We start from the raw sequence: 252048 nt of genomic DNA, 5'->3' as shown, positions 1-252048 counted from the left end.
ATTTCAACAGGAAATCTGTTCTGTTTGTTTTTATTTTTCTTTATATATTTTTAAAGGCCAAAATAAAGACACTTCCAACCTAACAGGATCATCAATAATTATTTTTTTAAGTATTATAGAAAAAGAAACCTTTTCGTTGGTGACTGTCAGCACTTTTCTCCTTTCAAACATTCGTTATTGGCTTAAAGGATTTTTTTTTATTTTTTCTCTGCTTTACTGGTTATCTCCTGAATTCATTTCAATCCCCTAATTTAAAGGAGCCCTCACAGGGAAGAAAAGCCTCAAACAAAGAACAAAAGTATTTTCTTATTCAATATTTGAACAGTGTGTAATGGTTGTGCTGGAAAAGAAAAAATGAGGGAGCCATTACTTTGCCTACTTGACAATAATTGTGTTTGCATCTCTCTCCCCCACCCCTACAAGCATACGAAAATAAATGAGTGTTCCCCAAGAACAGGTTGTGCGGAAATATGACAACCCTTATAGAAATTTTAAAAAGTAAATTGCATACACAAAAACCATAAAGCAACAGATCATGACTTGGGTATCTGAACAGAATAATTTTTAAATGTCCTTTGTTTGAAGGATTTAAGTAGGAATGCTGAAATCACCTATTTCCCAGGTATATAATGGGATACACCTGGTGCTGGTTGCCATCAGGCTTCTGTCAGCCTCTCCATAGAGTTGGCAGCAAGGAGAGAAAAGGGGACTTTGAGACCCACTCTCTCGCTAGCCTTTGTGATGAACCCTCTCCCTCTCCAACCAGGATCTTCTTTCTTGTAGAGTTCTTGTAGAGTTGGAAGAGACCACAAGGGCCATCCCGTCTAACCCCCTGCCAAGCAGAAAACACCATCAAAGCATTCCTGACAGATGGCTGTCAAGCCTCTGCTTAAAGACCTCCAAAGAAGGAGACTCTATCACACTTCTTGGCCGCAAATTCCACTGTCGAACAGCTCTTACCATCAGGAAGTTCTTCCTAGTGTTTAGGTGGATGTCTCTGAGCTACTCCAATGTGGTGCTACCCTTATAATTTTGATTGGACACCCCAAATATATTGCAAGACCAGCCCAATACATTTTGCTGTGTGAGGTGTCCCTTCTTCTACATATATTTGACTGGACACTGGTAATGAACTACTACTACTACTACTACTACTAATTATTATTATTATTTTGTACACAACCCTTCATCCGTAGATCGCAGGGCAGTGCACAACATAAAATTACTACCACACCTGAGGGCAGCAGGGCAGCTTAGGTGGCAGAGGGCAGGCTGACTGAAAGGAAAAGCCTCATAGGGAATGGCTGGAGGGGCCTGCTCCTGTTCCTCTCACACACATGCACACCAGCATTTGCTTGAGGGAGCTGCCTCACTTGGTCCCATGGAAGAGCTAGCCTTGAGTACAGTTTAGCTATTAACTCCAGTGAATTGAATAACAATACCTAAAATGAATTGATAACAGTAACTAAAATCACTTAATCTCAAACTATTTAATGGAAGAAGGAATAAAATGGGAGGGGGAAAGAGGGTTTTAATTTTGAGTGGGGGGTGGGAAGACTTGCCACAATACAACCACAACCATCTCACTAGGATGCTTCACTTGTTTATTTGAGAAATTTGTATTTGTATACTATTCATATTTAAACAAAACTCTGAGCTGTTTACAACACAGGTTAAAACACCCCAAATGAACAGTGACTATACGAAACTTAAGTGAATTTCTACATTACATAAAACACAATTAATACCCAAATAGAGCATCATCTTAAGTTTCAAAATAAACATTACACATAAAAAAACAGCTATAAAAATACAGGTAAAATTCATGGCACACAACTAAACATCTCTTAAATATCAGGAAGAAAAATATTCTGAATTATATGAACAACGCACTTTCCCCCCTAAGTAGTCAACTGTATGTATCCTCTGTATTTTTTTTTAAGAAGTGTCAAGTTTCTGGCTCAATCACACCAACTTTTCTGGCATGGCCATGCTTCAAGTTGCATGCTAAACTCAAATGAAGTTTATGACTGAGTAGAAATTTCAAGGATTGCCCTCTTAGATGTATTTTAAAAAATAAAAAAAATGTTGTGTTCTTCATTATCATTGGACAAAAGGGGGCACTGTGTGTACATTAAATCACTTCAGGTAATAACTATTATGTAAATAAACCTCCTTAGTGCCATTGGATAAGCTACTTCGTGTGAAATTACACATTTTGTGGCCACTTTGCTAAATTGGATGCAACTCAGCTAGCAGGCAAATAAGTAGTGATGTAAGAGTAACTATTTACATAAGTAGCCTTTTAGTCTTAATATATACCACACAAATGAGGACCCTGTGGAGAATCTTAATTCATTTCCTACACTGAGTGACCATAATAGCTAGAAATGGTAGCCACGTCAACAACTAATGTTGGGGGAGTGGGGAATGTTACGGTTTATGTGCCATTGTGAATTACATAAAACCTTCCCTTTATGTAAAGCAGCTAATTGCCAAACGCCCCTCTGAGCATGCTTCCCATCTTTCAAAGTTGGTCCTTGGAGTCTGAAGGCCCCCCTTCTTTCCAGCGTTTGGTTTTGACCCCATGGGTAGGTAAGCCAATCATGTTTACTCTTTGTTTATGCCCATCCTAATGATGGTGGGGATTGTGGCTGAATCCAGGGCATCATTAATGACAATAATGGCGGCAACTGGTACCATTAATATTATTACTTCTTTGGTGCTATCAATGAAAATGGTGCTTGACCAAGTAACATAGATGATGATCATAATGATGATGATAAAAAGATACAACAAAAAATCCAGATTGCTGCCAACTTAAATTTAGATAAGAGAGCAAAGGTAACATAATAAGGAGGTGCAGACATCAACATGTTACAGGATTCTGACCCCTATGGGTCAGAGCAATAGTTACAAGATTTATGTTTCATTCTTCAAGATTTCCCCCAGGGCACAGAAAAATCAAATGCAACTGTTGAAAAGGTTTAAGATTGTGGCAATTCTGCAAAATAAATAGCAGTAATAAATTATTTTTAGAAGTAAGATTATTTAAAGATCATAGAGCTTAATTTTAATATATTTATATCTGTATGCTCTCTGTTGTTGTATATGCTTGCACTCTGGTCCGTGACTGAAATGAATTGCTTAATTCATTCAAAGACCTGGATTTTTAAAATTTATTTTTTAAAGGGATTTGCCTCAAACCAGATGCCACCACAAAGCGCTGCCTTTCCTATTGTGATCTGCCTCACCTCAGTGGCTGGGTCACTGGGAAGAAGGCTTCCCAGGGAATGTTTGGCATATGGCCTGGCTGATATGGAAGAATTTTTTTTTAATGAGCCCATGCTCATTTTTTAAGCCCAAGTGTGGCTCAGTAAATTAATTTCTTGTCTTCTGAGCTATCCATTTCCAAGATCTCAGTATGGAACAAGCCAACAAAGAAGATATTTTCAGCCAAGTTCAGTACACTATGTGGCAGCTGAAAGCTAGCTTGGAGAAGGCTAAATCTGATTATGAACTTCCAAGACTGTAGCCGACCATCAAATGAATCTTAAATACTGACAATATCATTGTTCCACAATTGCTAAATGTTTTAACTCCACAAAGATTATATAACACAAGAGAGGTTGCCCTTAGAGACAAGGCTGTTGGTGTTGCATTTTGTCACACAATACTGTGAGTGACAAGCACAGGGGCATAGGAAGATAGGGGCGGTGGGGGAGGCGCGCCCCAAGCATCATAATCCCAGGGGCACCATCGCCACTGCCTGCCCTGCCTCCCAAACGTGCGCGTGACGCGCCCCACCCCAAAATGCACGCTATTTCACTGCGCATGGCGCGCCCCGCCCCAAAATGCGTGTCCTGCCACTGCGCATGGCACGCCCCATTCCAAAGCGCACGCTACGTCACTGCCCCATCCCCAAAACGTGTGCCCCGCTACTGCGCACGGCACGCCCCATCCCCAAAACGTGTGCCCCGCCACTGCGCATGGCGCACCCCATCCCCAAAACGCGCGCCGTGCCCCACCCCGCCCCCAGAACGCGTGTCACGTCACTGGGGGCAGCGTGCCTGCTCTCCGCCCCTGGTGGTGGAGCATGAAGCTCCGCCTCTGGGCAAGCATTCTTGCCTACTGGAATGTGCCGGGCAACAGGGCTACACATCAAATTATGTCTCCAGTAATGTTGAGTTGAAGCAAGGTGTACTCGTCAAGATTTACTAAACTTTCTGAAGTATATATTACAAAATTAGATAACCCTCCTTTAGTTTGTAACTTTGATTTTTATGTTCTCATGGAAGCAATTATTTTTTTTATATTGATGTTGATTTCTCATAGATTTTCAAATACATTATAAATATTTCTAATGCAAGGAAGCAAGTAAGGGGAGAAGACATCTACTTCTCTCTGCAGGTAGATTTGATAAAATACATAGGGATAGTATGCCATTAAAACATTGCCCCATCTATGTCATATCAAGTCAAAGAAGGGGAAAACCCAACGGAGCTGTGTGTGGTGGGCATTGCATGAATCCAGCCCAGTTCACTGTGAAGCATAGGTGATATAGCTTGATTCAAAAGGGTCTCAAACTATACCAAGATTGAATCTTTGGAGATGGACTTGAAGGCAGTCTTCTTGCTGAAACTAAGCAAGTCTAAGTCTCTTCTAGAAGATGACCTGGAACCCCAGGTCCACCTGGAACCCCTTGGGGTCCACCATGGAAGACAAGTCAAACATACTTCTGGAATGGATTAAGTTTGGTGCTTTTGTTATTGCTATTTATTTTGTGTTTTTGAGGCTTTTTCAGTTACGTAGTTTGTTTTTGTGACTGTGTGGAATCCAGTTCAGCTACTGATTGATTGATTGATTGATTGTGTGACTGCGGAAATGGATAAAAGCCCCCCATCCAAACAATGACTATCATCAGTGCAAGTAAGAAAAAAAAAATTTTTTTATTTTTATTATCTACAATACTGTCTTATTTATTTTATAGTACAGTACATTGATTATTGCTTTCATTTTATGGATCAATGGTCCCATTAGATAGTAAAATTCATGTTAAATTGCTGTTTTAGGGGTTGTTTTTAAAAGTATGGAACAGATTAATCCATTTTGTATTACTTTCTATGGGAAAGTGTACCTTGGTTTTGGAACTGACTTCCGGAATGGATTAAGTTTGAGAACCAAGGTACCACTGTATAACATTGTCTTAGAGAGTTTGCAAGATGGATAAAATGAATGTGAAACTTTTTAAACCTTTTCTGTTGAAGGTGTCCAGCAAAATACAATCAACTTACAACTTGCATGGGTTTTAGATTCTGGGGATTGCGCATAAAGTCAAAATTGCATAATAACCCTGGAAACGTCCCTGCATGACCACCCCTACTTTTCTACAACTGGCACACTGAGTGGGTCATGCTTATAGGACACTGGGAGTCTCCCATGAGATCTTGTGGAAGTCTTTTGTAGCCTGCACAAGACCTTCCGAGAGCCCAGTAGTCAAGGTGGAGAGCGAAAAAGTTCTTTCTGCACCAGGAAAATCCAATGTGCATTACATTTCTGTGCATTACACTTGTATGATTGCATTCTGGCCAGTCACCAGATACATACAGCTGTGTTCATGCAAGTTAAATGCATGCAAGTTTTGAATTGACAGTATGCAGAAAGTAGGTTTCTGTCACAGAAATAAAGCAGTTTTGTTCCCACGAAAAGCACAAATGGCAATTTTGTTATGAGGAATGCTGATGGTTCATAGCATAAAATCAGTTGGAGTCCTGCATGCTACAGAATACTGGGAGGAAGAGTGAGCAGAGACAGACCAGGGGAAAGTAAAGGTAAAGGTAAAGGTATTTAAGTCAGTCAAGTATTCATGTATTTATTCCATCCACATTTGTTATGCAAAAGGGTGTTGATTGTTCATGTCTCAGTCACGAGCTCAAAACCCATCACATAGAATCATAGAGTTGGAAGAGACCACAAGGGCCATCCAGTCCAACCCCCTGCCAAGCAGGAAACACCATCAAAGCATTCCTGACAGATGGCTGTCAAGCCTCCGCTTAAAGACCTCCAAAGAAGGAGACTCTACCACATCCCTTGGTAGCAAATTCCACTGTTTAATGTTTAGGTGGAATCTTCTTTCTTATAGGTTGAATCCATTGCTCCGTGACCGCTTCTCTGGAGCAGCAGAAAACAACCTTTCTCCCTCCTCTATATGACATCCATTAGGTCCAGTTGTGACTGACTCTGGGGTTGCGGCGCTTCAGGTCATGTGGCCAGCAAGACTAAGCCACTTCTGGCGAACCAGAGCAGCACATGGAAACGCTGTTTACCTTCCCGCTAGAGGGGTACCTATTTATCTACTTGCACTTTGAGGTGCTTTCAAACTGCTAGGTTGGCAGGAGCTGGGACCGAGCAATGGGAGCTCACCTGTCACAGGGATTCGAACTGCCGACCTTCTGATTGGCAAGCCCTAGGCTCAGTGGTTTAGACCACAGTGCCACCCGCGCCCCACAGTAGCACAGGGTAAAAAGTAACTCCATCTTCTCCTACTTTCTTGAGAAAGGCAGCTTCTCCAGGTTGCAATCTATTGTCGTAACTAAAAGCCTGACAACTTCATCCAATTAAAAGTCTCAGCAGAGGCATAAATCAGAACTACTTGGTAGTCTGTGGAGTATTTTAATTTTAATTTTTTTCATTCCAGTTCTCTCTTAACAAGCTACAAAATGTGAAGTTAAAAATAATTGCGAATACTCCAAAGAAAAGACCTGGGCAGTCAGTTGTGTGATGTGAAGGGCTATTCTATTTTATGGAAAGCTTCAGGAGTTTCCTAGTACAGAAAATGTGTGAATAAAGAAGAGGCCAGGTAAATGTGGGAAACGTACGAGGATTTTAGATCCAGAATCCAATCTGAAAATCCCAGCTGGACTGGCTTTTTGACAGGCTTCTTGATTTTGCAAGCCCCTTTGTATTCTTTTGATTGTCACCACTTAAGATTCTGTCTCTGTGTGATTCTAATTATTTCACCTCTCCTGCCTTTAAATAGCAGCCTTCGAGGTCACTTTATCCACACTTTGCAATACAGCTAAGGCATTGCAGTATTTGTTAGTTCAGATCTGACAGCCTATTAACCTTCAACTGCACATAAATAAATACATTCTCTGTTCATGCTGTGTTATAAAACAAACATTTTAATGGGAACTGATAGAATCATAAATGCTGCTTTCTCAGTGCAGAGATCCCAGTGCTTAACAGCAGTCTTTAAGTGTCTTCTCCCCTCATCTCTCTCCAGTGGCCATGTCCAGACCAGAGAAATGGCTGACAGGATTTTATCACATGATAAAATGAGCTTTATTGCATGATAAAAGCAAATTCACACAACACTATTGTACCAGAGTCTTTGGGGAGGACTAAAACAATCCCAGCAACAATAATTCAGAACTCTACTTCAGGAATTGGTATCCCACTTGCACTGGTATTCAGTAATAACTTTTGCTTCAGCAAAGTAGTGTTGATTTGGAGTATGCATTGGGTCCCAAAAAAGTCTGTATCTAAGATGGTAGCTTCTAGTAGAAGGGACTGCGGAAGTGGTCAAACCAGTCTTGTTGTTAAGTTAGTGGTCCCAACCAATCCTGTAAGTACCTTTTCTCCATGGCTAACGACTGGACCATGTTGCCATTGGAATAACTATGTAATGGTGCTTGCAGAAGAAAGAGTAACCCTTGCATCTGGCTGTAGACCGTATCATCTTGTAGGAAGGAGAACAATAGGCCAAGAGCTGAAGCTGGGTTTGGAAAGGAGTTAGAGGAAAGGAGATAGAGACTTGACTTGCTTTCTGTGCTGAAACCAAGCTATGGCTTTGGGGGGGGGTCCCCCTAGAAAAGAAATGGGGAAGTATGATTTGTTGGATTGTGCATTAAAGCTGTGAGTCCTACTATCATATACTCAGGTTGTATATATGTGCAAATAAAACCATACACCCTAAAGACACCACACTCTCCAGTGATCTTCATTGCAAGGTAAGCACCAGAACAGCCAATGTTTCTCACCACTCAGAGACTTGGTCACACAACAGTATACCCCTACTGTGTGTGATGAGCAGGTCATGCAACTAGACTTTCCCCCCATCTTCTCCCTGCCCCATCTGCTCTGGAGGGTTGCTTAAAAGTATTAGTCGCATTCTCCGGGCTTAGGCCAGTGCCTTGTCTACCTGGATTGCTTGTAGAAAGTCAGCACTGTTTAGCCATGCAAGTGGGCTGACCTGCATCTCAGGCAGGGGTTTCAACGCGCAGCAGTAGGAACTCAGCAGTCCTTAAGCAAAGGCTGGATTAATGTGCTGAGCTCCCATGCTGACTCCATCAATGCCTCCCTCTGAACACCCTCCATTATCTGAAGAGCTCTGTTAACCAAACCTATTATCTTTCCCCCCTTGGTTTTTCAAGTTGAGAGAGGGAAAGCAACTTCTTTAATGGCCCACAGATTGATGATTAACATTTTACACGTCCCTGCTGGTAAGTAAAAGAACTGCTTTGTGGACAGTGAAAATGCCTGCGAGAAGGAAGCGGGAGTCAACTTGCTTTATTAAGTTGTGCTGCTTCATTAATCACCCTCTTTTTTATTGCAGTGCTTCGAGCCACATCCATTGCACTTCCCCGGAATGGGTGAGATCAAGCGCAAGTGCTCTTAATGCACCTTTGACATCTGGCCTAGCAGCTGGCTATCTGCTACAGAGCTCTCGAGAACCGTTAAGAGCCATGTTCACTGTGACCATTCTATCCCTTCTGATTTAAAGCTACTGCAGAGGGCAATGAATTACCTTAAAGGAGCTCCTCTATAAAAACCCTAAGTTTTATGCCGGACCCCTGCCGGCCTCACTACTTTGTGAGCATGAACAATCAGACAATTGAACTGATTTGACTTTGCCACTCCTGGAGTTTCATTGCCTTTAACCTGGGGATGTAATGATAGTAATGTTATGCTAAGTGCCTCTCTTACAAGGGCTGTCGGATCAAGTAGGGCAACCCATTCTTGTTAGTTGGAAACTCTGGTGATTTGCGGCGATAGGGAAAATAGATTGAGCCTGATTAACTTAGCTTGGAGTGTAGCTTATTTTCATTTAAAGGTTTTGGAGGTTGGAAATGCCCTGATTATCTCTTTTAATTGTCTGCTCATTTGAAGGCAAGATTGCTCTGAAACTCTTAAACTTTGGGGTCAAAGCTTTCAGTTCCACAACTGCTGATGAGTTCCTTTACAAGGCACTAGGAAACTACCTGGTATCTGAAGAAGTGTGCATGCACACGAAAGCTCATACCAACGACAAACTTAGCTGGTCTCTAAGGTGCTGCTGGAAGGAATTTTTTTTTTAATTTTGTTTCGACTACGTCAGACCAACACGGCTACCCTACCTGTAACTAAGGCACTAGGAGTTCACTTTTAGAAGATGGGCCCATTGCTCTTGGGCATTAGGAAAGGTGATGGGAAACTGATCAGTCCCTCTGCATGAATCTGATGAGGCTCCACCTACAGTATTCCAGCGTATAAGACGACTGGGTGCATAAGACGACCCCCACCCTTTCCAGTTAAAATATAGAGTTTGGGATATACTCGCCGTATAAGAAATACGACCCGGCGTATAAGACGACTCCCGACTTCTGAGAAGATTTCCCTGGGTTAAAAAGTAGTCTCATACGCAGGAATATACAGTACCAATTTGGTGCTGAAATTGTGACTATCAGGCGGATGGACATTTTGTGAAAAGCAGCACCTGCAGCAAGGAAGTGAAAGGGTGGCTGTGGATGGGACCAGGGCCATTGACTATGGTGCCCTATGAGATGGGCATAGGCCTCCCCCTATATAAGCATGGTGCTTGTTTGGTATTATTTGCCCAATACAATGTGCACATTTGACTCTAAAAAGGGGGCATGGGAAAGAAGAGCATGGGTGGAAAAGAGCTGATGAGCCTTTACTCTGGGCAGGAAGAATACCTAAGTACAGAACATTCACTGTAGAAGCAATCCTGACCCACTGTGGCTTTCTGTGCCTTTAGGGCTGTGGTCACTCTTGTCCCAGTTATGGGGAAAGTTGCCCTCAGCTCTTTATCCACTACTTGTATGAAAAGCACTCACATGTAGAAGGAGCAGTATGATTGTGTCAGTGGCCCCCACCTCTGACAAAGCTAGGCAAGCTCAACCCCTGGCATCAATACATTCTGTAGCTAGAATAATATGAATTGTCACTCACCCATCAATTACTATTTCCTCACTCTCTTAGATTAGCGCCTCCCAACCCAACCTTCACTCCTTGTCCATGCATCCCTGTGAGGTTTGGCTGCCCTTATCCCATTCCTGCTCTGTGTGCCCTCATCTCCACAGAGACTATGACTTCTCTCAGCCAATCTATTGACCCCCATGACACAGGTGCTAACTCCTAGGGGTCGAGGTAATTTGGCCCTTGCAATAACATATTTGAGGGGGCAAAGTTGATGCACCAGGAAGAGGCCTGCTGCTCAGCACTCTCTCTCTCTCTCGCACTCCCAGCCTCTCCCCCTCCCCGCCCCAAGTCCCTCAACAGAGTGATGGTGAGTGGGAGAGGCTGGGTGTGTGCATTTGCCTCCCTAACACCAGCTCCCCCTCCCCCTCCCACCACCTCTCTGGGAGTGGGGAGTGAGCCAACAGAGGAAAGTGACTGCTCCATCCTGCACCTCTCAGGTGGGTGCCATTGCCATTCTAAGAGAACGATGAGTGTGGTGTTCATGGTGAGTTCTTTTTCTGCAAAACACCTTTTCCTGCAAAAAGAGCACTGCTCAGCTCTGTTGCTGCCCAGGGCAAAGGCACCAGGCAGGGGAGGGCCGGAGGTGCCTCAGGTCCTCTCAGTTCTGGGTAGGTCTGCCTGATGTTCCCAAGTCACCCATCTCTGGGCTCTCTATATCCTTCCATGACTGTGGAACAAAAGAATTAATCCTCCCTTCCCAAAGCACTCTAGTGCTGCTGTAAAATTGTTAGGTCCTCAGAATGCCTATAATTCCAAAAACATTTTTATGCTCTTTTCCCCTTTTGCTGTATTTTTCTTGTACTTATTTATTATATTCATATCCACCTTTATCTTCCAAGGATCTTAAGGTTGTGTACATGGTTCTCCTCCCCCATTTCATCCTCACAACAACCCTGTGAGGTAGGTTAGGCTAAGAGATGGTGACTGGCCCAAAGTCACCCAGTGAGCTTCATAGCTGAGTTGATGTTCGAACCCTGCCCTCCCAGGTCCTAGTCCAGCACTCTAACCATTACGCCACCACCATGATATCTGTAGTAAACAAACACAGGTGGTGAAACTGTTGCACATTTTTACACAACCAAAACAACTCTTTGCAATGTTTTCTCATCAGTGATACGTTCAGTATATATTTCAAAAGAAACATTACAGTACTGTTTTCTTTTATCCAATAGAGAAGACTATGCATCTTAACATCTTTCATCACTTTTACTGTCTTGTTTGGGTGGCTCTGGGCACCTACTTCCAAGTTTGTTGCTTAAAAAGAAAAGAAAAAAACAACACCCTTCTTTTCCCACATATCTTCCACATTGTAACATCCTCTTACTATGGAATGTTGAATAGGTCCTATTTTAATTTCCTGTTACTATACATAAAATTCCAGTCTAAACTGTAGTGTATTGTTATGAGTTTATAAGGTTGTTTTTTTGGGGGGTCAGTCTGGATGAATCCTGATCCCCTTCCACTTATCAGGATCCTGTATCTGTAACAAAGTGAAATGTAGCTCCTCTCTGCCCTGCAAGAATGTACTGGACTCATTTCTCTTTCAGCACCAATTATTTCTACCTACTCTTTCCCTTCCCCCTTGGTGACTGCTCTAAAAATATCTTCTTCTTTTTATTGGTGACTTTTCTAAAAGTGGCAGGTGAAGACTTGGCCAGAATATACTAGGGGTATATGCACAGTGCCTTAGCTTATTTATTTATAAAGTGTTTTATTCCAACCATTAGCCCAAAAAGCTTCCAGAGCAGTTTTAAAGATAGTGAAAAACAATCTAAAATAGATGACATAAAAGCAAAGGGGAATAGGGTGGAAGGAGGAAAGGAACAAGCTCAGGTACTAGTTCTTAAAGTCATAATGACCAGTTGGGGTGGGAACAGTGCAGGGGCCCTGATGTGATTGCTGCTAGGTGACAGTTGCGGAAAGCCATAGGCAGCTCTGAGCAGCCATGGTAGAACAATCTTGCTTCCTTTCTCTCTCTTTCTGCTCTGCAGCTTGGTGGAATATTGGCACTTGCTCAGTACAAAATATGTCTATTTCCAGCATGGCCTACTTTTAAAATATTTCAGTCTAAGCCCTGATGTTTCATACATAGTTTCATTTAAAGTCACACTGCATTGTGGACCTTCAAAGAACATTTTTATACCGGTACGTGCATATTTATTCCATTGTTTTTGCCCCCCCCCCCAGTTTCTCATTTTTCCACTTCTAGGGTTGCCAGACTCAATAGAGGACAGGACTTCTGTGCCTTTAATTGCCCTGCTCTCTTTTGAGTCTGGAAACCTTAAAGAGCAGACCCTTTGCTTGGAAATTAAACAAAGGGTCTGCTGGTTTCTCTTTAAGGTTTCCAGACTCAAAAGAGAGCAGGGCAATTAAAGGCACAGAGGCCCTGTCCTCTATTGAGTCTGGCAACCCTATTCACTTCTCCACATTTCCATACCAGTTTGTGATTCAAGTCCCGTCCCCAACAAGTCCCCAGGGAAATTCTTCAGCATTTTAGCATGAATTTCTTCTAACAGACAAATCTTTGTGTGCAATTTTGCCTAAAACACACCATTTTGCAAAAGAGTTTTCTCTACTATGATGCATGTTTCCACATCATTTTCACTCATATGTACCTTTCAGGGCACACTTGACCCTTGTCCATGTACACATTACTTGACTGGAAAGAACTGCATTGCTAAATTTGGAGAGGAGAAATTTTGAAGGATGTTTGCACTTCAATTTTTACATTATTTCAGAAAGCATGAATGAAGTAGGTTTGCCTTTAAATCAGAACCGTATCAAACTCCCCCCCACCAACCCTACTTGAAGGTGCAGGACATATCTCTGAGGATCTGGTGTGGGGTAACAGAGGTGTGCTTTTAGTGTATAGCTTTGGGGAGGGGGGAGATGCACCCTGGCTTTTCATACCATATATACATAAGGTGAATAGAATAGAATACCCTCTATTCTATTGGTTGAAAATTGTTCTAACTAACCTGCCTTCAAAATATTATGGTGAAGGGGAGGTTAAAAATACATAATCATGGTCATCTGCTGTTGTGCAGAAGACCCTCCTGTTTGCCTCCATTTATGCTCTGCTTTCAACTTTATAAATAAAACCAATGTTAACAGAGTCCTGATGTACTTTCTAATCCCATGAAAACCCAGCCTGGATAGTGCTGCCCCGAAACCTCCTGCTGTTTGGAGAAATGGGGGAGCCTGCAAAAAGAGGTTTCGTTTGAAAGAATGGATTGGCACTGAATTTATAGCAGAAGGTCAATAAATATTTATTTATTTATTTATTTATTTATTTATTTATTTATTTATTTATTTATGCTTTTGTTCTTGTTTATAGTATATAGTATGCATTTTGTGTTTTTATCTTGTACAGTGGTAGCTCAGGTTAAGTACTTAATTGGTTCCGGAAGTCCGTACTTAACCTGAAGCATACGTAACCTGAAGCGAACTTTCCCATTGAAAGTAATGGAAAGTGGATTAATCCGTTCCAGGCGGGTCCGTGGAGTACTTAACTTGAAGGTACTCAACCTGAAGCCTACTTAACCCAAGGTATGACTGTATTTTTATGCTATGAACCATCCTGAGATCTACAGATGACGGGCAGGGTGCAAATTTAATAAATCCCCCCCATCATAACAGGGGAGATGCTGGGTGAAGGTTAGCAATCTATTATGGCTTATAGCAAAAGCTTGTGTTCTGCTCATACAGCTGACTTCCACCTACCCTCCTCTCCTCTGTAGCACACTCAAAATCTTCACCTGTCAGGAACTGGGCAGAGGAGGAATGGTAGAGACCGCCTCCCCATCCTGACCACCCTTCCAGGGAGGAAGAAAAGGAAGACTTTTCAACAGGGGTTTGCTGGAGGTTGCAGCTGAGAGGCAGATGAGGGGGGAAGTTGGGAAATCATGCGAGGGCCAGAGCAGCTGGCTGACATGTTGTCGTTAGAAAGCATTCCAGACCCTCCATCTCCCAGAACCCGGCGGGCCTTAAAAGTAGGAGAGCAAAGAGCTTGAAGACAGAGGGCAGTTAGTGGCATCCATAGAGGAGGTGGTGATGATGATGAATGAGAAAATGGGAGACAAGGGGGTGATGGAGATTCACTCGGGACAACACCATTATCCCAAGAGGCTGGGTTCTATAGCCTCTCTCTGTAAAGTCTGAAATAAAAATGGACTGTAAGAAACTTTCCCTTGTCTTTATATTTTCCTGGTAACCAGCCAGGAGCCACTGACAGCACCCTGACAACACCAGAGGGATGGAGGACCCTCCAGAGCAGATTTTTGTGGAATGTGAAGGAAGCAGAGAGGAAAGGAAGGAGAAGTCCTGCTGTGTGAGCAGAAGTCTATTTGTGCAACATTAGATACAATCCTAAGTGTAAGAACAGTGTTTGTCCCAGGCAGCCATAAACTCATTAACTAAAATGTATATTGTGTAAAAATGAAACAAAAACACATTGAGACCATAATTTATTTTATTTTAGTGTCCCTGGACTCAGCTACACAGCTGCAAATAAAATGTTTTAAAATGTGTTGTAAAATGCAATATACAAATGTGACACTAGATGGAGAAAGTGAGCTATGCAAAATTCAATGCATTTTTCAAAACTTTTTTTAAAAGCATTCCACCTCTGCGATGTAAAAGTATTATATGCCTCTACATATATCAGCAATTAAAATCCTGGTTTGGGGCACTTAAATCCCATATATTTCAATGTCCCCAAATCAACCAAACAGGTCACCAGTTGTTGCTAATAGAAGCTTCCATTCTGTACAAATCCTGCTCACCGGGATGACCACCGGAGGTTTTCACTTGGGTCCACTCTCTTAAGAAGGGCCCAACATATTTAAAAACCACGGCACTGCAGTCGTGCATTGTTCACCCACCCTCCCCAGCTTTTCCCCATTAATTTCAGAGTTCATATGTTATGGCTGATTGGATGTTATTATGTGTTATGACCTTGCTATGGATATATCGGTTGCTGTATTTGGGGCCAGGGAGGAACTTTATCCAGGTTTTTTTGCCTACCTTATAGCAATCATCACAACTGTGGCAGATAAGGCATTGGGTAGTGTTAGGGGATTGTTGCAGCTACTCCCGAGTAAAGACGCTCCAGTCCGCTCTGTCTTTGAGAGTTTTATTGTGAATACTATTTACAGTGCAGAGACATCAGAAAACATGACTGCCTAGTCGCTCCCAGAATCCGGCAATAATAATAATAATAATAATAATATTTATTTATTTATTTATTTATTTATTTATTTATTTATTTATTTATTTATACCATGCCCATCTGACTGGGTTTCCCAGCTACTCTGGCCGGCTTCCAACAGAAATATTAAAGTACACTAATTTCTTAAAGATTAAAAGCTTCGCTAAACAGGGCTGCCTTCAGATGTCCTCTAAAAGTCTGGTAGTTATTTTTCTTTCTGACATTTGGTGGGAGGGCGTTCCAAAGGGCGGGTGCCGCTACCGAGAAGGCCCTCTGCCTGGTTCCCTGTAACTTGGCTTCTCGCAGCGAGGGGACCGCCAGAAGGCCCCTGGCACTGGACCTCAGTGTCCGGGCAGAGCGATGGAGGTGGAGACGCTCCTTCAGGTATACTGGACCGCCTTCCGGTTTCTGGTCCAAAATAAGAGCTAGGCGACCCCAAAATGCCTCCCCCTCACCCTACGTCTGGGCGCGTGCCTCAAATTGGGCGCCAGAAGGGGCTGCGTCCCATCTCCCCTTTGTTGGCTGGGATGTTGCTGTGACTCCGCTGAGCCTTCCTTCCTCTACTGGCCGTCTGAGTCAGTGCAAGGGCTCAGCAACATCTCGGAGCCTTCCCTCCATACCGCTCCAGTCCTCCTCTCTCCCTCCTGACCCGCTGCTGATGCTATCGCTGGGCGAAGTGCTGGTCAGGATGACTGGGGGAGGCTCTTTGTAGGGAGTTCCCCTGACAGATAGAATGCATAGTAAGGAATGGCGGGGGGGGGGGGCAGGGGGTTGTAGGGCATTGCCTTCCTCTCCTAAGAAGTCAGGATCCAAGAGAGATGTGTCTTTCCATAAACCCAGATTGGGACAGAGGGCCAGAACACCCGGCTCTCCAGTGGCAACTCTGATGAGCTGTTCCTACTTGATATATTTCATCCTATCTGGGACTGGCAGTCAAGAGGTGGGCTGACTGATTTGGAAATTACCCAATGCCTAAGGCAAAGCACTTACATCTGTAATCAATACAGTTGTGGCCAGTTTCAATTCAAGAACGTAGTTCTGTGTCTCTGTGATTGTACCCATTAGGCGCCCAGGTGGCAGGCTCACTGCACTTGAGGACACAGGTAGCAGCTTCAAGGAGGTAGATTTTCATTGTGACCTGGAATAGGAAAGGAATTGCCTCCTTTCCCTGTGCACTGTGGGATTGATCCTGATTGGATTGCTCTACAGAGATTTAAAAAACCCCAAAAGATTAATATAACTCCAGGTGATGACTTTAAAGCGAAGTGTAGTTTGGCTCTCGGGCATATTTAGTTGATGGAATATTATCAAATATTGTAGCCACTCCTCACTCCAAAATTATGTACACAAATAAAAGGCTTGTTAAATTGTGAGTACTGTATGTGTCTGGAGATCTGCTCATAAAGAGGTGTGCACATTCAATTCCCAAACTGGCCCTCCAGCTGGGATTGTCCCACCTTTCTCTTTCTTATCCTTCTTGAGGTGATTCAGCTATAGTGCAACCTTGTGACCACAGTAGACTCTTGTTTGGAAGTTCATGTGCAGTTCCTCGGGAGAAGGTGAATTTGGCAGAGCTTTGTCCCAGGTGAAAAGTCTTAGAATTCTGGCGCTACATTTTCCCTGCTGAATCACTTTAGCAGCAGGCATCTGGGGCAGTGCAAGTAGGACCTGGTTGTTCAAACCTTAAATTATTGATCACCTGAACTGAATAATCATTTTATATCTCTTACTCATTGCCTATTTCCTAGATTGCAGTCCATTTATTTTATAGTATTTGATCAGTGCAACTAATAATAGCCTGGCCTCTTCATTTGCCTAACACCACTTAGCATCCCATCTTTGGGCCATGCAATGATGTCACAGAATGCAGGAACTATCTATTAAGCTGTACATTTCCCTGCTTTTAGCCAAAGGAGAAGAGTAAATTTTGTGAGGAAAAAAATCATGTCAAACAATTGATTTCTTATACATTTTTTTTTATTTTCTTCAGCATTAAAGAAAGGAACTTCATCAACATTGATTGTCATTTACAGAAAACATTCAAAAATCATGTGTGCATTATTATGGAATGCTAACAGTATTGAACTAATAACTTACAGGACATAAAATAAGACAAAAAAGCTATTACATTCTAAAGAAATAGAAAACCTTTTTAAATTTTTCGATGGGTTGTGGGGATGCTGGTCCTAAAACATTTATAAGAAAATAATAATAACGGTCACTTTCTAAATGAATCAGGCTGTAGTTTTTACTCACGTTCACATAAATATTAAACATGGGAGAAAGAGCAGAGAGAGAGAACGATGTCAGAAGGAAACTGCAGGTGTCAAACAAATGTTTTGCCATCTGTTTGTGTATTTGCTTTCTGTATCTAAAGGCCAATAAAATACATTGTTATTAATATTATCATACAATTAAGCTTCATGGGGGGAAATTAATATTGATTCTATGAGATGTTTACTTCTAGAGAATAATAATAATTAATGGTTTCAAGTGAATCTTTTTGACTGGGTATTTTTTCATCTATCCTTGTTTTCGGGCCAGAACACAACCCTGATTCTTTGTTTTTTCCTACAAGTGGTGAGCATGCTTGATTAAAGTTGCAAACTACTCCTAAAAGGAAGATAAAATAAACTTACAACAATAACAGCGACAGCCAAGCACCAAATAACTTGTGGTTCCAACAGCACAGAGATGTAACATCTCACTTCACATTAACAAAAGTTACTGGAAATAGGATAAAAATAGTTAACCTTTGAAACTTGGAAGTATATGAAAATCAGTTTCTCTCATAATTCTAAAAGCAAGGAAGCATTTCCAAGGGATTTTTTTCTTCAAAAAATATTAGAAAGTTTTATTTAAATCTTATTATTATTATTTTTAAAATAAATTGGTCATCATAAAATATTACCCATGAAAATCAAACTTAGGTAACCTGCAAAGGCAACCCAAACCATTTGCACTTGTATTTGTGTTCCTGTCTGCCTTTGTCATAGCTGCAATACACTGAAGGTTCCCCCCCCCCCTACTATGGTCCTTAAAACATTTATTTGGTGAAGGTCAGTTATGGCTTCATCTTGTAGCTACTGAGTGATCTGACCTCAGATTCAAATAAGAAATGAAAAGTGTATAAAAATATTTTGTTCATTGGAGAGAAATATTAGATTTTGCTGATCCACACGGGAAAGGTTTGTCAAAAGGCATAAAGCTCAATTCACTACAATATTTTTCCTGTGCAAATCCCATTGAAGCAAATGGGAGCAGCACAACTTTGCACTAACAAAGTAGTGCAGTACTCTTCTGGACTTACACACCTCTCACTTCTATGGGATGTGTGCAGAAAAATATACCAGTGGATTTGCTCATGTGCTCTTTGAGCAATTGTTCTGGAAACAGAATTTTTCTAATGCACAATTTTCAGTGCAAAGTCCCATTTGGAACACTTCATTGACAACTCTCCTCCTCCTCCCTGTTATAAAACTGGAGTATGACACTAACACCAAGGCTGTTCAAAAGGCTTTATCTATTACAATCAGTTTCCATAAAAAACTGAAGAGTACATTACACTCATAGGAAGCAAGTACATAATTTGCTCTTTGATGTTTTTTTTCTCTTTATAAAAGCATTACAAAGTCTTATGCTTAAACAGAGATATAGGAAAAAAATCAGTGTTTTTAAACTGTCCCAAATATATTTACAGGAAAAAATACAGAGACAGCATACATAGTATTAGACCTTCTGTGAGTATATATTATTAAAAGTAATTCCATTTGAAAAAATATTGTATTTGTCTTCTACATTTCTACAATACATATTCAGGTTTTACTTTGAGTTTTTCTTCAGTGTTGTTGAACAAATGAGGCAGATGGTAGAGTAAGCAAAAGAGATTGTGTAGCTATTCCAAGTCCTAATTCATGTAAGTCGCACCTCATTTTTACAACCAGAGCAAGATACTTTGACACTATAGTCATCTGACGACTGCTTTTTAAATTGCACCCTTCCAAACATGGCCGTAGCCAGGATTTTGGGGAGGGGCTGGGGGCTGGTGGGGCAGCCAATGCTGTCAAGCTTTCTTTTGTTGAGCTTTTCTTAGGAGATCACCCCTAAATTTGGTGAGTTTTTTAGGGTTTGGAGTTGGGCATTATAGAGTGATTTTTGGTATTGTGACCAGTTGTGACATATTCATCAAATTCTGTGATATTTTCTGCTTCCTGATTCAACTGAACCTCAAAGGCCAGCCCAGCAATACAGGCTTGGAGTTTGGGAAATCTAATTGGCAGAAAATACAACACTTGCAGGGCACTTACTGAAGAACAAATCAGACATCAATGACATTCTTAAAGAGGATGTCCTCAGTGGAATGGGTTTAAACGCTCCAAAACGGAAAGGAAGTTTTCAGGCTCACAGTTCCTTGAACCATAATACAGCACAAGGACAGAGGTGGTGCCTAAGGGTTGTTGGATTGAACCCTTTATTCTCACAGTCAACATAAACACAACCTGTAATGACTGCAGTAGTTATCATCTTACGTGTCCACCTGGATCTACTCTGAAAAGGTTAATGGAGCTTCTGCGAGAGATAAATATATCCTCAGATATATCCTCAGAACTGCCTCGTGCAAGTCTCTTAGGGCACCCTGTTCAGGTGTCCTTTCTGGCGCCTATTGTGGCTTTTGTCCCCTCCTGTGCCACTGCCGACATCCTTCTCTGTCCCTTTATCCACCTTAATGTTGCTGCCTCCCCAGGAGAAAGCAGAGCTACTGCAACAGTCATGTTCAGGTGCTAAGTGTTTCTGGTCCTCCCATGTGACCAAAGATCTAGCCATGGACTAATGGGAGTGCATCAAATATCAATGGAAGAAGCAGCCCTAGAGCGGGGGAAAGTTAGACTACCTACATGGATTCAAAAAGAATTTGGAAAGCTTCATATGTTTCATTTGTGCTTTATTTATGGCCATGGATACAATCACTGTGCCTCTGTGTCTTGTAAGCTGTAGGCCAGGTTGCAGGCAAAGAGAACCTTATTTGCTAATGCCATTTGATGGCTTTCCAAAATAAGTGCAGGAGCAAATCCTCACCACCCAGAGAGGAATGCTTGCTTTGCATGAAAGAACTTCTAAAGGTCATGTCATGGTAGAACATCTTATTAAATAACACATTTTTTTGCCTGATTCAGACATTGAAGTGACACATTGAAAAGAACACAATCATAGTGCATTTGATCCCTAGAAGAAGCTGACAGACTAATCTATTTTGCTTCAGTTCTTTAAGCTGGGAATCTAATCAAAGACAAATATAAGTGCTTTTCTCTTTCTTTAAATAAGCTGTTTTAAGTAGAATACTCTTCAAGGTAGAGTCTGTTCTCTGCAGCAGCCCAACTGGCTTGAATAATATAGCTGCTTGAATAATAAAGGATGAATGTGGCAATGTATTAAAACAACAACAACAACAAGGTAATGGTTTGTTTGTTTGTTTTTAAAACTTATTTCTGAACTCTATTTGCTGTTGAACATACTTGACTGTTGCCAATTCTCATCTATGCTAAAGGGTATCTGCCTTTTCTAGAAATAAGCATACATTCCCCTCTCACACAACAGCAGTATTTTCAGTCACAAGTTAGCAGCTCCATCCTCCAAAAAGAATAAAATAAAAAACCAACAATTATGCCATAAAATAAAATCAACACTATAGTAGATGAAGCTTTTTCTTTATGTTAGTTTACAGAAGACAGCGTGCAAAGCAAACATTTTCTGCAAATGTTCATAAAAAATAATAACACTCAGATTTTATTGCTGCTATATCCAATGCTGTTGACTTTCACTCATCCATTGTTCTGTGGTTGAACCACTGGGATGAGACAAATAGGCAAGTATTATACATCAAGTTACGAAACTCACTGTACGCAGTTTAATCCTCATAATCTGCAGTAATGCAGAGGACTATTTGAGCCCCACACCACAGTCGCCTCTCCTCACAAATGTTTGTGCGTTTCTTTATTCTTTTTCATGTAAACTGAGCAGATGAATTTATTATTATTATTATAAAACACTAGTATATGAGCACAATCAATCCATGTCACTATACATTCAGATTGCTGTTTTAGGAAGAACTGTTGCATTAGTTACCACAGGAGAAATATCAGGTACCTTCTCAACAAGAAAGAGTTACCGTTTCTCAATGTCATTGAGGGGAAGAATATAAACATAGCTGGTTTGAGGAAGGATTACCTAGCCATAAAATTTAGATAGGAGGCTTAGCAGAGTAAAAGTTAACTTAAAATTTATACCGTATTTAAGGTTTCACATGTGGCAAAATGACCAGTGTGACGTTGTGAATATTAATAATGTGATATAGAAAGTAGAAGGCATGATAAAATCAAATACATGTCAAGACCAGTGAATTTTAAACAGAACATTCAAATACCACCCTGGCCTTCCATCCATTCTAAACATAATTTTGGGGGAAATAAGTTTAATGACTTCCATTGACTTTACCGCTTAATAAATGTACTTGGATTACAGTCCAAAGTCTGCAATCTTAAAATGTATTTATTTCATTGTAATAAACAGAACTTGCTTCAAACTAAATGTGCTTAATAACAATTCTAAATTCCGCAATTCTTTGTACTATGAAGCTTTTACAGAGTATGCATAAAAGTAATATTTAAAGTTCTGTGGCTTCAGAGATTGCGTCTGTGTCTTCAGTGTGTGTGTGTGTGTGTGTGTGTGTGTGTGTGTGTGTGTGTGTTATACTAGACAGTCAGCTTTGTCTGGACTGTCAAGGGGAGGAACTAGAGCGAGTTGTAGAGCACATGCTTCATATGGCTGAAGGTTCCAGGTTCAGTCCTGGCATCTATAGTTAATAGGTAAGGGAAGGACCTGTTGAAATTCAGTTTCGTGTTACATAAAATGCTGTGTTTTAGCTGCATTGTATTCAAGTTGCTACCCAGAATGCTTTAGGCATGTAGCCAGTGTTTTCCTGTAGAGCTGCTGTTTTTCCACCCAAGGGTGTGGTGGGCTACCTTGTGACTGAGTTTTATGTTTGGCCCACGAATGCCTATATATGCAAATGAAGCTGCTTGCATCACAAAGACACAGCAGCGGGGGGGGGGGCTGGTCAGTCTGCATGTAGGAGGAGGAGGGAGATTTTGGAAAGCTCCTTGGTAATACTGTAGTGTCAGGTGTGGGCTCATGCTGGGACCAGTGCGAGAAAGTGTGTAAAACTGGAAACAAAGTACCTCTGTTATTTTGTAACGTTTGAAACTTTGTTCTGCAAGTAAAGGTTTCAAAACACATTTCTAGTATTGAAGATTTATTTCTGCGCAAAAGTCAGATCGGAGGTCTTCCATTGTTACAATAATTAACAGGACCTGCCCCTCATACTTGGAGATAATCTCTATACAGTTTATGGCTGTCTCAAAAAATCAAACTGGATGAATTAATTTGAATAGGAAGCAGCAGCATTTCTCTCCCCCCCCCCGTTGTCGTTTAACTTTCTATACTGTTCCTGTTCCCTCATCCATTATTTATGTATCATTTTTATTTTGCAAAGGATTCAAGCCAAGATCTCGCTAGGCAAGAAGGGTATTGCTCAACTGATCATTTCTTTTATTTGCTGGCCCAGGTGCCTTCAGCTGCCGGGACAGCAACACAGGAAGCAATACAAATGACCTGACAACATCTTGGAATCACAATGGCCACGGTTGTATTGATTCCAGATGTCAGTTGGCTTTGGTATGTGTCTCGAAACAACCAACTCAATTGTCGCCTGATTCATGGCCAATCCTGGACTACGGATCCCCATATGACACACATCAAATAGGACAATCCCTCCAGGAAGCCATTTGATGAGTTATATGGCCTGTTGGCCCCATCTGGGTTTTCAGACAGAATCCTTTCCCCCAAACACCTTTACTGGGGTACCTTGATACTTTGATCAAAAAGCAACAAGTAGGCTCTTCCAATTTTGAGGCCAAGCATCCATGTGCCACTGCCTCCTCCTCCTCCCGCCATTGCTGCCTTGGGGTTCTTGACAGAAGCGGCTGTGGCTCAGGTGGGTCCACAAGTGGGCAGCCCCCCTGTGGCCAGGAACCTTGCTGCAGCGCTCCATTGCTCCCACTACTGCTGCTGACTGTGGCTGCTGCGGTGGATGCAGCGGCGGCTCCTACTCAGGCCCTGCCAGTCTCAGCCATGCTGCAGCCCGGCTGGCAGGAGGCTTTTCCGGTCTGCCACCAGGCTCAGTGGGCTGGGTCAGGTGCTTTGCCTCCTCCTGGCTTCATGGGTGCACACATGATGTCACAGGCACGTACCACATGCCAAGCCATGATGCCACAGGGGCACTACATGGCGCTGAGCCGCTCCAATGGTTGGGCCCAAGGCGGTGCCTCTGAACCCAATGCCTTTTTCTGCCAGCAAGTTGTGACAGTTGCTGTCTCCAAAATGGCTCAATTTGTCTGCAGGCAAATTATTCCCTGGCCCTGAATAAGGTGGCCTGAGTGACCCCACTGCAAGGCCATACATATGCACAGCCCACTTACCTGGCAAGCAGCCAGTTTAAATGCAGTGGACATGGACCTAAAAAGTACCGCCCCTAGCTTGGCCCATGATTGGCCAGTTCAAATTTGATTTCATCAGGCTGCAACTGCTGCTGTTGCTGAGATGGTGATGGAGTCTTTTCTGCACATGAAAAGCAATGGTGAAGTGTTAAAGTAAAGACCATGTTTACAGAAATGGATGCCATTAGATTTACAAACTTTTCATAAAACGTTTGAGATTTATAACCCATATCCTGTCTGCCCTAACATCCATTCTTCCCCTAAACCCTGTAGCCATTTCCTCTCTTCTGAAAGTTATTTATCATCACCGATATCTAAGTGACCTTTCCAAGCTTGTGGGTGAACAGCATAGAACAGCCTTCCAATACATGGTGCTTTCCAGATGTTTTGGACTATAACTCCCATCATCCCTGGGCATGCTGGCTGGGGCTGATAAGAGTTGTAGTCCAAAACATATGGAGAGCAGCAAGTTGGGGAAGGGTGGTGCAGGACGGCACATGAGTTCTGAGGAGCACATTTACTCATCTTCTTTCTAGAATACGACATGAAGAGAAAGGCTTAAAATAGAGAATTTAAGTGGGCTTTATGTAGAGCCTATGCTGTGCCTTTGGTTCCACAGGAAGCTGCCTGATCTCAGATCAGACTATTTGAAGCAATCTCCAAAATCCTATGGAGAGTTCTTTTTCCAAGAACCTGCTACAAGAGCCATTTAAAAAACAACAACCCAAATCGTAGAGATACCAGTTGCCTCCTACATATGCAACAAGTGCTTTACCACTGAACTGTGGCCCCTTCCTTGGACATCATTTGAACTGGGAAATACTGTTTCCAGGATCTCCAGTGCCCTAATTCAAAGGGGCAGTCCCTAAGCCAATCTGAGGGGCATTTTTTGATTTCCTTTTGGCTCTAAGAAATGTACTGCAAGAAATGATAGGACAGAGCTTAACACACGTTGCTATCATTCTTGCAATGACGTAAGTTTTTTAAAGTACAGGTACAAATCATGGAATTGCTTCAGAGATATCCACTAATTCACACAGTACTTCCTTTGCATGATTATTGGCACATACTGCTCAAGGACAATTGGGTGGAGAAGATTTGGTAGCAGAAATGAGTGCGAGAGCTGGCTTTAATTCTTTTAAGGGTGGGGTACCCTATGAAGTGCTTTGGTTTGTCAACAAATAGAGGGGCTCAGCTGGATGATTCTTTTGCAATAGGAACAACTTGGTTGTTATTTTACTGCTATCCCATATATTTTTCCATGTGGTAAATCAGCAAACCTGTAGCAATTATGCTATTGTGTTACAATTGTCTGTCAAAGATCTCAATCAAAACACACTTCCGTAGATTAAATCCCAAGTCCTGCTGCCTTAACAAGGACTTATATTCAAGCAGGTGTGTTTATAATGGTAGTGCAATTAACCCATCCTTCTTCTTCTTTTTACCACAGAAAATGCTTTGCAGACCAAATGTTAAATATGTCAGTACTGTACTTTGAAATTCTATTTATATGGTCAGAATTTGATTCTGAAGGATGGAAATTCACAATATGGATCTCGTGCTCACAATCGAAGTGTGAAATCAGTGGTGCGTGTTGCTGAGGAAATAGTAACAGTGAATTCAGTTTGTAACCTCATCATTTCTAATAACTGGCTTGAAAGCCTTGTCTGGGTCTTCCACATTTTGGCATCTCAAATTGTGCCTTTCAACACATTTCTAATAATGGTTTCCTTATTATTACTGTCATTTTATATATCTTATTATTTTTATTAAGGTAACATCCCTGAGTGGCATACAGTGCAACATCTGCATCAAGCAGTGATTGTCATTTACAAAGTGAAGATTTAAAAGGAAAGAATAAGATGGCCCTAGTGTTCGATATACAGTTCTTACAGCATATCAGAGACACTGGTTAGTTTATAGAGAGGAGGCAGAATGGCTGAGTCATGTACACACACACACACACACACACACACACACACACACACACACACCTTTTTAGTGTCCAGAAAAAATTAGCTGTTTGTCTCAAGTTTCAAAGTTTCAATTCCATATGCATTTCACCATTGATCCCATATTATCATTTTGGAAAATACAATTGCACCCTGATGCAAAGCTCTTGGATGGGTGGCCTGTGGTGCTATTTCCAACAGGGAGAGAAGATGTGGTTATATAAAGGAATGGTAATATGAATCTGTCTGTGCATCATAGCCTCTACTTCACATAATGAATTCCTGGCATAGGGCAATAGCTTGGTGACCTTATTTTTGGATCGGACCATTAGAATTCTCATTTTACTGGTGCAAACCTCACTATATGTGCTCATTTGAAAATGAAAACCAACCTCCTGTTGGCATCCCACCTCCCTCTTTGTCTGTCATTTTTACCACGTTGATAGTGTGGAGTTAAAGTGAGTACTGATCTTCAGCCCATGTAAATATATCCTCAGATTCAACAAAAACAGATTCAACCCAAATCCTACAGCTTGGGAGCATCCCAACATCCCCACAATGTAGAACCCACGCAGAGTATCAAGAAGGAAAACAAGAAGATTATGTTAGATGAGAGTTGAAAGAGATCAAGACCTCCCTGCCTCAAATCCTGCAAGGTCCCTATTACAAACCAATCATCAAATATATATTGCATTTGGAAACAGCTTGGTTTAATTGAGTGTCTTCTATTACCCTGTTTTCCTAGCAATCAGTAAAGTAATCTTTCCATTAGAAGGAAATATGACTCTTGGAATTAATTCTTTATACAGAGAGCCAGCAGGAGTGACATTTATACAAAATTAAGTCCCTGTAGAAGTGTAACAAGCAGTCTACATCTGTCTGCTCAGACACTGAGAATAAAGTGGCTCAGTGCTTTTACATTATCAGAATACAATATAAAGTGTTATTGCTGTGTTAGTTCCAGAGGAGGAGAGTCAAATCAAATAAAGGAAGAAGGGGTATCGGTTACAAGGACAGCTTCTGTTGTCTCTCCATATCCTGTTATTTTGAAGAGGGAAAGCAGAAGAAAGAAGCAGAAGCAGGAGGCAGTCCAAGAGTATTCAAAGGAGGCTTTTCCTATTCAGTTGGCATGGAGCTCAGACTCTTATTTTGTAAAACAATTCTTTATCAGTCACTGAAAAGCCAGTGCCATTTATAGTGTAACGTCTGCCTGTCTCTCTGTTGTTAAAAGCACAGGAGCTTTAAAAGGGGCAGAAGGAAATATGGCGATGTGATACCCAAAGTCACTTGGAGGGACATAGCCTATTGTGATCGGGTGGGAAGTGGAAGATCTGATCCTGTGGTCCCCCTTGATATTCTTGTGGTGAAGCTGGTAAAATGTGGGAGTTAATTGTTAGGTGAATTTGTAGCTGGTTGACTGATCAAACCTAGAGTACTTACTAACAGTTCCTCATCATCCTGGAGAAAAGTGACAAGTGGGGTGCTGCAGGGCTCTGCACCTGAGACCATTGTTGTTTAACATCTTTATAAACAACTTGGATGAAGGTATTCATCCAAACTGGGAGGGGTAGCTAATGTCACAGAAGACAGAATCAGGATTCAAGATGACATTAAAAGGATGTCATATAGAGGAGGGAGAAAGGTTGTTTTCTGCTGCTCCAGAGAAGCGGACACGGAGCAATGGATTCAAGCTACAAGAAAGAAGATTCCACCTAAACATTAGGAAGAACTTCCTGACAGTAAGAGCTGTTAGGCAGTGGAATTTGCTACCAGGGAGTGTGGTGGAGTCTCCTTCTTTGGAGGTCTTTAAGCAGAGGCTTGACAGGCATATGTCAAGAATGCTTTGATGGTGTTTCCTGCTTGGCGGGGGGTTGGACTGGATGGCCCTTGTGGTCTCTTCCAACTCTATGATTCTTTGATTCTAACAAATTGGAGAACTCGGCCCAAACTAACAAAATACATTTCAATAGGGACAAATGTAAGGTTCTACAGTTAGGCAGAAAGAACCAGCCACCAAATATAAGATGGGGGGGCGGGGGACCTGGTGTACACGTGAAAAGGATCGAGGGGTGTTAGCAGACCACTAGTTGAACATGAGTCAATAGTGTGATCAGCTGCAAAAATAGCCAGTGTTATTCTAGGCTGCATTAACAGAAGTATAGTGTCCAGATCAAGGGAAGTAATAGTACCGCTCTATTCTGCCTTGCTCAGAACACAATTTCCTAAGGATACTGGGAAGCTGGGAAGTGTGCAGAGAAGGGTGACCAAGATGCTTAAGGGTCTGGAAACCAATTCTTATGAGGAACGATTGAGGGAGTTGGGTATGTTTAGTCTGGCAAAGAGGAGACAGAGTGGAAACATCACCTTCAAATATCTCAAGGGCTGTCACATGGAGGATGGAGCAAGCTTGTTTTCTCCAGCTCTGGAGCCTAGGCCCTTAACCAATGGATTCAAGTTACAAAAAATGAGATTCTGACTAAACATTAGGAAGAACTTTCTGACAGTATGAGCTGTTCGGCAGTGGAACTGTCTCCATTGGAGGTTCGTGGATTCTCCTTCCCTGGAGGTTTTTAAGCAGAGGCTGGATGGCCATCTGTCATGCATGCTTTAGCTGAGATTCATGCATTGCAGGGGGTTGGACTAGATGACCCTTAGGGTTTCTTCCAACTCTACAGTTCTATGATTCCAGGAAATAAAGTGCAAGATCTTCCCTAGTTCCAATGTAGGTCAGGCATTTAATGATTTTGTTCTCATTTACAACAAAGGACAAAGATTTGTAAATTACGTTGGAATCTCTAGGTGGCACAGCAAATTAATTTAGGAAATGAAAGTGAATTTGCATGTGTCAGTTAATGTGTTGCTATTTTGGAAAATGAGGTACTGGCTTAAATCACCACCACCACCAAAAAAACTCATTATACTTTTTTTTTTACAGCTGTGCTTTTCCAAACTAAAGTCTGGAATGCAGAGAACCAATTTCAATAAAATTAGGAGCTACATATAGTACAGTATGGACTTTAAAAAAGCTTATCCCAAGTCTGATGTGATTGCTATGGGCCATTGTTGTCAGAGGGTACAAAGAATATATTTGTGTCATAGAAAAGAGGCAGTAGAAGGTGGAACATAATGGGTTGCAGAAGAAAGGCAGGAGAGGATACATCCTATAGTCTCTAGCAGCCTTCCAGGAGGTTTGGAAGGTGGGCCAGGGCAGTTTTAGAAGACCACAAATATCCTGTGTCCAGACTAGCATCTTCTATAACCATCCTTGGATAGCTGTTGAAGGACAACACATGCCCAAGGCTCTTGGAATGCCTCTGCCCTTGCAATTCTTAAGACGTCTACAACCATAGGGGTTGGGGAGTAGGGGATAGGTTTCATATGAAATCTCTTAGACGCTAGTGGAATGTTATGTAGAAGCTCTGGGGCTTGAGGATTCATGGTTCAGAGGTCAGGGGTATTAATGTTAGGTGCTTCAATGGGTTGAACTAGCACCCCAGTATTGTTCAGACATACCAGTTGAGCAATGAAAGCCCTGGATTTGAAATGAACTAGTGAAAACAGCTGTTGATCCAGACACCAGGATATTAAAATTGCATTCAACAATGCATATGCAGATGGAAAGCCTCCACTTTCACCTCACAGCCTCACAATAATACCTTAGTGGATGATAACAGGTTGTTTGCTCTTGTAAGTTTTCATTTACTCCTTCAGAGTTACATCACTGGACTGCTCCATCACCCTTGGGGAATATCAGAGCAATAGTGATGACTTTTGTTTGACGAAGTGTTAATAAAATAAACTCTTTCTGATTCACAAAAAAACTGTTTTGGACAAGTCTACATTTAACTCTGTGGTTTAAATACTCTATTGGCATTGTGTCCTATAATATTAGGTTTAATATATGTTTTATCACTTGGGGGGGGGAGAATCTCCCAATAACTTTTTCTCTGTCCATTTGAATTATCCAGACAAGGCTTTGGCACCATAATACTAACCTGACTTCTCATTCACTGACTGCGTACTGCATTCACATTATATACAAACTGATCAGAAAAGGTACCATCTTGTCATTATACATGGGTGGATGGCAGAGCCAAATCCTAATTGCCCAACATAAAACTAGCACATTACATGAAGAGTTAAAAATGCAGAAGAGCGTCCCTAGAAAATAGGCATTTTTTAAGCCAAAGCAAGTGTTTGCGTATTCCATATATGTGTGTGTGTGTATATATGTACTATATTGGTAAATAGCAGGGATGGCTTTCTGGCGACTCATTAACCAATTTCATCCTGAGTCTGGGGCTGCTACCAAATCTGAATCAAGTTGTGGTTAAACTTTGCCTGCAGTTTTATTTGGAGGAAAGGAAATTTTGATTTTATGTGTGTTAATGTATGAATGCTTTTTAAACATTTCATCTCTCTTGGGCAGATTGGAGCTTAGCCGCCTGCCATGGTGAAGTAGAGATGTGCAGCAAAACAGACTTCTGGCACCTGGCTGCTGTTTTAAGGATACAGAATGTCAAAGCCATCCATCCCTGGTATATACTATCCATGTATGTATACACACAGGACATGATCCTTGCCCATGGGTTAAAAGATCCCCAAAGGGCATAAGGGAGCCCTGTTTTCACTAATTCCTCTCAGTTTGTGCATAGCATAATGGAAATTTACAGAGAATGGGAAGTCCCTAAAGCTCATTCTTGTAAGCTCAGATGGGGGTATGGGAGCATACCTGCCAAGTTGCTGTCAGAGAAATAAGGGACCGGGCCGGAAATAGCAGACCGGAAGTAGCGCTGCAGCCATTTTGGAACTGGGCGGAGCATGCTCAGAAGTGACTTTTGATGCTGCTTTGCCCAGTTCCAAAATGGCCGCTGCGCCAGAAGTCGCACTGCAGCCATTTTGGAACTGGGCAGAGCAGCATCAAAAGTCGCTTCTGAGCATGCTCCGCCCAGTTCCAAAATGGCTGCTGCACCAGAATAAACCGGGAAAAACCAAAAACTCCGTTTTTTCCAGCTAGGAACAGCTGGAAAAACGGGGATTTCCCGGGGAAAAGGGGAGACTTGGCAGCTATGGTATGGGAGGCATGTAGAGACCACCCATTGCCCAGATTCCTCTAGAATGCTGCATGCACATGGCCAGGCACACTGGCTGAGGAGAGGGTTGAAACAGAGCTCTTTTAAGCCCCCTGAGTTATCCTTTATGAATCCACACGGCATCCAGGCAGGGAAGGCTCATGCCCATATATATATATATACATACACACCTACACACACACACACCTATTTCCAAGACAGCCACATATTGCCACATGCATTTAACTAGCTAAAAACATAGAATAGGTAAGCCTAGTTTAGTGGAAATTTCTTAAATTATATTTGAACAATAAACAGCAAGAGTAATACCGCAAAGTACTCCTCTGTTTTCATTTATATCTACAATAAACTTCTATAAACAGTTTGTCTCCCAAAAAGAAAGTCCCCAATAAAATAAAATCAAAAATAAACACCCAGTGTTCTATATTTGCAAATTTCTGGTAAGTTAAAAATAAACAAAACAAAATAAAAAGAAGGAAAAAATTAACATAAAGGGAAAAAGAAGAGAAAGAAAAACAGGCCCCACTCAGAGGTGCATATTTACATTCTTCAAACTGTAGCGGTGAAAAATAATTCTATTAAGTGCAGGACATTCCTAGTGTTGCAGTAGTGACATATTTAAGAAAGTCTCCATGAAAACAATTCTTTTGTCTGAAGAGTGATGCATTCCATGAAATATTCTAGCTTTGCCTTCACTTGCAGCCCGTGGCAGAGTCTGGATTGAACAGTTCCTTGTATAACGGAGGAAACAGTGTATTCACTATATCGGGATGAGATTGTTTAAATACCTGCAGTTTTTCTCCGTGCAAGTTGCAAAGTGCAGTGATAGTTGGTATCTTGGCTACTAACTATAAGACAGACAAAGAAGCAAATTGAGAGAAAGTTTATTCTTAAAGAAATTGTCTCATGAAATCCTGATTTCTAAACTGATTGGCTTTCCACACAGAGAGGTGTGTGCATGTGATTTGGGTTGGGGCTTCTGAGTGGGAGGTGGGGTTCCACATCCTGGAGCTGCTATTTTCTGGCTACCTGAAGGAGCACCACCTGCCGTATAGATTACCTTGGTCTTAAGAACAACTTCAGAGGGCTTGTTTTATGTGTTAGGCCACTAGGAATGTAAGGACAAGTGTTAAGGCCTTTTCAGTGGTGGCACTACAGCTGTGGAATATTCTCCATGTGGAGCCAATAGGCTCCATCTCTGGCAGTTTTTACAGAGAGCACTTTTCATTTGACAGATTTGTAATGTTTAAAACTTTACTGCTGATGTTTTTATCCAGTAGCTGTATATGACTGCTTTTTAGTTTTATTTATACTGGTGTTTTTAATGTGTGGATTTTGCTTTCTGATTTCCTCTTTCTTGTGTTGTGACATTCCTATGAGTGCCCTTGAGGCACAGCAGCAGACTATGAGCAACGGAGGGAAATATATGTAGGCACACATTCTATGCCTGTAGATTTTCCTTTCCATGGCTAATAGCAGCTCCATGGGAAAGACTTGGACTTGGACCATAATATACAGGAAGCAGAAGCCCCTGGGGGGGGGTGTTCATGTTTGTGGCCGGGGTGGCTGGCAACTGCCCTACGGACACTAGTGTTGCTGGTGCTCATCAAATGATATGGGGTGCGGCAAGGAGTTGGGTGGCAAGGTCAGGAACACTGCACATGCTCAGTAGTGGAAGCATTGGCTTGGCTTCCCCAGTTGGGAGAGCAGCTCTGGGGCACTGCGGCCTCGCCAGGCTGGCTGCTCCTGATGGAGGGGAAGAGTTGGAATTCCCTTTGCCATACCAAAGATCTTATCCAAATCAGCCCAGCTGCTTCTATGTTTATGAGGTTACTTTTCTTTATCAAATAATCCCAAAGCAGCTAATAATAATAATAATAAGCATGAAACGTTATAAAACAATTCCAATTAAAGTGATAACTGCATTCAAATTCATAAAATAAAACTAAGAGCAGAATACAACAATTCATCTTGAAGGCGGGGGGACAGGTCTCTGCTGTAAAATTTAATTAGAGCCTAATAAGTCTTGTTTTTTTAAATTAATTGTAATACAAATTATCAGAGCATGGGGATTGAAACTGAATTATTTTTCTTTGAGTTTTTATAATGTATCTTGACTGATGTTTTAAATTGGTGGCTAAGACCAGCAGATCAGCTGGAGTCAAAGGGCATGCATTCTAGCTGGGCATGCATCCTTCCCTCCCTTATGGGTGGGGGAAACTGTAGGGCAGGGAGACTCCATCAACACAGCCCCAAGCGCACACCTATTGCTCTACATGCAAATCCCTTTACACACTGGAGGCAGCAGTGGGCTAGCTTCTAGCATGTGTGTGGAATAGAAGCCATAGCAATGTTTGAAGATCACATGGACTAGGAAAATTCCTGGGTAGGAGACTGAAGAACTATTTGATTCAAACAAGAAAGCCTTTGCGGGCAGGAACACTGGAATCACTAATAGCCAATCAGAAAAAGGGGGAATTAAAATCAATATTAATTAACTGTACACTTTTTACGTAGGAGTGTCAGTTTGTGTACTGAAGAGCTACCTTTGCCAAAGTCTCATCATCAAGATGATTCTTCTGGATCACATGTTGAAGTGCAAAATAAATCTTTTCCTGAAGCTTCTGGACTTTCCTTGGTTCCAACAGCCAAGCCCGATCTGGCCAAAAGAAATAAAATAAATTCAAATGAAGGCATAATAAACTAAAGCCAGAAAGATGGAAAGATGACTTGTTGCAATAGTTGTTAATAGTGTTGTGGTCCCAGTTGCAGAGCCACCCCTCCCTGTGCAGAAGCTATAGCTAAAGGCATAAAGGAACAAACTCAACCAGACTACAATCTGAATTAGAAATGGACACAACTTTATTGACTCCAGATGCAGGTGGACCTTTGCTCATGCATTGGGTGTATATCCATTCCAGCCTCCTGCTAGAGGACTGAAACTTTGACAGTAATGCAAAGGTTTATGGCATCCCCAAGACACCAGACTACCAAGGTGGCCATTCCCACTTGCCCCACACTTGGCTTCTGGATAGAGACTTCCACCGAGGCCCCTCTAACAGGGTACCTTGCTCTTCAGTCAGGGTGGTGCACCAATTCAACTGGGACCTTGATAACCCAATGCCTTACCTGCCCAAAGTTGCTATGGGGAAAGTGGCTCATTTTGCTACGGGGAAGGCAAAACCTTGCCTGTTTGCATGCAAATTTCTTCCTGGCTCCGAATATGGCAACCATTAGCAACCAGAGCAAGGTCAGGTATTATTACAAGGAGGTAAACATGATTAAAAGAAGCAACTACAATGAAAATATGGTAAAACAAGGACTAGTTAAAAACAAGTGACTTAGAATGCAAAATAAGGTTAAACAAGACAAATTACAAAACCAAGACAAGGAGGGAGGGAGGGTTTGGTCTTCTGCCAGCTGTGATGAAGGTGCCAAGCTCAGTCGGCTTTCAAGCATCCCTGGTGGACTGGAGAAGAAGCATCTGCTTCCCAGCCCGCAAGTGAGGCCCTGCTCCCTCAGGTGCCCAGGATTTGGTGGGCAATGCCATCCTGCAATGCCCACGAGTCCTGGCTCCCACGACAGGCCACAACTGCCTTCCACCCAGAATAGGGTAAGTGGCCATTGTAACCCCACCATGAGGAGGAAGTGTAATATTTTAGCTCCCTATATCAAAAGAGCTAAGTTTTTAGTATCTGATATTAGCTTTCACTTTAGGTGCAGGCAGCAATGCATCCCTCTCTAACCTTGCCCTATGGCTTTCTCAGCCCCTGCAAGCCACTCACATATCACAGCTGTACTAGCCAGGTTCTGGGGGAAATAGAAGTTTTGGAATCCTGCCACAAAATCTAGCACAGTGTTTCTCAACCTTTTTTGGGCCACGGCACACTTGTTCTATGAAAAAAAATCCCGCGGCACACCAACTCTGTGCCGCCCTATATTTAGTTTAGTTTGGAGGGGAGACGTAAAGCATGCCACTGAAGAACTGCTGCGCGGTAGCCAGGCGGACCCACCAGGTGCAGAGCCTGCGGAGCGAGTGGGGACACGTTAGACAGCACGCACAGACCCCAGGCGGGCAGACACGGGCACGCAGCTGCCGCCGTCTCCCTCCCAGCCGCCCCAGGCAGCCGCCGCCGCTCTGGCCCGGCGAAGGGAAGCCCTGCGCAGCCTTCCCCGCCTGCCTCCTCCTACTTAGGCGGCGGCGGCAGCACCCTCTCTGGCCTCCGGTTGGATGCCGACTCTAAATTTTGCCGCGACGTGCGGCGACGAGAAGGGCGATTTGCATTGTCACGTGCCTGGCGGCCGCCAATAACCAACAATAGCCCGCCGGAAAGGAAGCCGGCCGGGTCACGACGCAGGCACTCGCCTCGCGTCGTGACCCGGCCGGCTTCCTTTCCGGCGGGTCAGCGACGTGACAATGCAAATTGCCCTTCTCGTCGCGGCACACCAGCCAGCGTCTCGCGGCACAGTAGTGTGCTGCGGAACACCGGTTGAGAAACGCTGATCTAGCAGACCACTGTGTAAGTCTATGATTGGGACAAGAGTTTGTGAAACTTGAAACCACATAACTTTAAAGGGCATTCCACTGAAAACAAGAATGTTTGTTTCCATTGCAAGCAATGTGGTTTGAACCAATATGCTGAATGTCCTCTCCCAGTTCCTGCTCTGACTGAAGATTGGTGCTTTCTGGTTCTTGGACTAGAAATGGCATCTTTTCTGCTGTAGTTCTGAGCCTCTAATTTTCTCATAATGTGGAGATATTTGGCAGTGGCCAGAGCAGTCCTGGTTTAGCTGCTTCCCTGAAATTTTCACCCCCCCCCTTTTTATCTTGTTGGTGAATTCCATCAAGATAGTGCTGCATGTAACAGGGGCAACAAAATAATACTTCGGTTCTATCCTTGAAATATCAAATAACTGCCAGGAAAACTTCCGTAAGTTCAGTAATTGAATTGAATTAAAGTCCAATGGAAACTTTCCTGTACGATATCCAGAGTTATACGGGTATATAGTCCATGTGCCATACCTCTTCTATATTCAAACATGCACACAGCAGCAGTTGTAACTTGTAACATCAATTCTTCTCCTTCTCCACTAATCCTATTTTACAGCTTGGCATGCCTGGCCATTCTACCCTTCAGGTTTAGCTGTGCAAATTGCCACTGCCTGAAAGGCCACCTCCTTCCCTACAGCCCGCCCCCCCCCCAGGTGTTAAGATCAGCAGAGAGATTTCTCTTGTCCTCAGCATTCTCTCTGGCAGTTGTGTGACTCCCTCCCCACAGAGATACGTCTGGCATCTTCTTTATGCATCTTTTGGCAAATACTGAAGATGCTGTTGCAATATATAGTTACTGACTCACACTTGCATGCATGAAAGGGTTAACTTGGGCCCTGAGCTCAAGCTGCCAATGGGTGGAGTTTAGTGGGCTCCCAGCAACTTTTGATCCCCCTTTCCTGTCTTTGCTGTCTTCCTGGAAGAAAGGAGTCATGTGGAATGGCTCCCTGACAAAGAAAAATCAGGTGAATGAATCTCTCTAAAATAGATTTTACACCCTGCAGCTTTCCTAAAGCTTGCACGATCCTTTTGTGATGAAACCAAGTTCTTTCCTTTTAAGTCTTTTGGATCCTTTTTTGTTCTTTGCTTTTCTGCCTGTGGGTGGAGACTTTTTTTGCTGTAACTCCTGAAACTCCGAGTAACCTCTCCAATTATTTGGAAAACTAAATGCCTGATTTATTCTAGTATTTTCATGCAGATTGTTTGTTTAAAGGTGGATGAGGTTAGATTTAAATCTAACCAAGTTTTAATGTGCCTGGTGGCTAAAAAGGTAAAGGGACCCCTGACCATTAGGTCTAGTCGTGTTCGACTCTGGGGTTGCGCGCTCATCTCGCATTATTGGCCGAGGGAGCCGTCGTATAGCTTCCAGGTCATGTGGCCAGCATGACAAAGCCGCTTCTGGCAAACCAGAGCAGCACATGGAACGCCGTTTACCTTCCCGCTGTAGCGGTTCCTATTTATCTACTTGCATTTTGACATGCTTTCGAACTGCTAGGTTGGCAGGAGCTGGGACCAAGCAACGGGAGCTCACCCCGTCACAGGGATTCGAACTGCTGACCTTCTGATCAGCAAGCCCTAGGCTCAGTGGTTTTAACCACAGCGCCACCTGGGTCCCGCCTGGTGGCTATGAGAGAGTAAAAAATCTCTTCCAAAACTCTTTCTCCAACAGATGTAGCTCTTTATGCTGGCTGTTGGCACCTGAGATGTATATCTTTTAGGAACCACATCATTTCTGTGATTTCAGGTTGTTTTCAACATTGTGTTTTAATTGTTGTAACCTAACAAACAACAACAACAACAACAACAACAACAACAACAACAACAACAACAACAAAAGCAACCACCTACACTGGTTGTTCAGCTGCTGTTCTCCGCCATGTGAAACAGGATTAGTTACCAGGTTATGCGCTGCAGTGAAGCACTTTAAAAAACTTGCCACATGACTCAGGATAAACTTACCCACTATGCAGAAGCACTGCGATATAATGCACTATGGTAAAGTCCAAGCCATGCAGTAGAACAGTGTGGTCAGTTCCCAGCTAACATGCCAACAGTTTGGTGTGATAACATCATCCATCACCATCTGGCCAACCATTGCTCATTCCTGCTCTAGCACATATTTACCCAAGTTTGTTCCCGTAAACTTCAGGGATCATGTACTCCAGCTTCAATGCTTAACCTCTTCAGTTGTAATTTTTATTGAATTACAGGCAAAATACAAGACAGATCAAACCCATTCAGTAATTTAATGTACGTACTTATGTGAAGAACAACAGTTATCAGCATAGGCTGAAAAGAACTGGAAATAGTGAAGTTTCTATGGGATGCAGGTGGGAAAGTATAATTAGTTGAAGATAACTACCTGGTGATATCAGAACAGCAGATGAAAACAAGGCAATTTCCTCCTCAGTCAGCTGCAAGGAACATAAATTCTTTGCAAAGTCAAATGCTTCATTCACGAGGTCATCAGAACCTGTGTGTAGAAGACAAAGTCAACATAAAATCATATTGCTTCACATGTAAAGTTTTCCGTTCTAAACGATGAAAAACACCCCCTAAAGCAGCAATTTAACACAAATTTTACTGTCTACTCAGAGCTGAGTGAGGTGAGGGGTGCTCAGGTGGCGGCAGGAGCAAGCAGCGGCGGCGGCAACAGCAACGCAGCGTGGGCAGCCCAGTCCGGGCCGGCTCCTCCGGGCCCGACCTCCGGGCCCATCCTCCTTCTCTCTCCGGGCCTTCACTCCAATGCCTTTGTGGAGGCCGGTCGCGGAAGCACTCCCCAGCCTCTGGGAGGCATCGGAACGAAGGCCCGGCCTCCCTGAAGGCATCGGACGCTCAGTAGGCCTCGGGCACCTTGGTTTACTAACTTCCGGGTTAGGATTGTTCGTAAACCGAAAATTCGTAAATCGAGGTTCCACTGTAGTCAGAAGAGAACTCCCCCCACAAGCCCAATTGAAACATAACATAAAATAGAACAAATAACTAAGTGTGATATGAGGGTCTAATCAAATATATAGTTGTATGTGCTTATTTACTCATTTAAAGCACTTTTACTCCAGTCTTTAAAAGAAGAAAAGACTCCAGAGTTGCTGACAAAGTTCAGAGATAATAAATAATTCCAACTCATCTCCACCGGAGTTTAATGTATGGACCCGTGACTTGTATTGTGGCTTAAATTTATTTGGCACACTTATTAAGGTACACTTCCCTTTTCATGAATCAGCTTTACCTTTTGTTCTTGATCACTTCATGATTATTATGATTTTACTCTGATTACTCTCACCGTTTATATTTGTGCATTAATTTTGATTCTACCATACAATAGTAATATAAAGGAGACTCACAAAAAGATATAAAGCAGTGAAATACAACAGTACAAATGGGACAGCAGCATATTGGCCCAGTATACCTGAGGGAGAATCAGCACCCCCATTGTTCAGCCCAGACACCTCCGAGGGCCTTCTGGTGGTTCCCTCACTGCAATAAATGAAGTTGCAGGGAACCAGGCAGAGGGCCTTCTCGGTAGTGGCACCCTCCTTTCAGATGAACGCCATTTCTTCAGATGTCAAGGAGATAAAGAACTACACAACTTTTAGAAGACTGCTGAATGCAGCCATGTATCAGGAAGTTTTTAATGTTTGACATTTTCTTATGTTTTATATGTGCTGTAACCCACCCAGAGTGGCTGGGGAAAACCCAACCAGATGGATGGGGTAAAAATATTATTATTATTATTATTATTATTATTATTTATTAATAATAATAATTAAAGGGTGGTGCAGTTAAGGGCTTATCCACACTTACCTTTGCCTCGCTCTTTCCAGTTTAAAGCTCTGTGTCCAAACATTTTTTTCTTGCCCTGAGCTTTCCCTGCGAGTACTTGCTCTTTAGTGTAAAAATCAGTTTAGGTTTTCCACCTTCAGTGTGCGTTAGCATCATTTTTATACCTTATACAGTAAATAAAAAACTTAAGTGGATCCAAGCCCTGATTCACATTCTTTCTCCTTTGCCCTTTTCCCAAATCTTAATATGGATTTAATGTTTCTCCCACTTCTATTTACCCAAAGGGCTGGAGAAGAAGCATCTAAAATGATGATTACACAATCAGAGGTTCAGATTAATGAGAGTGTTCTTAACCTATGACCTCACTTATATGGAAACAAGCAGTGCCTGGGGATAACAGTGGAATCTAACAGATTCTTTTGATTTCAAATATATCCAATGGTGATGAGTTGATACTCATTTGATAATGTATGGACGCATGTGCCACCGTTATATACCCAGATCACACCACAATTTTATGGCTTGGGTAAACAATATAGAAATCACCCTACCCAAAGCCTTGAACATTTGCATCCCTCCGTATTTTCCTTCAAACAGAACAGTGTTGTTGAGTGGATTGAAGGCACGGCACATTCTGACTAAAACCACTTCCAAACAGCCTGGAAAGACAGCAAACGTTACTGTACAGATATATCATGATGCGATAGTTGCATTCAACCATTTTCTGGAATCAGAAGGTATTCACAAACCAATTCTTATTCCTGATCTCCACAGCTAGATACAAGGGCTAGTGCAACCCAGCCTGCAGCAATTGTGGGATTAATATTCTGTGAAAAAGGCAGCGAATGAGCTGCTTCTCCCTGTCACAGAAGGGAGAAGTCACAGAATTACTCTAATTTAATTATAACAGTGCTGGTTGAATATGCATGGAAACAGTATTGGACTACTCAATTGTGAGAATGTATTGTGGACCACCAAGCCCTTGCTTTTTCTACTTTTGAAGTTGAGGTTGTCATGCAAAAGTAAAAAACAGTCCAGCATGCTTTGCTCCAAAAATCCCACCCCTCCTCCATCTCATTAAGAGAAAAAAGAACAATTGAATATAACAATTGAATATAATTTTAAACCAACAAAATGTATGTAAAATACTGTGTTCTCTAAACACTTTTGTCAGATTGATTGATTGATTTATGATAGGCATTGGAAGGAAAAATATATAGCATTACACGATAGCTGTTTGGCTGAAATGATGATAATGCACTTCTGTTGTGAAGGTGATTTTATCAGTCTTTCTTGTCCTTTTTCCAGCTCAACATTATTTGCAGGGCAACCCTATCCATGTATTTTCAGAAGTAAGTGCCAATGAGTTCAAAGGATACGAGCATTTTAAAACTCTCACTTCTATTCAGGTGGAAGGGAGTACAACGGGATATCCTCTGTACATTTAGGTCACAGTCAAATTTTAGGCATTGCGTGCTGAGGTACCAAGACTTCCCACCAAATAATTCACACTTCAGTTTTGGTTTTTGGCATTAATTTTGGCCACAACTTTATTTAAATACAACTGAATGTGAGTGATGGCTTAGGCATTGGTTCCCATGCCATCCGCCCCCCGCCTGGGACAGATCTGACTCCCCTAGCGTACTGGGGAAGTCAGGATAGGTAAGCACCCTCTGAGAGAGGCTGGGGCAGGGCACCACGCCCTATGACCTCTCCCCCAGATGCTCCCCGAGGCTCATGCGCGGTCCTACCCCCTAGTGGGGGTACGGACAAACATGTGGAGCCCCAGGATTTCTTTAATGGAATACCCCTAAAGGCAGCAGCAATTTTGAGGGGCAGGCCCAGCCAAATCCTTACCCCTCCACCATCCAATTCAAACCAATGCCTAACCGCCAACCTTACAAGTTGTGACACTTTGCTATGTAGTAGGCAAAAACCACCTGGCACCAGCCAATCAGCCAGATGGCAAAATTCCTACTAGGCCCCCGCAGCAATACGGATGACCCCATGACAGGCACAGTAACGTCAAGCGCAGCAAAACCCCCTAAATATAGGGAGGGTGGGCGGGAGATCCGTTGCAAGCACCCAAAAGCGAAAGCGCAACCTGCTTGCACCCATATATAGGCTGTGGCTGTCAATCAAAATTAGCAACATAACATTCTCCCCAGCAACAGACCCTCAGTGGCCATCCATACTGACCCGCCCCTACTGACCAGGGAATGTCTTATTAACCCTTCCGCAATCCATGCTCTCCTTAAGGGGAGAACCTGCTTTGTTTAACACTCCCACAAATACTTTTTCAGTGACACAGCATGATGTCCCATCTGATACCCTGTTTGAATCCTGAAGCTGATTTATCAATGGTTCTGTAAGCTTTGGTAATTCTGAGCCTCAAATGCTGCTTGTTAGTAAATTAACTGTAGACCGGTCTCCCCCCAACCTGATGCCCTCCAGAAGTTGAGCTACAACTCCCATGAGCCCCAGCCATTTGTTGTTGTTTAAAACACCTGGAGGGCCCCTGGTCACGAAAGTTAATGGAAACACTGACACCACCCCTGTTTACTCACCTGATTTGAGAAGTAGAATTTGATCATTTTGACAGAGCTCCATGAAGCCTGTTATCCGCTTTGCAAATTCCACCACGTACTGAATGGCATGTGTGATCTGGATTGCACATTGCTGCCATAATGCTTCTCTTGACTTCCAGAAGAAATGTGCGTGCAAAAGGAGAGCAGAGAGTAATCATAAAGCAAGTTGATCCTTCAGACATTAAATGAATGTATGCTATTCAGCCACATGATCAATAATATATTGTTGACAATTACTCATGTGATAGGTGCAGATCCTCTGGTTACTGAAGCAATAGGTGGTATTCAAGTAAGCTTTACTTCTAGTAGACCCATTGAAATGTATGACATGACTTAAGTTAGGTTTATTAATTTTAATAGGTCTTCTCAGAAAAAAACTTAGTTGAATACCACCCATTGTGCAGACACTTTAACCTACTATGACACCGTGATCAACTCCCACCCAGAAACCAATGTCGCCACCGGGGAAGGACGTGCGGATCCAGAATTGGCCTCCACAGTCACTTACGGACTCATTGTTAAAACCGTGTTTATGGAAGACAATCTTACTCGGCTACAAGTGATTGCCAAAGGAATTACTAAGTGCATAAATTAAAATAGCAAGAAAAAATAAGTCTATTTAATAGGACTGTTTTGTGGTGTTAAACACAAAAACATTCATGTAAGTCCAGGGTGAAAATTTCAGGGTGTACTCACTGCTGAATTGACCTCCTCTGAGGATGGGGCAAATATAATAAATTGATCAGATCCCGCATGTTCCTTGAACTCTATGGTAATTGATCCGGAATCATTACAAAGCATAGTTTCTAGTAATGCAAGGAGAGTTGCTCCATGAGTAGATGCATAGCTCACTGGTCCAGAAGTGGGGTTTATCTAATGATTAGGCTCTGATGCAGCAGTGGAGAACTTCCAGGCCATGAAACAGATTATACCTGGCATGGGTCCTAATTTTCCCCAAATCACACCACCTGCCCCACACATGTTGTCATATGTAAAATCAGGTGTGGGGCAGCTAAAGATGTGGCTGCTCTTGATTGTAACTTAGCAAGCCAGACATGCTATGAGTGCCAGTTACCTGACGGGGGCTGACAAGTAAATCCCAATGGGATTAGCTCCACGATGGACTTCTCAATCAGGAACTCCATAGTGCAAGCATTCCCTGCCCAAAGCAGTGTCATGTCAGTGCTGTTCAGCTCATTGGCACTGACAGAAAGCCTCACCTGCCAAGGAACAACTGGGAGCAAATGAAAATGCTTCACCCAATGTAAACACACCCGTCAAAGCAGGTCTCTTTTCCTACCCCTGCTCTAAGGTAGAGAGGTGCATGTCTCATCTGGAGAATGTGCTTTTTCCTTCCCATTTATTCAGTTTATTCAGACTTTTCTGCCCAGTAAGTCTCTGAGCTTCCACCAGCAGAGAGAGGGACATCTGAGTCCATCAATCTCCTGTATGTTTTCTTATCTGACTGGAGGAGGATCCACACCAACATCTCATAAAAAGGCCCACAAAAAACATGTGGGAACTGCTAATTTTAGGGAACAACACGAATCCACCAATGGGACTCAGTCCCCATGTCTTTTCTGCCATGTTCCCTTGCAGAGCTGAAGAGGACAAGGATCAAGGCCCCAAGAGTGGCTGATGCAGGCCCGGCTCTAGGGGTAGTCTCAGTGGCGCGGGGCGCCAGGGCGCGGGGCTGGCAGGAGGGTGCTGCATGGCAAAGCCGTGCGTAAGCTGTGCTGTGCGCTGTGCCCGCCCACCAGGGCGGGGGCACCGGAGCAATCTCTGCGCCAGGGCGCCCGACCGGCTTGAGACGGCCCTGGGCTAATGTAACCTGCTTGAGCAAGGCGTGTTCTAACACACTGAGCATCCTTTTGCTCCAGTGTCTGTTTATGACTGGCTTCCTAATGCAGTGCTTGTCGGTGCTCTGGAGTCCTCAGACTCACCCCTTGGGATCCATTGAGCCAGCCTTCCAGCTGGCTGCTAAAATTTTATTCTAAAAAGAAAAGGTACCCTGGGTAAGGGATGTCTTATTCAACAACAACAACAAGAAGAAGAATTTATTATTTATACCCCACCCATCAGACTGGGTTGCCCTGGCCACTCTGGGCAGCCTCCAACTTATATAAAAACATAATAAAACATTATCATTAAAAAACTTCCCTATCCAGGGCCGCCTTCAGATGTCTTCTAAAGGTTGCATCTCATTGGTTTGAGGAAGGGGGTGTGTCACATAAACGCCATACCCCCCAACATTTCTCCAGTGAAAATAGGATGTCCTAAGGAAAAGTGGGACATTCCAGTATCAAGTCAGAAATCGGGATGACTTCTGTAAATCTGGGGCTGTTCCTGGAAAATATGGACACTTGGAGGGTCTGTTGTTTTATTTGTTTATTGGATGTGTGTGCTGGTGTTCACCATAGTGCTCCACTGAATTCCTCCCTAAGACGTTGCTCCTGTTTTAAAATGTCATTTTTCAAAAGTACTGTCCTCAACTGTGTTATCCAGCAATTAATTAGTAGAAATAATGCACAGAACAACAGTGATTGGAAAGAGTAATAACAACAATAATAATAATTTATACGCTGCCCATTTGACAAGAATATAGAAGCCTAATGCAGTGAGTTGTGTTTTTGGTACCTTGCTCTGGTATTCTTTGACTTCTTCATATGTGTGGGTTTGCCAGGCCAGCTGGTGTAGTTCCTCTATTGTGTACTGACATGTCTCCAAATGGGACTTAATGATATTCTGTGCAATTCGGTCTAAGAAAGAGGAACAAAAAGGAAGAAACTCTGTTTCACAATCATTAAAATTTTAAATATACTTTGTTTTACATTGCACACAGGTGACATTGTGGGTTAAACCACAGAGCCTAGGGCTTGCCGATCAGAAGGTTGGTGATTCGAATCCCTGCGACGGAGTGAGCTCCCATTGCTCGGTCCCTGTTCTTGCCAACCTAGCAGTTTGAAAGCACCTCAAAGTGCAAGTAGATAAATAGGTACCGCTCCTGCGTGAAGGTAAACAGCGTTTTCGTGTACTGCTCTAGTTCGCCAGAAGCGGCTTAGTCATGCTGGCCATATGACCTGGAAGCTGTACGCCAGCTCCCTCAGCCAGTAAAGCGACCCCAGAGTCATTCGTGACTGGACCTAATGGTTAGGGATCCCTTTACCTTTACTAATCATGTTTTCTTTTGTTAAGAAGGCAGGACAGAATTAAATAATAATGTTATCTAGTAATACTAGGATAATAGTAGAAATGAGGATAACAACAGCCACTCTTTTACTGCAGTGACCACATGATGAGCTGGCCACTGAACAATAGACTCAAGAACACTTTCCCCATTGCTACAACACACTGGGCACTCTTATTTAGTGGTACTGTACTCCACTGCCAGGATCGCATTTAGGGGAATATTGAAGAAACAATTCAGAGTAATGTAGAAGCAGCAATTTATTACTTGGACTTTCTATTAATTTGTCTTTGCAAGGGTCAAATCACATAACCTGATAATCAGCCAACAACAAACACAAATCTTTGGTTGTACATCTTGCTTGAACATCACTCTTGTGGCCATAAGGTGACGGCAAAACAGCAACTAACAGTAAGTACATGTGGAATGCAAGTGCTGCAAAATTGAAGTGGAAGAGATTCAAGCACATATTGGGAAATGTAGACTTGTGCAATTAAAGAGGACGAAACTGCTTTATCCCCACCATGCAGCAAATCTACTTTAAAAAAAGTAACAGACTCTTTTGTGGTCAGGAAAGTAATGGGGAAATGCATTTTTGAAAAGGGTGGAATGATTGAATGGTTTATAAACACCCCAAAAGGAAATCAGGATAAATTCAGGAAGCTTGCTCCTTGTCAGATAACCTCCTTACAAATCAATAAAAATGAATGCTCAATAAAAAAATGGATATAATCTAACTTCTACAAGCAAAACAGGGTGAATGCTCAATATATAGGTTGTCTGCAGGAGCCCTGGAAAACAGGGAATGAGACATTCTGCAATATAGAACAATAGCTAAATTCTCACATATTGCACAACTGCTGAAAAAGCCAGTAAGACACAACAAGGACACTCAATATGAGCTGAGCTGAGCTGAGCTGCTTCTCTGCTCAAAATGGCACTAATTTTGCCATTTTGAGCAGAGGAAGCTGCTCAGCTCATGGATCTGGCAGTATGCATTATTTAATTAATCCATTGATTTAAAATATTCATGATCCAAATATGCATAGCAGTATAAAACAGAAATAAATAAAAATTAATACAAAGTACAACATGTGTATGGAGAAGCAGCAAAAAACTATAAGGCACAATGAAGCAGAGTAAACATTAAAAATTCCATGACACATAAATGGTGTCTTGGTTTAGCACTGAAAATATTTTAATTATGGCACCAAAGATCAATTTGAATAACATACTTCCACTAACTGATCGCCGAAGAATTGATGCTTTTGAATTATGGTGCTGGAGGAGACTCTTGAGAGTCCCATGGACTGCAAGAAGATCAAACCTATCAATTCTGAAGGAAATCAGCCCTGAGTGCTCACTGGAAGGACAGATCGTGAAGCTGAGGCTCCAATACTTTGGCCACATCATGAGAAGAGAAGACTCCCTGGAAAAGACCCTGATGTTGGGAAAGATTGAGGGCACAAGGAGAAGGGGACGACAGAGGACGAGATGGCTGGACAGTGTTCTCGAAGCTACCAACATGAGTCTGACCAAACTGCAGGAGGCAGTGGAAGACAGGAGTGCCTGGCGTGCTCTGGTCCATGGGGTCACGAAGAGTCGGACACGACTAAACGACTAAACAACAACAACAACTTCCACTAACACTCAGAGAACAACCTCAAATGAAGACTTTTAAGATACGGGCAGCCTGTTATGGGAAGAGTTGTTCCATTAGGTATTTGGGTCCCAAGTCATTTCTGACTTCAAAAGTAGGTGCCACCTCCTGGATTTGGCTTTGAGGTAAACAGGCAGACAATGCAGTTCTTCCAATGAATTGTGTAATCCAAATCTACTTGGCTAAACCAGCCAGAATTTTGTAAGCCAAGTTCTACTTCAAGTCATCTTCAAGGACAACATCACATACAAGACAGTACAGAAATCCAGCTGGGAGGTCCCCAGAGCATGGATCACTGTGATGAGGTGACCCTTGTAGAGGCAGGCAAAAGACACTCAGTGCCACTGAGGACACCTGGGCCGCCCCCTGTATAGGCAGGTTTGTGTCCCATAAAGACTGTAAAGTATAGATATATATATTAGGATCTGTGGTCACTATGAGACCAAGTACCATTCTAGTTTCACCCAATGCACCCTGCTAAGTGATCCCAGTCACTTCACATGCTTCTTGTAAAAGGACAGATTTCCATATGGCAGCAATGTAGGCACAGATTCACATTCACAGTGTGCATATGCACTCCTCGCTCCACATGCAACCAATCTCAAATGGATCTGCACTGACAGCATTTTTTAAATAATAAAAAAATCTCAATTTTTAGTAACAGGGCAAGATGTTGAAATTCCTATCGAACCTCTAAAATCCTGGCCATTGAGCCACTGCATACAAACAGCTTTTCAAGCAATAACAGAAATCATGCAGAGAATTCCAAGCAACTTCCACAAAGTAGCCAAAACCACTTAACAACCACCTTGCACTATTATTGATCGGCATAGCTAATATTTACACCTTGGGAGCACTGCTCCTCTTAAACTATTTTGTCTCATTAATGTTAGTTAACTTGAAAGAAGTTGGTTCCGCAGCTTTTCCTATGAATTTGACATTTGAGGCTAAAGCCCTCTGCCGCTCCACATCATAGCTTTCTGTACATGTGCCCATTGTTCCTCCATCTAGGTGTGCAAAGCCTTAGGGTGGGCAGCAGAAGCAGCCGCTGCCAGGAAGGCTCTGTGTGCTGGCATCTGAAAACAAGCCAGGTGCAAAGGCAGACTTGAGATTCTTGTGCCGCAGGCCAGCGGAGCTGGAATGTATCACAGAAAGGCTGTGTTTGGACTCAGGGGACCCGAGTCTGACAGCTCATTCTGTGGGCTGATTAGAGTTACATAAGCATCGGAGGCTGCTTGCTTGCTTAGTTGGCATTGATGAAAGAGAGAAGGGGATTAGTCTTAGAATAGAAGACAGTGGGCTGAAAGGTCTTTTGAAAAAGCCACAAAAAAAGCTAGAGATGAAGAGTCCAAATTAATGTGAGCTTTTTCATAGACTAGCCAACAACAGAACACATGCCAGTTAAAGTGGCTGGGCGGGTAAGAGGAGCAGAGATCTGTTTTTACCCAGACACTTCAGAATAAATGCATCTTTCTATCATGTCAAGAGGCCTGGTGCCTCAACCAATAAAGTCTCCATGATCCATATTTCCCGCTATTCAGAATCCCCACGTTATGTTGGCCATTGGAGCAGACTCACCACAAAACTTCTTGTTCACTGGTTAGAATTACTTTCTTTATGTAGAACTACAGCAGGTAACGGGGACCCAGGTGGCGCTGTGGGCTAAACCACTGAGCCTAGGGCTTGCCGATCAGGAGGTCAGCGGTTCGAATCCCTGTGACGGGGTGAGCTCCCGTTGCTTGGCCCCAGCTCCTGCCAACCTAGCAGTTCGAAAGCACGTCAAAATGCAAGTAGATAAATAGGAACCGCTACAGCGGGAAGGTAAACGGCGTTTCCATGTGCTGCTCTGGTTCGCCAGAAGCGGCTTTGTCATGCTGGCCACATGACCTGGAAGCTATACGCCGGCTCCCTCGACCAATAATGCGAGATGAGCGCGCAACCCCAGAGTCGGTTATGACTGGACCTAATGGTCAGGGGTCCCTTTACCTTTTACCTTACAGCAGGTGACACTCAAATTATTTTCTTCACTATCAAATTATTAATTTCCCTTTCCTCCTTGGAGAAGAGCTAGTGAGGAGAAATAGAAATGCTGAGAAAGGAAAAAAGGAAACTTCTCTTCCAGTGCTGCAGAGACAAAGTGGACAAGGAGTGTGGGGAGGGATCTTAAAGATCACCCAGTCCACTGCCTCTTGATGGGGCACTCCCTGCCCCAGTGAGCCCCAAAGACAGGGTTTGGTGGGGCAAGCTCATCCCGGTTAAGTACGGAAACACCTATCTCTTCATCAAGCAGAATGTCAGGCATCTCCAGTATTCTGCATTTTTCATGTGTGATCATACTTAACCAGTATGTCTCTGTCCTTATTTCTCTCCTCCTCCTACCACAATCCTCTCAATTTTTATTCTATTGCTCTTGTACACTAGTTGTTTCATTTTGCATTAATTTCATCTCATGGGTCACAGTGCTAACATCAGAAATTATGGACAGATCTACACTTAAAGTTTTTAATGTTCAGGAAGGGTTAAGGAATTGTTTGGATAACATATATGGACACATAACGTCTTACTTTTAACATTCATAATGTGCTATTGAAATGTGACACCAGAGGGTGGTGCAGAGCAACCAGCAGTAGGGAGACAGCATTTTGGAGAAAAAAACAAAGGTAATAAATGTTTTATTTTACAAGTGACATTTTAGAACAATATATCTAATATGGTTCTAATAACATTAAATAGGTCAGTGTAGATCCAGCCTATGTTGCCATTTGGGGAAGGAAGGGATTTTACATTATATTCAGCAGAGAAACAATTTATGACTCTCCTTTGTGGCATTCAGTAAAAAGTGACCTGGCTTCACATTTTTCATAGCTTAGCCCAGGACCAATTCTTGCATTTCAATTTTTATCCAAAATCATACCCGTGAAATATAAATTGCCAAGGATTTATAGTATACCTGTATCTACTCATAAGTCTGGACTCTCTACATGCTATATAGGCAATGCTTAAAATGGGGCAGAGTGATGCCTTACTTTAGTTGCTGCACTAATGTACAGAGTCCACAAGTGCTTCTGCGTTGTGTGGAAATGTCCTAAGTCAGTGACAGGATGGTCAGTTCACACATGATGTGGAAGTACATATTGACAGTTCTGCATATCGTGACCACACCAGGTATAAATGGAAGCTATTTCAATTGTTCTCGGCTCAACATGCTTCAGACTTAGGTTGCTGGATTGCTATTTGAATTGCAGGTAGATGTGGTATACATTCTTCCAGTGTTACAATCTGTGCCATAGAAGTGACTCCTAGATGATTGAAAAGTGATCCTCCACCTGCTTTGAGTTCCGTAGGGATTGTATAATGCAATGATGCAGCAAAATGACAGCGTGTGGCTTAGAGTGCTCATGTCAAAACTGGAGTTATATAGTACACAGCTTTCAAAATAGCAACTGACCTTTTCTGTTTCTGATTTCAGTAGATTCTCTTCCTGACACCATAGTCCCTTATTTTTAGACTACAGCAGACTTTTCCGCAGAAGAGTATCTTCAAAGGTTACTTATAGCTAAGGTGTGAGTTTCACTGAAGGCTTAAATAAAATATCAGCATCATGGACATGTACAGAAAAGGAGCATTATCAGTTAGATCTTAAGATGCTGTTAAAATTATAGTTATTTACTTCAGTAAGAAAGCATCAATTTATTATATACTGGATTTACATTTCATGCTACAGCCCTTCTTTTTTTAAATTTTCATTTCTTAAATCTTATTGGCTTTGTGAAGTACCAGCTGCTCATACTTCTCAACTTCATCTCTATAACTCTTGAAAAGTGTGAAGGATTTTTTTTGCCAAAGATAGGTTGCCTCCTACAAGCCCAAGAAATAAACTGCTTTTCTCTGTGAGTGTTAAATGTCATTTGCCTAAAACCATGAAATTTGGAGACTAATTCACAGTTGGGGAATGGGCATGATCACACAGATACAGTAAAACTACATTTTACATGGAGATCCTTATTTTACCTCAGAGTAAAAAATCACCCAGGTTTTAAGATTGGTCAGAAGAAGAGTGAATGGACAGAGGCTACAAAACCCTTTTCTCTCTGCTGGTTATTTTTCAGCTCACAATCACTCCGAACTGTGCTTTCACCTACTTGGAGGTTAAAGATATGGTGAAAAAATGGGGATCAAGATGAAGAAACATTGTTGGGGGTGTTTATGAGTTGTAAAAGGACCAGAGAGAAAAGGGTTAAGCAACTTCTGGCTTATTAGACTCCAGACTGATTATTGGCTTAAAAATTTTCTCCATCTGAAAATGACCAGAGGGGAAAGGATCAAGCCGTGTCTCCATCTTCCCTCCCTCTGCCCCCACTAGCAGCCTCCCTAGACTGACCTTGGGTCCTGTGCTGTTCAGACTGTTCATAGCAACAGTGCCTTCATCTCAGAGATGTCTTGTGCCAGAAGTAGGATGCCAAACAAATGGGGCCTATAGATGGGACTTGTTATTTCAAAGGAAGTCTATGCCATTTTCTTCCCTATGTTCCTTTAGCAAGCAGTGTATTTTGTTGCCTAGTTTTGTGGTATTTATAAACAAGAGTTTAACATTTCCTTGTTTTATAGAAAGCTGTGCACTAAATTTAGGAGCACAAGCTCAAAAGCAGTAAAGCGCTTTCCTGAATAAAGTAAATAAATACACTTGGAAATGAATACCTAAGATCCATTTTTGACTTTGACCATTTTGCTTCATTTCCTGATTCTTATTAATTATTTACTTAGGAGAAATTAATTCAGTCTGTTTTAGAAGATGGCATTTTCTGTTTAAAATTTGAATGTGCAAAAATCTGAAACAAGAAGGGAATTGTAGTTAGAGCTCCTAATATCTTGCAGTGAAATATATTAAGAAAGGGCAGAGAATGGGTGGGGGTAAGCACTGATTAGGTAAAAAGGTAAAGGACCCCTGGACGGTTAAGTCCACTATGGTGTGCGGTGCTCATCTCATTTTTTGGACCGAGGGAGCCGGTGTTTGTCCACAGACAGTTTTCTGGGTCATGTGGCCAGAAGGAATAAATTGCTTCTGGCGCAATGGGACACCGTGGCGAATGCTAGAGCGCATGGAAATGCCGTTTACCTTCCTGCTGCAGCGGTGCCTATTTATCTACTCGCACTGGCGTGCTTTCGAAGCTCCCCTTCTTTCCCCTGCAGTGCTGACCCTTCACAACCTTTCGCTTTGATATCCTGCAATCTTGGTTGGATCAGAATAAAAGTACCCAGCGAACAAGAAAGATGCTTAAAAATGAAAGAAAGAAAAAGTTACAAACCTTTCCTAGGTTTGAGATTTCTGAAAGTCTGAAAATTTCACAATTTGTGGCTCTCCCCACAAAACGTCATTTTCCTTTGAAGGTTCACTGCTCAGAGAAAGAATGGAAAACTACAGCACATCCTTGACTTCCTTCTCACATGTTGGTGTCAGCCAGTCAATTGACCAATAGGAATGTTGGTGGAAGACTAACAGCACCCCCCCCCCCGCTGGTGTCTGGGGCAGAGGTTTTTAAAAGAGATTTCCCAAAGTTGTTGAGCCGCCCAGCAACCCCTGTGATGCCCGACAGCCCCCTGTGCCCCCCCCCCCCCGGTTTCCTACGCTACTAACAGTATTGGAGAGAGATCCTTAATGTGGCATAAAGGTCAGACCCGTCTTTGGCCCCATAATGTGATTCAGCATACGGCCCTCATGTCTTTTTATTTAGGTCTTTTCTGCCTGGCCCAAGAATAAACTGATGAGAGCCCAGCGTGCTAAATGTGTCTCTGAAGAACCTTCTTTCATTCATTTGTTCCTCTTTTCTCTTGAGAGAGCCCTGCTTTCTTAGCATCCACTTCTTATGCCCAGGGAATAACAGAACTTTGAAGTATGTCTCCTAAAATACTGATAATCATCCTCAATTAAAATGAATAATGAATTTTAATTTGCTACTTACCCTTAGGATACAGTTGAGTAGCTAAGAGCTCATTTCAGCTTATACACTGACTTGAGTTCTCTTAGGGATCCATTTTGAATTAATGCTACATTGGCTCAATGGCTTCACTCTGGTGCTTGGAAGTATTTATTTGTATCATTTTATCACACATTCTCTTTCTTAACTAGAACAAATATTACTGGCCCCAGCGCTTCAGTACTGCTAGGTCATTCATGATAATGGCATGCTTCCGGACCCTAGTCCAAAAGACTGGTATATATTTTTCTGGAGGAGCTAGGAGTGGGACCACCAGGAGAAAAGTCAGTGAACCAGAGGCAATTAGTTGCATTAGTTTTATAAATGGAATTTACAGCAACAGAGATTAAGCTACAGATGAGCTTTGCTACAGGATTCTCTGCTGATGTTTAAGAGACAAGGTATGTACATACATTGATAAGAACATTACTGACGTTTTTGGTGGTAAAAAGACTGACTTTTTATTCCCTTATAACATGCAGCAATTCGCTCACTGAAGAAGCCAGCTTGGGCGAAACAAGGCACATAACCTGGGTAACCTTGTCTTTTGCTTTTGGATACTTTTTGCATTCGGATACTCCCTTGCCACCTTCATATATACGTCTCGTCTTCACCTGGATGCTCCGCTGCCACCTAGACTTGTCACTGCACTTGGACATTCCAGGGCCAGCCCTACGGCCAGCCTGGGTGGCGCAGGGCACCACGGCGCTGGCCCGCCAGGAGGGCGCCGCGAGCTGCGCCTGCCCGCTGGCCGGTCCGCTGGTCTGCCGCGCAGCTGCGCCCACGGCAACCGCGCTGTGCCTGCCCGCCTGCCGCGCAGCAGCGCCTGTGGCAGCCGCGCTGTGCGCTGCGCCCACCGTGCTGGGAAACGGGGCGGGAGGGTGCCGGAGGGATCCGGTGCACCACGGCGCCAGGGGCGCTTAAGACGGCCCTGGGACATTCTGTGGAATAACCGCTAACTGACATTGTCAGACACAGTATATTCCAAACTATATATATTCCTGGTAGCGGTGAACAACAACAACAACAAAAATCTCAAGTATTACACATCCATTTGGAAGTACTTTTGAACCAATTTATATGTCATATGGATACCCAATATGAACTACAACATATGACTACAATATGAACTACAACAAGTTATTCTGCGTTATACGTTTATAAATTAGTGATTGAAGTTATTCTGCATTATTTGTTTATAAATTAGTGTTTGATTACAGCTGCCAGTTACGCTTGTTGTATAATTGATACTTGCTACTCGTAACCTAGGTTTGTGTTGTGTGATGTTTAAGAGACACCAACAACAGGATTTGATGAGCTCAAGTTCAGGTTTCTAAACAGGGACATTAGGGATCTTCATTTTGGGTCATCCAATAACACTTACAGACCTTGCTGACAAAGGTCTGTATAGTTAAAGCTATGGTTTTCCCAGTAGTGATGTATGGAAGTGAGAGCTGGACCATAAAGAAGGCTGATTGCTGAAGAATTGATGCTTTTGAATTATGGTGCTGGAGGAGACTCTTGAGAGTCCCATGGACTGCAAGAAGATCAAACCTATCCATTCTTAAAGAAAACAGCCCTGAGTGCTCACTGGAAGGACAGATCCTGAAGCTGAGGCTCCAATACTTTAGCCACCTCATGAGAAGAGAAGACTCCCTGGAAAAGACCCTGATGTTGGGAAAGATGGAGAGCACTAGGAGAAGGGGACGACAGAGGATGAGATGGTTGGACAGTGTTCTCAAAGCTATGAACATAAGTTTGACCAAGCTGCAGGAGGTAGTGGAAGACAGGAGTGCCTAGCGTGCTCTGGTCCATGGGGTCACAAAGAGTCGGACATGACTAAACAACTAACCAACAATAACCCTTTTTTCTCATGTGAACATATCAGTAGTTTTAAGGAAAATACTTATGGGCTGTAAACAACAAGCTAAAGATTTCTTGTTGACGGCAGTCTTCCCTGGTGCTTTTGACTCACCCACCCCTTGCTTGATGACTTACAGTGGTACCTCGCTAGACGAATGTCTCACAAGACGAATTTTTCACAAGATGAATGTGTTTTGCGAATTCAATGGAGACTCACAAGGCAAAGTTTCATATGGCGCGCTTCGCAAGATGATTTTTTTTTCGTCCCAAAGGGTGCCTCGCAAGACGAATTTTTTAAATTCGTCTTGCAAGGCACCCTATGGGAAACCGCACTTCAATGCGTTCCTATGGGAGCCGCTTCACAAAACGAATTTTTTTGCTATACGAAGCGACTCGTGGGACGAATTAAATTCATCTTGCGAGGCACCACTGTATATCTCACATCAGACCTGGCAAGGATGAGCATGGTTTTGCCCCAAACAGGCTCTGAAGCCTGGCAGGCCATAGGATCCCCACCCATGGACAAATGGAAGCGGATAGCCCTAGTCTCATGCTAGTTTGCTTTTCATTTCTCATGACTTATTGATTTATTTAAAATATTCCTACACTGTACTGCCTTTCACTTAAAAAGAAACAAAGCAAAGGTAGAATCACAACAATTTGTGAAAAGACATGAAAAGAACCGCAAGGCAAGCAGCAACTCTTGAGCCAGTGCATTCACAGTAAGATGATTTTACTGGCAAGCAAAGTGTTCCTCTCCTGCTCTGTTCAAACATCATAGCAAAGCTACAGATGCGTTTTGTAATGTTTTTCAGTGACACAGATGCCTTTACCACAACTGTAGTCAAGGCTAACCACAGAGCAAAGCTGGTTTTGAGGACCTAAAAACTGACTGTACCACCTTTTTGCTGCTCCTTGGGTAGTAAGGATGCTTAATTTGATTCTGTCAATTGCAATTAAAACACATCTAACATGCACCTCCTGGACTAATGTGCGTATCAGAATGTTATATCATCACTTGGATTTCATACTCCTCTGAATATTGTGATGCAATAGTTTTTAAATAGCATTTAAACACGTGCTTAAACAAAACGTTTATTTTTTAAAAAAATGAAGATTAAGCTTGAAACATGTCAGAAAACACTCATGGGTAGTGTTTTTAATGTTTTTAATATTTGATGTTCTATTGTGCTTTTAATTCTGCTGGGAGCAGCCCAGAGTGGCAGGGGAAACTCAGCCAGATGAGCGGGGTATAAATAAATAAATAAATAATAAATAAATAAATAAATAGCTAGCAGATGTGAAATTGACGCATATCAGAAAGGTTGAACTTTGGCATAGAGGGAGTTGCTTAGCCCAAGTGTATAGCAGTGGAGGCTAGTCTCTGAAGAGGAGTGGGCACATGCCCACCGCCCTCAGCCTGCCTTCAGCTAGCTCTCCCATGTCTGCCTTCTTACAGCCAAGCTAGTAGGTGGCACTGCTTGTTAGTTGCCTCTTCCTTAGTCTAACTGTAGCTCTTGCAGAACTCCAGGGAGGACAAAACTAGGAGGAGTCTGTTTTGCCTTGTCATGGGCTCTTGCTCCACCTACTGTTGGTCTTCTTGCCTTCTTCCCATTGGACACCAGCCACTACTTACAAGAAGGAATTGCCTGTGTAGAAACACCCAAAAGGGAACACACAGAAACTTGCAGAGCCATCGCAGACACATTCTGGTGCAGAAATGGCTTTTCTTTGAGAATATGCTGAGAAGGCACAGAACAGTTATAGCCTCTCCTCTCAGTTAAGCTAGTTTAGCTCTCTGTCTGTGAACTGCCTTTAGCTTCTAATCCCAACTATAATGTCCAATAAGAAAAACACCATTCTGAAACAACAAATGCTACTTTGGATAATTTTTGTTATGTTCTTTGAAACATTCTCCCTCTCATACTTGCATGCTCCCCCTGCTTAATATTTCAGTAATATTATAAGAAGAAATTCATATCAAGCCTGTATCAAAAACATTTTTATTTGCACACTCCCTTTCTGTGCTACCAAGTTCTTATTTACTGCCACAAATGCAGGAGAAAACAACAGCAACAACAACCCACCCACCCCATCCCATTCCAAATGTTAGACAAGAGGAGCAGGACATTAAGACTTGGAAAAAGAAACCATAAATATACTTGAGAATATATACAGGATGGGGCATGATTCCAATCTCTCTCTCACACACAATTTGTCCTCTGAATCTGGACTCAGACCTTATCCTCTTGTCCTTTAGTAGGTATTTTAAAGTGGTGACCATGGAAATTATAGGCTTCCCACATTAAAAAATATATTATTGTATTTATATCCCACCTTTTCACCCAAGGAACTCAAGGTGATGTACATGGTTCCCTCCTTATTTAATCAGGCTAGGCTGAGAGGCAGTGACTGGTCCAAGGTCAGCCAGTAAACTTCATGTGAGGATTTGAACCCTGGTCTCCCAGATCCTGGTCCAACACTCTAACCACTACACCACACTCTGTTGCCACATGCTTGGCACGCTATCACCTACCCCACTTCTCTGTTACCTCTGCCTTCATGGGCTAAAAGGCTCAGCTTCTCACAGGCAATTGGCTAGGCAGCCCTCATTGTTTCTTTCTCTGCTTCCACCCTCTTGGATGGAAAAATGTGTTGCCATAAATGTCAATTATAGCTTTCATGTTACTTATTGCCTACAAATACTGAAAAATGAGAAAGGGTTTGCTTCTCATGAAGCACATGGGAAGAACACACATTTTGTCTCTTGGCTTCCACCAGGGACAAAAGCTTGTTGTCGTTGTTTTAAATGAAAGCAAGGAATCCAGCCCAGGTAATGGTCTAAAGAGGCACTGGGTGGCTTGGATAGACTCCCAGTGACACCTGGTGAATTGGGAAATATGGAGAGCCTGTGTTGGATGGTGCAGGCAGGGCCCTCCCAACATGAACGGGCACACGTCTATACAGACACCTCTCCAAATTCTCTCCTTTGCCCTCTTATGGGGTAAGTCCTGCTAAAGACTTCCATGATGACTTTCCCCCTTGATTGTCCAAGACAATGTCTTCCTGTAGCCATAGAGGGAATGTTTGGTGCTTTCCATTTTCTATTCAGTTACCCGTCCATTTGCTATGAGTGGTGGGTTTTCTTCAGCTAGTTCTCTCTGGATAGCAAGTTCTCTTGCGGTCAGCGTTTCCTTAGAATCTCAAGCGTGAATTTATAATTAGGGAAATTCTTTCATTTCTCTGGAAAAGGGATGCCTCAGGTGATTATCAGAAGAAGCCCCCTTCCCAGCCTCCTCCTCCTCCTCTTGTTTGCAAATTCTTCTAGCAACAATTTTTATTTCAAGGATGCCTCAAACATTGTAAACAATTATTTTCTGCAGCTTAAGAATTTGGGATGGACAGATCTGTCAGTTTTGGTTTCTCTCTGTTTCTCATTTTTCTAATTTTAAATTCAGATCTCCACATATTTGCAGCATTTTGTGATTTTTAAAAAGACCCTCAAGAAAAATAGAGTGCAGTTTATTGTGAATTTTCCCTAATAAGCACATTATTGTATGCAGTTTTGACTAATTTCCTCTAATATTATGCATTTCAATGCAGACTTTTCTCATAGATGCATTCTGTACAAATTATTTGCTTGGAGAACCACATTGCAAAATGCAGAAAAGTACAAATTTTGAAGCATACCTGGATTTCAGTTCACCTATTGGTTTGAGAGGTGCAAATTAGGTAGTTTCTCAGTGGGCAATGATTGGCAGAGCCAACTTTTTCTAGTTTTCTCCCCATCCTCCTCCCTGCTGAGCTGCACAAGGGAATAACTGAGGCCACATTCACATCATACTGTAATAGTCATGGCTCGCCCAAAGAACCCTGCAAGTTGTAGTTTGTTCTGGGTGCCCAGAGTTGTTGTTGTTAGGAGATTACCTATTCCCCTCACAGAGCTACCATTCCCCAAGTGGTTCAGCAATCAGTCCCTCTTCCCAGGAAAACCTGGGGGTTGTAGCTCTGTGAGGGAAAGGGGGTTTTCTAACCATTTTCAGCACCCTTAGCAAACTACAGTTCCCAGAGTTCTTTGATGGAAGATGTAACTGCTTCAAGTGACATGATAGGACTTCAAATGTTTGGTCTGGTTGTGGCCTCTGAGTAAGGAAGAAGAAGGTGACAGTCGGTGCCCTTCCCTGGACAGATTGTAAGTAGGCAGAGCTGACTAAAGTCAGGCTGATGTGGTCATACCAACATGAAACAAAAATAGATGCAACTTTCAGTGGTGGAAAATAATGACTTGTACAATATACTATACATTTGACTTTGTCGACCACAGCAAACTATGGCAAGTTCTTAAAGAAATGGGAGTGCCTGATCACCTCATCTGTCTCCTGAGAAATATCTATGTGGGACAAGAAGCTACAGTTAGAACTGGATATGGAATAACTGATTGGTTCAAAATTGGGAAAGGAGTATGACAAGGCTGTATATTGTCTCCCTGCTTATTTAACTTATATGCGGAATTCATCATGCGAAAGGCTGGACTGGATGAATCCCAAACTGGAATTAAGATTGCCAGAAGAAATATCAACAACCTCAGATATGCTGATGACACAACCTTGATGGCAGAAAGTGAGGAGGAATTAAAGAACCTTTTAATGAGGGTGAAAGAGGAGAGCGCAAAATATGGTCTGAAGCTTAACATAAAAAAAACCCAGGATCATGGCCACTGGTCCCATCACCTCCTGGCAAATAGAAGGGGAAGAAATGGAGGCAGTGAGAGATTTTACTTTCTTGGGGTCCATTATCACTGCAGATGGTGACAGCAGTCACAAAATTAAAACACGTCTGCTTCTTGAGAGAAAAGCAATGGCAAACCTAGACAGCATCTTAAAAAGCAGAGACATCAGCTTGCCTACAAAGGTCCGTATAGTTAAAGCTATGGTTTTCCCAGTAGTGATGTATGGAAGTGAGAGCTGGACCATAAAGAAGGCTGATCGCCGAAGAATTGATGCTTTTGAATTATGGTGCTGGAGGAGACTCTTGAGAGTCCCATGGACTGCAAGAAGATCAAACCTATCCATTCTTAAGGAAATCAGCCCTGAGTGCTCACTGGAGGAACAGATCCTGAAACTGAGGCTCCAATACTTTGGCCACCTCATGAGAAGAGAAGACTCGCTGGAAAAGACCCTGATGTTGGGAAAGATGGAGGGCACAAGGAGAAGGGTACGACAGAGGACGAGATGGTTGGACAGTGTTCTCGAAGCTGTCACCATGAGTCTGACCAAACTGCAGGAGGCAGTGGAAGACAGGAGTGCCTGGCGTGCTCTGGTCCATGGGTCACGAAGAGTTGGACACGACTAAACGAGTAAACAACAACAACAATATACACAGATTTTCTAGTTAGCGTATGGAACAAGAAACTTGTGCAAAATGTTTCCGATACTTTAGCAAAGCAAAGAGATATGTATTTCTCAGGAATAATGGGAGAGTCAAATGCAGGTATTGGACATGTCTTTTGGAAAATTCTGTATCTGTGATTCACATAAAATATGCCCATTTTCTAACTACTTTCAATACATGATTTCAAAAATAAGCAGGACAATATCACTTCTGAAATGGCCCTAATCAAAATGGTGCCCTCCATGATGAATTACAACTTCATTTTGTGAGTTGATGGGATAAGTAGCCCAACTTTTTCAGACCTGGGACCCACTGTTATCATAAACCTTCAATATGGGATTCATTTTTTAACACACACACACTCTCTCTCAACCTCCCTCCTGCCTTCTATAATCTTTCACTTCTAAAACCTTTTTTATCCTTTTAAAAACCAAGATCCATTCATTTGATATCAGTAACTCAATATCAGCATATAATACATTTTAGAAAATATGCAAGTAAGTAAATATCAAACAGTCTTATGTAAAGCTCTAGGGGTCAAAAGTCAAATAATGTAGTCTGCCAATTTTAGAATACCTTTGGCTCCAAGCCATTTCTAAAAGGTAAATTTACCCATGTCCCAATGATCTCTTGTGCCAATCCTAGGAGATTCCTCAGAGTTGATAGAACAGCTGGGGAGTTCTGTGGGGCAGCCTTTTGTCTTTCTCTTTAAACACCTCTAAAAACAACTTGAGTGTGCTTGCATATACACTCCTTTGGATCATTGTCAACTGTAATGATGGTGGTGGTGGTGGTGATATTTGTATACTGCCCTTCATCCAAAGATCACAGGGTAGTTCACAAGATAATAAAATACTGCTGAATATGTTGAGCTAAACATTTTGACATTTTTAATCTGTTTATGTATGTGTGTGTGTTTTGTTTTAGTAGCAGTGATGCATCACGCTGGAGCAGGACTAATTATCCTGGCTGCTTTGCAGAAACATTTTTATGAGAAAATTGCCCCCTCTCCTTCCCAATCTTTTGCCCTCAAAATGATGTGGCATAAACAAAACATGAAGTGGGTGGGTGGGTGGGGAGTGGGGGGTGGGGGCTGTATTCCACTCCTACTTGGAACACTCATAGCCGTTCTAAACAAAAAGGAAGATATTTGAAAGGCTTTGGCACTAGTGTAAATTGATTAAACCTCAATTAGGAACACTGCCAGGGGCCATCATTTGTCAATTTTATAGTGACCCTATTAGATGGCCCAGAACATAAGATGAACTGGATTAATTTATAGCAGGGATGCACAGCGTAAATCACTCTACTGTTTACTAGGAACTTTTTTCTCACCCAAGAATAGCATGACTATGTTAACTACAAAAGTTTTTTTTCTTTTTCTTTTTTTCAATTTTATCATTGTGCCCTTTTTAATCCATTCTGTACTGGTACCCTTTTCTTTTTCTCTCTTCACCCCAAAACACACATTTAAAAAATATATATGCTAATCTTCCTTCCTTCCTTCCTTTCCCCACTCTACTCCATCCATAGCTGCCAAGTTATCCCTTTTTTAAAGGGAAATTCCCTTATGCTGAATAGGCTTCCTCGTGAGAAAAGGGAAAACTTGGCAGCTATGACTCCATCCTGTGCTCTGTTGTATCACAGCCCAGCCCAGTCCACTCGCCTCTCGCTTTCTCTCTGCACCACCATACATCTCTGTAACCCTCTCTGAGCTTCTCCCTCTTTCGCTTTCCCTTTACCTCCAGGTTTCTCTACAGCCTCATTTTACCTTTTGTAACTCATCGCATTCTCCTTTCCTTCTACCACCCCAGAGAGCTGCAGCTCCACTTCTATCATTCCTCTTTTTCCCTTCCTTCTCCCAAGGATTTCTTTGGAGCCTCGCCTCATTACTCTCAACTACTCCTGAGATAGCACATGTCTCTATTTCTCTCTCTGCACCCCACTGCCAGTGGAGGCTTGTCTGCTAGAGCAAATGGGGCGCTTCCCAACCAATTGCTGCCTGCTCTCAGCCAGCCCCAACCTGCCTTCTTACTTACTTACACCCAGCTTAGTGGGTGGTACTGCCTCAGAGCTTCTTGCTCCTCTGTAGAACTTGTCACAGAGAGGGCGGGGCAAATATAGAATTAGTTGGCTCTGCCTGTTGTTACCTCTGCTCCACCTATTGTTGACATCTCTGCCTTCCTCCTTACCAGTCCAATGAGCACCAGCCACCTTTACTCTTTCTCCATCCCACAATTTTTCAGCATGCTGACTTTGGTGGCAATAGGCCTTCAACATCCAAACATAAATGACTCATAGAATCATAGAGTTGGAAGAGACCACAAGGGCCATCCAGTCCAACCCCCTGCCAAGCAGAGAAATAATGTTGGACATGACTAGGCTGTGCAGCACAGCATGGTGATCTCCACTGTACACCACAACATTCAGAGCAAGAGCAACACACCAGATGGGATGGAGTCTTTCCCCTATTTCCCCAGGTTTTAAACCCTTTTAACACAACCAACCAGTTGCAGTGAAGCCACAATGCTAACTTTTAAAATGCAAAACCCGCTTAATCTACATTTCCCCAAACAATATATGAACTGAAACTCATCTAACCTTCAAAATTTGGAGTTTTCTGAATTTTGCAATGCGGTTCCCTAACCTGGAACTGTTTATAAAAATGAATATATTGGGGAAACTGTGCATAACAACGCTTACATTAATGAAAATAACATACAAAATGGCCTTAGGGAAATTCATTGCAACCATTTGACTATTACACAAAGCTGCATACAAAAATGTGTACATTAAAGAAGAAACAAGCAGTAAAATGCTGATGAATTTTCAGGAGGACTTTTTAAAGAAATCACAAATCAACATGGAAATGTGATAAAGTGAATGTAATACTGTGAAAAAGCATAAACGGGGCAGTACAAGAGAGGCTATTGAGAGAGAACAGTATTGCATACACACTTTTTAAAGTGAGTGCCTTTTGTAGGACTTTTCAGACAAAGACCCCGGGCCCTAACCATTTAAACTTAGGGGAGTTTAGAAGAGTGGGAAATATGTGCCATTTTCAGAAGGGAACATTTAATAATGTTTAACAGTAATTTCAGAGATGGTAGAAATTAGTAGATGGTAGATACTGTGGGAGAACTTCATTTAACATTGCTTTATTTGACTTTAAATTTTGTTTTAGAAATGCAGAAGGAATCAAGTAATTTTCTGTATTGTAATTTACAAGGCTTCATTCCAAGGATTGTTGAGAGCACTTAAGACTGTAATCATATGCGTACTTTACTTGGGAATAATTCCTTTGGTACTGAGTGAGAACCACTTCTGAGTAAATGGTCTAAGCACAGTTTAGCAAAGGCAGTAATGTAGTTTGCGGGTGTGTGTGTGTGTGTGTGTGGTGGCACCCTTTGAATTTGTCTAGGCATGGTGTCAAAATAATTATTGAATATGATTAGAACTTTTAAATAGATACCCTGTTATTCGATTGCATCTCAGTTGCATCTGCCTAGGCTCTTGCTATGGTAGTAGTTAAATTACTCACTAGATGGCAATATTGATCCATATAAATATAGTTGAGACGCATACACAGGCTCTTTAAAGGAAGAGTAGAGTAATTAAAAATGGTTTTCTATGTGGGATCTTAAAAAGTAGTTGTGGGGAAGAAAGATAAAAGGAACAGTAGCACAAGGCGTCCCTAGATGAATCAGTTTGTGTGCAACGAAGAAGTCTGGGTTGAAAGAAAATGAATAAAAGGGGGGGGGGTGTTCTGTAGCTACCGTAATTGATCAATATCTAGTAAACACATTCAAACACGGGACAAGCTACTGCCTTGGGTAAATTCAGCAGAGTCCGAAGGCATGACATTTGCATAGCACCCAACAAGCACCTCTAAACTGCAAGCAAAAACTGGCCCTGTGAATAGGCCAGGGAACTCTAATGCTGGATAGCCTTTTAGCAAAAATTCTCAAGCTTCCTTGTAGGAAAAAAGTTCCCATACTAATTCAAATCAGCATAAGAAATTGGGGTGTTTCAATGAAAACAAAGACAAGGTATGTATAAACATGTTTCAGTATACAAGTAGATGCCACCCTGAGCCCTGTTTAATACATCTGGGGTTCTTTTCCACTTAGATGAATGTGTGGTATCTTTGGAAAACAAATTGTGTTGTGTAAAACTCACACTCGGATTTTCAGCTCCTGCTCTAAAAGAGTCCCTGCGAGTTTTTAAGGACAGCAGAGCAAGGAATAACTTGGCATCTATGGGATGCAGCTTTTCAGCAGCACACCTGCTAAACCTTTCTTTGTCAAGCCAAGGAACAGGATTCCCCATTTGCTCAGGACCTGGCAATACTAGAACAGGCTTCGATTGGCAGACTTGCTTTAAAGGCAGCACAAGTAATCTGCATAGAGTGCTGAGCATTCAAGGCTTTTATGCAGCTTTAAAGCAAAAGGAAGCATTGTTCAATTTTGCAAGGAGCTAAGCGCTATGATCCCAATCTGGAAAATGTGGTTAGAACCTTTTCAACCCTCAATCATGCTTTCTCATGGGATGGCCTGGGACCTAACAGGGTAGCTATTGTATTCTCCACCCCCTCCCAATCACTGACTCATACTTTGTTTATCACTAATGCAACTAGATCAAACGGATTTTAATATCACATTTCCATTTTTAAAATGTTGCAATTATTACATGTTTGGGTTGGATTAGGACCAAGTCTGCCATTTCCAAGGGGGCTCCCTCCAATTGATGGCACATTTTTATTTGTACATTTTTATTTATCTTCATGCCGGGCAATGTTTTGCTTAAATTTCTGCATACCAGGCTGCTGTTAAAGGCACAAAAGCAAAGACAGAAAAATGGTGGCATGCTCTCCTGTTCATGGTCAATTTCTAGGAAGGGAGGTACAGAGGAGGTTGTTTAGAAGACCTGCCTGGTGACCTGGAAGTCCTACCAGATGCAAAGGAGAACAGGGATACATCTGAGTGAAGAATTAATATTTAGCTACTGCACCTCCTTCTAGGGATGTTGGAGAATATGGATGAAAGTGGAAAAGGAAGCAGACATTGCTTCAGTTTGAGTGTTTGCCTGTGGTCAGGAATGTAAATCAGTCAAGCGAATGAAATAGGCAATTAGTTTTTTATGTTGTTTCAATGTTTCCTTTCTGTTGAAATGTATGTGAGTTACATACGCTACATAAATAGTTACTGTATTACATTAAATAATGGACAGGGAGATGAATAACTTAGTATTTGCCAGAAAGCAAACTGCAGCATAACAGAAACAGCACTGATTGCAACAAACACAGGTCAACATGGAAATTGTTGTCTTCTTGGTACCTTACTGACCTTATCTCTGTAGGAAAGAGCTCAGAAACTGGACTGCATTGCCAACTTCAAGGGAACAGGAAAGACACGAGAAGGACTGGCTAAGCCAAACCTGAGTTCATTTCCAGTGCTTTCTACCCCTGTTATCTCCCTCTAAAGGGGAGAAGCTGGTTCACTGACTGCATCACCAATGCCACAGCCCATAAAATATGGTCTACCTCTTCCCTCAACATATTGTAATTTAAAGCTCAAACTAACAAAATTCCCTTTTCCATGGTTGCACACTGCATGGTTTTGTCTGTGGCAATCCATACTGGTTGAACAGTCTTTCTTCCCTGGTGGACTTGCCCGACAACACCTTTATACAACTTCTATGGCCAGGTCAAGACTTCTCATTCCTTCAGTCTCTTAGCACTTTGGGGAGTGGGATATTTAGTTCTTTTGGCTTTTTAATATGTGTACACTTTTAATATATGTATTTAATTATATGTACACTGCTTTCAGCCTTTTAAGGAAAGGTGCTGAAGAACTAAATATTTCAGCTGCTGCATTGGTGTCTTGGATATTTCTATGAACAGCAAGTTCAAGCTGCTCTTATGGGGCCACTGGTTTGTATGCATTACCCTTAAATTAAAGGTACTTTAAGGGAGGATAAGTTTAAAAAATACGAGAGAAACTCTACCATAGATATCAGTACAATATGCATAATCTGAAAGCAAAGTAAACAACTGGTTGGTTTCTGTAATTAAAACACTTCTTATGGGTATGAACAAAACATGGCTCACCAGGAAAACATCACTTTTCTTGCTATGCGAGACACCTAACAACAAGGTTATCAATCATCACCATCACAGTTGAATAAATGATACCCTAACATGAAACCACATTTTCCAAAGAGTTTACAAAGACAGTATGAACCCATCTATTTGAGATCCGGAATGCAGTTTTACTGGTATGAATCCAGAGTGTTCAGTGCGAGATCAAACAATGATGTTGTGCATTGTAATTAATTTAAGAGTGAGTTCTATTAATGATCTACCTTCAGAGCTCTTTGTTGACAAGAATGTGTATACTTGTCAAAAAGATCATTAAAGCCCTCCTGATAATGAGCTCGTTTGATACAAGCTCCCTATTTAGTAATTATCACTTGATTGATTCATCAGTGGCTCTGGTGTTTCAGCTTCATAAACAGATCATGAATTGCTCCATTTACACAATGTAAACATTTTAGAATTCTGTAAACTTAATCCACAACAAACCCAGTCATACATATGCCGCAGGACCAATCCATTCCAAAGGAAACTGCACGGTTAAAAATACAAGCACACAGAGTCATTATGAGAGGTTAAAGGTAGACGTCTCTTACCTATTTCTGCCACGGTTATCCCAGGAGCTAATTGCCCATTGTTGCAAGAGCTATAGGTAAACAAGTTTGGTACAGAAGTGAGGTCATAGATAGGTTCCTGCTTGATCTGTTTGATTCCAGTCATGTCTAAGCCAGACTGATCTGGGGAGGGCTGGGCAGAATCCACATTGTAATAGCCTTCAGACTTTGGCAGGTCAATGACGTGCCCGTTTGAATAAGTGCCACCAGTTTCATTGTTTAGGTTGCTCAAGCCATTGGTGATGCTATTGCTGTAGACTCGGGCCAAAGCTTCAGCCTCACCACTTTGCTGCTGCCGTTGCTCTTGCAGTCGCTGTTGATGCTTCTGTACCTCAGCGTACAAGCTGTCCCTCTGCTTTTTGGACATCCTTCCAAACTTTACAGCTGAAACAAATCAACAACAACAACAAAAACACCAGGCATTATTGGTGGTGGTCAATGAAGTTGTCTGCAAGGCCAGTGAGGAATCTGTTCGACCTTATGCTCTTGGCTGAGTTTGACATGCAACAAATATCGGGATAGTTCCACAGGGTTGGTGTGACTACCGAGAATGCCCTCTGCCAGGTTCTCTGTAACCTCACAACTCGCAGGGAGGGAACCGCCAGAAGGCCCTCGGAGCTGGACCTCACTGTCCGGGCAGAACGATGGGGGTGGAGACACTCCTTCAGGTATACTGGGCCGAGGCTGTTTAGGGCTTTAAAGGTCAGCATTACCATCCTGACAGTAAGAGGTGTTTGACAGTGGAATTTGCTGCCAAGGAGTGTGGTGGAGTCTCCTTCTTTGGAGGTCTTTAAGCAGAGGCTTGACAGCCATCTGTCAGGAATGCTTTGATGGTGTTTCCTGCTTGGCAGGGGGTTGGACTGGATGGCCCTTGTGGTCTCTTCCAACTCTATGATTCTATGAATGCCCCCCACAGATGTCAAAGGGATAAATAACTATATGACTTTCAGAAGACTCAAGTTTGGCTGATTATGTTACATAACTAGTATCCAGTTTTAAGATCACTGTACTGTAATTTACTTTCTGTGGAGCCTGCTTCGAAGAGCAATCAGAACCTACAATTGGGCCAGAATGCAGCATTCAGCCTCCTAGCTGGGGGTGGTGGGGAGTGAGGCTTTCACAGGCTGGTCCTTAAAGAACTTCTCAGTTTGTTTCAAAATCCTAAAGGCTCTGTGTTCAGAGTATCTGAAGATGCTCCTTTTACTAAATCATATGTGTTTTGAGCTCCTACTGGAAATATTTCAAAATATTTATGTTTCTGTTTACACTGCAGCAGGTTAGTTTCTGATTTAAAAGACAGAATTGTGCTGTTTCATTTAAATATATTTTTGTTAGCTCTGGTGACGAAAGGTAGAATATAATTAAAAAAATACACACATTTGTCTATCTCTGTTTTCATTTCTGAAATGACGGAGGAGACTCGATATGGTAAGCTCTGCTTTGATCTCATGGGGGCAGTTGAACCATATGATACTGTCATCACAAAATGGCAACCCGTTGCTTTCTTACATGTGCACCTGCTGCTACATTTTTGACAGACAAAAGCCTTAGGGTGTAGCCTGTGATCCTTACCCCAGTGACTTACACCAAAGTAAGTCCCGTTGAAACCAATAGGACCTGTTTCCAAGTGAATGTGCCAAGCAGCCAACATCCTGCTGTGAATAATGAGCAGGCCTGTGATTTCTTTTTCATCTCTCCATGTTCACCAAAGAGCAAACCAGTGCTCTATAAAAATGTACAGCCTTCAGATTTGTATCCTGTGTGATTTATCAATTTTCCCCAAACCTTTAATCTGTGCACTAACAGGATTAGTACCTTCTGAAGATAACAAGCCCTAAAGCCCTATTATCACAACCTGTCAACGTGGCTGTTATCTTCACACACTTATTTTGAAGGGAAAAAGAGAGAGAATGTTACAGGTTACAGTTAAGGCCTAGGGGGAAATAACAGACTTGAAGGTAAACACTCTACAGGAATGGCATTTCTTCCAAAGAAGCAACATATTCATGTATTACTTTCCAGATATACATTTGCAACATATAATCTTAAAGTGCTAAATGTGTTCATTCCTCCTGAGATGAAAGAGGAAGAAATTGTGTTTCCATCGGAATAAGTCAATGTCATAATTCAAAGGCATGTCTCCATCATTTGCAAAAGGCAAAGAGACGATTGTGCAGTGGCAATATCGTAGCCAATGAAGTTAATCCAATTATTGCTAAGTGATTTTTTTCTTTTTCTTTTTTTCAAAAGGCAAAGCAAGAGTAAGGTTTTCGCAACCGTATTGTCTAGTTTGATGCACTCTTGGCAGCTGTGCTCTGTAGAGAAGGGCACATGGGCACCCTACATAGTCTGGAGCCCTCTGCATTGGCAGGACAGGTGAGGGCTGCACCCGAAGAGCACCACATTCTTTGCTGCAACTGAAAGTTCCCAACGCCTAAAATGAACTCTGAGTGGACAAAGAAACCTGGTGCTGGCAGGGCTGGGCTTGAAGGATGTAATAAACACAAGACAAGCCTAATGAGATCAAAATGTTGTTGTTTAGTCGTGTCCGACTCTTCGTGACCCCATGGACCATAGCACGCCAGGCACTCCTGTCTTGCACTGCCTCCCGAGATCAAAATAGACCAGAGCTTTATTGATTTCAGATGGCAGTAGGTTTTGGTGTAGGCATCAGACATGTATCCTGAATCATCCAAACCACTGCTGGTTGATTGGCAGGGTTGATCCTGAGTTAGGTGTTGCCCTATGACATACATCAAATCAAGGTGACCCCTCCAAGCTCACCACCTCAGGCAGGTGCTATGGCCCATCGGCCCCAAGTCTGGTCATCTAGATAAAAGAACCACCCCCTGGACCCCATTAATGGGGTACCCCATATTTTGGAGGGGGGTGGCTCTCTCTCTCTCTTGACTAAGGATCCAACCCTTATGACAATTGCTATGAGGTTGCTATGAGGTTGCTATTATGACAATTGCTATGAGGTTGTGACAATTGCTATGAGGAAGGAAAAAAGCCCAGATAGGGCCAATTTGCCTAGAGGAATGTTTTCAGAGCAAGGCCCTAAGCATGACCTGCCCTCTCAACTTTGTGCAGGGGAAAACATGCTGTAAAGCGTGGGAGATCCAACTCTGACTGAGCCACTGCGGCCAACTGTGGCCCCACTGAAACCTGGGGAACAGACCTGGTTGAAGTCCAATGGGGAAGTCTCCCTTTAGGTCCACTACCTAGGTCCTACCCATCAGGTTGGACAAGTCACAGGTAGGCCCTGTCAGCCCCCACAGCTGGTGAGGGAGGACATGACACCCCCCACCGGCCATGTGGGAATCAGTGGATAGATAGCAGCCCTGAACCACAACTGCAGCTCCCATTGAAAATGACATGAGAGTCTTTCTGCTTCAAATGTTGCTTGATATGAAGTGAATGTTATCTGCCATGTCTTTATGGATGAATGTAAAACTGTTTAATAATGACTGCTTCTTGAGCTGGATGTGCACCAAATTTCAGTTTTCTGGTGATCAAGAAGTAATGTGGCAAACTTCCTTCACAATTTTATGGATTCTGAGTTTACAAATGTCTTCCTTTCATACTTTTCTAGCAATTACCATATTTTGAGCAACATGCATCCTATATTAAAACCTGCTGGGTGCCCTTGATGTACCTTAACCATTCTGAAGTGCATACTGACCCCCATTTCAAGGGAGAGGTGTACAAGGATCATATTTCAGGCTTTTTAAAACTAGTAATAAAGTGTCTTGTAATACAAGCATTATGAGCTAGGTGGTTTGTTGCTCATCAGAAAGTACTCTAACAATTTCAATACCACATGTGACTGTCAAGCAGTGAGATCAAATATATATTTATATGTTTTGTATCTGCTCCCAAGTCTCAAAGCAGCTTAAAATAACAAAAAAAATGCCATATAAAACCACCCACTTCATCAAGTAAAAGAATGGTCACAAATCGCCGTAGCAACTGCTGCTTCCTAAATTACTTCTAAAAATCCAGCAAAGGCTTTCTGCATCTTTGGAAGAGGTTCCAGAATCTGTGATTAACAACAGCAAAGGCTCAGCTCCAGATGTGCACAGATAATTCATATAATTCATGGAACACATCTTGAAGCAAGTGTTGAGAAGTTAATCATAACACCCAAAGTGGTACCAAATGGAAAAGGTGCTACCTATGGTATTCTGGACCAACCATACAACAGGGCACTTAGGTAATATGGGTGGGAGTCAATCAAATTTTACTCAGAACAGATCCATTGAAATCAAAGAAGTTAGGAGCATTAATTTCAATATGACTACTCTGAGTAAAATTTAGTTGACTGTTGCCCTTTGTGTTATATATAGTTTATCAAAGTTAACTGGATATAGATTATAATTAGTGATGATAACCATTATACAGGATTCTATAAAGAATGTAGACAGATAAAACTATGGATCGCTTTTATTTTATTTTTTAACTTTTTTCTCTTTGTACATTTATTCATAGGACAAGTGGTGCAATTCGGTGACCTTTAACTTTGGACTTAATGGACTTCTGGAAGTCTCGATCCCTTTTGGATGAAAATGTTAATTCGCTTCAAAATGTGGCAAGGCAGCCTTGCTGCAGCAGCTTTCCAGGATTTCAGGTAGCCCTACCTGCAGACAGTGGCAGAGGAAGAGTGTGCGGGGTGTGTGGTCTGCCCCTGGTGTCATCACTGAGGGTGTGTGTGTGTGTGTGTGACAAAATGAGCTTTAAAAAAATTGGGCTCACGAAACTTTTTAGGAGTAATGTTGTGACTTAGGCACCTGCAGGTTCCGCGCTGCCTAAAATGGCAGCATGGGACTTGCGTCTGCCTACTGCCTCTCCCTCGGCCACCCTACAGCTGAGGGGGAGGTGGCAGAGAGGCTCCAAGTAGCAGAGAGTCCATGGGCATGGATTGCCCCGTCCCCGGCTGCAGGATATGCCCCCGCACCAGGCACCTGAGCGGCTAGCTACGCCGCTGCCTGCAGAGGGCAGAGATTGAACCTGGGATTTCTGCCTGCAAAGCATTGGCTCTATCCCTGAACTTTGGCCCTCCTCCTGTTGATTCTGCTGAGTGGGCCCTGGACGGCATCACTCAAGTTCTGCCCTGCCCTTACAGGGCTGTTATCAGCACCAAGTAAGATAAACCTCTGAGGTAAAACTGTTACACATTTCCTTTTGGCAAAACACAAAATCTGAGGAGAAGACTATTTTAAATCCTCTGGAACCTTCCATTTCATTGTCTCCATATGAATGGCCAAAATATAAAGGCTACAAAGATTGACAAGTATCGTGGGGTGAGCAATTCTGCCTTCCTGACTAAATAATAGAAAAGGCTTTCAAACTTTTGGAAGCTTTTGGACAGGTCAAGGGCAAAGTACGAGCAGCTGTATTCGAAGACCTGTATGAACCGACATCAAAACCCTGAAGGGCAGAGAGGAGATACTCCTTTAATGCCAATACTTTTAACACAATTTCAATAACCTTTCAGCAAAAATGGGGGCTTATGAAAGAAGATCGCTGAACTTTAACATCCAAGAAGTTGCATTGATTTTAGAAGACAAACTTCATTAACCTTCCTGTTCTTCTTTTGCCATGAATTTTCATGAATTCACCATGAATTACCACTTGGCCAGTAAAATAACCATGTGCTAAACATATTTTTTAAAATCTAACTTTAAAGTAAACATAAACCACTTATCTCATTCTAATCTATTCATTTTATTTTACACTAACTAAAAAAACAAACTTTTGTTGTCTAGAGGTGAGGGAAAGTGGTGTGATAAAAGCATGGCTGAAAGATTCTAAAGGGATGTTGCATCTGAGAATGGGAAATGAGGCAACAGCCAAATAATTCCGCCTTACTTGCTACTGGTGCTGGAATCCTACAGCCCTGGCGGAGCTGTGCAGCTCGACGGGTCAGAAACAAAATCATGAACATTTGATGTATCCACTGTGCCAGATCTGCCTTAGAGTCATCTAAGGAATATCCAATCTGAACATGTAATAACACAGATTTCCATTTTATTAGTATTGCTTTCAGCACCTACACCTGCAATCTAAAAGCTTACATGCAATATTTTAAGAGCAGTAACAAGCACTGTTTCTCCATGGCGCTGTTTAGGCCGAGAGCCTTCTCGGTAGTGGCACCCACCCTGTGGAACGCCCTCCCATTAGATGTCAAACAGATGTCTATGTTTGACTTTTAGAAGACATCTGAAGGCAGCCCTGTATAGGGAAGTTTTTAATGTTTGATGCTTTATGGTGTTTTTATATTTTGCTGGAAGCCACCCAGAGGCCTGTGCCCACCAACATCCTTGCAGCAGCATGTTGAGGGGATGGATGTCTGCAGCAGGGAGCTGAGTCTACTCAAGGATGTTCCATGCTACAGACACACAGCCCCAAATTGTGGTGGCTTGTCAGGAACTCAGTGGGACCTACAAATGTGCCCTCATTACCCTCCATCCTGACACACATAGGTTCCAACTCCTATGGGCTGAGGTGTCATCTATGTTGTTTAACAGGGGGTTCACCCTCCCCTGAAATATTGAGGGGGTGGAGGAGGCCGAGTCCTGAGCGGAGTGCTGCCCTGTGCCATCCCGCTGCCACTGCCTTCTCCTCCTGCCACAACTGTAAGGCTCTTGGGAGACGTGACTGTGGCTATCACAGTTCAGGTAGATCTGCAAGCGGCCAGCCCTCCTACAGCCAGGGAGCTCTGCTGCAGTGCTCTGTCAATGCTGCCACTGTTTTCCCCGCCACTACCACAGACTGCAGCTGCTGTGGCAGACGTAGCGGCAGCTCCCACTCCAGCTGCAGCCTGGCTGGCAGGAAGCTTATCCAGTCCGCCACCAAGCTTGGTGGCCTGGGCAAGGGTCTTAGCCTCCTCCCGGCTTCATATGCATGTGTGATGTCACAGGTATGTGATGCTATTTCAGCCCTTGATGTGTCCAAACTGAGGCAGTCAGTTATACGGCTGCTCTTGGCCAGAGGTGTAGCTAGCCACTCAGGAGCCCGGAGCGTCGCATGCACCCTCCGCCCGGAGTGGGGCAAGCCACCCATTGGGCAGGGCAAGCCTTGCCACCGCCTCCCCCTCAGCTGTAGGGTGGCTGAGGGAGAGACAGCAGGCTGACGCAAGCCGCACTCTGCAGGTACCCGAGCCACTGCGTCACTTCCAGGCCCCGTGGTAAGTGCTGCCCCCCCCCGTGGTGTGGCACTCACTGCCCCCCCACCCCCTAGCTACACCTTTGCTCTTCGCTGATTCCAGCAATATAATTTGTTGTTTTGTTAGGCATTCATTTTGGCCTGATTGCTTCTCTGAATTAACCTGACAGTTAAAAATACCACAGACTCACCTAGCCCATGCTTCAAGTGGATGAGAAGTCTATGGGCAGCCAGAGATGTTTTCAAAGTTTTTGCTCTAGCTGATGACCCAACTGTTGAGGCAAGCTTTATATAAGTTGCACATGGGGAGCAGTTGCTTTTCCCACTATGTAACTAGAGCAATAAAACTACTTTTAAAAATGCCTCAAGCTATACAGAAGGTCCCAGCTCCTGCCAACCTAGCAGTTAGAAAGCACCCCCGAAAAGTGAAAAAAGTACCTTCCGGCGGGAAGGTAAACGGCGTTTCTGTGTGCAGCTCTGGTTTCGCCAGAAGCAGCTTAGTCCTGCTGGCCACATGACCCGGAAAAACTGCCTGTGGACAAATGCCGGCTCCTTTGGCCTGTAAGGCAAGATGAGCGCCACAACCCCAGAGTTGTTCGCAACTGGACTTAACTGTCAGGAGTCCTTTACCTTTACCTTTTTATGCAGACTCTCCTCCACCCACCCACTCTTTTCATAATGGGTTATACAGAATTGTGGCCTAATACTTATTATTTATTCTTTTCCAAATTGTCCACTAGCAATATCAAACCATGTTATCACCCTCCATGCTACAGTAGTCTTTTCTCCAATAGACACCTCTCATCTAACATCAAAATGCCTTAGGTTTTGGGAACAGCCATGGTCTCTGTTACAGAGCAGCAAGATGCCTCTCTGTCGGGAGTGAAAAGCAGAGCGCAATGAGTATCAAAGGATTGATCTGTGGAAGCAGGAAGCAAGCTCTTTACCATCTCGAGACATTCCTAGGGCAAGACACTTCTGCAGTCGGCAGTGTTGGCAACGGTTTCTGTTGGTTCTGTCAATTAAGCAGTTTCTTTGCCTTGGGCAGGAGTATGAAGCATTGTTCTGTTGACTCCTCCTAAAGAATCCCTAAGAGAGAGAGAGAAAGAGAGAGAGAGAGCGCGCTTGATTCAATGACATTGTGTATGGTACTTTCTAAATGCTGCTTTTGCCACGTGCAAGAAAAGCCATAAAGATAATGAAAATCATCATGAGATTCTCTTTGCACGCCAACCTCTAGAGCCAGTGTGGTATCTATATATTTTGTATTAATTTCTCAAACCCTCAGTGAGTTAGAGACTTCCCCTGCATGCAAAGAAAGGCTCCAGAGGATTGAGCAGAAGAGACTTATAGTGGCTCCAGGGCTCAGGAAGGTTGTTTCTGCATGTGGGAATTCCATACCCAATCAAAGTGAAAGTTAGGGAGGAACCCTGAAATAGCTCCCTCTGTAATATCACCACCATCACCATCACCATCAATTTCAGAGACTTGTAGAGTTGGAAGGGGCCCTGAGGATCATCTAGTTCAACCCCCTGCAATGCATTTATATGTAGCTGTTCCATTCAGGGATCGAACCTGCAACCTTGGCATTATCAGCACCAGAGTATAACCAACTTATACCCTGCCTTTTTCCTTGACTAAACTCAAGGCAGCTTGCAGATAAAAACAAGAACCACTAAAAACAGTAAAAATAAAAATAATAAAAATACAATTAAACATCAATAGATTTAAATATATATACATATATAAAATCTGTTTAAAACATTCCAATAATTACAGTTGAAATGAAAGCTGGTACTTTGCCCCCTCCCCTCCCCACCCCATCAGGGTTGCAGCAGAAGAGATTAGGCTAATTGATCTGATACTTTTAAAACCAGTTCAAGAACAATAGGGTTAAACCTGCTTGAAGTGGGAGAGCTTCTCCTTATCTCCATGAGCTGTCTCCTCTCCTCCATGCAGCAGGGCTGAGGGGGATCATCTGCCCACAAGGCACACACAAAGGTAGCCATTAATGCTAATCACATCTAAACAGGACTGAGCCTTGGAGCAGCACTGGCTGCTTCAACTGCCTCCGAAGGCTGGGAGCTCCTTTTCTGCTCAAAGCCAGATTTGCTCCTTATCGTCTTTGTGCTGGGTTTCAAATGATTGTATCAATCAGGCTAATCCAGCGCTATGACCATCATAAATCACAGCAGCATCAGGATGGGAATTGTTTCAATTCTGATGGTGCTGGCAGCTGGCAAAATGTAAATTTTAAAGGAAGGGCGTGTTCCGTGCATGTTCCGTCCTCCTCAGCATCTCCAATGAGGATGAGAAATGTTGTTTGGGCCAGGATACTTGAGAATGGCTGCCAGGCAACTTCCATGGATCACTGGTCAATTCAAAGCGTTTGGGGGGGGGGTTGCTAGAAAATAGTGGTAACGTTTTAAAAGAGAGCGAATCCATATATTTATCATGGATAGTTGGACAGATTTGAAACTCTTGCTTAGCAATGCAATCCTAGGCAAAAGGCAATGCAATCTCAGGCAAGTGCAGACAGCAGCCTCCCACAACCTGGTGATCTCTGGATGTTTTGGGCTACAACTGCCAGGAACCCCAGTGAGCTTGGGCAATAGTCCATAGGTGGGAGCTCCAGTCCAGAGTTCCTTGAGGGTGTCTAGGACTGCAGCCTAAGTCTCTGTTTTAAGCTTGATCTGGATGCCACTGAAATCCTTTTTGATGCACCTAAACCTATTTTCTTTGTCCATATGATCACTAGGGATGTGAGAAGGCCCTGCCTGCCCTGTGTCCGTCACAGGCCACACCATTTCTATTCTGCTGGGTGTTTGACAGAAAACACATTACTGTATTTGTCTCACTATTTGCTATGGTGACATTTACATAATTAATTGCACAATTAATCAGTTTATTATTATATGACTCCACACCATTCATTTCAGTGAATGCAAATTGGATATTCCACAATGCAAATTGGAAAAAAATGTCCTCAGGTATATATCGTTATGTAGCATTTGCAGACACAAACAGCTGCAGAAAATACCAATCATATATGCTGGATTGATTTCCATTCTGGACATTGGATGAATAAGCAAACATTGACAATTTCCAATTTCTTTTCTGTTTTCATCAGATTTTTTTTGACATCTCTAATGATCATTAATAAAGCCTTATATATTTTAAAAATGTATTTCACATACCTCTTTGGGCTAATTGTGAGGAAGTGCATATAGCTAGTTGTACAGGGACTCTTAATGTGGAACCTGCTTATTCATATAAAGGCCTGGTTCACACGATGTGGTAAAACAGACTTTGATTGTGTGGGCTCCTAGAGAAGAGCTCAAAAAATCCTCCCCAGTTCCTTTTGCTCCAATACAGTTGCTGAGCTAAACCACTGAGCTGACAGACCCTCTCTGTCCCTATTTTCCAGGGAGATCTCTGATTTGGAGAAGTTGTCCCAGTTTCTGATTTGATCCCAGAATGTCCCAGAATTTTCCTTAGGATGTCCCTATTTTCACTGGAGAAATGTTGGAGGGTATGGAGTTATCCGACCCCCCAAGCTGTCTGAAGGCAATCCTGTACTGTATAGGGAAGGGTTTTTTTTAATGTTTAATGAATTATTATGTTTTCGTACATGTTGGAAGCTGCTCAGAGCGGCTGGGGAAACCCAGTAAGATGTGTGGGGTATAAATAGTAAAATTATCATTATGGAATGGAACATCCCTATTTTCATTGGAGAAATGTTGGAGGGGATGAGCTGAGCAAGTCTCCAGATTTGGGTTTGTGATTAAGCTCTCTCCTCATGAATAACAAGCTACAACCAATGTTCACATGGTTCTGGTAAGCGGTCATTTGACTTACTATGTAGGATGAACCAGGTCAGTATATTAACTAGGAGAAAGTGGAAGGTCCATGCAATTTTAAAACATTTTTAATTAGGAAACTTCCATACTGAACTATCAGTGTTTAGTTCAAATAGCTGCTAGTACAGATAATTCCAAAATTCAAACACAGGAGCATTTAGAGAATAATTTCATTGCTAAGTCAAGAAGGCAATATTTTGTACAAAATATTGGTCCTTATTGAAAGCATATATGACAGCTTATAGAAATGACAAAAACTAGCACAGAATACAGATCTCTCTCTCTCTCTCTCTCTCTCTCTCTCTCTCTCTCTCACACACACACACACACACACACACACACACGTCTCATACCTTGCAGCCTTCACATGTGATGACTCCATAGTGTATTCCAGAAGACTTGTCACCACAAATTTTGCATGGTATCACTTCAATTTGTGCTAGAAAAGAAACAAAGAGTTAGTGCATGCTTGACAATACAATTTTCTCTCTTTCTTCCTTAATTTTGCATCATGGAAGAGACAGATGGACAAGCCCTTTTCCTGCCTAGCCTTAACAAGTGACTGTGAAATTGTATCCTACACTGATGTAAGTTCTCAAACCTTTCATATAGTTTGGTTTTAATGAGCTCACATTATCAAGCTACTCCCATTCCCCTTGAGAGGGTGCTCTACAGATTTCACCCTGAATTTACTTATCGTGACATTAAGTCAGACTTCTCCTTTTGTTAATTATACCTCATGAAAACCCATTCTTCTCCTCTGCAAATTAGTCTTTTGCTTCTCATCAGCCTTCTAATAATTTTGCAGGCAGTGATCTTGACCTCTCCCACACCCTTGGATAATGTACTGTGTAATAACAAGTCCTCAATTGCTCTTGACACGGTGCAGTTCATATCATATGATCACAAATACAAACCGTAGTTCTCAAAAATTTTCATGAAACTCCATATGACTGATAGGGGCAACAAGGCATTCATTGTTTCCATAAGCAGATACAGATCGGTGCATCCAAACAGCAAGACGGTCTGCATTTTGAAAGCTAGGGAGATCCCATTTCCCCCATCCTTTATCTCTCAATAGGTACCAGATCACATATTGATTTTCAATGTGGTAAACGCCTCATTTTACCACATAATCACATAGTGAATATTATAGATCTGGCCATAAAGTAATTCATGTGAACCACACAGCTACCGTATGGTGAACTTATTTCTTTATTTCAGCCAATTACCAGTATTTAGGGTGAACGTAGTTTTTACTAAGAGAGTAAAACAGGAAGTAACTCTATAAAGTAAGGGACAATTTAAACCATGGGTGGAGAAACAGAACTACAGCTTCCACCACCTCCACCCCCCCCCAAAAAAAAATATTGGTCATACTAACAGAGGCTGGTGGGAGTTGGTCCTGCAACTTCCAGTGGGCCACAGATTTGAAGGAATGCTGTGAATGTTGGAACTGTCTCCAGATTTTTGAGTGGGGGAAAATATGCAAAGTGAGATGAAAAGGCTCACCACGTACAAATTTTACCATGCCAATAAGTTATATACATGTCAGCTCTAAGGACTGTCAGTTGAACACATTCAAATATACTTTGGATCAAGAACCCTTGTGTATATAAGAAAGGAATCTCAAGATGCTCTGCTTTACAGGTAAGCAAATTGGCTGTCCTACAAAAAGTGCACATAAAAAAGCTAATTATGTTTTACAAAATACATCACAATTTAAGCATGATGTATGATGAGAGTTTATGACTAAATAAAATTATTTAGCAGTGATTACTTTGGGGAGCGCACAATCCCAGAGTCGTTCGCAACTGGACCTAACAGTCAGGGGTAAAGGTAAAGGTAAAGGGACCCCTGACCATTAGGTCCAGTCATGACTGTCTCTGGGGTTGCGGTGCTCATCTCATGTTATTGGCCGAGGGAGCCGGTGTACAGCTTCTAGGTCATGTGTCCAGCATGACAAAGCTGCTTCTGACGAACCCAGAGCAGCACACGGAAACACCGTTTACCTTCCTGCTGTAGCGGTACCAATTTATCTACTTGCACTTTGAGGTGCTTTCGAACTGCTAGGTTTCAAACCGCCGCCCTTCTGATCAGCAAGCCCTAGGCTCTGTGGTTTAACCCACAGCGCCACCCGCTTCCCAACGGTCAGGGATACCTTTACCTTTAGGGGACGCGGATGGTGCTGTGGGTTAAACTACAGAGCCTAGGGCTTGCTGATCAGAAGGTTGGTGGCTTGAATCCCCGTGACGGGCTGAGCTCCCATTGTTTGGTCCCAGCTCCTGCCCACCTAGCAGTTTGAAAGCACGAAGTGCAAGTAGATAAATAGGTACCACTCCAACGGGAAGGTAAACAGTGTTTTCGTGCACTGTTTTGGTTTCGCCAGAAGCGGCTTAGTTATGCTGGCCACATTACCCAGAAAAACTGTCTGCGGACAAATGCCAGCTCCCTCGCCCAGTAAAGCGAGATGAGCAACCCCAGAGTCGTCCACGACTGGACCTAATGGTCAGGGGTACCTTTACCTTTACCTTTACTTTGGGGCTATTTAATATGCCACAGCCACAAATGATTTATATAAAGATGTTGTATAGAAAAGAAAAAATTCACTATGAACAAATGAATTACAAGCTGGTTTCCAGAAGACAGCTATTCACAGATTCCTTGGGAAACAAGCAACTTTGTCACTTGCTCATGCAACACATGTTCCAGGCATCATAAATACTCCTGGGATGCAGCATTTGTAGAGTGTTGTGCAAATGGGTGGAACAAGCTCTAGCACATTGCATGTAGGCGCAGAATGGAGCCCTGGTAATCTCTGTGGTCCAGCAGCTTCTGCAAGAGCTCTTGGAACATGCTTTTGAAACTGCCCCATGCATGGATTGAGACACCAAAAATGCCTGATAACGCGATGTATTTCAAGAACTGCTACTTTGGGAAGCTGAGCTGAGAATTTCTGAAGAACATGTAATTTTTGTAATACGCTTACAATATATATTTTTAAGCCCACAAACCCAGAACATTTGTTCATACACCTGCTGAGAGTATCATGTTGAGATGCAAAGAACGGTACAACTAGGTTATTCCATGCAGGGGAGGGTTAGGCTTGTGTTTCTTACATAGCAACCTCACTTGCGATATCACAAGCAGCTTTGGCAATGGCAGAACTTTCAAAAGCAGATTGTAATCTGGTGTTTGGGGAAGAGGAAGGTGAGGGCTGCTGACCAGAGGACAGAGAATCAAATGTACCTCTGGGTATGGCCAAAGCCTTGGGTGTACGTATGTGAATTCTCAAGATTTTGGATTGCAGTAATTTATTCTGTATTGTTTTAATTTGTCCAAATTATCTCCACTGTACAGCACTAACACAGGAGTACCAATGTATGGTTTATTTATTTATTTTTTTAAAAAAGAATGAATGACAAATGCCAGTAAAGCTACCTAACCCCAATCACTGGAGGAGGAAGAGGAGTGCTGGGTGCCACACCCCTGCAGGCGGCATGCCCCACCCAGGATGCACGCCATGCCCCTGCGGGCGGCGCACCACACCTCCGCGACGCAAGTCAGCCCCTCCCCTGCCTGCTCTCCGCCACTGACCCCAATCACAATACATCACCATTTTGTGAAGATTTCTATGTTTATCCTTTAAAAAAATAAGCCCGACACTGAATGGGCACTCCTACATTCCTGCTCTGGAGCACACATCTAGCCACAATTCTTCTGCAGCTTTTCATTTTTTAAAAAAGAATGAATAACACAGTATCATGGCTATACTGAAGCCAGGCTACCCTCCTTCCAAGTCTGTAAGATAGGTTTATCACTTTGACTAATTCTGTGAAAGGAAACAGAAACTAGCCATTCAATAGGAAACAGGCACATACAGTGGTACCTCAGGGTACTAACACCTCAGGTTACAAACACTTCGGGTTACAGACTCCGCTAACCCGGAAGTAGTATCTTGGGTTAAGAACTTTACCTCAGGTGAGAACAGAAATTGTACGGCAGCGACAGCAGGAAGCTCCATAAGATAAAGTGGTACCTCAGGTTAAGAACAGTTTCAGGTTAAGAACGGACCTCCGGAACGAATTAAGTTTGTAACCAGAGGTACCACTGTATTTTTAAAAGCTCCTCAGGATTGGTTTGCATACTGGATGGAACTGCTATATTCCTTCCATGTGGTTGTCCTTGAGCTCAGTTTACCGTTTTGACAAGTGCCTGTTGGGATTAGCAGGACTCACTGTTTGCTGTGTGCATTCCTGCTTCCAGTCCTCAAAGACTGTGGGACTGAGGCTGTATTCACATGGAAGTTTATTCCATCTGTTTCCTTAATGTTTCCTTAATTTCTGCATGATATTTAAGCTTTCACGTGATGCAAAAGCCACTACCAGAAAACGAATTACATATAGTGCATGTTTGCAATCATCTCCATGTTTTTTTGATTCCAATAAAATATCATTTTACACCCTGAGTGAACTCAAAGACAGCAAACAGAAGAGAAGGAATTTGATGGTAACGCCACCTGTGACCATTTTTATGGAAGGGTATATCAGGTGAAAGTGTAAGAGAAGCAGCCTTTCTAGATGTCAACATCTTACAGTTCTAGTTACAGGTAGGTAGCTGTGTTGGTCTGCTGTAGTCGAAACAAAACAAAAAAAATTCTTTCCAGTAGCACCTTAGAGAGCAACTAAGTTTGTCATTGGTATGAGCTTTCTTGTGCATGCACGAATGAAGAAAGCACATTTATCTGAAGAAGTGTGCATGCACACGAAAGCCCATACCAATGACAAATTTAGTTGGTCTCTAAGGTGCTATTGGAAGGAAGTTTTTTTATTTTGTTTCAACGTCTTACAGTGCTTGTCAAGTATTATGGTACACAGCCAAGGGCCCTAGCAGAATTCACATCGCTGCAGGAAAGCTGCCAGTGACGTTTATATGCTTCCAGCTGCCATTGGCCCCATTCTCTCAGTTCTAAGGTTGAGCCACTTGGGTTTTGTGATGAGCCGTAACAACAGCTGGAGTTCCTTCTCTTGCTTGAACAGTCAAGCCTCCCTACCCATCTAGTGGCTATGTGCCAAACACCCCACCAACCATGTGAACTGAGGGACAAGGTTTGGCTGATGCTCCCTCCTACACAGCTCTGACAGCAGTTAACTGGAAATGCTGGAACAGTTGCGTTTCTCATCCTTCCAGTTAAAGCCACTTGGACGTACCTAATGCTGTGCAGGACAAATGCCTCCGGATTCTTTCCATAACTAATAAAAAAAGAGGGGGAAACATACTTGATGACTGTGATAGCTCATGGAACAAGCATCCTCACTAGCCTAGAGAAAAGAGATTTAAAGATGTTGGGAAATGCAGACTTGATGGCGTTCTCATAGGCACTCCTCTTTTGTCTAACAGACAGCAGGACAGTTTAAGGACTTGTAACAGAAAACTCAAATCAATTAATTGTACAGGCCTGAAGAAAAAGAAGCTTGTGTATTCTCAGAAACATCTTGAATTACTGTAATTAACACCCAGTGTACCAGGTTTCCTTTGCAGATTTAATGATTGTCAGCAGCTCCTACACCTTGTTCACATTGCAGCTTTGTTCGACAATCTAGAACTAGGTTTCAAAGCTCGCCACTCTTCCTCATGCAGGCAGTCAAATAACTGACAAAATAATACACCCTGTGGATCTTTCTTTCCAGGGTGGTCAAAAGATGAGTTCCCCTTACCAGGTTTGCCACATTTAAAGTTTCAATCATGTTTTGCCATTCTAATGCCACACTGAAATATGAAAAATTGCCATAAATATTAGTGTGGTCTGCCTTATTAACTTCTGCTTGTGATCTTGATTCCATGGACTTGTCTGTGTGGAAGACAGGGCCATCTTAAGCATGCCTGGCACCCTGGTGCGACGGATCCCTCCAGCGCCCCCCCCCCCCGCCCCATTTCCCGACGCGGCAGGCGGGCGGGCACTGCGCGCAGCGCGGCTGCCGCCTCGAGAGCCTGCGCCATGCTCCATCCAGCCTGGCTGCCCCCTGTTGCGACGCCCCTGCGCGCGGCAGAGGTGGCCCCAGGCCCGCATGCCTCTGGAGAGCAGCCTGAAGTAGCTGAGAGGCATACCTAGGGCTGCATCCGGCGCGCCTCTCAGTGGGCGCAGCGGCGCCCCTGGTGGCCTGGCGCCCTGGTGCCCCGCGCCACTGGACCCGGGCCTAGAGACGGCCCTGGTGGAAGATATATTTCCACCTCTGTCATCTGTTGTGACAATGTTGTTAGAAAAATACTTGCAAATATAATACATATAAATATATCTGATTGCTCTTTAATTCAATAATTAAGTCCTGTTCTGAGGACATATCTCTATTGATGATTAATAAAATGCTCTAGCCCTGCACAGATGACACGAGCAGAGAGAAGCAACATGCGGGTGATGCTGGCAGTGCAGGCCCATGTATTAATCCACATTTCTCCACACAGCCTACAAACCTCACATTGTATCTCTTTACGCAAGCCTTCCCCACGCCTGGTGCACCTCAGATGTTCTGGATTCCACCTCCCATGAGCCCCAGCCAGGCCAGGATGGGAGTTGTAGTCCAAAACATCTGGAGGACACCATGTTGAAGACGACGGCCCTAAAGAGTCAGGCCGAGGGGAGACACAAGTCACAGATCCTGTATAGAAAGGCTACACTCCTACAGCTTGTTTGTGTGCAAAGACCTTCCCCACATGAGGTGGGCTCTAAAGTTGTAAGCTCAGAATCTGGAAAAGCTTATTGTTGCTCTTTCTATAGCTCATTTATTCATGCAATCTCTGTTCAAGTCCTTTGTAACTGGCCACTCCTTGAGCTAAGATGTTCACAAAAATGAAAAAGAGCACCTGTTAGGAACATGTGGTCAACAGCCTGTCTTGGTAAGGACTGGCTGGAACCTATTTTGGTCAGGACCAATTATTTCCCTTTTATCAGTTACCACTGCCAGAATCCACAAAACCAGGTAATTAAGTGTTTGGCACCTAGGGAGGCATAAAGTGCTAACTGTTACCGGTAGAGGTCAAGGTCCCTTTGCACACATATCCTAATAATATATTTGAGGGGGCTGCCCTCAGAAAGCTGATGGGCATTGCCATTCAAATGTGTTGTGTGTGTGCCGACTCATGTGATTGATTATGTGGGGTGGGGCTTCCCTGGGCTCTCCCAATATTTTAGTCCAGTTGGCGCTCCTGTATGGATGTGTTTTACATCCAGCCACTGCTGATGCCTCTTGCGGCTAGGCATAGTGAAGACTGTTTCTATAAAAAGTGATTCATGAAACTGTAAAGAGAACTGTGCAACAAGGTGATTTTTTAACAAACCCAAAGCCACTTGGTATGTTCAACATAATTCTAGCCAATTATTGCAAGCATTTTCAGAATGCCACAGCAGCTCAGCCAGCAATGGGTGTAAGAGAAGAAAGCCTCACTGGAACACTACAGATGACAGCCAGCTTTTTTTTTTTTTTAAATGTACCATTATGCATTGTCCCGCGCAGGAAGCAAGGCACAGTGGACAGGAATGGAAATGGGACTAGAACTTGCTGGTGTTTACTCATCCAACAAATAAATCAGCATTTGCTATTGTTCTTTGCAATAACAAATGTCCTGACAAACATGGGTCAGGAATGAAAACCTATGCTTTCTTATACCCCTGACCATTGCCCAGTGGAGGTTTTTTTTATTATTATGCCAAACCTCTCTCATAAATCAGCTTGGGAAATCCCTTTCAAAAGCAATTTGCCATGTGGCACTGGAGGGCTGCTGTCCAGGGGAAAAACCTGAATCCCTGCTGGGTTCACAACCTAGCTTCACAGCTTTATTTTTTTAAATTTTGGTCATTAGTTTTTACTTTATATATTAAGTAATAAATGGCTGCATCCCTAAAACTGCATTTACTTTTGAGTTTCTGGGCTAAACATGTTTACTGAATGGAATAACGGGAGCTATGTTCTGAACCCTTAACAAAAGAGAACGGGGAGTAAGAAATGCTAGTTTAGAATGGCTACGGTGACAGAAGACATTTCTGCAAAATAAACATAAGATTATTTGTTCTTCAAACCTACTAGGCCTCGGAGATTCAAGATACCACTTCCCTGATACAGCACACTTTCCCTAAAGAGATTACGACTGTAATCCCAAATATTATGCTAGTGCAGGCCATCTCATATTTGAGCTCATCAGATTCAATGTTCTGCACATAATCTCCAGCAGCTTTAGCTGGTGTTATATAAAGCTGCCCAGGGAATGGCTGTCTCTAAGGAGTAATGATGACCACACAGTAAAGTAGTAAGGGCCACACTTTCAGAACACAAGGAGGAGGGGGTTGTGTAGACATTACATTTTACTTCTTGCCCCCCCAAAATGTGTTCCATGTATTTCTAGGTACCTGCCTTCTTAATGAAAAGTATGCAATATGACATTTCTATTTACAGGCCAAATTATTTGCTGTCTTCTATATATAAATTTTCTTCCCAAATTTGTTTAATACAATAACCTCTTGGCGTATGAAAATTTCCTGGTGACACATTTCCCTCCAAGTTTCAAAATAGGGATAACACCCACAATTCCTCCTCCCCGCAAAACTCTCTCTCTCTCTCTCTCTCTCTCTCTCTCCTGGAGACCTCTCTATGTGTTTGCTGTATTTTGTAGTCATTTATTCTGTAACAGCTTGCGTCTCCATCTACATAAAAGCCAAGACACTGTTTGTTCTTTTGGTTAAACATATATTGGAAAATTGTCTGACAATATGTTTCCACCATTCAAAATACACCAAAGTAGCTGGAGTGATATAGCAAGTTCTGCCCTGCTTTTGTGCTTGTAAACACGTTCATATTAATGTGCTTTACAGACAAGATACATCTGTCCCCAACCCATAGGGCCGACCCAATAACTTTCCCCAAAGAATCAACCCTTCACAAAGCCATCGAGGTGGGAAGGAAATCGGGGCTGATCACCAGACAGCTCAGGGAGCAAATAGAGCTTGGGGGTGACATGGCAGAGATAACACTGGAAGGAGCACATATCTTGTAAAGGGCAAATTCTTTGCTCAAATATGTGCAAACGCTGCACAAAAGAAAGCCCAGGAAACAATCTGACTATTTTAAAAGTAGTATGATGGGAAAAGACTCACCCTTTGCGAGTGGAAGATGTTCACAATGTGCAGGAAATGTTCAAAATAGGGCGATTTATTATTATTATACTGCCCTATACCCAGAGGTCTCAGGGCGGTTCAGAAAAAAGTTTTGCTATCATGTATCATGTCCTGACGGTACAGTGTGTAACCACAGCAATGAATGCCAATTTCTTCTTAGATGTCATTATTTTGTAATTTTCTCTCCATTAAGAACAAACCTAACTATTTGTGGGACTGTCATTAATTTCAAGATGAATTGAGAAGGTGTTGTCACAGTTACAGTGGTACCTCGGTTTATGAACACAATTGGTTCCGGAAGTCTGTTCATAAACTGAAGCGATCATAAACTGAAGCGAACTTTTCCATTGAAAGTAATGGAAAGTGGATTAATCTGTTCCAGACGGTCCGCGGAGTACTTAAACTGAAGCGATCATAAACTGAAGCGAACTTTCCCATTGAAAGTAATGGAAAGTGGATTAATCCGTTCCAGACAGGTCCGCGGAGTACTCAGCCTGAAGGGTATTTAAGCCGAAGCATGGGTGTAATTGGTTCCGGAAGTCTGTTCATAAACTGAAGCGTTCATAAACTGAAGCGAACTTTCCCATTGAAAGTAATGGAAAGTGAATTAATCCGTTCCAGATGGGTCCGTGGCATTCGTAAACCAAAAATTCATAAACCGAGGTGTTCATAAACCGAGGTTCCACTGTATTTCAGAGGCTACCTACACAGCATTCCAGATATTAACAAGGCAAAAACCATTTTACACAGCCCCTAAATAAACACACATTTGACTCAAGTTTTAGTTTTGGTTTTTGGCAGAATTTAGGCCACAACTTTATTGATTACAGAAAAGTGAGTGGTTGCATAGGCTCTGGTTCGACTAGCTCCCTACATTGTTGCAGGGAGCGCTGACACAGAGCTCTATCATAGGTCAGCCAAGGGTGAACACCTGAGATAGGTGAAAAGCCTGGGAACAGACTATGTTCACTCCCCAGATGCTCCCGTGGACTCAGGCATGGGCACAACCCCCTCTCGGGGGTTGGCCAAACCAAGTTGAGTCCCTGGATTCCTTTTACGGAATACCCTTCACATAGGGATGGCGAGAGTGTTTTCCCATCCCTATCACCTGAACCAGTGCCCATTCACAACCTTACAAATTGTGACAATTTGCTACGTGGCAGGTGAAACCCAAATGGCAACAGCCAATCAGCCAAGTGGGGAAAATTCCTGCCGTGCCCCTGCCCCAACAACAGGCGATACACGATGGCATAGTAAGGTCAAACACAAAATACCCTAAAAGTACGGAGAGGTGGGCGGGTGTTCCAATACACAATTCGAAAGAGGCAGCTCTGGGTCACTTGATCCCTTGATCCATTTAGACTGCACCCCATTGACCAGATTAAACCCAGAAGCAAGGGACCTACCAGTCAGGTGTTGTGACTATCCAATAGACCCACCCACAACCAGGAGGTCAGTCTCCAGGTCTCACCGCAACTCTCTTTTAGGGAGGACACGCTCTCTCAGAATGGGACTTTTGGAAAATAGGAGCTGTTAAATTTGGAGACAGTGACCTAAAGATGATGCTGTGTACATTGTTTCAAGACTTAGTACCAAACTACCGTGTTTCCCCTTTTTTAATACGTAGTCAAAAAGTAAGCCATGGCAGCATTTTTTAGCTTCAGTGAAACATAAGGCACCCCCCGAAAATAAGGCATACCTCCATGCCGTGTAGAACGAGACCGCCGAGCGCTCCAGCCAGCCAGCGGGACCCAGGCAGCCAGAGGGGCCTGGAACCGGCTGCTGCTGCAGCAGCGATCGCACGGAGCGCCTGAGCCAGCAGCCTGGCCTCTCTTCTTTTTGCCTGCTGCCCCGCCACCGGAACCGACGGCTGCAGAGCGGAGCGCTCCGCAGCGCCGTGCGGAGCGCAGCGGCCTGGCCTCTTTTTTTCTTTTTTGCCTGCCGCCCCGCCACTGGAACAGGAAGCTGCAGAGTGGAGCGCTCCGCAGCTCCGAGCGCTCGGAACGCCCTGCAGCGCCGGGCGGAGCGCAGCGGCATGGCCTCTTTATTTTTATTTTTTTTGCCTGCCGCCCCGCCACCAGCAGCTACAGAGCAGAGCGCTCCACAGCACCGAGCGCTCGGAACACCCTGCAGCAGCCTGACCTCTTTTTTTCCTTTTTTTCCTGCCGCCCCACCACCGGAACCGGCAGCTGTGGAGAGGAGCGCTCTGCAGCCCCGAGCGCTCGTAACGCCCTGCAGCCCTGGGCGGAGCGCAGCGGCCTGGCCTCTTTTTTTTCTTTCTTGCCTGCCGCCCCGCCACCGGAACAGGCAGCTGCAGAGCGGAGCGCTCCGCAGTGCCGAGCGCTCAGAACGCCCTGCAGCGCCGGGCGGAGCGCAGCGGCCTGGCCCCTTTATTTTTATTTTTTTTGCCTGCCGCCCCGCCACCGGCAGCTGCAGAGCAGAGCGCTCCGCAGCGCCGAGCGCTCGGAACACCCTGCAGCAGCCTGACCTCTTTTTTTTCTGCTGCCCCACCACCGGAACCGGCAGCTGTGGAGAGGAGCGCTCTGCAGCCCCGAGCGCTCGTAACGCCCTGCAGCCCTGGGCGGAGCGCAGCGGCCTGGCCTCTTTTTTTCTTTTTTGCCTGCCGCCCCGCCACCGGAACAGGCAGCTGCCTTGGTGCCTGGAACCGGCTGCTGCTGCAGCGCCGCACAGAGCGCTCAGCAGCACCCCGAGCCAGCTGCCTGGCCCCTCCGAGGCGGCCTTAAGGTACAAGACATCCCCTGAAAATAAGACACCGTGTGTTTTTTTGAGTAAAAAAAACAATAAGACGGTGTCTTAAAAAAGGGGAAACACGGTATGCAGAATACTACTAGAAACACCCCATTCTGTTACTCCACCTTGTGGCAATAGAACTAGAAAAGATGAAGGAGTTTGACAAAATTAAGGAACTTGCCTAACCCACCTCATGGTTTGCACCAGTTGCCTGGTCATGAAGAAACATCTGTGTAGATTTTTATAGGTTATCAAAACAGCAGTCAGAGAAAAATATGCACTTTCCACACTGGAGGACTTTCTCCCAAAAGAAACAGGAGCTGAAGCACTTTCCAAAGTCGATGCCTCAAGTAGTTTGTAGTGAACACCTTTGGCAAAGCAAAGCACTATACTGACTATCTTTCTCACACTCTTTGGGACCTCTTGTTATCATTGCTTGCCATTTGGAATCACAATGCTCTTGAGATTTTTCACAGAAAAATGGCAGAACTCCTTGGAGGCATAAAAGGAGCCACTGTTTTCATGGCACATCAATGAAATACCATGACAAAACATTATCTGTCATCTTGAATATGCTCTCTTAATCTGGACACAAGTGAAACAAGGAGAAATTAATTTCTCACCATGGTGAAATAGAGTGATCACACAACATGCAATAAAGTCATGCTCAGAAAAGCTCCAAGTCATAAGGGACCCGAAAATATCAATTAACCTAACATTACAGAAATGAGGTGCTCTCTCTCAGAATGGTGATCTACAGTATATTGGTTGATATTTGCAAGACAGCTCAATAGAGGCACTTAGACTGTTACTGAAACCCACCATGTCCTGGGTTTGAGGATTAGAACATGAGGCTACCTTCATGAAAAAATGGACTTGATCTCCAATACAGTTCTGTGATGTCAACAAGCCCACAATGGTTAGTGCTGACGCAAGCAGTTATGAACTAGTTTGAGTGCTACTACAGCTTTTACAGATACCGATGTGGTCCAACTTATTTCCTCACAGACTATAAATCTTCAGTGACCTTGAGAGAAGAAAAGATTTGAGTCAAGTACCATTAAAATGCAAACTTCTAATAATGATGAGATTCACCCCAGTAGTCAAGTATGTTTTATGAAAAAAATTGGTCATAGCAGATACCTTGTCCTAAACTCCACAATGCAATTGATGGATATCAAGACTTCTATTTATACTGTGAGTTGTTACTCTTTTATTTTTTATTCTTTATTGGAAAAAAATACATAATTACGAGTGCACAGAGTAAGATAAGGCACACACACAAAAAAACTAATAATAATAATAATAATAATATCCATGTAGAAAACAAAACAGAACAACAAAAAAGCAAATTATATACATTACAAAAAAGAGAAAAAATATTTTGGTAGTTAACCAGCCCTTAACCTGGTGCTGTGGGTTAAACCACTGAGCCTAGGGGTTGCTGATCAGAAGGTCAGCGGTTCGAATCCCTGTGACGGGGTGAGCTCCCGTTGCTCGGTCCCAGCTCCTGCCAACCTAGCAGTTCGAAAGCACATCAAAATGCAAGTAGATAAATAGGAACCACTACAGCGGGAAGGTAAACGCCGTTTCCGTGTGCTGCTCTAGTTCGCCAGAAGTGGCTTTGTCATGCTGGCCACATGACCTGGAAGCTATACGCCGGCTCCCTCGGCCAATAATGTGAGATGAGCGTGCAACCCCAGAGTTGGTCACAACTGGACCTAATGGTCAGGGGTCCCTTTACCTTTACCTAACCTAATATGGCATTGTTTCTCTACCAGCATTTGAAAATCAGCATAATAAGATGAAAAATGCTATTCACTCAGATCCAGAAGATCAGGAAGTCTTATACTGTATCAGCTTAGGATGGCTTAAATATCTTAGCAATGCTTCAGGGATGACTAGAAAGTATTTTGATGACAATGAATTGGAAGGCCTAATAACAAAAGAAAACTGTATTGTTGTACCACAACCTATAACAACCATATAGTATCAATAGTGGACATCTAAATTTCTTCGCTTTGGCATACCAGGTGGACTTGTCACTGACAATGCAATCAAATTCATGGCAGAGGAATTCTGGTCATTCTGGATATTACCACTAGCTCAAGCAAACAGGGAGCCAGGGAGTGGAGTATGAACTGCGAAGAAAATCTTGAAACTCCTGTATTTTGCCTTTTAAATTCCGGATCTACACTACTGATAGCTTCCGGATTGCGGATAGGAAGACAAATCAGAATACCCATTCCAGCTCCAAAGACAAAACTCACTCTAAGGTGCCTTGACCTAGAAAATGTTGTTTTAAGGGAAATTCCCTTATGCTGAATAGGCTTCCTCGTGAGAAAAGGGAAAACTTGACAGCTATGCTCAGAGAAAGCCTTGGGGTCAGCAGCTGCCAAAAGGCCTGCGTGCCTCCTAGGCAGGGGCATTATATGGGACATGCCCTCTCAATGTGGGCTGGGGGCAAGTCAGCACCCCTGTTACGAATATTTCTGTAACTAGCACTATTCAATGTGAGGACAATCTCTACTAGAAGATCAAATCTGATTCAGCAAAGGCCTATTCTCTTGACTGTAATTTGTTTTAACTGATTTTAATATTGTGTTTTTAATTGCTATAACCCACTCAGGGCAGGTAAGAAATCTAAATAATAATAATAATAATAATAATAATAATAATAATAATAATAATAATAATGGCAGATTTCAACTACTGTTCTAGGGGGGAGAAAATGAACACTTAGATTGTATTGTGTTGAGACAAATGTTGAATACTTAACATAAACTGATATCTTCTTTTTCCCTTTCTCAAACACCAAATGTCCAGGCAGTAACTAAAACCCCAAGCTTCTGCCTGAGCCATCTTATAAGACTGACAGTATTCTTACTACACAGAACGCCACCCAGGGTTTATCCAAACTTCATTTTGCACCATGTTTTTATGCAGAGTTCTGGGCTTTAAAGCTCTGTGTCCGGGTGTTGTTGGTGTTGTTTGTCCTGACACTTTCTCCAGGAAAACAAGGCTTGGTTATGGAGCATTAAAGCATGGCCTGGGAAGTCTGGATGAGCCCTCACTCTGGTTGAGTTATTTGGAAGCTTTAAAGATTACCTAGTATTTCAACAGTACTCATTCAGTAGCTGTTTCTTTAAACCAGGGGTGGGGGAGCACCGGCTCAGGTGGGGAACTGGTCCTTTTTCTCCAACCCTGAGGACCCTTCTTCGGCCATGCCCCCATCTCAGACCACATACTTTATCCTGCTCTGCACCCTCCTTGAGTGCTTTTGTCTTGCTAGAATGTGTCCTTTGGACTGTGTGGACACTGGCAGAGCAACGCAGGTGTGGGGGGAGCACATCGCCCCCAGTGGCACGATCCCAGTGGGGTGCCATCTCGGCTGCCCCCCCTGGGTGCCATGCCCCCACAGACAGTGTGCCATGCCCCCGTGATGTGTGCCAGCCCCGCCTGTTCTCCCCCCCAACAGCTTGAAGCTCCGCCACTGTGTGTGGATGCCTTTCACTTGCCTAAATGAAGAATAGGAAGGAGTGTGTGTGTGTGTGTGTGTGTGGAGAAAGAAAGATAACTCATTTTTTGTGAAGTTGAAATATACCTTACTGTACAAAGAGTAGCATCACATCCATTGCTCCACCTACTTTAGCCTCTGGTCCTAGTCACTACTGGCATGTGCTCCAAAGTAAATTGACCAAGAGGGAATGTGACTCTCAGGTTGTAAAAGGTTTTGCACCCCTCCAGTAAACAAAAGCAGGGAGATATGTTGAAATCTTCATCATGAGGTTTAGTTAGTAGGTGACTAGTTTTAACTGGTTGAGCTAGGACCAGGGCCGTCTTAAGCGCATCCAGCGCCCTGGCGCTAGGTCCCTCCAGCGCCCCCCTCCAGAGCCTCTCCAAGGGCCCGGGAGTGCCAAGCGGACCGCGGCAGCAGCGGGAGGCCACCTCTGAGGACTCCGCGCTGCGCCTCCTTCTCGTTTCCCCAGCACTGGGTTCCGCTCAGTCAAGCTTCGCCACCAGCACGTGCACCATGGGACCAGCAAGAGCTGCTTGGGTGCTGTGCGCGCGCTGGTGGTGAAGCTTGACTGAGCGGAACCCAGCGCTGGGGAAACGAGAAGGAGGCGCAGCACGGAGTTCTCGGAGAAGGAGCGTAGTCCTGGCCAGATCGCCGGAACCCTGCGCTCACTTGGCGCCCTTCCAGCGCCCTTCCAGCGCCCAACGCCGTGGTTCTCTGCGCCACTAGCCTCTATGGCTAGGAAGGGCCTGGCCAGGACTTTCCTGCTACTGTTCTGTTCTTGTTAGAAATAAACAATGAAGTTCTTGTCCAGCTTCCCTACTGATGTGTCCTCTAAGCCAGGGATGGGGGATCTGTGGACCTTCAGATGTTGTTGGCTACAACTCCCATAAACCTTGAACACTCTTTTCACTGTATGTATGCTTCAGGAATCTGTAGTTGGCCCCAACTTTCTGCCTATGCAGGGCACACCGTGGCCGCAATGAGGGTGTACAAAGAGTCAGGTCTTGCTACCCAGGGCCACAGGAAGACTTTATGTACAGGAACACTTGCTGGACATTTCAGACAAATGGTCAGTCACAATGGAAGAGAAAGATGATGCAAATTGGAAGTCTGCACAGCTGAGCAGTGATATAGAATACCTACTTCACAAGTGATGTTACTTGCATGGTTGAGGGGATAGACGGCAGGGATTTTTCATTATAAAAAATGGGGGAACATAGCATTGGCTAACTATTTCCTACACAAAGTGGTAAAAGCCTTCAGTGTGTGAAACAGCCGAAAGTCCTAACATCAACAAATGCCATGACACAGCATGTTTAAAAATGAGTGCAAGTTTTGAACTAAAATGGACAATGACTTGCAAACATTTAAACAGGCCAAGAGCACTACAGATCTACAGTGCTGGAATCTTACAATTGCAGAATTTCATACTGGCTTTTAGCAACTTTAGGCCCTAACTAAAATCACCATCTATAATCCTCTGAAAGTAGGAGGGATGGAAGAATGAGCATTCCTGAGTACGGCTTAAGATCTGAGCATAATTCTAAATTTAACTTTCCCCCACTACCTTTTAAATACAACTGTAAATATATAAAACCAAATCCTTCTGCATTGAAGGATTGAATGTAACACTATTTTATGAAAGTGCAATAGAATGATATGGTTAAACTATTGGCAAATGCTTCTCATGTGATCCCTTGGATTATTTTAACATCACTATTCTCCTTGGCTATCCTGTGTTGGAACAGTCTCTCCCTTCCTGTCCTCAACGTAATTATTCCAACCAAAGAACAGGAGTCCTGGCAACAGCAAAACTTTAAGGCTGGCTGTCAGAGGGACAATTAATGTTCAGAAATAAACACTTCAGTTTGACTCTTGTCCTTCTGAGCTAACTGGATTCTCTCCCCCCCCCCCAATTAATTTTTATTCTTTTTATACTTAAAACACAATAAAACAACAACCACAATAAAACATATACATAACAATAAACACAAAAACCACAATAATATATCTTTCTCCATTCTTAATCTTTTCTTCACATTTTGGGGTGACTTCCTCGAATTCCCCCTATCTGCGCTTCATTAACAATCATCTTTAGCAATTTCTATATCCTAACTTTAACTCATACACAGTTTATATTAACCTTTCCTCAAAAATTAGCCTATAAATTCTAAACCTGCAGTTTCTATACACTTCCAGATCACTTCATACTAATCAATTTTGCAATATTTCTTTAAATATACTTTAAATTTCTTCCTAACTTCTCCCCCCGACTCTTCTCCCTGATTGCATAGTCTCCCAGTCAGTTCAGCTAGTTCCATTTATTCCATCATTTTCATTTGCCATTCTTCCACAGTTGGTACCTCTTGTGTTTTCCAATTCTTAGCTATCAATATTCTTGCTGCTGTTGTGGCATACAGAAAAAAATAAACATCTTTCTTTGGGATTTCTTTCCCAACTATACCCAATAGAAAGGCCTCTGGTTTCTTAATAAATGTGTTTTTCAACACTTTCTTTAATTCATTATAAATCTTTTCCCAGAAGTCCTTTACTACTGGGCAAGTCCACCACATATGGTAAAAGGTTCCTTCCACGGATTTGCATTTTCAGCATTTGTTATCATGTAGATGATAATTTTTTGCTAATTTAACCGGTGTTAAATACCACCTATACATCATTTTCATCAAATTTTCTTTCAAAACTTTACATGCTGTAAACTTTATATTCTTTTTCCACAACCTTTCCCAATCCTCCATCATAATATTATGCCCCACATCTTTCGCCCAATCAATCATCACAGATTTCCCTTGTTCATCTTTTGTGTGCCACTCCAGCAATAAATTATACTTCTTAGAAAGATTTTTGTTTTTGATTCTAAAAATTCCGTTTCCAACTTGGATTTTTCTGATTGAAAACCAGTTTTCCTGTCCATTTTAAACACTTCATTAATCTGATAATATTGAAACCATCATCAACCTTATCTTTCAACTGTTCATATGACTTCATCTTTAATTGGTCTCCTTCTTCTAATAAAATATCTCCAAACTTCAACCACTTGGTTTCTATGTTCAATCTTTCATGAGCCTTCGCCTCCAATGGTGAAATCCATTTAGGTGTTTTTCTTTCTAACAAATCTTTATATCTACTCCAAACATTAAACAATGATTTTCTAACTATATGATTTTTGAAACCTTTGTGGGCCTTAATCTTATCATACCATAAATATGCATGTCAACCAAATGCATTATCGAAGCCTTCCAGATCTAATCCATCAGTTATCTCTAGCAAAAACCATTCTTTCATCCAACAGAAAGCAGCTGCTTCATAATAAATCTTTAAATCTGGCAGAGAGAATCCCCCTCTATCTTTTGAATCTGTTAAAATCTTATATTTGATTCTGGGTTTTTTCCCCTGCCAGATAAATTTGGACAATGTTTTTTGCCATTCCTTAAAACAATTCATCTTATCAATGATAAGCAATGCTTGAAATAAAAATAACATTTTTGGCAATACATTCATTTTCATGACTGAAATTCGGCCCAACAAAGACAACTTCAAATTTGTCCAGATATCCAAATCTCTCTTAATTTCATTCTATAACTTATCATAATTATATTTATACAAATTCAAATTTTTAGCTGTAATATTTACACCTAGGTATTTCACCTTCTTGACAAATGACAAACTAGTGGCTTCCTGTAGATTATTTCTTTCCTCTATTGTTAAATTCTTATCTAGAACTTTGGTTTTACTCTTGTTCAGTTTGAATCCTGCAACACTTCCAAACTCCTGTATCACTTTCAGTGCTTTAATTGCACTGATTTCTGGAGCTTGTAAAGTCAGTACTAAGTCATCTGCAAAGGCTTTTAATTTGAACTGTTTAGAACCCACACCCACCCCTTTTATCTCTTCATCTTTTCTTATCATAGATAGCAAGACTTCCAGAACTGAAATAAACAACAGGGGGAGATAAAGGACACCCTTGCCTGGTACCCTTCTCAATTCTAATTTCTTCTGATGCCACATTGTTTACTATTGTTTTTGCTTTCTGCTCAGAATAAATTGCATTTAGGCCATTCAAAAAGCTTTCCCCAATCTCCATCTTCTCAAAAATTTTCTTCATAAAACTCCAAGAAACATTATCAAAGGCTTTCTCTGCATCAATAAACATTAACATAGCTTTAGAATTCTTTTTCACCTCTAGCTTCTCTAATACATCTATTATATTCCTAATATTATCCTTCATATGCCTTCCAGGTAAAAAACCTGCTTGATCATGATGTATATGTTCATTCAAAACCTTTTTCAATCTTGAAGCCAAAATATTTGCAAAAAAATTGTAATTCACATTTAATAAGGAAATTGGTATCAATGTAATATACGCCTCTCACCAGGTCTCGGGTGCCCCCCCCCCCAATAATATTTCATTGCAGACATCCATCAGTGGCTGAATCAGCCAGTCCTTAAGTGTCTTATAATATTTTGCTGTCAAACCATCCGGTCTTGGTGCCTTGCCTAATTGCATTTGGTTAATTGCTAATTCAACTTCTTGTCTTGAAATCTGGTGATTGAGCAGGGTCTCTTTTCCTCAGGAATTTTTTGCAATCCATTTTTGTCCAAAAACTGTTCTATTTTTTCCCAATTCATCTTTCTCTCTTTTATATAACTGTTTATAATATTTTTGAAAACATTTTCTAATTTCCACAGGATTCTCAATGTTCTTATCCTTATCTTATCTTATTCTTATCTCAATGTTCTTATTCAATTGCCAAGCAAGCAGCTTACCACATTTATTTGCCGATTCAAAAGTTCTTTGTTTCATCATTTTAATTTTCCATTCAATCTCCAGATTTATCAATTGCATAGCTGCCAAGTTTTCCCTTTTCTCGCGAGAAAGCCTATTCAGCATAAGGGAAAATCCCTTTTAAAAAGGGATAACTTGGCAGCTATGATCAATTGTGAGAACTGCATCTGTAGTGCCTTTGTTTCTTTTTGAACCTGTTGGTTCTTTGGATTACTCCTCTTTTTTTTATTTTAATTGGTTCAAAATAGCCTCTTTTTTCTTATTCTGTGCCTTCTTCCTTATTGCATTCTGTTGAATCATGAAACCTCTCATTACCACTTTGCTTGCATCCCAGATCATCCTTTTCTCTGTAGATGAATTCAGATTCATTTCAAAATAGTCCTTTAAGGTTTTCTGGGCTTTCTCCGCTATCTGTTCATTTCTCAACAATGCCTCATTCATCTTCCATCTAAAAGAACCCCGGGGAAACAATTTTAATTCCAATAAAACAGCATTATGATCAGAACAAGTCTTTGGACAAATCTCTGCTTTATTTATCCTCGGAGCTAAATCTCTTGTAGTCCATATATAGTCCAAATGGCTCCAGACTGATTATCATCTGAGAAAAACGTTAGGTCTTTTTCCATTGGAAAAAATCCAAAATAAAAAATCCAGAGCTAACTGGATTCTCTTGGACTTCACTATCTACTACCTTTGCAGAGTCAGACAGATGTGTAATAAAGCTGGCTTGGGAGCCTGAGCCTCTTTACACACACACACACACACACACCCCAGAGAATTGTGTAGGTGATGTGATCACGCAACATTAATTAACACAGAAGAATTAGCATTCTGCCCATTGACCAGAGACTACACACATTCAGCATAACATCTTCCCACAACTCACATGCATATGAGCTGTCCATGCATAAACTCTCCAGAGCTGGGCCCATGTTCATGTTTACAGTGTCTAGATCACACATATGATGCATGTGCAGTTCTGCCGCTTTGCTCTAATGAAGTTGCCTGTGTGTGGTTTTAGGAGAAGCCAGGGATCTCTTGTTCTATTCAAATTTCTAAGGTTCACTTTAGACCCCATAGATCAGGGCTGGGGAGCTTATGACCCTACAGATGTTGCTGGACTCTGAATCTCATCAGCCCCAGCTTGGGCGTACCCAGGGGGGCAGGGGGGGCAGCTGCCCCCCCAGAAGCTAAAAAGGAAGGGGGGAAGTGCCGCGAAAAAAGCGCCGCGAGCTGTAGCATCGCACTGTTTGTTTTTTTCCAGTGCAAAAAGTGGCCGACGGGGAAAAGTGGTTGCGAAGAACCATGTGACCGCTGCCTCCCCTCGGGGGGGGGGGCGTGGACAACATAGCCAGCCAATCGCGCGAGGAGGAGGTGTGCATTCCCGCCTCTTTCCCCTCCCACCCGTCTCCCGAGCTGCTTCGGCGGGGAGGGGTGTGTGTGTGTGTGCGCGCTTCGCTACGGTCGCCTCCGCCACAGGATCGGGCTCCGGAGCGACCACTCTGCGCTGAGGAGGAAGAGGCTAGCTAGAGGAGCCTGCTGCAGCGGCTCCTCTCGCCCTCTTCGCCCTTGTACTTGTGGGCAAGTTTGGCGGCAATCGATGGTCGCAACTTGGCGTTTGCAGCAGGAGTGGAGCGGAGTGAGTCTGAGGAGCTGTGGCAAGGGCGGGAGAGAAAGCGCTTGAGTTCCTCCTCCCTGCCACCTTCACCAGGCTCCTCTCTGCCTCTCTCTCGGTCTCTCTCTCAGGGTGACCACCCCCTCCCCTCCAGGGGGCGTGGACATTGACCACGCCTCCTGGGGGATCCCAGCCATGTCATCGCCAGCCAATCGGGTGCCTGGGGGGCCTGGCCGGGCCCCGTGGCTTGCCTGCCCCCCTAGTTTTGATCCTGGGTACGCCCATGAGCCCCAGTCAGCATAGCCATGGTCGGCCATGATGGGAGTTGTAGTCCAGCAAGGTCTAAGGGCCACCATGTTCCCTGTTCCTGCATCAAAAATGCCTTAATATCTGAAGAAAATTTGTGTCTGCTAAATTTAATTCGTCATCTTTCTTGATAATATTCAACCCACAGTAAAATCCCAATATTTCCTTTACTTTATTTATCTATTCACAGCTTTCACCAAAAATAAACTTTTATAATAAAGATAATACAAAATGTTCTGTAAAATATGATTGAAAGAACCAGTCATGCTCAATTGTTTTCCCAGTTCATGGTTGAGATAGTAGAATTACCATAATAAATAGGAGTGTCACATTCCCTCAAGTGACAATCCTACAGTATGAATAAATGCAAAATAAATAAAAAATAATAAGACTCACCAGCTGGATCTGTTTTTATGCCAGGTTGATTTTCACACATTTTGACAAATCCAAGAGAGAATTTTTCTCCCTAAAAAGTGAACCCTGGCTTTAGAGGATGTTGTTGCTCTGTGAGTTGGTGACAGCACCTGTACTGATTCAAAGACTCTTATTAGGAGTCTTATTAGGTTGCATTAAAAGGATTAAATGAGCAGGATCTTAGTGGCATAGATTGCTCCATTTCACTAATCAAGACAAGAAGCTGCTTGAGGAAACCATAGAAAAAATGTTCTTCTTTAGGCTCTTACCTTGTGTTATTTATGGTCCACGTAACTGTGATAACATTTAGTTCAGTGGGGTAATAATAATTGTGGAAGAGCTGAAGTTTGTGGATTGCTTTCTAACACACAAAGAAATTAGATGTTTGGTGCTGCAATCCAAACCCCTTTTGCACTAGGCTGAAGTGAGAGAGGATTGGGCAGAGGGATAGCCTTGATGCCCTCTGCCCACATGGTGATGTCTGTGTCACTGTGCCAGCACTGTCCCTTCAGTGCGTGGAGAAGCGGAAATGCCTGGTGGTAGAATCCTGCAGAATGCTCTGTGGCATTCCAGGGGTGAGGAGGGTTTGAGTCTGCCTGGGATCTGCGGCACCATGAGCCATGTAATGACACTGGGCTCAAGCTGGCCCAGTGGCTGTGCAAGTTCCAGGTTGGTGCAGCGATTTGTCTGTGCCCCCAGCTGGCATACACAGTCTGTCTGTTAAGCCCTACTATTTTCTCTTTATAAAAAAAATGCAGGCCATAATACTTTCTTTGGCAAACCAGCTATGTTTGCAGACAACCAGATGTCAAGTATTTTGTATTAAAATATATATTAGCAGTTCTGCCAGAGTTTTCTGCTTTACTTGAAAAATCCTAAACATGAAAATTCTGACGGCTATAAGATAGTTCAGATCTTCTGTTCCAAATGAGGCCTGGCCTTGCAGGGCAAGATCTGACCTTGGAAGGTTGAGGTCCATGGTTGTAGGGTTGTGCATTGAGGCTGCAATCCCGGACAAACTGACCTAAGAACAATCACCCGCTGCAGGTTATGAAGAGGAAAATGTAAACCCCTGAGGGATAGCAGAAATGAGTGTGCTAGCTCTTCCATCTCTCCACTGCCATTTCAGCCTGTTTCAACTGTTGGAAGGTGACTGTATGGAAAATTGGGGTTTGAAACACATGGGGAGTCCTTACAGATACAAAAGGCCCCCCTGCTTCAGACCAGCACTTTCTGCAATGGTGGAATGTGGTAGCAGTGCACTCATGTCCACTGCCCTCTCACATGTTGACATTTCTGCTTTCATAACGCCTGAAAAGGACTTCAGTGGGCAGAGTAAACATATATAAGATTGACTTGTAAATCTTATTTATTTATTTATTTAAGCTGTTTTTAGGTAAAGGTAAAGGGACCCCTGACCATTAGGTCCAGTCGTGACCGACTCTGGGGTTGCGCGCTCATCTCGCATTATTGGCCGAGGGAGCCGACGTATAGCTTCCAGGTCATGTGGCCAGCATGACAAAGCCGCTTCTGGCAAACCAGAGCAGCACATGGAAACGCTGTTTACCTTCCCGCTGTAGCGGTTCCTATTTATCTACTTGCATTTTGACGTGCTTTCGAACTGCTAGGTTGGCAGGAGCTGGGACTGAGCAACAGGAGCTCACCCCGTCACAGGGATTCGAACAGCCGACCTGCTGATCGGCAAGCCCTAGGCTCAGTGGTTTAACCCACAGCGCCACCTGGGTCCCCTTAAAATTCGGCTCTTATTTCATTATCTGAAGTAGGTGTAAGAATATTGCTATCTAAATTTGAAATTTATTCTAAACAGGAAGGCTGATCTATTAGATATAAGAGCAAAACCCACAGTGCCACCTGGGTCCCTAAGCTGTTTTTATATCACTTAATTGATGATGCTTTTAAGTGGTGTACATAAAACATACAGCGGATGAGATCAATTAAAAGTAATCATAAAAGAAGAAAATCTTTTGGAAAATCTTGCAGGTTTCTCATATATATATATATAGCTTTGTTGCCTAAGTTTAGACTACAGAGCAATGTTTCCAACTCAAGATGAGTAACTTCCCAAGAATCAAAAACTCCATTTCCTATTCTACAGTCCTAGGCACCCTATATTTCTGATTAATAAGGAAAGCTCCCTATAAAGAGTTACATGCCAAAGAATAGAGCTTGCCATAGCCCTTTTATTTCTCTAAACACAAGTCTTTGATGTTGTGGGCCATAATTTTCCCTGACTTGAAAAATAATTGGTGTTTAATTTCCCTCTGTTGCAACATTTCATTCTGATCACAGGAGGGGAAAAAACCCCTTAATGTTCACAGTCTCATCTCGTACTTTTACACTGAGCAGAAAACAAAAACTCTGATCAAAATAATGGCCAAAATAAATTCGAAACCTAGTGAATTGCCTTGCCATTCTGGTGTGCAGTTTTAAAATATGGATCTGCCAGAGTAAGAGGATAAATGTAATAAAATAATCCAGATGATGTTACAGTATTTGGAATCTGACCATGTGGGCCCCAAATGTTGGAATCAAAGAAAATAAGTAAGCTGAGCCATTTTAGTCTGTACCTCAATGAGCCAAACAAAATTCCAAATTTATCCAAAAAGAGTTCACCTATCTCTCATTCACCTCTTACATTCATCAGCTGAGTGGACAACTCCCATGAATGAGGCAAAAATGGCTTCAAAACCATGGGTGGCCAATATCCATGGCAATTTCCTGCACATTTTTTACCTTGTGTGAAAATTAGTATGTGTGACAAGCACATATATCATAGAAACCAACTCCTAGGAACTGAGGTCCCTTCAGCCCACCCCCAACAAAGTATCTGATGGCACTATCCCCCTCCCCAAGTTGATGTGCATTTCCATTCAAATGGTGTGTTTGTGTGTGCTGCGTCATGTGATCGATTATGCGGGACGGGGCTTACTTGCCCCCCCCCAATATTTTATTCCAGTTGGCACTCCTGACACACATATCGCTTTGCTCTGTGTATAGAAGGAAGCCCCAATTTCCAGCAGGTTCTCAGCACGAGTCAAAATAAACACAACTCACGTCATGGTGTCCTTTGGGAGGAAGAGCAGGATAAAAATTGAATGAATAAATATAAATATATGAATGTGATATCCTCAAGGAAGACTTTAGCAATCTAAATTGCTATGGCTCTCAGCATAAGCATCTTTTCTGGACAAGGCAGAAAGAGAGAGAAATCTGATAATGGAATCTATTCCATCAAAGTTCAAAAAGAACATAAACCAAGGGGAACAAAACTATCAAACTGATGAATAAAACCATAAGATGCCAGCTAGAATGTCATAGGATACATCAGAAATTCTAGCAAAGCTCAGACTTGGGTGCTATAATGTCAAAAATCTACACTGGAGATGAATTCACCATTTATACCCCATTCTCCAAACCCCCAATTTCTTTAAGCAATCCTTATATGGCTGGGAGAGCCAGATAAGGCTTTCCTTCTTTAGCATGCAGGTGGTGCTCCAGGATGCCAGGCCCAGAGGCCCTTGGGAAATGTAGTTTTGTCCTGGTGCACTACTAGTGTGCCACACCGGGGGGAAAGAAAAGACCTCCCTCTTTCCCTTTCTCCATGGCTAGAGCACCACTGATGGTCTAACAAGATCAGGGGTGAATTTATATTGACTCAGAAATAAACTGAGCAATTTTTCTTTTGTGAGGAAAAAGGCTTTGCCTATTTCTCCCTCAGTCCTGACATGAACCAGTGGGTCATTGCCCATCTTTAAAAAAAGGGCAGCAGACATTTTTGTTGTTGTCATAGAATAAAAATCATTTTAAATACATGTATATTGATAATCATAGTTCGTAAAAAATAACCCACCGGATAAAAGGGCACCTTGCAGCCATTTCTATATCAGTGCAGCAGCACATGGATCAAGCTGGATTCTGTACCTCCAGTCTGTTCTCCCTGTAGTTGAATGACTTTTGCAGGCTTCTGTTTTAAAGGCAATGCACCCATCTCTGCCGGAGTAAAGCTTTCAAAGGGACAGCACAGGGCAGAGTGAATTCTATGTAAAATTTAACATAGCTCTACTTAAGATGAGAAAATGGTGCTAATTTTCACCCAAACTGGCCTTTGCTTCCTCGTCTTTTCTTTCTTTCTTTCTTTCTTTCTCTCTCTCTCTCTCTCTCTCTCTCTCTCTCTCTCTCTCTCTCTCTCTCTCAAAAAAGACCTACAGAACTTTTCTTGAAGGGTGCACATTCCTTGACTGACTTTAGTATGCCAAAGGAAACTCAGTAGCAATATCTAGAAACCTTGTGCAATTTTAAAAGATAAGTGCTTTCATTGTGGGAAGCAAGCATTATCCTTAGGGAATGTCATCAGATGAACTTGTGGGCTTGCTCTCTCTGTATCTCTTGCTGTTCTGTATTACTTCAGCCATGCAAACTCCAACAAACCTTCTAAGTGTCCTTTTTTTTTACTGTCTTCCTTGTAAGTATAAGTGCAAAGAATAGTTTCGGTTGCAAGTCTTGTAATTGTGACATCTAAGTTGCTGCAGCCCTTGGGACATTTGAGCAAAGCGAGTCAGGTTCAGTCTTTGTAGGAGGTTAAGTTGTAGCAAATCAGACACTACCTACTGGCTTAGATGAAATTCTATACCAATATGCCTATGGCATGATCTCTGTCAATGCTGAGGGATTACATCTGGCAGTCAAGGAACAAGCTAGGCAACATGTCTTTCCTGGATCCTATGAACGGTGCAGCTGAGAAAAAAAAATGGCCTTCTAAAATTATCCATACTATTGTGGGAAGAGGGAAGGCATTTTGTTGAGACATAACCACCCAATCCTTAAGATCTTGGTTGAAGGTCAGGGCTGTGCAGGTACCTCAGCAAATCCAATCTGGTGCCCCAACCTGTGTGGCCACACGGACTTCCCTGCTGCCAGGGGTGTCAATTCCTGGGGACTGGCCCTCCAATATTTTTGGGAGGGGGCTGCCGCCGTGTCCAAAAAATCAAGGGACAGAGGAGGCCGAGCGCAGAGCCAAGTGCAGCAGGCTTCAGTGGCCGGCTCCTCCTGCTGTTATGGAGGGGAATGAGGGTTGAAGCAGCCCCCTGCCAGTGGGAGCAGCAGCAGCAGCAGCAGATGGAAGAGGAACCTCTGGCCATTGAAGCCATGTTCACCCCTGGCTCCACCCCTGGGGGCCATTTAGGAACCTCCTGGGTCCTGCCCCAAAGTTGCACAACTGGTTAAAGTTGCACTCTAGCTGCACTACTGATCATTAAAGGGAGATTCAAATACCTTCCCTGATTGTTTGTTTTTTAAAGGTAGGGATAAATGGATGGTTGTGGAGAACCACCATGTTGCTGCAGACTCCTTGGAGGGCAAGTGGCATATAAAGGTAGCAATTAAATAAGGTAGCAATTAAATACATGGACTCCCTTTGACTTCTAAAAATTATTTTCTTCACAAATCCATAAAATCTGGCTGAAGCATTGCCTGTCTCCTGTTACTAGGTTGCATGATAGCATCTGCTTCCACAAGTGTCCTAGTGACTGCCATATTTTGTTGCAGCATGCCTTCTACTCTGAGTCAGTAGGTCTGGCGCTTGCAGAGGCACTCAAGAATGGCCAGCCTCCATGCAAACGTTTGCTAGAGCAGGCATCCCCAAACTGCGGCCCTCCAGATGTTTTGGCCTACAACTCCCATGATCCCTAGCCAACAGGACCAGTGGTCAGGGATGATGGGAATTGTAGTCCAAAACATCGGGAGGGCCAAAGTTTAGGGATGCCTGTGCTAGAGCAAAGAACAGAGTCAGTGTGACAAACTCATACCCTTCTACTATAGTCACCCCTTTCAGACACAGTTTCCCCAATCTCTGGTTTACTATTGTAGAACAGAATCAGCCACACAACACAAGCTTGTTGTATAGGCAAACTGTACGCTAATGAATTGACTGGTTTTCCTGGGCAATTCTTTATCATTCACATGGGTGTAGAGTCAAAGACAGACACAATACAATACAATACAATACAATACAATACAAACAGGAGATTCCCCAAAGAATTCTGAATGTGCCTGTGGAAGATTTGACTAAGACTCCTGTGAATGGGAGTAGTAAATCCAGCAAGGTAGGTGATTATGCTGATTTAATACATATCATCCATTCAGATTTTCACACGGGGACATGGAGGCTAGGTCTCCTGGTGGCTATTAGTAAAGATAGCTAATTGGCAATATAGTGTTCAGTTAGAGATGCTTGAGGAAATCAATCTTTATGAATTCCTGAACAAATGACTAATGTGCAGATTGGAATTCAGCTATCCACTGGATTTCATACCCCTCAGAATGTTGCAATGCAGTTCTCAGCAGCTTATGTGGATCCAAACATGCATTAAAATATGTATTTTGAGGGGAAAATACACATTGAAATGTGATTCTATGTATTTTGAGAGGCAGTACATGTGTGAATAGAAGGGACATGGGTGGCGCTGTGGGTTAAACCACAGAGCCTGGGGCTTGCCGATCAGAAGGTCAGCGGTTCGAATCCCCACAATGGGGTGAGCTCCCATTGCTCGGTCCCTGCTCCTGCCCACCTAGCAGTTGGAAAGCATGTCAAAGTGCAAGTAGATAAATAGGTACCGCTACAGCGGGAAGGTAAACGGTGTTTCCATGCACTGCTCTAGTTCGCCAGAAGTGGCTTTGTCATGCTGGCCACATGACCTGGAAGCTGTATGCCGGCTCCCTTGGCCAATAACGCAAGATGAGCGCCGCAACCCCAGAGTCGGTCACGACTGGACCTAATGGTCAGGGGTCCCTTTACCTTTACATGTGTAAATATGTATTTTGAGAGAGAGAAAATTAAATTCACAAATTAATGCAGAACTGTAATGAAACTGCTCCATCTTTAAATATGCATTTTGTGAGAAGATACAAATTTAAATATACATTTTAAGAGGGTGGGTTTACTTGAAACTTCACAGATTAATGTAGAGTCAGAATGGAGTGGAGTTATGGGTAGAAATGGAAAAAAAGTGACATGCACTGGAAATAGGCAGATTTGCATATCCCAGTGTTCACTGATAGCATATCTTCCAGAACAAGATGTTGGAGGCAGACTATGACAGAGTGGAACCTCAGTGTTGGAAAGAGAATACTGGACTTTGGGTCCTTTAAGTAGGAAAAAAGACAACTGATTTGAGCCCAGACTTCTTCCCCTATTGAAACTTGAGCCGAGCAGAGAACTGATGCTGCCCTACCCATCACTTCAATGTATTTCAGAAACTGAAACTATGGGGAGCACAAATTAGATGCATGACTACTGCCACACTGTGATGACACAGAAAACTCCAAGGAAGGAGAGTCCCCCATCTCTCATGGGAGTCTGTTCCACTGTCCTTACTGCCAGAGAATTCTTCCTGAAGGTTGGCCAGAATCTCATTTCTTGTAACTTAAAGCCATTGGTTTGGGTCCTACCCCTCCTCGCCCCCCCCCCCTGCCGGAGCAGGAGAAAGCAAGCTTGTTCCATGTGATAGCCCTTTAGATACCTGAAGGTGGCTATCATGACAAGCCTCTAGCAGATACACCTGAAGTAATGTATGTGTTGTGTGGACATGCAATCCAAATAAGCAACAGAACCAGAGGAAATTGTCCCCACCAATTACCTGTGCGTTTCCTTATCTGAGTTGTCATTTACAGTGATGTGGATAGGAGTGGAAGCCATGCGATTAAACCTGATTTGGGGGATACTTTCTGACTGAAGTGAGCTTTGGAGGAAAAAGAAAGGCACCAGATTGCAAGGTCAGCTGCAAAAGAAAGCATCACTGCTGGGTTTCTAATCTTGAGTCTTGTGCTCATTAATAATACAAAATACAACATCAAACCTTTCTAAAACAAGAAGCCAAGAACTTCACTTTAATCACTCTGTCAGCACTTCTTGTTTGCGCTCCCAGAGACCAAGACTGCGCTCAGCGACAAAAAGAGTGCATCCATTTTTTAAGTCATTCTTCTAAACACACCAAAGGCTTCTGTTTCGAAGTGCAGCCAGTGAATAATGCATGCGAAGGCCAACTTTTGTTAATGTAAGGAGGGAAGGAAGAGATTTTAGCTGACTGAAAGGTCACTGCTGTGGTCTGGGAAATAAACTTAATTGGGGAGATGTAACAATAAAGGTAATTGTATTTTGCAGCTTTCTCAAGCTGTGATCTCTCAGAGTGCACATAGGCACACACACATACACCCTGGTTTCATTAAATGGTGAAGTTGTGTGTGTGTGTTTTGCAGTATATGGTAGGAAAATACATGGGACCCACAATTTAACTTGTATCTGTGCATTTAAAAAGTTTGGAGTCTCCAAATCACTTGTACACTCACCACTGCTGTCTTTGTTTCAGGTTCAAAGCCACTCCATATAAAACAAAGCTCTGTGTCCTCTCAGTCACTATAGAGAAGAATCAAAAAGAGCTATAAATTTCCCTTTTTGGACAAAGTGGATGAAACTTACTGGCAAATGGGCCTTTTCAGAGTGAATTAAGTCTACCAAATTGCAGGCAAATTGGTTTAGGTGGGGACAGGGAGTAAAAGGGAATTTCCTTTCTCCCAAAGTCCCTTATGATGGGAGGAGTGTGGGAATTGTCTCTTTCTTACTTTTAAGTAATTAAGAGGTGGATGAGTGATGTGTATTATTGCTTGTGCATTTTTAAGATTCCTACTAGTCTAAATGTATATTGTCCCTTTAAAATCATTCCTGGAGTAAAAGCAGATTAAGCTTCAAAAAAAGCCTTTGGAGGAATGCCCAAGTTATGTACCTGCAGGTGTAAGCAATTAGGCTAACAGGGGTGAGGAGATGGCCTTTATAGCAGTGGCCCCCTGTTTATGTAACTCTACTCCAGCTGAGTTTGTATGCCTTCATAACTGCAAGCCTTCAAAGGGGTGCTAGAGACCTAAATGTTCCAAATGTTTTTTTTTCTTTAGAAGTATATTTCACTGCCCTTAATTTATTACACAACCTTTCTACACTGCTTAATTGCAATAAAATATTTAAGCAGTTTCCAAAAAGAGCTAGTGTGGAATTATTCTGTTCATTTTAATGATTTTATCAGCCCAAGTTGGGTGGTTTTATTTGTTGCTATTTTTTTGCTGCTGCTTTCCAATGTTAGTCATGTCCCAGGGATGAGACAGCGCTTTAGGGTTTCCCCCATATGTAATATCCACTTCATCAAGAAATCTTTGGATATCCTTCTTACTCCTCTCAGGAGGATACTGTCACTCTGAGTGTAGGGTCAATGCTGCAATGATTCCCTACTCTAAGCATCATTTGAGTAGTGGGTGGACCCAGAATCACAGTCATCTTTCAAGGCACACTTCTGCCCTACTCACAAGTAGGGTATCCGAGAATTCTGTTGGAACCAGAAATGGAAGTGGAAACTGACACAATTTGCATGTTGTTCTGAAGTCAGAATGGAAATCAGGCAAGCAAATATGAATGGTATTTGTTTGTTTGTTTGTTTTTGTCCGCAAATGTTATATAAATAATTCTGTTATTTTCTGCATTTTTTAAAAATTTTCTACCATTGAAATGCATTGAAATTAAGTAATTAATTATGTTTCAACAATAGGAGATAGCTATGAATAAGAAAAGTTTTAGTGGAAACCAAAACGTGATGGAATGGAAACAGTGCCGATTGCGATGAACACAGAATGAGATGGGAAACCGTGCCTCCTTCCACCTCTACTCATGACTCAAAGTCCATCATTGTGTCCTGTTGACACCCAGTCTGGGAATCACTGAGCTATCAAAAGAAACGAATCAAGAGGACAACTTTCTATTTTCTCTAACTTTCTATTTTTTCTGCTTTTCAAAGCCATCATTATGCACACACACATTTATTGTTGATTTTTTTATTTATTGCTAAATCACTTTGGGATGTTTTATGAGAAGCAATTCACAATTGGGGGGGGGGACAGACAGCTAGGGAGGACTAGGATCATGTCCCCACATGGACATATGTCACCTCTTGGGTGACCTTGAGCCAGTTCTCTTAACCATGCTCCTAGGTTGGACAGTGTTCTCGAAGCTACGAACATGAGTTTGACCAAACTGTGGGAGGCAGTGGAAGACAGGAGTGCCTGGCGTGCTCTGGTCCATGGGGTCACGAAGAGTCGGACACGACTAAACGACTAAACAACAACAACAAGGTTGTTATAAGGGGAGGGGGGGCAAATATCCCAATGTACATAATGGACATGTAATGGAGTATTCTAGTTCACTGTTTCAGTCAGCCAGTCAGCCATGCCCTCCCCAATGGTACAGTACTCCATTCCACTTCATTCACCCTCCCACAGCACCAAGTCAATATTCTGTAGCCGCAAAATGCACACTGCCGTTATTTGGCTATTGGGTTTCCCCCCCTCCCTCTTAGCCCCCTCCCCCAAACCTTACTCATACTTCTACAAACTTTGGAGTTACCTAAAGTCTGCTGATATCCTTCTATTGTTTTTGAGTGACGCTGCTCTAGGTGCATAAGGAGTAGCACACAAGTCCTAACACGGGATATAGAAAGGGTGATTTGGCTCATGATACTCATGTTAACTCAAGGACTAAATTCAGAGTGTGGTGAGGGAGAGGACTGTACACAGGACAGTGAAGGGAGCCACTCTTCACCGCAACGTTTTTAGAAATGAAGTTGTAAAACCTTAGAAATAAGATTAATTAAACTGGGCTGGGATTCTTCTCCTGAAAGTCACTGTGCCAGCAATCATGAGTAGAGGTTTGGAAAACACAATGTCAATGTGGCTCCTGGCACTTTGTCTATCTATCTGTCTCCTAGGGGTATTTTTTCCCTTCACTGTGGCAGTTTGACTTCCCTGCAAAATCTTATGTGGATGCGGCTCACTTCTAGTTCCCAACCTGATGGAACAGAAGGAGTCTTGTGAAATGAGAGGAAGAGGCTGATCGGTCTCCTAAACATTGTAGAAAAATCTGGATTCATCTTGCTGGATAGGTACTGCCATTGTAGAAAGTGGGACCTGTTAGTGGAGGCTCACCAAAGCCAAACATACATTCTGCCTAATGTTCATGATAATCACACAGAAATCACACTGGGAACTCTCCAGGAGTAAGTCTGAGAATGGTTTATCCCATCAAAATCTTAAGGAACTAATCAGTTGCCAAGGGTGACTTGCAACATTGTGAAAAATCAAAGAAAAGCTTTAAATTGTACATTAGCAGTAATGACAATACTTTTCATTTATAGAATGCTTCCAGGTAGCCCTAAACTTTGCAAAGGACTCGATGCATTTGCTTGATGCATTGTATCTTTCTCATTTTACATCTTTTGTTTTCATTCTTCATACTCATACTTCTGTTTTCTCATAGTTATAGGAGCTGAAATTCTTATTTCAAACACAAACCATTTCCCAATCCGATCAGTGAGGAATCTATTTTAATCTGTTTTAAACAGATCTATTCCAATCTATTTTAAACCAAGTTAATGGGCACAAGGAGATGCTCTTTGAAAAGAGCTCCCTTGGAAATTGGGAACTAGTTGTGCAGTTTTTTGAAGACAGGCTAAAGCGTTTTCATGGCTCTCTCTGTTCACTACACACTCAAATGTTAACACAGAGCTTCTCATACATGTATCAACTCTCCGAATCACCTTAAATTAAATGCCCCTCTGTTTGTTGTTGTTTAGTCGTTTAGTCGTGTCCGACTCTTCGTGACCCCATGGACCATAGCACGCCAGGCACTCCTGTCTTGCACTGCCTCCCGCAGTTTGGTCAAACTCATGTTCGTAGCTTCGAGAACACTGTCCAGCCATCTTGTCCTCTGCCGTCCCCTTCTCCTAGTGCCCTCAATCTTTCCCAACATCAGGGTCTTTTCCAAGGATTCTTCTCTTCTCATGAGGTGGCCAAAGTATTGGAGCCTCAGCTTCACGGCCTATTAATTTCAATGGGTCTTTTCTGACTAGGAATAGTATTGGATCAGTCTAATGATTCTAGATGACAAACTACAGGTTCTCACAAGTTGGTAGTTAATCAAATAATCCAGTGAGGAAAGTTTCCGAACACAATTCAAAGTGTTGGTCAGGCTTCCCCAAACTACAGCCCGTGGGCCAGATGCGGCCTGTGAGGCTCATTTATGTGGCCTGCAATGATCCCCGCCACCTGCTACTGCCGCCCGCTCTTACCGGCACAGCACGGTGTGGGTGCCCACTTCCGGGTCAGAAAAGCACTGGAAATAGCTTGCGCGCATGTGCAAGCGTCATTTCTGGCCATTTCTGGATTGGAGGAGACCCGTGCGCATGTGCACAAGCTATTTCTGTCACTTTTCCAACCTGGAAGTGCACCGGAAATAGCTTGTGTGCATGCACACAGACGTGTGTTCCCGCCTGCCTGCACGCTTCCCCACCCCCCGGCCCACTGTGCGATCAGCGCTGTGGGTACCAGCCCAAAGCCAGGTAGGTTTGGGGAACCCTGATGTTGGTGCTGACCTTTAAAGCCCAAACGGCCTCGGTCCAGTATACCTGAAGGAGCGTCTCCACCCGTGTTGCTCAGCTCGGACACTGAGATCCAGCGCCAAGGGCCTTCTGGCGGTTCCCTTGCTGCGAGAAGCCAAGTTACAGGGAACCAGGCAGAGGGCCTACTCGGTAGTGGCGCCTGCCCTGTGGAACGCCCTCCCAACAGATGTCAAAGAGGAAAACAAGTACCAGACTTTTAGGAGACATCTGAAGGCAGCTCTGTTTAGGGAGGCTTTAAATCTTTAATAGATTATTGTATTTTAATGTTTTGTTGGAAGCCGCCCAGAGTGGCTGGAAACCCAGCCAGATGGGCAGGGTATAAATAAATAAATAAATAAATAAATATCAATCATAATAACATCCTCTAGGAATCTAATTCTAACAAGTGTGTGATTCTCTAGGAATCTAATTCTAACAAGTGTGTGTACAAATTTCATTCCTGCTTTCTAGTGAGGAAAAACTTAATTTCCTAGACAATATTTTTTTAAAAAAACAATTTTAGAACAATCAAAATATTATTCCTCTTTTCTTTTCTCTAACCAGTAGATTGTGTATGAGCATGGTAAAACTACTAAGCTACTTTCTATAATATTCTTAAATCCTTAAATTATAATCACATTACCGTTGTGAGAAATAGCATCTTTATTAAAATGTCTTAATGGTGTGCTTATAATGACCTTTCATGCCATATTTTAATGCTCATTTAGAGGAGGGAAAATATAGTCCTTTAAACCAGATTCTCTTTCTGCACCATTCTTATGCATAATGCAATTGCAATGACTTTCTGCACCTCCAAAGTACTAACATTTTCTATAACTGCAGAGGGGAGAAAAACATCCTGAATTCAAAGAATTGTACATGACAGACAGATCTTAGTACTATATCTCTTATTGCTTAAAATGATAGTGAGTAACAAGAGACTGCACTTGCATTTTCATTTTGGGTGGTTATACCTTCCTTACTACGCATTCCTAGCTTCACATTTCACTGGACATAATGATTTCTTATCATTCAGTTGAAAAGATCCAAGGGAAGCTGTAATACTAGGCTTAGTAAGAAGCATCCAGGCAGCAGAAACATAATAATACCAGCAAACAGGTGCCAAACTATGGCACTTTGACAGTCTCTGATAAGGCGCTCTTATTGGGTACAACTTTAGATGATATATCCAAGAGAAGAAAGGGTACTTGAAACCCCACATACATGCGCATACACTCCAGCAACCGCTTGGTTCAGTTCCTATTACTTTTCCAAGAGTATCTGCTGGACAACAAAGAGTTCTCCTTCCCTTCCCAACTGATATATTTTTCTTTGGCGATGCTGAGGGGCAGGGAGCTTCATTAAGATATAGTTATGTATTTGTGTGTGTATGTGTGTAAAGGGAAAGAATGCAAGGAAAGGGAAGGGATTAAACCACTGAGCTTGCCGACCAGAAGGCCGGCGGTTCAAATCCCCGCAACGGGGTGAGCTCCCGTTGCTCGGTCCCAGCTCCTGCCAACCTAGCAGTTCGAAAGCACGTCAAGTGCAAGTAGATAAATAGGTACCGCGCCGGCTGGAAGGTAAATGGCGTTTCCGTGTGCTGCTCTAGTTTCGCCAGAAATGGCTTTGTCATGCTGGCCACATGACCCGGAAGCAGTAGGCCGGCTCCCTTGGCCAGTAAGGCAAGATGAGCGTCGCAACCCCAGAGTCGTCCATGACTGGACCTAACAGTCAGGGGTCCCTTTACCTTTATGTGTGTAAAACACTCTTTCCCTTTCTTTCCTCTACCAGTAGATCTACCTGGAAATCTTTATAACAAAATTCTCTCTTCTTCTCTCTCTACTTCATCGATCTAATGCTTTAATTGGCAGTCAGTAATGTCTGATGCGAAAATAATGGTCTTTTAAATACCTGGGAATGAAAAGCAAATTAAGTTAGCACAGTTTAAGAGGCAAGTAATTACATCATGTCAATTCTGTTTTATACAGTTTAGTCTTTAAACAGCATGCACAAAAAAAGGACATGTCTGGGAGAAAATATGAATCCCATTTCTTCGGGTGACTCAGATGCTTTTTCCTCAGTAAGGAAAGGGGATTATTACACGTAACAGCAGGCTTTTAGCTGAAATGTGTCTCAAATGCAGCTGCTAACGCCATTAGTTTGTGTATATTTAAAGATTTCCCATCCTCCCATCACTTTGAAGTGTCAACAACCAGAGGTGCTAAGATGGTCCTCAATGATTGGATTGGGAAATGGTTTGTGTTTGAAATAAGAATTTCAGCTCCTATAACTATGAGAAAACAGAAGTATGAGTATGAAAAATGAAAACAAAAGAAGCAAAATGAGAAAGATACATTGAAATGGGCATTTTGTGGCAACTTTGTGAGCTGGCACATGATTTCTCTGGAGAGCCTTCAGAAGATAAAGAAAAAGCTTTTACTGGCTCAGGATAGGGATTCCCTGGTAATCTACAAGATGCAATCTCTGATATGGATATTAGCATTTTCCTGGTGCAATCCTGCACAGCCCTGATGTCTGATTATACCAGATTTAATTTTGATTGGGGCTGGTGATCAAACGCTTAGTGGAAATCTCTGCAGAAATAATGGGGATGTTTTGCACACTTTTAGCTCATTTCTTGGGTCGCTAGATTTTCTGCAATTCTATAACACAGAACACCTTATTTGCTTAATTACATGTCATTATTTGTTAATTACACCTGTCAGGAACTTGTGGTTGACCGCAGCTCCCTGCTAAGAGGATACTCAGCGGCAAAGCAAAGATCACCTCTGGGGAATGGCTCCTCATCGCAGGGATCTGGGAATGACTGTCAGACCTTTTAGCTCATACTCCATTGGATTGCTTTTGTTCTCTCTCTTTGTGTCTCCAATCCATGGACTCCTGGGATGTATTTGCATGAGAAACCGATTGCATTTGGCCTTGTCCATAAAGCCCTTTCCTAATCCACCTTGAGTCCTGGTGTGTGAAAAAGGTGGGGCACAAATATGATAATGATAATTAATAAAAATAAAAATAAGCTTTTCTTTTCTTTTTTTCCTCCTCAGAATGAATCAGATACTGTAATGAACCCCTTCTTATTCTCAAATAATTCTTGTAATTTTTAAAGTTCAAGACAGGAGCTGGTGTAGTGTAGTGGTTAGAGTATCAATGACCGGGGTTCAAACCCCCACTCAGCCATGAAGCTCCCTGGGTGACCTTGGGCCAGTCACTCAGCCTGACCTGCCTCACAGGATTGTTGTGAAGATGAAGAGGAGGAGAACCATGTATGCCAACTTGAACTCTTTGAAGGAAATATGGCATATAAATCTAAAGATAAATAAACAAGCCTTCCCACAATTGTTTGATCCCAGATCCCATAGTTCCTTCCAAAACAAGGGATGCTGGGAAGGAAAGTATGGTGAGAATATTAAGAACATAATGTCAGCAACTTCAGATCTAATATATGGTGGGAAATAAAAAGTGAAACATCATCATATCATCCTACAGGTCTAGATTGCATGGAATCTGGAAGTGGAAGCATACCAGAATGGATATTTTTTAGCTCTTGATTATATTCAGAAAGCTTAGGAAGAATAAAGTCACTATCATATTTATTCTACGTGACAAATTAGACCTTCACATATTCTTTGTCAGACTCATTGACTTCCAAGCATGGCAGCAATGGCATTACTACAAAATGAGTGCTTGACCAAATTTTACTGACCATTTTAGTTTAAGAGAAATGACCCTAACACAAAATAAATAGAGCTGAAATTAAGATATAAAAGCATAGTTCAAGTTCAGTGTCAGTGACTGTTCACAACATAAATTCTCATTACATTTGAATTTTCCACCTTCTATATCCCAAAGAGAGTTTACTAATGTTTTACTCTCGCAATGCTTCAATTCCCTAATTGGGCATTAAGATTATTTAAGGTACATAAATACATCACAGGACTTACTGTCTTTTTAGTTACTTGTCCACTCAGAAATAAGTCCCCTATAATTCAATGGGAACTACTCCTAGGGAAGTACCGTATTTTTCCATGTATAAGATGACCCCTATTTTTTTTAACCCCAAATTAAGAAAATGCACTATGCACTATCCATGTATAAGACGACCCCTTATTTTAAATTTCAAAAATTTAGGAAAAAATATAGTCTTATACACGGAAAAATACGGTATGTCTAGGATTGCAGCCTAACAGTACAATTCCGAGGATAGTTTACTTTGAAGGACGTCCCACTGATTTCAATGAGGTTTACGCCCAGGTAAATGGGCATAGGCCTCAATCTTTTAAAAATCGTTTAAAAATCTTTTTCACATGAAACCATATATATATCTATGGTAGCTGGTGGGGCGGGGCAAGGGAGAGGGGAAATGGCTCATGCTGGCAAGTGTGGAAGGCGAAGATGAGCAGGGGAGCATTTCCCAACTATTTTGCTTTGCCAACTCCAGGCAGCTGTAGCACAGAGGCCCAAATCTTACCCCTTCCCAGGAATTAAATTGTCTTTGGATCCAGTGGATCCATCACTGATCCTGCGCTGACCCCACAACACCCTGTCTGGGTTTTTTACATCAAACGCAGGGGTGGTGTATGCTCTGTTGGTCTTTGGGGAGGCACTGTGGTGAAGGGACACCTCTGCCGAGTCCTAATCCCCCCAGAAGCATGGGTTATGGATTAGGATGGCTTTGACCCACATTCTGTGATGCAGGATACGTTCATGTATCAATTTGTCCTCCACCCCAGGGCTCCCTGCCATCTCAGTCAATTTAGTAAGACACAGTTCAATCTGGATTTTCTGGAGTCTTCAATTCTAATTGTTTTCTTTATATTTTCTTTGCTAATGAACAATCTGATTATAATATTTGCTAGAACCTGCAGCCAATGGATGGAACACAGGAAAGGTGCCATATCACCCCCCTCATCTTTAAACAACAATCGTCCTATCTAATGGTAAACTCTGGGCTATATGTTGCACAAGGTTGCACAATCCTACACTGAGAGAAGTCAAGGCAGTAAAATATTACCAGTTTTCTTATACTTCATCTCTCATACAAATTCACAGTTCATTGATGGTGTAATCTCAGAACAAATTATTATTACAGGAAAGAAATATTTGCAAATGATAAATAAATAATAAATATGCACACATGAGACCTCTTATTAATTTGCCCAACAGTCCTGCAGTTGTTTTGTTCATTTTATCCTCCTCATTATTGAAATGGAATACCAAATGATCTTAACACAAATACATTACAATGATTGGATAGACACTGTCTGCCAAATAGGTTTTCATTACATTTTGCTGTTTCTGGCGCTCTGCATCTAATATCCCCATGCATGAGAATATATCTAATCTGATCTATAATTTATTGCTATATTTATAGCTATCTCACCACAGATCCATTCTCCATATTCACTATTACGTGCAAATTGCAACAGATATGTTAGCAGTGCCTATAAAGAAATCAAACAAACATCTATACTGTCTTTATAAATTAGTGTGTCAGTCACTAGCAGATTTTGAAGTGTTATACAGTGGCACCTCAGTTTACGAACTTAATCCATTCCGGAACTCCATTCTTGAACCCAAAACCGATCTTAAACCGAGGCATGCTTTCCCTAATGAGGCCTCCGGCCGCCAGTGCCCTTCCACCGTTCAGATTCCGTTCTTAGACCGAGATAAAGTTCTCAAACTAAGACACTATTTCCAGTTTTGCAGAGTTTGTAGACCAAATCGTTCTTAAACCAGACTGTTCTTAAACCGAGGTACCACTGTATTGCCTCTGTACTTACACCCTCAAATGCATTCTTAATAGGGACCTGCCAGTTGACGCAGAATTGTACATATTTTTCAGCTCGCCTGATATCCAGATATAAGAATGCATTGCTCTGAAATGCCATGTCTGACACTTTCTTCTAGGCAACATAGGCTCCACAAACATATCAATGGCTTTTACTCATCCATATGTAGCTTATCATCGCTGACAGATATAAAATGGATAACAGTCTTTATGTGATAACTATGCAAATATAATGCCAGAAAGACTGAAATTAACTTTTAGCCCAGCCTTTGAAAAATTCATTCGGAACCCTGAGTACAGCCAACACCCTGAATAAGCATTGCTTGTATAAAATATGAGGGAGCAGAATGGCAGTATTTAGAATCTCCTGCGAGTCTCTGTACAAGATTTGTTAGAGCTCAGGTTTCATGGCATTTGGGGAAAGTCACGTTCTGATCGCATTAGCAATCAGAGGCCTTTTAAGTTCACGCTGCAGTTCTAAATTCTAATGCAGTGGATGCTGGCTAGAGCTTCCTGCACTGTTGGAAGCATGTAGCTAGTAAATATTAAAGAAATCTATAGGATGCTTCACATGTACCATACAGGTTTCTGATACAAGGTGCTGGCACCAGAAAAATCTACCTGGCAATGCTCCTACAAAATCCACAATCAATGGTGGTTACAAAAGGAACAAAAGCAGACTTATGTAGCCTTGTAAAAGACTAGCCTAGCAGGAAAAAAACCAAACGGCTGGCCCTCCCAACACCAGCATTGGTGCAGCCAGACAAGGCTGCATTGGGACAAGATGGCTGAGAGGCTAGGGCTGTGCAGGTGTATTAGTGGAGTCAATCTAGTGGCCCCGCCGGGGTGCCCATGCACCCTCAAACTTGCTGCCACCGTGCTCTGCTGTGCCCCTGCTCCCTTCAGGTAAGCTGCAGGCATGCCAGTGTTTGAAGGGTGGTTCCCCCTCACCATACAAGTCACTGCTGCACCCTAGGCATGAGAGCTGCTTGCTTTTCTTGATGGTAAGTGGAGTGTGAGGAAGAATGAAGTTTATCATGCCCCTGCAAACAGATGAAACTGAGCATTTGTATAGGTCTGCAGATATTCAGTGCAAACCATGCATACTCACAAGAAGGGGGAATGCAGATACAAAGGATCTGCCAGGCCCTGCTTTTAGGTCACATGTTTCTCCTCATTTCTGAAATATAGTGAACAAAAAGATTCTAAACTGCATGTGGAGACTACATGAATAGAAAAGGCTCGCCACTTGGTGAAGTTGTGAGGAACTGGAAGAAGCCATGGGACTTCAGGGGCTGGACTGATGCACAGCAACACAGACGGAGGGTTAGCGAATCCTTCATGTGCACTTACTTCTCACTCAACTGCTTCTGCGGATGGTCCTGGCTGATGGCCGGAATAAAGTATAGCATGCCAATAGCATCACAATAGTGTGACAATATATACGGTATGTGATTATATACCATTCATATATTATCACATACTATCATGTAATGTCTTGTTCACATCTTATATTTAAGGCACACCATTTATTTCTCAATATTTGTTGGAAAGGGCCCCTGAGCCCCTGAATGTTGAGGGGGCCAGGTGCGTGCTTCACACATGCGAGGTCACTGCAGCTTCAGCGGTCTGTCCCTCCAGAGCATTAACCCTCTGCAGACGTGGGCACAAGTTAGAATTAGAGATATAATTTATGTTGGGTACTTGATCTCTGAAAAATATTGAGCACCACTACTACCAGAAAATCAGGGACGCGGGTGGTGCTGTGGGTTAAACCACAGAGCCTAGGGCTTGCCGATCAGAATGTCGGTGCTTTGAATCCCTGTGACAGGGTGAGCTCCCGTTGCTCAGTCCCAGCTCCTGCCAACCTAGCAGTTCAAAAGCACATCAAAGTGCAAGTAGATAAATAGGTACCGCTACAGCGGGAAGGTAAATGGCGTTTCCGTGTGCTGCTCTGGTTGCCAGAAGCAGCTTTGTCATGCTGGCCACATGACCTGGAAGGTGTATGCTGGCTCCCTCAGCCAATAACGCAAGATGAGCGCCGCAACCCCAGAGTCGGTCATGACTGGACCTAATGGTCAGGGGTCCCTTTACCTTTACCTTACTACCAGAAAAATGTCAGCCAAAGAGTTTGATTGTTGTTGCTGTTGTTTAGTCGTTTAGTCGTGTCGGACTTTTCGTGACCCCATGGACCATAGCACGCCAGGCACTCCTGTCTTCCACTGCCTTCTGCAGTTTGGTCAAACTCATGTTCGTAGCTTCGAGAACACTGTCCAACCATCTCATCCTCTGTCGTCACCTTCTTCTTGTGCCCTCCATCTTTCCCAACATAAGGGTCTTTTCTAGGAAGTCTTCTCTTGTCATGAGGTGGCCAAAGTATTGGAGCCTCAGCTTCAGGATCTGTCCTTTCAGTGAGCACTCAGGGCTGATTTCCTTCAGAATGGATAGGTTTGATCTTCTTGCCGATCCATTGGGACTCTCAAGAGTGGTGGCATGGGACTCTCAAGAGTCTCCTCCAGCACCAGAATTCAAAAGCATAAATTCTTTGGCGATCAGCCTTCTTTATGGTCCAGCTCTCACTTCCATACATCACTACTGGGAAAACCATATAGCTTTAACTATATGGACCTTTGTCGGCAAGGTAATGTCTCTGCTTTTTAGGATGCTATCTAGGTTTGTCATTGCTTTTCTCCCAAGAAGCAGGTGTCTTTTAATCTTGTGACTGCTGTCACCATCTGCAGTGATCAAGGAGCCCAAGAAAGTAAACTCTCTCACCGCCTCCATTTCTTCCCCTTCTATTTGCCAGGAGGTGATGGGACCAGTGGCCATGATCTTGTTTGATAGACAGTTTGATAGTCTGTGTTAAAGCCTTCAGGTTGAATTTAGGATACCACATTATTTGCATTCCTTTATCTGTAGTATATACCCATGAATCCTGATTTTGTGAGTGGATACACACTCAAGTCATGAGCCAATCCAAACGAAGACTTCAAATGCAGGTTGGCCATCAATCTGGACCACACCCAGCTATTTTGTAGAACAAGATGCAATGGATTTCTCCCACAACATGAACACAAGAAGTTTCATTGAAGAAGAAGAACCTGTCTCATTTAGTTGCAGAAATCTACTTTAAGGAATAATATGCTTGTGCAAAGTGCTAATTTTAAGAGGGGTGGGGAGCTCTTCTATAGGCCAATAGTTCCTCCTGCAAAAGACTGCTTATAGAACATTCATTTCCTGTGGTTTAGAATGCATTATTTGTTTTGTTGTTCAATTTTAGTGGTTCATATGAAAGCTGCAATTTTGTATGGGGCTATATAAAAGGCTGGACGGATTCTTACATGGGTAGAGAGGGTGGGCCCCCAAAACAAGACCAGGGTGAGAGTGATCTGGTTTGGGTATAGTCAGTGCTTTTTTTCCTAAATAAATGTTTAGGGGTTTTCTCATTTTCCTACTCATATTGAAATACTGCCCCTCAATGAGGCCAAACTTAGATTCCCAAAATGTTTAGGGGTACGCGTACCCCTGTGTACCCCTAGAGAAAAGCACTGGGTATAGTACTAAACTTTAGTATGTGCATAAACTTGGGCACTCCTCCTTTCTCCAGTGCAGCCACGAAGAGACCAAAATTTTATATATCCACCCTCAATAAACTATGGTTTATGTTCATATCTGAACACCAAATCATGGTCAAGCTTAACTATAATTTAGGGGAACAAGCCAGGACTGTAAACCACAGTTTTCTTTCCTAAACCCTAGTTAAGATTAACCACAGTTTGCTGATGCAAAGATATAACAATTAACCATGTTTATTTGGAAACAGAAGCAAAAAGAAATAGTTCAAAATAACTAAATGATGCCACTGCACCTGAACATTATGGGGGGGGGGAGAAAATCACTCTCAAACTACAGAAGCTGTGCTGCAAATAAATGTATTGAAGAATCTTAAGAGCTCTCACATACTGAAAAACTGGTGGAACAGAATGCTCATAAGAGAATCACATGTGGCACTCCTGTGTTCACTTACTTGGAAAGCCCCCTTGAGCTCCATGGGATTTACTTCTAGGTAAGCAGGCATACGATAGAGCCACATGAGATCACTCATTGAATCAAGCATAAGACTATTGAATCGCTAAGGCAAGCCAAATCTCCTGCCAGGGCTCTGCACCAAGGGACACGCCTCTACCAAAGACCTGGGAAAAGATGTGCAACACCTGCTCTGTTTGTCGTCTGAATTATTTTCACTTCACACATTTTCACTCAATATAAGCCATCACTCCTTCCCAGGCAGGTGGAAATATTGCACTTTTAGTTTGAGGTGTGAATTTGAAGGAAATAACACAGAGGCTATTCTGCAATAGTGTCTGTGAAATGTTGCTTAATAATAGAAAAGTCTCTCCTTCTCGGAGAGAAAAGATCAGAAAAAGAAGACGTGAGAGAAATCAAACCCACAATTGCCTCTTACTCCTGTAAATAACCATGTTTCTTTGGGCCTCTTTTCTGGCAATAATTCCTCTATTTCCCTCCATAATCTTCCTTTAATTTATATTGGTTGCAGTCAACTATGTTCTACTCAGAGTATACCCATTGAAACTAATTGTGTCATGCTTATTAATTTAAATGGGTCTATGTTGAGGTTAATTAATGCCAAATCAAGAATTGAAGTGGGCCATTTCAGACAGTTCTGCAAAGCTGAAAGAGGACTTCTCCAAACACCTAGAACAGAAGAGGGGACCTCTAAAATGATTTGGGATAATTCAGAGATTTTGATCTTGAAAGACAACATGCCCGCAAAATTTCTCTCTAATATTGCCAAATAAGAAAAATGACAGAGGAATGAGAGCTCTTTTTGTGATTGACAGGTCTAGCTTCTAATCCAGGGGGTGGCTCTTCCATCACATTGCTTTGGGGAGCAGATGTTCTGTGCTTTTGATAGTTCTGCAAGTGGTGCTTGCTTGGAAAATGCCTAACATGCACAAGCCACCAGCCCCGAAAGCTAATTTTCCATAATTTGTCAGGTTTTTTTTTAAAGCCTAGAGCCACCTCATTTATTTTATTTATTTATTTTATTACATAAAATAACCACAAAACAACAGGGGAGATTAAGTGGATCCTTTTTAGCCCCACCAAAACTATAAAGGCTGTTCTTGCAGAAAAACCACTTCAGCTATCCTTCTGAGATTTGACAGGATTCACCCGCTCAGAAGAGGCTAATTTCAACCTGCAAATGTCATCAATTTCTGCCACTTTTTAAATCAAAAAGTCATAGAAGGTTCCTTAATTCCTCACCACCAATGTATTCAGCACAACCCCCAATTTAACTGTAATTTGGCAGGATTCATTCATTATGGAGGGGATGTTGTGCCTCCAAACTTCATCCAATTCTGTCACAAGGAATCCCTACTCCCACCCATATTATTGCCATTTTTAGATTTACCCATATATCCCCTCTCCTGCGCCAAACTTGCACACTGATAAATTTGGAGACTGTTTTACTGGTGCTGCCTTGCTATCTGATGGGGATAAATCCTGGAGCGGTCTGGGTAGAGGCACCCAAATTATGAAACTTCTTAAGGTGTGTGTGGGGGGGGGGAGGAATTGTCTGTCATTTTTCCTCTCAGATCTCTTTTAGAAAACAGATCCCTTTGAGTAAACTGGCTGCCTGTTTTGTTTTGTTTTGTTTTGTTTTGTTTTGAGGATATAACAGCCATCTACAGTACTGTTTTAATTTGTCTTATTTGTCCTTGTTAAAGATTTTGAAAAGTTATTCTCCCATTTGTTCTCTGTGGAAGCAGTAAATACAAATTTGAGAAATAGATTGATTAAATGAATGCAGAAACAAATAACATAAAACTTCCTAATTAGCACTTTAGTTTGTCAAAGAGATGTTAGCTTCGAAAGGTAAAGGTAAAGGGACCCCTGACCATTAGGTCCAGTCGTGACCGACTCTGGGGTTGCGCGCTCATCTCGCATTATTGGCCGAGGGAGCCGGCGTATAGCTTCCAGGTCATGTGGCCAGCATGACAAAGCCGCTTCTGGCAAACCAGAGCAGCACATGGAAACGCCGTTTACCTTCCCACTGTAGCGGTCCCTATTTATCTACTTGCATTTTGATGTGCTTTCGAACTGCTAGGTTGGCAGGAGCTGGGACCGAGCAACGGGAGCTCACCCCGTCACAGGGATTCGAACCGCCGACCTTCTGATCAGCAAACCATAGGCTCAGTGGTTTAACCCACAGCGCCACCTGGGTCCCCTCGAAAGGTAGTGATTTCTAAATACCTTTGGGTCATTTTTTCCTATAGTAGTCTAAATGTGAATAAATCTCAGCTTTTTTACTTTACAAATATTCCACATGGAGCAAATAAATAAAAGGGGGGGGTTGGGTGCTGCTTCCAACATCAATATATAAAACTTTACCAACAAGGAATTGTACTTTCTAGAAGTGGAATCTAAAAATAGCACTGCGGGGTTTCGTCTTTCTGGCCTCTCTGTCAAATTGTATCAGCTGTGTTGAGTCTACTTTACAAGAGAGATGGGATTTTGTTTTCCTCATGGCCACTTTCAGCAACTGCAGCTTGTAGACAAAGTGTCAATTTGGGCTCCTTCCATTTTAGATGGAAAAATATAAAAATAGTTCACCTCCTATTTCTGGCAATATTTTTTGCCCTGTCCCACAAGAACGTAATACAACAAAGGAGTGGTTCAGTTAGGTAATTTTAAGTTGCAATCCTATACCCATTAATTTGGGAATAAGTTCCATTTAACACTATGGGACTTACTGCTGAGTTAGCAGGCGTAGGATTACACAGCACACTATGGACTGTGTGGTCTTACACCTCCACTTCTGTAGATGGTAATGCACATTTCTTCAGGTCATTCATTGTCTTCCGGTCACAAAATGAGTTGACCTGCTCGCAGGGCCCTGGACTTCTGCCCCAAAGTCCTTCCTTGATGACACTGCTGTGGGAAAGTTGCAATGGATTCTTCCATCAGCTCATCAGGGGTCAACTTGGGCCTTTTTTCAAGGCTAGGACTTAAGGTTGCCCCTCTTGCACAGTTGTAACTACATGCACAACAGTTTCCAAACACCTCTAATTATAGCAAAAGCATCATGTGGTCATAGCTGCTAAGTTTTCCCTTTTCTCGCGAGGAAGCCTATTCAGCATAAGGGAAAATCCCTGTAAAAAAGGGATAACTTGGCAGCTATGCATGTGGTTCCCTGGGAAGGCATCTCAGGGCCCCATACACCCATAGAAAGTGAGGAGGAGGAGGAGGAGGAGGAGGAGGAGGAGGAGGAGGAGGAGGAGGAGGAGGAGGAGGAGGAGGAGGAGGAGGAAGTCCACTCTCACAAGCCTTGCAAGTCTTGTAAGCAATTTTACCTAATTCACACTTTTTTCAAAAAAACAAAACAAAACAAAACCCCTAAGAGAATGCATTTTTTTGCGTGTTATCTTAACTAATTACATGCACTTTATGCACACTTTACCATAGAATATGCATTTATGTAACTACTATTTAGCTGGAGAAGTGCACATTTTAAAGAGTTTTGGTTTGCATATTGTTTTAGAAAGTGCAATTTAGGTACATTAGCTTTTTAAAAATGTGTACTGATTCAAATTTCTTCCCCATCCATCCCTGCCAGCTTGGGTACTCTAATAGGCAGAATCATCATCTCTAGAGTTCAAAAGTTTCTCCTGTCCATAAGCAGAGATAGGACTAAACATTAAAGACCATTCCAAGGATGCAGGCACTTGTGCAAGCACGCAGGACAAAGGCATCAGTGGGCGTAGCCCTCACCTGGTAGCCTCTCTATGTCAATACTACTAATGAACATCTCAAACCACCTGCTAGCACATTGCATAACTTAATAGCATAAGGGACAAATGAAATGTGACACTATTCTCATTCAGCTGTCAGTTGCGTCAATGGAATTTTGAGTGCAAATAGCAGGCGCAGCAGTGGGATCAAGATTGAGATACTGGTGAGGCAGGGAAGCAGCTTTAACCCACCACCGGCACCTGCTACTTGCACTATTTGGCACAAATTAACCCTTTCCTTTCAGTGCAAATAGCAGACATAGAGGCTAAGTTCCAGATCAGGACTGCGGGAAAGAGCAAAGAAAAGCCCCTCCCACAAGGATCTTTATCCCAATTTCCTCTGCTATTTACACTTCAGGAAAATGAAACATTTACACCTAAATTGATGGGTTAAAATAAACTTTAATTTAGGTTGTTCCTGCTTCCTCTACAAGGCTCAGAACCAAAACTCAGGACCTGCCCCCAGCCCCCCGCTCTTTAATAGATATAAATGCTGTTGTGAATAGCAGCAGCAGCAGCAACCACCACCACCATAATATTAGTGCCCAGATAGGAAAACCCACCATGTTTCTTTAGGACCCCACTACTTGTTAGAGTAGACCATAGCTGTGGGTGAAGCTACAGACACGTAATGTGATTGATGCCTCGGCAGAAAATTATGCAATAATTTTTATTTTAAAAAGTATCCAGGCAACTTAAAAGCCAGGTCAGCTTACTCTTCTAGAAACAGAATAGCAGTGGTCTAAGAAGAAGAACAAAATACACACAGAGACAAAAACCAGGGCTGTCTTCTGCAGGCCATGAAATCCAATTAAAAACCTAGGAAAGTACATACCAGTAAGTCATATCCCTTTAAAACTCAATGTCTACTCTATCACTTGGCCAGAAAAGACTCACACCTACACAGATCATTTTTTAAAAAGGGGGGAAACTACTGGGTCACGGAGCTCCCGTTCATGTGAGGTTTATTATGTAGGTTGCCATTGAAAAGTCCAGATGCCTCTCTCTCTCTCTCTTCCACAATAGAAATGTGTTGAGTACAATCTGGATAGTTAAACGAAGGAGGACAAAAAGGGACCATTCCCTCGCCTTGTTGTGCCTAACTCTAGGGAGTAAAATGCAGGGAATAAATGGAAGTCACATGAAATAACTTCCATACCAGAGTGGCAGACGAAATTATTAGAATACATGGAAATGGCCAAACTGACCTGCAGAATTCGTGATCAGGATGATGTGAGATTTCAAAAGGAGTGGAGTAAATATGTTGAATATGTAAAAGAAAATTATAAAGGGATGAAAACATTAGCGGGGTTGGGATAAATCCTATATCTCAGATATGGTGGAAAGTTTAGAAAATGCGAGAGTGGATGAAGATTAATTTACCTGCTGGGGGGACGGAGGGAAGTCAGAGCTTGGCAAAGCTATATTTTGTATAAATATGAATTATATTGTATATAAAATTTCAAAGGATAAAAATCAATAAAAAATTATTCTGGGGGGAAAATGCAGGGAATAAACCCTAGCAAATGAAAAGAGAGAAGTACATACAAAGCGAATGTTTTACAGCTAATGTTCTTTAGCTGGTAAACTTTCTTTCTTTTATTTTTTTAAAACCCACAATTCTAGACCACTCCATACATTCCATATTTTTTCTTACTGAAACTCAACCTCCTCCTGGGCAGAGGCACCTGGGGTAGGGAATTTCTTCTATTTCAGCTGAGATCCAAGGCTGCTATGCTGATTATTGTTCTTGTGAACAGCATTTGTGATATTCCTGGTATCCACCATGGGTGTAGGAAATGATATCCCACTGCATATTGGTTGGAATGATCTGTCCATTCTCCCTTACTAATGATCTGCCTTGAGCAAAACATCTGGCACTCTCCATCTGGGGAATATTTCCAAGCTTTCCAGATTTCTTGCAGCTTTTGCACCTGATGCTACAAGACCCATAACAATGGATTGAGTGTCGGCCATAACTTCTTTTTTCAGTTCACCACTTTCACATTCTGCCAATGGCTGCCTAGAAAGTGTATTGGTAACCCTCAGGTATTTCCCTAGCACATCCCTGAGGTCAAAAGAATACTGTGCAATCATGCACAGTTGAAAGCATCACAGAGTAGGTTTGAGGTCATCTTTTAGTCATAAAAATCAGGAGTCTACAGTTCACTTTGCATGCAAAGTCCCACAAGGCGACCAGCCACGCAAGAATGTGATTTGAGCCAACTGTAAATGCCCCTTCCAATCTCTGGCATCAATTCCAAATGTGATGCTGTGGTGGCAGAAACTGCGGCATAGTCTGATTCTTATGTCATCCTGTGGAAATGTCTCCAAGGAAGGTCAGGTTTCACTGTTGGAAAAACATTTTAAATACCTGAACTAGACTTTAGGTTTTCCCATATCCTGTATATATCCCTCCAGAATAATGGGGGGAAGGCCTTCACTACAATTAATCATTTATAAAATATGAACTATAGATTCTAAAAGAGTTTTAAGGGCAATTTATAGCTCTAATTACAAATGCAAGATAACACAGAAAGAAAATTTAAGCAGAAATGGGAATCAGATCTAGGTAGGACAATCACATACAGACCTGCTCACATAACTTTATAAACAGACCAAACACACTTGATCTCTGCTAAACAGTTTGAGCTATCAGGAAAAAAAATGGTGGATGTACTAGGCATATTATACGGTCTCCTAGTTTCTCTGCACTTGGAAATTCCTTTCCAATACCTTCTCTCCTCAGTGGCAATACTCCTGTATGTCTAATGTAATGACACGTATAGAAGATGGACCTGACTGCTCCATTTATTATTATTATTATTATTATTATTATTATTATTATTATTATTACAATTCTACTGTATTCTACCCAGCCAGATGGGTGGGGGTATTAATAATAAAATTGTTGTTGTTGTTGTTGTTCAATTACTATTACTATTGCTACTACAACTAGCACCACTATTATGAAAGCTATTGTAAAAGTCAGAGGAACAACTTGGTATCTGTTTCAAGTGTCTGGTGTTGATCTTCAAGTCTATGAAGAGAAACCAAAGAGAAACCATTAACTTATGAGATTCCTAAGTGTGTGTGTGTGTCTGTGTGGGGTATAATCATTAGGTGTACATTTTACATGTTGGCCCCGAGGAGCAGGGAAAGAAAAAGGCAACGCTTCTGCCTGATTAATTTTAATGCTGCCAGATTTCCAAAATCTGTAGCACTATTTCTTCAAAAGTGTTATTGATCCTGACTAAAATACAGCTTGCAGTGCATAGAGGTAAAATGGGTAGAATAAGAATCTGAAAACTTTAGCAACCAAACTGGCTATTTAAAATCTTATTCTAGAGCACAGGCCAAACCTATGGCGAAACAGCTTTTACACAGAATGCTTCTGCTGGTTTTCTGCTGCTTGCTCATTGTATGAACTTGCTTGTCCACCAATTATTTATCCACTAACTATTTACATGACAAGTATGAATTGTCACTCAATTAAAAGCCAATCTAAGGCAATCCAAATTCAGATTGCTTTTCCATGGGGATTCAGATTCAGCACTAAAGAGGCAGGGCAAAAGCAAAATTGCTTGGACCCATGCCTAGAAAGTGCAGGACAAGCAAAAACTTGTTAAGACCCATGCTTTCTAGACATGGGACAAGTGGAAGTGTGCCCTAAGGCCAAAAAACCTGGCTTCAACATGCTGCAATGTGCATCTAGGGTTGCCATATGTCCAGGGTTTTTTTTAATAAAAAAATGCCAAAATGCCCAGAGATCTGGGAGCGCAAAAAGCTTTACCATGGAAGCGGAAGCAAGTGGTCAGAAGCCAGTGGCCGCTTCCTTTCCTGCCGATAGCGACGCCGTTGCTAGCCAAGTGTGCAGGGGGGGGGGTGAGGCAGGAGTGTGTGGGGTATGTGTGTGCAGTGGAGCACTTAGAGAGAGGTGGGGGAACATGAACACAACCACCGCCTGCCTGCCTCAGTCCCCTCAGCTCCTGGCCTGGCACCGCCTCTCCAGGTGCATAGCACTGAGCTCCCTTGGGCCGGGAAGCCCGGCGTCTCTGGGAACGCAGTGCCAGGGCTGCGTCAGCATTGCAAGAGCCCTTACGCCTTTAGGAAGGTGATCCTAGTCCACGGGCAAAGGTGTTTGCACAGAAGGGGCCTAGAGCAAGGCTTGGATGGCTTAAGGGGGTTCTGGGACTATGCCAAAAATACTTAAGAATCTCTTTCCAAAAATACAGTGTATAATAGACCCACCATGATTTCACTGACAAAAGGCAAATGCATTTGGAAGGCATGTCCTCTACAAAAGAATTTAAAGAAATGAAAATTAAGCAAAACAACATACAGTAGGACAATGAATCAATAAACTAGTACAGTGGAGTTCCGGACGTAATGTGTCCCACAGGCACTTACACAACTCGAAGCGTCACATCCAGAAGTGCCGCATCTGCGCATGCATGCAGCACAATTTAGTGCGCATGCACGAGTGGCGAAACTCAGAAGTAACCGTTCTGGTACTTCCAGGTTGCCATGGGATACAACTTGAAAAGACATAACCTGAAGCGGACAAAACATGAGGTATGACTGTATAGAGCATGGGTAGGCAAACTAAGGCCCAATCGCCTTCTAAATCCGGCCCGCGGACGGTCCGGGAATCAGCGTGTTTTTACATGAGTAGAATGTGCCCTTTTATTTAAAATGCATCTCTGGGTTATTTGTGGGGCATAGGAATTCATTCATCCCCCCCCCCCCAATATAGTCCGGCCTCCCACAAGGTCTGAGGGACAGTGGACCAGCCCCTGCTGAAAAAGTTTGCTGACCCCTGGTATACAGTGGTACCTCGGTTTAAGTACACAATTGGTTCCGGAAGTCTGTCGTTAACCTGAAACGAACTTTCCCATTGAAAGTAATAGAAAGTGGATTAATCCGTTCCAGACAGGTCCACGGAGTACTTAAACTGAAAGTACTCAAACCGAAGCGTACAAACTGAGATATGACTGTAGAGGCAGATTTTATTTATCTAAGTATTTCTGTATTGCCCTTCACCATTACAGTCACAGGACAGTGTACAACAAAATAAAGTGAGGCACACATAATACAATAATTTAAACCAACTCACATGAAATATGCATTGCTAATATAGTTCCTTCATTACACTTAAATCTGGCTTCACCCATCACAACCCTCCATGCCTAATTCCTTCTAGTTCCTAGAGCAGGGACCCTGAAGTACAGTTGCAGTTTCTGACATTGCTGTTTCAGCAGTTTGAACTTTGGAGGGTTCTATAGAATTATTTCTCTTTAAATGTTCCATTACTGCTTCTGACTATAAATATAAGCCTAGGGAGACTGATAGGGTATGTTTAGCAGATGGCCAGGTTGAGACTACTTTATAGTTTTTGTCATGACTCTGTCATTACCTGTTCCAACCTTTTGGCCAGGGAAGTATTGAAACAAATAAGTGTGTGTGAATGACTGCAACAGTGAATATTCAGATTGCAGTGAATGTTGGAGGTTACAAGCAGATGTCAATAATCCATTGCATATGTTGAGGTCCCCAAATACTGAGACAGACCAGTGAGCATAAACCCATTTTCTTGCAAAACATATATTCAAATGTGACAAATATTTTTTTAAAATGTGGAAAGTGAATTCACAATCCATGTCAATATTCACGTGGGTATAATTCCATCATTCCAGACATTCTGTTTGATGCTTGCAGGATTATCAGTCTACCTTGAGATGGTTGACATCCCTGCACTTTGGACATTTATGAGCCAAGTCTGAGTGTTCTGCTAAAAGTTTTCATTGTCAGATGGACCCCTTTTTCTCATTTCAGCTTTCTGCATGTGTTGCACTAGATCTCACATGATCTAGTTGGCATTTTGATCTGTGGTCTGATTTGTTAGGAATGCTTGAGTACAGGAAAATCAGTCACATATATGTTGTGGATTGCAATACAGAACCTTCATGTCCAGTTTCATCCCCCACATTCCCAATTCAACAATTCTAAAGGAAATGCTTATCTGCCCGTTGGACGAATTGTGATACTTTCCTAAAAGCTGTGAAACAAAGTGAAGTCCTTAGATAAAAGGCATGAAAATCTATAGAAATGGATGAGCAACAATTTTTCTAACCACTACAAAAACTCTTTTACAGAATGGTGTGCAGTCTTTTAAAAAAATACCCACTCTCAATATAAATATATAATATGTCAACTTCATTATCAACTGCAGAAACAATATGAAAAGGCGATAGAACACTATGATTAAAGATCAAACTGCTCCCGTTACACTGCTGCCATTTAGTCACCTAGACGAATCTTCTTAACAGTAGAGAGCCTATTTAATGTAACATTATATCCTTGAAATTCTCTCAGTGGAAAAAAACATACTTTTGTACTGCAAGGTGGAGGGGATGGGAAAGTTCCTGTATAAATAAAAGCTCAGATTCACAAGCATTACAAAAGCTTTATTTAACAGTGGACAATGGAAACATCAGTGTCAAAATTGTCATTACTCAGCCCTCCTATAGTGCTCAAATGGGCTTAAGTTGGTTGGTCGTCATGCTGGAAGTAGTTTTTTTATTATCTTTATTTAAAATGTACATATTTATTTTAAAACTTCTGTGGTGGACTTTAACTCAATAGGATGAATGGTGTTTGTTTGGATTTATTAAAGAAAGAGAGACCGAAGCCTAACATTTATTCATTTCTAGGAGTGAGATTTTAAATGTCTAACCTAACCAAGCACTTCAAAAATACTTCTTCATGAAGCCTTCCAGCCTTCACACTGAAGTTTCATTCAGCTGTTTCCCACTTCTTCCCAACCAGTGACACAAGGGAGAAGGAGATCTGAATCAGTCAAGAACTTGGGGGTGAGAGCATGACTGAGAGTAGCTGTGGGACTGCATATCATCCCTTCTTGTCTGGCCCCTCTCAGGTGTGAATTCCCCCTGGCTCCTGTGCCCAGTTTTGGCTATCTCTTAAACTCATTTTGAGAACTGAAATTAATCAGTGTTCCATAGTGAGTTTATTTTCCATTTATGCATTCCATGTATATCCCAGCTTTCTTCCATCAAGGGGCTCAAGACAATCTACATAAGCTTCCTAGGCGACCTCCCTTCCTAGTATCGATCACACCGAGACCTGCTCAGTTTTCAGCAGGGCCCCTTCAGACCATACTATTTTCCATTTACCCTGAATTGGGAATGGTCATAGGCAATTCCTAAACAGATAAAGGGTGTATGTGTGTGCATCATTGCACAAAGAGGTGGTGAAGGTCACACCCTATTCCCAATCACTAAACCCAGGTTCAGTTGCTAAGTGTGAACTGGGCTCAAGCAGCTGATAAAAAATGTTCACGGGTAGATTTCCCCATCAGGATATTGTGTACCTATATTTCCAGTTCTCCCAGACCTAAGAGTTGTTTAATGGCATCACTGTTCAAAAATAATTGGAAACACTCTTGATTACTGCAAAGCTTCATGCATGTTCCTTCCCATTGCCATATTCTCCAAGACAACATGTTTGTTAAAATATTAATTAGAAAAGCTTTTCTCTCCCTTCACAGTTGCCTCCGGAGAAAATCTCACAGCTCTATTGTGCTATTGCTCCGTTAACGCCAATTTAGTAACTAGTCTCCATTCTGGTGATGACAAACTGCTTTGTCCTTTCTCCTTCACAAAGTTGTGTAACTCATTAGCAAGCCCCTGCTAATTGAATTTGATTTAGTGTCAACACTATCACAGTCACACTGAAGAGCTCCAATAAAATTTCAATCCTACTTGCTGTGATCATTAAGTCTGGTTGTCGAACAACAGGAGCCTTGCCTTTGTGCTGAAGGTTGTCAGATCAAGCTCACAGGAGCTCTGCATTACAATGCCCATCTACATTCTAAACTGAAGGCAGCAAATGTGGCATGCATCTAACACTGCTCTTGACTATTGTTGGGTATCTGATCTTTTGAAAATAAAGCATAGGCACAAATTTAAATGACTAGGTACAAATGCTTCTATTTAAAAACAGCATGAAGATATCTCAACATTCTTCAATCTATTGATTTTTTTCATAAGGCTCAATTATTGTGGTTATCACAAGAGTCCCAAAGGAGCCTAAGCACAAGACCTTCATTCACAATGGGATTTATTATTATTATTATTATTATTATTATTATTATTATTATTATTATTATTATCCACTCATCAGCATCCTCTATCCTGTTGCAAATTAAGGCTCAAATTACCCAAGAGTTTGAAAGCAACATGTCATGCTGTTTGGGGAAGTTGCTCTTTGGCCATGTGCACTTTTTCATAAGCTGTAAAAAAAACATCGCCAGCACCCTAGGGTAAGTGAGGACTATGATTCCCACGCTCACTTAGCCTGACTTGGCTTCTGGATGCTATGTAGACATATCTGAGAGGCTACATAGCATTGCCATATAATCATCATGGGATATGATCTGAAATCAATATTTAGTATGAAGGGTTTTTATAAAATGGTGCAAAAGCTGATCAGGGGTGTAAACAGCTGCCCATGTGCCCAAAAACCCAGCAAGGAAGATCAGGAAGGACTTTTTGGAATATATATATCCCCAACCCCAGCAGTACTTTCGCAGTGGAACAATATTCTGCAGCCTATGAGCCCATGGAATGTGGGGGTTCTAGCCTTTGCCTTTATTCCTGGGAAAGAGTAGAATTAAAGGTTTAGGGCAAAGGAGCAGCTTGGTTATCCAGGGTTGTCCGGTACAATACTTTAGTGTGTTTCGTGTACACATTATTTGGCTGGATAAATGCACTGCAAAATCAGAGAACTGCGAATTTGGAATGATGTCTACGTTTCGGTTCACACTGTATTTGGGAAGGTGCAAATTAGGTAAGTTTGCCTTTACATTACATGCAAACTGAATTGAATTCATCTCTCATCCCTAGACAGAGAGCACCTCTGCTGGCCTCATGGCCACAAGTTTCACTAGTATGGGATGAGGCCCAGGGGAACAGTTGATGACTATGTGCATGAGCAGCAAAGAGAAGTTAACTGCTGCTGCTGTTTTACTAATTTGATGCTTTGAGTGAAGATGGGCATCATCTGAGCTCAGTTGATAACAGATGTTCTTTCTTTGCTCTCTGTTTATGCATTGCATAATAGAGAAGTGTGGTATTTCATCAGTGAATTACGTTGCAAGTCACCTATGTTAATTTAACAAAATTGTGACTCTTGGTCCATTCTTTGTTTGTGCATTTTCATTTGATAGCACACATGTATGTCTGATATTTCCTTTCAAAATTTTTTGTGGTGCTTCTTGTTCTTTACTCTGTGTTATGTTCCTGAAGGCACAGCAATGCCATGAATAGTTTGTCCCATGGGTGTCATTTTTCTGAGTTAAATGGTGCAAGCTTCTTAATTGTATAAGTTATTACCACCTAATGAAAGATGCTGTGACAGATTCAATAGGCATGAAGATACTTAGAACTGTTGCATGCATTTCCTGATAGAGAAGCAAATCTCCACATGAAGCACTTGGCTTATTTGTAAAGCTTTTGCTTAGACGAAAAAAATTCTTGAGAAACTGAGATATAAAACACACCAGAACATCCTCTGGTGTTTAGACCGAGGAGGCAGGGATCATTTATATCTGTAGGCCAACCAACTTCCTCTTGCCATGAAGGTTTATGAGAGTCTTCCTTTAAATTGTGAGGACTCACCACTGGTGAGCCCTGGCACATTGCCAGCCCAGATACCAACCCTCTTTCCTTGGGCTCATTCTGAGACTGAAGACAAGCCTAGCTCTGCCCAGCTACTACAATTAACAAGGCCTCAAAGTTACTGCAGAAATGCTTCTTCTCAATCTAACCTTTATTATAAAGAACTAATTACTTTTCTTTTAGTAGCAGCATGTCTATGACTGGCACAGAATACAAAAGGATTGGAACATCTGTGTATTTCCCATTGGAAGCAGAATGTGTGGTGTATTGCTTTATTAGAAAAATTAACAAAGAGATTAAAGGTAAATTGACCCTTGACTATTAGGTCCAGTCGTGGACGACTCTGGGGTTGTGGCACTCATCTCGCTTTACTGGCCGAGGGAGCTGGCGTACAGCTTCCGGGTCATGTGGCCAACATGACTAAGCCGCTTCTGGCAAACCAGAGCAGCACACGGCATCACTGTTTACCTTCCCGCCGGAGCGGTACCTATTTATCTACTTGCACTTTGAGGTGCTTTCAAACTGCTAGGTTGGCAGGAGCTGGGACCGAGCAACGGGAGCTCACCCCGTCACGGGGATTCGAACTGCTGACCTTCTGATCAGCAAGCCCTAGGCTCTGTGGTTTAACCCACAGCACCACCCGCGTCCCATAACAAAGAGATTACATGCATTAAATAATACAAATTATGAAGATGATTTTGTTGAACTATGGCATCCTTTTTTTAAAATCCCAACCCTGAAGAATGGCAGCTACCGAAATCACAGATTGGACTTGGGCAACCTTAACTAGATTGATCCATCCTGGAGCGGGGGGGGGGAGGAGACGAGTTGGGGTTTTGTTTTTGTATCTTTTTCTCTTTTTTGTAACTGTGTGTGTGTGTGACACGGGAGGGAATGCCTCTTCTCTTTCTTCATGCCACTTGCAGCCATTCTGTGCAATATTAAAGTGGAGGGGGGGATATCTGTGACTCTCCATATGTTGCTAGGAGCCCCAGGCAGCATGACCAAGGGATGACAATAGGAGTTGGAACCCAACCACATCTGCAGGGCCAGAGGTTCCCCATCCCTGCATTAAAGCATACTGTATTTCCTTAAAGAAATGGAAATCCATTCACAGGCTGTAGAGAAATCTAACTCTCACTTTATAAAGATATTGGAAAACAGAAGTTGTGCTTTCCAGCACAAGTTTAGATAGAGAAACAACCTTACCTTCCAAGGCTGTCTGAAGCTCAATGACTTCCATACAGTTGTGTATACATGGAAGAACCACTCAAATCATATTGAGCCAATGTGGTGTAGCAGTTAGAGTTTTGGATTAGGCCTGGGAGACCAGGGTTCCAATCTACACTCAGCCATGAAATTCAGTGGGTGACCTTGAGCCACCCACTTCCTCTCAGCCTACCCTACCTCACAGGGTTGCAGTGGGGATTAAATGAGAAGACGGAGAATTATGTACGCCACCTTGAACTCACTAAATAAATAAATAAAATTTGAGGCATCTTTCCATGCATGCACATCTGTATAGAAAGTCAGGTGTATAGTCATTTTAGCCTGTTGAGGCAAATAATTATTATTATTATATTATAATCTTTTTAAAGTATTATTTTATAGTTTTGTTGTTAGCTGTCCTGGGCTCCTTGGTGAAGAAGGGTGAGATAGACATTGTAATGTTTTGTTTTGTTTTTTTACCAGTAACTATTGTAATGATATTAATGATAATATCAACAAAGAAGTTCGTGGCACCTTAAATATTAGAAAACATATTGTGGCCAGTGCATACATGGGCCAGAATCCACCTTGTCAGATGCAGAATCAAGCAAGCAAGCTTCAGTTGCCATGATTCTGCTGGAACTTGAACGGGAAGTGTAGGTTTCCTCTTTCACTAACTGCATCTCTGTGAAGAGGGTGATAGAAGAAACTTTCCTTCCACTTGCTCCTCGTGACACACAATGCTGGCTGACAGAATATAGAGTTCTCTCTTGCTAAGATGTGAGTCTTCTAGTAAAACTTGGCAGTGCATGACTGACGATTTCTTGAATGGCTTCGAAACTAAGCTGCTGACAGCAGAAAGAGAATGGGAGGAGGAGATTTGCGCTATTCTGAAATCCAGATCACTGAATATCAAAACAGCTATTAAGTGACAGGGGGAGGAAAGGGTTCAAAGACATTTCTCTTGGGGCCACTGAAATACTTTGAGAATCAGCTCTTTGGTGGCCTTAAAAAAAGGTAAGCTCACATGTGAGAGAGAATAGGGGGGGAAATAATGCAAAATTACTGATTCAAGACTGGCACGTCTTCTGTGCAGCTCTAATGCAATGTATATTGTGTCCACAGTCTTTTCCCACCTTCCATAGCTTTCAGTTTAAAAGAATCTTAGGTAAGTAGAAGTTAAATACACGTAATTTGCTACTCTCCCTTCAAAGCGGTTGAATCACAACTATTTGTCTAATCCTATTGTGATTCCGATACAGTCAAATATGTACTGCATATCAGCTATTTTGGGCTGATTCCCTAACTGACTCTGACTGCTGTGTAATAACCTTGCTATTTGCACATTCCTTTTAAAAAAAACACAGCATTTTTGCAGGGCACTGCAGATTACTGTGACATGCAAGCAATGGGTAATCCTGTAATGTAAGGGGTTTTTCCTGAACACTTCAGCACTGAATGTGCAAGGTTGTGACTGCCTACTTTCATGGTTGTAAATGTACAGCATGCACTGCAAATATTTGAATCTCTTAAATACAGACATGGGTAGCTTTATTTTGATCACTAAGCAGCAGTGGTCCTGTACTTATTAAGGTCCTGTTCCTTTAAATGTGGCTTTAACTAGGTCTGGCATTTCTGTTGTCCTCCGATATGGGCTGAAAACCTACAGAATATTTATTCTGGGAAGTTGGGGGAGTTCTGTGTGCAGAAGGAACTGGCAAGTCTGTTCTCATTCCAGTAGACTTCTGCCATTTTGCTGTCTCACTAGACAAAACAGGAACTTGAATAATATGAATCATAAATACATTGACTTTCAATTCTGAAAAATTAATGTACGTATATACTCAAGTATAGGCCTACTTTTTCAGCACAAAAAAATGTGCTGAAAAAGCCGCCCTCGGTAAATGCACACAGCAGGCAAATACAAAAATGAATTACTTGGCTGTCAGAAAGTGCTGCCCAGTGCTGTTTTTCTTCTTCTTTTGTTGTTTAAAATTAAGCTGTTTCAAATTCAGAGAATGATATCATTTATTTTGAACCACCTTGGATATTGTGAAATATCTTGGGCACCCTTACAAGGCTGAAAGTCAGAGCTAAGACCCTAAGAAGAGTCCTGCTGGGTCAAGCCAAAGGGCCTGTCTCGCCCATTCCTACCAGTCTCACCTAGTTCAGTCCTATTGGGTCCAGTCCTATTTAGTAATACAGTGGGACCTCGCAAGACGAATGCCTCGTGCAACAAAAAACTCGCAAGATGAAAGTGTTTTGTGATGTTTTTCGGCGCTTCGCAAGACGAAGTTTTCTATGGCCGCGCTTCGCAAGATGAAGTTTTTCAGCGTTTTTTTTTTTTTTTTTTGCCGCGGCAAACCACACTTCGCAAGAAGAAATTATTGCAAGACGAAGCGACTCGCGGAACGAATTACTTTCGTCTTGCTAGGCACCACTGTATCCTGTTTTCCATTGGAGGCAGGGCAGCCAGACCTTTGGGAAGCCTCTGGGAAGCCCAGAAGCAGAACCTGGACACAATAGCCTTTTCCTGCTGTTCTTAATTTTCTTTAAGTGCCACCAGCTCATACAATATAACATGGCAGTGTACAACAGAATGTACAATACAAATGCCAAACTTCTAGCAGAGGCCGATTAGGGGAGAACTAAGAGCGCTCTCCGTGGTTGGGCTGTGATAGAAGGACTCAAGTCATTCTTAAGCTCAGGGTGATATGCAAGGCTCTTCCTTTGCCATAACAGTCCAGTGAGGCACATCAGACTGAGAAGGGGCGATTAGCACTAGTCATCCAGGGGCTTTTGCAGCTGAGTAGCTATTTGAAGCTGGATCACCTCAATCCTGGTACTTGAGACACTCCAAAGCATTACACCATGCTGGCTTATTACACCATGCTCACTACAGATGCTCGTTCAAATTATCTGCCTACTTAAATTCTGTCACACTTGGTAAAGGCATCTGGTACAGTAAAAGTAAAGGAAGGTACACATCCATCCATGCTAACGAAAAGGCTTTTTGCCAGGAGGCAAAGAAACAACATTTGCACACAAAATATGTACGTGGCAACAGCTTCTCTTAGCATTTTCTCTGTGGCAAGGTATTTCCATAAGGAACCCTTCTGGATCAGGCCAGTGCCCATCTAGCCCTTCTCACAGGAGCCACCCAGATATCTGCCCACAGGAAGCCCACAAGCAGGACCTGAGCAAAAAAACAACAACCCCACAAAAGCAAAACCCACTCTCCCCACTTGGGATTCCCAGAATTGGGTATTCAGAGACATAGCATAGCAGTCACAGCTAGCTGCTTTCCCTTGTGACTGACCAATTGGTTGCTGCATAGAAAGTAGCTTGTCTTCTTCATACACAAGCACCATTCAGACTCTACAGGACAGAGCTGTCCCTTCCTTCAATGTTTCTTCCCTGGGTCCCCACCCACTCACGGAAAATGTTCATTGCATGAGATGCACAAAAAGCCCTGCATATCCCATCAGAGGAGTGAGATTGCTTTGCATAACACTCCATACATTTACCCTCATAGCCAAACTACAGGCAAATACATGTAGTCCATTCTTGACAAAGACAGTTTTCAGGGAAACTGTAGCAAGAAATCTTTGAATTGCAATTAATTGGGCAATTCAATTCTAGACCCTCCAAGTGCTCTGGCAACTGCATAAACTAACACCCATTGCCTATTGGCCAAAGGAGCCATGACATAGAACTGGGCTTTCTATGTGATGATTTCCCAATGGTAGAACTCTCTCTCTCTCTCTCTCTCTCTCTCTCTCTCTCTCTCTCTCTCTCTCTCTCTCGGAAAGCATATGTTCATTCCAGTTTTCCACATTTCCACATCAGTTTACACTTTTCCTTTTAAAGCCCTCATGAAGATTCATTAGCATTTTGGTGCAAATTTATACTAATTGCATATTTGTATGCAATTCTGAGCAATAAACATATTTTTTGCAAAGCAATTTCCCTTAAAATAATGCATTTTTGTAAGTTATTTTCACCTAAAACAATACATTTTTATGCACACTTTACTCCATTTAATGCATTTTTGCATGTGCCACTCAGCTGGAGAACTGCATTGCAAAATTCAGAGAAGATTAAGTTCCAAAGGTGGGCTGCATTTTTATTCTGGTACTATTTTGAAAATGCAAGTGAGGTACTTTGAGAACAGGACATAGCTCTGTGGTAAATCATTTGCTTTGCATGCAGAAAGTCCTAGGTTCAATCCTCAGTAGCGCTGGGAGACACTCCCTGACTGATAATCCTGGAGAGCTGCTGCCAGTTGGTGCAGACACTACTGAGCTAGATGGGTCCATTGGTTTGACTCAGCATTTGACAACCTCCTATGCTCCTAGGTAGTTTGCCTTTAAATGCAAACTGAATCTAATTTCTCCCCCAGCACCAGCTGAAACAGAATTAACACCCCTAGAATCTATTATTTCATTTTTCTTTATCAACCTCCAAATTCCAAACATCCACTGAAGTGGGAAACAGTCCCTAGTTATCACACACTGTTGATCTGAGTACCACCCCACCCCACCCATAGAGTTATCCTGCAAATGGACAGTTTAAAAAGTAGAGTGTTGGTGCAGAGAGATGCTCATAGGAAATCTTATTTGAATAACTTTGGTGCACTCTATGCATTTCTAGATCATGGTCTTTATTTCTGTATTTCTTCCTTTTGTGCTTGTAGGTCAGTGGTGGGGAATCTCAGACCCTTAGAAAGAGAATATAGTAGTCAGAAGGTGAATTATACAGACAGGGATCGTTGTTCCATAGAGCTCATTGGGCGTTTCTATGCACTGACTGATAGCAGCTGTCTGGGGCTTCAGGTGAGCGTCCGATCCTACCTGGAAAAGCTGGAGGTTGAATCTGGGGCTGTCAGGATGCAAAGCAGCTGCTGAACAGCCTTAAACTCAAGAGGGAGGAGAAGAATAGTAGTACAATGCCTTGTTGCATTCAGGGTCACAAAGAGAAATTGTCTTGCCTAATTGAAATTTTATTAATTTAAGAGAAGATATGTTAACAATTTTTAAACCTCACCTTTAATAAAGCATTTAAAAGAACAAAAAATAAGAGTAATGGGGAATTATGAGTATAATACAATGCTTTGCTGCTTTAGCATCAAGTGCTCTGGAGTAACTAGTTTATGGATCAAGTTGTAAAATTTTATGATGAACAAGGAAAAGGATCTATTATTTCTCTCTTGTTCCCCTAGAGATTCCATTTAGAGATTTGTGAAGAGGAATGGAGTTTATTTACATCTTAGCAATTCACCATCTGAAGAAAACTTTAACAATACTGAATACACACATGCACACAGAAGAGAAAATGTAACCTTTTACAAATAAAAAACCCTGCGAAACAAAAAAGAGATAAATTATTCCCATGGCAAAAGCTTATATAGTTAGAATGTCCCATGGCAAAAGCTTATATAGTTAGAATGTCACAGTCAGCCATATTCATTTTTCTATTTCGTTTTTATTCCATTTTCCCCATTGCAAATTGATTAAAGGAATAAATAAAACAAACCCCCAAAAGAGCAATTCAAACTATAGATCAGTAGCAAATCCTACACTTCCATTGGTCACTATCTTAGCATGTTAGATCTTTTGGATTATTGAAGCACAATAATAATTCCAATTCTGTTTTACGGACTCCACTGTGGATATGTATAGGGTTTGTTCCTTCGCCTTCTCTTCTCCCGAAAATGTCCTGAAAGGCAGCTACCAACTTGGATGACTTTAAAAGAGAGTTAGATGCAATTGTGGAGGAAAAGGCTATCAGTGGCTATGTTCTGTTTCCAGTATCAGAGGTGGTGCACCCCTGAGGACCAGTTTCTGGAGAACACCAGAGGGGAGAGTGTTTTGGTGCTCACGTCCTGCTTTCAGGCTTCCCATAAGCGTCCAGTTGGCCACTGTGAGAACATCATGCTGGACCAGATGGGCCTTTGGCCTCATTCAGCTGAGCTCTTCTTATGGCCCACCAACCCCTGTGCTGCACAGCATGGTTATGCCTTGTAAAGGTCTCCTGTGGAGTGAGGACATTACCAAAGGCTTGATCCAGTTCTAGAAGGATGCCTGAGCAACACTAGATCCCCTGCCCTGCTGTCCTGCTGCTTCCTTTCTTGCAGCCCAGATGGAACTGATACTCTTTCATACTTACAAGCCTTTCTTTTGCACTGCTCTCCTGTCCCAAAAGGCACCCATCTCCACTGGCAAACCATTTCCCCCCTTGGGTAGGATGGGAAGCTATGGGGAGGGAGGGAGGGAGGGAGGGAGGGAGGGAGGGAGGGAGGGAGGGAGGGAGGGAGAGGGAGTCCGGGCAATGGCAGAACCAGGTGTCCATCTGGCTTAGCATTGTCTACACTGACTGCCAGTCAATTTCCCAGCCATACCCAAAAATGCTGAGGACTGAACCTGGGATCCTCTGCACTCAAAGCAGATGTTCTGCCACTGAGCTATGGTCCTTCCTCTGTTAAATATGTTAGGAAGCAGGAAGCATTATTTTTTCTTTTAACTGTAGCCAATCTATCATGTATGTATGTATGTATGTATGTATGAATGAATGCTTTAATACGGTCGAAGACTAGCTCTTATAAAAATTCCATTGGAAGAACAATTCTAAAGAACATATCATACATGTGACGCTTTAAATTGATATTTATAAAAGCAATGGGGATAAGAGTGCTTAAAACTTAAAGCTGCCGCAGAAAACTGAGCCTGGGACACTCGGGGAACCGTGTTTTGGGACATTCAGACGGGCTGGTTCTTCTCAGGAGAGAGTCTATGTCTGCTTATCTGGACACAGAATCTGGCGACCATCCTGGTTATCTTCTGGTCTTTACCTAACAGGAGCAGGTCATGTATTTGCTTTTCCGGGAGGCCTACTGACCTCACCAGTATGGGGTCCAAGATCTCCCTGCGTGCCTCTTCGTAGAAGGGGCATCTAAAGAAAAGGTGCTCTGGGCTTCCTATTTCCCCTAATGGGCAGGCGCAGAGTCTTTGAGCATATGGGATTTTTTTGTAGGATCCTTCCAAGACAGGCGTGGGCAGGGCCGTGCTTCTGGCGAGTGTATACGCCCTTCTTGTGGTTTTTGATAAGAGAAAGGAGAGGTAGGGTGCCAGAGCGGCTATATATATCTCAGGTTCTCCAATTTTATATTCAGGGCATCTTGAGCAGTCCTGTTGTCTCTCAATGTTTATGAGTCTTTGTTTGGCTGTGGCTTTTGCTTGGCCTAATCCCATACTTAGAAGGGCTTGGGGAGCAAAGCCCATTTTCTGGAGAGTGTTCAGGACTGCTAACTAGCAGCCAGACTGAAACTGGTCACAGAGGATCAATGGAGCTATTCCTTGGGGGAGCAGATTTCATGTCAGTCATTTGTAAATTGATGATAGGCTGATTAAAGCCTCCTCTCTCATCATTCCCATTTCAAGTCTGACCCATGCGTTCGAAACGCATCTGGGGACGTGTAGGAGGGCTCTGAGAAATTTGGATTGTACGCGCTCCAAGGGAGAGAAGGAAGAGGAGGGTGGACCCAGAAAGGCTCCGTAGAGGAGCTGAGCCAGCGTTTTGGCCTTAAATAGCTTAAGGGCCGCAGGAACAAAAAAAAACCCCTTGTGTTCTAAAAAAATTGAGGATGTAGTTTGTGGTTTTTTCCGGCTGAGCTCCCGATAGAATTTATGTGAAGGTTGTTGGATCCTGAGGCCTGTACCACCATTCCGAGGTACCGTATCTGTAATTTGTAACTTGTTCTAATTTGTGGCCTTGAAGTTCCCAGCTTCTGAGCTGTGATTTCCCCCCAAAGGCTATTATCTTGTATTTTTGGTAATTGATTTTAAGGCATTTGGTTTCGCAGTATGTAGCAAGCTTCCTTAGTGCCCGTTTGAGTCCAATAAGGGTTCTGGATAGGATTACTGCGTCATCGGCATATAGTAAGACCGAAATGTGCCGGTTTGCGAGCTTCGGTGGATGGAATTCTAATTCATTTAATGCAGCTACTAAATTATTTAAATAAAAATTGAATAGTAGTGGGGCCAGAAGGCATCCTTTTCTGACAACCTTATAGCTTTTAATGGGATCTGTTAGATGTCCTAGGTGGCTGCACCTAAGTCTGAGGGCCGTGTTTGCATGCAGTGCCTGAATTAATAGCAGAAGCCGTTTAATCAATTGTGGTGTCCTGCAGTCTGTCCCAAAGTCTGGTTCTGGATACTGTATCAAAGGCTGCTTTTAGGTCTACGAAGGCGGCGTAAAGTGAGGCCTGCCCTCTTGATTTGTACTTGTCTATACGATGTTGTAGCATTAGACAATGATCTGTTGTGGACCTGCCAGGTCTGAAGCCTGCTTGTTCGATTGCCAGGACGTCTTCCATCTCTACTTGTTAAGTAGGTGCTTTGCATAGAGCAGGCATCCCCAAACTGCGGCCCTCCAGATGTTTTGGCCTACAACTCCCATGATCCCTAGCTAACAGGACCAGTGGTCAGGGATGATGGGAATTGTAGTCCAAAACATCTGGAGGGCCCAAGTTTGGGGATGCCTGGCATAGAGCTTACTGCTCACGCTTAATAAGCTAATTGGCCTGTAGTTCGCTGGGTCCAATCTATCATGTAGTATTTACAGCTGGGCAAACTTCTGCATCTTAAAATAAATAAATCCTAGGCTTTAATTTTACCTTTTTGCCACTTTTCCTGTGCTTAAACCTGTAATAGCTTTTCAATTAAATAAAACTGAATTTCAAAAAACAAATAAACACATTGCCTTGCCTTTGGTCTCCTTTTACAATTACTCCCCTCCCCCGCCTCCACACACACACCTCCATTATTTTAATTTAATTCAAAAATATTATACCTTTCTCTAAGCATTCTGGGATTAAATAGTTAGGTCACAATTTAATGATGACTAGCTGATTATAATTTCATCATATAATTAGCAGTGGCAATTAGAATGCTTCAAAATGATGTTTAAATGAGTAGTACATGTTACAAAATTACCAAAGGCTTCATTATGGGTAATATGGGCCAAGGAAACAGGTGGTAGCCCAGAAGTGAATTTCAATGATATAAAAACCTTTTGAAAAGCATTATTAATATAATTTAGAAGAAGAGAAGAAGAAGAGTTTGGATTTGATATCCCGCTTTATCACTACCCGAAGGAGTCTCAAAGTGGCTAACAATCTTCTTTCCCTTCCTCCCCCACAACAAACACCCTGTGAAGCAGGTGGGGCTGAGAGACTTCAGAGAAGTGTGACTAGCCCAAGGTCACCCAGCAGCTGCATGTGGAGGAGCGGAGACACAAACCCGGTTCCCCAGATTACAAGTCTACCACTCTTAACCACTACACCACACTGGCTCTCAGATTTAGACAGCAGTCCGATGAACTCAGACCTGGAGTAAGTCCTACTAAACTCAGCGGAGTTCACATCTAAGTAAACATGTACAGTATAAGGACTGCACTGCCTGAGTTACAAAAATACTAGAATCCTAAGCTTAAGGCATAAAGTGGGTTCTCTTAAAAAGCAGCGGACCTTCCCCACTACATTATAATAATACTTGCATAAGTTAGCCCTGAATACACTAGTGTGTCTTTTGCATTGCCAATTGTTGTGAAGAATTAACCCTGTGTGCACCTGCAAGAGCTGGTGATGGCATCCCTGCCTGTGTGTGCTTATAGGTCTCATATTTAAATATAAAAAGTAACAATGGCAAACAGTTACAGGTAGGTAGCCGTGTTGGTCTGACAGTCAAAACAAAAAATAAAATAAAAAATCCTTCCAGTAGCAACTTAGAGACCAACTAAGTTTGTCAATGGTATGAGCTCGGAAGAAGTGTGCATGCACATGAAAGCTCATACCAATGACAAACTTAGTTGGTCTCTAAGGTGCTACTGGAAGGAATGGCAAACAGTGTCATCCTGCCAATACTTGGACTTCATTTTCGTTGATTTCTGAAGCAGTGCTTGCAGAATCCATAGCTAATAAGGGATGTCAGCCTTCATACAGGACCAGTGTAGATGCAGAGCTGGTGAATTCAAGTTAAAAGCCCTAATCAAAACAAGTGTGAATGGAGGGTGAAGTCTGAAAATGAAGGGGTTGTGTGGACTACACTGGTGCTGAAGCCATTACAACGGAAATTCTTAAAGTGTGATCATCAGCATCCATTCCAGGAGCCTTCATGAATCCATGAAGAGGTTGCTTGAACAATAATAACTTAGAGGTCCATCTACTGTATATAAAGCTCAGCAGACTTGGGCCAGTTCAGGATATGGAGTGTGGGTTGCTGTAAAGCATCATTTCAGGGATCCCTGGGGAACTGCTAAGGTAAGGGCAAGATGAATAGCAGAGGGTGATCCTGCAGATGATAGCAGATGATCCTGCAGTCGGAAGCCATGTCTGGGTAAAGGTAAAGGTACCCCTGACCGTTGGATCCAATCGCGGATGACTCTGGGGTTGTGGCGCTCATCTCGCTTTACTGGCTGAGGGAGCTGGCATTTGTCTACAGACAGTTTTTCCCAGGGTCATGTGGCCAGCATGACTAAGCCGCTTCTGGCGAAACCAGAGCAGTGCATGGAAACGCCATTTACCTTCCCGCCTATTTATCTACTTGCACTTTGACATGCTTTCAAACTGCTAGGTGGGCAGGAACTGGGAGCAAACAACGGGAGCTCACCCCGTTGCGGGGATTCAAACTGCTGACATTCTGATTGGCAAGCCCTAGGCTCTGTGGTTTAGCCTTCATGGTTTAGACCACAGCGCCACCCATGTCCGTGTCCATGTGGAAATCGCTAAAAATGTCTGGGAAAATCTGGACGTATGGCAATTCATGTCGGCTCAACAACTTTTCTGTCCAGATTTTCACTGTTTGAAATATGGCAACCCTAACATTGGATGAGTTTATAATGCTGCTGCTCTGATCTCTAAAGAAATATGCATGCTTTCCTGTGAAATCTGAGAAGAAATATATGCAGAAGAGAACAGATAATGCTATACACTGTATGACTTGTAAAGAAGCTGAATAGAAGCTTGGCAAGTCATCTACAAGTGATGGGATTTTTAAAAGCTTAAGTATAAGTACTCTTAAAGTGTCAAAATAGTGCATTCAACAGTAGGAGCTTGATGCATGTCATTTATCCTCTGCTAGGCTTATTCCTGGTTATTCCTCCTCCGTTCTTCCATACTGATTTTGTACACAAACTGCCCTGTCAACTCCTACATTTGGAAGCAGCAGAAAGCAGTAATGTTAGCACCTACCTGAAGCTTTAATCACTGGTAGACTTTGGGCTCTCAAATTTCAGACCGAGCCAATGCCTAGGAATGATGAAACAGTCCCATGCAAGCTTATGCTGCTGTTGGCAATGTACTGCATAATCCATACAGCGTTCTGACAGCAGAAGCATTATTGAAACCCATGTTGTTTATTCAGCCTTTCAAGTATTTCCACATAAATTGTGCAAACATACTTCTGTCAGTCTAACTTTTATAAAGGACTCCTGTCGAGTCCTTTAAATATTTCTTAATCAACACACGTGACCAGACAAAGGACTGTTTTCAAGCCTAGGTAACCTCCTACCAATTCTGTGAAGGCCCCAAACATTTTTACATTTTGACTGTTTAATATGACAATCCTATACTTTTGCACGCAGAAGTAAGCTCCACTGAGTTTTGTGAGATTTGCTGAGGTGTGTATAGACTGCAATCCTAAACCCTCTCATTTGGTATTTAGGCTGTGTACACATAGCAGTTTAAAGTGGACTCAATACATGCCACATGTGCCTGTTTTCTGCATCATCCATGTGACATTGTCTTCATTCAGGCAGGGGGAGTGTGCCCCATTTTGCTGCCTGAGGTGAAATGGGAACATGCTGCCCTATCCCAGTGCCAAAGCCTCCCTTACCTCGGATGCAGAGCAGTACCCACAAAGCAGTGGAAACAATGGCAGGTTCCAGCCAAATCTTGTGAGATCTCGCCAGAAGCTGCTGCTGCTGCCAGCACTACTTCTCTGCCAGTGTCAGAGAGAGTGGGGTGGGCATGGCACCCACACAGCACTGCCTCTTGGGCTTGCACCACCCAAGGTAGCTGCCTCACCTGGCCTCATGAGTGGGCCAAGGGACAGCCTGACCTCCCCCTCCTTTCATTTGAATTGTCCTCATCTGCAGATAATACAGTAAGGAAAATAAAACCCAGCACAAAATTGCAGGTTAATAAACTGGGCATATTGAAGCACATTGTGTGGGCAGGTTAGTGGGCCAGTAGTGAAACACATGTGGTGGTGGTGGTGGTGTTTAAAGAACTCCTGCTGTTTTGTATATCAGAAAACTTGTGTGTCAACAATAATTTTAAAATATGTGCAAATACGTCTCATCAAGCACTGCTTGTTAGTGTGGACGGGAAATGTTGAGACAGAGTTCAGTTGAAAGTGATCATGTGTGGACAAACATGCACAAAAGCGCACATGGGATTATCCGGTCTGTGTGACCCCCGTGTACATTAACACTCTTCTTCTCACCCCATTTGGCCTGCAAACTTTTAGGGGGCCACCAACGTGTAAACCATCCCAGTTGTGCCATCCAATACAGGCCTTGCCACAGCAACCTTGGTCTCTGTCCCAGTGCCAGATCACATCAAAAGTTTCCTCTACATGAGGAAAAGGATGAAGGAGGCTGGGTGAAATGGCAGCCAGTCTTTTTAAAGGGAGCCTCTACTCTGACCATCTATGAAATCTGATTGGACTACATGGCATGTAACCCCCTCCCTCAAGATCTTGCAAGATCATATTTCCTTTTAGCCATGGTGACCATTGTGTCCCCCACCAGCAAATCAGCTGAAGGTTTTGATGAATTCACCATGCAGTAACACTGTAGTATGTACACAGTCTTAATCTTACTGACATCAATGGGACTTGCTTCTGAGTGGACTCCCAGTACGTTTCCAAGCACAATTCAAAGTGTTGGTGCTGACCTTTAAAGCCCTAAATGACCTTGGTCCAGTATACCTGAAGGAGCGTCTCCACCCCCATCGTTCTGCCCGGACACTGAGGTCCAGCACCGAGGGCCTTCTGGCGGTTCCCTCATTGCGAGAAGCCAAGTTGCAGGGAACCAGGCAGAGGGCCTTCTCGGTAGTGGGGCCCGCCCTGTGGAATGCCCTCCCATCAGATGTCAAAGAGAAAAACAGCTACCAGATTTTTAGAAGACACCTGATGGCAGCCCTGTTTAGGGAGGCTTTTAATGTTTAATAGATTATTTTATTTTATTTTTCTGTTGGAAGCCACCCAGAGTGGCTGGGGAAACCCAGCCAGATGGGCGGGGTATAAATAATAAATTATTATTATTATTAGACAAATTCAAGATTAACCTGTTAATGATCTTTTTGGGCTCCAAATAGATCTAGTTGGAACAGCAGCCCTCCCTGAAGCATGGACACTGGAATTGGTTTCCTTCTTCCAGTCAAGTAACTTACTCTTTTTCAGTTTTAATGGCAAACTGGGATCTTACCATGACAATAAACAGCAATTCCCCCTCCCCCAAAAAGTTTGCTTTTGCAATTATAGAACATAATCAAATCAAAAGTATAAGCTGGATCTGATTTGCAGTTTTCACAAAATATAATAGCTTTTTTAAAAAAAGTTCCTGCTTTTCACTTGTCCCAAGATTAGTAAATCCGCTCATTTCTTGGATACGAGCCCCGTCACGGTCTAATAAAAGAAGCTAAATCACAGTAGGGACAAAGGTCTCTACTGTAGTTTAAAGAAAAATAAGATTTAGAGTCATATGCTATGCAGAGAGCGGCGAAAAGCTTTTATGAATGGAGCGAAATACAGCACCTCTGCGACAGAGTGGAGCAAACTGCAGACATCTTTGAACTTAGGCCTCATAGTAGCTGTCAGGAAAGCAAAGGGAGATGGAGAAGCAATCTAGGAGGCAGGGTACCACTTGCTTTAATTAATGGTTTATGATATACTGCATTCCCAAGTTTTAGCTTGAGCCTGTTTGTGCTCTCTTTCCCTCTCGAAAATGAGATGCTATATACAATACTAGAATGACAACATGACACCATTTCCATTTTAGGCACCCTGGGGCTGCCTGTAGTTAGATATGCAATTTTCATGGAAAGGAAAGGAAATGAAAAGAGAGGAAAGGAAGTGAGCGGAGGAGGAGAGTCAGTGAAAGTGGTGGGTGCCTCCCAAATATTCCTTGTGGCCGTCAGAATTTTTGAGGCTACTGTTTCCAATTCTCCCCACCCCCATTCTTCATCGGCCCCTTTGTATTAACTCGTTCTGCAACAAATACTGGCTTGTCTCAAAGCAGCAATCAGATAAGTGATGAATGAAATAAGACACCAGCCTTTCACTCTTAAAAAAAAAAAAACAGAGAGAGAGAGAGAGAGGAGAGAGAGAAATATTCAAACTGGACTTCTGCAGAAACTGAAACCCCAGGTAGCCCTTGACTTGTCTTCTCAGGTTTACTTCATGATACACTAGAGATTGCCACTTTTTAATTATTCAGCCAAAACAAAGCAGCAGCATTAATAACATGCCAAAAGAAAAAACAGTTAGCAATGGAAACGACACTTTAAAAAAGAGAGACTGAAAGAAGCACCTCTTCCTCATAATAATAATAATCATAATAAAAATAATCACAATCATAATTTCCTTACAGAAGCTGGGATTTGCAACAAGATTTAAGCTGTGAGCAAATGCAAGTTCAGATCCCCACTCAGCTATGAAATACACTGGGTAATTTTGCACCCATCTTTCCACTGCACCTACCTTTGGGGAAGGCCATAGCTCAGTGGTCGAGCATTTACACTGCATGCAAAATCTCCCTGGTTCAGTCTCTAGGTGGGGCTGGGGTAAGACTTCTGTCAGAAACCCTGGAGATCTGCTGCCAGTCAGTGTTGACAATACTGAGCTAGATGGTACAGGGTGATTCCTTTAAAAGAGGCCCTGTGGATACAGAGTACACATGTTCCACAGGGCCTCTTTTAAAAGACTCACCCTGTATAAGTAGTGGTGTAAGTAGAAGAAGAAGAGGAGTTTGGATTTGATATTCCGCTTTATCACTACCTGAAGGAGTCTCAAAGCAGCTCACAATCTCCTTTTCCTTCCTCCCCCACAACAAACACTCTGTGAGGCGAGTGGGGCTGAGAGACTTCAGAGAAGTGTGACGAGCCCAAGATCACCCAGCAGCTGCATGTGGAAGAGCGGAGACGCGAACCCGGTTCCCCAGATTACAAGTCTACCGCTCTTAACCACTACACCACACTGGCACTCTATCTAAGTGATATAGGAGTGCTTTAAATGTGTGATGTGGGTGGGATAAGGCAGCATAGTATAAGGTGTTAGTATTAGTATAAGGCAGCTTCCTAAATTACCAATCTCCCTGGAGAGTGGAAACCCTTTGGAGACTGAGGGTGGAACAGTGGCTAGAAGGTCAGACTAGGACCTGCGAGGCCAAGGTTCAAATCACCACTTGGCTATGAAGACCACTGTAGCCTTACCTACCTCACAGGGTTGTTTTGAGGGTAAAATGAGGGAAGGGGAGAACCATGTACACCACCTTGAGTGTGGCAGGATGATATGATATAATTGAGATTGAATGGGATAGATAAATAAATAAATAAATAAATAAATAAATAAAGGACCCAGATTCTATCCCTGGCATCCTCCCATAAGGCTGTGTAAGATTTCTGTTTGGAATCCAAGAGAACCACTACCAGTCAATATATGCAATATTGAACTAGATGGAACAATGGTATTCCAGAATTATTATTGTGAAATTAAGTGTGTGTGTGTGTGTGTGTGTGTGTGTACACACGATGCATACCATGTAGCCTTCTGGAGGAGAGGGTGGCTATAAATGTTAAAATAAAATAAATATATATGCCCCCTCTCTAGAATTACCTTCCATTGAACACAATCAGAGTGATTTTAACATCAACACATATAGGGCTGTGTTTTTAAGTCCCAAATGCCTCAGAGAAGAAACTTCTCCAGTTTGCTTGATCTGGATTTCAGTCTCTGGAACCACGGGAAACAACTGTGACAAGAAGCAGGTTCACAGATGTGTTCTAATGGTAAAGGTAAAATGACTCTGGGGTTGTGGTACTCATCTTGCTTTACAGGCCGAGGGAGCTGGCGTTTGTCTGCTTCCACAGACAATTTTTTCGGGTCATGTGGCCAGCTTGACTAATCCGCTTCTGGCAAAACCAGAGCAACGCACGGAAACACCATTTCTAAAGGTTCTAAAGGTAGCCAGAATGAATTACCAAAACTTTCTATGAAGGCTACAGAAATTAAAGAAGAAGAAAATTCATAATTCATAACACTCACCTATGCTGTGTACTCTTAGATCCAAGCAGCAGCACACAAAAATCTATTTGATGAAGAGAAGCATTATCATTTACTCACTCACAAGGGAATGATTGAGGAGAAATTTCACTTCTTAACTGTAATTCATGTGACCAGTTTTAGGAAGACAGCTGTGCACAAATGTCAGATTATTTCTTCTTTAAAATTTCATGGAGAACCTGTGACTCTCCAGATGTTGGTGGAGTCCACCTCCCATCAGAACCAGCCAGCACCACCAATCTACTACACCAGAACTACATTGCAAAATTCAGAAACATGTGAATTTCAAAGGATGGGAGTGTTTCAGTTCATGCATTGCTTTAGAAGGTGCAAATTAGGTAGAGTTGCCTTTTAATGCTAACTGAAAATAATTCCTTCCTCATCCCTGGTTGGACGTAATATGTACCTTGACTCTAGGAGTCTTTTAATGGGACAGTGTCTCTGCTTAATAACATACTTTTCAGAAGATCCACCAGCATTTTCTCCTCTTACTAGTAATCAAATATATCAATGGCCAAAGTATTGGACCCCCATTTTAAATCCAATTTCAAGTGCAGAGATTAATTTGGACAAGCAATGGGCTTGGGTGATGGACTTTGACAAGTCTCCACTGTGCAGAATCTTCCAAATCCCATGGAGCGAGTGGAGTAGACTTTTTCCATGGAATTATTTTGAGTGAGTTCATCCATCTATAATATCAAACAACTTTGTTTCTTATTAGGAAAATTCCAAGGAGTGACAGGGAGAATTTGTAGCAAGTTACTTTTCTAGTGCTTCAGAAGATATTCTTTCATCAAAAAGTTTGGGGACTGCGACTGTGCTTTAAAGTGATACTAGATGATTAGGAAATTCCTTTCAGATTAGAATGATGGACTAGTCCAGAGTTTTAAACCTGCTTTGTCCTTGGCTATCTCTCCATGTGTAAAAAGGCTCTGTCATCTATAAAGGACTGTCTAATGGAATTTATCCATATTATGGGATGGGAGGTTTTTTAGAGTTTTAAGGTATTGTAAGTAGATAATAAAACCTTAGGGGGTTTTGTGTAATCTAAGAGTCGCTGTTCTTTCCTGCACCTCAAAGGACTGCCTCCCTCCCCCCTTGTTCCCTCTCAAACATGATACCTGGATATGAAAATGGATAAAACCTATAGCTTTTCAGTGCTTTTATCCTAAAAAATGAATCTAATAGGTAGCAACTTGCTTTCAAAGAGTCTCAGTTTTGTATCAGGTTTTTAGATGAGCCAGGTGGAAAAAGCCTTAGCCCACTGGTAGGTGCAAAGCAACAGAGGGGATATAGTGGATATAGGAAGATATAGCTGATGATTCCTCACCCCTCATTTACTATTATTTCACAAATTTGGAAAGCTGACATCCAGAACATACGTGTATGTTTGGGAATGTATTATGTGAAGGGAATGTGTGTAAAATGAGAACACTCTTGCAGATTGTTATTCTTTTACTAATTTAATTTATATTAATTAATTTGATTCATTGCTATTGACTCATTAATTTAATTCAATTCATAACTATTGACTCCATGAAGGGAGGGAGGGAGGGAGGAAGGAAGGAAGGAAGGAAGGAAGGAAGGAAGGAAGGAAGGAAGGAAGGAAGGTAGGTTTAAAGCATTTTTACCCTCTCCCTTATTGATACATTTTTGTACCTATTTTGGAATTAGTGAGGGGAACATCTATGCCCTTTTGCATTAGGATGGACAGGAACCCAACCAATCACTGTGGAAAAGGCTGCTGTTTCCATATAAAATACATGTTTCACCTTGTTCCCCAGGGCTCCAAATTGCCAAGCATGTGATGTGCTGTCATAACTTATGCGTGACTGGCTGGTTACAGTGCCTGCTGATCTATATGGAGAGGTGAGAATTTGTCACTGTGCATAAGCAGAAAGATCAGTCAGATACGGTGATAGATCTGTTCCTTGCCTGGGTTCATCTGCTGCTATATTAAGGAGCCTCAGCAGCTGCCAAATCGAATTCTGAACCTAGTTTTGTAGTTAAGGAAATGGATGGGAGCGGGGAAGGAAGCAATGCTATCCTGATGCAACAACTTTATGATGCAATAACCATAGAGGCAATGTCTTATTATTGTGTCAAAAGCAGCCATCTTCTTCCAAGTCAGCCATGAGGGGCCCAGTGTCATTCCATCATCTTTCCCATTTCATGGCAGTGCATGTATAAAAAGAGCATTTCAGAGCAAAACACCAGGACCCAAAATAAGCACGCACTCTTCTTTTGATCTATTTAGCATGAAAGTGTCTGCTTCAGGCAGAAATAACCTTCTCATTCTCAGGCTCTGTGGTGTTCTGTAGGATCTACTGAATCCAACCCCTCCACCCTTGGTCTTAATATGTGTGAGTAAGAGTACCGTATTCTGAAAGCATTGTATATATAACATACAAGGCAATCTCTGCTTGGATACACAGACCTTATATCTGTAAGATGTAAGGGGAACGGTGGTGGAATATCTGCATTGCAGGTAGAAGGCCCAGGTTCAGTCCCCGGTATGCCTGTCTGAGAACCTAGAGAGTCACTGCTGGTCAGCATACATACCTCCCAAGTGTCCCAATTTTCCAGGGACAGTCCTGGAATTTCAAGGGGGCTGAAAGTGGGGAGATCAATGAGGGTCAGTTGTGGGGGGATGAGAACTCCTGGGTTGGGGGGCAGTGGCAGAAACACTGACACTGAGGGGGCAGCATATCCTCCAACATTCCTCAGATGAAAATGTCCCTATTTTCATCTGAGGAACATTGGAAGAGTATGAATGTAGACAATACTGATCTAGACGGGCTAATGGTCTGACTTGATGGAAAGCAGTTACTTATTTTCCTAAGAGGATTCAAACAGTAAGAACACACACAACAGAACATTACAGGTCAGCATCTAATGCCAACTTGAGATGGGCCTCTTTCCAATTGATCAAGTTAATGTGGTTAAGGTACACCAATTGGCCTAAACCCCAACTTAAATGGATCTAGAAAATCAGTTTCCTCCAAGAACTCCTGGATCTGGGCCACTACCACCTTCTCAAAAACCTTGCCCAAGAAGGGAAGATTGGCAACAGGCCTGTAGTTAGATTTTCTGAATCCAGGGAGGGTTTCCTGAGGAGTGGTATTACCAATGCCTCCTTCAAGCAGGCAGGGACCACCCCGTCTTACAAGGAGGCATTAATCATCTCCCTGGCCAAGCCTGATGTCCCCTCCCTGATAGTTTTTATCATTCAAGAGGGGCAAGGGTCCAAAACACATATGGTTGCCCTGATTGATACAAGCACCTTGAGCCTTACTAACTGAAACTCATTCAACAGAACAGGACTAGACAGTGTTCTGGACACCCCTTGAGATTCATTTGCTGTAACAGCGGAGTCAAAATCAGCTTACATATAAGTACCTGAGTATTTCATGGTGGCACAACACACCAGAAAAATAAGTAAGTTCAATTTGTGTTGTGAAAGGGCCATACTGTACAAAAGCTGTCCTTCATTTCATTGACTATGTCTCCATGCAAACTGTCTAGCCCATGGATTGGCTTGACTGTATGGACAACTTCCACATTGTCACTGCTAATATGATACTCCACAAGGATGCCCTTGTGGAGCTGCCACCAAACATATACAGTGGTTCCTCAGATTAAGTACTTAATTGGATCTGGAAGTCCGTACTTAACTTGAAGCGTACTTAACCTGAAGCAAACTTTCCCATTGAAAGTAATGGAAAGTGGATTAATCCGTTCCAGACAGGTCCGCAGAGTACTTAAATTGAAAGTACTCAACCTGAAGCGTACTTAACCCAAGGTATGACTGTACTTCTTCTTTTGGCAATCTCTTCAGAAGATTTGAGTGGGCTGTAAGAACTCAATGATTCACAGGGGCAGCGATGTAAGCTATTAACCTCTCTGTTATCATTTCCAGAACACAAGAAGCTGCCTTGTACTGAGTCGGACCACTGGTCCATCTAGCTCAGTACTGTCAATATTTATTGGCAGCAGCATTTCCAACCACACCTGGAGCTTTCTGCATGCAAAGCAGGTGCTCTGCCCCTCAGCCACAATCCTTCTAAATTTGTTGTAATTGTTTTTATACAGTTCTGATCAAATCTTATTTCCCAGATGGCTTAAGTGTCCTGCTGTTGTTCAGTGTGGTCAAACAGAAAGCTATTTTCTTTATAGTACAAACTGTTCATGCATATGTAGCACTAAGAAGGATTTGCTCCATTCAACAGGAACAAACAGGTCTGAGTAACAAGTAAGGGGAACTCTGTCGGGAATGAAGAGAAAAAGCTGATTAAGTGAAGATATTGTCACAGTTCCTCTGCTGAAAGAAACTTTTTCATGGTGGTTTACCAATACTTACAAAATGCTGGTAAACTACCATTTTTTTATTTCAGCATCATAACTCTATGTGTTTTGCTTTCTAGAAAGTACATCATGGAGCATAACCTGTCAAAATTATCACCACAAAATTAATGCTTAATATATTTTTTAAAAATGTATGTCTCAGTGAACCTAGAAGCCAAGTAAGATTCTATGACTGACTCATTGCTGCCAACAAAACCATTGGTTGTAATCTGGTACTGGGCTGAAAATGTCTCCTGCATTTTTTGACCCATCTCCGTCAATTAACAAGAAAAAGTAATTTCATTCAAAAAACTATCAAAGAGGAAAGGGGAAAAAATCAAGGAAAATGTTACTGGGTGGGATGTGCAGGTTTGGTACACTTACCTTACTTTCAAGATGACTAGGAGGCTTTGAGGGTGTCCTTTCTTTCGTGATACATATCCTCCCTCTGGGGCTCTGCATTCTGCAGTCTTCCAAAGTGTCTGGGCTTTTTGAAAACCATGTGATGCCCTTACCCAGGCTTCCTTGTAAGGAAGCCAGGGAGTCTGCCTACCATGTACCTGACATGTTTTCATTGTTATTTTTTGTTACATTTAAGAAAACCAGTTTAAAAGAAAAAGATAAAAGAAAGGACTTCCCTTTAACAACAAAATCAGCTAGCCTTCCAGTGCTTCAGTTAATGTCCAGGAAAAGACACCAGGAAGCAATTCCTCTCATGAGGCTTTTTCAGCTCAGGAAACAAAAAGAACCTAGGAGGGTGCAGACAGAGTTCTGTAGAAATGTTCACTGGAAAGAGAAAAACTAGGTTCTGCTAGGGGTGGTGGAGGAAAGAGACCATCAAGCAGATTTCCTTCTGCCCACCTGTTCATCTCCCATCATGCCATGGACCCTTGCTATGAGTGATTTTTATCTTAGATCTGTACAACAACAGATCTACACGTTATATGAAGATAGATACATAAGTTGCTCTGCAGTGTACATTACTTAGGTGCTCATTTTTGTATAATTGGTGTCTCAGTAGTTGCCTTATTGCTTTTTTTAAAAGTGTTGCTTGTTGACTTTGTGCAAGTTTTTCACTGCTGGAGACAGCGAACATGCACTAAGGCTAGGATCTTAACCATTTCCACTCAGAAGTAACACCCACTGCATTCAATGGGGTTAGATGATTGCAGCCTTAATCTGCTTCCTACTGGGAAATTTTAAAACCAATGGAATGCACTATTTATTGTTCTTTTCACATGGAAAGATGTGAACTGTTTGCTACTGTAGACTTCATCTGCATTCCTCAGTTAAAGTTTGAGCCTCTTTGTCAAGGTGAGGAAAGCCATCCCTCCATCTATCCCCTTTATTTTAAAAGTGTCATTGTCCCATTTCCATTCTTTATTAAAGTTCTTTTTTACATGGTAGGAAAAAGAACTTAAAGTGCTCAAACATAAAACAAACATTTCAAACAAATTAGCTTGAGCATTATGTTTCAACAGGCACACATGAACAACCATTTTCTGACTAAAATATGTACTTATGAGATAAAATGTTGCAATTAAAAAGAAAGTTGGCATGAAGCTGAGTGAGGAGTAATTCATACAATCTGGACACACAAAGAGCAAAATATCAACAGGATGTTAATGCCTGTGATGCCTGAGTGATGGAAAAAAGATAGAACAACATGTTTATATTGGTCTGCGCGGGTCACGGGATTCAGTAGGGACATGGGTGGTGCTGTGGTCTAAACCACCAAGGCTTGCTGATCGGAAAGTTGGCGGTTCAAATCCCCACAACAGGGTGAGCTCCCTTTGCTCTGTCCCAGCTCCTGCCAACCCAGCAGTTTGAAAGCACACCAGTGCAAGTAGATAAATAGGTAAACGGAAAGGTAAATGGCATTTGCGTTCGCTCTGGCTTCTGTCATAATGTTCCATTGTGCCAGAAGTGGTTTAGTCCTGCTGGCCACATGACCCGGAAAGCTGTCTGTGGACAAACGCCGGCTCCCTCAGCCTGAAAGCGAGATGAGTGCCACAACCCCATAGTCGCCTTTGACCATCCAGGGGTTCTTTACTTTTACCTTTTACTGGATTCAATGGGTATATTTAATGGCTGAATTGGAGCCATAGATAGCTTTGTGATGGACCATTAGTTAACTCATTAACTCTGTCTTTAAGATGCCACAAGACTGTTGTAGTTGCTTTTGCTGCAGAAGACTAACAGGGCTACCTCCCTGGAAATTCATTACCTTTGAAAAGGAGTGCCAAGGGAAGGTAACTTATCTGTAAATATCTACTGGTGGCTGAGATATTGTGCTCTATGATATACATAAAAATAAAAATTCTTACATTTCCACATCAGTGCCCAATGAAATGGAAGAAAGATTTGGGCAAAATAAACCAATTGCAGCTGAATGACAAATACAAGATGGAAGTGTGAATGGATTTTTAGAATTGATTGAGGCACATTTATACATCCCTAGATTCTACTGACTTTGCTCAAAGTCTCCTTCCCTGAGCCATGGTCATCAAACTACTTGAGTGCAAGGACTAGTCATGGGTGCTGGATGGAGATAAGAGGGAGCCACTGATCCTTACTCCACTCCCTTCATGCAACTGAGCAGCAGGTGGATCATGCCCCTGATTTTATCTGCTGCAGCAGTAGAGGAAGAGGCAAACCCCATGCTACAGAGACTTTTACTTTATTGACACACAACTGTCATCACTAAGAAAGAAAAAGAAGAAACATTAGCCTCCTAGTTCTTTAAAAAGAAATCAAACCACACAACTGACTTAACTAAAGCAAAATGCTCTTTGGTCTCCTGCTGTATTCTACAAAAGAATCTTGGAAATATGACTGCTTGCTGCCATGGTGTTTGAATAGGGTTTATCCTGCTTGCAAACCTTTAGCTAATAATGAAAAAAAAATCAATATACTCTCCCAACTCGTTATAATGTCTTCATTTTACATTGCCAAGAGTTTAATAATGCACAGTAGGTATTAAGGACAGACTAAGCACATCTTGTTTATGTCCTTCAGTCTTTTTACTTTAAACACACAAACACCGAATTACGTGCTTTCCTCTGATTTTGATGTACTGAAGCAGGGATGTCGAATCCTTGGGGACAAAGCACCCCCCCCATTTGTTTACCAGGGGGTGACTCGATGTTTGCCATGTCAGGTCAGAGGAGCTAGGGACACGGCAGCATCCCCAAGAAGCAGAGCATCGATGCATCTTTTGTGCCCTTGTGGCTCGGGAACTTCTCCTCTTTCCAGCAGCTGCATCCCACTCTGCATCTTTCCTTGGCTTTGTGGCAGCCCTGGATGGGCCATGGGGTGAAGTGTGATGTGGGGGGGGGCTCCTTGAGGCCCAGTAGCTGACCTGCTTCCACTCTCATGTGACGTTCCTTGGAGCTGAGGGAATTGTTGACCCACTTCATTTCTTCTCAGCTATGCTGCCCCACCCTGCCTGAAAGAAGGAGGGAGGGGGAAACACTCCTATCTGTGTCTGGGGAAGGAGAGGGAAAGCAGTCCCTGGCCCGTGTCAGCAGCAGGAGGAGGACGAGGAGGAGGAGGAGGAGGAGGAGCCACTGGCCATTAATGCTGTGCTGCTGCTACTTTCCTGGATCCTCAACCAGGCACAACATCCCATTCACAAGCAGGCACCTCTGTACTGAAGTTTTTGTGAAAAGGGAGAATTGATATTTTCTTATCTGAAGACTGCAAACATAATTTTCATGGTAAAACAATTTTCCATTTTCCTCTGATAAAATGGCGGCACTTGTACTAAGTTCAGAGAGTCATACAAAACAAAACGAAATGAAAAGGGAGGCAAATCCTGATTTTGCCATACAGGATGAGACCTACCAGACAAGCCAGTTTTGCTTTAAGGATGGGTGAGTTTTCCCTGGCTCACCTTGCAATTTGCTTGGTTTTTCAAGTCTTTCTCAAACATAAAGGCTTTATGAGAGTAATCCAAGAAAGTTTAGAAAGCTGAAGCTCAAGTGAGCTTCTGAACAGTCCTCCACATTCCTCCTCCTCTTTCCCAAGCAAACATGCCCTTGCAGGATCGGAGGAGAAGAAGCTTGCCAAGGCAGACATATTGGATGTGCCCAGCCTTACTCAGCACCCGTTGTCACTGGCATGCTTAGGAGATGTTGTTTCCATTGCCTCCCAGCCTGATTTAAACCAGATGCCTTTGGAAAGTGCTACCATTCCCATGCATCCCAATGAAAATAGATGTTCAGAAGTATCCACAGGGACAGTAAGGCCTTAAGGGTGGAGTCGGCAGGATCTCTGCCACACTGCTGGTTCCCTCTCTTCACATTAGAAAGTTTGCCTGGGAAAGGGCGAGGGCTCTCCCTGAACCTCATTACATAGCTGCCAAGTTATCCCTTTTTTAAAGGGATTTTCCCTTATGCTGAATAGGCTTCCTCACGAGAAAAGGGAAAACTTGGCAGCTATGCCTCATTAAGGTTGCAAGTCAAAGCCAGATTGCAGTAGACTTAATAATGGCCCCTGCCTGAAACCTGGGGAGCGTCTGCCAGTCAGTGTAGACAATACTGAGCTAGATGGTTCAATAGTCTGACTCTGTATAAGGGAGCTTCCTATGTTTGGGGGACAAACCACAGAATCCACTGCTTATCTTCAGATGTGTCACTAATAGCTTTCACTGTGCAAAGAGGCATCTTGCAGCTGCTTCTAAGGTCTACAATGAAACCAAAACCCCTAAAAACAAATTAGATACTATATTGTAAAATTTAAAACTTTTTAATTATTTCAATAATCATCTTCTCCCCCCCCCCCACTCCCCGAACATCACATGTGCTTTCAGAGCATATAACAAAAGAAATGGAACAAAATAGATTTGGATAGACCTATTACTGGTAATCAAATCAGCTGAAGGCAGAACCAAAGATGTGTAGTTCAGTTACATAATCATGTTGCAATACACCTGTGCTATCTGTATTACGAAAAGCAATAATATTTAAGAATATGCCTTTTTATTTTACTTCATTTGGCTCTACTGCTGTGTTGATGTAGATGGCTGACCTTTTATTTGAACTTGGCTAGATAAACTGCATAATTCTATCAGTGTCTATAAATCTAGCTGCTTAGCAACAACAGCAACAATAGTTTTCACCTGAGCAATATGATACAAACTATGGAACAAACTAGTGCTCTTGGTGTGGGTTTCTGTAGGAAGTCTATCAGATACTTTGTATGATTGAACAGAAGGAAATGGCAAAGGGACTCAGCTTCAATAAGCTGATTAAATAAACATAGATATTTATATTATGAGAAACCATTTGGTTCTGTTTAATTTTCCATATGGTGGTAGAAAATCAGAGTTTATACAGGTCTTCTAAAAAATGAAAGCCACATCTGGACAAACAGAATACACACACACACACACACACACACACACACACAATATAAGAATATGGAAAAAATGTTTTAAAAATTTAAATGTTTGTAATATCAGGAAGAATCAGATCCAGGTAACTGATCCTCACAAAATAGGAACATTTAAACGAGGATATTGGAAAATCTAATGGCTGAAACCCTTAGCATGTGTGTTTAAGATGAGGAACAGTGTAAAAAGGGAAAAACAATAAAACACAAATTCACACACACAATTGCTTACAAATATCATCATCATCATCTGAAGGAGTTTACCTGTTTTTTTAACTAATGAAAAACGTATTTCATAATAGTGCCAGCAGCACATTAAAGAATCACTCATGTGCTGTGACTGAGATCAGAATGACACAATGCACCGCAGCTACTTCCTTTCACAGCAATTTAATTGACTGATTCCCACTAAAAATTCTCCAAATGCACACAATAGCTTCACGTTGTGTTTTTAGAGTAGCGCTACTCAGGATCCGAGGGGAGCTTATGTAATGGGTACAACAGGGGATGGGTAATCAGGACAAAAACTGAGCAAACTCTGCTGGATACGATTCATGTGGGTTACACATGAAAAAGGCCTGTCGGGATCCATTTGTAGGGCTTGGCAGTGGGGAAAACACAGGCTTGTTCATTTGAAAGTGTGTGTGTGTGTTTTATTAAAAGCGCGGTTCTCATCTGGTTTGGAGGTATTTGTTTTTTAAAAAGTGGCAGGAATGGAATGGGGATGCCATGATTTTATTCACACTAACATTCACAAGCAGCGTTTTTTTTTATTTAAAAAAAAGACTTGTTTGTTTCTAAAATATGATATATTTTAGAAAGTGACAAAATAGTTGTATCAAGGTGATAGGACCTCTTGACTACAGAAAGTACATAATGGAATGTTAACACACAGCACTTAAGCTCAGCTGTCCATTTTCAGAAAAAAGTCCAAGTCAGCATTCCCCCCCACCCCAGCAGAATCTTTTTAAGGATTTAGAGAAGCAAACAGCAAGTATCAATATTCCCTGTGCAAACTCACATCTTTGTTCTGCTCTGTCTTGCTCACTCTGTCTCTTTGAATTTCCTATAAAAGCTAAATTAGGTCTCAGGGGCACTGCCACACTAAACAAGGATCTCTTCTAGTCCATTGTGATGGAAGGAAATGTACTCTGGAGGGAGATGTACTTGAAGGAGAGGCTAAAGTGTCTCCCCTAGTTTTCCAATATTTAAACCCACTTGCTTCAGCCTCCCTGCAAAACAGGGTTGGGGAAAGGAAACTCTCTTCTGCACAGTTGCAACACTGCAACATTGCATTACGATAATTTACAGTACCAGGCTGGAAATTTCCCAAAGCAAATAAATTAAAAACTATCAATAACTATCAACTATCAATGATCAAGTATCATGATCATAATTTTTCTGCTTTCTTCAATTTGATTTTTCAACCTCTCAGTCCTAAAGAGTGAAGAGAGGTAAAACTACCATGTTGCACTAGGAGAGTGGCAATAAAGAGGCAGGGTAAAGCAGGGGATGGGATGTGAGTGTTTTCACATGTTCATTGTTTTAGGAACTTGTTTAGTATTCTTGTGAAGTATTCTCAGTTGTGATACAGATGGTCAGTACAATGCAGGGGTGGAGGACCTCGTGCCTGGAGGGCAAATATAGCCTTCAAATCTCTATGTTCAACCTTTTGGACCCTCCCCAGGCTATACCCCTTATTGGTCCAGCTTTGCACCCTCCTCAAGAGCTTTTGCCTGGCTGGAATGTGTCCCTGAACTGTGATAATGCTTCCTTGCCTAGATGACAGATCTGGGTGTAGGAAGTTCTGTCTTTGACGCATAGTGCGCTGTACAAAGGTGAATGACACTTGCTGTCAAATGGTAAGTCACATAACTTGCTTTGTCAATTCATGTGGGTGGCCCCACCCACCAGTGGGATGTAGTCCATGCAGGAATACAACCTTTGAGCTGGAAAATGTTCCACAGGTCCCTTAGGCCAATGCTAAGATGTTGGGTGGAGGCTGATGGCAGATGGAGGGTCACAAGTAAGGATGTGCACACTGGACACAAGAGCCACCTTGCATATTTATTTATAGTTTTGGGTAGCAGCCCGATGGGTTTTGGAGGCACCCAGTGTCTTTCCAAATCAACTCATTGCTGGGGCTCTGCTTCCCTATTCACTATAATGGGAAGTATAAGCACAGTGGTAACTCTCCCCCCCCCCCTTTCACAAAAGTGGATGAAATTTACAGGAATAGCAGCCCCTTCAATGTGAATTGAGCCAGTCAAATTGTAGGCAGACCCACCAGGGGTTTTGTTTTGTTTTTTAAACCATGGTACCTTTATAGTTTGGTTTTTCTTAAACAATTTTTTTTAAGTCTATAACAAATGCAGTTTTTAATGCCTCCCTCAAATCACCATAATTGGAGTACCCTGGGAAATAATACACTGAGCTTAAAAGCTAGACCTGTCTGTCAAAACAAAAGATCCTGCCCTCCCCCTCCCACTCTGAGCATTTCCCTAGTCAGCTTCACTTCATTTCTTAGGGGGTGGGGGAAAGGCCATCTGGTTCATGGACAGCAAACAGCACAGAGCAATTTGGATGCTTAGGGAATCCCTGATCCAAATTGAAATATATTGTTATCTGATTTAGAAAAGTAAGGACTTGTTTCATAATTTGGGTTAAAAACAAAGCTGATGGACAAGCTCTGCACTCCTGCCCTTCAGGCTCCACAAATATATTTACTAGGAATTCTCTGGTGAACCATCCATAACATATTCAATATTTCATAGTATATTACCAGTAGGCATCTGAGAGTATTTGATTACTTTAATATATGACTACTCATGGGTGAGGCTGAAGGAGCAATTCAGTTCAGATTGTTATGTGAACCTACCTAATTTGCACTTTCTGGAACAATATGCAAACCAAAACACATTTGCACCTCTCAGAATTTGGTGGTGCAGTTTTCCATCAAATAATGTTTGCTATAATGTGTATATTAGGGGAAAGTGTATATTAAAATGCAGAAACTATATTTAGGAAAATTGCTTGCAGAAATGTGTATATCAGGCAAAATTACACACAAATACTGTTTGTATTTGATGCTTTTGAATTATGGTGCTGGAGGAGACTCCTGAGAGTCCCATGGACTGCAAGAAGATCAAACCTATCCATTCTTAAGGAAATCAGCCCTGAGTGCTCACTGGAAGGACAGATCCTGAAGCTGAGGCTCCAATACTTTGGCCACCTCATGAGAAGAGAAGACTCCCTGGAAAAGACCCTGATGTTGGGAAAGATGGAGAGCACAAGGAGAAGGGGACAACAGAGGATGAGATGGTTGGAAAGTGTTCTCGAAGCTACGAACGTGAGTCTGACCAAACTGCGGGAAGAGTCGGACACGACTAAACGACTAAACAACAACAACAACATATTAGGGAAAATTCTGAGAAACCTGTGAAGTGTAGCTTTCAATTCCTTATGTCTCAGTCCACTGCAATGGTAGGTTTGGAAGGCATGAAGTCAAACCTGTTACAAACTGCAAGGAACTCCTCAGCCTAGCATTCCAAGTCCCCGGTTAGAAATGTCAGCCTATCACAAATATTTTACGCTGTTTTATATTTGGCAGCTAACAGTACTGGATGCTTCATATTTGATACACAGCACCATTTGCTAGTTGCAGCCTTGAAGAATACGCGAAGCTGCCTTACAGCGTGCCAGACCTTAAATCCATCTATCTCAGTATTGCTCACACTGATGAGCAGCAGTTTTCCAGGGTTTCAGGCAGAGTATGTTCCCAGCCCCCTCCGAATAATCCAGAGATTGAACATGGAACCTTCTGCATGCAAAAAGCAGGTGCTCCACCACTAAGCGGTGGTCTTTCTTCAGCCAATGATCTTTATTTAACATTAATGCTGTTTAGGCTCTTGAAGCATTCACAGTGGAGCTTCTCCTTCATTAGCATTTTGCACGCTCTCAAGAGGGGAATGTTTGCCCTTTTTTATCTTCAGGTATTTGGAATGTTGAGACAGGTATTTTTACACCACAAACATCTCAATGAAGCGAAAAGAGGCTGGCTGGGAACAGTATTTGATTAATATTCCAAATCAGTCGTACAAGTATTAGTTTGGCATGTTATTTACATCACTTTCCAAGATGGCAAGGTTATACTGTGGATAGATTATTATTTATTTATTTATTTATTTATTTATTTATTTATTTATTTATTATTTGTACCCCAGCCACTCTGGGCGGCTTCCAACAAAGATTAAAATAGATATATAGATAGATGATAGATAAATATTTTATTTCTAATTTAGAAATCCATAACTGTAGAAGCAAAAAAGCAAAAAAAAAATCATTATGCTACTTGTTATGTTGCTGAAATATTTCCTTTGAAAGTAGCAATGAGATAAGAGGGAAATGAATAATCAAACACTGTTATCAGCTTCTATCTCTCAAATACAACTGCTTTTGCTGTTTTCTCTATTTCTCTCCAAATACATGTCTTTTAAAAACTATTTTCTATTGCAGTCCCTTTGATAAAATCAATTTACTTTATCATCAGAAAATACAATATTCATGTGACCTTTATCTTACTGATTAGCATTTATAACTCGGACAACTCTAATTCTGAAGGCCAAAGTAATGGCAGAAAATAAACCAAGGAGAATAAAGACACATTTCTTATTCAACATTATGAAATTGGACTAAGGGTGCAGACTCCTCCAGACTGGTATTTTTCTTTTTCTTGCAGGTGTGTTGGGCAAAATGTCATTTATGCAATAATAGTGCATTGGTGGTGGGCTGTCCAAACAAATTCTGCTTTATCAGTTGCTTTGGGACAGGGGAGTCTACTTGGGCCCCAGGTTATGGGTGCCCTGTGTGCGTGACGTCATGACATCACATTGCAACATGACGTCAAGGACACCCCCCGGCCGCAGAACCTGACTTCCGGTGGCACCAGAAGTCAGGTTATGAGACCTCACAAGAGTTTGGAAAGCATCTCCAAGGTCTCATGGGGCCTCAGATGTGACTTCCAGTGCTTCAAAAGGCTCTGGATGTTGTGGCAGGATTTTTTGTGGGTGCTCGGGCACCCAGAGTCCCCTGTAGTTGGTTTGGGGTGCTTTACCAATGTTACTATGTTATTGCCATCTTGAAGGGCATTAATGCACTACAGTGCAACAGAAGCAGGGCAATCCCCTCATAAGAACATAACAGTCTGCTAGATCAGGCCAAAGGCCTATCTAGTCCAGCACCCTGTTACTATAATAGCCAGCCTGCAAGCAGGAGTTGAGCGCAAGGGCAATCTACCTTCCAGCAACTGGCATTCAGAAGCCATTGATAGCCATATCCTCCTCCATGTATTTGTCTGGTCCTCTTTTAAAGCCAAGCAAGATGGTGTCTATCATTGTCTCCTGTGGCAGTGAATTCCATAAGTGCTGTGTGAAGAAGTGCTTTCTTTTGTCTGTCCTGAATTTTGGTTGCCCTTCTCTGAACCTTTTCAAACTATACAAGCTCCATTTTAAAAGCAGCAGCAGCAGCAATGGGTCTCACTTTTAAATAAATTTATTTAGGAGGAAGATCCTAAGAGATAGATCAAGTGCAATCATGGATGGCATAGTTAAAAAATAGTGAGACATCTTATAAATACAGTATATTTGGAAAAAGAGGATGTGAAGGGTTGTGAAAAGGACATGTTGTGTGTAGAGCGGGAGGAAATGAACAAATACACACAGAGTTAAGCCTCTAACTTGTTGAAATGCAGGACTGCAGCCAGTGTAGCTCCCTCTGTTTTTGTATAACACTTTGTGCTACATCTTAGCATGTTTACATTTTTTCTGACATGCACTCTAATACCAGAAAACTTGATGCCATGTCAAATTAATATAATGACATCTTTGGCGGGGGGGGGGCAGGACTGGAGGGACTCTAAGGAGCTGCAGCACAAGTGTCTCTCATGCCATTCCACTATTGTGTCCGCCTAAAGCCAGGAAAGAAAGGAGGAGGAAGAAGGGGGAGAGAGAGAGAAACCACCCCCTTGCCAGTCCATTCAAGCCCTGGCCTTAACTGCTGAGATTGCTACCAGGAATTTCAATTAGTGCTAACTGCAGTGCAGGATTTCACATTCCCCCCCACCCTTTGCTTTGTTTTGTGGAGAAAGTTCATTAAGAACTAGATGGATGGAGACCACCAACTTATTTAACAAAGCCCTTGCAAATAGACATCATGTTATTAGCGCAATGACTGGTCACTACCAAACAGCAGGGAGAATCTTACAGAACTACAGTACATGAGTCTAAATGTGTTGGATTTATACGTGGGACATTCAGGTTGAAATCCATATACCCAATAAACAAACAAATTAATTAATCCCAGTTCATATCCATAGTTTTAATCAATTGCTGTTAACCATTTTGAGCTCTGTTGAAGAAAGGTAAGAGCTACATTGTTTAGATATTAAATAAATAACTATGGCTTGGCACTCAGGTTTCTGCCTTTGTGAATAACCTACCACACAGCATTAGTTTGCTTAGTGAAATGAGATAACAATCTCATAGACTGCAAAGTGAGCTATAAAAATGATCATGATAAATGATAATTCTAGTTCCATAAACCAATCAGTCATTTAATTTATGCTAATTTTTCTGGCACCAGTGGTATGAGATTCTACAGTCCACATACAGTGTTTTATTTGTGGTTCTGATCTCAATGCCCTATGCAACATGATTAAGATATTATAGTCCAAAAGATGCAGAGGAAAATACAAGTTATTTATTTTTATTTTCCTCGTGTGCCTTTTTCCTACCCATATTAAATATGATCCCTCTGTTGAGATTTTCTGAGGCATAGCAAGTCTTAATTTTGAGACTATCCAATGTGAAAATTATGCAGATGGAATTTTTTTGTCCTGACCCCTAACAGAGAGAAGTGAGCTGTTAACAATTCCCAAACCCTTGGACCCTTAGCTGGCTTTCAGGAGACAAAAAAGTATATAAAAATGCAGCCTTAGCATTCTCTGAGACACCAAACAAATCAGCACTCGGTGGCGCTGACTTGGGCCCCAGATTGTGGGTGCCCAGCTGGGCTCACGTGTAACATCATGACATCACTTGCACCAGCACTTGCCCATGTTGTCATGTCATGACATCACATTGCACGCTGCTTGGCCTCTGCCCACCGCTGCCGCCCGCTGCCTTGCCTCCACAGCACTGCAGCAGTGGCAACTGGGCCAGAGCCTCTGCCACATGGCCTCTGTTGGGGCCCACTGAGGCCACAGATGTGCTTGGGCACCCACAGTGGAAATTTTGTGGGTGCTGAGGCCCACAGGGCCCCCAAGAGTTGATGCCTATATCAGCACTGCAGATAATTTTAGAACCAGACATTCCAGTGCTCATATGAAGTGACCATAGGATATTACATAACATTGGGGTCAAGATTGTGCCCTGTCGCACCCCTCAGATCAACTGCCAGGAGACTAAGGCACAGCCATCTGTCTGAAACTGGCCCTCCAAGTAGGAGTGAAACAACTATAAAACAGGGCCCCCAACTCACAACTCATGGAGATGGTCAAAGAGGGGTCCAGGACTATTTTATGCATTACGTGAACATTTTTATAAGCCACTTAAAATTTATTTTATGAGTAAAATTGGGGTACACATTTCTTGAGAAAACAAATTTATAGTCCATTTTCAGAATTGGTGACTTTGGAAACAAACTGCAGTGTTACCAAAATGTGAATGTTGCTCAACTTAAGTATTATCAAAAACATCTGCTCTTCATTCGTGATTTTAAATATAGCAAAGGTAAAGCCCTGACCGTTAGGACCAGTCACGGATGACTTTGGGGTTGCGGCGCTTATCTCACTTTACTGGCCGAGGGATCTGGTGTACAGCTTCCGGGTCATGTGGCCAGCATGACAAAGCCGCTTTTGGCAAACCAGAGCAGGGCACAGAAACGGTGTTTACCTTCCCGCTGGAGCAGTACCTATTTATCTACTTTCATTTTGACGTTCTTTCGAACTGCTGGAGCTGGGACCAAGCAACGGGAACTCACCCTGTCACGGGGATTCGAACCACCGACCTTCTGATTGGCAAGCCCTAGGCTCAGTGGTTTAGACCACAGCGCTACCCGCATCCCAGAAGCATTTAATGCACTCACCCACATTTGTGTCTAATTAATCCAGTGATCGGGGCAGCCCATCTATTTTTGCCAAACAGGCAAACAGGAAGGTATTGTCCCTGCTACTCCTCCCCACGAAGCCTCACTCACCGGGGTCATGCAGCTGAGATGACTGTGGAGGCTTCCAGCGAGCCTCGGCTGGATGCTGTCACCTGACCCTGGTGGTGGTGGCAGGGGTGAGCGGGGAGACCACTGTGGGATTCCACCACCCAAGACAGTTGCATCACTCTGCCGGATGGGTGGACTGGCCCTGCCAGCGCTACCTGGTAGTTGTGGGTGGCATCTTTATACACACGAAGCTCACCAATATTTCCTGATTCACACTGAAGGAAGATGCTGCTCCAGACACTCAATGAGAGGCACACAAAGACTTGAATGAGACTTTTTTAAAAAATGAATAGGCAAATCCGTACACATGAACTCACTGAGCGCAGTACATATAAGGGCTCTGGTTCAAGGTCTAATGGCTGCAATTTTGTAGGGACATGTACCAGGAGAATGTTTCTAAAGACTAGGAATGGACTGAACATATTTCCATTTCAATTTATGAGACAAAAGTAGTGTTTTTCTTAGAACCCTCCCCCCAAATTCTGATGTCATAGAATATTATATGAACTTTGATATTGTTCACTATCATTTTCTCCCTATATGCTGCTACCTTGCACCACATATCCCATCAAATTACTGTCCCTTCTTTCAGAATTTATCACATAGTTGAGCCCAACTAATCACTAATTACAGAGTAACCAGGGTGATTTCTCAGCACTACCGGTATGTACCAAATTGGATCTGGCTATGTGATGACATCACTGAGGCTAAACTAAGCCAGTTCAGAGAGAGGCAATATTTACTCAATAAGCCACATGGCTCATCCCAGACCCAGCCTGTTTGGGATCATCTTGTAATTAGGATGGTGTAAATATACTACACAACCAGTTTTGACCACAATGAAGGCATATTAAATAAATGCTTCCTTAATAAGTGAACATTTTCAAAGTTGTAACTGAACAGAAACAATTGTTTAGTTTATCCATATATTGAGTAAAAATTTGAGATTCAAAAACAGTCACTCTCCTGCTGGACTGGTGAATTTCTGTTTTACAGATTCTGTTTTTGTCACTAAGACAAAACCCGTTAACCCTTTAACTGAACCAAACATGTGATTTTCATGATTTGATATTGATCATTCTTAATTTTAGCAATTGAAATGAGGAACATTTTTCATGCCGTTTGCATGCTTTGCATGTTCCAATATTGCAGAGCTAAAAAGTTAGCCAGGGAATACAGCCTGACATTTATACAAATGTTGAAGTGAACAGCATAATTGTATCACATGCCCTGTAAACACAGCAATAGGTAAACAAGGATGAGAAAAGGTAAGGGAGAGCGGTAGGTGAGGTGGGGTGGGGGGAGATGAATGTCTGTTTCCTGTATTGAATGCAAAGCCACATGCAGAAATAAAGACAGCTACCTGCAAATTGTACTGCTTCCCTTTTCTTTGCCAATGGCAATAATGGAATAAATTAGGAAGACAGCTATAGATATAAATAATATGCCACTAAGAAGCAATGGCGGAGAGGAAGCCCCCCATAGTCTATCATTAGATTATATTCACAGCATGATCTGACCCCATCCTTTTGCCCTTCAGAAGTTATTAGAAAACATGTATATTTGCATAACGGAAATGCTGATCAGTAAAATCACAGCTTGATTTTAAGCAGGATGCCCCCGTCAAAATCAATAAAGTTGTAATCCTATGGACCATCAAAATCAATAAAGCTGTAATCCTGGATTAGGGTGTTTAAATTCAATGGGTCTTTATTTCTGAGTAAGCAAGCATGCCACTGATTGTGAATAATTTAAAAATCAGATAGACACCCTAATCCAGTCGAGTGATCCACACAGTTTCTCCTGGGCATGCCAGCTGTAGCAAGCACACAAAAGGCTGAGGCAGTCAAGCAAGACGACAACTGTTTCAGAGCTATGGTTGGCAATAATGCACATGGAACCATATGTTTCTCCCCATTCTGATTTCTATGCAACAGATTTAAGGAGTCACAAGCACTGAAGCAATTGCACACAGACTTCCACCATGCACAGGATTCCCTGGATGAGAGTAGTGTGTCATTTTAGATCTGTAATAGTTCTATGTACAAATAAATATTATGTAGTTTGCTGAATTTATTATGCATCTATCTGGAATGTTTATTAAGGCTGCAATCCTGTGCACACTTATCTAGGACTAAGCCCCTTTCAACTTAGTGGGGCTTGCTTCTGAGCATACATGCATAGTATTGCACACTAAGAATTATTGCATGGATCACAAGGACTGGCTTTTGAAGGGGGGAGCTTCTATCCAGTATTTTGTATTTTGTTTCTTAAAAATATAAACTTTAAGGTGCAATTCATAAAATTGGTTTAAGCAAGGAGCAGAGAACGATTTCATTTAGAGTTTCATATTGCCACTCCATTATATTTCTGCTTCAGACTTAGCACAGTGCATTGTTTAAAATTAGATATTTGTCGATGAAGAAGCAATTTTGAAAGATAAGTTGGGAATGTCAATACAAAAGGTAAATCTTAAAAATGTAGTTATTTTGAATTATTCAGGTGCAGCTACATAGAACTGGTGTGAGGGGAAACCCCTACTAGGATCAAACTGATTATTTGTAGACTATATTATTTTCTTCAGTCACAGGGGCCATACTTGCTTCCATTTAATATGTAACATCTTTATACTAATTAAGCCAATTCTAAGTCCTCTGAAATCACAAGTAGCACTAAAATTGCTTTTACTTATTTGCACTTCAACTCAGATTGGCCTGTCTGGAAAGACCATTTGTAATGAAACATTCTGATTCGCTGTGCTTTTCAGTTAGCTGTAGCCTGTGCCTTTAAGCAAAACTCTTCCTTTTTTCTCTGGGTACTCTGAAGGCAGCAGCAACCACCTTGATGGAGCAAAACAGGTCTGGACATGAACTGTGATTGGATGGGAGACTGCCTGAAAATTCTTTGCATGCTGCTTTCAGTTGCATCATGGAAGAAATATGAAGAGTAAATGTAATAAATAAATAAGAATAAAAATCAATCAATAAAAATCTAGTCACATAATCATTTTGATTTTGAATATGTGATGGCGTATTTGGGGGCAGGATAGGTGCATATATTCAGCACCAAAGATATGGCTGCTATTTTTGTCATTTAGCTTTTTGTAAACAGTAAGCATTTGACAGTAAAAATCCACCTCAAGCCACATAACTCTGCTGAGGTGACCTAGGCACAATTTTCTGGTGTCTGTAATTTTTAATACAGGTTCTTTGCCCATCCCAGAAGCAGATCAGTGGGTTTTGCTTGCCTGCACAGAGTAGTACATGGTAAGAACTGCACAAAGTGTAAGAACGCATTACACAATCATGAAAGGTACACTTGACAAAGGAGCGCAGTCACTCTCACCATAAGTGTACCCATAAGTATGTGTATCCCCAGATTCCTGTTTGTCACATTCACACCCTACATTTTTGAATGGTCTCTTAAAAAACAACAACTTAGGTCTTAAAATTTACAAAAGAAATGCAGTGTAGAAAGTGGCCCTTGGACAGCATTGAAGAATACTCCCCATGATATCACAAAATCATTTGAAATGCACTCTCAGTTTACACAGGGAACTAGTCACCCCAGAAACAGCAGAGCAGCATAAATTCATGTGTTGCTTCCAGCACAGATGGCATTCTTTGAATTATGCCGTTCCAAGAACCTACTTAGCCTACCAATATGATCCCTCAATACTTTTGCAAAATTGTATTACTCTTTAGTGCGTACTGGATTACTTCACTCATTCATTTAAGATTTTTATATTCTCCCCTTCCAGGGCAGCTAGCAAAATGATCGTCATTTGAACAATAAAGTTGTCACAACAACAGTTCAGCAGTTATTGGTAAAATAGTTTACCCCATTATACAAGCGTCTGCAGGCCACCTAGAAGCCTTCTAACTGAAACAACTCAATTCTTATCACAAGTCTTCCCCTGTTTTCTTGCATCAACACAAATATGGTAGTATCCAACGCTGTGTGCACAGACTTCTGTTCACGCAACTCGACCTCCCCTTGTTCTTGTGCCTCCCCATAATTTGCTCTGGAGGGTCCTTTGGGACTCTGGAGCATTTTTCGAGGGGACTGCAGAGGTTGCAGGGGAAGGAGGTAGTTCCATTGTGCATGCAGAAGTTTGCTGTGCAAGCGGAGCAACAGCTTTGGATATCACCCACGGAAGTCTATGATCACTCACAAATCTCTGTGCAGGCAATTACTGTGTGGATGCCACAAAATATTGAATCCCAACACCTTCTGGAATATAGCACAGTATGTCATAATATGGTAATGCAACATGTTAATTACAAAATGGGAATTAATAAAGGAATTATAAAACAATTATTGTGCATTAATCAACTGAACACATATTTTCTTTTACTTTTCTCAGTGACATTGCTTAGGTGGAATGACATGAATTTTCCCCAGGAAAATTGTGCATAGAATTAAAGACTAATACTTTTTAGATTATAAAAGATCCAGCCGAAGTCCTTTCTTTAATATAAAATCATGCAAACAGCCATAAAATAGAACAGGAATAAATGAACACAGCTATGGGGCTTTCTCTACATACAATGCTAGTATTGTCTTTTTGGACAGCCTCTATCATGCTATTTGACTGCATATATGAATGAGCAGGATAGAAAACAAAAAATGAATTTTAAAGCCTTGTACTGTATATATTTTACATTCAAATGTCAGATAAAGGAATTGCAAAACCCAGTTGAAGTGCTACATGTTAAAATGGTCCAATTATATATTTGTCAATTTCCTTTTGATCAAGTTTCCCAGTCTTCTCTAAACCCTTTTACCAAACAACATTAACAAAATGTCTAATAAGACAATAGAAAGCCACTTTAGTTATTCCTGCAAGACAAATTGAGAATTATCCAGCATTCTGGGAACTAGGGGTTGATTGAGTTTTGGGTAGCCAACTGTGTTACTTATTAAGGCTGCAGTCCTAAGGACACTTGCTAGCAAGACACATTAGACACTATAGGACTTATTTCTGAATAAACGTAGGGTTGTGTTGTTAGTCAACTGGGTATATAGAATCAAGGCAGCAAGGCTACAATCTGAACCATACTAACTAGAGAATAAACTCAACTGAACTCAAAGTGCCACTGAGCTTACTTCCGAAAAACCATGCTTAAGATTGCACATGCTGGCAGTTAGCTCAGTAACATGTTGTAATGTTGACAATTTCTCCATTATGGTGCATAATTATTCACACTTAGAGTTCAAGAAATAGTTGTCTTTATTTCTCTTCATTCTCTTGCAGCATAAGGAAATTGCCTTAGTTTCACTTGAATTAGGTTTGGATATTCCAACAGCATTTGTGTAGATAAAGATGGACATCAGAATGAGTGCCTCAAAGGCAAAATAAAAAGGTAAAGGTAAAGGGACCCCTGACCATTAGGTCCAGTCGTGACCGACTCTGGGGTTGCGCGCTCATCTCGCATTATTGGCTGAGGGAGCTGGCGTATAGCTTCCAGGTCATGTGGCCAGCATGACAAAGCTGCTTCTGGCAAACCAGAGCAGCACATGGAAACACCGTTTACCTTCCCGCTGTAGCGGTTCCTATTTATCTACTTGCATTTTGACGTGCTTTCAAATTGCTAGGTTAGCAGGAGCTGGGACCAAGCAACGGGAGCTCACCCCGTCACAGGGATTTGAACCGCCGACCTTCTGATCAGCAAGCCCTAGGCTCAGTGGTTTAACCACAGTGCCTGGCAAAATAGCCCTCAGCAAATTCCCCTCATTTTCATGTGGCATACATTAAAGTAATTCACTCTAGATTGCCTCATCCATGCGAGCAAAGGGATGTGCATGTAAGGCAGACCTAATTTACCATTAAAGTAAATGGGGGAAGATCAATATATGAGAAGTTGCATGTGCAGACACATGGTGTTCTGGGTTGGGAACATGACATCTGATAGAAGGACTTCCACACAAGAAGGTTTAGCACATTTGCTAACTGTTGGAGGTAACCAGAATGCTAACTAATGAGATAACTGCGCAGAGTGGCTGGGGCAACCCAGTCAGATGGGTGAGGTACAAGTACTAGATGATGGTTGTTGTTGTTGTTGTTGTAAAATGTAAATAACTTATTCCTAGCAAAAGTTGAGATTTTAATCACCCTGGGGAAAGATGTTCACATGGAATCCTTAGGAAGTATATGAATATCATTGTAATTCTTCATAATTTTCTTAGGTGTATATGGCTCAGTTTGATACATGATTTCATACGCCATTTCAGTTTAAAAAAATAGTTTGATCTGACCTACCTGATTTAATACACACGATTGTAGCCATCAACAGTGAAATTCAGGAATTTGCTGTTGGTGTTGAAAATATCAGTTGAGTACTTTGTAAATTTGAGATTTCCCCACTTCCTTAAAGGTAAAGGTAAAGGGACCCCTGACCATTAGGTCCAGTTGTGAACGACTCTGGGGTTGCAGCACTCATCTCGCTTTACTGGCTGAGGGAGCTGGCGTACAGCTTCCAGGTCATGTGGCCAGCATGACTAAGCCACTTCTGGCGAAACCAGAGCAGTGCACAGGAACACCGGTATCTATTTATCTACTTGCACTTTCAAACTGCTAGGTTGGCAGGAGCTGGGACCAAGCAATGGGAGCTCACCCCGTCGTGGGGATTCAAACGGCCAACCTTCTGATCAGCAAGCCCTATAAATCCAGAGGAACTTCCTGCAGCAGAGTAAACCTTCTTTCATTAGAAGGAGAACCTTCTTCCTCCAAGGGAAGAAGTTCCTCTAAATCCTACTTTGACAACATCTATTCAACTGGGCATTTTAAAATTTACTCCTGTTTCATACTCATACCTTCAACAGGAGTTTGGAGACTGTACAGTTCTGTGGCAACAAATCTTGGCAGCAATCCATGAAAATCAACTGGAGTTTTACTACTGACTTCAGTGGGACCAGGAGGACTGCACCCTTTCTAAAATACTAAATGATTTTATAGGTTTGATTATCTCAAGCATTGTTTAATCTTTTGCATTTCATAAAACTTCAAGCCACCAGATTTCACATGGGCATACAGTACACAGATTCTAATCTGATTTTTCTTGTTCATGTGAATAGCCTCAGGATAGCAAAATTTCCCTGTAGACTATGAAATAATCTCTCAAATAATGAGTTCATCTCATGAGTATCCACCACCAATGCTTGATCTTTTTTTTCTTGAAAGAATACTTTGTTTACGGAGCTTTTAATCCAGAGATAACCTGGCAGTTGTCTTAAAAAAAACCCTTAGGTATTTTATTATACAGCCTCATGCTAGTTCTTGAAACAATTACAGTCCATCAGAATAGTTTGATAATAACACCATAAAAAGTACACTGAGTGTACTTTGCATGTTGAGATAAATTGCAAACACTTCTCAAAGTAAATTATCAGCACTATGTGTTTTGGAAAGGTGCAACACAATGGACATGATCCAAACAAACATTAAGCATGTGGATTTTCCTTTCCTTTCGGTGGGAAATTAAGCATTTGCTTAGATGTTCCTTTGAAATCAGTAGGGATCCACTGACTGACTTGGCTTGATCATGCATAAGGTGTGTAATTGTAGTTTAGACCTAAAAAAAGGTAAGTCTGATGAAAAATTGTGAGAAGCACGGCATATGAATTTGAAGGAACCGTCATTGGATATTGCTAATAAATTTGGTAACCAAGTAAACATCAAGAAACCCTTTGAATCAAAGGGCATTTTCAGACATAGCACTGGTGGCAATTTATAGCCCTTATTGTGTTGGGTGTACAGGCGTAAATGTTATTACTGTGGAGCATTACTTAATTTTAGTTTAATTCTAAAATGAAACTTACATTCCAAATAAGGAAGGCTGCATTATATTTGAACTGGAAAAGGCAAACAACACATTTTAGTCATTCAAAAAAACACATAAAATAGACTGTCCCTGTTCACTGTAACCTTACCAGGATCTTGTACAATCAGTTTTCATAGAAACCATAGAAGAATGATTTAAATGGTATTCTTACCCAACAATGAGTTATTAATATCCAAACAGTATATGACTCCATGAGTCACTGAGGTCTTTGTATTCTTCAGGATGCTCTTATTTAATGTTTTATTAATTTCTTTGCACTCTCCATCTAGCTCACTATGAGTTCTGTGTAATTACTGATAGTTACTTACACTTCTATTATAATTAGTATGATTGTCATTAAAGTACCCGTGGGTTGTCTTGTAAAGGTATGAATGGGCAGGGTCGTGCAATGAAGACACAACATGGACTCACGTATATTGTATTGGTACACTGGTAAATCTAATTTCCATTCATCTGATGATTACTTCAATCAATATTAATTCATGTGTGTTCCTTTGTCTTCAATTACAAAAGCAGACATCCTTCAGTTTCACAGACGCCAAGGCTTTTTCCCTCTGACTCCATTGCGTGAAGCAAAAAACGCAGCTTGGTGACTTATTAGGGGTTTTCCCTTCTGATATTGCTTTCCTGCCCTACATAACCATTACAAAAATATTGCAAGTGGCTGTTACTGGTACAATATATTCATAGCATTAATTGTACCCTTGATTTACCTAGGAAGTCACAGAATATTTCATTTGATCCCAAATACATTTGGATTAAAAGGGGTATGTGCTTTATAATGCAAGATATCTCTGTAAATTAAATGTTAATTAATTCTTCATTTCCTAAAGTTTCTTGGACTTCCTTTGAAAATAGGAATATGTTTCAATACTAATATCTAATTTTAAATGAAAAAAATCCCAATACTGTTTAGATTAACATGGACAATTCAAAAGTAAGTTCTGTATGTTTGGACTATATGCTTGTTACTAGAATTATTTTGGCTTCATTGTCGGATTTCCCCTCTGCTAATTTCATATCAATCCATTTGTTTCTTATAATATTCTAGATTGATCACCCCCAAAAGGGCTGTATCTAACAGAATATAATGTTTAAAAATCTAAAAGGGTTTGCACATATGACCAAGGTAGAATTGTTATTATATTATATTATAAAATATAATTGTTCTTATATTTATTTTTAAACACTTTACTAAAGTATAGCCTTTCAATATGTTATTTAATAAAAAAGTGAGAAAAACATCATTATCAGAAAAAATACTCATCTATGGAAAGATTTGCAAAAAGATGACGGTATTTTCAATTTCAGGCTAGATTTATGTAATATGACTGGAAAGGTATCAGTCCATGTAAAATGACACCAATGTATCCAAGGTATTAAGCAGTATCATACAGCTCTGTATGTCCCCTAGATTTGCTAAATATTGCTGCAAAGTTGGTTTGTGTTTTATTGTCATTGAAGGCCTTTCTACTCACAGCTCCTTTATTAAGCCTGGCCGTATTATATGCCGCATATAAATAGTATCTTTAATGTTCAGTGGTTCCCTGAATCTTTTTCATTGCTCACATCAATAAAAACTGAACCCCAGTGGTGACCAACTCAAATAAAAGTATCAATTCTGGCTAATGTCTTATGGATAGCTCTAACGACATTAACTGTTTCACGGATATTGCACCAAATCAATTAAGAATAAAAAATCATTCCTTAGGATGGCATTCAGAATTAATCATCATGTTTCAGTAACACACAATTACTGATAATTAAAGGAGAAATTTATTTTTGTTAATAATCTTATGAAATTACCTACATTTCACTGTCAGACAAATTATATATTTTGAGTCATGAAGACTGAGTTTTATGCATTCTTTGATAATCCCAAAAACCTCCTAATTGTTGGGAGAACCATTCTACTTCCTAGCCCATTATAAGGCTAAAGAGAACACACACACACACACAGAGAGAGAGACAGACACACACACACACACACACACACACACACACACACGAATGCCAGGTTTGTGAAGCTGAGATTGAATGCAATGTTGCCACTGTAAAGTTTTAAAAGTACAGATTTGAAAACACTTTGCAATGTATTGGTTTAACACATCTTATCAGTGATAAGGCATGCTTAGGATATTATCAGCTTCAGTTAACCATGTCACTTCTCTACCATTTTGGTTACAGACCCAGCAACACTAAGAAGTATCAAAACCCTCGACATTTTAACTATCCCACAGAACATCAAAATCCAAGGGTTTTTTTTTTTGCATGGGAAAGCCACAATTTAGATGTGTTTGTTCTTTTAAATCTGGATTACCCACTGATTCTATGTGTATTTTAATGTGAAAAGGATGTTCAAGAGATGTTCCATTTCTTTTTGGAAGAATCAGGCAGTGCCTTTTAAATTTCTAGCTGAAATGGGCATTTTAACTCTTGCATATGAATTCTTTAGTTATTTTTTTCTGTCAGCTCCTCCGTCCCCACAACCACGCGCAATTCTGTGAGTCAGAGATTTTTTAAATCGCAAACTACAGCGATTAGTTGAAGAGGGCAAGACCAATGTGTGAAACGCAAAAAGAAGTTTGCATCAAACCAGATGCTAGATACACTTCTGTGGTTCCGTATTACATTGGCAACAGCAGAGAATTCTTGAAACACAGGAAAACGTTGACTTGGCTCTTCCCAGGCTCCTGTGAAATTTTGTTGCACAAGACATGAGAGAATCGCCTTAATACAGATACTGTAGCTTCATTCTGGGATCTGAAACAACACTGCAACTCATCGAACAATTATGGTCCTATAAACTCAGGGCAGGGATCCAGCACCCCTCAGGATTTTAAAATCAGACCGACCCCTCGTCCTCATCTACCCACTACGTTACTTTGGCAGATCAACAATTCATTTCTGCCGCCCTTTCGCCTACTTTGACTTGAAGTTTGAAATTCAACCAACCAGGAGGGGCGGAGGTGGAGAGGAGGGGAAAAATGCGGGATCTTTCGAAAGTGGAGATGGTGGTAGGTGTGTTTGTGTGTGTGTGTGTGTGTGTTAACGCCGCTAAATAAGACCTTTATCGCCTCCTCTGCTATAACCGCGTGTTCAGCCTCGCAAGGATAACGTGCTTTGATTTTGCTGAATGCCAATAAATCTATTGATTCCCGTGTCCTCTTCCCCTTCAGGGACAGAACTGAAAATGCGGTGTGATTAATATTCCATTAACAAACAACTCCGGTCCCAAATCGAACGAATCGCCAGTACAGTATTGGGAGTATAGACCTTCTCTAGGATTTTGGGCTGAAGGATCTGCTTCTCTAGATGAAACCAGCGGCGTTTGGGATACTCGTCGTCGTTGTTGTTGTTGTTTAAATAAAACAAAAAAACATATCGGAGTTCATTTCCTACCATTGACCCAGCAGAATGAGATGTCAAAGGGAGAGGCGTTTTGAGTCTAACTTCAATCTGAGCACCGGCGCGAACCATCTTTCCTCGCCAGGAAGCCCCACCAAGTGCAGTGGGCCTGAGGGTGTAAGCCTAACCACACTGACGGGCTTAAACCCTACAGACGACGGCGGGAATTGCTTCCGAATAAGGCATGCATAGGATCGGGCTGCGCGATGCGGGCTTGGAGCGCAGCTTTACACTATTAGAAGTCTGTCATGTTGACTTACTCGGTCGATTTATTCTGTCTGCGCTTCATGCCAACGTTTCATGTCATTGCTCTTCCGTGGTAACAAAGGCCCGTTGCTCATGAATGCAGGCAAATTGCTCAGCATACCCAGATTTATTTAGGATTTGTGGTCAGATCCAGACAAAGTTGCACCCACCATTGTGGATCCCTAACATTGGACGAAGCCTCCGCCTTCAGCGGTGGACGATGGGAGAGCTGGTAGATGGTCAGTCTATCTTGCAGCGCGGGGGAGAGAAGAGGGGAGTCTTGTTGCACCTTAAAGCCTACCGGGTTTAATTTAACAAAGCTTTTTCACAGGAGTCCACTTGGTGGGAATCGGATACATCTAGTGAAATCAACTCTCTAATCTTGGAATACGCGTGGGCCATGAGGCATTTGTTGGGTTTTAAGGTGCTACAAGACGCCATGGTGTTTCACGTATCGCTATACCCAACCTACGCGCCGCGAGTCAGGCTTGCATCCCTACTGCAAGAGGGGCCTATGCCGGCAACCAACACAGAAGCCAGTCGCCTTTGCTGTAGCATGGCTCGGATTTGACTCTTCTCCCGCCTCGTAGATTTCCAGGCTGATTGACACCATTCGGTCCTAAAGTTTGCTTTGTTGTGGAAGGGGCCAGGAGCGAGTGCGAGTCTCAACTACTTGGGGCGGGATCAAAAGGCCAGCTCCCCGCCTCGACTGCCCTGTCTGAAATGCAGCCACCGCCTGGGAAGAAGGCCTAGAGATCTCCAGGTTCTGCATCCGCACAAATATGATTTGGATGGGCTCTTTGCCACAGGTGCTGCAACCTTCAAGACCTCGCCGTCAGCCCCCTTCCCCACCCTGAGGTTGCAAAGCTGGTGGCGGGTGGCGGGGAGAGGACGCAGTACGCCAACAAAAGGGGCGAAGGGGGGGGGGAGAGAGTTTTCCTGGACTGTTTCCCGACGTCGAGGCCCTCGAGTCGGCCCCGATTTCACCCCCGTCACAACAAAACGTTTAAAACGGCTAGCGGGAGGGATTGCTGCCATGTCCTAGTAACGAGAACGCCCTTCTGATTGGCTCTCTTTCTGCCCTCCCCCCGCCCTCGGCCGAACTTTCAGCTTCTGTGGACGCGGGGGCGGGCCTTGCCAAGAGAAAGTGGTATTTGTGGAGGGGCACCGTCACCTGCAGGCAGGTCGCTTCACGGGGCGGGGGGAGGCGGCGAACGGGGCAAGGAGGTGCGTTTGGGTCATGCGGGGCACGAGCGATAAGGTACAGAGGCAGAGAGATTGCTGGGGCCAGCAGAAACGGAAACAGCCACGGCGCTCCCCTTCAGGGCCTCCTCGGTGGCATTGATTTCAAAGCCAGCAGTTCTATGTGTGCACTCGTGCAGCCGCGTAGCGCGGTGGGAAGGCACTTACTTGGAAGTAAATGCCGCCGACTTCTTGGGGCTTAGCTCCTTGCGGTAAAGGTTAGGGCTGCGAAACCCATCATATCCAGGAAGGTCCATCGGAGTTTTGGAGCGAATTTCGCAACCTTTGGGAAACCACGGAGGACGGGACCTCGGGAGGACCTGCGCGTTTTATTCAGGGAGATTTGATAACATGGTGCAAAGGCCGTTTTTAAAACTAGATGAGATCAAACTTGCACCCCAAGAGTCCTCGGAAATAAGTCGCACTGGGTTTAATGGGACTTCATTCTGCGTAAGGGTGAACAGAACCAGATTGGTGTGTGGGGAACAGCAGATACTGTAAAAGCACATTGCGGATGGAGAGGAAAGCAGACAGACACAAACGAACCCCGCAGTTTTTCGGTGGGAAGGGACTATAACTCAGCCTTTCTATATTTTCCCACCGAAGCTTCGTTTGCATCTGTCTGTGGAGTAATTGGAAAAACCATGTGCGAATCCTGCACATTTATTTTCAGGCCGATTCTACGTGCAAAAGGAACCTACAATCCAAATGGAACTGCCTTTCACGTATGGTGTCAAGGAAGACGTCGGGAAGATGTGTGTGTATGTGTGGTGTCCTGTGATATATAGGACCTATAAAAATATTTATGAAAGAAAAGCGCTTGGAGAATCTCGATAGCTTTCGCTGAGTAATCTCTGCCTGTCAGGCGCTGGAGACTGGGCGGAGGGGATCCTGCCCTGGTCTCTGGACTTGTTTTCTCAGCCGAAAAGAAGTGGGTCAGTGGAGCACATGACAAGCCCCGGCTCCAACACAGAAACATACAGAAGAGACAGACAGACGGAGAAAAGACAGCAGATGCTGCCGGATTCATAGCTTAGGAAAAAGCAAACCGGTTGGGTTTCAGACCAGACAGTGGCTGCTCGGACTGACACAGGCCCTTTTTTGACCCTCAAGTCAGCTACTCCTTCTAGATCCCTGCCTGCCCCTTTTTGTGCTCAGTAACCCAGTTACTGGACGCGCATGGTCCCGATCTTATTGCTTGCTTACTCGAAAGTAAGCACAGCTGGTCGCTATAGGGTTTGCTTCCCCAAGTAGGAATGCCCGACGTTGGTCGACCTGCAGGACCATTCAGATCATCGCTCGCCAACAATGCTCTTCGAAGGGTTACGGTACGCGGGTGAAGGAGAGCCTTCCCTGGTCAAGCGAAATGGGAGGCCGCAGAACTATGCGAGGCTTCCGAATCAGAGAAGTGCCTTATCCGAGTACAGAAGGCGCTTTCCCCAGAACCAAGAGTGGCGCCTTTTACTTTGGCAGCGCATTTCCGCACATCTGGTTGTTCGCCTGGTTTTCCACTGCTCATGCTTGCCACCTCTTCATGCAAAAGACCCAACAGGATCTTGTCCTCCAAATATCCCAACACAAAAAACGTCGATTCAGCGATGTCTACTCGGAAGTCCCATGGAACTCAGTCCGACCATGCAACTCAAGCTGGAGCATGCCTTCCCCCACCCCCGAAAGAAATCCCACTCATCTCAAAGCGGCTTACTCCCTAATAAGTGTGCTTAGCACTCGCTGTGCACACCTACCTGAGAGTAAGCCCCATTGAACACAGCAAGGATTACTTCCGAGGAAACATGCACGGCATAAGACTGTTAGTCTGTAATGGGGTTGTCATGTGTCCTCTTTTTCCAGGACACGTCCTTTTTCTCAGAGGTAAAATTTGAGACAATTTGCATTTATTTGCTTTGAATGGCCGTCATTTTGCTCTTCAAAATATAGCAACTCTACAATGCTACAGTATCCCCACTTCCTACATAAGCCGGGTCATCCGTCTGGGCTTTTTTTTACTGCATGTGTGGAGGGTCCTCGATCTTACTTCGAACTTCCCGCCCTCGTGGTCCATTCTAGCCACTGTAGCTGCCTCCTCCAATTCCACTCTCCGAGTCCCAGCAATGGCAAGGAAGCGCCCACGGCAATTCCTGCTGTCAGGCCTTCTCCGGCCCTCCGCAGAAGTCAGAACTCAGGCCGCCGCTCCAGCAGGGTCGTTCCGACCGCGCGCGCCCCTCTACGCGCCGGCCTGCTTTCAGTTCCAAGGCACCCCTGACTGACCTCCGCTCCCGGGGAATCATCACCCGCCTCTTTGTCCCTAGGGTCCACAGTCACAATCCTTACAGGTATGCAGGAAACTGCCCCTTCACATCAACACCTACCCAGGGATCTCATCCCCCGCTTTTGGTATTAGTATTAGTACTATGTAGTAGGAATCGGGAATTTCGCTCGAACACCCAACTGGTACCTTTGCCAAGAAACACTGCACAAAAGGAAGTCTGGATGAGCCCTGAGTCTCTCCTCTCCTTTGATCAACAAGTTAAGATTGAACCCCTCGACACCCACACCCAACCACCCTCAAAACCCAACCCCAAATTATTTTCCTTTGCGCACGGCCTGTCTCCAGGGATCTAGAGGAGTGAGACTGTTACCGAGGGCGCGCACACAGAGATATTTTTTTGGCTTCCCCATCATACCAAGTTAACATATGCCCCCCTCCCTTCTGCATTGGAGGGCGCTGTCAGTTTTTATCTCCACTTTTGCCTTCCCCGCTTCCTACTCGTTTGCGGGAGAGAGACAGCAGAGACAGAAAAGTTCACTCAGCAAATACATATCCAGCAACCAGCGTGAGTTGAGTTTGTGAGACTCTCCCGCCCCTTTCCCAGCTTTACCGAAGTCTCCTTAAAAGGGACCTGGGTTAAGTAGGGAGTGGGTGGGATCGCGATTGGGAGCGAGTAAACGCGCAAGCAGCCCGTCACATCAGACTTCTGAGAGGTCCAGTAAGAGCGAGCGAAACAGAGCCATGCGCAATCCTAAAGTTTGCGTGCTTGGGTAGCGAAGAAGCAAGGGTGCCTCTTCTAAGTTACCTGCTGGAGAGCAGTGGCCTCATCCTTTTCAAAGGCACCGGCCAATCCATTACTGAGTGAAGGGACGGGAAGCCCGTTTGGCCGGCCTTACTTAACACGAGAACAGCGCCAAGTGCCTGGTCAGAAGACCAACGAGAAAGCTGACCGCAAGCTCCGTTAGGCGCGCAAGACAGAAAGATGGAGCAGTGCCACTGGAGCAGCCGAAGGCTTCTGGTCCAGCGGAAAACGGGCTGAATTGCTGAATGGGAGAGTAATATGCATTCCTCCCCCCCACTTTTTTTTTGTTTTAGGTGGCAATCCTAACCCCACTTACCTAGGAGTAAGCACAATTGACTTCAATGGAACAGACATGTTAGGATTGAGCTGTACGTCTATCATTTGAAAAACACTTTTGCACGGAAGGAGTGATGTAAGAATGACATGAATAGGTAAAGGGCGGTATACACATTTTAATAATAATAATCGTTGGGCGCGGGGGTGGGTTTGGACCCCACTCCCAGCGCCCCCCCCCTCCATCCAATGCGTCGGGGACCTTTCTAAACAGCTTTGCGATCTTTTCTGACGGAAAGCGCGGTATAAAAGCACTTGGAATAAATACATCAATATAAAATCAGGCCGGAGAGGGCCAACGGCAGCAAACTCGAGTTTCACTGGCTTAAGGAATACGAGGCTGAAACTTGGAGTACTAGGATCCGCGTGTGGCCACAATAACAGTTGAGCGTGGAATAGTGGCGTGGTGGGATGTGCTCTGGAAATGGAGGTTGGGAATGATGGCGTGGGTCTCTTTGGGGGAGGAGAGAGAGGTGAAAGCAGGTGTCGGTTCAAGGAACTCACGAATTAAAAACGACTCGACTCAACATGCGGGGTAGGGGTGGGGCTTCAGAGAGACTTCAGAAAAGTCCACTCAGCAGAATAAGCTTGGGGGGGGGGAGAGAGCTCGAAACCAAGCAGGACTAGCTCGTCACATTTTGAAGTAGTTGAAGGAATCCACGTTAGCATCTAAAGAGAGAACCGCTCCTCCCGCATGTAAGGCCATGAAGTCCGGAGCCTAGAATTACCTAACCGCACCTCGGGGGACTCTCCTCGCCAAGGGACACCCCGCGGCAGTCCTTCGAAAAGGCAGGATCCACGGCCGCAGGCAGCTCAGTCCCCTGTCCTTCAAACATTTCAGTGACCCTCTTCAGCTCACCCCCTTCAAACCCCGCCTCCCCACCCCTACCGCCAGTCTTGGAGTCGAACAGTAATGCCAAAGGACGGCGAGTGCTACTGAACAAGGACCGACGGTGCCACGAGTGGTGAGTTCCAAAGAAAGACAGTCAACAAGAATGGGATGCCAGCAGACTAAGCACGAGAGAGATGCCTGTCTGTGGGGACCACCTGCATAGGTGGACGAAAGTGCCCCACTACTCGGGGGCAAAGCACACCCAGACACCAAGGTGGCCCAGGAAAAGGAGCCATCTGTGCCATGGGGAGCCCCCAGCTGCCGCTCATTCCCCCGGGGCTTGCTGCCCCCAAGCATGCATTGCAGGGGGATCGCGGCCCCTCCTAAAAATGGGCCCCGAGAAGGCGCGCCTCAAGTTTGGGATGTTCCGCCTCCGGTGTTTACCTGCACCCTTGGGCTAAGTTGCACAGTGCGCCAAGCAAGATACACCGGCTCTCCACTCAAATAGGTGCCCTCTCTTTATTCTGAAAAGAAGAGCGATGCTCCCTTTCCCCATCCCTGAGCACTGGCCACCTGCTTAGTGGATGTGGGCGCCCACCGGGAGAAGACCGAGTAGGAGGGCTCCAAACTCTTTGCCCGCCTCCCCATAGAGCGAGGCTCCCAAACGCCAAGTCAGCCCCTCTCCCCAGGAAGCATCTGGTGCTGAACTCGCCCCCAAGGAAGCCTCCCCCAAACTTAGAAGACTCTCCATGAGAAGTTGTCACGCAGGATGCCGCTAATGGAACTGCCGCGAAACTTCTGCTAGAGTATCCGGAGAAGGCGGAGAAGGCGCTCAGGCCCTACTGAGACACCTTTCTTAATAATAATAATAATAATAATAATAATAATAATAATAATAATAATAATAATACATGCTTCCGAAAAAGAGAGACACGAACGTGAGAACTTTCTGACAACGTCACCATCCATTTCCTCTCCATCTTTGATCCCTTCTAAACACCCCAAAGCATCTTTTTTAAGAAGCTCCCCCCCCCGGCGCATGGAGCAGGGGTTCCGTCAAGCCCCCGCTTTGGGCCGCCCGCTCTCCCCGCCTATCCCGCTGCAGCCCTTACCTCGCATGATGTTGGCGATTCCCTGCTCCGCGCAGTCATGTAGCTCCCAGCTTTAAAATCCCCTTCTCAGCAAGAGCGAAGGCTGCGGCGAGAGCGGGGCTGCTCGGCTGCGAAGAGCATTCCTCCAAGGCTGCGCTTGCTTTTGCTTTCTCTCGCACACTTTTTCTTTCTCACGCAAATTCTGACCGCGGGAGGAGAAGCCGCCTCCGCCCTCCAGCCAAGGGTCTTTCTGGGTTGTTGCGCTTGTGCGTGCTGGCCGCTCCTCCTTCGTGCGCGCCTCTCCGCGCTCGCTCTCCGCGTCCAAGTCGCCCCACCAAGCGACTCCCGAGATTTCTTTTGTGATCCCTTGAACTGAGGAGCGCTGGCTGCGGCGGCGGCGGGAGGAGGAGACGGAAGAGGGGGGGGTTGTGGTCGCCTTGTCAGTTACAGAGGAGGAGAAGGCGAGAGAAATGACGACGGACGGGAGGAGGACGGGAGAGGGGACGGGAGTTTCTTTTTCGAAAAATAAAACACGGCCAGGGAAAGCCGTCAAAGACAAGGGCCGTGTGGAGGGCAGATCCTGTGCGTTTCTCACATGACACCCGCGCCTGTCGCCGGAGCAGATATCTTTCCCCGGCGCGAATTGGTCACTGGCTTCGGTTTTGACAGGGACTCGCCTAGCGCGGGAGATGGAGGGCGAGCGAGCGGGCGAGAGGTGCTGAGGGAAAGCTGGAAAGAGGCTTATAGCGGAGGGCGGGCGGGAGCCGGCGACTTCAAGCTCCGCCTACTGTCAGCGCCTCGGCCAATCGGAAGGCGCCCAAGGTGGGAGCCCGGCTGAGGGAGAAGCTCCGGCTCGGACGCGGGGGGCGAAGGGGAGGGACGCGGGGGGGGGCGCGGACGCTTTGGAGACGGAGGCGGGGGCAGGGCCAAGGAGAAGGCGCGCCGGCGCATGGAGACGCGAACGCCCCTCCCCCCAACTGGCGCCCCTGTCAGCAGGCGCGGAGCTGGACTGGGCTCGCGCGCCTCTCGCTGGGCTGACAAGAAGACGCCCGTGTGGTAAAAGCTGCGCTCTCGCTACCGGTACAAGCCGAGGAGGTCAAGGGAAGGACTGCACCCTCAGGAAATGTGTCCCCCCCGCAACCCCCCCAATCTCTGTCAGTCCCTCACCCTCAAATAACTCGAAGAGATTATAAAACGAGACGCGTGCAAATAGTGGGGTGAAGCAGTCCAACCGCCCAACCCCCGTCAGGCCAGCTCTGTTTCAGGACGTCCCGTGAGAACGCGGCTGAGGCGGCGCCGTTCGAAAAGCCGCTCCTCGTGGCCGTGGCTGTCCCGTCGGTAACTCCCGCCAGGAGGAGGGGAAGATTCCCCCGAGGTTTTCGGCGGACCGATCCCACCCGATTTAAGCTCCTCTCCCTTTGAACTTCTCTCTCTGCTCTTCTCTTGACGGACAGGCAGGTTCGTGGCCCAGAAGGAACTAAGATGGTCGAAAGAGTACTTTTCTGGCGTCCTACTAGCAGGGTCCCGTCTTCAAATACGAGGCAAACCGCCGAACACATAGAATTTATTCGACGTTGTTTCTTTCAAATAGCTGTGAGAACATACGAAGAAGCCGTCTGGTCCAGCCGCGTCCTCTTCCCACCCGGTGAGGCTCGCAAACAGGGCGGCAGGGCAACTCTCTCCCTGCTTGTGTCTCCAGAGACTGAATCCAGAAGCATAGCTGCCTCCGACGCTGGAGATTAAGCGCACAGCCAACAGGACGCTTGTAGCCATTGAGAACTCCATCCTCCGTGAATCTGTGTGATCTGCTTTTGAAGCTCTGCAGTGGCCATCACTACAATGTGTGGCATTCTAGAGGAAAGGTGGCAAAAAGTTGGTTGGGGAGACACCACTTATATGGGCATTTACTGTGACGTAAATAAGGCTCAATACAAATCACTTTAGCTATTTGTATTCATAGGACACAATACAGTATGCTGAGGCATGGCTTTTTTTGCGGGCAGCTCTCCCGTGTATCTGAATCCAGGTGTCTTCCTCATTCTTAGCTCACACCATGCTTCTGTTTATGTAGGCTGTTGCTTATTAAGTGCATGCCAGAGAAAGCCAGGGAGACTTCAAAGCATAGAACCTGTGGCCTCCAGATGTTCCAGGATCACAACTCCCATGATACCTGGCCATTGCACATGCTGGCTGGAGCTCATAGGAGTTGGAGTCCAACAACGTCTGGAGGGCCGTATTTCTTCAACCCTACTTTAAAGTGTCACAATGTTCTCTCCTGCTAAAGGTTCAGGGTGATAGAGATGCCAGGGTTTCTTTTGTTTGGATGCCAGGCATAGTAATTCAGTGTAAGTGGCACCTGCAAAATTTGTGAAGGCAATGATGAATCCCGTACTGATCTCCAAAATAACTGGCAGGCTCAGCATAGACAAGATTGCCCAAACCTAGGGTTTCAAAAATACAATTGCAGTCCCCCCTGCCCCGGCTTTGATTGAAGTTTCTACCTCCTTGTCTGGTAGGTACAGAAGTGCGGCATCCAGAGGACATGCAAATCATGTTGGAGCAATTCCTTTGTGTAGTTCTGTTGCCCAAATGTGTACACTGAAAATCCAGCTGCCAGTTCAACTGCTGAAGTCTTCCATTTGTACAGTGATACTGCTTCAATAATATTCCTCTTTATAGGTTCCCTCCATGCAGGGTTGGCCCTACATGTTGGCCCTACGTGTACTGTGCACATGAGGCAGGAAAGGCAATTTTGTGTGAGGAGGCTCTCATTTGACTGGGAACGTTGCATGATCAGAGTTCTCAATCATAGTCTATATAGAAGCACCTTGTGCTGCATATGTGTGTTTAGAGGTCAAGGTTGGGGCTAGCTGGTTACCGGATTTCAGGGGTGGATGCGTCATATTTGATTCTAGTCCTTTCCTCCCCACATTCAGTGAATGTAGGGAAGAATGTCTGAGCTCATCAGAGAGGGATAGATGAGGCTGTTAATTCTTATTTCTACCAGTTCTAGGTTTAAATTCAGTTTGTCCCATTGCCATGTCAGTTTGCAAACTTAAAAATAAACACATCAGCACCAAAAATTATTATTCATTGCATGCACATTTCTCATATAGCCTACTCATTTTTGTATGGTGGTTTGATTGATATACACATGTTTACAAGAAATTCCCCTAATATAAAGCATTTTGCACATATAAATGCATCTTGTGCACACTTCCTCCTAAGAGGCACTTTTTTGCATGTATTTTTTTTTTTGGTTGAGAACTCAGTTGCAAAATTCAGGTAATTTCACATTCAAGTTGCAAACTAGGATTTTGGTCTGAGACAATGAACAATGTTTTTGAAGTTTTGAGAATATTGCTTTCAGTCTCATAGAATTCAGAATGACCATCAGAATTTTTGAAGCAAGATGCAAAATGAATAGAACAACCATATTCAATCTGCTCTTCCTCCCATTCCACAAATGTGGTGAGAAGCATTTCCTGCACCTCCTGTTTATTGCTAATCTATGCAGTATCAGCGACAGTATGTGCTGCAGTTTAGAAATATTCACATGACCATTCTTGTTGAGCTAATTCATTGCAATTTAGGCATGCTTAATTTTTTCTTTATTATGCTGTATGACTCTGAATAAGAGTTAGCTAAGTAGTATGATGGGATGCAGGTGGCACTGTGGGTTAAACCACAGAGCCTAGGGCTTGTCGATGAGAAGGCTGGCGGTTCAAATCCCTGCGACGGGGTGAGCTCCCATTGTTCGGTCCCAGCTCCTGCCAACCTAGCAGTTCGAAAGCACGTCAAAGTGCAAATAGGTACCACTACAGCGGGAAGGTAAACGGTGTTTCCGTGAGCTGTTCTGGTTTGCCAGAAGTGGCTTAGTCATGCTGGCCACATGACCTGGAAGCTGTATGCCGGCTCCCTTGGCCAGTAAAGCAAGATGAGCGCCGCAACCCCTGAGTCATCCATGACTGGACCTAATGGTCAGGGGTCCCTTTACCTTTAATGCATGCCTAGTAATGAGTGGAGGGGGGGGGAACAAGAGCACATAAGAAGAGACACATTCCCATGTGCATTGCATTTTTGCCTCCCTTGTGTTGGCTCTGTGGGGATTCCCAAGGATGATGCGCATCCGCAGGCACATTTACAACCTTGGATCTGCATGTGTCATCTAGCTTCCTGACATCAAGTGGTGTGCTTACTTGCACATGTAGAAGGGAGACTTCTGGATCATCTCTTTTTCTCACCACAGAACGGGATTCTTTACAAATTTGTACACTTAAAATATCCATTCCGTGCATGAGGTTGCTATCAGATGCCTATGTAAATTGCTGGATCAGGGGTTGGATTTTATTTGGTAATAATCTGAGTCTAATTCTTCCTCTTAGTTTCAAATATGTTAGTTAACAAGCTGAAAACAAATAAAGAATTATCAAAGGGCACTAGTACATCATTCATATGTGTGGATTTCAGGTAGAACAAAGAAAAGTTGCATTCGGAATAGCAACAGAAACACCTTTCTGCAGCTGTGTGTGTGACATATTTTAAGACTATGCTTAAAGGGTGCAGCACTTCACTACTCTTAAACAACTAAGCGATGACAATCAGAGCTGCATTAACATTGTACCACATTATGCCTAATTTACTTCCTTCATTAAAAATTACTGGAGAGAAAACATAGTCATTAAGCCTTTTGCACCTACTGAATGGCTTCTGCACCCCCTTCAAATAACCCCTCTTTTTATTTTAGGGAAAGAAAGAATTACCGTATGTGACCCAGAATCACTATTTGTTTCTGTGCTTCATTAAAAAGCAGGATAGGGCACTGTGCAATATTTGAATTGCATCTGCCTGAAGCAAATATAACTTGAATGCCAGGCATTCCTAACCTTTCAGAAGTCACTGAATACAGTACTTGAAAACTTTCTTTTAAGCATTTGCATTACAAACATGGAAGAAGAAAATTGTCTCTGCTGCTTCAAGAACACAGGCACCTCTCTCTGAGAAGCTATAGCTGGAGCTCACTTTCTGCCTTATGTAACTCTTCCTAGCTTCTTTGTTGCTACTCTCTGTTTTAAAATGATACATAAGGCATGCACAGGGAAACATTATGTCTAGTCAAACTCCTGCATAGCTTATCATTTATTTTATGTCAGGTTGCATTAATATACTTCCCTTTTCTTGAAGGGCATGTCAGTTTCTTCTGATTTGTATAGCAAGGTGTGTTTTAAAAACACACACACACACACACAAACCCCAATCCTGCACGCCCCCACATATTAAGCAAAATAGAAACATCGTCACCCAACCCCAACCCCAACCCCACCCTTCCCCCATCTACCTCTTTCCCCCTTTTCTTCTCAATGTCACAACAAATGAAACTGATTTGTAAAAATGTTATGAGAGACATTGCACATATCTTTGTAAACCTTTAATAATAATAAAAAATAAAATAAAATAACCAAGAAAAACTCGTTAAATTAGCAATACTTTACACAATCAGTTACATAATTTAAAATATTTCATAAGAATATTATTAATATTATGTCTTTCTGCATTATTAGTTTCAATAGTTCACTCAGCACAGTAAAAAACAACAACCCAGTCCTAATATTTTATCTATGCTTCTAATTGAATCAACATGAAGTGTTAATTTTTCTAAAGATCATACTGTACCTCTAGAATGTCCACAATATTTTACAATACTGAGATGCAACTTCTAACCTTTATTTTTTCCTGCACTGCCAAGAGCACATTAATACTATTTATTAATTAAAATATATTTATGATTTTTTCAAATGTACAATTATGTTCAGAGTTAGCTATGTATTATAAATTTATGGATGATGATCTATGTCCTACAATTTTCATGAACTATGGTTTGATTTTTTTTAAAACTCAGAACAACAAAATAAAGCTTAGAATCATAGAATTGTAGAGTTGGAAGAGACCTAAGGGTCATCTACTCTAACCCCCTGCAATGCAAGAATCTCAACTGGATCATACATAACAGATGGCCACCCAACCTCTGCTTAAAAACTTCCAAGGATGGAGATTCTACCACCTCCCGAGGGTGTTCGTTCCACTTTCAAATAGCTCTTTACTGTCATAAAGTTCCTGATTTTAGTCAGAACCTCCTTTTTTTGTTACTTGAAGCCATTGGTTTGGGTCCTAGCCTCCAGATCAGAAGAAAAGAAGCTTGCTCAATCTTTCATGTGACAGCCCTTGAGATATTTGAATATGGCTATCATATCTCTTCTCAATCTGCTCTTGGTTTTCCTTTGATCAGTTGCCCTCTGCACATGTTCCAACTTGTCAATATCCTCCTTAACTTGTAGTGCCCCTAACTAGACACAGTATTCCAGGTGTGGTTTGACTAAGGCAGAATAGAGTTGAACTATTGCCCCCTTGATTAGAACACTATACTTCCGTTGATGCAACCTAGAATAGCATTAGTCTTTCTTTCTTTCTTTCTTTCTTTCTTTCTTTCTTTCTTTCTTTCTTTCTTTCTTTCTTTCTTTCTTTCTTTCTTTCTGCTGCATCACATGTTAAGCTTGTGGTCTACTAAGATCCCCAGATCCTAGTCACATGTACTACTGGGAAATTAGATATCTCCCATCTTATATTTGTGCATCTGGTTCTTCCTGCCTAAGTGTAGAACCTAAAATTTGTCCTTATTGAAAATCATTTTGTTAGTTTTGGCCCAGAGGCAGAAAAGATTAATGATGTTTCAGAATGAATTTTGGTTTCATGCTGAATCAATAGTTATGGCTTGTTGTTGTTTAGTTGTTTAGTCGTGTCCGACTCTTCGTGACCCCATGGTCTTCGAGTCCCCTTCATGGATCAATGCCTTGTCGTGGCAAAGGGGCTTGAATAACTCAGAGAAGCTATGAGCTATGCCATGCAGGACCACCCAAGATGGACAGGTCATAGTGGAGAGTTTTGACTAAACGTGATCCACATGGAGAAGGAACTGGCAAGCCACTCCAGTATCCCTGCCAAGAAAACTCAATGGACAAAGACAACAGGCATATAAAAGTTATGACGCTGGCAAATGAGTCCCTCAGGTCGGAAGGCATCCAACATGCTACTGAGGAAGAGTGGAGGACAAGTACAAGTAGATTCAGAGCTGATGAAGCGGCTGGGCCAATGCCGAAAGGTCGCTCAGTTGTGGATATGCCTGGAAGCATCCAACCCAATACCTGCTTCATTTCAATGTATCATAGTAATACAATACAATGCAATGATGTGATCATATATGTATGAATTTGAGGGAAATTCTTCATTCAGATTCTCTAAATTTTAATGTGTATGCAGATATTAAAAGAAATGTAAGAATCTGAATTTGAGATTTGAGTTTTAAGTTCTAAGACAATGTTCAGCTTTTTGTGAACCTGCATATACAGGTAGTAGTGTTAAAAGCTACTCTCACACCCTCAGCACCCATAGTCTAGGGGGTGAACCTAATTTTTGCCCCAGAAACTGTGATGAACAGTTCTGCAAGCAGCTAAAGGATCGTAAAAGGGAGAAAGCCTCTAGCCTTAGCAGTAGCTGCTAGACTGTATTTTAGCAGGTCTCTCCTTCCCCCACTTTCTCCTGCTCTACTGTTTCAAAGAGAGACTACTCTTTGCACAAATGTTCAAAACATTAAGGCTGCATTCACATGGCCGGTTTTTATTCCCCATGCCTTTCCCAACTGTTAATTTCCACATTATGTCTGAGTTCATTTCCAAGTTATTCGATTCCAGAATAACTGCCCCTTAACCTGGAAAACTAGGAGTAAAATGATGAAATTTGCGGCGGTAAACCTCCATACTGTTCTTTCCTGCTGTTTTCATGGGAGAACATGGGGAAGCATGTGTGGAAGGACGGGAGGAGAAGCAATGTTAGAAAACAAGACAGACGTGCTAGCATTATAATCAGGAAAACTAATGCAATCTCCCCACATCTGGATGCACCTTAATAATTCAATGCTTTGTAAGCACAGAGTACCTGAATGTGTTGTGTAAGAGTCATATAAAGATGCCAAATAATTTCACTGAATTACAATTTCAGTCTCTCCTGGGCAGAGTTGTTCTGTATGGTCTTGTTCAACACAATCACATTAGGCTTTAAAATGGCTGAATTTATTTTCATAGGCCCTATTATTTTTGCAAGCTACTAAGATTTATTATAATAAAGCTTTGGGCTGAGGAGGGCACAGAGTAGTACAAACACAGGGCTGCTCAGTTTAATTTATATAATAATATAAAACAGATGATAGGAAGAGAATATATGTCAAAGCACTGAGTAAATTTCTACATTTATTTTTTTATGGGAAACTTTTAACAAGCTTTCATAAGATGCCTGCACTGATAAAAGAAGAAATTTAATCTTAAACGTGTTCTCCAGCTTATTTAAATGCACATCAAGTGCCAATTTAGTGTTTAAGCAATGATTTTTTTTATAAAAAAATAATCAGTCATTATTAACAAGTGATGGTTTTTGACTTAATGACCTGGGGTGATGCCAATAGCAACTTGCACTCTAGCAAACTGGTTGTTAACTTCATTAATGGCCAATTTCTTCAGGATTATTGCTGTTAATACATGAAATTCAATGACTTGAAGATAATTTGCATTTTTTTTTTACAGGAAAATTAGCTGTGACATGCTTGGAGTTTTCTCTAGGGGTACTTCGAGATGAAGATTTTGTTTGTTTTGTGTAGTGTAAGTGCACTGAATCAGTATGCTTGAAACCCACAATGTGGAGACAATGCTGATTCTAGCTGAGGGACAGAAGGAAAGAGGCAGACACCAATAAATGGAATTAAACTAGTCATCGCTTACTGGTAGAACCGTGGCATACAACAGGGTGAGGCACAGAATTCAGCCTCCCTCCTGTGGGTCACTTTGACAGGTGGTTGGGATTGCCCATTTGCCAATCACCTGATATCGCCACACTGTTGGATGACGCATTTTTTTCTTTGCAGTCCGGATTGATCATACACCTCACTGCAAAGGAACATTTTTTGGGAATGTCAGAGAGCAGCCAATCCTAGGAGCCACTGTTGATTAGCACTGATGTCAGGTCCTGCATACATCTGGGAATTGATCAATACCTCCTGAGTGGAACTAATCCCAATGGGGCTACATCTGGCACCAAATTGAAAAGGTGTCAAATACAAGGCCACATTTGAAGGGTCCCAATTGTTTCTTTGTACCTTTGTGTCTTAGGGGGAAATGGTATCACGAGCCAAATCAGGACCTCTGCTGAACCTAATTGGGTGGTTCCCAATGCTGGCATACCACATTAGCTAAGAACAGTGTGGAGTCCCAATTTCTTCACTGATATGTATAGTGAGAACAGCAGGGAGACTGTGCCACAAGTGCCTCTAAGCTAAAGCCTAAGTGTTTTGTAGCTTGTTTAATGTATGCGAAGGACAAATGTTAAGTTGGCTCTCCATGTAAGATGTTTATAGCCAGCAGCAATGCCATCAAGACTGGACTTTGGGGCAGACATCCAGGGTCCCACTCAGCAGAATGAGAAAGACACCCCTAAATACAGCAAGGCTGGCTCACCCCCATTTGAAAGAACAACATGTCATGGCCCTCCCAAGCAACAACTTCCTAACTGAGTTCGGTACCATGACGCGGGTGGCGCTGTGGTCTAAACCCCAGAGCCTAGGGCTTGCCGATCAGAAGGTTGATGGTTCGAATTCCCGCAACAGGGTAAGCTTCCATTGTTCAGTCCCAGCTCCTGTCCACATAGCAGTTCGAAAGCATGTCAAAGTGCAAGTGGATAAATAGGTACCACTCCAGGGGGAAGGTAAACAGCGTTTCCGTGTGCTGCTCTGGTTCACCAAAAGTGGCTTAGTCATGCTGGCCACATGACCCAGAAGCTGTCTGCAGACAAACGTTGCCTCCCTAGGCCAGTAAAGCAAGATGAGTGCGCAACCCCAGAGTCGTCCGTGACTGGACTTACTGTAACTGTCAGGACCTTTACCTTTACTGTGACAGTTATAAACAAAGTACAGTACCGGTATATCTCACTCTACCAAAGGAACACAATGAAAACACCATTGGGCAGAAAATAGCACAGAAACAAATTATTATGAATTAGAAACATAAGATGCGCTTGCTGGTTTAGGCAAATGACCCATCTAGTCTAGCACTGTTCTCACAGTGGAAACCCACAAGAAGGATCTGAGCACAAGCCTCCTATGGCTTCTAGCCCCCTATGGCTTCTAGCAACAGGTATTCAGAAGCATTACTGTCTCCGACTATCTCTGATCAGAGCTAGCAAAACAAACAAACAAACAAACAAACCTGAAAGCAGTGGTGGAGCTTCATGCTCTGGCAGCGGGGGGGGGGGGGCGGAGAGCAGGCATGGGCAGGGCTGGCTGCGTCCCGGGGGCAGGGCACACCGCTTGCAGGGGCATGGCGCTCAGCGCAGGTGGGGGGCAACTGCGATGGCACCCTACCGGGATCGCATAGCCGGTGGAGGTGCGCCCCCCCCTGCACTCCTCTTCCTCTGCCAGTGCCTGAAAGCAAAACAACATTTTCATATTCCATACAGAGTGACCAGACATAGCCCATTGTGCGAAACAGATAGGTCAGTGTGTTGCAGACTGTGTCGAGGTTACCCAGTAAAGGCCCCCAGACGTTTCATGGTCTATTGACCCAGTACCTCCCTCGCCTATATTCTTCCTTGCTGCCACCAACCAGTAAGTCTGTGTACTGGTACACATATATTGGATTCCAGTCAGGTGAAAGGTAAACCAAACAATTAAGTTTATTTAGGTGATGATCTTACAAGCATATAAATTCTTCACGGTTTCTCAGGTACTTTTGCTTAAACTTAACATTTAGTTAAGTTTAAGCAAAAGTTTAGAGCCAGTGTGGTGTAGTGGTTAAGAGCGGTAGACTCGTAATCTGGGAAGCCGGGTTCGCGTCTCCGCTCCTCCACATGCAGCTGCTGGGTGAACTTGGGCTAGAAGTCTCTCAGCCCCACCCACCTCACAGGGTGTCTGTTGTTTGTTGTGGGGGAGGAGGGGAAAGGAGATTGTTAGCCGCTTTGAGACTCCTTCGGGTAGTGATAAAGCAGGATATCAAATCCAAACTCTTCTACTTCTTCTTCTTCTTCTTCTTCTTCTTCTTCTTCTTCTTCTTCTTCTTCTTCTTCTTCTTCTTCTTCTTCTTCTTCTTCTTCTTCTTCTTCTTCTTCTTCTTCTTCTTCCCCTTTTCCTCCCTGACTGAAGTTCCCTTCTTATTTTGTTGTTGTTTAGTCGTTTAGTCGTGTCCGACTCTTCGTGACCCCATGGACCATAGCACGCCAGGCACTCCTGTCTTGCACTGCCTCCCGCAGTTTGGTCAAACTCATGTTCGTAGCTTCGAGAACACTGTCCAACCATCTCGTCCTCTGTCGTCCCCTTCTCCTAGTGCCCTCCATCTTTCCCAACATCAGGGTCTTTTCCAAGGATTCTTCTCTTCTCATGAGGTGGCCAAAGTATTGGAGCCTCAGCTTCACGATCTGTCCTTCCAGGGAGCACTCAGGGCTGATTTCCTTCAGAATGGATAGGTTTGATCTTCTTGCAGTCCATGGGACTCTCAAGAGTCTCCTCCAGCACCATAATTCAAAAGCATCAATTCTTCGACGATCAGCCTTCTTTATGGTCCAGCTCTCACTTCCATACATCACTACTGGGAAAACCATAGCTTTAACTATACGGACCTTTGTCGGCAAAGTGATGTCTCTGCTTTTTAAGATGCTGTCTAGGTTTGTCATTGCTTTTCTCCCAAGAAGCAGGCGTCTTTTAATTTCGTGACTGCTGTCACCATCTGCAGTGATCAAGGAGCCCAAGAAAGTAAAATCTCTCACTGCCTCCATTTCTTCCCCTTCTATTTGCCAGGAGGTGATGGGACCAGTGGCCATGATCTTGGTTTTTTTGATGTTGAGCTTCAGACCATATTTTGCGCTCTCCTCTTTCACCCTCATTAAAAGGTTCTTTAATTCCTCCTCACTTTCTGCCATCAAGGTTGTGTCATCTGCATATCTGAGGTTGTTGATATTTCTTCCGGCAATCTTAATTCCGGCTTGGGATTCATCTAGTCCAGCCTTTCGCATGATGAATTCTGCATATAAGTTAAATAAGCAGGGAGACAATATACAACCTTGTCGTACTCCTTTCCCAATTTTGAACCAATCAGTTGTTCCATATCCAGTTCTAACCCTTATCCAGTTCTAACCCTTCTTATTACTCTCTCAGATTCAGCACCACAGCTCACATCACTAGCTTCTCTAACCTTCTCTCTATCTCAAATCCTCTCCACCTCACTCATCAACTCCCCCCTTCTGACTGCCTGCTTCTCCCTATATACCCCTGCTTCTGCCTGGAGAGCTCCTATTGGCTATTCACCTCCCATACAACTTAATTCTTGCTGGTCCCCTAGAGGTGAAATGCTACACAGACACTATTTGTTTTTGTTTTTGGTTTTTTTTCTTTTTTGAGTTTTATATGCCATTTCTACCTCTCATGACACCTCATGCGGACATAGGCCCAGTTCTGCATAGCTTGTTGCAAGGTAGAACATGCCCCTTCATCCTTGTTCCTGGCAACTACCTGTGTCCTCATAGGCTCACTCTTCTGATCCTGATCTCTGCTAGCTAGTTTTGATAGACTCTGCTGGGCTCTACCAGGTTGAGTGTGGTTAAGCCCAATTAGAAGACTGATCATGGCCTTGTTCTCCTGTAATTTGTTTGCAGAGCACATGAGTTGAAGGAGGAGGGCAGCCACACTACCAGCCCAATCCCAGATGCCAGGTCTCCTGGCTAGCCTCCTCCTGATATTTGCACATGAAGGATGGCTGTGAAAAAGGAACCCTTTGCACAAGCAACAGCTCAGAAGTAACAGCTTGTACCGCATGACCAGGACACCCACTTGTGTTGGTGTCCTGAAAATGTTGGGCCTCCCTATGCAAGCAGCAACCCAGTCAGATGGGTCAGCATGAGGACCAAAGTGCAAGTAATAGGAGAATAGGATCAGGTGAAGATAGAATTGTCAATCTGTTATTTTTTATTTTGTTAGAAATGGGGAAAGCCAGCAACAGAGACTAGCAGCGTTTGGTAAACAAGTGGAGCTTAGTGGTTCAGGGTGGGTAATCAGTGGAACACACACACACACACACACACACAGAGAGAGAGAGAGAGAGAGAGAGAGAGAGAGAGAGAGATGTGTTGTAAGATTTCTCTCTCTCTCTCTCTCTCTCTCTCTCTCTCTCTCTCTCTCTCTCTCTCTCTGACTCACAACACACACATACCGCATACACAAGGCAAAACACCAAATGAGTGGGTTAAATATGTATCAATGTATCATGGACGGCTGTGCTACTTTGATTCACGCTCTCCTTTGAGGTACCATTTTTTTCACATCTCCAGTTCTGAACCACACCACTAAAGTCATTTATTGTCCACAGATGGCATCTGATTATGGCTAACAAAAGTAGGGTTTTTTTTGCCCATGAGTATTTAACAAGTGAGTTTCATTGTCAGTAATTAAGCAATAACAAAAAGATCTGGTGTCAATTGGTCCTGGAATGTTTCAGTTCAAACTCCTAGCCCTTCATTTAGGGAGAGAGAGAGAGAGAGAGAGAGAGAGAGCACTTATACAAACTGGAGAAGTGATATACACGTTTCTGACTTATGTATGGATTACCAATTGCCAATTAAAATTAAGCAGAATCTACTCCAACATATCTTGCCCACATCTGATAGGACTTCATTTTTATTTTTTGCACAATTACCGGTATTTCACCCTGGTTTCAGAGTGGAATGCAGTCAAATGGAAACCACTGTAGATCCCAGTGCAAATTATTTTTACTGCTGATTTGCTGCACAAATTTGTCTGCTTGCATTTGACTTAAATAATGCAAGAGGGTTTGATGCCAACCCAGTGCTACACAATGCTGAATTGGACACCCATACAGAGTTTGGGTTATCTGGCTTGTCAAAAAAGGTTTTTCCCCTCTGCTACCTTCAAGAGGGAAGAAAATGCATGGCAGCAATGGAAAGTGATGCATTATTCGCCCCTACCCCATTCACCTCCCCCACCGCATAGCTACACTTCATAATATGCCATAACATTGGCAAGCAAAGCTCAGAGCTCTTTAAGAACAAGGCAAAGTTCATGAATAATGGTTGAATTAGGAAAGTGATAATTAAATGAGACAGCTGAATGCCAGTGGAGTCCCCAGTGGAAAGTACTCTTCATTGAAGATATTTTCCACCTTTCATTTCCCCCCACTTTTGGTACAATCTAGCAGTTCATTACAGCAGACATTTTTTAAAATAAAAAAATCCTGTATGATAAAAGAAAGATTCAAGTTTTTCACTTAACTTTTTTGCGGGGTGCATTCTATTTTCTAAAATGTACAGTTTGGAAAAACACTATAAGGCGTTGTAGTGTTCTGGTTCTGTTTGGCAGGATGCATGCAGAAGGGAGAGCTGGGTGACTTCTGTTTCACCTCTAGGCCAATGGCCTTAGCGGGGCTTCAAATTTCCACTAGTGATGGAGGAAGAATTAGTTTGGTCCACTTTTCATAATGGATTGACCCAACCCTGCAATTTCTAAATGGTCTTGGAATCAGAATAAAACTCCTGGTTGGATAACCCACTTCTCCATATTTTATGATGTGCACCAAAGATGTTTATTTTACGTAAAAAGGGGGGGGCATACAAAATGTGTACAATTTAAAAGTGATCTTTTTGCATATTATTTCAAATACCTGCACAAAAAGAGGCAGCGACCATCTATGATTGAACAACAGCAAAGCAGAATTAAGTTGCTCCATCCATCTCCGGGTTTAATCTCCACCCCCTCTGGACTTTTTGTGATCCGCATGAAGCTCCTGGGCTTAGTCATCCAGAGGTTTAGGCTAAGGCATTGTCAATATGTGGATGACCCACAGTTTTACCTCTGTTTTCTACTCCCTGTTCCAAGAAGGCAGTTGAAATCCTGAACAGGAGGTGGTTGGGGGCTGGGTGAAGGCAATCTGAAACCAGAGAGGGGCATGTACAGACAATACATTTAAAGAACTTGGCTTCCACCAAAGAATCCTGGGAACAGCAGTCTGTTCAGGGTGCTGGGAATTTTAGCTCTCTGAGGGATGAACTACAGTGCCCATAATTCTTTGGGGAAGCATTGCACTTTCTGTGTATGGTGTGCATACAGCCAAGATGGAGGTATTGTGGGTTGGAAATTGGGCTGAGGTGTGCAAATGATTCTGGATAGAGTTGCACTCTCTAAAGAGTCAGGAATGTAGTTTGGGAGGACTCTTGGACTAGGGCTAGGCAGTGGCAAAGGAACCCTCTCTGGCACCCAGGGCAGGATGCCAAGGGGTGGGGCAGCCCATACGGACTGCACATGTGTGGCATCCCGTATGGAGTGTGCACGCACGACAGCCCGTATGGTCGCCGTGCTAAAGGCAGGCCACACGGATGCCCATATGCAGGGGCATACAAAGTGGGGGTCGGAGGGGTCAGGCTGCCCCGCACATGCGCAGTCTGTATGGGATGCCACACATGCACAGTCTGTAAGGCTGTCACACATGCACACTCTGTACAGGATGCCGCAAAGCCCGTACAGACGTTGTGCAAGTGGCAGCCCGTACAGCCACTGTGTGCGAGTGGTAGCCCGTACAGAGTGCACATGTGTGGCATCCCGTATGGACTGTGCATGTGCGGCATCCCATAAGGACTGGGCACATGCAGCAGCCCCTACAGTTGCTGCGCGTGCACACTCTGTATGGGATGCAACACATGCACAGTCCGTACGGGCTTCCCTGCCCCTTGGCGTCCCACCCTGGGTGCTGGAGAGGGTTCCTCCGTCGCTGCCCATATGGCTGGCACACGAGAGTGGCAGCCTGTATGGACACCGCATGCCCTCGGCTGCTCTACAGCTGGGGGGTGGCAGGGGCCATCTTGTCACACACACCCAGAGTGGCACCCGGGGCGGCCTGTCCCTCCACCCCCACTGTGTACGCCCCTTGGGCGAGGCATTATATATGGAGGTGCAAGTAGCATCAGAGGTTTTCTTTACAGCTTTTTACAGCTGGTTTAGAGAAACAAGACTTTGCCTCAGTGACATTGTGCTTTGGTCACACCCAGGCGAAATTATGCTAATATGCTATAGGTGGGACTGCCCTTAAAGGTAGTCTATAAACTGCACTTTGTGCAGAATGCAGTTGCTAAAACACTTGTAGGAACTAGATACCTATTTCACTTCTGGGCTCAATTTAAGAAATTGGCATACCTAGAGGTGGGGAGAGTATCTTATATGTGGCTGCTTGGCAGTGCTCATTTGTATGTGGCTTGTTCATTGTGGGTGGTTTAAGTATCAGAGCATTTGAGGGAGTGAAGGATTGCAGCAGTTGTGCGAGTGCTTGTCTGCATTTTACACAATGCTGTCTTGTTGTACTCTCTTATTTTATTTATATTGATAATGGATATTCTTTACATGTTTGTTATTACATAAATAATTTGAGATGTTTCTTAATGTAATATATATAATCTATATAAAAAGATCTATATAGTACTTATTACGTAAACTGCTTTGAGACCTAATAGTTAAACAAGCTGATTTTACTTTTAGGACAACTTATTTTTAACATTTGATTTTATTGGTATTTTAAAATAAATATTTCACATCATTTTATGCAAACCAGCAATAAGTGGCTTTTTCCAATAAAATGGGATATTAATCTTATGAAAGAAAATAAATTAAAGGAACATATTTATGTCAGTAAATCTGCTCATCCTTCTATGTGTCCTGTATGAATCTGACTGTCTACATTCTTGCACTTATTTTCAGATGAATGTTGAATGGGTTAAACATTTATCCCAACTGCATAAATGCATTCAGTGACTGCATGGCAAAGGAGGACTGACCCATAAATGGCAACATTCATTCACCCTTTTCATTTGAAATACATAAGCCATGTCATCTCAGCACTCTTCTTTCCCTCTCTCTCTTTTCTCTTTTTTTTCTAAATGAGATTCACGATGGATGTCAATGTTTCTTAGCAAACCTACTCAGACTTTTTTTAAAACCAGTGATTCTTAATTTTGCTCTCTTGACAGCTTTGCTTCTATGTTGCTAGGGTATTTTTAGCCATCCTGCACAAACATCAGGAAATTGTTCACTTTATTTTGAGGGCCTTAACATAAACACCAGGGAAACCATTGGTGTTTAATATGTACCTATAATGCCTAGTATGTGTAATAATACATTACTGAGGGGAAATGTAATTCCTTAGTGTAAGAATTGGTGGCTTAATACAGAAAACAATATGATTTTTCATTCTGAAATGGTGCAGAATGTGGAAAAGTGAGATGAATTTTTGAAAAGAAAAAATGTACGGTAGTTCTTCACTCGAAAAGAGACAATGTCATTAATTGGATTACATGTGGGAGAATGGGCAGGGAGGCCCACCTATTCCCTTTCTCCTCACTTTTAGACAGAAACTGTGCAGTATTCCCAATAACATGATAAGGTACAGCAAAGGGAACTCCATTGGCTGTGCCTCCAATGACAGAACACCGTTCTTTGATTCTGTGTAGGCCTCTGGCAGTAAATCAGCCTTCAGGTAGCCCAGGGAGCTTCTACATGGGTAGGTGGTTGGAGACCACAATATATAGTGATTTAGAAACTCTTGATCAAGAAGTGTATGGATAAAAAGTGGAACACAGCAAAAATCCACAAACCAATGAAAAACAAATACACACAAACCCACCATCATTAAAACTAAAGATAAAATCAATACAACTTCTAAAACAAATATAGGTATTTAAGAAAGAAGCTGGCAGGTGTCTAAAGCATTATAGTCAGGGAGTTCCAAAGCTCAGGTGCTGCCTGTAAATAGGTGAAACAGGTGAAAAATGCCTCCTTCTGCTGCATCAGTGACCTTGCCATCAGCAGAAAGATAGTGTTGGATACGAACCACAGTGGATTCATTTTTGACTATTTCCAAGTATAATTCTTCCTAAAGTTTAATTTACATATGCATGCTCATTACTCCACGTCTCGTCGCTTCACATGGAGTTTCAGCACTTGATAACTTGCAGCAATCCGTGTGAGCAATTTCTATTTAAACATATTGTGCTTGAGCTGAGATGAAAGCTCCGTATGTGATGTGGGACGGCTTTTGTCACACAAATGGTTATTCACTGAGCAACGGACCCGGAGAGAGAGGAGGGCAACTCCACGAAGCCCCATCCTTTGAGGATTTTAAATGCCACCAAATCTTATGGAAGAACTCGCAGGAGCAGGCACAACCTCCAGACCTGGATTTTGCCACCTGCTCCCCTCCCAGATTTTGCTCCCAGACAGGGGTGCCAACTTGAATAAAATATTGCTTGGGGGGGGTAGTAAGCCCTGCACCATGTAATCAATCACAGGACAGAGCACACCCACACCACCTGAATATCAATGCCTGTCAACTTTGGGGGCCCCTCAAATATTATATGGGGCCCCCGAAGAGACTTCAGCTGCTGGTGCTGGCTCCTATGCTCCCAGAGGTGCTTCCCAGAAGGACTTACAGTAATGTATATTCCTGCGTATAAGACTACTTTTTAACCCAGGAAAATCTTCTCAAAAGTCGGGGGTCGTCTAATACGCCGGGTTGTATTTCTTATACGGCGAGTATATCCCAAACTCTGGATTTTATCTGGAAAGGTTGGGGGGGGGTCGTCTTATACGCCCAGTCGTCTTATATGCTGGAATATACGGTACTCTTTGCCTATTGCCAAGATTGAGACAGATGGAACCTGAGCCCAAATCAGCACAAGGGGAGGGGAAGTCTGTCCTTTGGGCTTTGGGTGAAGGACCTACATGTAGAGGCCTTTTGCAAAACATGGTCACAAGCCAACTTGTACTATGCAAAAGGTATATATAAATATTCTCAAGAAATGAGTCTGTGACGCACTCTTTTGTCCAGATATAACTTGAGGAGTAACCTCACTTGGATATTATCTGTCAGGGGCTCAGGTCAAAGGACTGGCAAATGTAATGTGCAGATAGGCAAGGAGCAGGCAGTTGGCTCCACACTTAAACATGCTGTATCACCAGAAAGTTTAAATCCTTAGCCTTATTTCCTTGGAATTGGATCCCATTGGATCTCTACATGTGCTTCTGTTGTGAGTTGTTATATTCTCCAGCTTTCTAAACATAGTATTTTGTCACTGGAAACAGGCTGTATCCCACATCTCAATGGCTTCTACCAATTGTAGTGCTGAGCATTGTGTTGAATGTGATTTTGTGAAATGTGATGAACACATATTTGGCAATTCCAGTGATATCACTGGTGGTGACAGGCACAAGTCCTCCTCTCGTCCCTTAAGTTGATAACAAGGAGGATGGTGTTTAATAGCTGAATATTTCCTTTTACACCCCCCCCCCCCTCAAAGACTGCCTATCTAAACCATTTAACAACAACAAAAATGGTGAATACCAGAAAGGGTATGTCTTCCTTAGAATCATTTTTTATGAAGTCTGTGTAGCTGCTTCTCTGCTCTGACGAGTAGATGGGCCTTCAACATCACTATCTCACAGCCTAATCTGCTTCTCATGGTTTTCAGGATAAAAGGACTGACACAGGCTGTCCTGAGCTTCTTGGGAAAAGGATCACATTCAAATGTTTTAAACAAATACAATATAAAGGAATAAATATTCCCTTATTGTTGTTGTTTTAAAAGAAGTGGTGCACGTGAATATGGCTGTCCTGTTGTAAGAAATCCCGTCATGCAGCGACAGGGTGGCTCATGTTGGAATGGAGCCACACCCCCAGGGTCACGGCCCTAAAAACAAATTCTAAGGCTTTTTATCATCTGGAAATGCCTCAGGTCTATAATTATCATTATTAAATATGTACAGTAGTGTTGTCTATAGTTGTGTTTTACAAGTACATTGATTTAAACTGGAGATATTTACATCACATTTGAATGTAGACATAGATGATATAAGCATTGCCACCATATAGGTTAAACCATGGGACAATTAATACATTAAAAACAAACATTTTTGTTGCAGTGTGGTGGTGTTCTTTTGTTTTTTTTAAAAAGAAAATGTTTATTATTTCTGCTTGTTTAGCTTTACATTATTTTCAGCAAAGTAGTATTTTCCTCTGTCATCACACTTTGCAAATCTACAGTGAACTAGTGTCATAATAAAGGTGGTTTCCTTCCAAAGCAATCTGTTTAAACAACATTTTATAGGCATAATGTGATACATTATGAGGAGAGCCTCACATTTATAGCCTTGCTATAGCTTCAAACGTTCATCATGCTTTGTGGAGTGTGTCATTAAAAATACATAGTTGAGCAATTGATTTTTCTTCATATGGTGTAAATGGCAATCCTGGGAATTTATGGCACTGAGCGGGAGGGGGAAGCATCTGGAGAATGAAGAGCCTTTCAAGCCAGCAGGCAATCTTCCCAACCAGGTGCCCTCCAGAAGTTTTGGACTAGAAGTCCCATCAACCCCAGCCATGCCAGCTCAGGCTGATGAAACTTATAGACCAAAGCATCTGGAGCAGGCCCGTCCTAGCCATAGAGGCTAGTGGTGCGGAGAACCACAGCGCCGGGCGCTGGAGGGCGCTAGAAGGGGCACCAAGTGAGCGCAAGGTTCCGGCGATCTGGCCAGGACTGCGCTCCTTCTCCAAGGACTCCACGCTGCGCCTCCTTCTCGTTTCCCCAGCGCTGGGTTCCGCTCAGTCGAGCTTCGCCACCAGCATGCGCACAGCGCCCAAGCAGCTCTTGCTGGTCCCGCGGTGTGCGCGCTGGTGGCGAAGCTTGACTGAGCGGAACCCAGCACTGGGGAAATGAGAAGGAGGCACAGCGCGGAGTCCTCGGAGGTGGCCTCCCGCTCCTGCCGCAGTCCGCTTGGCACTCCCGGGCCCTTGGAGAGGCTCTGGAGGGGGGCGCTGGAGGGACCTAGCGCCAGGGCGCTCGATGGGCTTAAGACGGCCCTGATCTGGAGGGCACCTGGCTGAGAAAAGCTGCAGTGCACGACAATGGATTGGGAGAGGAAGGAGTGGAACATTCACAGGAACATAAAAGGTGGAAATATGTTTCTGTAGAGTGGGCTCATCCAGACTCCCAACTGCCCTGACACTTTCCCCTGGGGAAACCTGATCTTTATTGCTGAGGCAAATGTCAATCGGGTTTTCATGGATTGACGTTCGCTCGGATATATTTAGCGCGAAAAAGTAGGTTTTCCTGGGAAAGCAGCAGGGCAAATGGAACTGTGGACAAGCCAAGGGGCAAATCCTAAACCCAGCCCACTGCACCCTACACCGGCCCTTATGGACAGAGGCCTGTAATTGCGGAGATACAGTAGTACCTCGGGTTAAGAACTTAATTTGTTCTGGAGGTCCATTCTTAACCTGAAACTGTTCTTAACCTGAGGTACCACTTTAGCTAATGGGGTCTCCCGCTGCTGCCATACTGCTGCCGCCGTGCGACGTCTGTTCTCATCCTGAAGCAAAGTTCTTAACCCGAGGTACTATTTCTGGGTTAGCGGAGTTTGTAACCTGAAGCATCTGTAACCCAAGATACCACTGAATATTTACTGCACTGGTCCTTGCAATATACAAACTCCCTTTGTAGAAAATCACCAATCTTGTGGGGGAAAGTCCCTATTTACCCTGAAAACTTGGTTGTTCTTTGCCCATGCTTTTTACACATTTGCAATGCCAGTTGGGAATTGATGAAACAATCTACCCACTATTGCATTTCAATTAAATACTTGAATTATAGCCAATGTACATGTGTATCTAGGTTTGCTGTTTCCTCAGTGAAGGAATTTACTATGAGATATTCTCAAAAACAGTCTCACCCAAAAGGGGATACCTGATTACTGGTTGATGAGGTGATTATTAAATTTATTGGTCTCCAATCTTCTGTTTGGCGAGCAACCAATAGAATAATTTTACCAAAAATAAAATAAGACCAGTAATATATTACAATGAGAGCTGCTGGATTCTGATAATAGTCTCCAGGACTCTAGGGAATGTTCCTAACCAGCATGTACCTTTACAGCATTAATTAAGCATCATTCTGCTTTTAACCACAGTATACATACTGATAAAAATGACCTGCCAAGGAACAATAAAAAAGGCAAAATCAAATGTTCTAAAACCTTGTTTTTGTCCACACCTAAATATGAAGTACCTTCTGAAGTTCTACTGAATTAATGTAATGATGTACTTAGCTCCATGCTAAAGATCCTGGCTTGTGCATCAGTACACACATAGACCATTAGACTTGTAGAAGTCAGCTGGTACATAACCTGTTAAACTTGGGCCCACCATCTGCTGTTGATATGACACCATCCATCAATCTGCAGAGGATTTCACAGCTGCAGCAGAATCTTCCAGCAGGGCCCCAGAGTTTTCTTGCTTTCCAGTGGTCAGCCTTTTCCAGAGTTCCCAATTGAGAAACAGAGTTCCCAATTGCAAACACCCTCGCTCAACTCATGGATGTCAGAGGGTGGGGCGGGTGCATGAAGTCAGCAGTGGGATCAGAAAGAATGACCATGTTCTGTTGTCCATGAGTTTACCCTACTCTGGATTGTTGAAATTACAATACAATGTAATGTGAACATGCACCACTGCTATTTTTGTGTGTGGAAAGTGCAGGCTGCAATCGTGGTTAATAGCAACTGAGCATTCCAACCATGCGAAGAAAGGCTTCTATCTAAATGGCCTTAAGAGATATTTTAACACGATAGAAAATGTATCCTCCCCACTTTAAAATGACCCATATGACATTTATAGTTGTGCATTCATAAAGTTCCAGCTAATATTTCCATTCAAAACATGCATTTTCAGAGACTAGCTACAAGGAAGATATTCATTTTGCAAAATTTAGTAAAATGTCTGTTAACTTGTTTGACAGATGAAATCAAATTCTCCCTCAGCCCCCCCCCCCCACAAAACTACAAAATGTAGAGCTAGGTATTTAGTAGGCACTTAGGGCAATGTTTTATTCTGTTTGTATACACAGGAGGCTACTAATTTTACATTATTGACACCATTTTTTGCAATACATTTGCAATTAAACAACAATAGAAACATTTTCCTACAATAGAAAGTGCACATTTTTCATTCTATATAAGGATGCTGATGTTAGCAGTTCAGCTAGTAGAAGCCATCATAATTCTATGGAGATTATGTGAGCTACCGTAAATTGATTTGCACTCAGTGAAGATCAGGACAAACCCCCCCCCCAATATTCAATGAACTCATATTATTGTCCAATAGTCATGGATGCAAGTGACCAGGTATAGTTGTGATTTTTATTCAGCGCATCACCATGAGAAGAAACACTTCGATCTAAATGGCCATAGATATTTTAACTTATGATAGAAATTTTCTCCTCCTCCCCCTTAAAAAAAAGTGGATTCTTTTCAGACTCCAGTGTTTGGGGCCGGCAAAAGAGATACTAATAGGGGTGTGTGTAATCTTCTTCGAGATCTCTCTCTATATAAATGTAAAAGGTCCATGTTTGTGTGTCATGACCTTTCTCCAAAACCGCTTGACTGATTGAGTTCAAATTTGGACACAATGTTCCAGTCCAATATGCGAGTGTTTGCATGAACTTAGATTACCTGTCACAGGTAAAAAAAACATGAATTTGTGAAAAAATAGCTCCCTCCAGTGGACAGCAAAGGAACAAACTCCATTTCTGTAGTACTGCCACACCCCACCCCCTCCTCCTACCTCACCAGACCGGCCCCTCCCCCACCACCGACGCCATCTCCACAGCCAGCCGGGGCCTGGAGATCCAGGGCGGACCTCCAGGCCCATGCCAGGTCCCGAAACCGCTCAACCCCTACCGATGACGGCATGAGAGGCAGGCAGGTCAGACCCTGCTGCTACCGACTCCTATGCTGCCTCAACAACCAGCCTGGAGACCCAGCCTGGACCTTCAGACTCACGACACCTCCTGAAATCACCTCAGCCCCGACCGATGACGACACGAGAGGCAGGCAGGTTGGATCCTGCCGCCACTGACACCCACGCCACCTCCACACTCACACTCCAGATCCAGACCGGGCCTCGAGAATCAGCCCGACCCTCCAGACCCAGGCTATGCTCCAAAACCACCTCCACCGCGCGGGAAATGGGAGACCCTCCCCACCATAACCTGCATGTACCCCCCAACTCCCTCCCCACCAGGATCCACCGGGGGACCCTCACAGAACCTCCCCAAACTATGAATACTTTATATGGGGTGGGGAAACAGACAGGGATCAGGGGTGGGTCACATCCTCCCCCTGTCCTGGGAAACGGGACCCCAGACTAAGCCACGGCAACGTGTGGCCGGGCACAGCTAGTTTGCTTTCCCCACTATTCAAGATGCTTTGCCAAAGAAGGATTGTATCTTCTCTTTTTGAGTGAAGAAGGGGATGGAGATGCTTCTTAATTTCTGATTTAGCAATAAAGTACCAAATCTTGAGCAAGATAAGTTCCTATGAAGAAATCCTTAAATTTATAATGTGGCAAGGCAAAGATCATGCAAAGCAAAGGAGCACCTTTGCAGTTACTTCTGTGCTTTCTCATGGAGTTACAGTGGGGTTTAAAATATTCTAGAAATGAGAATAATAATTGCATGTTATATCAATGCCTACATAATGCTATTTGTGCATGAACAACAACCCCCCCCCAATAGCTAAGGAGGCATTTTTCTGGCTTCTAGTTCAATGATAAAACAGATTAATTATAAAAACATAGTATAAGTATGGACACAGTTTTCATAAATGAAATATAAGTAGAAGTCAACACTTACTTCAGTTTACCTTCCGGGTGTATGGGTCATATAAATCATTATACTCTATAGCCCCCTTTTGTCTCTTTGTTTGTCTGTCTATCTAAAACTATATCTACATTGTAACTTCCTGATTTCCCCCCATTACAATTTCCAAAACTGTCAGGTGTTCATGAATTAAATCTATAAAGTAAAAATACGGTTTTAAAATCTGCAAAGTAATGTGGATTTTTTTCCTGCTTAAAATAAAATAAAAATATCGGAAGTTTGGGTGTTAGTAAAACTTTCTTTTTGTCTTGACTTGAATAGCACTCCTGTTAAAGTCTCGGGCTGTATAATTCATTCCAATTGCCCCCTCTGCTCTGCTGTGGTTTGTACTTTTCTGATTTCCTCTTGCCTTTTAACTCTGCCCATATATTTCTTGTCAAGCACGACCAATGCATTTTAAAATAATCATGTTCATTTTAAATGGAACTTCCCTAGTGGCTTTTTCTCTCCCCGCCCCCTAAACCCTCTCATTTCTCCCCTCTCTTTCTGACCATCCCCCCTCCCCTTATATTAAAAGATTCCCTGCTGGAATTTAATTTTCAGTTAAATCTTCACCCCACCCTTAGGGCTCTGAGACAGAATGAAATCGCTCCCACTAAAAAGTAATGCAGCACTCCTAGCTATGGTCATGTAATATCAGTTGTCAGGCTGTCAAAGCAAATGTGAAATCTAAACTCACTGGTTTGGCTAGTAAAGGATGTGTCTCTCTCTCTCTCTCTCTGTGTGTGTGTGTGTGTGTGTGTGTGCGCGCACACACATGGCTGTGAGCCGATTGGGAGGATAAGCACAACTTGTGACCTCAGAAACAACTATCCCTCATATTTGTTACTCAATATGCTAGAGAGTATAGGGTGTTATGAAAACACAATCCTCTGTATACTTGTATTATTTCTTGCCCCTTCATTTGTGATGAAACAAAATGGAATCGATGAATGGGGGTGGGAAATGGGAAAGATCTCTTCTTGTATCTTGAGGAGCATGGCTGCCTAATGATTTCGCAAAATGCTCTGAGAGGAACCGAAGACAATGAAAGCTGCATTTTAGACAAAAGCAAGGCAAAATGGCAAACTGAAATTTTCTTGCTTTCTCATTTCAAGAATGAAATAGGAAATGTAGGACCATATGTGTGAATGTCTGGGAGATGCTACATCTGGGCAAAGAAGCAAATAGGTAAACAAAGTAACTGTTTAGTCTGTAGATTCAATTGTATAACAATGGATTCCTATCCAAATGACTATGATAAAATTGTGGCATGTTTAATCTTGGAGATTTTTGTATCTATGCAATCAATTGGTCATATGTGCATATACAAACAATTAATCTCAAAACAAATTATTCTACAAAAAGAAAAGAAAACCTCACGTTTTCTGCAATCCTGGGACCAAGGCACTGCTATTAACAGAAGAGTTCATGGGTTTAACTAATATAAGGTGACAGCTCAGTTTGGATCTGTCTCCCTGTCCCTAGCTAGACAATTCTCATGAATTGTTTGTTTACCCATGAAAAGCTTAATTCGGCTCATAGAAGAGACGAGTAGCTCTCATCTCAGTGAGTAAAATGTTATAAGCAACCAGCGAGTTATGCTGTTGGAGATTTGGTCTTTTTAAGGAGAAAAACAGCTCAGCAACTCACATCCAGTTTTTCCAATAAAGAAGGCAAGTATTTGCTTTCAGGAGAAAACCATCTCTGTGTGAATTCTCGGGGGGGGGGGCAACTGCAGGGTGGGGAGGGAGAGAGAGTAGAAGATATTTTAACTGACAGCACTGTTGTGCACAGGCAAGTGGGAGACTTTCCAGAAGCTCCACAGTCATTTCTCCTATACATGCACACACAGAAAAAAAGAGAGAAGAGTGAGAAAGCGAAACACACATGGAAAATTCAGTGTTGTTTGATGAAATATTTTGCTTGTGACATCCAAGCACAAAACCCATAAGTAAAATGCAATTTATCAATGCAGCCTTTGTTTAGAAAAATCACCACAGAGAAGAAGCCGCATCTTTCTGCTTGCTATTCTCAAATATTTTACACAAATTTGAAACTCATGCACCCATTTATGAACTACACCATGTACTGGTACATGAATTTTGTACCTGCATTTTGTACTTGGGAATCAAATGTTTAACACACTAAGTTGACTCAAGTACAATTCTGTTGATTTCTTTTAAACAAAAGGCGGCTTATCTTTATTATCAGTGTGTTGAAGGACTTTACAATTTCTAGATAGATGCAAACCAAGTACAAGATGCTGTGTGTTGTTCTACGGATGCACATCTCATATTGTATACTATTGATCATCAAGTAGTAGGTTGTGACTAAGAGGCTGTGCAGTGGCTTTCGACAAATCACAAGCCAAAGGACTAGCAACATACCATATAAGAGTTCTGCTGAAAGCTTTTGCTAACCACCTGGTTCCTTATGTATAATCAACCCATTTCCTTCCAAATCAGTACAATACTTTAAAAAAATTTCCTTTGGATTTAGTCTTGCTATGGTTACATTTTTGTTGGAGTGCTAAAAGAAAGAAAGAAATTAAAAAACAACAAACTGAAATCATTATAAAAAGACTAGAACCAAAATAGTAACAAACTAATACAAATGCATATTATATATAAAGCATAATGTAATAAATTCAATTATTTATTTGCTTTAGGTAGAAATAAATATTTATTTCTACCTAAAGCAAAGGAATACAATCAGTATATATTGACAAAAACCCCAACTGAACAAACGTAGCTCAGGAAACATCAAGAAGCACAAAAAGTCAACCTTAATTTTCAAATGAAAAATACCACTTTTAATTATTGTATTTTGCATTTGCAGGTGGTGCTACATTTCCATTTAGCTTATTGCGTGTTGAGCTATCATTACATTTCTCCCAAGCACAGAGACCACGGAGGAAGACCACAGTTGAAACACCTTTGGGTTTTGTAAAAGTTTGTTAGGACCACCTCTTTTCATATAAATAAATAAATAAATAAAGTTTATTTATACCCCACCCTTCCTGGTTCAGAAACCCAAGCTCAGGGCAGCTAACAGCAAATATAAAACACTTAATTATAATACAACATAAAAGCAGCATAAAATACAGTATAAAAGCATGAATAACAATAAAACAATTCAAAGTTCAAAAATCAATTTGGGGGAAATGCATCCAATAAATATTAGATAGTCACCAGGGCTAGCTGGCTAAATTAGTCCTACTTGGGCCAGTGAGGAGGCCAGGGGAGAATTAGCTGTGGGGTCCCAGAGCGGGTAATCTTCATAAATAGGGAGGGGGGGCGCGGAGAGAAGGGAAATAAAAGATCAGGCTGAGTTCAAATTAAAGGCCAGGCGGAACAGCTCTGTCTTACAGGCCCGGCAGAAGGAGGTGAAATCCTGTAGGGCCTTAGTCTCATGGGACAGAGCATCTCAACAGGTCAGAGCCATCACTGAAAAGGCCCTCTCCCTGGTGGAGGATAGTCTGACTTCCTTAGGGCCTGGAACCTCTAAACTATGGTTATTCATGGAACTTAAGGTCCTCTGCAGGGCATACCAGGATACGCAGTCCCGTAAATATTAATGGCCCTAAGCCATTAATATGAACCTACCTGGACTCTGAGGTCATCTTCTGAGGCCCTCCTTCGTGTGCCTCCTCCTTGGGAGGTCCGGAGGGTGGCAACACAAGAATGGGCTTTCTCAGCAGCGGCTCCCTGTCTATGGAATTGCTCTCCCCAGGAAAGTTTGCCTGGCACCATTACAGTGGTGCCTCGCTTAACGAATGCCCTGCTTAATGAAATTTCCGCTTAACGAAAGGATTTTTCGAGTGGAGGTTGCCTCGCTAGATGAATTCGTTTTTCAAAAAAGTCGTCTAGCGAATCACGGTTTCCCATAGGAATGCATTGAAATTCAATTAATGCGTTCCTTTGGGCAAAAAAAATTTCGAAAAAATTTCAATGCATTCCTATGGGATTCGCTAGACGAATTTTTCGTTATAAAAAAAGACCCGTGGAACGAATTAAATTCGTCTAGCGAGGCACCACTGTACACATATTTTGGGCGTCAGGCAAAAACATTCCTTTTAACCAGGCCTTTGGTTGATTTGATTGACATCCTATGCCCTTTTAAAATGTGGGTCTTTTTGGGGGGGTGTTATTGGGTTGTTGTTTTTATTTTGATTATATATTTTGTTGTTTATATTTTGATTTTGTTCTGTGAACCGGCCTAAGACCTCCAGGTATAGGGCAGTATATAAATAATTATTATTTCTGTGATTGAAAACATCACTGAGCCACAGTGCTTCAGCTTGTGATATTTTGATATAAATAGCCCCCCACCCCACCCCAACCCCAGAATAGTTATGGGGCTGTTCCATGTGTAGCCTTCTTTAGTCTGTCTCAAGTGATTATATTTTATTATTTTCATCTCTCTCTCTCTCTCTCCTCTGCTTGTTTTAGTAGTGCAAGTCTATATTCTGTCTCTGTAATTTTTAAAATTATGTTCTTAATTTCTTTGCCCCAGTGTGCCTTATTAATTATCAAATTATTCTCTCTGTGTCTGCATGTCAGGAGTAGTGAGTGGTGACAAGCAGGCAAGAGCAAAGCACTATGCCACCCGGGCAGTCAAACACCTCATGGTCCAGCCAGGCCTTTTTCATAGACTCAAACAGGGTGAGTGTAGAATCATAGCATCATAGAATTGTAGAGTTGGAATGGACCCTAAGGGTCATCTAGTCCAACCCCCTGCAGTGCAAGAATCTCAACTAGATCATGCATAACACATAGCCATTCAACCTTTGCCTAGAAACCTCCAAGGAAGGAGAGCCCACCACCTCCCAAGGAAGACCGTTCCACTCTCAAATGGTTCTTACTGTCAGAAAGTTCTTCTTGTTTTTTAGCCAGAGCCTCCTTTCTTGTAACTTGAAGCCCTTGGTTTGAGTCCTAGCGTCTAGGGCTGGAGAAAACAACTTTGCTCCATCTTTTATGTGACAGCCCTTGAGATATTTGAAGATGGCTATCATATCTCCTCTCAGTCTCCTCTTTTGCAGGCTAAACATACCCAGCTCCCTCAGTTGTTCCTCGCAAGGCTTGGTTTCCAAACCCTTGATCATCCTAGTTGCTCTCCTCTGCACACCTTCCAGCTTGTCAACATCCTTAAATTGTGCTGCCCAGAATTGGACACAGTATTTCAGTTGTGGTCTGACCAAAGTAGAATAGAGTGGGACTATTACTTTGATCTGGACACTAGACTTCTATTGAGGCAGCCTAGAATAGCATTAGTCTTTATTTTTGCTGCTGCATCACACTGGTGACTCATGTTAAGCTTGTGGTCTACTAAGACCCCTTGATCCTTTTCACATGCACTACTGGCATGCCAGGTGCCCCCCTCCTAATTTTATGCTTGTGTATCCTGATGATACACAGCTCTGCTTCTGTGTCATCACCACAAAAGGGTCATGGCCCCCAAAACACTTTCCCACTCCAGGCCCAGTGACTGTTGAGGAAGGAGAAGCTGATCTCTCAGCAGAGCCCACTCAATAGCGTTGTTTGCATCCCTCCTTCTGCTATATATTAGGTTGCTTAGGTTATGATAGTGAGGACCATGATACCGATTGCACATCCTTTTGTGGAAAGGCTTGCCTGTCAAATGTTTGAGAGTTTCTAGATATACTTGCTATTGATGCTTCAGCACAAATTCCTTTTGCAAAGTTGCAGATCATTTATAATAGCAGCAGGTCCTTGGGCTATACTCTTGTCTTGTCCACATAAGCGTTTCTTTCTCCACTTTAATTTTGAGGTGTTTGGTTATTATATTACTGTATTTCTCCCAGGGTATTGTATGCAGAAATTTGGTTTGGTTGGACTCCTCCTTTCTGTCTTTAAAGAACAGAATCCTTTTTAAAAGATTCTGTTCTTTTGTAAAGCTTGCATGCCGGCTGATTTTTTGGTGTGGAAATATATCAACCATGGAAAGTAGGAGGGTTGTGATTATGCAAAAAAAGAAAAAGGAAAAAAAAGAGGTTGTCAGGGTTTGAAGTATATTGGTATATACTTTGGGGCATGAAAACCATGCAAGCATATGGCCAGCTATTTACATTTTTCAAACTTCATAACGTAGGAGATGAAAAGACTTTTTTGGGTTGGGGGGGGGGTTATAAGGCTCTGGGTATATAAAAAGAGGTGAGAACTGAAGCATTTCAGATGAGATTGTCAAACTAAATTTGCCCCTCTTGCTGAACAGCACACATGAAATCTGAGGAGACAATCGAGAGTCTGTAGCAGCTATTGAGATATTTAATTCTGTCTCAGGGCACATCTACCTTGCACATTAAACAGGTTTAACATCTTCCCAGGGAATCCTGAGTACTGCAGGGATCTCTGAAAGTACCACCACTCCTTTCCCAAACTGCATTTACCAGGATTCTTTGAGGCAAAATACTTTCTGGTGTGTCCCCTTAATACTTTGGTGGGCACAGATGGGCATACTTTGTGCTGGTGGCATTTACAAATGGACAAATCTGGCAATTTTGCTTCATCCCAGTTTTTCAAGTTCAGTTCTCTAAATTTCTGCATCAGTTTATGAATTTTTCAAAATAAATTCTCATGAAAATTTGTCAGCATTCTTGTGTGCATTTCTCTTGATACACGCATTTTTGTACATCAGGAGCAACACAGTTTTGCTTAATATCCACATTTTTGCAAGCAGTTTCCATTGCCTATAATGCATTTTTATGGGGCTGTTTTAAAAATTAATAAATGAATTTTAATGCACTCATTCCTCTAATAATCACATTTTTGTGGTTGGGAAAGGATTGTAAGATTCAGAGCAAAGTTCAAAGGATAGTTATGTTTTGGTTCGCATGATGTTTTGAGAAGTGTGGATTGAGTAGTTTTACAATGCAAACCAAATTCAAATCCATTGTGCCCTCATCCCTAGTGGCAATGGTGGGCCCCAAGTGCAGTGCTGTGATCTGGGTGGGGAGACTTGCAGACATGGGCGTACCCAGGATCAAAACTGGGGGGGGCACGCCAGCCACGCCCCCCACCCCCAGCCACCCGATTGGCTGGCTGGTAATGATGTGGCCGGGATCCCCCCAAGAGGCATGGTCAATGTCCACACACACCCCGAGGGAAGGGGGCCATTTCCAGCTGTTGCCAAGGCACACAGAGCCACCCGCGCTTGTGCTTCAGCCTCGCCCGCTCCTTTACTGGCAGCAGTGACTAAAACGAGGCAGCAGCAGCGAAGCATGCAAATGAAGTGTCGCAGAGCATTGTGGGGCAGCACTTTCTGTGCTGTGCTCGCTGTGACTTGAAGTAGTGTGGGCTGAAGTTAGCCCAGGTCCAGGTCCCAGTTTCCCTTGACGGAGGCAGCTTCGCTGCTGCTGCTGCCGTTTCGCTTCAGCCGAGTAGGCAACGTCCCTGCTTGTCGTGCTGTGCTCTCCCTTTTTTTTTTGCTTCTAGGGGGCAGCTGCCCCCCTGCCCCATGCTTGTAGACACCACCTAAATTTCCCACAATACTCCAAAGGGGGATATTAGAATGGCAGATTCCTCAACCCATGTGGCCAATGCAGGCGTTCTTCTGGGGCAGGCATTGGAATAGCAGTGGGCTCTGCTTGAGGGGACTGTGTGCTGATGTCAACAAAGCCATGAAAGTTAAACTGACGTAAAAAAAAACAAAAAAACCAAGAAAACCCTGATATAAAACCAAAATTAATTTGTAATGTCGCTTTTCTTTAAGGGTCTGAGGTTAACCATATTTGTAAATATAACCTCTTCTCTTTCCCCCAGTTTATATCAGGACTCCTAAATTCGTCAAAATGAGTCCCAAGTCCTTTAGTTTCAGGATCCATATACCAAATCATGAATATATTTTCAGGATGAAAGTGAGAATTCAGAACTGGAGAAATATTGAGATAAAACTAAACTAAACAAGGGAATCTCAATATATGACCCTCTTTTCCTAGTTCTGTTTTCACTCAGCAAGTAACAATTTTTACCATTGGATATCAGATTTTTCAGTACAAATCCTTTACAGGCTGTTAAATGTAAACTATTTCATTCTAGAAGATCACCATTTCCTTTCACACCTCCTTTGTTATAAACACACCAAGGGTCTACTGAGGTTTATAAAATAGATCTTGGGTGTCAATTACAAACATTATGATGTGGCAAGCATAGTATCTCATGGAAGAAATAGTTGCTGCTTCCATGTTTTGGCAGGTCACAATTGGAGTAGCCTGGAAAGAAAGCAACAGGGATTTTTAATGCATGCAGCCTTTTAGGATAAGATTGCCCATACTCACGCTTTTCTGATTGTATATTATTATCAGCATCTGAAGAGCCACCTCTTAACTCCTATGAATGTAAGGGCAACCAAGGTTAAGCTAAGTGCTTGTTGTAAGCCAAAGAAGGGCATCTATAAGTTACGGCAGCAATGATGACAGCAAATAGGTCATGTCAGACTAATCTGATCTTATTTTTTGACAGAGTCACAAGCCTGGTAGATGAAGGGAACGCTGTGGATGTAGCCTATATTGATTTCAGCAAGGCCTTTGACAAGGTGCCCCATGATATTCTTGTAAAGAAGCTGGTAAAATGCGGGCTAGACAATGCTACCATTCAGTGGATTTGTAACTGGCTGACTGACCGAACCCAAAGGGTGCTCATCAATGGCTCCTCCTCATCCTGGAGAGAAGTGACTAGTGGGGTGCCACAGGGTTCAGTCTTGGGCCAGTCTTATTCAACATCTTTATAAACGACTTGGATGATGGGCTTGAGGGCATCCTGATCAAGTTTGCAGACGACACCAAATTGGGAGGGGTGGCTAATACCCCAGGGGACAGGATCACACTTCAAAATGACCTTAACAGATTAGACAACTGGGCCAAAACAAACAAGATGAATTTTAACAGGGAGAAATGTAAAGTACTACACTTGGGCAAGAAAAAGAAAGAAAGGCACAAATACAGGATGGGTGACACCTGGCTTGAGAGCAGTAGATGTGAAAAGGATCTAGGAGTCTTGACATGAGTCAACAGTGTGATGCAGCAGCTAAAAAAGCCAATGCAATTCTGGGCTGCATCAATAGGAGTATAGCATCTAGATCAAGGGAAGTAATAGTACCACAGAGGGCAACCAAAATGGTCCAAGGTCTGGAAACGATGCCTTATGAGGAACGGCTTAGGGAGCTGGGTATGTTTAGCCTGGAGAAGAGAAGGTTAAGGGGTGATATAGCCATGTTCAAATATATGAAAGGATGTCATATAGAGGAGAGAGAAAGGTTGTTTTCTGCTGCTCCAGAGAAGCAGACACAAAGCAATGGATTCAAACTACAAGAAAGAAGATTCCACCTAAACATCCCACATGCTGGAAACCACAGAGTGCTCATGTGCTAGGGTCCTGCTTACAGGCATCTGGTTCACCACTGTGAGAACAGCATTCTGGACTAGATGGGCAATTGCCTACACACACACAAACACAAAGAGAGAGAGAGAGAGAGAGAGAGAGAGAGAGAGAGAGAGTTATCCTGCAGTTGCATTTGTTTCTATAGACTGAAATGAACAACTTAGAAGTTACCCCTATATAAATTAATGGCAGGTTTCACTATTGTGGGGAGAAATTGAGGGGGGGATATGCCTGTACAACAGCAGCACAGATCTTCTGTTTAAGTGAGAGGTTATATCATCTCCATTTCTTTTTAAATAATACTTTCCTTTTTATTTTTTGCTGAACTCTTTTTCAGCTAGTTGGTTAATGATATCACACCTAAGTCAATTAAGACTGAGATGCTCTCTTACATTGTTCATGTGGGTAACAAAATAAAATAAAATAATGTACAGTAGTGGTCAGAATAGGAAAGCACAAAACCTATTCAATGAAGAGAAAATTGTGACTGAAATTTAAGCTCTTTAAAAGGCTTCTGGGGTAAGGAATTGGCAGCTTGGGAAATGTGGACTAGAAATAAAACCCAAACAGTCCAGGGCTGCTGCCTTGTCTCCACAATTCAGGGGCTCCAGAGTTGTGCAATGTCAGCACAACCTGTGGCTTGCTCACAGTGTGCTTATGGTACTCACACATGCCCTGGGACATGCTGATGTGTTGTGTCGACATCCCATGACTTGCACACATGACACAAGCATGCCCCGTGGTGTGTGCATGTAGCTGCTGTGGAAATTTGGGGGCGCCTGGCCCTTTCAATGGAAATATTGAGGGACGCTGGCCCCTCAGCCCCCCCTCAGTGCCTATGAAACAGTCTGTTATATCATTATTATGATGGGACATTATCAAACACATTTATTTATGAACATTTATATACCACTTTCCCCAAACCAGTAACTTGAAGCAGCAAATAGAGGAAAAAGAAACAGGATGTGTCTGAAGTGCTCTCAGCTGAAGTGGAGAACTTTATGGTGCTCTGTTGATTATATGCATTAAAGAAAGAAAATCCCACTGAAGATACGGTGCATATCTGCTAAAAGCATAGGAATCTGCTTTATACAGTCATAGAATCATAGAGTTGGAAGAGACCACAAGGGCCATCCATTCCAACCCCCTGCCAAGCAGGAAACACCATCAAAGCATTCCTGACAGATGGCTGTCAAGCCTCTGCTTAAAGATCTCCAAAGAAGGAGACTCCACCACACTCCTTGGCAGCAAATTCCAATGTCAAACAGCTCTTACTGTCAGGAAGTTCTTCCTAATGTTTAGGTGGAATCCTCTTTCTTGTAGTTTGAATCCATTGCTCCATGTCCGCTTCTCTGGAGCAGCAGAAAACAACCTTTCACCCTCCTCTATATGACATCCTTTAATATATTTGAACATGGCTATCCTATCACCCCTTAACCTTCTCTTCTCCAGGCTAAACATGCCCAGCTCCCTAAGCCGTTCCTCATAAGGCATAGTTTCCAGGCCTTTGACCATTTTGGTTGCCCTCCTCTGGACACGTTCCAGCTTGTCAGTATCCTTCTTGAACTGTGGTGCCCAGAACTGGACACAGGTGAGGTCTGACCAGAGCAGAATACAGTCAGCCTGTTGGTCCACCTAACTTAGTATTGTCAGTACTCACTGGCAGAGTTTCAGGCAAGAGTTTTCCCTGGATTAAATCTGGGACTTTTTGCATGGAAAGCACGTAGGGTTCCAGCATCAAAACTCTGGTATGTTTGAATCTATTTAACGCATGAAAGGCTTAAACCATAGTGTAAGCTGCCCTGTCAGGTTTTGCCTATGCCATCACTCTTCACCTTGAGATGAAATGGGCCACCAAGACTTTGCTTTTTAGTGCCTCTGAACTTTTGGCTAGTTTTGTCTCTGGTGATCTTAGTTGGAAGCTCCTTGTTTGTGTATTTGTCTCATTCTAGTCCTTATTTGCCCAGCCCAATCCTTATACACCAACCTCAGAGAGAAGAGTGGGGGCAGCAGCAGTCCCCCACCTCATGCACTGTGACTCTCAGCTTCCAGTCTTCATGGAGGCTCCCCAGGCAATGCAGAGTCCTGGAAAAACCAGCCACCTTAAGTTAAAGCACGTTCCACCCTTCAGACAGGCAGCCTTCAGCTCACAGAGCAGCAACAGAGATGGAGATGGAAGGTAGAGTTTGTGTGCTTGTCTTCCATCACATGTTGCATTCGTTGCCTTCACATACACCTGAACTGTGAACTGACTGGCCATAACTGGACAAACAAAAGAAAGTAGTTCACATAATACGTAATTAACTTATGGCATTACTGACTTTGATGGGATTGAATTCATGGCTACTTCTCGTGTTTGCTGAATTGAATTTTCAAAGGAAGGACAGCCCTGAATACCAGTTACTGGGGACCAAGTGGCTGGTGAGGACAACTGCTCTCATGTGGGCTTCCCAGATTTAGCTAATCGGCTATCATTGGTTTTTTTTTTGTTTTGTTTAAAAAGGACATTGTCCTAGATGGATTTTTGGTCTTATCTAGCAGGGCTTGTCTGATATTCAAATCACAGTGCTATACAAGAAACCTGAAATGGCTTAAGTACTCCTGCCCTGTGCCCTGCAGGAGTAAACAAATAGTTGTGAGAAACATTTACAACTGCCAATTTCTAACATCCCATGTAAGATTATCTTTATCAATGTAGAGCAAGCATGCTATGTGTTATGACTAGCTGTGTCTCCAGATGAGAGGCCCTCCTGCATCTCCCCTGTAACAATTAGTAATGCAAGACATCTGATGTGGCGTCATATCACTGTGACTTTTTTCATCCCTTGTGCCATTTCATTGGCTGCCATTTGTACTGCAGCCAACTAAATCTTGTTTTGTCCGATGTTACTGAAGGAGAGAGGAGGAAGAGATCCAGGGTGTCTGCTGATGGTAGAAGGCATATCATTTCTGTTACAGTTGCCTCCATTCACAGAACAGACAATTTAGGCGAGCATTCATCCTGTTCTGAACACTGTGTTCTTTAAAGAACTGTTTGAATATGTGCGGTGGCTGGGTGGGGGGGGGAAGGGAACCTGGAGAAATGAACGTAGTGCTGTAAAAGAAAATTTGAAGCACTGAGGATATGAGAACTAGTGCGGTGTAGTGGTTAGCGTGCTGGACAAGGACTTGGGAGACCAGAGTATGACTACCTCCTTGACCATGCTCACTGGGTAACTTTGGGCCAGTAACTGCCTCTCAGCCTAATCTACCTCACAGGGTTGTTCACACACACACACACACACACACACACAGAGAGAGAGAGAGAGAGAGAGAGAGAGAGAGAGAGAGAGAGAGAGACTATTTACTGTCTACCCAGTTTGTTTAGCAACAGTTCCCCAAGATCGTAGATCTTTCTCCTGGCATCCTATAGCTAGCGACTTTTCCCTGCCACACATGTTGTGTCCTAGATGAACTCTGCACCTTCCCCTGAAGTTGTGTAAGATACATTTTTTATTTTAATGAATATTTTAGGATGATAGGAACTTAACTGCATAGATTTTTAAATAAAAGCTGCAGAAAAAAGAAAGGGAACTAAGCATCCACTTCCAGCAGCTCAGATCTTTAAAGCAAAATGCCTGCTTTAGGTTTGTGGCAAGAAACAGCATCATGAATAACTCATCAATGTTGATGATATTTTATTCATTATTTTCTAGTCCTTAGGGCCCCACCAGCCTTGAACCTAGCACAAATGTAAATTATGCCCATGTTATCTCATATATCAGTCCTTAAGTCAGGAACTACACTTGACCATTCATTTCCTTTAGAAAACAACAACCCAACCGTAAGCGGGCTGTGCTTTTCATGACTGTTTTTGGCTTGCATAATTCTGGTACATAGTCATGCTGTCACTTATAGCCGATTGCATTTTCAAATGTGGTTCATCCATAAAATCTGCCCATGTTTATACATAAGTGGGCCATACATACAATTAGCATGTATGCTAAGTGAGAGTACAGAAGAGCTTCCCACAGAAATCTGCTTGGCCACTGTGAGAACAGGATGCTGGACGATATGGGCTTTTGGCCTGATCCAGCAGAGCTCTCTTATAAAGGACTCCCAGAACAACATTACACTATGATGGGGAGCAGTTCAGAAGTATTCCTGGATATGAAAAAAATTAAACAAGCTGACGGTGAACTCTGTGGTGAAAGACAAAAGAGGTTAGGTGGAACAAAACCATTTACCCTTTGAAATCTCCAGGCCTGGATTTTTCCAGCTCACCAGTAATTATTTTGAGACTAACAAAACAATTCTCAATATAACATTTCCCTTGCATAAATCCAAACTAGCTGACAACCTCAAAAAAACAGACATTGTTTAGATCAACAACCGTGGGCATCACCATTTGGCCTGCAAGGCCATTTTGGCCAAATCGTGACCACAGCAGTACTTGCCTTCCTCCCCCTCCCTGGTGAGTCCACAAGGGCAACATAGAGACTAAGGAAGGTGACGCTGTCAGTCAGTGGCACCCCCTGGACTGGATGTAAATAACAAGGCAGCCTGATGGGGGCTAGTTGAGGAGTGACTGAGGTTGGGTGGGCAGTGCCCCATTCAGCCAGATGGATCATTCTCCAGTGCCTCCACCCCATATTCTTGACTCAAGGTGTTAACCTGGCTTATTCTGAATGTTTAATAAAAGTGATAGCCTGGTTCCAATCCAGAACAGTGTTAACCTTTTTCTTTGCCATCTACAAGGATATTTATGTAGATACAGGAAGTTAATTTCTTGCTTTGTGTTCTTCAAAGTGCTCAGGCATGGACTTGATTTTAAATGCATCCTGCTTAAAAGACATTAATCATAGACTGCTGCTTTGATTTTTGAGGGCTGCAGCTCCAAGAACCACTTTGCTGTTTTGCTGAATCAGCCCATCATATAAATAATAATAATAATAATAATAATAATAATAATAATAATAATAAATTTATTATTTGTACCCCGCCCATCTGGCTGAATCTCCCCAGACACTCTGGGTGGCTCCCAATCGAATATTAAAACAACACAGCATTAAATATTAAAAACTTCCCTAAACAGGGCTGCCTTCAGATGTCTTTTAAAAATAGGATAGCTGCTTATTTCCTTGACACCTGTTGGAAGGGTGTTCCACAGGGCGGGTGCCACTACCAAGAAGGCCCTCTGCCTGGTTCCCTGTAACCTCACTTCTCACAGTGAGGGAACCGCCAGAAGGCCCTCGGCGCTGGATCTCAGAATGATGGGGGTGGAGACGCTCCTTCAGGTATACAGGACTGAGGCCGTTTAGGGCTTTAAAGGTCATCTTATGTTCCTGGACCATTTCTTCTCAGGTTTTATTTGAGAAGTTTTGACTTAGGTTGTCAAAAGAGGTTGGTCACCTCTGTTTACGATCCTCAGTTCTTCTGGGGATCTTCTTATACTTTACAGCATTTAAAGGAAAGTATAAGTTGTAAAGTCCATAAAAGCAGCCCCAGAAGAACTGAAGAATACATGGTGCAATTGTATGATTGTACTGAAAGTATTGCAGAAAAGGTTGTTGTTGTTCCTCCTCTTCTCTCAACATGCAGAATCTGCCACTCACTTGCCACTGTTGTTTGGATTTAGCCATGTGCAATTAAAGTTTCTTTTTTAATGTGTTCTTGTTTTCATATTTTGACTGAGACTAATTAGAACACTCTATTTTTAAAGTCCTTTGGGAAAATTTAGGCCAGGGTGGGAAAGCCTCAGGGTGGTGGGATCTACGATGTTTTCTACGATAATCCTGAAGTTCACTAATTACAGCCACGAGCAAAATAGTCGCTTGGAGGGGAGGCAGATATGCATTCAGAACTAAGGAACAGGGTGCCTTTGAACACATTCTTAACCCAAGAATTTGTCTTCAGTACCAGAACAGAACTCAGAGTCCTTTCATGCAATATCCCTCTCCTAATTTCCCTCAAGCATTAACATTTCAGCACCTTAATGTAGTGGTTTGGAACTTTTTTCGTTCTTGTTGTTAAGCAATTTAGGAGTCAGAAAGCCTTACTGATTTACTGCAACTCAGCCTGATTTCCCTCTGCCCATTCCTCATTTATACAACCTATAGTAATATCCTATGCCTTTTTACTCAGAAGTCCCACAATGTTCAATGTGATCCTCCAGATAAGTATGCCTGGCTCTAAACACAACCTTAACTATGGTGAATGCAGCTGAACTTTCAGGGATCCCAGTTTTAGCCTCTGAAACCTATATCTTCTCTTTAATTTGTTATTACTTCTGGTTATTACCCAGCATGAAACTCCATTGTTGAGCAGGAACATATTTAGGACTTTTCTGTTAAGCAGAGTCATTGGTCCGTGTCCGCTTCTCTGGAGCATCAGAAAACAACCATTCTCCCTCCTCTATATGGCATCCTTTTATATATTTGACCATGGCTATCATATCACCCCTTAACCTTCTCTTCTCCAGGCTAAACATACCCAGCTCCCTAAGCCGTTCCTCATAAGGCATCGTTTCCAGGCCTTTGACCATTTTGGTTGCCCGCTTCTGGACACGTTCCAGCTTTTCAGTGAGGTCTGACCAGAGCAGAATACAGTGGTACTATTACTTCCCTTCATCTAGACGCTATACTCCTATTGATGCAGCCCAGAATTGCATTGGCTTTTTTAGTTGCTGCATCACACTGTTGACTCATGTCAAGTTTGTGGTCTACCAAGACTCCTAGATCCTTTTCACATGTACTGCTCTCAAGCCAGGTGTCACCCATCCTGTATTTGTCCCTTTCATTTTTATTTTATTTTTCCCAAGTGTAGTACTTTACATTTCTCCTTGTTAAAATTCATCTTGTTTGCCTTGGCCCAGTTGTCTAATCTGTTAAGGTCATTTTGAAGTGTGATACTGTCCTCTGGGGTATTAGCCACCCCTCCCAATTTTGTGTCGTCTGCAAACTTGCTCAGGATGCCCTCAAGCCCATCATCCAAGTCATCGATAAAGATGTTGAATAAGACTGGGCCCAAGACAGAACCCTGTGGCACCCCACTAGTCACTTCTCTCTAAGATGAAGAGGAGCCATTGATGAGCACCCTTTGGGTTCGGTCAGTCAGCCAGTTACAAATCCACTGAATGGTAGCATTGTCTAGCCCACATTTTACCAGCTTCTTTACTAGAATATCATGGGGCACCTTGTCAAAGGCCTTGCTGAAATCAAGATAGGCTACATCCACAGTGTTCCCTTCATCTACCAGGCTTGTAATTCTGTCAAAAATGAGATCAGATTAGTCTGACATGACTTATTTTTCAGAAACCCATGCTGACTTTTAGTGATCACAGAGTTTCTTTCTAGGTGCTCACAGACCATTTGCTTAATGATCTGCTCTAGAATCTTTCCTGGTATTGATGTCAGGCTGACTGGGCGGTAATTGTTTGGGTCCTCTCTTTCCCCCTTTTTGAAAATAGGGACAACATTTGCCCTCACCCAGTCTGCTGGGACTTCGCCTGTAGATTGCTAGACTTTAGAAAGTGAGACAAGGATTAATGAGTTTGGAGGATTCTAAACAAAGAGATAGCCAATTATATGCAGGTACTAGTTTCCTGGCTGTCACTTTCTGTTTTAGAAATTAAAAAACCCACAAGTTTCCACCTGTCTACTCAAGAGGATGCAGCAAAGCACTTTGGCTAGAGAACAGTATAGTTATTTGTTTTTGGAAAATACTATCCTTGTGGATTACATGGGGAACAACCCTAATATTTAGGAGCCATGCCTTTTAAAATCATCATCATCAACAACAACAGTAGTAGTAGTAGTAGTAGTAGTAGTAATAATAATAATATTAATATTGTTTATATGTCACCCATTCTGGGCAGCTCCCAACCAAAAATAGAAAAAAACAGTCATCTGAAGGCAGCCCTGTTCAGGGAAGTTTTTAGTGTATGATGTTGTATTGTTTTTCCTATTTTTTTGGTTGGGAGCTGCCCATAATATGGGAGCTGCAGAACAGGACTATCCATGGATACATTCTTGCTAGTCCTATCAATAGCAGACGGCCAGTGGACATGCCCAGAGCCCTGCTCAAATGATCTAAGACCCCCTCCTCCAAATCCCAAAGAATTAATGCCAGAAATAATACAGATAGATTCTTAGCAGTATCGTGTGGAACTGCTCCAGGTCTGTATTTTCTAGCATTTAATAGAAGATTAGAAGAATATAGGTCTTGCAGCTTCTAAATGGCTTCTGTAAAGTGGTTGGCAATGAGATATGCAGAAAGTGCCACAGCTGGACCAATGTGCCCACTTATCAAAGATGCCATTCCCATTTCTTGCCTATCCTCAAGCAGGCCATGAATGCAAAAGTCACTGTTTTCAGGCCAGAGTCTTCCACAGCCATGCGAGGTGCTTGAGTGCTGCTGTCATCATGCCAGCAAGACCATTTATTTGCCAGATGTTAACAGCATACATAAAAGTGCGGAGCAGGTTTCATTGTACTGTTGGAATTGCTTCCCTGCTCTTCAGATAATCAAGCTCTTCATTGTGATTTGACTAAAATCTGCTACATTTAACTGTCTTGTCAATTATGCATCTCTTTTGGCACTTGAAGTCAAGCATCAGGGAGAGTGCAGGGGGTTATGCAACTGCTGCTTTGAACCTGCATCAACAAAACCCCTGACATTTGTTTTCCCTAACAACACTCCATTGATCTAGAGCTTTCAGCACAGATGAAGCACAAGAGTAGCTGATACTGAATGCTAAAGAGATGCTTGCTGTTTCTCAGACTTTCACATCTCGGGCAGCCATATGATTGCTTGAATAACTCTGCTGCCTTCTTAACTAGCATCCCCCACTCTGGGAGAGGACTGTTCCATTCGGTTGGCAATGAAACAAGAGACCTGCATCCACATCTCTGCCTGGGTTGCACTAAAGTGAGAAATGCTGAAACTGTGCCACATGGGAAAGGAACGGATTAAATCATGAAAGCCTATGGAGAAGGCTGCTGGTTGTATTTCTGCATGATCTATTGCCTGCAACCCTTGCAGTGGGGTGATTTTGGCACATTTCTTGGTTGGGTGTGAGAGGGTCACTCCCGATGCACACAGAATTACACTGCTAGTTGCATCTCTCTCTGTGTGAGTCAGAACTTTGTGTCTGTTCCCAACAAGAGAGGAAAACTGAACCATGCAGAAACATTACAGGGGGTGGCTGTGCTGGACCAAGACATGTTGTGGTCTAACTGCACTCCACTAGAGGCAAAAAATGTAACAGTCACGGTACACCAGTCAGACCCAATTCATAGAATCATAGAGTTGGAAGAGACCACAAGAAGCAGACACGGAGCAATGGATTCAAACTACAAGAAAGAAGATTCCACCTAAACATTAGGAAGAACTTCCTGACAGTAAGAGCTGTTTGACAGTGGAATTTGCTACCAAGGAGTGTGGTGGAGTCTCCTTCTTTGGAGGTCTTTAAGCAGAGGCTTGACAGGCATATGTCAAGAATGCTTTGATGGTGTTTCCTGCTCGGCAGGGGGTTGGACTGGATGGCCCTTGTGGTCTCTTCCAATTCTACGATTCTATGATTCTAAGGCCCTATGCTATATCACCACAGAAAAAGCTACCTCTACTGGTGGGACGATGAGGCCCTGTCTCCTGCAACCTAAGGTGGGTATGGGATTAAGCACTCCAATTTTGAGGTTACAAGTTGTTACAACCCCTTAAACTGGCCTGGTAACATATAGGTGGCCAGAAGAGATGCTGCAAATTAGAAAGTATATGAAATTGCACAGAAGCACCAGACAGTGCTCTGACAGTTGCATTCTGCACTATCTGCAGTTTCCAGACTATTTTCAAAAGAAGTCCTTGAAGGGCACATTGATAATATATACTGTAATAAGAATTCAGGACATGAGTTCCAAGCAGGCTGGAGTTATCTAATTTTAGTATATAAGGACTTTCCTCATCTTGAATCAGACCACTGATTCATTCTAGAATGAAACTGAATAATCTAGCATGCAGTGGCTCTCCGAGTTTTCAGGGAGGGGCTATTTTAATCTCTGCCGTGGTCCTTTAGGTCTCTCTATCAGGTGAAGGGGGGTTCAAAGGAAATCATCCTGGGAGCTTTTCAAGAGGCGGTGTCACTAGACAGACCTATTCACAGCTGCTTCTTCTCTTCCATAAGCGAGGAACGCAGAAAGGATATGACCTTGGAATGGTAGTAGCAGAAAGCCAAAAGAATTATGTTTATTGAGATGTGGGCAATCCACACAATCAGTATAGGAGCCTACCAGGCCCCTTTCCAGTCCCATTCTATTCCAGCAGTTTATTATTTCATACAACACAAAGATTTGTGAGGATTAAAAGCCACAGGAATACTGAATCTGCTTTGCCCTGTACTCCCACAATGCTCTTCCACAGGCTTTCCCAATGTTGGGTCTCCAGTTGCTGTTGGACTACAATTTCCATCGCCCCCTTATCATTGGTCCTGCTGGGTAGGGATGGTGGGAGTTGTAGTCCAACAAAATCTGGGGACCCAAAGTTAGGAAAGGCTGGTCTACCCTTCATTGCAACTGTAAGGGTGACTCCCTACAGGGAGCCAGCCCCCATCATCCTAACGTCCACCTCGCCAAGCACAGGGAGCAGCAGTGGGTCTGAAGCAGCCAGGGGGGAGGGGAGAAACCCAGAGGGAGAGAGATGCCAGCGTGCGGAATGATGGGAAAGCTCAGGGGAGGAGAGATGTAGGCAAGGGCTCCAGGATGCTGGAGAGCCCTTCCACTGCCTTGAATGGGAGGAGGCTGAGAGGGCATCGCTCCGTCCGGCGCAAGAGTTAAGGAGAGCACCGCGACGCAGGTCAAGGGGGAGGCGTTTTGGAGTGGCCCGACTACTTTGCTGGCGTAGGAACAGACATACACCATTGCTGGATTCTGATTCGGAATGAGAGGTCGTGTTTTAAGCTGTCTCTGCACTGTAAATACTTTGCACAATAAAAGTCTTTAAAGACAAACTGGACTCAAGCAGAGTTACTCTAGAGTAGCCACGATGACCCTCTGACACAAACTGAGCTAAGGTTGCAGATGCAAGCCCAGGTGGAGACCCAATGCCCCTGGTGACTGAACGAGACCAATGATTCACACATGACAACGTGTACTGGGATTTAAAAATGGTCACAGCTTTTATTAACAATTTCAGATGTAGGAAACCTTGGCTTAGGCAGTGGGTATGTATCCCTCTCAGCTCCCCAGCTGGGGGAACTGAGGCACAACAGGACTAATTGGAACAGAGGGGGCGCTGCAAAACACATGTTTACACAACAAGTAACCCCCCCCCCTCCGCGCAGCTTTGGGACATTCACTGACAACCTTTCAGTGTATGGCCAGTGACTCCCTTCACAAACCTCCTTTAATAGGGAACCCTGAAAACGCAGCCGCAAGGGGGGTTGAGTCAACCCACGCTTGAGGTTCTTGTCAATGAACTCCCACAACTCTGCCATCTCCTAGTCAGACATGGAATACAGCTTTCCGGGTGGCAGTCGGGCTCCAGGGACCAGATTGATCTGGCAGTCAAAGGGCCTGTGTGGGGGCAGGTGGTCAGATTCCTTTTCACTGAACACATCCTGCAAGTCCCAGCAGGGCTTAGGGATTTTGCCCCCCCCCCCTTTGACCGCCATCGTTGCCACTGTGGCCAGAGGTTCCTGGTCATCCTGCCTCTTCATGTAGTGCTCTATGCAATACGCTGACCCAAAAGTGAGGGACCGCTGGTGCCACCCTATGGTCAGGACGTGGAGTGCCAGCCAGCTCATGCCTAAGACGATGGGCAGGTCCGACAGGGTGGTCACGTGAAAAGCCAGTGTCTCAGTGTGCCTCCCAATCGTCATGCGCATGGGGGGGGGTGTCTGCTGCGAGACTGCTCCCCCCAACAACTCCCTCCCATCAATGGTGGTGACGTGGAGAGGGAAATCCAGTGGCAGGAGCTGTATCTGATGCTTAGCTGCAAATTCAATGGGGAAAAAGTTTGCTGACGCCCCCGAATCCAAAAGGGCCAGCATGTCCAGGGGATAGCCATTGGGCAGTTTCAAAGAGACTTCCACCACCATGCCTGTGCTGGGGTGTGTGTGTGGGGGTGTTGTGGCACTGGCTCTGGGAGAGAGGGTGGGGGCTGATTTACTGCTGAGGCGCCTGGCTGCTGCCCCTTGTTACTGGCAGCCAGGCGTTCCCGTTTCCCTGCTACTGAGGTTGTTCAGAGCTCTCCTGAACTGCCAGCCCTGCCTTCCCTTGCCAGTCTCTGCGTAGTGGACATTGTTTCACAAAATGGTTGGGGGCTTGGTAGAGAAAGCAGTTCCCGCCTTTTCCCTCCTTCTTCCTGGGCGCCTCTGCGTTTAAAAATTCCCGTGCGCGGGTCGCACCAAGTTCCATGGGTTCTGGGGGAGGGAGTCTGGGTTGGGCTTCCACCTGCTTCTCTTGAGAGCGTGGGAACCAAGGACCTGCGTTGTTCCCTCCCGCTCTCTCCTTCCAGCACGCTTCCTGTCTCACCCCCACTCCAAGAGCAGCTTTGCTGAGCTCATCCATGCTTTGAGGACGTGGTCCTCTGGACAGTTCGTCCTTCACTTCTGCAAGCAAACCCATGTTAAACATGGTCTGGACTGGCTCAGAAGTCAAGTCCCCTCCCCTCCTGTGAATCAACATGGCAAACCTCGCCCAGTAGTCCCGCACTGACTTGGAACCTTGCTTGAGCACAAATAATTCCTCTTTGGTGCAGTCCGCTTGTGCTTCACTGGAAAACATCACATCCATCCCGTGGTTGAACAAGTCTAGATCTGCTATCACTGGATTGTTTCCCGCTATGAGGAGCCTCCAAATGCTCTATGATGAACGCTACGCATTGCTGGTCATCAGCTAATTCCCCCTTCTGTAACTTGAGGGCATAATTAACCTCCGTTTTAAATCCTAAGTAATGCTGGGGGTCCCCATTGAACTTGCTGACTAGAGCCAGTACCTTTTTGCCGAACGCACTTTGAGGTCGGTCCCCCAACCTCTGTTCCTCCAGCCATTCCTGGAGCTTTCCCACATGTTGCATAAGCTCCCATTCTCTCTTCTTGCAGTCCTCCAATTCCTCCTCCAGCTTCTCCGCTGCGCGCCGAGCATCGTGCGCCTCTCTCTCTGCTTGATTTGGGCTGCCGCGCCTGCCACCTGCAATAACCCTTGTGTCTCCTTATCCATCTCCAAAGTAGACACAATGATTGCCGGATTGCTGTCAGAGGGTCATTGTGGCTACTCTAGAGTGATTCCGCTAGAGTCCAGTTTGTCTTTAAAGACTTTAATTGTGCAAAGTATTTCCCGGGGCATCGGGAAGGCCACAGGTTCCGTCAGGAGGCGGAAGTCCACGGCGAGCCTCCTTTGGGGGGTGTCCTTTTTATCCACGAAGAACACAGGACTGCCCCCTGCTGCCTTGCTCTCCCATATGACCACTTTAAGCCCCCTCCCCTGTAAGAATGATAGACTAAAGGATTCCACCCAGGGTCTAAAACCGTTGCCAGAGACCGCGAAGTCGCTGTATCACTGCCAAGACTACCTACAACTGAAAAAACACAATTAGCAATCTGACAACCAGTCCTGCAGGCCATGCCTGACGTTGTCCAACCAGTGTTCATTCCCTAATGTAGTCAGGTGCACCCTGTCAGATCTAGATAGCTCAGCCCTGATGGGCTTAATGTCCATATGTTGTATCACTCGGATGCCAAAATTTGTAATTGTGGAGCGGATGGCCTGAGTGATCTTTACCACCACGTAATTCAGTCTGGAAGTTTTATTGGCACCCTGCCATTGCAAACGTGGAAGGAGTTCAGACCACAGGATGGTGACATTAGGGTGCATTGCATTGAGTTGATTCATGTCTGCTATCATGGATTTGACCAGTGTGATGCTCTTATTTGTGACCAGGTCATTCTCTCTCAGATGGATCAATATTGCGTCCGGAGGGCCATGCAATGCTGATTCCCGGTGCAAGCTTTCCCAATGCATTCCACGCTGGCCTTTCCACACAATGTGGGCCTTTGGGTGAAGTCCAAGATGTTCACCCGAGGGACTTGTGGATGTTTAGGTGGCTGCCCAGTGTACAATACTGTGGCCAAAAATCCACACACGCTTGGGGGCAATACATAGGAAGTAAACATTACAGAGAATTGGTAAGAAATTGTTGACTATTGACTAATATATCCCTTATAAGTCATGGAGCGCCATCGGCCCATTGCCTTGATGCGCTCAGGGGCAAGACCCCAAGCTGTGGCAGTCGTTGCGCCGATGCAAAAGGAGTGTCCAGAAAATTGAGCCGGGTTGGCCCCCTGCAATGGCTTTACCATTGTAAACTGGCGCTGGGATAAAATACGACCATATGCATGGATTAGGAGGGGGCCGTGCTTCCCAGGTTGGACGTACAGAAACCTGTGTGTGGCCTGGACAGGATAAGGACCATCTTGTGATGAAGGTGCCATCATTAAGGTGGTGCCACGGGCCTCATCCAAGAAGTCTTGCAGAGGATCAGAGGTGCTGGCATCGGGGCTGCAAATGGCACTCATCTTCGCAAAAGGGGAGGTGAGCACTTATTCTGATATTTTACTGTGCTTGTTTAATTTGCTGGAAGGCACCCAGAGTGGCTGGGGCAACCGAGTCAGATGGGTGGCATAGAAATTTAAATAAATAAATAGACAAATAAATAAATAAATAAATAATTCTTATAATTGCTTCTTATATCCCATGCATGTACTTTACTGTGAGTGTCCTAACATTTGGCCTTAGATGTCTCACAATGGGAATAGTTCTCATTAGTTTTAGTAGAAAGGCTTTTCTCAACCTAGAGAAACTATGTAGCTCCAGCAAGCAATTTTCCATTTCATGCTGAATCTGTTTCATGATGTTCCTTTAATATTGAGATAATAAATGTGCTGGAAATCCTTGCCAAAATATGGGGCTCTTAATGAGTCTATCCCATTTCCCCTCACACCATATAAATTGGTTATAATCTATTTGGATGCCTTGGCATAATCAGGTTGCACGAGAAGGGTGAATTGAAACACTTAGCCATAAGGAGATGGGAGCAGGCATGAAATGGAGAGCAGAATCATCTCCCCCAAGTCAAAAGGCTATCAGTGAGAGTTGTCTTATTGGCGTATCATGTGGCATCAGATCTAGTTCTGGAATTCGGCAGAGGCTTGGGAGATTCACATTCACAGCGCATTTCAAAGACCTGCTCTTGGATATAGAGAAAACAAAGGTGCCGATCTTACACCTGGCTTCCTGGGGAGTAAGACCTATTGAACTCAATGGGCCTTACTTTTGAGTAGACATGTATAGGATTGTAAAGGTAAAAAGAAAAAGAAAAAAGAGGGAAAACACAGGCTATTTAAAAAGGATTCCTTGTATTTTCCATACCCTGCCCCAATCTTAACAACAACAAATATTTTTGTTTAGAAACCCAAGTTAGAGGAGAACTGCCCCTAAAAGACATATATGATTTGTATATAAGACATATATGATTTTTAAAAATCCTTTTAAAAAGACAAAAGCAACGAGTCACACCATACTTGTAAAAAATGAATTAGTGTATGATCTTTCTTTCAAACACACCAAAACACACACACAAAGGCAAATTCCAACTCTCATGCACACTGCATTTGTTTGTTTGTTGATTATTTAAATTTGTTTCCTATTACCCAAGTCATTTGGGTGATGTACAATACAAATAAAATAATACAATAATTTATCAGAGCAGACCAAAAAAATTCAAAGCTATTAATATCAGCTGACGTTGTACAGTTAAATTCTGGGGTAAGGTCAATTTTTATTTCCTTTTTGCTTTCCTTATTGTTTTCTTTGCCTGTTTCTATATTATCATAGCACTGGTTTTAATTGCATTTTTGTTATTTCAAACATAGAACTTGCCGCAAAAGTGGTACAGGAATATTTTGATGATTTTGATCATGGGATCCTCATCTGAGGCTCTTCTTCATGTGCCTCCTACACATGGGGTCTGGAGGGTGGCAACACAAGAATGGAGCTTTTCTGCAGTGGCTCCCCATTGGTGGAAGGGCTCTCCCCAGGGAGGTTCAGCCAGCACCTTCATTATGTGTATTTAGGTGCCAGGTGAAAATGTTTATCTTCAACCAGGAATTCCCATGCCTTTTTAAATGTATTTGTGGGAGGGGGGTGTCATTGGTTTGTTTTAGTTTTATTATGTATTTTATAGTCTCATTTTGTATTTTTCTCTTGTGAACTGCCTTGGGATCTTCAGATGAAGGGCAGAATTTAATAAATAACAACAACGAGGATAGAAATCTCTATTTGGAAGGCTTGTTGAAAGAAGTACATCTTCAGCAGGCGCTGTGTGAGAGATAATGGGAGGGAGTTCCAAAAGAGAGGTGCCATCACACTAAAGGGCTGGTTCTGACATTGTGTAGAATGGACCTCCTGATCCGAGAGCATCTGCAGGATGCCCTCACCTATATAGGTAGATTAGAGTGCTTGGTAAGGTATGTAGGGGATGAAATGATCTTTTAGATATCCTGTTTCCACAGCTTATCATTAGGGGTTGTAAATGGCCTTGAGACTTACGTTAAAGGTAGTTTACAGAAAACAAAAATTAAAATCAAATAAAAAACAAGCTCAAATCAGACCAGGTTCGAAGCTTCTGCATAGCTCTATGGCCTTGGCTATCCAAATAACGCACAGTTATTTTTTTCTTTTCTTTTCTGAGTAATAAAACAAAGCTGCCTGAGGAAAAGCCCAGAACTTGAAACGGGAATGACTGGGGATATTTTCTTTTGATGAACAGATCACATGGATCTATGCCTTTTCTCTATGCAAGCCTTTGTGTCCCCCAAAGTCTGAGAGGGGTGCTCATCGGAAATCCACACTTATCAACAACCTTTGGGCTAAAAGGGACTTTGCTGAGGGGCAACGTTTCCACTTTCTTTCCTGGATATTTATGCTTCCTTCCTGCTCCTGGAACCAAGTTCCTTTCACATATCCAGCAGTCCCCAAAATCAGGTGTCCATTTGTGCCAATCTGTGCTTGCATATCTAATCCCCTTCCAATTGAAACCAATGGAAAATAATCAAAGAAAAAGAAGATCATTGCAGGGTGGGGGAGGGGACACCCCCCCCAATCCACTCTAGCCAGCATGAGCCAGCAGGGCTTTGAATGTGATGGTCAATCATAGAAGCATAGAATCATAGCGTTGGAAGAGACCACAAGGGCCATCCATTCCAACCCCCTGCCAAGCAGGAAACACCATCAAAGCATTACTGACAGATGGCTGTCAAGCCTCTGCTTAAAGACCTCCAAAGAAGGAGACTCCACCACACTCCTTGGCAGCAAATTCCACTGTCAAACAGCTCTTACTGTCAGGAAGTTCTTCCTAATGTTTAGGTGGAAGTTTCTTTCTTGTAGTTTGAATCCATTGCTCCATGTCCGCTTCTCTGGAGCAGCAGAAAACAACCTTTCTCCCTCCTCTATATGGCATCCTTTTATATATTTGAACATGGCTATCATATCACCCCTTAACCTTCTCTTCTCCATGCTAAACATGCCCAGTTCCCTAAGCCGTTCCTCATAAGGCATCGTTTCCAGGCCTTTGACCATTTTGGTTGCCCTCCTCTGGACACGTTCCAGCGTGTCAGTATCCTTCTTGAACTGTGGTGCCCAGAACTGGACACAGTATTCCAGGTGAGGTCTGACCAGAGCGGAATAAAGTGGTGCTATTACTTCCCTTGATCTAGATGCTATACTCCTATTGATGCAGCCCAGAATTGCATTGGCTTTTTTGCTGCTGCATCACACTGTTGACTCATGTCAAGTTTGTGGTCTACCAAGACTCCTAGATCCTTTTCACATGTACTGCTCTCAAGCCAGGTGTCACCCATCCTGTATTTGTGCCTTTTGTTTTTTGTTTTTTTGCCCAAGTGTAGTATTTTACATTTCTCCCTGTTAAAATTCATCAAATTTGCTTTGGCCCAGTTGTCTAATCTGTTAAGGTCATTTTGACATGTGATCCTTAGCCACCCCTCCCAATTTGGTGTCATCTGCAAACTTGCTCAGGATGCCCTCAAGCCCATCATCCAAGTCATTGATAAAGATGTTGAATAAGACTCGGGCCCAAGACAGAACCCTGTGGCGCCCCACTAGTCACTTCTCTCCAGGATGAAGAGGAGCCATTGATGAGCACCGTTTGGGTTCGGTCAGCCAGCCAGTTACAAATCCACTGAATGGTAGCATTGCATAGCCCACATTTTACCAGCTTCTTTACAAGAATATAATGGGGCACCTTGTCAAAGGCCTTGCTGAAATCAAGACAGGCTATATCCACAGCATTCCCTTCATCTACCAATCTGCCACTTCAAAGCCCCCAACCTCTCTGCCCCAGGGCTGCACTGTAACTCTCTTTTGAGGAATGATAAACCAATTCAGTCTTATATTTTAACTTGAACTGCAAGTACAGTGGTACCTCTGGTTACGAACGCTTCTGGTTACGAACGCTTTAGGTTATGAGCTCCGCTAACCCGGAAGCAACTGCTCCTGGTTGCGAACTTTGCCCCAGGATGCGAATGTAAATCGCATGTTAGAGGTGCGCACACAGTGGGAGGCCCCATTAGCAAAAGCACGCCTCAGGATAAGAACAGTTTCAGCTTAAGAACGGACCTCTGGAATGAATTAAGTTCATAACCAGAGGTACCACTGTATAGCAATGTTTTAAGGTTCCCATTTGGAAGTGCCAGTTCTATATTGCAATCAGAAATTTTCAAGTGAGACATTTACACATCAAACAGCAATGCAACACAACCTGGGCAACCCAAAGGTATTCAGTGTTGAGAAGATTTGCTGGGTAATTCCCGCCCCCCACATTTTTCATTTGCAGCACAAGAAGGTTTGTTTGTTTGTTTGTTTGTTTGCCTAGCACATTCTTGCAGCATCCCAGGATACAATGGCAACATGCCAGAATAAAAATTAAATGGTGGTCTAATCCTCTGGGGAAGATAGATTTGGATTTTTCTTTTAATGGAGACTTTGTTTTGCAGACAGTGTTTACTTTTGTCAGACAAATGGCAACAACATCTGCTAATGTTGGTAACAACTGACCTCTTCCTCACAAGCTACTCATTTCAGAATGACTGCAGGCTGTTACAACGCTGGCCTATTCAGTGAGTCCTTCTGTAACAACCTTGTATTCCAAATTGCTTACCTGCCTTTTATTTCCACTAGAGAAAGGAGTTCTAGAGCATAAAAATCACTTAGTAGATGGATACACAAGATGCACATTTTATTCAGAATGGCCTACTGACTTAGGGCTCATCCACACTTCCGCTTGGGTCTGAGCAGTTTTCTGCTTGTCCCTGGTTTCTAGGCATGGGTCCAAGCAGTTTTGCATTTGCCCTGCCACTTTGCCTCAGAAAGCCTAATTTTTCACCAAATCAGAGCATGCGTCAATCTGGAGAAAACCTGACTGATATTTGCTCCAATTCAGCAGTAAACAGCAGATTTTTCCTCCCAGCTCCTGCCACCAGGTGCAGTGAGTTATCAAGTGGCCTCACCTGAGTGGCCATGCCTTGCTTCTCCAGCACAAGCTGAGGCAGGCTCCTGACACAGACCTTGTTTTTTCAACTGGGTAAGAAGATGTTGATCTGAACGTGGGGGATATTTACACAGTTCCTTGTCATGGCCAGATCACTTCCTCCTGAGAATTAGGCTTTCAGCATCTCACCCTCTGTAGAGGTGAGGTCTAAAGCTCAACATCAAAAAAACTAAGATCATGGCCACTGGTCCCATCACCTCCTGGCAAATAGAAGGGGAAGAAATGGAGGCAGTGAGAGATTTTACTTTCTTCAGTTCCATGATCACTGCAGATGGTGACAAGAGCCACGAAATTAAAAGACACCTGCTTCTTGGGAGAAAAGCAATGACAAACCTAGACAGCATCTTAAAAAGCAGAGACATCACCTTGCCTACAAAGGTCCGTATAGTTAAAGCTATGGTTTTCCCAGTAGTGATGTATGGAAGTGAGAGCTGGACCATAAAGAAGGCTGATCGCTGAAGAATTGATGCTTTTGAATTATGGAGCTGGAGGAGACTCTTGAGAGTCCCATGGACTGCAAGAAGATCAAACTATCCATTCTGAAGTAAATCAGCCCTGAGTGCTCACTGGAAGGACAGATCCTGAAGCTGAGGCTCCAATACTTTGGCCACCTCATGAGAAGAGAAGACTCCCTGGAAAAGACCCTGATGTTGGGAAAGATGGAGGGCACAAGGAGAAGGGGACGACAGAGGACGAGATGGTTGGACAGTGTTCTCGAAGCTACGAACATGAGTCTGACCAAACTGCGGGAGGCAGTGGAAGACAGGAGTGCCTGGCGTGCTCTGGTCCATGGGGTCACGAAGAGTCGGACATGACTAAATGACTAAACAACAACAACAACAGAGGTGAGGTCCAGCCTCAGAGGCTGATGGATCCAATGGGTTTCCAGATGGTTCTGGAGGATTTTCGTTTGACACAATCACTTGGTTTGGCTGGCCTCTTCATTATACACCTTTAGGCCCCAGGCAAAAATGTTCCTCTTCAACAGGCCTTAGGCTGATACCCTTTCAATTGTGTTGTGGGATTATTGGTTTGTTTCTCCTCTTGTTTTTATACTGTGTTTTTTGTATTTATACTGTATGTTTATGTTGTAAACTGCCCTGAGATGGATGAAGGGCAGTATACAAATTTTAATTTTAATTTTAATAATACTACTAATAATAATAACATAATATAATCTGGAACGTGATCCACAGCTGGCTCATTGCCTGCCTCTGTTTCATAATGTTGTCTTTCCCACTCCTATCTTAAATCTCTAGCCAGTCAAAATAATGTCAAAGCTGCTTTAGTTGCACCCAAGGACTTGGGTGTGTGAATGGCAGACACAACAAATGGTTTTCAAAAGCAGTTTGCCATGTACCATGGGAGGTGTGTGAGAGACCAAGTCTCACACTACATGTGAGACCAACTACATGTCCAAGTGATTCTCCTGATGCCCCCTGAGCCAATTTATGAGGGCACAAGGGCACATGGCAGGAAGAGAGGGTTGAAAGCTCCATTGCACAAGCAAAAATCATTCAGCTGTCAGGACTCAGTTGAATCCTGCCCATACACTAATAGTAGTTTGATGAAGGATCTGCTCACTAATTTCCCTCTCCCTGTGAACACTGCAAGTAAGAGTAGGAGGGGAAAGAGAACCACAACTGCTGGTCTTGTGCCAACATCCAGAAATTTAGAGGAACATCAGAATGGAGCATGCACAACTAGGGATGAGAAAGAAATTGGATCCATTTCACATTCAGAGCTGCACTGCTGAATTCTCACTTTCCGAAATGATATGTGGACACCACCATCCTTTGAAATCTGAATTTTGTAATGCAGCCAAGTATTGTCTATACCCGTGTTTCCCAAACTCGGGTCTCAAACTGTTGTTGGACTACAACTCCCATCATCCCTAGTTACCAGGACCATTGGTCAGGGATGTTGGGGGTTGTAGTCCCAAAACAGCTGGAGACCCAAGTTAGGGAAACACTGGTCTATACAGAGGCATATTTTGAGGTAAGGTATGCTTAAAAATGCATATAGCTGTGAAAATATTTAAAAATGCATTGCATTGCAAAAATGTGCATACCAGGCAAAATTGCATGCACAGATGTGTACTAAGGAGAAATGGTATGCGCATGGATGTTGGGGTGGGACCAGCTGTCATGGCCCCATTTTACACACACATGTAAAATTGTTATGTGCGGCCATTGAAATGGTTATTATCGTATATGGAGAAATACTGAGCCTTCTCAGTCAATGATTTTTTGACCCATACATATGAATAAGTCTTTTTTTTCTGGCCTCATGGTGAAAGCAGAAGATGCCCGAGAATAATTTTTTAACCTGGCTTTGGAGAATGGAAGCAGGCTGCTCACCTTACATTTAGGACAAAGTACAGTGGTACCTTGATTTAAGAACAGCTTAGTTTATGAACAACTTGGATAAAGAACGCTGCAAATTGAGAAGTAGGTGTTTTGGTTTGTGAACTTTGACTTGGAATAAGAACATGTTTCACTTCCTGTTGAGTGAGTTCCATTTGTAAATTGAGTCCCCCACTGCTATGGGAAAACACACCTTGGTTTAAGAAAGCTTTGGTTTAAGAATGGACTTCTGGAATGGATTAAGTTCGTAAACCAAGGTACCACTGTATTGGTAAACAAATCCTTAGGCTCCTGCAAACTGCTGTTGGAGTTAAGGGTCTTTGCCTTGGCTCCTCCAAGGGCCACTGTTTACAGCACAGCATAAACAGTCGTCTCCATCTGAGCCCATTCATTGCCCCCCAGCTGATAGGGTGCAAAGTCCAGGTTCATTACGGGTGGAGCACTTTGAAGATTGGCCATTAGCATTAGATTCTGTTCCTGACAAAGTCAGTATCGTGTTCACATTGATTTCCATGGAAGTCTACCCTCTTAATTCCTTTTACCACCTTGCTACACTGCAACCCTCTGTTCTTCATGGCAAATGCAGGCAAAGGTCTGAAGTTGGAAATTTGACAAAACAAAGGACATTCTTGAAAGTTAATCTGCTCGACAATGTATTCCTGCATAAAAAGGTCTATTCAAATCAGAACACCTTAGCTAGCTAGTTAGTGACTCAAGTTCAAGTGAGGTGAGTCTGACCTCTTTTACACTGTAGTATTTCATATTTTAATTGACAATATTCACATCTTTGAGCCTTTTTTTCATTTAGACTTTGATAAAATCTGCTCACAAAGGCAGATGGCAGGCTGTTATTTTTAATTCACAAGCCATGTTAAATATATGGCATATGTTAAAGAACTTCTCAGGCGCAGCCTTTGAATGCTACCACAATAAACTTACAAACTTACATCAAAAGGCAATCTGACAGGGCGAATTATGCATTTGTGCATACTTTTTTCTGGGAAACGGAGCAAATGGTTCGGCTCCTTACTTGATAAAATTTTATAAAAACCATAAAGGTACCATTGAAATGCTAACGCCTCCATAAAGGTAAAAAGTAGACGAAGGATCTTGCTAATTAGAGAAACGATCACTGGCATTGAGTAAAAATAGATGGGTTTTTTTTGGGGGGGTGAGGCATTTATACACTTTTGTTTTTGCCTTTGCTTTCATGTAGAAGTAAAACCCCAGGGTGTTTTTTATGCAAGTGGATCTTGAGGATGCCACACTCTCTTATTAAAAAGAGTAATGCAATCCCATACAGGCCTACTCTGAAGTAAGCCCCATTGATATCAGTGAAACTTATTCCCAGGTAAGCATGTATAAGATTCTGCATTTGAAGTAATTGCTGTGAAATGGGAAGTTTTTCTTTTAATGGAAATAGCAGGTGCAAAGCCCTGATCCAGACTTTTGTTGTTTAGTCCTTTAGTTGTGTCCGACTCTTCGTGACCCCATGGACCATCCCACAACACAATTGAAAGGGTATCAGCCTAAGGCCTGTTGAAGAGGAACGTTTTTGCCTGGGGCCTAAAGGTGTATAATGAAGGGGCCAGCCAAACAAAGTGATCGTGTCATCTGGAAACCCATTGGATCCATCAGCCTCTGAGGCTAGACCTCACTTCTGTTGTTGTTGTTGTTGTTGTTGTTGTTGTTGTTGTTGTTGTTGTTTAGTCATTTAGTCATGTCCGACTTTTCGTGACCCCATGGACCAGAGCACGCCAGGCACTCCTGTCTTCCACTGCCTCCCGCAGTTTGGTCAGACTCATGTTCGTAGCTTCGAGAACACTGTCCAACCATCTTGTCCTCTGTCGTCCCCTTCTCCTTGTGCCCTCCATCTTTCCCAACATCAGGGTCTTTTCCTGGGAGTCTTCTCTTCTCATGAGGTGGCCAAAGTATTGTAGCCTCAGCTTCAGGATCTGTCCAGACTTAGACATTACTATTATTAACAATAAGAGTTCATAGCAGCTTGGCATGCAAAGTGACTTGGAACATATTTAAAATATAGATATAGTATTAATAGATGCATACAAAACATATACAATTATCTATCATTCATCTACCTCCTGCCTCATAGCAGCCGAGGGAGCTTTGGCAGCACCCTGACAGCAAAACATCATTATCATAGTACATCCGAAGCTGGGTGGTGTTGGTGGAAGGTAAGTTTTTACCTGGCACTGAAAAGATGTTCGGGAAGGTGCAAGGCGAACCTCATTGGAGAAAGTATTCCACAGACAGGAAGCATCAGCTGCAATGGACTTTTCCTTTCTCCTCATCCTATGAGTTCACCTCAAAGAAGGGACTCAGAGTAGGATCTCAGCAGAAGGGTTCCATTCTAGATCAAATGCCCATGCCTGCTATTTACTTTTTAAAAGACCTTTGCTAATGCAGGAACAGTGTCTCCTCCAGTCTGGGCCTCAGATGCCTGCTTGTACAGTCTGAATCTCCTTTCGGTCTCAGCCGTGAGACAGGTACTACGGTTTGCTATTATTTGTGCAGCACAATTGATCCTTAATGGATTTAAAAGCCTTTTCAGTAGTGTAGAGAGCAATATTTTCTTCTTGTCATGAACTATCACCTTCTTTTTCTATGCAAAAGAATAGCTGTGGGCAATGCCAGCATCCTTGACCAGGTGATGGTATTTCTTTGTTGTGGTTCATATACAACAGTGGTGGAGAACCACTGGCCCTCCAGATTTTGTGGACCTCATATCCCATTAATACCAGCCAGCATGGACAATTGTCAGGGATTATGGGAGAAGTAGTTTAACATCTGGAGGACCACGGTTTTCCCACCCCTGATATACAACATCATAGATCATGGCAGGGTGTTCATTGTGTCTCCATCCAGATCCAAGCAAGATTTATGAAAGACCACTAATGGATTTGGACTATTGCACACCATGAAAATATTTACTTCCTTTTTACATAATTTTGCCAATGCCTGTAGTATTTTTGGAGCAATTAATGCATCAATTGGACTGAAGAGTTTGACATTAAATTCCTGATCACAGATCAGAGTAAGAATCTGGAAGCTGGTCAAGTGTGGCAGAGCCTGATCAAGACCTGTAGCTTAATTCCCCCCCCCCCCGAGAGAATTATTCATTCAATGGGACTGTACAGAGCAAGCAAGAAAACCTACTTCATTCCTACAAGATGAGACAGGATATGGGAAAAAATGTTATCGGGACTCTAAAGAATTCGGTGATGGCCACTAAATAAAGAATAAATAATATTTAGTGATGGCCACTAAATAAAGAATTATTCTAGTTCTTATAATTTGCTTTCACCAGATCAAGGAAAAGTACCACTAATGACTCCCATCCAGGTTCCGTAACTATGATTCCACAGTGTAGATTTCTTACTGGTAGTCTGATCTTTTTTGCAAAAGCTGCCTGGCAGTTTTTTAGTTCTAAACCTCATTCTGAAGGCTCCATTGCAGGAATGGAGGCAGCAGACCTCTGAATATCACCCCCTGGGAAACAACAGCAAGAGATAGGGCTACTGCATTCATGTCCTACCTGTGGGCTTTCCATAAGCCTCTGCTTGGCCGCTATTGGAAACAGGATGCTGGACCAGATAGGCCTTTGGTCTAAACCAGTAGGACCATTGTGTGGGAGGGAAATTGCACCTGCATTTAACAGGAAAGCAGTCACAGAGCATCTTCTGGAGAAGAGGTGAAGATGCACTGCAAGCCTGGAGGTGTAGCAACATCCTATCAGAGCTCCTCATGCTTGCTCAGTTGCTAAGCACAGCCACCTCATTTGACACAAAGCAGGGCTGTCTCTTGCCCTTTTCTTTCACTGTCTCTTAGATGATATGTATCTGCTTCACCTTCGTAGAACTAGGGTTCTATTGCCTGCATCCAGGAGCGCAGTTGGAGGAGGTCTAGCTCATGCAATGTCCAAGCACACACACGACACCTCTTCAATGCAGTGATGCAGCCCCTTGCGGCGAACTAGATTGACAATTAGTCTAAGTTATTTTGAGTGGGTAGTTCATTGCCATTGCAGATTTTATTCCAGATTCTAGTGCACTTGAACTGCTGAAAACTGCCTGAAGCCACTGGGATGGAAGTTTTAAAGAAATATTATAAATGAGTGCCAAATAGCAAGTGCATTTTCTATACAGAGTTTGGATGGCTGGGTTGTTCATTATGAATAATTTATCCTTTCAGCACTGGCCTTTTTAATGAATAAATTATTTGAGATTTTTATTTACTAATAAATTAGATAGCTGACTATTTGGCATATAGAATTTATTATCCATCATGGACTAAAATCATGTTGAGAATTTCCTTTACATTAGGTGAATTTAGCGTTTTAAACTGCATTTAAGTAGAATAAGTGTTTTTTGTTTTTTTACTGCTTATTAAACAATAGACTATTGAGATTCTGGGATGCATAGGAAGGTGGCAGAAATAAACTTTGTGTAGTTATAATATTGTCAGCACTTGTGTTTTCTGAAATGTCCAGTCCCTTACTGGTTGGTAAACATCTACAGAATTAATGAAATGACTCATATTTTAATACGATAGGTCCAAAAAGCAATTTAAGCTTGGAAATTAAGATTGGCTGCAGCAATTTGCAACTGAAGATCAATATCAGAAGCTTTGCTCTCAATGCCATCTTGGGATGTTCAGTGTATGATAATGAAAAGCAGGGCCTTCCCAGTGGTGGTGCTTTGACTGTGGAATTCGAAGCTCTCTCCTCCCAGGATCCACCAAACTCCTCCTTTCTTCCTCTTTTGCCAGAAATTGTAGGCACTTTTTATTTCAACAGACTTCTAATGTGTAACACCTAGTTGACTGTTCTCAGTATTAAAATGTAACATATTTTACATTTGTTGCTCCTACACTTTTGATTTGTTTTTAAGTTATTTGATTTGTTTTCATTATTGCTTTTAGAATGTTGTTTTAGTTGCTCTGGCAATTCCTTTCCTGATTATGTTCTACAACACTCTGGGTACTTTTAGTAGGAGAGTGAGAAAAATAAATTATTATAGTAGTTGCAGTAGTATATTAATATCAAAATGGTATTGATATGTCTCCCAAATGATCTATCAGTTCTGTTCTTGAAACCAGTTCGTTCTTTACTCCCAGTTCTCAGTCACCTGGGTGTTTCTAGCCAATCAGAGAACATGATGTAAACAAGAGATTGCTTCACTAAACAGCCAGTCAGGTGAGGACCACAATGAGGGCAAACAAAAAAAAACTGCAGGAGAGCGAGAGCAAGAAAGGACAGTGCAAAGCAAGTCTAAACAGCACAGAAAACCTCCCAAAGGTATTGGTTTTTAAAAGTGGCTTTCATATAGTGAATGGTCATCCTTGCTGAGACACTTGACTTACGCCATTGCTGGAGGCACCCTCCACTGGGCAAAGCTATTCTTCTCCCTTTCTGTGTTGCAAAGTAAAGCTGAAAATTTGTGCACTCTCGTTATGCTCCGTGTGTGCAAAGCTCCCATCACTGCCTTTACTCCAGTGTGTATTTCCATAGCCAAATTACTGCACTTACAAAAGATCCATAATGGAGTAATGAGAAGAAGGTGTTTCTCCTAAGATTACAGTCTTGACAATAGATAAGCATTTTTATGGAACACAGTAATTATTATAGTAATGTATAATTTTCCCCTGGATTGGCTGCTTCCTACCACACTAATCTAGAAAGCGCTAACTCATTCGTAAATAGCATCATTAGGCGCTGCAGTAAATAAGCAGCTGATATGCACTAAGGCCTTGAGATTGCTTTCTTTCTCCCCCGTTTTTTTTGTTTTTTTGTTTGCACTCATTAATTCAGTTTTCATGGCTGCTGCAGCAGGTGGAGTATTTTATCTTCTCATCTCATTAATCACTACTGGGCTGCTGAGGAGAACTCTATTAATACCTGGTCAGGAGACAGCAGCAGTATAATCCATAACAACCCCTTGCAATAGCACAGCCAGCTGCAGAGCCAAGGTGCGGTAATATAGCCAAGGCTTAAGTAATGTATGCAGACTAAATGTGAGGCA

At 42.9% G+C, this 252048-nt stretch overlaps 1 protein-coding gene across 1 annotated transcript; it reads right to left on the bottom strand.

Moving 5' to 3' along the window:
- Positions 1 to 30954: 30954 nt before the first annotated feature.
- RORB (RAR related orphan receptor B) lies at positions 30955 to 190516 on the bottom strand. The gene is made up of 10 exons (XM_035100238.3): positions 189841 to 190516; positions 78157 to 78242; positions 74891 to 75032; positions 66759 to 67160; positions 44630 to 44751; positions 41972 to 42104; positions 39956 to 40063; positions 37984 to 38094; positions 33616 to 33728; positions 30955 to 31917 (listed from the first exon to the last, which is right to left on the bottom strand). Exons 1-10 carry the CDS (start codon positions 189845 to 189847, stop codon positions 31762 to 31764), a joined length of 1380 nt encoding a protein of 459 aa, XP_034956129.1. The 5' UTR covers positions 189848 to 190516; the 3' UTR covers positions 30955 to 31761.
- Between the last annotated feature and the right edge of the window lie 61532 nt (positions 190517 to 252048).

This window comes from Zootoca vivipara, chromosome 10 (genome assembly GCF_965207765.1).
Source record: "Zootoca vivipara chromosome 10, rZooViv2.hap1.1, whole genome shotgun sequence".
NCBI lineage: Eukaryota > Metazoa > Chordata > Lepidosauria > Squamata > Lacertidae > Zootoca > Zootoca vivipara.
This window is presented reverse-complemented; position numbering and strand designations above follow the sequence as displayed.

Bases quoted from the DNA above. Each gene is read 5' to 3' on its own strand.
- RORB (XM_035100238.3), bottom strand. The intron at 67,161-74,890 runs GTAAAGAGCTTG...GATTTGTTTCAG, and splicing joins CCTAGGAATGTCTCGAGATG to CTGTAAAGTTTGGAAGGATG. The intron at 44,752-66,758 runs GTAAGAGACGTC...CCTCTTTCTTAG, and splicing joins GATAACCGTGGCAGAAATAG to ACCGAATTGCACAGAATATC.